Source organism: Microtus pennsylvanicus, chromosome 8, assembly GCF_037038515.1.
Source record: "Microtus pennsylvanicus isolate mMicPen1 chromosome 8, mMicPen1.hap1, whole genome shotgun sequence".
Classification (NCBI taxonomy): Eukaryota; Metazoa; Chordata; class Mammalia; order Rodentia; family Cricetidae; genus Microtus; species Microtus pennsylvanicus.
The window spans coordinates 34,327,209-34,565,153 of NC_134586.1; the positions used below are offsets into that span (position 1 = coordinate 34,327,209).

General features: G+C 47.4%; 1 protein-coding gene across 6 annotated transcripts; it reads left to right on the top strand.

Moving 5' to 3' along the window:
• The first annotated feature begins 2,001 nt into the window (after positions 1-2,001).
• On the top strand, positions 2,002-223,797 carry Srgap3 (SLIT-ROBO Rho GTPase activating protein 3). Of its 6 annotated transcripts, none has more exons than XR_012911601.1 (23): positions 2,002-2,858; positions 113,815-114,007; positions 129,050-129,212; positions 149,938-150,000; positions 162,805-162,990; positions 166,820-166,948; positions 168,318-168,539; positions 172,111-172,212; positions 174,240-174,437; positions 178,135-178,219; positions 182,000-182,027; positions 190,925-190,955; positions 192,012-192,072; positions 194,430-194,507; positions 199,561-199,695; positions 202,305-202,410; positions 202,606-202,833; positions 206,347-206,426; positions 210,898-211,078; positions 212,243-212,392; positions 214,321-214,648; positions 218,616-220,618; positions 220,702-223,797. XR_012911601.1 is itself a non-coding variant. In XM_075983259.1 (22 exons), exons 1-22 carry the CDS (start codon positions 2,792-2,794, stop codon positions 219,027-219,029), a joined length of 3,228 nt encoding a protein of 1,075 aa, XP_075839374.1. In that variant the 5' UTR covers positions 2,031-2,791; the 3' UTR covers positions 219,030-223,797. The 6 variants fall into 6 exon arrangements, 3 of the variants coding, with proteins under 3 accessions (XP_075839374.1, XP_075839376.1, XP_075839373.1); XR_012911600.1 differs by lacking the exon at positions 190,925-190,955 and adding an exon at positions 186,865-186,967 and having other exon boundaries at positions 2,033-2,858; XM_075983259.1 differs by having other exon boundaries at positions 2,031-2,858; positions 218,616-223,797.
• Positions 223,798-237,945: the final 14,148 nt, after the last annotated feature.

The following is a 237,945-nucleotide window of genomic DNA, read 5'->3' on the forward strand; positions in this document are numbered from 1 at the left end:
AGCATGGTGACGGCTGTGTGGCTGTGCCTTATAAGCCTTTCCTCCCTTCTCTCTGGGAAGCCCTGAGCCCTGGGTCTCTGTGGGACTGTCATTTGATAGATGAGGATGCTGATGTTCCAGGAGGCATGGAGGCCACTTCCGGCCTCCTCACAGACTGACGACTGTATATCACCATCCGTCTTACAGAAACTTTGCTGTTCAACAGGAATTATCTGACACATTTTGCTTCATGGTCACGTGGCTACTTGGGACATTCCCATGGCTCGGTGCGCTGTGCGCGTCTCCGATATGCATGTGTGGTTTTTAAATTCTCCTCATGGTTAGAACCTGCCATTTACTGGGCTCCTGCCCCCAGCAGGCTCAGAGAGCAGTTGGAGTCACCTGCTCCAGCCTTACAGGCTGCAGGCTTACAGAAGAGGCAGGAAGGAACCTGGTTAGTCACTCATTCACATTCCAGGGCATAGGACAGTAATGCCAGTCTTCTTTGAGGATCTAGGCTTGAGGCAGAGAGGTTAATCTCTGAGTGTATCTTCCGCTAATGACACTACGAGGGCCCTAGCATGTCCCTGGGAAGGGTGAGGCAGGAGGATGTGGGCTGTGGCATCTGCTTATGAACTCTGTGACCTCTTGTCTCTGGGTCTAAGAGCTATAATAAGCCTGCTGATTCACCAGGTGGACTTCTGGGACTTCTGCTCAGGCAGATCCTGTGCATTCCCCTCTGTAGCTCTTGGCGCTCGCTCGCTGCTCACACAGGAGGAAGACCCAGCTCTCCGGGCCCATTCGAGCTGCAGTCTGCCTTGGGGATCCCTTGGGGGCTGGTGTGACTAACCTGGCCATACCTAAGCTCAAGCCAAATCACACATCGGATCACCCCAGAAAGTCAAGTGGAAGATGATACCTATTTGAGAAAGCGAGAGAAGTTTCCTTCAGGGAACCCTTGGGGACAAGGCAATCTTTATGACACAGTCTTACTGTGAAATTTCAGTGGTCAGCGATCCTATAGTTTGACACATCACTGGGCTTTTTAAAGTGTGCTCACGGCAGGGGATTTGGTCTTTCTAATGAACTGCCAAAGACTCCTACCGAGTGTTTAGTGCTGGGGTGGAACTCTGGTGACCCTGGGTAAGTAATTTTCCACCATCTAGGTCTGCACTCTTTCACCTGCGAGAGAACACTTGCTTTGGTACTTATATGGACTGTACCCTCTAGGATGCTGGGGTAACCATAAGGCCACTACTTAAGGGGGCCTTACTATGTGTTCAGGTACTGGGCTAAGGTAAGTTTCTGTTCTTACCCAATTCCACCAGAGCCCCTTGCGTTCCCAGTACCCCGTGCTCTGCAGGGTTGCTGTTTCCCCTTAGCCCTTGCCATTTTTTACCGCATTCTATTATTCACTAACGTAGTTTAATTCTGGTTTGGAGCCTCTTGCCTTGTGTAACTCTAGTGTGTAACTCTAGTGGGCCCTCGAGTAGGATTTTGGCATCTGTTGCAAGTGTACAAAAAAATGTCTCCAAAGAAAGCTCATTTTATTGGTCAAGCAACCATCCCACCCTCTCTGAGCCTGGTTGTAGTCTTGTCTCCCTCCCCCTCCCCCCACTTCGTAATGCTGAAACCTCTGACACTGTCCTTGTGATCAAGTAATCCTTCCAAAATATTAGTGCCCTCCCCCTGCATGTATCAGGCCCCCTGCTAGAGTCTCAGGCAGAGTGGCAACTTGTCATATAGCTGATGGTTTGAGGGCTTGAATTGATTTTCATCACGCAAAGAAAAGAATCTTCCAGTGTTTGTTAGGAAAATCTCTAGCCCAACTACTACTAGCTGGAGTTTGCGGGAGCCTCCCAGGCTTTCCCAACCTGATTTTCTCCCTTCCTGCCGCCTTCCTTTTGTGAAACGTTTCTTCCCCCCCTTTTTTTTTGCTTGCAGCCAGTTCAGCTCTCCTGTAGGCTACAAAGTGTCAGTTGTTATAAAATCCGGGAGGCGGAGTCTAGTGACGAGGGCGGTGGAGGAGAGCTCCACCAGCCCTGCGGGGTGAGCAGTCCATCCCTGGGTCCGGCGGAGCTAACACACTACAGCCGGAAAACTTCCATCTCCATCTCCTGGCTTTGATCCTCACCGGACAGCAGACCCGAGGCGCCGACCGACCGGAGGGAGGATGAGAGATGACCGGTCCTTTGGCAACCTGACCATCTCTTTAGCAGAGCCTTCCAAAGCGAACCGGAGGCTGGCCACACGACCCAGGAGGCGCCGCGCCTCTTGTGGATGTGTGTGTATGAGTGAGCAAGCGGGTGTATGTGGTGTGTGTGTGTGAGTGAGGGTGTGTGAGTGAGGGTGTGTGTGTGTGCGTGTGTGTGTATGTGTGCGCTTGTGGTGTGGATGGGTGTGTGCACAGCACAATTGCGTGGAAGCGTGTCCGGGTGAGTGTGCACTCGTGAGTGTGTTTGTGTGTGTGTGTGCGCGCGTGCTCTTGGCTGCTATTATTATTATTATTTTGGAAGAAAAATCCTGGAAATCTGGGACAGGTTATGGTACTCCCAGGGTGATTTCTCCTTTTGCAAGAGGAGCTGACCAGAGAAAGCCACCAGAGCCATTTCCCTGCCAGCAGAGAGCATTTTCCTCCCTGAAGAAGGATTTCTACCCAGCTCTGCAGCCAAGTGAAAGAGATTGGCCTTGAAACCTGTGAAATCGACTATCGCTGTGTGATTACCCAGGCTTGGGAGAGGACTTGGAAAGAAAAGGAGAAATAAATCAAACAGCCTGTCAGGTTTTATTTTTTCTTTTGCCACGTCGGAAGATGTCATCTCAAACTAAGTTCAAGAAAGACAAAGAGATCATTGCCGAATATGAAGCCCAAATAAAAGGTGAGCTGCGGGGCCGAGGGACTTTGCCCTCCCTCCCTTCCCTGTCTCTCCCTCCTCCGTCTCCTCCTCTGCCTCCTGGCCTTGGTGAGAAGTTGCTCTGCTGCAATAATCTTATTGTAAGGGGGAAGAGCGGCGGCTGCACAAGTCCAGACTGGCTCCCACTGCAGATAGCGCCTGGGCTGGGAGCGTGAATTACAGAAAGGGCAGAAATCTCTGCATTGCAGGTGTGTGGGGAAGATCCTACGCCTGGCTTTAGGAGTGTCACTGGCACTCCATCAGCTTGGCAGTGATCTGTCACTCTAAGGCCATTTTGACAGTCCAGGCCTCCTCCCCGTCACTACCACTGTGAAAGCCCTTTGCTATTTATGTATATATTTTCTGATCTGCTCTCCCCACCCCCCCTCTTTTTTGGGCTTTTGTGGGTGGTTGTTTCTGCCTCTGCTGCCTTCTCTGGGCTGAAATTCAAATGCACGCATATCGGCTGTGGGGGGCACCGCATCCTTAAGCAGCCCTTCTTTGTCAGCAGCGTGTCTTGCCTGGTCTGAGTTGCCATGGATTAACTGTTATGGGACATATTGATCCAGACTAATGCAGGCATTTAGGCATAAAGCGAGAGTTCTGTGCAGAAGATAGATTATCCGCTGCTGTACAGCCCGGTCCTTCTGTACCCGGTTGTTTCGGGTCATCAGCTTTGGTCCAAAGCCAACACCTCAGTGTACAGTTTGGACTGGTAGGTGCTGCCTGGCTCCCATAGTTCTGGAGAAAGTCTGCCTGCTTGGGAGAGCGAGATGACCTTTGGGTGCTGATTCCAGCTTTGGTGGCACAGAACCCACACTTCTTGCAGAAGCCGCTCCCTAAATCCATGCTAGCTGAGCAAGAGAAGGGCTGCGGTTGCACAGCTCAATGCAGGCAGGCAGCATCCGCCCTCGGGCCAGATGGTGGGCTTTCTAAGCACAGCTTCAGCGGGGAGAGCTGAAGGCTCCTTGCCCTGCTTCCTCTTTGCGGAGCCTGTGCCCCGAGAGAAGTCCCGGCTGTGGCTCTCAGCACCCATTTTCGTTCTGGTCCCTGGTTCTTCTTGCTGCAACACAGGGTGTGTTGTGGTTTCACATGGAGTGGGCAAAATACATCTCCAGTGGGTGTGGAGGCCTGGCTTGGAGGCTGTGTAGATGCTGCTTTGAGGTTCTTGTGACCTGAGGATGCCACGCCTGTTACTAGTGCTGCCTGAGGGCTCCACGCCCTAGGAAGTCAGGGGCCTCAGGCTGCCTGTCCCCCACTGCTTTCACCCTTCAGATATTGGGGAGGGCTTTGAAAGGGGAGCAGGCATGGAGTGGAGGTGGGGTGGGGGCTTGATGTTTTCCTTGTCTTTTAGCTTTGGGTCAGACAAGCATGCTGAAGGCCCCTGGGTGGGTCCCAGGGCGAAAGGAAGAGAAATCTTTCCTCTTCTCTGACCTCCTCCTTAGTTTTTAGCTCACTGTCAGAAGCAGTCAGTGTATCAGCCTTGCTGACAATTTCAAAACAAGTCCTTTAGCTGCCAGAGATCGGAATTCACACAACTGCTCGGAACAAAAGCTGATTTTCAATTTCGTCTATCTACTTTTTAAGGAGTTTATATATTTTTGGAGAAACTCTTGACTGTTTTTTTTTAATTAAGCATTTAAAAATTTAAAAATTAAACATTTAAAATTAAAACAGAAAAACGTGATGACAGAGACGAGAAGGGGATGTTTGGACCAATTTGTCTTAGTAGGAAATCTGCTTATCTCCCCTTGAAAGGGTTGCTGCCACCGAGCCAATCGGCCTTTCCTGAGGTCCTACAGAGCATCAATTGCTCCAGATAATTCACTTCTTTTCACCTTTCACCTTTATTTTAATGGCTAACCAGCAAATACCAGGCAATGATAATGAATTTCTTCAGGAAATTGGTCCGAAAGATCTGGTCTCTTTGGTTTAGTTAAAAAAAAAAAATTTTTTTTTTCTCTAGCTGGCATCCTGAAGATGTAGTTTGTAGGACTGCTGCACCTGAAGCCCTTTGAAATCTTTCTGACGACGTTCAATGTGTTGGCCTGGCGTGTAGCTCGGTGGTAGAGCACTTGCCTAGCGTGTTCCGGGCCTTGGGTTCCATCCACAGCCGTGTTTGTTAAGCACTGTCGTAGGATTGATGTGCCCAGGGATCTCCAGCTTCTGGGGCTCAGTTACAGACATCACTGCTCTTGGCCTGCGTGGTGTGCAGAAGGGTTAGCGTGAATCCAGTTCAGAGATAGGAGCTGAGCCTGGCAGCTCTCGTGACTTACCCAAGGTCGCAAGGCCGTTATCTTCCCAGGCTTGGTGTCCCTGGTACATTGTTTGGCTGACACAGCCCCTTGAAGGATTGATGTCAGTAGCAGATGGCAGCCTTGTGCTGGAACTGGCAGCCTCTTGATGGCATCCCATTGTTTCCCCTCTGATTTTCTTCCCCCTGCTCTGTGGCTTGTCTCTGAGGAATGTTTGACCGATGAGCAAAAATAATGCTGGATGCCAGTTACTTTCTTCCTGGCATTTGGCCAGGTTGGTACAACCAGCCTGCTTCATTAAACAAGTCTCCTAGACTGTAGATTTCGTGAGGGGAACTTAACGGTTTTTCAAAAACAATATTGAGTTCTCTGTTGGCTTTCTCCTTTTTTGTCTCTGAGCAAGGCCTTTGCTGACTTGACAAAGGACGGACACTTTCATACAGCATTTCCGTTGTCAACATTTGAGATTCAAGCCTTCTCTTGTCTCCCCAGATACCTGAGTCAATCGCTCTGACTGCATACTTGTGCTTGCGTATTCCAGGGATGGAAAACTCAGCATCCTCCAGGCCCACATACTTTATATTTGGACAGCTGTGGCTCATGGATTTTTTTTTCTTCGATGGCATCACCCACCCATTGGTTCTATAATTTCTTCTTCATGAGGACTTCTTAGGATAGGATAGGCGCTTTTCTGTAACTGCCCATACAGTTGGGTGTTGGGAGCCTCTGGTTGTGCCACTGACTGTAGCTAACCTTATTTGCTTTAGTAACAAGGCCCACTACCATTTCCTGTCTTCTTTGCTTCACTTGTGTATTTGGGTGTTGTGGGGAATTTCTCATGTACCCCAGGACAGCCTTGCATTTTGTAGCCAAGGATGAGTTTGAACTCCTGATACTCCTGCCTCTTAAGTACTGGGTTTACAGGAATGCATCAGCATGCTGGGTTTATAGAAGCTATGCTGGGGATTGAACCCAGGGCTTCCTGTGTGCTATGCGAAGCTGCCAACAGAGCCGCCTACCAGTCCTTCACTTTCCTTCCATCCACTGCTTCATGGGCTGCAAATCCCAATGCCTTGGGTGCCTGGAGGGTAGAATAAAGATGATTTGAGACAGTGGCACACCTTATGGACTGCAGGAGAAAGGGTGGCGACAGTTACGGTAGACCCGAGGGCACACACCCTGTCCCAATGCACAGCCATACTTGAGTGCAACTGTTTGCTGCCACTTTTAAGCCCACCCACATCTTTCAGTTTTCTGTCGATGTCAGTAACTTGCAGGAAAGCTTCACGTTTCAAAGAGGTTTTGCCGAGAAGATGCCCCAAAGATTTAACTATTAATACTTGGTCAATATGATAGAAGAAAGACAACACCACCCCCCCCTTCTGCTGGCTGTAATACTCTACCAGTACATCCTAGGTGTCCTTTAGCACTTTGCCCTTCACTGGTTACACCAGGCACATCTGCTCCTCTAGTCTAGGGGGTCTTGTTAGGAACGCAGTGAATCTGCGCTGACTTATTCTTGGTTCTCCCACGCTGGCTCCAAACAGACATCACTTCCTATCGTCGGTGCTTCTCGCTGTCCCTTATAATCTGCTTGACAATCTGCTTGTGAACCTTGCCTGAGAGTGAAATTACATTCTCGATCTGGAAACTGGCAGGCTCTCACTCCGTTCCCTTTCTGACAATCAGAACATTTGCCTGTCTCCAGCCTCTTGGCATCTCTCCTGTCCTCCGCAGTTCCCTTGGAGATCACTGATAGCATTTGGGGATCTTATCTGCTGCATCCTCCATACCCTGAGCGCTAATTGATCTCACTGCCAGACATAAAGGTCTGTTCCACATTCGCTCATGGCATTCCTGTTTCCATTTCAGCCCAGTAGACAGTGAAACAGGAGCTCTCTGACTGACTCTAGGGATATTCATATTCGTTTTAGGATAACTTTTTAATAGTAAAAGTGAAAAAAATTGGGTAAGAAAAGCTAGCAAAGAGGATAAGCGTGCAGGAGTGGGTATTACTCACTTGTTCATGTATTCATTCAACAAACATTGACTGTCGACTGTGTCCTTAAGTCTTGTGTGGAATTTCATGAATATATATACATATATATATAATATATTAAATACTGTACTATATACATACATACATATGTGTATGTATGTATATAGTACAATATTTAATTTATCTTCTAAGACTTCCTTGGGAAATGATAGTAAAAAAAAAAAAAAAGAGAGAAGAAAATTGAAAAGGCCCACGATACCACAGTACAACCTTACAATTGAGTGTCAGTATGAGCTTGGTCTTGTAGAGAGCTTCCTACATGATCCTTAGGAGGGCTGGAGCTTCCTTAAGATGCAGGTGCAGCATACTGGATGGGGGAACTGTGGGGAATGGTGGGAAGAGTGGTCAAAAGGGCAGTTCTAGCGGGGCAAGCATTGTGTGCTCCAGCTTGTCATTGCCTGGCTGGAATGTGAGCCCACGGTGGGCAGTTCTCCCACTGTTAGGAGGAAACAAAATCTCTTAGTTGTTTAAATGGCGGCCCAACTTTTAAAAATTCTACCCTGTCTAACCAAACAGTGGAATAAGGCCAAGGCAGCCTTTAAGTTGAAGTCCATAAAAACGTGGAGTGGAGCAACAACCAACATCTTCCTTCATCTTTGTGGTTTCCTCTAAGATAAGCCCGCGGTCTTACAACACTCTAGAAGTCTCCTCCTCCCCCCAGGTCCTCCATACTCCTCTCCTCCCACCATCCTCTTCCTATGCGTGCCTTTGTTCTCCTTTCATTGCCTCCGCTCCGTCCAACCGCCATCCCTCTTCAAAGTCTGCTCAGATGGCCGTCCTCGACATAGGCTGCCTTCCCAGCTCTCCTAGGCGGTATTAGTAGTTCCTTTCATCTTCCTCTCTCCCCTTAGCACTGTCACTCTTCATCCAAATCTAGCGTTTAGCCCTCATCCATGAACTCCCAAGGGCAACATGCAGGTAGCCATCTCTGTTTCTTCAGGGTACTTAGTGTACAATTGGTTGAGAGTGGCTGGGAAGTGTTTGTTTCACCACCTCCCTTAGCCTGGACGGCTTCCACAGAACACACCAGCTGCGTGGCTCTTCCCTCTTTCTCCCAGTTCAGGAGGCTGGCGATTCCAAGATCAAGGTGCCAGCAGATTCGGTTTCTGGTGAGAGACCACTTCCTGACTTGTCGACAGCTGCCATCACTGGCCTTCCTTCAGAATTCACAGTGATAAAATGTCTTCCATCTTTTAGGGGCACAGTCACATCTGGAGGTAGCCACAATCTGTGCCCCCTCTCAGTGCCACCATATTAGGTGTGGGTGTGGGGCTCTTATAAGCATTTTAGAGGACACAGACCCTTGGTCTAAAATGTCATTCTTCCTGTTCCATTGAGAGGAGACGCTTTACTGTGTGCTGAGTTTCTTACTTTATCTCTGGTGGTTGTTAGTGGAACTTTGGTGAAGGGTGTGTTGGAAGTCAGTGGGTCTTCGACGAGTTCTGATGGGGGTGCAGTCTGGTAAGGCTCCTTCTAGCCAGCCATCCGTGGATCTAAGGGTCTATGTTGGCCATTTCCTGAAATGTTTTTTCCCTATCAGAGGTTATAGATTATTGATGATTCTCCAGGTAGCTCCTTCATTCATCCTTTCAGGGCTGTTACATGCCTTGCTTTGGGCTATATAGCTTTACTTAGTTGGAGGGAGGCAATTTGTGTTTTTCTCTTGTTTTGTGACCCTTCTACCTCTGCAAGAGATTCACTGCTTTTCTAGATGAAGAGCTGAAGTTTAGAGAAATGAAATCAGTTGCCTTAGATGTCTCAGGGACCCATGGCAAAACCAGGTTTGGAAAGGAATCTTTCCAACTTCCAATGGCATAGGAAGACAAAAATGCAGGTGGAGGCATCATGGTGTTAGAACCCGGGGGTTCCTTTAGAGAGAGTCTGGGCAGAGTGGGCCTGGTTCAGTGCTGTGGCCTAGTTAGTGCCAGCCCTCTTCGGAGCAATTGAGTGCATGTCAGTGGGTGCATCACTCTGGTGGGAAGTGGGTACTTGGGGTGACAGAGTTGCAATGTGCTTTGGAAAGATGAGGGGAAGGTGGGTAGGATGGAGATGATTGGAGAGATTGGGGCTCCTGAAGTACCTGCTGGGAAGGGGACAGTGCTATTGTCTCTAATGTGCTGAGCTGAAGAACCTGTGGCCTCAGACAGGACCCAGGAAGTGGGGTCCCAGCCTCCGGTTCACTGGGAAGTGACTCATTCCTGATAGCTTATTGGTTTTTCTGTTGAGTCTCTTGGCTGGCCAGGAACTGGGCTTTGGGTTATGTTCTAATTTGTTGACTCATCCTACCAGCTTGTGTTTAGGGTACTGTTTCCTGAAGTGTATCAGATGAAATTGGATGGAAGAGGTTTTGGGTGAAAGAAAATAGCTGGATGCTCCAATAGGTTTCGAAAATTCTAGGATAAACTAGAGGAAGTGACCTGTTTCCCCAGGGCTTCAGACAGTCTTGGCAGTGCTGGGCATGAACTGTAGAGTCAGGCCAGTTTTCCCAAACTTTGTTCACCCCGAAAGCCTCGTTCAGCTAGCTTGCAAGATCCTTCCTTGGTTCATGGTATGAAACACGCCAGCCCTCACTACTCATGAATTATCCATGTCTTTTCTTTTTGCCAATTACCCCATTCCCCGATTCCTTAAGTGCTTTTCTCAGGAGGCAGTTTGAAGATGGACACAGAAAAACAAATGCCCACCCAGTTCTGCTAAGTAATGTCAGCATGTTGCCTTGTGGTCACTTAGAACATGTGAGTTTTGCCATTTCCAATGGTAGAAAGCTCAACTACTGATTCAATCACATGGCAGAATGGTCAGCTACTGATCCAACAGTCTGGGTGTGACAGCGGGGTATGTATGCACGAGGGTAGGGGGTGTTCAAGGCTCCTCAAGTGGATCTCACACTGCCCACTGGAATTGTCTGTTCTGTGCCCAGTGATAACAGTGGGGATAAAACTGAGGAGCCCATGACTCCTGCAGCTCTGAATGAGCAAACCTTGGCCACGACCCAGAGACACAAGAAAGATCCTTTCTTCTCTTTCTGTTACTCGGTTTCCATTTCTTGTCTCTGTTTTGCTGGGTAGTGACAGAGATAAACCTGGGCCAACTTGGGGCCTCTCTACTGTTTCTTCTGGGATGGTGATCCAAGATCCAGAGGAACTTGAGCAGGCCAGGGTGCTTGTGAACCACAGGCTGTAATTTGCTATCAGTCGAGTTTGGCAGCTGCAGAACGGGGATGTGATTTTTCTTACTGAGTCTTCAGTGGTTAGTCGTTTTTTGTCCCTTATGTGTCTCCTTTTCTCATCCTCTTGTATGTAATATGCAGGAATTGGGGGTGGGGGCCATCATGTGATTTGCATGTATACTGACTTTGGCCCACCTTGGTTGTCCCTTTGAACCTTGATTTCTGCTTTAACAGAAATCTTGTCTCTTTTCAGTTCCCATGAATCTGTTTGATAACTCTTTTTGCTGGGAAGAGACACCATGACCACAGCAACTCTTGTAAAATTAAATATTTAACTGGGGTGCCTTGCCTACAGTTCCAGTCCATTATTGTCATGGTGGGGAGCATGGGGGCGCACAGGCAGAGTTGGTACTGGCTACATCTTGATCAGATGGCAGCAGGACGTGAACTGTTTCAAGGGGAGTAACTTGAACAAAGGAGACCTCAAAGCCAGCCCCCATATTGACATATTTCCTCCAACAAGGCCACACCTACTTCAACAACGCCACACTTCCTATCGTGCCTCTCCCTTTGGGGGCCATATTGGGGAGCACAGAGGAAATCTCAGCTTCTGTATTTGTTAGGATTTCTATCGCTGTGAAGTGACACCATGACCATGGCCACTTCTGTAAAAGGAAACATTTAATTGAGGTGGAGACTTACTGATTCAGAGATTTTAATCCCATTATCATGATGGCAGGGAACATGGCGGTATGCAGGCAGACATGGTCCTGGCTACATCTTGATCAGAAGGTAACAGGAAGTAGACTCAGGTGTGGCATGGGCATGTATGAGGTCTCAAAGCCCACCCCCTCAGTGACATACTTCCTTCAACGAGGCCATACCTACTCCAACAAAGCCACACCTCCTAATAATGCCGCTCCCCATGAGTTATGGGGGTCGGTTACATTCAAACTACCACACTGTATTTGTAATATACATATTACATCATGCCATTCACACGCATACTGACTCTGAACTATTGCCCCTAGCCCATCTTGATTGTCCCTATGAACCTTGGTCTTTGCTCTAACAGAAACCTTGTCTCTCTTCAGTTCCCATGAATCTGTTTGGTAACTATGACACCTTCCCTCCCTTGTGATGGGTGGAGCAGAGAACAGAATTTTTTTTCCTTATAGACCTGTGATATCTATATTCACATTATTTTACTTAGTCTCTTCTTTGGCATGGGAAGTCTTTATCTGCATATGTGTGCATGCTTGTACATGCATGTGCATATGCATGGGTGTACATAGCATAGAACAAGAGGAAAATGTAATATCCTCATGTCATGAGATCAGACTTTCTTTTTAAAAGATTTGTGTGTGTGTGTGTGTGTGTGTGTGTGTGTGTGTGTGTGTGTGCAGGAGTCTGAGGAGTCCAGAAGAGGGTGTCAGACCCCCTGAACCATGAGTTCCAGGCAGTTGTGAGCCACCTGATAGGAGTGCTGGGGATTGAACTTGGTTCCTGTGCAAGAGTAGTAACCACTCTTAACCCCTAAGTCTAGAGTCTCTCCAGACCACTTAAAGCTGTTATCAATTTTCATTCATATATTCTTGGCCTTGTTGAACCTAGGGTCTCATACATGCTAAGCAAACACCGTGCTAACTGAGCTACATCTCTGGCCGGCTCACATTCTTACTTTGCATCCTAAGGACTAAGCATTTGAAAGCCCAACGGCCAGAATGGCTCTTTCTCCACACTGTCCCTGAGTTAGTTCAATATGGAATGCGCTGTGACTTGAGAAGGGCTGGAGTAGCCTAAGGAAATGTGTAAGGAACCTTTGTAATCAGCACATGGGACTTTCCTTCTCCATCTCCACTGCCACAGTGTGATATCGATTAGCTCTTGCTGGGACTAGGCAACAACTTCCAAATTCATGGATTCTCATGGATGTTGTGATGTAACATGAGGGCCTGCTAGTTGGGGTTTCCATCCTGCCCAGTTCCCACAGTCAGTAAGTCCCAAAGAAAATCACACAGAGGTCTCCATAACTTATAAACTGAGTGGCCCATTAGCTCAGGCTTCGTATTAGCTCTTATAATGTATATTAACCCACTATCCTTATCTATGTTAGCCACATGGCTTGGTACCTTTTTCAGTGGGGTAGGTCACATCCTGCTTCTTCTGTGGTCTGGGCAGGACTGCAGAAGGAGCTTCCTTCTTCCCAGAATACTCCTGTTCTCATTGCCCCACCTCTACTTCCTGTCTGGTTTTCCCGCCTATACTTCCTGCCTGGCTATCAGCCAACCAGTATTTATTTAAAATATAATTGACAGAATATAGATGATTGTCCTGCACCACTTTCCCCTCTTGTTTTTTTTTTAAACAAAGGAAAATATCCATAGTCCATTTTTTTGGGAATGTGGGCATAGTATTCCAGGCTACTTCTGGTTGGTTGGGGGCGCTGATAATTTTATGGGGACCTAAAGAAAATTTAGAGTTATAATCAAGTCCTGACTGGAGTATCCTGTGAGGCTTGATCGTCTCATGCAGCATTGTGACCTGAGTCTTTCTTGATTGAGGAGCTTAGCTGTATAATGTGTCTTCTGCCTGTTCTATATTGGTGGCCAACCTGCCCTAATTTCTGACAACCAAACATTTCTCCAGATATTACTAAATGACTTCCAGGGGACAAACTTGCCCTCAATTGAGAGCCATACCTTCCTTGTCCCCATGGCCTGTTTTCCCCAGAGCATCTAACAGATGTCCTTAGAGTGGTGTCTATGACCTCTGTGTAAAGCCCCTGAGTAGTGTCCCACAGAGTCTCTCACTGAGGACCCTAGACTGGATTTACAAAACCGTGGTGTTCTTGCTTCTTCCCTTGCCTGTCTGCCCTCTGGGTCTCTGCTGATTCTGCAACTTCTCCAATTTCCCCTCTTTCCAGAATGCCCTTTCTCTGGATAGCCACGTGCTTGGCTCTTTGGTATTCAACTCTCTGGTTGTGTGTCACCTCCAGCCTGGACAATTGGACAATAGCTGTGCAGTAGCTCTTCATTGATCAGCTGACTTGAATTCTCTAGCGCTTGGACTACAGGGTGACTTCCCCCCGTATTTATTTGTTCTCTGTTCTTGAGCTAAAGCTCCCAGAATGAAGCTGAAGGCTGCTTTCAGTAGCCATGCTTGTCTTTCCAGCCTTAAAAGGCTGAGTCAGGGGGATGGCACATTGGAGGCAAGCAAACTCAGAACTTTGGCGTCTCTTGTCTTGTTTGTGTGTCTGGCATGCAGAGCTTCTCCTGGTGTCTGAGAGGCGCTTGCAGTGTTTGTGGACTGCTTGAATGTAGGAATCCATGTGATGGACTCTGTGATTACACAGATTACATCTCCAGGATGAAGCAGATCCAGGCTTCCTTCAGTACAGCTGAGAGATAAGACGGAGGGTCTAGCTGGGCAGTGGTGGTGCATGCCTTTAATCCCAGCACTGGGAGACAGAGGCAGGTGGATCTCTGTGAGTTCGAGGCTAGCCTGGTCTACAAGAGCTAGTTCCAGGACAGGCTCCAAAGAGAAATCCTGCCCCCCCCCAAAAAAAGACAGAGGGTCTAGAGATGGGACTTCTGCATCCATGAAGAGCCATCTAATATGTGCTTAGGTGGTTACTCGTGGGATGCTTTAGGAAACTGAATATAGTCTATTAGTTAAATTCTTAATGCATGTGAGATTGGAGCATGGAAAGGAAAAAAATGTATTTCTCATGCCCCTCTTTCATGTTTTCTAGAAAGACGGTTTTAAAAATGGACAAAGCAATGATATATAATGTGCTAAGCGTGTCGGATCCTTTTGGAAATTCCGATAAGGAGTTAAGTAGATGCCTAGGGAAAGCGGAGAAGTTATTATAGAAGCAAGACTTTTTGGGTGGGGTTTTTGGTGGGTAAGGAGAAGCTCTCTGGATGGTGGAAGGCGTTTTATGAAGTGAGAATAAAATGGACACAAGGTGTGGGGACTGCAAAGGGGCTTGGGCACTTGGGAAATGCTGAGGCATTAGGTGTGTGTGAGAGGATGGGAGTGGGAATCTGTGCTGGGGGACTGAGGAGCTCTCCAGCCTGCAGGTCCATGAGTCTTTAGCAGTGGAGAGCGTGCTATGAGGGATGGGCTCAGCTTATTTCCTCAGTGTTGAAACACACATCTATGTTGTAGCAGTCATCAGAATTTTCTTGCTTTAACCTTTTTATTTAAAAAAAATTAAATTCCATTTATATATGCATGTATGTATATATGTCTCTATATTTATGCGTGTGGGATAGAGGCATGTGTGTGCCATGTGGATGCACGTGGAGGTCAGAGGACAGCTAGTGTGAGTTAATTTTCTCCTTCCGTTGGGTGTCATGTGGGTTCTTGGTGGCAAAACCTTCACCTGCTGAGCCGTGTCTCAGACCCTGACTTTTCATACTTTAAAAGGCTGGCTTTCTTTCCATGGTCCAGGCAGATCACATTTTGTTTCTCCACTTGTTTGTCAGTGGCTACTGGACTTGTCCCTGTGTTCTAGATAGTATGACTACTGCTGTTACAAACAGAGCGACCACAAAAGCCACAGCTTTTATAACCCCATTTGTGATTATGGGTGTGTTACACATTCACTATTTCAAAAGTTTTAGAAATAATAAAAAAATGGGAAGAAGGAGAACAGTCTAGAAGCCACTCTTGAGGTAACTACTACAGGCATTCAGTGTCTTTCTTCCTAACCTCACGTCTCACCTCTCTTAAATCTGCTTCCTGTCTGTATGTAGCAGAAAAGAGATCTTTAATGGAAACTTATAAAAATAAAATCTCATAGATAGGGATGCAAGCCTAGGGCTTAAAATAGAGCACAGCTTGATGCCAAGGTGAGGGCCTTGTCCATCTGGGTGGGCCTCTCAGGGGGTGTCAAAGGGATGCTAGGAGCCGCTCTATAGTGGTACAGGGCTTGTCTTGTCTGCTTCTGACCCAGTTCTCTGCAGATTTTAAAGACAAAATGTATGCAAAACTGAGCTTTCTCATTAGGAACAGCCTCCACACCCACAGCTATCATAGCCACTTCCAGCTTGAATGTCCCTCTTCCTTTCCTCTTCCAGTCTCACTTCCCTCCTGGTCCCTAGCCCTCAGTTCCTGTTCCTGGCAGGGAACCTTCAAAGGACAGCTTTACCTGAGGAAAATGATCATTCCCTCAGCCGCTCACCTTCACCACTAGCCGCTCTTCTCCGGACATCACTCCTTTCCCGTCGTGGCTGTGTGTGGGCTCCTCGAGTTGTTGCTGGTGCTCTTGGGGTTCCTGATCGCCTCTTTGTTCCTGTGGGCTCCTTGAGTCGTTGCTGGTGCTCTTGGGGTTCCTGATCCCCTCTTTGCTCCTGTGGGCTCAGTATTTTTGTCAGCTTGACACAAGCTAGAGTCATCTGGGAAGAAGGAACCTCCATTGAAAAACAGTCTCCATCAGTTTGGCGTATAGGTAAGTTTGTTGGGCGTTTTCCTGATTGATGATTGATGTGGGAGGGCTCGTGTGCTGGTCCTGAGATGTAAAAGAAAGCCAGCTGGCAAGTTCGTAAGCAGAGTTCCTCCATGGCCTCTCCTTTAGTGTTTGTCTTCAGAGTCTGCCTTTAGTTCCTACCTTCACTTCCCTTCATGACAGATTATCAGATGTGAGCCAAAATCATTTTACCTCTGTTTAGGTCCTGGTGTTTACCACAACAATAGAAAGCAACATAAGACAGCCTTAAGAGGTTGCGGCCCGCTATCCTCTTTCCACCATTGGTGAAGGTGTTTTTAGTCTGTAGCTCACTGTAAACCTATAAACCTACAGTTTGCTGTAAATGTCTTCCGGCCATTTGTCTAATTGAAAAGCCTAGATTTTTTACCAGGTGGTCAGATTTTCACATGGATTTGAGCTTTAGCCGGATGCAATTGCTCCTAAGGGGGAAAATGTCCTTCTGTAGCTTATAGTGCCTTCAAAGGAGAGAGAGAGAGAGAGAGAGAGAGAGAGAGAGAGAGAGAGAGAGAGAGAGAGAGAGAGAACAGATATGAATCATTACTGAAGTACCTTCATTTCCTTCAGGGACAAACAAGAGTGGGTGTCATTTCTTTGACTGAGTTTGTGACAATGAATGGCACCTGAGTGGCAGAGCTGCTCCCGTGTTCTTATCTCATCGAGACATTTCCAGGCAGAGTTAGTGTTATGGTTGGAATGTGTCAAGTTCCCCATAGGCCATGTATAAGAGCTTGGTCCATAGTTGGAGAGGCCGTCTGGAAGGCCACGGAGAGGCCAGTAGTCTCTAGGGGCAGGCCTTTGGAGGTTCGGTCTGCGCCTGGTACAGTCTAGCTCTGTCTGCTTCCTGTCTACACAGTGGGAATAGCTGGCATTCACACTCCTGCTGGTGTGCCTTCCTGGCCATGATGGCCTGAAATCCCTCTGGAAGTGTCCGTCAAAATGAACCCTCTTTCCATTAAGGTGCTTCTGCTAGGTGTTTTGATCAGAGATACAACCATTGGTATGGTTGGCCAATAGCACTGTCTTTCCTTTGATCAGTGGCTTCTTTAGATAGGGTGTCTCCCATGATGTGCTAACTTGGAGAAACTGAGGAAACTTAGTCCCTGGCCACAGATGTCTGGTTGCTCTCTTGCCCTCACCTCTGGGCTCTTGCTCTTTCACTTGGCTTTTGTCCCTTGCCCTGCTCTGGGGCTCTGTCCCTGCCTGGTCCTCTTAGTTCAGGCCTTATGCCGTGCGTCTCTGTCTTTGGCTTCTACTTGGCATGCTACTAACACTGAAACTCTGCTTCAAAAGTGCCAGAGGCCTGAGGACTCCCTGCCAGAGACATGGAATTAGTGTGAAAGAAACGCTGAGCTATGGTGGTCCACCTCAGTTTAACAAGTATTTATTGAGCGCCTGCTGTGTTTGCCGCCTTCATAGACTTTATCATTCTACGGGGAATACACCTTGTAACTTGTAATTACTAACGTGCCGAACGGTATGTAAGGGGCTGTGCAGAATACAGGGAGAATTTGCAACAGAGATCTAAATGGTTGAAAGTGCTGTTGGCGATTTTCTGATATTGATCTGTAGCACTGGATCATACCGGCCAAGCTGATATCACTGCAATTATTTCCAGAGCTCTTTGGGATCCAGACAGAATCATCTTTCCATTTAGAAAAGGGTCAGAGGTCATGTAAATATTTAAGGGATCAGTGGGTCTAAGTGCTTCCAAGAGAAAAACACAACTGCAGGTGTAAACGATCCAAATAGTTCCAGAAAGAGGACACTTGAATATCTGTCCTGAGGCCGATGCATACAGTCATGGAATAGGGGCTTCTGAGGTGAAAAGGGTGTGGATCAGCCAAAGACATGAGAAGCACCGTGGTTGTGCAGAGTTAAGCAGAAGTCACTCTAGATGCGTGAGGGATTCTACAGTGTAGAAGGCGTTGCTAACAAGGCAGACACCATGCTCTGCCCGGCCTTACTCGTAGCTCCTGGCCAGTCAGACCAATGAGACGTTCGCAACAGATGAAAAGGCATTTGATTTTCTGTGCACTGGGTTTTCCACTTGAGAAAGGAGGGTCCCAACGCCTCGCAGTGTGTGTTTGTGTGTGTGTGTGTGTGCACGTAAGTGTGTCAGTTAAAATGACACATTAGAATTTCCAGCACAATCCTTAGTGCACTGTGGCATTTGAAAACCATGCAAATGTTAACAAATCTAGGTGGGTGCCCGCATTCCGCACCCTGGACTGTGAACCTCAGCTTCCAGGGAAGAAGATTAAGTACCAAAGGTTCCCAGCAGGGGTTTCTGACAAAAGAAAGTTCTAGTAAGTGGTGGATAGCTTACTGTTTACTTTGCCTCCTCTCTCATAGTCTCTGGACCACCTAGGAGGGTTGTGTAGCAAATTCAAAACCTATGTAGGGAGAACATTTCCCTCCTCCACACACTTTTTCAGACTCCTAAAAGATAGATAGATGGGACAGAAGTGAAAGCTCACACCCGACCTTTTAACTTCGGTGTAAGTCAGGGGCTATGAACGTGCTGTGGGCACGCACAGTCCTGAGACCTGGTTGTCTGTTCCTGCTCTGTGTTTCGGACAAGCGGCATCTCTGGTCTCCATGGGGCCCCACTGGCTGCTAACGGAGGGCTTGCCTGCCCTAACTCGTAGCTGCTGTGAGGCTCAGATGAGGTGGTGTGTGAGAAAGTGGACTCCTCTGGGCTACACAATGCTCATTATTTCTGTTTTTTTGTCTGGCTCCTCCCCGGGACACTCTGCTGCGACAGTGGCCTTGTTTACGTGTCTGTCTCCCTGTGAGTCCATTGAACACAGGGGCCTTGCTTTATTCATGCTCGGGGGGGCCTTGTGCTTAGAGCCGGTCACACAGGAGACATTCAAAGTAAGCTTTGGACTATCAAAGGCAAAAATATAAAAATATAAAAGTAAAAAAAGGGAAGTGCAAATAATTAAGTGTAATCCTATGAAAATGTTAAGACTGTTTTTCTGGAAAACATTGCTGTTCACATCTTTAAAAGAATGGAAAAGATCAGCCTAAGTTCTAAGCAGAAAGGACGTTGCTGAGGCAGGAGTGGAAACTCCAGTATGGAAAATTTCATCGGCCAGTTTTGTAAAGAGATAGTAGTGCCCTCCTCCCCAGCCAACCCAAGGGGTGTTCCGTTTCCAAGGGGAGAAGTGGATGAAAAGAGGTTGTGAAAAGCAAATCCTGGTACTTCTGGAGAAAGATCTCCCAAGAAACAGGAATGCCCCTCCCCCCATCCCCCCACTCCCTACGGTCCCCGGTTTCACTCATTGTCTGTCGGAAGCCTAGAAAAAAAGCCTTCTCAGGGCTCCCGAGACAAAGGCCCTCCTTGGCCTCCACTCCAGACTTTGGTGGTAAAAACATGTCTCCCACAAGTGGGACAAATTCCAGTTGCCTGACAAAGTTGTAGGCTCCTCTGTAGCCTTACTGAGGGGGGGGGGCTCTATTGTCTCTAAGACCCTGATGATTGTCAGGATGGCTAACGGGGGGGAGGGGGGAACCAGAGGGAATCCAGTAGAGTCCCTGCGGGGCAGGCCTGCTTTTAGAAAAGAGGCCCACGCTTAGCTTGATACTTGTGTCCTTGTCCATATAATGCCACAAACCTGCAGTTTTTCCTAGTCTCCCTTACGAGTGTCTAAGCACAGGCCAGACAAAGCACCATTAGACAGGTTCTTGATTGCTTAGACACATGCCAATTCTATATGGACTGCCGTTCTCCTCGGTGAAGCCTATAGTAGCCTGCCAAAAGGCTCTGTGTTGCTTGGGATTTTAATTGGATGCTTGGGTAAGGATGTTAGCATGCCTATGTAGTTTGAGTGGCAAGGAGCCAATGGAGGCAGGCTTGGCACAGAGGCTCAGTGTCTTGATAAACTCACGATAAGTTAAAAAATATGGCTAAGTTAAACCTACCAACATTGCAGCCATGTTCCGCCTACCTTGAATATGCTCTGAACACCTGCGGCGGCCTACAGTTGGGCAAATTTATCTAGCATGGAGCCTGTGCTCTAACAGGATGCTTAACGTCTCACACAATTATTGAATCCTGGTATGTAGAAGCCTCTGCATTGCCGAGTGTTATTTCCTCTGGTGATCCCGCACTGACTGGGAACTGTGATTTCCTACAGTCTCCTGGCAATGAAAAACAGTATTGGGTAGTGATGCACACCTTTAATTCCTGTGCTCTAGAGGCAGAGATAGGTGGATCTCCATGAGTTCAAGGCCAGCCTGGTCTGTTGTGTGAGTTCCTGGACAACCAGGGCTACACAGAGAAACCCTGTTATCAAACAAACAAACCATCAAGCAAGCAAACAACAACCCAGTGTTGCCATACCACACATTGCTAGCCTTGGGAAAGATCAAAATTCAAAATTAGACGCACGGTTTTTCTACTGAGCTTCAACTGTGTTCACACCATTGTCAAGTTAAAAACAGAGATATGATTGCTGATATTGAAGTGAAGATGGTCGTGACACAGCCTTGGCATCCTCATCTGTTAGGCGAAGACAATAGTCGGCCTAGATGAAATGACATAGTGCACAAAATCTCTAGCACAGCGCCTTGCACACTTGAGGACTCAAATGACGTTACCCATTTTTATTAATAATTGCAAGAGTACACCTCTGCAGTCTAAAAGCTCTGGGCTCAGTTTCTAATCCCTCTGCCCCCACAAGCATGCCCGAAAACCATCTTAACATTTTCGTAGGATTACACGTAACTAAAACAGGTCTGGAGTCTGTGAGTTCACATGCCCAGCTGGAGCACCCGATCCCTTCCCATAGGAACTAGTGTGGATGCCTGATCCTGTCCAAAACTCTACCAGACCCAACCAGCCACAGACAAAGGAGAGAAGGTCCCACCCACCCAGGCTTACCTTTGACCCTTTGAAAGTACCTTTTTCAGGATTTTGGTTCATAAAGCTATCTTATGAATGAACTGGTCCATAGATCTAATCTTCCCTTCCTGTGGGTAGATTTATTATTATTATTAATTGTTTTAAGGCAGAGTCTTGCTATGTAGACCAGGCTAGCCTCGAACTCGTGGTGATCCTCCAGCTTCTGTCTCCTCTGCGCTCGGTTCGCTGTGTTTACAGGCCTGTGCCACCATAGCCAACTCAGTGAATAGCTTTCTATGACCTTAGCTGTGACCTTGATCTGGGGAAGAGCCAAATGGCCTTTGAGCTCACTGGAGCCTCCTGCTCCAGTCTCATTGATTTCTACTGTTCCGGAGAAATCACAGCTTAGCCTGGAACCAGCTCAGGCTGAGTTCTCAGGAAGACCTGGACAGAGACCCAGTGAGGTTTGGCCTGGGGGGGGGGTACGTCGCCCTTTACGAGTAAACAGTGCCTCTTGGACACCTCTGGCTCTCTTCACACTCTTGAAATGCTCAAGATCCCCTAGGACAGTGGTTCTCAACCAAAACACAGCCTCTTTGTGGGGTCAAATGACCCTTTTACAGAGGTCGCCTGAGACCATTGGAAGAACACAGATATTTACATTACAATTCATAACAGTAGAAAAAGTACAGCTATGAGGTAGCAATGGAAATAATTTTATGGTTGGGGGTCAGCACAATATGAGAAATCTGAGTCAAAGCTCATAGCATTAGGAAAGTTGAGAGCCCCTGCACTAGGAGGAACAAAGCGAACTGACAGCGCCGACCCCACTGCTGCCCCAGACTGACACCAAGCACCAGGCAAACCAGTGACAACAGAAGTGTCAACTTCACATCCATGTCCGCATCCCCGACTCTTTCAGACTGGGAGATCAGGAGGTCACAGGAAACTGTCACGTTCTTGGCGGGGAGTGGGTCCATCCCTGTATCAGTCACTTATTTCATTTCTGACCAAAGCGACTGAAGCCAGGAAGAGTTGACTTTGACTTGGGTTGTGGGAGGACAGCCCATCGAAGTGGGGAAGACATGGCAGCAAGAATGTGGGCCCAGTGTAGGACCCTAGCGGTGGACGGGTGCTGTCCATGTTCACAGTGGCTGTCCCCTCCTCAGCTAAATCCTCTGGAAACACCCTCGCAGATGCACTCTTAGGTGTGCTGCCATGGTGCTTCTGCAACGAGTTAGGCTGCCAATCAAGATCAGCCATCCCAAGGCCCATGATCCCGTCTCTCACACCCGCTGCTTCAGACCTTTGCTTAAGCTGCCTCGTTTCTCCAGGCCTCCGGTTTCCCACTTCTGCATCCAGGCTAAGAAGTCCAACGAGCCTCTCTAGATTGGCTGGCATAATGAACATAGCAGGCCAATGTGCCATACAGTTTGATGTCTTTGATAAGGAAATGCCTCCATCATCTTTCAAAATTTCACAGCAGAAATGCCATCATTATTGCCACATGCCGAAGAGCCAAGTGTCAACCAACAGCTGCAGGCCACACGTACAGCCTTGTCCCATGTGATAGCTCCTGGGGGCTTCATCGTCGTCTTAGTTTGTGTAAGTGCACTCTGATGTTTGCACAGTGAGATTAATGTTTGCACAGTGAGATTAATGCTTACACAGTGAGATTGTCCAATAAGTGTTCATTCCTCCACATGTCTCCTCATCAACAATATAACCGTATGTCTCTTTGAGGATGAGTTTGAAGTTGGAGTCAAGAACAGGAGGCTGTTGGTCAAGGACTGTTGGCCGAGGATTGGGGATGAGCCTGAAGCTGCTGGAGGTTACTGAGGGCCTAGGGATGTGGTGGGTGGTGTCCTTAATTATCCCTGTAATCATTATCATAATGTTTTTTGATATGTATATATGTATGTATATATATATATGTAGGCCAAAGGTAGATGTGTGGTATCTTTAATTACTCGGGTGCTCTCTACCTAATTTTTGAGCCAGTCTCTTACTGAACATGGAGCTCATTCTTTCGGCTAGATGCGGCTAGATGCAGCTAGATGCGGCTAGATGCCTGGCCAGTGAGCCCTGCAGATCCTCCTGTCTCTGCTTCCCCAGCAATAAGATTGCAGGCATGCGTTGCCATGCCTGGCTTACACAGGTGCTGAGAACTGAACTCATGCTTGTGTGGCAAGCACTAAATTGACTGAGCTGCCTCCTTAGCCCCATGATATGTCTTTGGTAACCAACATTAATTCAATGTAAGGTGACAATTTTAATGCCATTGCACACTTCATAAAGAACAGTTCTGCCCAGCCTGGTCCAAGAGCTCTGACTGGACTGTCAAGTCAGAGAGACCTAGGACGGAATCCCAGATTCAGCAGGTAGTACTTTCTTGGCCTCCGGCAAACCCATTTTCTATCTCTGCCTCAGTTTCTCCCTCCTGGTTACCTCACTGGACTCTCGTGAGGCTTGGATAATATGGTCCGGGCTCAGTTCTTACCCAGTGTTTGCAGCGTGGACCACACTTGATGTGGGTACTCTGTTATTGTTCATACCCAGATTTTCAGGGTTTGATTGGATCCAAGAATGAAATTTCGAACAGTTACAGCAGCCAGGGCAGCGTGCAGGCAAGTTAGACTCACTAGCATATTTTCCTTGGCTCTGTAGCACTTACAGAAACGGATTCATTTCCAACATTTAAAAACCAAGAGGGTTACTTTAAAAAAAGAAAAAAAACCAGGAGTGCTCACATAAAAATCCAGACTTTTGGCATTTTTCACTAAGTAGGAAATCGCCCTTAGCGGGATGAATAATGGAGTCCTCTTCCCCCGGATGGGGGCTCACACTTGTTCTACTGTCCTCTGGTCTGTTTCACTCCCTGCTGTCTGCTTTGCTCATTGGGGCTTCTGAGGTCTTTGATCTTGGAGGAACGGCTCAACCTGGAGTCGACACTCTATAAATACGATACCCTGCAGAGTGCTCCGGAGAAGTAGAGTGAGGGTTGTATTTACTGGCAGGGGTCCACCTTACCATCTGCGTTATCGATTAAAAAAATCGCAAAATACAGAACCGTTGACCTCAACCGTCTCCAGGGTGGTGGCAGGGGCTTGGTCCTCCTAAAAGGGGCTCAGTTTGTACCTGTGAGTGAGATGCCACCTGATTGCAACATGTAGGTGGGCTGAAATTTAATAGGGAAAGGTGTAAAATCTCACCCTGGGGGGCTGAAAAGCCCTCGGGCCAAGTGCAGGCTGCTGAGCCGTGCGCATGCTCAGTGACAGCCCCTGTGAAAAAAGACTGAGGTTCGCCTTGACGGTGACTTTCAGTGTGAGTCACTAGGAGCAGCTGCCAGCAAACCTAGTCTGATCTGGGGCTGTGTTTATAGAAGTCTAGTGTCTGGAAGATCTTTCTAACAGAGCAGTTGAAGAGAAGGCAGGCGGCCTCAGGAAGCCTTGATCTCTCCCGGGTAGGAGGTGTTTGAGGCTCGGTGAGCTGTCCCTGCCCAAGATTATCACAGTGGGGGGATTGAGGCTTCAGAAGGAGATTTGTTATAGGTGACGTGGAAGGTTGCTGTCAACCTTGAGCAGCCCAGCGGAGGAGGACACTTCCTATAACAAACCGGCAAGTCTTGCTTTCGGTGGGAGAGGAAAGCAGGGTGCATTGCAGAGGCTAGCTGGGTGCAGCTGTGTGGTCAAAACGGACTATGAAGGACTGATTCTCACCAAGGAGTTTTAGGCAATGGAGGTCACTGGAGATGCAGGGGACAGGAGCTGGCATACACATTACTGGACTCCTGGGTGAGCTTCACTCAGACAGCATGTGGGCCAAGCACAGACTCCGATGTTTTATTTGGCCTCGGCTGTGTCTTTTAAAAATGCGAATTTGATGCCAACGTGTAAAAGTGAGAAGATTTCGCATAAAATCTGGCCTTCCGGCACCTTTGGAAAGAGTCAGAGGGTCTGGCAGTGCCCGCCCGGCGTTCCTGCGTGGCAGCCTCAGCTGAGGTTGAGGGCTGGATGACTTGAGCGCTCACTTGGCCGTTGTTCTCCATCCACGTGTGTGACCCATTGAACTCGATGAGGCGGCCACTGTACGGATTGTAGTTAATGACCATCACATCACGGTTCGTTTTGGGGAGAGTGTTGGGGGCTTCCTGAGGGAGTCACCCCTGACTCCATTTGCTCATCTGCTCAGTGGTGTGGGCAGTGGGGAGTTCACTGGGGAGGAAGCAGAAATGCCTGTCACTGTGGCTTCTACACAACCAGGTCCCAGTGGTTTCATCTCAGAAATGACCCCATGTAGCCTTCGAGTGGTTCTGGGGCACCCAGGGTTTACCTCTGAATTGGCCCAAATCTTCATCCTTAGGACTTCTGTGCAGCGGGGCCTGGCATCTTCATCTGCAGCAAATCCTTCTATCTGTTTGCACATAGATGGTGATCTTCCATTTGGCGGGGCTGACTGTCCTTTCCCTGAGACTACGTAGCTAACAGGGACAGAGGTACTGGGGCTAGAGAGGCTCGTCGTCATTGCTGTCAGGCAGATGCTGAGCTAGGCGTCTGCTTAGAGGCCCCGGGTTGCCAATGAAGCACTGTGATCATGAAACATATATATTTGGCTTTTGTCTCTTTCCTAGCTTACAACTTCTAAATTCCTTAGAATTTTCAAAGGGCGCTTTTATATTCTGTTGAGTTGTCTGACTGCTGGCAGTCTTTCGGTAGGGTTAGCCTGGCCGCTGGGCTCTGAAAGGAGTTTTGTGTAGACATCTTAACCAAGACAGGGTTAGAGGGCTGGGGCTTTCAGCGCCACCCTATTTCCAGCTTCCAGAGAAGAAGAGGGAGAGAGTGGATCACCAATGGCCAGTGACGCAACCGGTAATGCTTACATCAGGAGGCTTTCATATGCCCAAGGATAGGACCTTGCTAGCTGAGGACATAAAGGTGCCAGGAGGGTAGCATGCTTGAACATGGATGTCCCACACCTCTCTCATATACTTCACCCTCTGCTCCTCTTCTCTTTCCCGGTGGATAGGATTTATAGTGAGCCGCCGGACAGAGTGTCTCCTGAGTTCTGTGAGACACTCTAGTGATTTAATGGGGTGTAGGGAATGGGCTGGGGGAACACTGGTTGACAGGCAGAAGCATAGGAGAAGCAATGTGGGACTTGTAATTGGCATGGGTAGGACAGTCTTGAGGCCGAAGGCTGTCTCCGTGTTTGTGTGTGTCTGTGTGTGTGTGTGTGCGCGCGTGCACGTGCTTGCGTGCTGTGGGTTGAGTGGAATGGGAATTGCTTGTGTGATTGACATATAGGACACATCTTTTTCCACATCTGATGTCTCGTGTGACAGAGAGGGAAGAACTGAGGTGGGTACCACCCTCTCTAAGAGTTGCCCACTCTGGGCTCAGAGCCTGCCTTCCAGCTGCTGGGGTCTGGGAGGGGCTATGAAAGAGCCGACTTTAGTTTGGAAGGGTTGGAATTTAGTGGCAGCAATCATAGGAGCTTAATCCAGAGCAGGAGCCCAGGGGCCAAGGCCAAGGCCTACCTCAGCCTTGTTGGTCAGCTTTCCTGTGCCATGATGGAATTGGCTGGACTTCTATTCTTTCTGTGTCTGTCTCTTTGCTCTTGAGTTTTCAGACCAAAAGTGTTCAAGCTGGGATTTTAAAGTTCTTGGGACCCCATCTAACACTGTCTGGTACAGATAGTTCTTGCTGGGTTTTTAGGCTTGTTACTTAGGAAGTGTCCTGCTGGTCTGATGGTTTTTGTTTTTGTTTTCAAGACAGAATTTCTCTGTATAACAATTCTAGCTGCCACTGAACTAGCTCTTGTAGACCAGGCTGGCCTTGAACTCACAGAGACCCGCCTGCCTCTGCCTCCTGAGTGCTGGGATTAAAGGTGTACGCCACCACTGCCCAGGTGTTCTGATAGTTTCTTGTTTAGACACAGAGTCTGCTTGTCTGGTTGTCCACAGTATAGCTGTCTGGTAGCCATTTTGGATTTTTTTTTTTTTTACTTTCTTTGCAATTATCTCAACATTTTCTTTTACTCAGTCATCATTTCTCTTTTGTTTTTTCCCATCCTTTAAAAAGCTTGTTTATTTATTTGTTTGTTTGTTTATGTTTTATGTATAGGCAGTGTGCCCTCATATATGGGGTTGCATCACATGCATGCAGTACCCTCAGAAACCAGAAGAGGGCATTGGATCCTCTGGAACTGGATCAACAGATGGTTGTGAGCAGCCTTATGGGTGCTGGGAACCCAAGCCTGGTCCTCTACAGAAGCAGCCAGTGCTTCTAATCATGGAGCCCTCTCTCTAGTGCCAAACTCATCTTGTTTTTAGGGACATGTGCTTCAGAGGACCCTTCTTCCATGGCTATGAAGCATCCTGTGAACGGGGGCAGTTTTCAGGAAGGTATTTCCTCATGAACTAGCTGGGCCCCCATAATTACTTGACATCAGGAAGATGCTGGGTTCTTGGAGGAGGGAGACAGGCAGGTACCATCCAACCTGCTTGGAGAGAGCCCAGTTGGCAGGACTGTGGTAGAGTGGACTGTGGTCTGTGTCTTCCTTCTCTCCACCCCAGTTCTCACACTTCTCCAGTATTTATTCAGAGGAACTAGCCCAGGGCTGTCTGGACTGCTCTGTCCTTCCCCTTGTAAAGGACACGGCATCTTAACGCAGGCATCCTGCTTCTAGGTTTAGAGTTCCCGCCTTTCCCCATGACTCCTTTTCTCTGTCTGCCCGAAGCGTGCCGCCGGTCTCAGGCAGAAAGTAGAGACTTCTCGTATCTAAATGAGGTGTTCTACGAATTGGGTGACATTTGGTGACAATTCTCATCTTCGCTGCAGGTATCATGTGGAAGGGCGTTATGGCTGTGAGAACACGAAGAGGGGTCTGTTGTAGGGTGGCCAAGGACGTGGTCTGGCACTTCTGAAGGGGCATCTGATCCCTTCAGAGCCCCGCAGCTAGGGAAATGGCTTCACACAAGGAGACTTTGACTTTGCCCATTTCATTACTGGGCAGTGTGGGGAGCTAGGACCCGGGAGAGAAGCCTGTCTGCCACCCGCCACCCTGGTGTTCTGTGTGGGAAAGTGATGTTCTCGCGAGGCTAGGCGTGGGATGAAAGCGCAGCACAGCCCGCCTGCTAAACTCTCCAACAGCACTTTCTACGAAGGCCAAGGGGCCCTTCACAGTCGGCAGATTCGTGGAGATAGACAGGTGACTCCCTGAAGCCTGTCTCTATCGTCAGCAGCTACTGGTGAAAGGAGACAGTCTGTCTTTGCAGCAGCTGATAAAGAGCCGGGGTGGGGGAGGGGCGGCCACCTCATGCCCTGTGGACTGCAGAGCGCATCCCTGCCCACACACTTGGTTTTTCCTATAGCATCTTGGGGCTGCTTTGGTCTCCGGTTGACAGATGAGGACCTCCTCAGACCTTGGGTCACTGGCCCCTTATGAGGCCACCAAGAAAAGGGCTCTTTGTTCAAAAGGGTATAGGAAACACTCCGGTGGGTTTCCTCTAGAGGTTCCTAGATTTTATTTATCTCTTAAAGGTACTGGCCAAGTCCTTTATAGGAAAAGAACCTAGGCCAGTGAGTTGGCTAGAAAGCGAAAGCTCTTATTTATGACTCAGGTTTAATCCCTAGAACCCACATGGTGGGAGGAGAGAACCAGTACCCCAAGTTGTCCTCCAACTTACCTACACACACACACACACACACACACACACACACACACACACACACGCGCGCGCGCGCACACACACACACACACACAAACACATACTATATATGTATAACACACACATATATAATTAAAAGAAATCTGCTTAATTGATTATTTTCTGAACTTGTTAGCTTTGTCTTTATGGTGTGCCTGTTATCTATCATCCTCTAGACACACAAACTTCTGGAAAACACCAGACAGTAAATATTTGAGGTTTTGTGGAACATATAGTCTTGGTCATAATTCCTCCACCCTGCAAAAACATCCATAGACAATAGAGAAATGAGTGCATGAGGCTGTGTTTCATAAAACTTTATTTATAAAACAAGCTGGGGGACCGGATTTGACTCATGAGCTGTGTTTGCCATCCCCGTTCCAGGGCATTGCAGTATATTCCAGCTGTTATAAATGACAGAGGGTCCTAGCCGGGGACTTCATGCTCTGTCCTCAGATCAGCTGGTCTGAGTGACAGTGTCTGTCCTGGATGAGCATGGCCGAGGTTGAATGCCTTGACTACTAATGGCTGTCACAGATATGTCTCTGGGCTCAGGACTATGAATCATGTTTCTTTTTCATTATTTGTAGCTCCTTTGGAGCAAAAGACAGGTGGGGGTGGAAGTGAGATGCGTACAGTGCTTGCTGCACACAGTCCTGATGCGTGCACAGCTGCACGAAGGTGTTGTGTGGAAGCTGATGTCTGTGTGGCTGGTGTTTGTGTTAGTAAGCACGAAGGTGATTGACAGGGAAGTCACCTAGTTAGAGGTCTTTCTTTTAAAACACTTAGTGGGAGATAGTAGACAGAAGCCTCCCCCGGGCTACTGGAATCTCAGTCTTTGGTGATGACTCGGGAATACAGTCAAGCAGTGTGTGAGAGTTCACAGAACACTTCACGTGTGCCTTTGCTCAGAACTCAGACTGAAAGCAGCAGAATGCCGCAGGAGCCCAGGACAGTGCAAGGAGAGTTTACTGCAGGGATGCAGGATGCCCCAGGACACCCAGATAGACAATGCAGCCAGTCCCAGGATGGCCTAGCACCAGGAACTGGGGTGCTGGGGAGCCCTGGTTTACTCCGGATAACAGTAACTATGCTTGCTCTCACTGTTTTCTTCTCCGCACATCTGCTTCATTCTTCCTCAGGAAGCCATCCGGCTTTGGATTTAGACCCCATGTATGGCAGACAGTGTATGCCCACTGACCTCTAAGACTGCCCTCCCTCTCTCTCTCCCTACCCCCTCTCTTTCTTTCTCTCCTGACTTTCCCGCTCCTCTACGTCAGCATTTCTAGTGAAGGGAAAAATCTCATTGGCTTAACTTAGGTCAGCCCTGAACCCCTTGCTATACCACTGATTTGAGATTCATGACAGAACGGTGTCAGCCTGAATCCTACCCTGTTGGTGGGGCGGACAATTTAGAGGAAGTCCCACAGAGCAGATGCAAGGCCAAGTAGAATTCTTTATTCCCTCTGTTCTTATAGACTAGTGGAAAATAAAGCAAACACCTAGGAGTAACGACACGGGCGGATATTCTAGGTCATTTCATCAGACAGTGGAGCCTATGGTAACAGAGGTGAGGAACTGACTTCTGAAAATACCATGTATAATCAAGAGGTAGAAAGGTTGCGTTGGGCAACATCTTTGGGAAGGGCCTTTATATTTTTATTTTTTATTTCATTTATGGGTTGCCATTAATAATTATATGATGTGGTGTCTCAGAACATGCATGTAGCGTGTGACAGCCCACCAGGATAGCTACTGTACCTGTCAGCTGAACTATTTATCATTCCCTTGGAATGAGAACATTCAGGATGCTGTCAGCTAGATATTTTACAATAGCGGCTGATGTTTAGTCAAATGACTGTGAAAAAAAAAAAAGATATGTCCCTGTTGTCAACCTGCAACTTTACCAATCTCTCTTCATCCTTTATTCAGCCTCCCTTCCCCAGCCTATGGTAACCCTCTTTTCTTTCTCTGAGAGCAATATTCTCAAATTCCCAAAGGGAATGAGCACATGCCATATTTGTCTTTGCCTAGCATATTTCCCTTAACATGGTGTCCTCCAGGCTCACCTAACTTGTTGTAAATGGCAGGACTGCTGTAAACAGTATTCCATGGTGGATATGTACCACCCCATGTCCCTTATCGCCTCATCTCCTCAGGGCAGCTAGAGGATTTATCTTGACTGGTGTTGAGTAATGCGGATGTCTCTTCAACATGAGGAATTCATTCCCTTTAGATGTCATTGCTAAAATTCCTTTTCTGGGAGAGACTTAAGCAACGTCTAACCCTTCTTCTTAAGGTGCAAGTCCATCAAAGTTCACCTGGGGTAACCAATGCGTTCATCAGGCTTCATGGCAGAGCAATGGGTGAGAGGTTACAGACAGGAGCATAGGTGACCTTGAAGTGGCCACACTGGAAGGTCTGCATCCCACAGGGATGATGGCTTCTCCAGAGCTGCGGAGATGGAGTCCCATTCCCTTATCCTTCTAGCCCCATCCCCAAAACCGTATGCAATTAAGGGAGAATTGCATACAATTGGTTGGGAGATGGTCTGGATACTCAGGTGAGGGTCTCATGACTCTCCACACCCCTCCTTCCATGAAGGAAGGTAAACAGCCAACAGGCCCACTGTGATGATCTTCTGACTATAGGCCCAGCAGAACTCCTGAACAAGGTGTCAATGTGGATCTGAGCATAGTCCTGTACAGCTGATATGTACCCAGCGAAGGCTTCTTGCAGCAAGTACATTACCAAAGGACCAGGAAGCAGGATTTTGACAAGGGAGATTGGCAAGGATAAGACCCTAATAGTACATGCAAGTGGACTCTAAACAGAAGGATCAAACTGGAAGAGTCCTTGGCCAGAGCTGAGTATTGTTTACTAACTCTAGAAGGCAATGAGAGATACACTCAGGGAAGTAGGCACTGTGCAAGAGACCTAGACCACAGTGATCTGTTGACAGTAACCAGAGGGTCTTCTAGACAGAATGACTACTCCTCGCACTGTGTACATGCAAGAGAAAGTCCAATCTGGCAGCTGCATGGCCTGGCCATCGGGCTGGGAATTTCAGGGACAAGACTCAGACACTGGGGACAAAAGGACATGCATTGTCATCAGAGCAGTGCAAGGTGGAGTTTGAAAGAAGTGGGGGCACTGTAGAGTAAGATTCCCCTGAGGGTCAGTAGTAGACCGGGGTGGCGAGGGCAGCAGCAGCAGGCTGGCAAGAAACCATGCTCACTGCTTCTTGTCCCTTTCTTCCAGCTATCTTTCCTCTTGAGAAACCCCCCCTGTTGTCTGTCCCAGTGACTTAGGACTCGAAGCCTAGCTTAGCTGATCATCTCTAGAGTCTGTGACTGGTGTGGCTTGAGATTCTGTACCAGTTTAGTGACCTTTGCCTTGGCACAGATACCCAGAGCGCCTTGACACAAAAGGATAGTGCTTGGGATTTTAGGATACAGACACTAAGCCCAGTGTCAAGGGTGCCATCTGTGTCCCTGTAATGGAGTGAGCTCTTGTTTGGGGATGTAGTGATAAAACAGGATGCTTGCTGACCAGCAGTGAGAGAGGTGAGCCCTGCCCTGGATGCATTTAAAACAGCGGCTGTTGGGTCATGGCCTCACAATCTGGGCAGTATCTTCAGTGATGAAGAACAACCAGCATAGACACCATTGTGGATGGTTAGCTCTGAGAGGCCATCTCTGATGTCTGGAGCTTTTCATAGAGGCAGGCAGAAAGGGTGAAGGCGCTGAAGCTGTGAAGTTGGTCCATCTGCTCCTCTGCAAGTGGAAACAATAATACCCACCGCAATAACACAGTAACTGTTCCTGCTGCATCCTAGGTGCCCAGTCTGTGCTGTGTCTGAACCTTGAGTCCTCACAGTGTTTACCTGGGTGCCCTGCCAATGTCGGACCCCTGACAGCCATGCAGTTCATGGTTAAAATGCCTATTAATGGCTTCAGGGGACTTTACTTCAAAATCAGGCTGGCTTCTTGATGGAAGCTAGGTAGGAGGTTTTCCCGAGTGGAGCTGCAAGATGCTTCTGTCTGCTAGAATGATCCAAAAACAGTCTAAGCTGCTAGACTATGGTGGATTCCTCCATTCATAGAAGCCAACTCTTATGGACTCCTCGTCAGGGATGGGCAGTTCCTATCTGGTGTGCCTAGTGTGATGTGTGTAGCAGTCGCCAGCGCTGTGTTGAGGAGGATTCTGAGGCTGTGTCTATGGTTTATAGGGAAGAATGTCCCACTGGCTGTGAGCTCAGGGTGTTGCACGGGGATAGGTATTTTCCCCTTGCTAAGCTTTCTAAGGCTTGAATTCTACCACCATGGGTTAGGTGGCTGATTTCTCCACCTCTGCTCTTTTCCCTTGCCACACTTCAGCTTCCTGACATTTACAAAGTCATCTGTGTATATATTAGACACTTTTCTCATTGCTGTCCCCAAACATCTGACAAGAAGCAATGTGAGGTAGGAAGGACTTGTTTTGGCTCACTGTTTCAAGCAAACACAGCCCATCGTGGTGGGGAAGACAAAGGGGCAGAGGAGAAGTGTCTGGTCACATTGCCTCTGCAGTAGGGAAGCAGAGAGAGGACAGGAGGTGGGAGGGGGCTTTAAACTCAAAGCCCACCTGCAATGATCCACTTTCTGTAGGTTCTACATCCTTCCTGAACAGTGTTACCATCTGGGGACCAAATTTCTCTTAGTGTTACTAGTGTGATAAAACACCATGACCATGGGGAAGAAAGAGTTTATTTGGTTCACACTTCCTTATCATTGTTCATCACTGAAGAAGTCGGGACAGGAACTCAAACAGGGCAGGAACCTGGAGGCAGGAGCTGATGCAGAGGCCGTGGGGGGGTGCTACTTACTGGCTAGTTCCTTATGGCTTGCTCAGCCTGCTTTCTTATAGAACCTAGGACCACCAACCTAGGGATGGCACCACCCACAATGGTCTGGAAGCTCCCACTTCAATCACTAATTAAGAAAATGCTCTATAGACTTGTCTATAGCCAGATCTCATGGAGGCAGTTTACAATTTGATGTTCCTTCCCTGATGACCCTAGGTTGTATCAAATTGACATTAAAACTAGTCAGCACATGTTCAAACACATGAGCCTGTGGGGGACATTTTACACTCAAACCTCAATAGTGGCCTCTTCCACCTGGTTCATTTCTAGGGCAGATGTGAGCAGTCTGGCTCTCTGGACTGTAGTTCCAGTGTTCCTAGGGTATCTTCTCATAGAGAAGGGGACCATCCTGGATTCTTCAGTCCGTTGATAAGCCTCTTACAGGATGGACATCTCTTGTACAATCTGAAGTCTAAGCTAAGCAGTGAAGTACTCTGAATACCATGAAAACCAATGAAATTGATAACAGGCCCTAGTAACAGGCTGCAAAGGCATGCCAGCTTTACCTGTACCCGGAAGGCTTGAGCCCCAGAGTGTTCTCACAGACATTAAAGTATGTTCTGCCACCACTGTGCTAACTCCCCCTCCTCTTCTCTCAGGGACATTGACACTGTAGGTTGCTCAATGCATGAGGAAGAGCTTACGGTTAGGGTGGTGCACCTTCTGAGCCACCTGGTCTTGTTTTCTCCTGTGCCAGTCTGGCCTCTGTGATCCTCTTGGCTGTTTGGCTTCAAGTCTGGAGCTGGGAGGAGGAGAGGGACAGTTGGCTCCAGCACAGTGAGGTCTCTTTTCACCACAGCACAGTTGCTAATTCGTATTCTTCCTTTCTGCTGTGTGTGTGCATGCGTGTGTATGTGTGTGTATGTTACCCCTCCTTCAGTGCTCTTTGAGCTTACGTACCCCTTGAAGGCCCCTCTATTGGTTACCTTCCCGTGCTGTGACACATCCCCAAAGCAGTCAACTTAAGATAGACAAGGTGGAGAAAGCTGCAGACCTGGTGGCATGGGGACCAGATTAGGCCAGAGGCATCTGGGAAATCATGGACCTTTTAGCAACTCCAGGTGTTACTTCAGACCCAGCAGGCTGAACCCAGACTAGTGCAGCTCTCAGACCTCATCAGAGAAGTCTCTTTGTGTAGGGGACAGCGGCGAATAGATACTCACTGCTGGTCAAAGTACAGAGAGCAAGAGACTGTGGACATCTGAATCACACTCTCCCCACCAAGGCACAGGGACATGAAGATGGACATAAAGGAATGCTGTAAAAGCCGGAGGTCTAGAGGACAAAATCTAAATCAGTGGCTCTCAACCCACGGGTGACCTGTTTAGGAGTCGCATATCAGATATCCTGTGTGTATATTACTATTCATAGTAGTAGCAAGAGTACATGTATGAAGTAGTAATGAAATAATTTTGTGGTTGGGGGTCACCATAACCTGAGGAACTGTATTAAAGGGTTGCAGCATTGGGCAGGCTGAGAACCGCTGTTCTAGACAGTATCGTGGGGATAGGACAAGATCCATGCACTCACAGCAGCTGTGGCTGCCCACCCGAGACCCACACGGATCAAACCAGTCCACATTCTCAACTGGGGTGGAAAGGGGTTCACAAGCTCCCGCCCCTCAAATGGAGTGGAAAGGGGTTCACGAGCTCCCGCCCCTCAAATGGAGTGGAAAGGTTCACGAGCTCCCACCCCTACCCGAGGAGCTGTGTGTAACTGGCAGCCTCTGAGAGGTCAAGTAGTTTTCTTTAAGGGTATTGGTCCTGGTAGGCTGACCCTGCTTCAGTGGATGGCCCCACCCCCACCCCCAGGAGTATATGGGCAGCACACATGGAGTTGACGGGTTATTGAATAATAATAATTAATAGTAATGACAGCTCAAAGTTATGGAGGGTAAGGAGGTGAGGGAGATCTGACTAAAGAGAAAATATGATAAAATCACATGATATGAAATTCTTAAATTAATAAAGTATAGAGAAGGAGAAAAATGAGTATTTCCATTCACAGACCTGGAGGTATTGGTTGGTTTGGGCTCATTGCTCCTTGGCCTGTGACGAAGTAGCATATCATGACAGGGTCCTGTGATAGACCAAGCTGTTCTCCTCAAGGCTGGGATGCAAAAGAGAAACGAAGATCCCGTGGTTCTCTCCTGGGTAAAATGCTCCATGACTAGACGTCTCCTGGGCTCCTCGAAGGCACCGTGGCCTCCTATAGCCTGAAAGTGGCAGTAAGCCTTTAGCAGTGGGACTTCGGGGCATTCCAGATCCGCACTGTAGCACCTCATCTCCTGTTTCAGAGGAAAATAGTTTTCTTGAACTGTGAAACATGGTTTGACATCCATAGTTTTGTTCCGGGCAAGGGCATGACAATGCTACACACCTCCTGCAAAAGCCGCAATCACTCTGGGGGCCAGTGAGAGGACTCAGTGGGGACAGGCGCTGGCCACCTGATGACCTGAGTGTGATCCCTGGAACCCACATGGTGGGAGAAGAAAACCAGCTCCTGCCAGTTGTCCCCTGACTGCCACACACACATGCATATCCACATATACTCACACACAAATAAATAAAGATGCTAAATGTTAAAAAGCAAAAAACAACAAGCCACAATTCTGACACCGCTTGATATAGCTCTTCAATGTTCATCTATCTGGTAGCATGTGCTGAGATTCCTTCCTTTACAAGGCTGAGTGGTACTCCATTGCACGGCTCTGCCACGCTTTGAATGTCCACTAGTGTGTCAGTGAGTCACTTTCCACTTAGCTGTTATGCGTGATGAGGTGGCCTTGTCAGTGTTTAGCTGCGGCTTTGACAAGTGTCTGGCATCTGTGTGCCTCCACTGATTCATCCATTAAGTGGGAAAGCGTGCTTCTCCCCAGATGGCTGCTAAGATTGCTGTGAGTGTCAGAACTCCCTCGGATTTTGCTCACTAGTGTCGTTCTTTCAGAAAGCACCCGGCTGTCTGCATCAGGCGTCTGCTCTAGGTGTCCGGCTTTGCCAGCCTGTGGCCTGGGAAGCAGGTGGGACAGGGTCCTGAGAAGCCAAGGAGCGGCGATGAGGGAGGTGGCATTACATAGACATAGTATGTGCTGGTGACAAACCTCTGTAAGACAGTGGTTTTCAACCTGTGGGTCAAGACTGCCTTTGGGTGGGGCTCAAATGACTGTCAGAAAACACAGATATTTACATTATGATTCATAACAGTAGCAAAATTATAGTTATGAAGTAGCAATGAAAATAATTTTATGGTTGGGTGTAACCACAACATGAGGAACCATATTAAAGGGTCACAGCATCAGGAAGGTTAAGAACCACTGCTCTAAGGGCTTGTTCATTCTCTCCAGCTTCAAGGTGGCTGGGAAGCAAAATTAGTCATCTTTTTTTTTAAGGATCTTGGAATGAGAGAAAGACAGGGCTGGGTGGTTTTCAGACTTCTTTTTTCCAGGCTGTGGTGACGCCTGGAGAGTTAGGGATTCCATACAGCTTGTGACCAGATGTGCTATCTTTAGCTGAGACCAGACACTATCAGAACAGTCAGCTTTCAACAACCCCTTTTTATTTACCTATTTATTTGTGTGTGTGTGTGTGCCCTCATGCTGAGGTTCAAATCTAGACCCATGTGCATGCTGAGAACAAAGCACTAGCTCTGAGCTACACTCCCAGTACCTGGGGTCCATTTTTAAATTATAAAAGTAATACTTGTTCTTCTCACAACATTTTGTTGACAAAATGCTCTTAACATAAAGCCAAGAAATCAAGCTGGGCCTGGTGGGTCAGGTGTGTAATCCCAGCTGTTTGGGAGGTTGAAGCAAGGGGGCTGCAGAGTGAGTTCAAAACCAGTCTTGGTAACCCTATTCTCAAAATTTAAGAAAAAGCCAAAGGTGGGTGGGGCTATATATAGCTCAGCTTTGGAATGATTGCCCAGCATGCATGCCAGTGATCCTAGCACTAGGGAGGTGAGACTTTGACCTCCGTTGAATAAAAAAGAGGAGGGAGGGAGGCTATCAAATGAAGAAAGAGGACTAGAGAGTTGGCTCAGCATTAAGAATGCTAGTTGCACTATCAGAGGACCTGAGTTCAGTTCCCAGCACTGACCTTGGGTGACCCACAACTGTCCGTAGCTCTAGCCCTAGGGAAACTCATGCCCTGTTCTGGCTCCAAAGGCACCGAGGGTATCTGCGCATACACTCACGAAGACAGACACACAGAAATGTAAAGAAAAAAACATGCTTTTAATCCCAGCATTCAGGATGCAGAGGCAGACAGACCTTTGTGTGTTCGAGGCCAGCCTGGTCTACAGAGTTGACTCTAATCTTCAAGAACCCACTATAAGACCCTGACTTTAGTCAGTTTATCCACCCCCTATTCTTCGCAGCATCACGCTGTGCAGATGTTCTACATCTTAAAGTCACCAGCTCCACAGGAGAAGAACTCTGGAGGTAGCTTACAGTATCACTCAGGGATGTGCAATAGTGCAAGGAGGAGCTGAGAAGGTAAGATGTGATGAGAAAGCTGAGGAATGTGGTGTATCACAGGAGAAGGGACAAATCCCTTGGACACTTCTGGGTTTTCTGTTTGCCTTATGGCAGAAATTAGTTATCTGTTGGCAATTGGAGTTTGGGCCTGTCCTGTGGAGAGGGGACTGAGTGGCAAAAGAAAAGGGAGCGAGGTGGGAGTCAAACCCCAGCTGCAGCACCGTGTGGCTTTTAGGTGAGCATTGCTTTGCCTGGGTGCAGTCAGGCCATGAGGCATGCTGTAGGAAGAAGAGATCCGGAGAAGAGAGGTGGTTCATATAGGAACTGCCGTGGAAGCTGAGTGTGCCCTGTGTGACTGCGGGAGGGATGGGCAGTGAGTCAGATGTGGAACGGACTGTCTGGGAGGAAGACAGCATCCATTCAGATGCTACTGCCCCAGTACAGAGATGAGGGAGAGGCTCGAAGGGCTGAGGCGGAACAGAAGGGACCAGAGTGCCTCGTGATGTTATCGGTTGGGCGCTCACTGTCTGTGACTTGTAGCAGATGTGGAGGTGTAGCCAGGTATGATAGCTGCAATCCCTGCCCCTGGGGGTCTGAGGCACGAGGACGGTGGCCATGAGGCCAGCCTTGGGCTACGTGGTCTCAAAAAAGAAGCGCAATGAACAGGATAGATGCAGTGATCTCTTTCAGTAATAGGCAGCTATCTGTTGCTCTAACAAAATACCTGAGATGATTATAAAGAGAAAATGTGGTTTTGGGGGGGGGGGGCTCCAGGCCATAATCACTTTAGGCTTGAGGCCTGGCAGTCCACCAGTTGGTGTCACTCATCGGTTGGCATCACTAGGTTGGGAAGGTGATGAGCCAGAGTTATATGAAACAAACAAGTTTGAAAAGTGAAGAGATTCGATTGTTGGAAGGGATCTGGTTGAAGTCCTCTGTCTCTGGGTCTCTGGGACTGAGATTTTTTTTTTGATTTTCGAGACAGGGTTTCTCCGTAGCTTTTTTGGTTCCTGCCCTGGAACTAGCTCTTGTAGACCAGGCTGGCCTCAAACTCAGAGAGATCTGCCTGCCTCTGCCTCCTGAGTTCTGGGATTAAAGGCGTGCGCCACCGCCCGGCTGGGACTGAGATTCTTATCTGGTAAAATGTATCTCATGGTACCTAATGCCGGTGCCATGAGAACGGATGAGCAGCTTGTCCTGGTTTGCCTGGGACTTTCCAGTTGCAGTACCAGAAGTCTCCCATTCCAGAATCCCCTCAGTCCCTCGAGAGCAGGACCGGGGTCCCCTGTTCTGGATTCAGGGATTCAGGGCTGAAATAAAATGAAATGGAGTCTTTCTCCTATCCATTCATTCAGCAAACACATCGAGCATTGACTGCGCTCCATGTACCAACTTAGGGTGCAGGGCTGTAGTGACCGACAAGGGATTCCCTGCTCTCTCGGAGATACTCAGGGAGGAAGAGGGTCATGAGATAGAGAAGAGGAGCAATGACAGAGAGTGTGGAAGAGAATGGAGAGAATGGGGGGATGGGTGCTGGGCTGAGGGCTAAAAACATATCCTGTTCTGAAGGAGGGGAAGCAAGACTTCTGGGGGTCAGGGACTCCTGGAGCAAAGCTCTGAATGGCAGGAGGAACTGGCCAGGCGGAATCCAGAGGACGGGAGCTGCAGGTAGAATCGTCTTGTCTCTGGCTGCTTTTCTTTAGCATAATGTCCTCAAGGTCCAGCTCTTGGTAGTGTGTGTTAGCATCCCCTTCCGGTTTAAAACTAAAGGTCCATTGTATGGGTAGATCACGTTTTCTTTATCCGTTGATATGATAATGGACATTTTGGTTTCTTCCATCCTTTGGCAGAAATATGGTACCTGCATTTTATTCACACTGGTATATTATTGCTATTATTTTTTTTATCCTGCTTTCCTTGAGTGCAGGGAAATGGCAAGCGTATAGGACTAGGAAGCAGGAGATCTAGATGCGCCATTGATTTGGTACCAGCTCATTGATTTTGTTACAGCCTAGAGTCTCTCATCTCTGCAATGGAGATGCTAAGGCCCAATTCAAGGGCTGGTTACAAAAGTCAAATTAGATACCAACTTTAAGACTTCCAAATTGTCTCCAGTTTAGTAGCCATCAGCCACAAGGGATTGGTAAGTAGACAAGAGGTGGTTGGCATGGTTATAAGTATAAAATACACAACAAATTTTTGTGCTAAACACAGAATACCAAGAATGGGGGCCGAGGAGTCAGCTTGGTTGGGAAAGTAGCTGCTGCACAAACCTGGAACCTGAGTTTAGACTCTGAAATCCATGAGAAAAAGCTGGGCGCTGTGCTGTATGGGGAGGCAGAGGCAGGTGGATCTCAGGGTCACTGGCTAACCAACCTAGACTAGTAGCAAGCTCCAGGACAGTAAGAGTCTGTCTCAAAAAACAAGGTGGACAGTGTCTGAGGAATGACAGTGGAGATTGACCTCTGGCTTCCACATGCGCTCACATAATGCACCCTCTCCACACACACAGAGAGGGGAATGTAAAATGCTTTATATTTATTGCATATGTAAATAGTAACAGTGTCAATATCCAGGGTAAAGAAAATACAGCATTAACATTAGCATGAATTTCTCTCTCTCTGGTCACATGGCTCCTGGAGCATCCATATGGCTTACTTTGTGTATTCACTGGACGGTACCCTGTCTGAGGTTGCCCACACATCTTTGGATGAGAGTTAGCCATGGTCTGAATGTTCCTTCCCCACTCTGGGGTCTGTAAGGAGAGCCTTTCCTGGCAGTTCAGACCCACACGAAGTTTGCACTGCTAAGTCCCTACATTCTAAATGGGAATCAACATTTACAGCTAGTGAAAGCTTAAACAAGTCACGGGGAGACTAGGCCTGGGCACGGCTGCCTCTGAAGCCTGCCCCACACAGCACAGCCTTTGGCTTCCTCCACAAAGAGAGGTTCCCAGCAGCCCCACTCTGTTGGGATTTGTGATTTAGCTTCCCAGAGACAATAGATTTCTTCATTTCAAAGCCTCACTCCTGTGGCTGCTGAGGCTGGGGGTGGGGAGGACCAGCCTTTCCCAGATTAGGCCTCTGTGGATCACTAATTGTATTATCACAGTTTCTTTAGGGGAAAAATCATGCATTTGATTAACGCTTTAAAAAAAAAGACCTTAGGGAGAGTTAAGATCTGCTTGGTACCACCTTTGGGTGTAGAATTGTCCTCCCCATGGGGCAGAAGAGAGAAGATTTTGTATTTTGAAACTGGAAAAGGGCTTTTGTGTGCCGGCCCCTCCCTTCCCCCCACTTTATCTCCTGACTGATGGGTATTCAGGGAGCTAGCTTTCAACACAGAGCTGAAGCCCCCAGACGACAAGACATATCTAGTTCAGGCCCAGGAGAGAGTTGGGTGGCAGCCATGCTGGAAGGTGGGGGTGTCTATGTTGGGGAAGGGGGCTGGGCACCCTCACCCTGACAGTGCTAAGGCTGCCTGTTAGTGCGCAACCCAGAGATGTGCGTGTGCCGGCCCCAGCAGTTTGTGCCTCTGACTTTCCCATTAGGCTCTCTGCCTGCTCCAGCTGTCACAAGACCCCGTTGGCTGGTATTTTGACACACGAAGTATTCTGACTTGGGCTTTAAGTGGCTTCCAAATTCCAATCCTCCCATAGTCTGTTCGCTCACTCATTGCTAGGGTGGTGCTCTCCAGATGAGGCAGTCACAGAAGCAAGAAAGGGCCAGCTGGCAGAGACAGGTCTTGTCTGCAGTGTCTTCATCTGTCTCTGGGGTTCGGTGGGAGGTGGGGAAGGGAAGGAAGCCCTGTACCTATGTGTCTCCATCCAGATGAGCTCCTTGTGTCTTCAGCAGCAAGAAGGGTACAAGGTTGCCATGAAATGCAAATGAAGTCTTGACCTATGGGAATCATTTGTAAAGGGCTGTGTCGATGCCAGGGTTCTCTTGCTTCATTACTTAATGAGCAAATTTTCAAGAAAACAATTTCTTTTTGGAATGTGTGGTGTGTTTGCATGTGTGCATACATGTTTGTATATGTGGGCCCATATGCAGGTGTGTGTAGAGGTCCCAAGCCCACATCAAGAATTTTTTTCAGTCACTCTCCACGTGTTCCCTGAGGTCTCTCAATGAACCCAGAGCTTGCCGATACAGCTAGTCTCGCTAGCTGGCTTGCCCCCTTGATCATTGTTTCTGGTTTCTGAGTACAGACGAACACGCCACCACACCTGCCAGGCTTTTACACGGTTCTATGTGTCTGAGTCCTTGTGCTTGTGAGGAAAGGGCTTTTGTCTGCCGAGCTGTCTGTCCAGCCCCTCCAGATAGTTTGGAATACCAGCATGTGCCAGGCTCTGAGTTTGGCACAAAGGGACACCGAGTGCATAGCCACATTCTCTCCTGGAGCTTCTTGGCAAAAATCAGATTGTTAAAATGTAGTGGGTAAGAGCCGTAGTGAGCTATGGCCAGGCACTGCAGGAATGTAAAACAAAATTTCTTGTTCTAGCTTTAGTGCTGGGGAGGGTTTCCGGGAGGCCGTGGCATCTAGGCTGGAGTGGAAGTTTTCAATAAATGACAAATGAGTCCCATAATTTAAATGGCTATGAGCCGCTAGGATAACCATTCCAGTATTCGGTGAGTAATGTATAGCTAAGAAACTGGTTCAGAGAGGTTAAGTAATTCCTCAAGGTGTCCAGCCTGGATGTGGCAGAGTGAGCATTAGAATCGAATTCAGTGCTTAGACTGAATTCCTGAGCTTGGGAGAATAGGTGATTATTTGGTTATGGGAGGAAACAGTAGCTTCAGAGACAGGGCTGGGGAACTTGGACTCTGGTACCTTCCAGTTTAATGAAGACATTATCTCTGTTATACTGGGTTCTCTGGGGACCAACCTGTGGGTTTTAGACTCCTGGGCAAGTCCACTGGAGATTTCTTTCTCAATGAAGATCTTCACAAGCAGGAAGGAGGCAAGACTGGACAGGGGAAGAGGAAGGACTCTGATGTGCTCCATTGGAAGCCTCGCTGAACTCCCAGGGGCATCCGAGATGGGTATGGCCTTTAAAGCTTGTCTGAATGGAGAGACGTGGCTCAGCTCTCTACCTTCCCGTCAGCATGCTCACTAGAGAAAGGCTCAGCTGATACTCCTGCCCTAAGTGGGGATGAGCTCTCACCAGAAAGATCAGCAGAGGCCAGGCTGCAAGGTGCCAAGGGCATGGTTTGCAGGCTCTGTGGAGATGTGGGCCCTGTGTTACCTGGAAATGTTCTTGGGAATGAAGCTTCCAGGGGACAGCACAGCTGGGTCAGAAAGCAGGAGGAGGCATATGAATGTGGGTTCAAGGAGGCTGGAGGTAGGGGTGGGGCTCTGCTCCAGAGGAGAGGTCTTGATTAGGACTTGGTCTTGCTAGAGCAGAACAGACTAGAGAAAGATGATCCTGAGACCACCTCAAGGGGGTTTTGGGCTCCCTGGAACTGGGGATCTTGAAGGGAGATAGACTTGGAATCATAGAAAGCCTGGTACCTGCACTGGCTGATGTCTTAGTAGGGGACTGAATCTTCAAGAGTCTCAGCTCCGGGACAGGGAAGGCTAAGACTAGCAAGAACGTGGGAGCTGCCACCAGTCTCTCTCTTCATGAAGGAAGTTTCCAGGGTTCCCCATCCCAGCTGCCTCAGGGCTGAACTGATTTGGCCGCTTCCTAACCATGGCTGTTTCCATGGCTACATTTCAAGCCTCCGTCTGGCCATCTTGAAAAGCATCAAAAGCATTGAGCCCCATCCATGCATAATCTTTTGTTAGAGTCCCATAAATAGCTTTTGTTGTAAGGGCTCCTCCCACCCTTCCCACCCATCCTCCCAAACCAAAGACAGTGGCTTCGGTGGCACAATCACAAATGAAAGAAGCCAGCTGCTTTTTCTGGAAGTTGGAGGACCTGAGTTTGAAACCCTGCTTGGTTATTTGTAAAAGGCAAGGAACAATCCCTAGAATGTAGACTTGTGAAGACAAAATGGCAGAATCCTTTGGAAACAGCCTAGCTCATTGTCTGGCCTATGCGGGATTCTCAAGACATGATGGTTTCCCTCCTCTTTGTCAGGTTGGCCACTTAGGAGTGACTTTGCCCCAGCATCACCCTTCATCTTCATTTTTCGTTTCTTTGAGTGTCACACGTACTTGATGTGGCATGAACTCTTCCTTGATGACAGGTTGCTCATGGCAAACACTTAAGTTCTGTGACGGCATCTCTGTGAGATGTCTCCTGACCATGGTCTTGGGTTTTGGCAGCTCCCAACTTTGAAAGGAGCCAGAGAGCTTTGAGAACAATTGGAATTGTTCTCTTTCTCTCTCTCCTTGAAGCCAGGCTGATTCTGGGAGCTTCCAGAGATACCCAGGGGTGGGGAAGTCTTTGCCTCTGGAGTCTGTTCCAGCAGATGGCTCTGCTGTCGTTCTGCTTAGGAGGTTAATGAAGAGCAGATGCCTTCGTGGGCAAGCTTTCATTTTCCCCTAGAACTGCTTCATTTGGTTGAGCATCTGTCTTGGCTTCGAGGTTTTCCTGTCACCTGAGCACCAATACTGATTTCATCATCCTGGATTCAGAGGAGCCCACGTTGCCCTTGGCACACTCAGGATCTTAGGGGTCTGTTAGCCTAACCTGTGAGAGGTGGAGGCAGTGGTTGAAAGAGGGCAAGAGTGGGCACAGCTGGCTTCTGTCCTTGTCCTTCCTGCTGGTCTGATGTTAACTGAGTATTCCTGCTAGGAACCCAGTTATAAGATATCAAAATGCAAGGGCAGAGGGTGGCGGGGGGAGTGTCTCATAAATTGGCTTGTAGGAGGTACCACCAGGCTCACATTAGACTTGTTTCATGGCCTGCACTGTGTATTTTCAAATCACCAATAGCCAGTGAGCTCAGGCTATAGGCGTGGCTTGGGTTGCATCGGGAAAGTGCCACGCCATCACTGGTATTGGTGGTTTTCAGATTTTAGCACATGTGACAGTGGCCTTAGTAAGTTGCTGATTGCTAGACCCCACATGATATTCATCTAGTCCGGGGTAGACTCTTGGAGGATGGGCCTGTTTATCTTTCTATTTATCCCAGGGTTAGCAAAGAGCCTGTCATAGATGCCAATCATTCATGGACCAAACAGAAGGATGCTTGCCAACTTCCTCCCATGTAGCATAGTTAGTATATAGAGGGTCTTTCTAAAGTCTATTCAAATACAGCTCATTTATCTTAAAAGCAAACTACGTCAGTTGCACTTAAAGGATACATACATTGTCTTCCCACAGCTCACGATCCTAACCCTAAGGGTTGTTGTTTTTCTTCCTGACAGTAGATGTTCCCCCTCTAAACACGTGTACCACTTCCCTAATGTCTGCCTCTACTCTTGTCAGATTGCTTTTAAACGCGCTTTTCTTGATTCCGAGCCACTCAACAGCATGGTGCTGCACCTTGTGACGCATAAGGCCCTTTTAAAACTCCACTTGTTTACTGAGGACACTTAACGCGACACTGTATTTTTGTCTTTAGCTTTTTGTTTAATTTTGACGTCAGGGTTTCAGAGGACAGGCACAAGTGTTAGGAATTCCTTTAGGACAGGGTCTGATGAATTAGGAGACAACAAACACTTGTAGGGTGTTTATGTAATTCATGAGACACTTTCTATTCACTGTGCTATGATTTGGAGAATACTGTTGCTTCTCCTTAGAATCTCACTAGCCAATAAGAAGACCCAGAGCCAAGATTTGCATCCCAGATCCTCAAAAGCGATAGTTAACAATGCTAAAAGTCCAAACCAGGGTCTTTGTCTTTGTCCAGCAGGGTGACTAGATTTAATGATAACATACCGTATATTTCAGAAAAACTAGGTGGAGATATTTAAAAGCTTTCACCACAAAGAAATGACAGATGTTTAAGACAGATAGCCTTACCCTTTCTTGAATATTATATTGTACCCAAGTATCAAAATATTACATGGTTGCCCATAGCATACACTTTTTTTTTAATTCCCAAAGAAACCAAATTTTCAATGTATGGAGAAGTCAGCGCCACCCAGGACCAAGGAGTCACCAGTATCTGAGGAAGGGCTGGCAGGTGACAGCTCCCAGAGTCTGGTAGAGCTAGAGACACTGTTGACAGACTGGGGATCCCATGCCACCATTGTAGCTCACAGAGAACACACAGTGAAGTACATAACCTCAGACGGTCTCCAGGCCAGGTCCATGCAGAAGCCTTTGCTGCTGGGTAGCAGCCCTGCGTACATACTGAGGCTCATCCTCAAGCATCTGTACAGCTGCTGTGGGTCAGCAGGTGCAAGGTCCTCAATTCACTGTGTGCAGCGGCCAGGTAAAGGTGCAGAAGCGAGCCCAACACCTCCAGCACCATCTGCACCAGTGCTGTGCTTGTGCATAGGTGTACGGCCTGCTGGGAGAACCTTTTCTGAGTTCCCGGGGCCTTCCCAGCCCCAGCATTTAGATGATGAAGGCCGTGTGGTGCTCAGAGGTCTTGCTGTAAAGGCATGTCACAGCCGCGCTCCCGAGTTCTAATGGGTAGAGGGCAGACTGGTAGACCCAGCTTGTTGACCATCTCTGTGTTTTGTTCACAAGTACAAAACAGTGCCAGTCTTGTGCACCATGTCCTTCCTGTGGCATACAATTTAGCTGCCATAGGCCATAGCTATGTTGGCCATTGGGTCTCCAAACAAGTGGTTGACACTGATGGCCATGTTGACTCCTGGGGTACCTAGGTATCTGCCTAGCTGGTTAGAATAGCCACCGCTGTGTCATTGAAGACTGGAGGGGGACCCTGTGCTTGGAACCATGGGCTCTGTAGAGTGATAAGCCACAGCTGAAGCATTTGTTCTCTTCAGCAGTCAGCTACACTGCATCATGGGTACTCTCTCCAGTGGCCAACTGCATTACCTCATGGGTACTCTCTCCAGCGGCCAGCTGCACTGCCTCATGGGTACTCTCTCCAGTGGCCAGCTGCACTGCCTCATGGGTACTCTCTCCAGTGGCCAACTGCACTGCCTCATGGGTACTCTCTCCAGTGGCCAACTGCACTGCCTCATGGGCACAAGCACTAACAAAACAGCTGTCTTTCTCACCGGGCATAGACTGCAGTTACCTAACAGCCTGACACACCTCAGGACTGGGAAACTGTAGTTGTCATGTCCACTAGTATGCACATATTTTATGTGTTCTTTAAAAAAAGGAAGAGAAACCTGGTGGTGGTGGAGCACGCATTTAATCCCAACACTTGTGAGGCAGAGGCAGGCAGATCTTTGTGAGTTCGAGGCCAGCCTGGTCTACAAGAGTTAGTACCAGGATAGGCTCCAAAGAAACAGCGAAACCCTGTCTTTAAAAACCAAAATAAAAAACAAAAACAACAACAACAAAAAGAAGACGAGAAGCAGAATTATATAAGAATGCCCAGATGAGGGGACTGGTTACATGTTGCATGGTCACAGCCTTTTCAGGGACTACGATAAAGCCATTAGGAATGAGACCTGTGAAGGTGATGTGGCAGCTCAGAGCAGAACCGTCAAACCATGACACAGAATGAACAAAGAAACACAGGCCACGGAAATCATTTGATTGACTGTGGAGGGATGAAATGCCATGACATTAAAAAAAATTCAATCAGTCATCTGGAACCTTAGCGTTATTGACAAACAAGACAAAATTGCACCCGCCCCCAGCCTTGCCAGTCTGCATTTGTGCTGATGCGTGCGTGCGTCGAGAGGCTGATGAAGTAGCAGCAACTCTCGGCTCTGCTCCTTTGAACTGAGTGTGAGTGGCTGAGTCACGGGAGTGCAGTCTGATGCAGATGATTAAGCCCGTGGCGAGTGCAGAATTAAGCAGGCCTGATAACAGGGCCCTTGAGCATCCTTCTTGGAGATTAAACCTTTCAGGCTTTTAGCAGCTGAGAGGTGCTGGGGATGGGAGATAGCTGGCTTAGGAAGGAAAGGAGGGGGCTGGGCAGATTGGATGAGGAAGGAAAATGTATCAGATTCTGGTTAAGGTTCTTTGCTGAAATTGACTGTTGCCCGCAGAAGCGCTGGAAAATGTGCCGTTCTTTGTGGAGAGGACAGTGCACTTGCTTGCTTCCTGTCTTTCTCTTGCTTGCATTTCTATAGGCTGAGTTTTTAATGTGTGCTAGCCTGCACCTCTGGCCCCTATATGAGTTTTTATCCTTGCATGGGTGGCATGTGGATATTCTTCAGAGCAAAGAGAGATACCTTGTCTCTTGTGGCCTCTCCTTACACAGAAGGATTCTCTCAGTGCACAGTTTGTACTTTCTCATGCTGGAAACAGCACTGGAGACAGACATGCGATCTTTCCTGGAGCCTACTATTAACCAGGGTTATTTGAATCCTGCTACACGATGTGCAGGGCTCAGGAAAAAAGGAGAAACTGTGCGACTCCCCGTTCACAGATGGAATTTTAAGACAGTGCTGGGGGCGAGGTGGCTGCCCAAGCCACACGTCCCGGATACGAGCCCTGTGGTTTCTTGAGGGGATTTTGTATAAAGAGAGTGAGTTACTCTCTGCTTTTCTCCCCCACCCTCCTTTCGGCTGTGTGTGGGATTGAAAAGACGGTATCTTTCTCGACTCAGTGGGCCAGGAGGGAATGGACCTCAGATGAAAGGAGCATGACTAGATATCGGTGGACACATTCAGCAGAGGCCATGAAGACTTCTACAGAACGTTCAGCCACTCTGAAAGCAGCAGCACATAGTCAGTAATGATGAGAGGTGGTGCCATAGGAGGAATCACTCTTGGAGCAAGTGCAGTGATTGGTCTAACCCCTACAGGCCTTCTGGGGGAGGCAGTCGCCAGCTTCTGAAGAGCAATGAAAAACTCACCCTAAAGCAGTGATGGTCCCCAGGGGCACCAGGATAGGAGTTTCATGTCTGAAATGCCCGCTGGAGCCTCTGCTGGAGTCAGAGTCTACTTCTGATAGATGATTTGACAGATCGGTTTTGGAAAGGGTTCATATTCATATTCTATTTACACGAGCTCCCTCTTGGAGTTTACCTGAAGGGTAAACTCAGTAAGGAAGCCCTTTTAGCTTTATAACAGCAGTGTGGTTTAATGCTAGCACTGCATTAGAAGCAGCAATAATTCTCTCTCTTTATGTATTATATATATAGTATATGTGTGACCTACTCCAAGGATCATAAACTGTTGTTATGCACAATGTTTGGTGGTATTGAAATATTGAAGGCTGCCGGGAACTATTCTTTATTTGAAAGTGGGTACACCGAGGCCTCGGGTGTCTAAGAAGGATGTCTGGGATCCAATAGTCATCTGGCATCCAAGTCAATTCCTGGTTTATAATCTCAGCATGCTGATAAAGCCCAAGTTAGTCCCACATGTTCTGAGCCAATTCTGCTTGTAGACTTTTGTTTGGAAAACAGGCCACTCTTTTGACAAGGCCTGGGCAATAGCTAGAGGCTGGCACTGGCATCAAAATGCCAACTTCCCTTTCCTTCCCAGCATTGATAAGTGATGTTTACAGAACGATGAATTCAGGAGTGACAGATTTCTGCAGGATTTGTGTCTTCTCCAGGCTGCATGCCCTGACATCTGAATCCTCCTTTCCCAAGGACAGCATCTCTGGGGTGGGGTACAATGAAAGGTGCCTTTTTCTGGTCACTTTTGATGAGTTCTCTATTGTGTCTTCTAGAGGAGGGGAAGTGTGTGCCTTCTTTTCCTTCCTTACGGGGAAGCAAGGCAAGAATGGAGGAGTGTAGCCAGGAATGATAAGACCCAAGTACTAATCTCACTTCTGGAATTGGTGTGTGACCTTTGGTGGCTCCCTCCCTCTCTGGGCTGTGTGGCCATCTTAAGACTGAGAGTATAGGGCTGGTTTTCAAAGCTGAAGGTTCCTGTGTCTTTCCTTTAACTTCTGTGAGTCTGTAGCACCTGTATTCTCTCCCACCCACTCTCTACCTATTATTTTAAAAGGAAGTTTTATAGACTTCTTGCTGTAGTTTAAAGCCCCTGGAAAAGTACCAAAGAGAGGATTGTTTATGGTGTATATATCCTGCAACTAAAAACTTAAAACCAATCAAACAAAGCAAAGGCAGCACAGTTAGAAAAGAAATAATGTCTACTCTTTCCCTGTGATGAGTCTTTCATGTCCCTCCAGCCAGCTCCCAAATAAGGACACAGAGACTTCTTATTAATTATAAAAAGCTTGGGTTTAGCTTATGCTTGTCCCCCTACCTCTTATAACTTAGCCTGTATTTTCATTAATCCATGTTCTACCATGTGACTTTCACCTCTCCCATTTTGTGTGTCCCTGCGTCTAGATGGTATCTCCTGCGTGCCTCAATCCTCTCTTCCCAGAAGTCCCACCTATCTCTCCTGACTATTGGCTATACAGCTTTTTATTACACCCATCAGAGCAAAATATCCACACAATGTACAAATATCCCACAACATCTCCCTACTGATAGCTCTGATCTATCAGTGTACTAGATAACCAGAAAGAACCTTCAAAATATCCACACAATGTACAAATATCCCACAGCATCTCCCACTGATAGTTTTGATCTATCAGTGTACTAGATAACCAGAAAGAACCTTCAAGCCCTACAGCATTTGGTACAGATGTTGCTTCCAGTACAAATGGCACCTTAAAGACCTTGCCAAAGAGCCACACTTTTTCTTTTTTTAATTTACAAAAATGTCTAAGGAGCTGGACGTGGTAGCAAGTGCTCATAGTTGTAACACTTGGGAAGTGGAGGCAGGAGAATCAGAAGTTCAAGGTCAGCTGTGACTGCTTCCTGAGTTCCTGAGTATCCTAGGTTACTTGAGACCCCGTGAAAAACAAAAACCATAAACAAGAACACAAACAAAAAACCCAAGAGCAAAAGCAAGAGAGATGGCTGCTCTTACAGAGGGTCTAGTTCCCAGGCCCTCAAAGATAGTCATCCCCATTCCAGGGGATCCAGTGTCCTCTTCTGGCCTTGTTGGGTACCCGGCACACACATTGTACACATACATACATGCAGGCAAAACAATCATTTATACAAAATAAGTCTAAAAACAAAACAAAATAAGAACAAACAAACAAAACAAAACAAAAATTCAAACAATAAATGTATTTTTGAGATGGAGTCTTGCTATGAGCCTGTATTTGCCAGAACCTTTTTATATATCTCAGGCTGGACCTTACAATCTTCCAGCCTCTACTTCCCAGTGCTAGGATTTAAAGGCATATGTCATCTCCCTCCGGGTGCCACACATCTTGATATGGAAATGTCCCCTTCTCCCATTTTGGTGACACCCTCGTGGGTAGTTCAGGGCCCATGTCTTATTTCTGGGAGGTCCTGTCCAGACTGGTAGATAGATCCATCAAATGTATGGTTGTTGATTTGTCTTGGATTAGTCTGCTCCAATCTGCCTGGAGTACCCTCCTGCCTCTGCCTTTCTTTTCCAGCCCTAAAGTCCACTCACTCTTGGCTGATTGCCTCTTTGAGAAGCATCCCATCAACCACACAAAGTCATGGTAGTCTTCTTTGCTGTCATTCTCCCTGGGCCCTGGGTACATGTCCTCTACTGAAGAGCATCCTTCCAGAAAACTCTGGAGGGTGAGGTGGAGATAAGGAGTAGGTCTCAGGTCACAACCAAGCAATGACAAAGTCCAGGACCCTGGGCTAAGAAATTTTATCCCATTGTCTGTTTCTCTCCATGGAAACTCATTAAAACAAGAAGACTGGGGTGCCTCAAATCAGAGTGTGGACAAAATGGCACATGGTGGGTATGGAGGACAGTACTGGTCCTCTGTCCAAATCCCTCTTTCCAGACTGGATACTCACAGTTTCCTCATCTGCCAAAGTGGGGATCAGAGAACCTCTCTGGAGTTTCCAGCTGTGCTTGGCTCAGACTGTGAGCTCTTAACCATTCTGCCTGAGTAAGGCACACTAGCACAGAGCAGGCCTCCCAGTGGGACCTGTAGACCGTGAAGCTCAGAAGTCTGTCCGCAGACTTCGAGGCGTAGTGAGCCAACAGTAGAAATAGATGCCGTTTGCTGAGCCCGTGGTGTAAGCAAAGTGCTTTAGACTTCAGCTCGTTAAATCCATGCATTTATCGGAGGAGCAGACTTTGCTCAGATGAGAAATCCGAGGGTCAGAAATACATGGTGATTTGCCTGGTCCACAGCTACAGTGCCTGTTTGGATCCCAGCCCTTGTCTCCATTCCAGAGTCTCTGCTTTAGCCGTCTACCCTACTACTTCCTTGAAGAAATAGAGAAGAGGCTCATTTCTAAGGTTTCCATTTGAGATCCAGAGACTGATGGGTCCCATCCCTAGTTTCACCTTTCTCCTTCTTGGCCCTCTTCTGGGTAGAATGGGCTGTCTTCCCCTCTGTAGCCTCATCACTGTAGAGTAAGCACAGAAGGGAGAAAGGTCAGGAGGGCCAGAGCTAACTGTGCTCTTAGTATTGTTTGGGATGCAGATGGGATGGGACAGAGAAGCAAAGAAGGCGAGAGAGAGCGCCCTGGGGGTTACCTCTAACAGACCTTGGCATTGCTTGTGGGGACCATTGGAGCCATCCCAGCAATGCCACAGGTCATGGGATTCATCTCTGGATGTGGTGACAGTTGGAGCAACTTAATCCAGAAAGTGTGGCACTCTGTGATGTTTGGAAGGACTACAGCTCTCACTGAGTCCTTGATGGGGATTCAGAGGGTTCCACTAAGTCCTAGCCAAGTGAGCCGTTTCTACATAGACCAGAGAACCCTTCTTTCTCACTATTTAGCTACTAGATGCATCCCTACTCCAAGACCCTCCCATCTTGATATCTGAAATCTGCTTATATCTCTGTAGTTCTGCCGCCCCACCCCCATTTCACAAAGCTTCTAATGCCTTTCTTGTGATTCTGCCAGCAAGGAAATCAAGGTCAGGAAGACTGGCCAAGCGCTTCTCTTCTGAGAGGCTTCTAAGGGAGACTGAATGAAGTTGGCCACCACTGAGGGCAGAGGACCGAAGAGATGACTTCCAGGAGGGAAAAGAGAAGGGATGAAGTACCCTGCTGGGCTCTGGGTTGCAGAATGAATGCAGTGAAAGACATAGGCTGGACTTGGGAGGGAGGACACCCCCCCAGGCCTCAGCTTCACTTCAGCTCTTGGTCCATGATCCGTCAATTGTCTGTGAGTCATCCCAGCTTGATGTCGCTCCCCATAGAGTGTAACTGATCAGCATGTCTTCGCTAGCTCTTAAGGTCAACTCTCCTCTGCTGCTCCTGCCTGTATAAAGGCATATCAGCTCTCTCCTGGATTGGCTCATCCATCCCCTTCCTGGTCTTGGTCTCTCTGCTTTAGTCCCGTCCTTCCTATCCACCCATTTCTACTTGTAGCCTGAAGAATTTTCCAAAAATGTACATTTGATTTGGTCGTGCCTGCCCTGGGCTTGGACCCTTCAGTTCTGTCCTAGCTAATTTATTAACCTTTGAGGCAAAGAGCCTCTCACCCTATCTCTCAATGACCCTCCATAGTGGGGACCTCTAAGATCCCCTTATGTTTGATGATAATCCAGGACACATAGAATTTAGAAAAAACAACAACAACAACTGTTCTTGTGTTATGGTTTATTGCAGCAAAAGGATGTGTTGAAATCAGTCAACAACAAAAATGCATAGCTCAAAGTCTAGGAATGCAAAGTTTTGAAAAGTTTCCTCTGTGTGGTCCCACACGTGGTATGACCCAGTAAATATGTCGGACACCACCTGAAAAGTTACAGCTACAGAAACTCACCTGTGCCCCAGTATCCAGGATTTCTCTTTGGGGCCAGTCATAGAGGTATGCATGACTTAACTCCTTACTCTCCATCCCCTCCACCACTCTGAGAAACCAAATTGACATAGCATAGTCCAGAACCCCAGGCAAACAAGAGCAGGCCTTCTCTATGGCACACAGCATTAGCACACACTGGCTGGTATGACCCCTGTGATACAAAGACAGTCTGATAGGCAGAGTCTTCCCAGGTCTCAAATGTGCTTCCCAGGCCCAGGTCCATTATCTTCTTGGGAATGTGCAGGATTTGATGACCACCCCCAAGTCTGTGGGTCAACCCTTCCTTCCATGCTTTTTAGCTTTCCATTCAGTGGTCTCTTACACCCCTGACATTCCAGCCATATCGTGTAGCCTACACTCTGATGCACTTCTGCCCAGCATTTTCTTCTACCTTCCTCTTTGTAGTCTAGGGAAGAACTTTTACTCATCCCTAGGTCTCCAGGGAAACAGGCCATGTTGTGAAGTCTTTCCTCACCCCTGCAGGTATACATCTTCACTTCCTGTGTGCCCAAAGCTCTCTGTCTATGCCTCTTGCCGTCAGTCAGTCATTTCATGCTCTGTGAATAGGTTTCAGATCTATTTCCCATGCAGTAGGATACACCATGGACTTGTTTAGTGTGGGGAACATGTGGTCCATTAGAAAAACTTGTTTTTGTATTTATAAAAGCAGTGCTTGCTCATAAGGGAGGGATGTGGGCAGCACATGAATTTCAGGCCTATCACCCCAGTGGTCTCTACATGCTAATGATTGAAGTCATGGTGACCATGGGACATGGTCTTAGCTCTGCCTCCATGTCATGCCTGATGTCACCTAAATCTCTCTGAGGCTGGGAACCAGGGCAACTCCACACATGTGCCCACATCCGTCTGTGTGAAGTGCTCTGTGTCTGGTCCAGCAGACTTGTCCATCCGTACTTGAAGGGAAGAGTGAGGGTTAAGGAAAGAAATAGATGAGAAACAAAAGATAGAGTTGGGAGGGCATCCAGTGAGTACTGTGATCTGCCCTGAGTTTATTACTCAAAGTTCTTATATTCCTCAATCAAAGGGGGAAGGCAAAAGATACAAAGAACAAACAAATGTAATTACCTTCTTGATACCCAAAGCATCAAGTAGCCACACCCTAAACCAAACATCTGTTGCCTGGCCTTTGAAGAATAAGGCATTCAGTAGTCACACCTTTGGTCAAATATCTTGTTGTTAACCTTGAAGGAGCAAGAATAGGTCTCAACTTTTTGACTTTTAGTCAAGATGAAATGGATCCATTTCTGTGGACTCCCACAGTGCTGGGGGCTGAAGAGAGAGAACAGAGGAAGTAAAGAACTCATCCTCTTCCTCTTTTCAGGATGTGGATGAAGTATAGGCACAAGTTCCAGGAAGTCTTCCATAATGCTCTGATTCAAGGCCACATCTTGAAGGAATTCTAGGTTAAGGTTGAGAATTAAAGGGATGACTGGTTGAACCTGAAGTGGTGTGCTGTCCTATTTCCAAGACTCCTACCCTCCAAATGTGACAGGTTACTGAACTCCCCTTTGATCCCAGGTTGGGGCTGACCTTGTGGAACCTCTAGCCTCAAGTTCTGTTCTGGTCGTGAGGCTTCTTTGAGATTCTTGATCATTTGGCTCTGGATATGTGTGAAATTCTAATTGAGGCTCCAAACAGCAGGGCGATTAAAGCCGAATGACACAAAAACACAGGGGAAATGTGCACTAACGCAGATGTCAAGTGACCCCAGGTGGCTTTGGTTTGTGCCAGCCGGAGGCCTATAAATACATGGATGGGCTCCTTTCTGCTTCTGAAGCAGCAAACCCTGGGGCCAGGAGCCAGCTTGTGATATTCCATTATGCCACAGTTGTCCTTCTAGGGCTTCATTTGGGCAACTGCGACTGTTGGAGACCAACTTATCTCAGCTGACATCATAGTGAAGCCTGTACCCTCTTCCTGTCCGATCACCTGTCTGGTTTCCCAGTCTCTCCTCCTCTCACTTCTGCTTCCTGATATGGCAACTAGAATGTTTTGTTCCTTATCCTTCAGTCTGTAAGGCTTTTGAGATGATTGCCAAGCCCCAGCAGGGCATTTTGTTCATTGGGACTTTGTTTTGGTGAAATTTCCAGAACCTTCTGTTGGTTGAGGATGCTCCTAAACCCAGTTCTGTTTTCTAAGACCTTCCTTCTTACTGTGTTTAAATCCCCACTCTGCCACATTCAGGGCTGGAGACTCAGGCAGGTTACTTTCCTGTGAAGTAGGGGCGATCATACTACTTTTCTTGGTGTTCTGTTAGCACTGAATGAGGACATCCTTGTGTCATAGGTGATGAGATGGTTGTGGGGATTGTGATTGTTCTGTTGGGCTTAGCTCTTGTCTTTAATTCTAGACTACAGAACAGTGTGAGGTTCTGAGAACACTGGGTTTTCCAGAAATTTATGTGGAATAAATACTAACATCAACTTCTTCTCTTTGATCTTAGCTTGGTTAGAGTAAACTGATTAGATCAGACAAGAAACAGTAAAGGATGCCTCCTGGCTAGTCATTGTCACTTAGTTTCTCCTGGACCCAGATAGGCTGTTGGGAGCTTGTGAACACAACCCTTCAGGAGCCTCTGAAAGTTGAAGCAAACCAGGTAGGGTGGTGTGAGCTGGTAATCCCAGCATTTAGGAGGTAGAGGCAGGAGGCTCAGGAGTTCGAGGTCAACCTCAGCTATGTAGAGTTTGAGACATGGTCTCATGTCATCCAGGCTTCTCAACATACCTGGCTTTCTTCATCTTTTAATTTTTAAACTTTTTTTTTTAGTTTAAATTTTGCCCCTGGCAGATAAAACTGATCAGTCACAATAGTCTTTTGCAGATAACTCAGTTGCTACCTAACAATCCCCAGCATGGATGTTGTGGCCATGAGTCAGGATCAACAGATAAAGCAACATCTGTGTACTGTTATGTATTAAAATATGTCAAATGTTTGCTCTAACAAATCAGTATCAAAATCTTGAGAAGTAACAAAAAAACTTATCTCAAGCTCATCTTAAATTGGTGGGGGGAGATTGGCTCCATATAGCCATTTAGAGACCCAGGCTGCTTCTAGCTTGTGGCTGGACTCTACATAAAAGCCTGTAGGATTTCCATGCAGCTGTGGATGGAAAAAGAAAGAATAACCTGAGAATTCTAGATGGGATAGGCCTAGAAGAGATGCTCCCTACTCTATGATATCATTGGCCAGAACTCAGGCCCATGGTCACGTCTGGCTGCAAAGGAGTCTGGGAAATGCAGTCCAACTATGTAAAAAGGACAGAAATGCGAGTAGTGAATGAATGGGCTCTAGCAATTTCTGTTGCATACACTAAAGTAACAGGAGATTCCCCTGAAGGGTTGAGGTATTGAGAAGATTTTCAAGAGGTCTCAGAAAGCTGCGAAAGGGATACAGGATTTGATCATGTTGCAGGGGAGTAGGAAGCCACTCTAGACAGAGGAAGGACAGGTGGGTCTGTATTAGTCTGTTGACTGTTGCTATAACAAAGAAGTTACAAGGCTGGGTACTTACATGGAAAAAGAGCACCTCTAGGTCACGGTCTGACTTTGGCAAGATCCTCATGGCGAATGGCAGGCACCACAATGACAGGAAGAAGAGCCATATTACCACACAGAACACCAGATAAAGCAGTAGGTTCTTTTTAAATAACTTGCTCTTGAGAGAGGTAATTCAGGGTCCTCTGAGAACTACATTAATCCATTCTGAGAGAACGTTCCCAACCTCCCACTAGACCCCACCTTCTAAAGCTCCTAGACCTTTTATCATTGCACACTCTTAAACACGGAAACCTTTGCAGGGGTGTGTGTGTGTGTGTGTGTGTGTGTGTGTGTGTGAGAGAGAGAGAGAGAGAGAGAGAGAGAGAGAGAGAGAGAGAGAGAGAGGTGGGACAGCGTGCTCAAACTACACGCAGACCTACCATGGCAGAAACCATTTGGCCTTGGTCGAGAAAAGAAAGAGGACAAGATTGTCAGCACTAAGTGTATAGGGAAGATTCCTGGGCAATGCGACAAAGTTATGGTGGGTCCTTGTTGGTGGCAATGCGTCCTTTAAATGGCACGCATCTAGACAAGTAGTAGTTGCCTTTGTGGCTGTGACAAAACACTGAGGAAAGCCACTTACAGGAGAGAGGAGGGGTTCATTGTGGCTCCGGTGGGAGGTGCTACTATCACGGCAGGGAAGGCACCCATCAGCAGTGAAAGGCAGTTGGTCATCTTGCACCTACAGTCAGGAAGATGAATGCAGGTGTACCCTCAGGCTGTTCTCCTCTTCATACTCAGTCTGGGAACCCAACCCAATGGATGGCTCACCTTCACACACACCCAGAATGTGTTTCCATGGTGACTGGCAGTGAAGATTAACCATCACAAGCTTGTAGCAGTCACTCAATGCTCCCAGCATCTGGTTTTCCTTCTCTTGCCGTTTTTTCAGTGAGCCCAGCTGCCTCCTCAAGAAGGGCTGTTTTCAAGTTTCTTGGCAACCTTGTCTCCAGTGGTGCAGAGACTCCCCTGCGTGAAGAGGGTGGCCTGGGATGAGGAAGTACTAGCTTTGAGGCCATTTTTGCATCCTTCCCTGTTTGCATTTATTATCATGTACTAACGATTCACAGAGAGCCTTGCCCTTTGTGGGCTCCCAGTGTGGGCTCGCATTAATTTACATTGCTTTTGAAAAGCAATCAAGGAGGGAATTAAGTGATCATCCATCACAGCGAGAAAAATGTGCTGTGCTGTAACTGGCCTTGTTTGGCTACCCGGGAACCATGGGAAGATCCTTCTGAGTGCCCCCAGCTCTTTGCCGCCTTGGTCACCTCACCTTTTGTCAGCCCTGGAGCGGATGAAAAGGAAGAGGGGGAGGGGCAGAGGATGGTAGACTGAGCCAGGCTCCTCATTTTGCTCAGCCTCCTCCTTTGGACAAGGGAAGGGTAGCTCAGATGATGTTTCTGTACCCCTCCTTTTAGGCCTTCCACTCTGCCAGTTGTTTCTGAAGAGAGATGATTGTATATCATCCCAAATGGAGGCAATTACCTGCTCATAATCCATACAGTTCCCTTGCGCAGGCTTCTCTGGGACATTATTAGGAAAGTGAATTACCGTTTTTATTTCTCTATTCTACTACAGTTGTTCAGCTCTTGTTAATCTCAGCTGTGTGTTTTCTGTGGTTGTTATTGAGGTATACTATACATACAGGAAGCTGTATGTCTGTGCAGGTTGCTGCTTGCAGTCTCTTGTTTGGAAATAGATTCATGTAGCCCAGGATAGCCTCCTAGTAGTCATGTGCGGAGGTTGACCTTGAACTCTGAACTCCGATTCTGCTTTCACCTTCCCAGATACCTGGACCCCAGGTGTGTGCTGCCACACTCAGCTGCTTGTCTTTGTTTTCTCACCACCCTTCCTTCCTCTACTTCCTTCTGATGTGGGGGGAGGGGGGCCTGGGCCAGAGTCCCAGATCTGTTGCCTCCGTAGGCATCTGGAAGTGGGTGATTTGCTGGGTGAGTGGCTGTGGACCTGAGCTCTGTTTCTGTTTTTGATGACTTTTGAGATAGGAAGGTGCTCTGAGGAGGTCATTGATTGTATGGGGCCACATCTTATATGGCATGCATGAGATCACCTGGGGAGCACATGACCAGGAGACCAGAGGAAGCTGAAGAGATCAAAGAGATTGGCAGAGAAGAAAAGTGACCAGGAACATACTCCAGCGACACAGAGCGACAAGAAGAAGGGGCGGCAGTTTGGACTATGCAGGCCACGGGGCTGAGGGCAGGGACAGAGAGATGGTGGTGGGAAAGAGATGCGAGCTGAAGCTGGAGCTGCTGGGGGAGAGGGAAGAGGAGGAGGGGAGGACTCACTGTGTAGGTGATGAGGGTGGTAGTGGAGACTGCCCCGGCTCTGAAGAGTTACAGGAAGGTGACACATGCTAGGCCCTAAGCACAGGGTTTGTGCCTCTGTTGGTGTGGTTCCCCTTAATTACTGTCCATCTACCCTCAATTATGGAAAGCGACGATGATTAAATCCTGCCCCTCCCCCCTCACTTAATCTGCCCACCTTCCTGCCTCTCTGGGATTTTTAATCTTGTAGCCACATTGCTATGCTACAAGGAATACAGGAAGATTGCTATGAAAACTTTCTGCCAAAGGAAAACAAATAAGATATAAGGAGAACTCAGTGCTCATTGGCTATATATACAAGGACTAATTATTCTTGCTCCGGAGCTGTCAGAATATCAGGCTGCTCCTCTGTAGAGCACACTACCCCCAATGTTTATTCAAATGGAATTTATTGATTGGACTGACCCAAATTGAGGAGATTTCAATACTGCAAATAAAACATCTACCCTGGACCACCTAAGGATGCATGGGTGATTGTTTCCGGGACCTGATGGGCAGCTTGGGTTTGAGTTTGTGTCTTGCTTTTTCCTTTTGTCTTACTTTTAGCTGAACTCTGTACCTGTAAAATGGGGTAAGTAATCTTGGTTAGCAACTTGTATAAAGCCTAAGTGTGGTTTTATATCTTGTGTTTCTTGCTGCTGCCAAAATTCCTACCTTGGGGAGATAGAAACAGCATCTCCTAAAACGTAAACCCACAACCAACCATCCAACCAAACAAACAAAAAAACCATCTGATTTCCTTGTCAGCATTCTGAAACAGTGCAATGACTGCTGACATCTTATTTACATGTGTTAGAAATAAATGATCTAGAGGAGACTGGAAGTCCACGGGAGGGTTAAGAGTATATTTTCTGGTCAGACATGCACCGTTTCCTATTAGGAGCTTGCACAACCATGGATTTGTGTGTGTGTGTGTGAGAGAGAGAGAGGGGGGGAGGGGGGATTGTCCCCAGGAAATAATCACAAGGTAGCATGATCAGGGTAATGTGGGGATCTTAGGGTACTGTGAGACCTCAGGTGAGCAGAGAAGACAGATTATGGGAGAGGTAGGCAAGGCTCCTTGGAGGACTCCTTTAAGCTAGCCCTCAAAGGCAAGAAGAAGAGAATGAGAGTGAGGCATTGGAGACTGAGTCCATAGCTCCTGGGGTCCAGACAGCTGGGTGTTCTTTGAGGTAGTGGGAATGGTAGGTTCAGCCTGGGTCAAGTAGGGGCTGGTGATGATTTGTGAGCGCCTCAGAGTTTGCAAAGGGCAGTGTGGGTGGGGATGCTGAGTTGTCTGGGCAGTCAGTGGTGCAAGGGGGTACAGGTTAACCAGGCATAGCATTGTTGCTCACTGCCTGCCCCTCTACTCAGTGCTCCTGGGAGCCTTCTGGAAGGGAGCAAGCTTGAAATCAGAAGACAGCTTTGGGAGCTGGGTCTTTCCTGTTACCATGTGGGTCCCAGGGATTGAACTAGGTCATCGGGTTTGGTTGTAAGCACCCTTACCCACTTAGCCACCTTGCCAGCTATACTCAAGCTCCATATAGTCTGTTTCTACTATTCTTTTTAAAACTACTTATGTACTTTATATGTTTGAGTGCTTTGTCTGCATGTATTTCATGTGAATGCCTGGTGTCTTGGGAGACCAGAAGAGGTTATCAGATCCCTTGGGACTAGGATTGAGAGCTGCCATGTGATTGCTAGGGATTAAACCCAGGTCTTCTGAAAGAGCAGTCAACTCCTAAGTGCTGGGACATCTCTCCAGCCTCCGTTTCTGTTCTTTATTCCTCTTACCTCATACATCAAAACTTCTCAACATCTGCCCAGCAACCCCCTTATAAGTGGGAAGCCACTGATGCACCTGCTTCCTCTCCACTGAGTTCCATTCACAGAAGTCTTCTTCCTTTGAGCTTTCTTGGACCACTCCATCCTCGCTTCTCTTTTCTGGAGCCCAGGATGTCTAATGACAGGGACTAGAAATGGCCGAGACCAAGCAGATGGGGGATGGAGAAGCTCAACTCATTGAAAAAGGTGTATGGTACTCAAGTATGCTCAGCCTGAGATCTGGACATGCAGGCAGGTGTCGGGGTTAGCAATGCTATGAAACCAGATATGTGCAGTCGGTGGCTAGAACACAGCACAGGGGAGTCGGGGTCAGGAGCCCTTGGGAATCAGAGGGGAAGACTGCGATCTGGGTAGCAAGAGCAAGGTGCACGAGGATGATGGTAACTTACATGCTCAGCCAGCAGACAAGGATTTAGGAGCAAGGGAGGCAAGGCCTGGCTGTTTGCTGTGGAGGATGCAGGGCGGGGCTGGGGCTCATTTAGACTTCTTGCTCAGGGGCAGGTTCTGGAGGTGGGAGAAGAGGTGTGTGAAGAGGTGCCAGCATGAGGAACCGGGCTGGCTGGATCACCTCTTCTAACCTTTCCTATAAAGCTGTAAATGATCTCTTAATCATCCCCTGGATCTGAGCTTCCACAGAATGCCTGGCTCCCATTCGGGACCATAGCTGCCACAGGGCAGGACCTGTGGCTGCATATCTGATGACAATAATGACATTCCTGGGAGCAGTGAGCATCTGCGGAGAGCAGTCACCTCACGCCTCACATCAAACCCGAGTTCTGTTCTTCCCTGCTGGCAGAAACCGAGGCTCACAAGACTTATCACCCAGGCTGGAAGGCACCACAGCCAGTCCCCCACCAAGCCCAGATTTGTATCAAGGCAGATGCAAAAGTCTACACATTTATCTGTTTTCAATATTTTGAGACAGGATCTCTTGTAGTCAGGGTGGCCTTGTGCTACCAATCTTCCTGCCTCTACTTCCCGCGTGCTAGGATGGATGATCACGTCACCTTTGCCCTACTACAAAGTCCCCACTTTTAACCCTATGCTTTGCTGTGAAACAGTCGTTTCACTCCCAGAGAGGAGGAACAGCCATGCCTCTCCTCACCATGGCCTCTGGCATCACCCTGTTCCATCCCTCTGTGGATGAATGCACTGTGGCTTGAGTAGGGGGGTGGTGCAGGCAGCATGGGGCAGTGGGGGTGGGGTGGGGAGGTGAGGTAGGGGCACTGGTGAAGTTCCCTTTCTCCCTTCAGCCTCTTTGGAGGAGAGCCTCCTGAGAGCAGATGGAAATGTCTGCGGAGTCTCTTTCAGACTGCCCCAGAAAGCATTCTGCCTGGCAACAAAGAGCCTTTCAGAACGCGGCTCCTAGAGGAGGCAGGAACTTGCAAGCTGAGAACCAAGAGGGGCTGGGATCGTTACTGCATCTGGCTGTACAAAAGAAGCAAGCCACAGAGGATTGGGTTTCAGCTCTGGGTACAGCTGGAGGGGCTGCGGGGGCTGTGCTGGCGGGCGGTGGGGGTTAGGGCCGATGCTGGTGAGGAGGTCTTTAGGCAAATGCTACAGTGTGCATCTGTGGCAGCAAATTTGTGTTTTAGCACGATGGCATAACCACGTGGGTGTGAAAGGACACGCTCAACTAGTTCCCTGGGGGAGGTGTGTGCTTGAATTAAGAACAGTTTAAGATTGCAAGAGCAATACATGCCTGCTAGAAATGTTCAGATATTCCAGAGGCATAGGAATGGGCAGCCCGTGTTACCTGTCTTAGATACCCCGTTAGCATCTTAGAATGCGCTCTCTCAGGCTTGGGTTTGCGCATGTTTGTGTGTGGTATTTGACATGCAGTGACCCTGCCTGTGGAAGTATGTTAGTCACATTTCTGTTACTGTAACATGCTCTGGATACTTAATTTATAGGGAGAAAAGGTTTTATGCATCTCACAGTTTCTGGGGTTTCAGTCTGTGGTAAGAAGGCACAGCATGACAGGAGCTCTCAGCATAGGAGACCTAGTCATCCCACAACCAGGAAGCAAAGGAGAGAAAGAGCATGCAGCCCCATGATCCCATTCCGAATGACTTGAGGACTTCCTGAAGGTCCCATCGCTTCACAGTAGCACCACCCTGGGGATCAAAGAAGTAAACACACGGACCCTGGGGGATGGATAAGATCCAGTGAGAGCTGAAGAGCTATCGCAGAAGGCACCTGCTACAGCGAGACATCCAGACTGCTTGGCCTAAAACCAATAGAGATGCCCCGCCTCTCTGTTCTGGAGACTGGAAGTCTGGAAGCATGTTCTTGCTGACGGCTCCAGGAGAGAATCCTTCCTTGCCTCTTCCGGCCTTGGGTGCATGCCAGCAATCCTCGGGGTTGTTGGCTTGCAGCTGTCTCCTTCTAGTTCATGGCCATCTTCTCCCTGTGACTTCATGCCATCTTTCTTCTGTGGTGTCTGAGGGTATGAGTCATATCGGATCAGGACCTGACCTGATGGCTTCATTTTATTTGATCACCTCTGTAAGACCTTATGATTAATGGTCACATTTAGACATCTTGGAGATCAGAACCTCAATCTGTCTTTGGGGGGGACTCAGTGTACCCTAAAACAATTTTAAACTATGAAGGTCATTTTGGAGCACCTCTGAAAGCAGAGAACTTTCTCTGGCTAGAAGCAGGGGATACCGCTGGATGAGGTGATCCACACTTGTAGCAGGACTTGGGATGCTGAGGCAGGAGGATTTTGAGTTAGGGGCCATCTTGGACTGTATAGCGGACTACCTCAATAAACTAAACCAAACAGAGGAGAAGGCGGTGGAAGAGAAGGGGAGGAGGAGGAGGAAGGGGAGGAATCAGCAGGCTCTCTATGTCTCATCCGTGACTCTGAGATGCAGGAGTCCCATGCAGAGAATGGAGACCTGAGAAGCTAAGTGTCCTCCCTAAGCTGGCAGCTCACCAGGAAATGGAGATCCTCACTCTAACTGCAAGGAACTAGATTTTGCGGTAACCATGATCTACCCAGAAGATGAGTCTTCCAGAATCTTCCAATTAGAGTTCAGGCAGCGAGGAAAGCCTCTTCACCCTGCCGTGGGATGTTGGCAGGTGCGCCTGGGTCCCTGTTCAACTTAGGATCTGTGGGGGTAGGGAGGAGTACTTTGTGTTTCCTTCAGACAGGGGATGTTCCCTGGCAACTGCATGGGCCAGGGTAGGTTCACAGAGTAGTACCATGGACCCAACAAGGCTCTGAAGAATTGGCCGGACTTTGAGAAGCTTGTTGCCTTTGGGTCTCTGGTGTGATTGCAGGGTATGTCTTTTTGCCCATGCCTCTGACTCTAGTCACTTTGATGACACTTGTCCACAGGAAGTGGGCCAGACCTGAAGTTTATACACCCCACAGTATCTGGGACTGTCCTGATACCTTCAACCTGTGTCCTTCATGGTGATGAGGCTACAGTGTGTGATTGCAAGTTTCTGTTGTCCAGAGGGAAGGTGGGGAGAGAGAGGAGAGATAAGGGGGAATACACAGACCCTGAAGAACTTCACACCTTGGCCTCACTTCCAGTGGCTGCCAGCTTACCTCACTCTTAACTCTCTTTAACTCTGCCTTTCTGTGGGTGGGAACCCAGAAGCTTGTGTTGTTGTTGTTGTTTTTGGGTAGGAGGAGTTGAGACAGGGTTTCTTTGTGTAGGCCTGGCTGTCCTGGAACTCAACTTGTAGGCGAGGCTGGCCTCAAACTCACAGAGATTTACCTGCATCTGCCTCCTTAGTGCTGGGATTAAAGTCATGTGCTACCACGCCCAGGGGAAGCCTGTGTTTTAAAGATAGAGTTCTGCCATTAAGGTTCCTTAGCATTTGGGTGTCCCTTCCCTTGTCTTCCCTTTCCCTATGGTCCTCATGTGTCCTGACTGCTGTTCCATGTGTCCTCAAGTTATCTGTCTCCTGGGGTTATATGAAGGTCAGTAGAGGAGAGCTCTCTCTCTCTCCTCTCTCTCTCTCTCTCTCTCTCTCTCTCTCTCTCTCTCTCTCTCTCTCTCTCTCTCTCTCTGAAAGGTCCTTGTTTAGCCCAGGTTGACCTCAAACTCACTCATCTAGGGATGACCACGATCCTCCTGCTTCTACCTTACAAGTGCTGGGATCGTGCGCATACGCCCCCACATTTCATTTGTGAGGTGCTAGAAGGCCAGTTCTGTTTTTCATGTGTGATAGGCGAGCCCTCTGCCACCTAAGCTGCATGCCCGGTGCTCTTCCACGCGTCTTGATGTGTGGCTCTCTTTGAGAGTCTTCCTGGCATGTCAGCTTCTCTTCACTATGCTGAGAAACAGGACAGATACTCTGAACTACTGGCCTGGCAGCCCTCACCCTGGGGGCAGCAGGGTTTGTAGAGAGAACCGAAGTATTTACTGACTTCGTGTCCCTGGACTAGACTTTCCAATCCCTTGCTAGCTGTGTGTCCCTGGGCCCTTCACTTCACCTGTGTGTCTTCACAGCCTTGTCTGGCCAGGACATGGGTGTCACTGAAGAGTATGCTGTGAACTGCAAAGCCCTACAGGGGTGGCGTCCACGCTGTTCTCTCACTGGACATCTCCCTTGGCCTATGAGACGGGCACAGCCCATTGTATAGGTGAAAAGGTGAAGACAGCGGGAGTTCAGGAACTCAACATCCAGCTTCTCGACTGCAGATTTGTTTCAGTTGTTTTATGACGTGGTTGCAGCCACCAGGAGCTGATATCTTTAACAACGGTGCCAATAATCAACACCCAGCCATTTTATGCCTTTGATTATTTTCACTTCCCAGATGTGAAACTTGAGACTTAGCTGGGATGAGTAACTTCCCCCAGGGCACATTTCTGGGATTCAATCTCAGGTGTGTCCGACTCCAGAGCGTCTGCTGGACAGGTCACCTCTGTGCTACTTGCCTGTGAAGTTGCGCAGCTCCGCCCACCTGCTTGAGAAAGCTAGCCAGAGCAGCGCAGAGAGCGGCAGAGCAGCCGGAAGGTCAGGTAGACAGCAGTAGTTCAACTCCTCACTCCTACGAGAGGTGTGACCTCAGGGTCGGGAAGAGGTGACTTCCTTGTCAGGTGTGATAGAAGAAGAGCTTGGGTTCAGGCCAGGCAGGGCCTTGCTTAGCCCAGTAAAGGTAGGGAATTGAGTTGTGGCCAATGAGAAGATGGGAAATGTTTGCAGATTTCCTTTGAGTCCTGAGATCATCTTCACTGGTGGTGGAGAGCAGATTCTCAGGCCCGTGGTAAACCCTGGGCAGTTGACTATGTCAGTTACTGTGTTGCTTAGCGAAGTGAAAGGCTGTGAGAATTACAGTTTTCAAAAAGGAAGGATAAGAGAAAGGCTGGTAAGAATGAGGAACCCGCCTGGCCGGAGGAAGCTGTGCCGGGTGAGTCATGAGAGGAAGATGGGCAGTGCTCAGGGGCTGGAACTGCAGCCAAGGCGCTGGAGTTGGTTCAAGCAACCATTTCAGCTGTGGCCTGAGGGTTTGCCAGGCTGTTTCTGTTCCAGCCACAGAAAGAAACTGGTCCCTGGGGTCATCTCCGGGACTGCAGGGGGAACAAACATCATGCCCCCCTTGTTTCTCTTTCTGGGTCTTTGAGGTTAGGAAAGAAGAGGCACAGACTTTTTCCCTAAAGTCTGTGGGGGAGGAGGGAGCAGACTGGAGTTCAGCCCAGGGGAAATGTCAAAGTGTCCGTAGTAAACCTGGCCCGAGAATCAAGAGCCCCGGGTGCTAGGTGAGTTTCAGTGTCCATCCCTTTAAAACGGAGATATATCAGTAAGAACCTTTGGCTGTAGAAATAGAATTCGGAAGTGCTGGAAAGAGGCACTTTTTTGGCTCACGTGATTGATAAGGGAGAGTTCTGATTATGGGCGGTCTGACTCTGATGACTCCCCTGGTGTTATCAGGGGAGGGCCCCCTCCAGGTTTGAGGACTTCTGTTACAGGTAGGCTTCACCCTTGGCACTCTCAAGGTGACTTCTATCTGCTCTAGGCCTCAAAATACCAGGAAGAACTTGGGCTAGGAGCTCCTCCAGTGGTTCTGGCTCTGGTGTTGATTGGCCCTGCTCAGATTCATCTCAGAGTAGGGTTGCGTTTCTGTGACTGGCCAGGCCAGGGCCACACGATCTCTCCTAGAGTTAACAGCAGAGTTGGTTTCCCAGCAACAATAAGGCCTGAGTATGGGGTGGGGTAAGAAAAGGGATGTGGATATTTGACAAACCAGAAACTATGGATGACCTCAGTGTCCAAGGTTAGTCTATGAAGGAAGCCAATGACCTGGGCATCTGCCATGAGCCTCTGACAATGGGCTCCTTGAAACCAAGCTGGGGTCATGGAACCCCTGGGGAATACAGTGAAAACATCTTCCCTAGAAAGCCTCCTAAGCATGGCCTCTGAGCTCCCAGACAGCCACAGCGGCCTCACTGTTCTGGAATTCCCTCTGCTGCCTCCTCCTTAAACCCGTGGGAGGGCTTTGAACTTGATGCCCCCTCTCACCTGGTTAGTGCCTCCCATTTTTTGTGTATTTTTATGGCTCTTTGAACCTTTCCCCGAACTCATTTTAACTGCAGCTTTAAATTTTAATACACACATAACCTAATATATATTTTATGAATCACCAGAGCAGAGTAGCTGAAGAGCTCCAGTCACATGGTTATGATAAAAAAGGGACACGTTAGTCACCTGACCTGACAATCCCATACCATCTCAGTGTATTCAAACATTGCACCCTCCCACAAATAATGCGATTTCTGTGTATTATCAAATACGTTAAACATGGTTAGGATGTTAGAAGTGGTCTTTCCCCAACATGGTCCTTACACAGAGAACACATAGATCAGCTATCATACTATAGCTCATGAATTTGTCCAGCTAAAATAGTGGTGAGTTTAAAAATGATATCTTATGTGACTGCTTGGTTGGCATCACTATCTCCTGCCTGATGGAGACCCCATCAAGGGAAGGACCGGCTTGCCTTTGGTGTGCGTAGCACTAGGTAGCGTGTCAGATAGCCAGCTGGCCGCCTAAGAGCAGAGAGGGAAGTTAGGTGCTCTTGGTTTGTCTAAACTTTTTGTGGCATGTCTCCCCAGAGTCAGTCTCTGAACATCATGTTAAGAATTTCAGAATAGGCCAGGTAGTTTTGGCACATTCCTTTAATCCCAGCACTCGGGAGGCAGAGGCAGGTGGATCTCTGTGAGTTCGAGGCCAGCCTGGTCTACAGAGTGAGTTCCAGGACAGCCAGAACTACATAAAGAAACCTGTCTCGAAAAACTGAAAAGAGAATCTCAGAATCAGAATATGGGCTGAGGATAATTTAGTGGTATTGTCCCGGCCCAGCACGTGGTAGGCCTTGGTTTTGATTTCCAGCTTGTAAAGCAAAGATTAGAAGAGAAAATCTAGAAAAAGCAAGTATGACAGTTAACCTTGATTGTTGACTTGGCAGGATCTAGAACCACCATGCTTCTGGGTATAGCTATGAGGATGTTTCCAGAAAGGTTCAACTGACGAGACCCGCTCAAAATCTAGGCAGCACCATTCTGTGGGCCAGGGCTTCATGCCGAATAAAAAGGAGACGGTGGTTGAGTACCAGCGTTCCTCTCTCTCTCTCTCTCTCTCTCTGCTTCCTGACCACGAATACCACGTGACCAGCTATCCTGCCTTCCCTGACATGATTGGCTGCACCCTCAAACTTGGAGCCCCGGTAAACTATCTGGGTCTTGCTTACATTGCTTTCGTTGGATTTTGTCAGATCCATGAGAAGTAACTAATACAGCAAAGCACTAGACAGCTCTCCCTGAGCAGGGCTAGGGAAACAAGGACCTCCCGGACAGAAGCCAAGAGCCACAGACTCACCCTGATAGGCCCTCAGTGGAGGCTCCTCCCTGATCAGCTGCAGGTGAAAATCCATGTTCAGATGCATCTGAGAAAGAATGTGCAGTACACCCTTCGCCAACAGAACCACGGTTTATGTTAATGACCGCATGGATTTACAGTGATTGCAACTGTCACTAGCATTGTTGGGGGATCTCTGTCCTGGGCACCTGTGCTTTCTGTCTTCCCAACAAATTTCTAAGATCAAGCAAATTAGAAGGAGGGGAGTTTATTTTGACTTACAATTTGGAGGTTTCTGTCTATGAGCATTTGGGCCTGCGGCAGCACATCAGGGCAGTGTGCCTGATGGGGTAGATTCAATTCCTGCACCAGGAAGCAGTCAGAATAAGAAACTAGGGTTCCACAGTCCACATTTGGGGGCATAAGTCCAGTGAACTAAGGCCTTCTACTAAGAGACCCCACCTTGTAAATGTACAACTACCACCCAAGAATACCAAGCAAGTGGCTGAACTATTAACACATCGGTTCTGGTGTGGCATTCTAGATCTAAACTATAGTCACATCTTATTGTCTTGTGTCATTCCATAGTAACCTTGTGCACCAAACACCAGCTGAAGGGAAACAGCCCTTGGAGGGTTGGGAATCTCCAGACAGCAGTAGAGCTGGTCTGTGTCCAAACTCTGTAATCACTGAAAATGTGACCCGTCCTACAGAGGGAGCAGTGGGCCTCTGTTTAACTTATCTTTGTCTCTCTCCAAATGCATAGGGCATCCTAAGGGTCACACCTACTTTGGGACTTGCTGGCAAAGTGCTGGTTTACACTGACCAGGACCAACATCAGAAGAATGTAGGCCTGGCGCAGCCCCAGTTTCGCAAATATTTCCTGAGTGCCTCCTGTACCAGGCGTGGTGCTTGGAGTGCCAGAAACACAGGCAGGAAGTCACACCTCATTGTCAGACCTAGGCTGCTCCACCCACCTATGGCTCCCATCTTTCACAGGCTCCTCTCAGGCCATCCAGCTGTGTCTTCCCTCCAGAGTGCTCTGAGTCCCTTTCAGGAGTTAGGTCAACGTGAAATGAAGATTCATTCCGTAAATGTTTTTGGGGAACTTTCGGTGGCCTCTAACCCTGGGCTATGGATTGAGTATTAAAAAAAAAAAGCAAAGAAAAACTGTGACCTCTTTTTCCTCCACGCCTGTCACCTGGCCGGGAGACAGGACAATGCCTGTGAAGCTGTAAGAAGTCAAAGCAGAAGGTGGACCATGGGGTGCCTTCACTAGAAAGATAAATCAGCCTGCTGTGGGAGGCCAGGCAGAGGAGTGGTTTCTGTTTCTCTCTTTAATTAACAAAATTAATTTTGGTTTGGGGTTTAAGCTTGTGCCTAAGTGTTGTAAGAACATCTGGAGAGTGGGTAGCCCTTTGCCAGCTTCCTGGATGTTTGGCTGATGGGAGGGAACAGTTGGGTGTTCCCAAACATCCCAGGGATTTAGGGGGTTCTGTGAGGTTGAGGGGCTGGCTCAGAGGGCTTCCTTGGCCTGTGCCAGCCAGTTAGGCAAAGCCCTTCTGCCCTCACCCCTTCACACCACCCACTCTGCCCACAGGGCTCTTTCTCATGTCTTGGGCTTCCAGAGGAGCCTCAGGAACAAGCCTGTGCTTGTATTTTGTGGCCCTCAGTTTCCTTTTCTTCCAAATGGGGTTAGGATTGCGCTTTCTAATGTGGTCAGGAGGGTCCAATGCTCAGCGGTGCTTCACAGATGTCTTGGGCTGTTCTTGTTTTGCCAGGCACCCAGTTTAGTTCTCCTGGGGAAGTAGAAGACTATGACCTCATTGGCCTCTGTGTCCTTCTGACACACCCAGGCAAATTCAGGCCAGGTGGGGATTCTTTCTTGGTTCCTGGTACTTTCCGTGGCTCTCGTTTCTGGGCCTTTACTGGTTTATTAGATGCCATGCTTGGCGTGATGGATGGTAACAGTTGTCGACTTGATGCCGACTAGAATCACCTGAGATGGTCCTTTTGGCATTCCTAGGGGGATTGTCTTAATTGGGTTAACTGAAGTGGGGGGAACCTATCAACTGTGGGTGGCATCATTCCCTGAGCTGGGATCTTGGACCGTATAAAGAGGGAAAGTGAACTGAACTTACACTTCTTAACCATGGATGTAAAGTGACCAGCGACTTCAAGCTCCTCTGCAGAGACCTCCTCACCATGATAGACTGTGGCCACAAACTGGGAGCCAAATGAACCCTTCTCCCTTAAGTTACTTTTGTCAAGCTGTTTTATTACAGCAGTGGAAACAGTAGCGAGATACACTGTGGAAAGACTTTTGTCTGGGGCTTGCTGCAAAATAAGGGTGAATGAAGTGGCAGGGGTTCAGGAACTAGGATTCTGTTCCTCTGTTGCACCCCAACCCCTTTCCTGCTTCCTCCACCTTGCTCCCTCCCCTCCCCTTTCCATCCTTCTACCTTTCTCCTTGACATTCTTACTTCCTTACTTAATCATTTGCTTAGCTGCATTTAAAAGTGATTTTAACTGTGGTTCGCCCTACACATTAAATTAGCATCCTAGCTTTTCCTAAGTGCACAAGGCATTCAGCTCACTTGCCATGCGTTAGCTTCTCCACTGTCCATCTCCAGGACCTTTCCATCATGTGAAGCTGAGCTGTGGCTTGTGCCCTCCCACTCCTCTAGCTCCCTGCCCCACCTCTGCAGCCCTTAGCGATCTGGTTAGAACCTCTTTCCATCTCTGAATATGACTCATTAAGGAAGCTCACACAGGTGTAATTATACAGCATTTGTCCTTTTGTGCCTGGCTTTCTTCAGAATGTCCTTAGGTTTCATCCGTGTTGTAGTATGGGTGAAGACTTCCTCTCCTTCCAGGCCTGAGGAGTATTTTGCTCTACTGGATAGACCACATTTTGTTTATCCATTTGTCCAGAGCATGAGATTGGTATCTATTCTGTGAAGGCAAAGAGCAGGTTCCAGCCAGAAGGACAGAGAGAGGGGATGGGGAGGATCAGGTAGAAGGACCTAAGCTACTGTGAGTGGAGGAACTGCGTGAAGCTAGTCCCTAAGAGGCCCTTTCACTGTGAACTCTTGCAGGGAGCCTCTTGCTGATGTGCAGGCCCAGGGATTGCTTTTTCCCTACCTGCTCTCTGTCCTGGCTGTGTTCCAGTTGTTCCTAACTTTCCCCTTGACTGTCTGTCTTTCCCACTAGCCAGTGAGCTGCCAGACTACAGGACTGGTTTTGTTTTTATTTCAGTCTACCCTCAAGCATCTTGATAGGCGTCCTTCACAGTCAAGCTGACACCTTCTCAAGGAGGGCTGAAAAGATTTATAGTCTTTTCAGTATAAATCCCATCAAAACAGGGAGAACTGGGTGTCTCTGGCATCTGGGGACTCAGAGTTGTGCTTGGAGGACTTTCAGTTTGTCCCAGAAGCATGTCCTCTGTGTAAGGGCCGCAGTGCACAGTCACGCACGACCTGAGTGTGCTGGGCTGCCTGTTTGACTGGTCGAAGCATCCCTGCTCCACAGGGGTGTGAGAGGCACCTCCAGCTCAGAGTGGGGTCCACGTGGCCAAGCCTCCAGCATTAGCCCTGACACCCACACTCCAACAGAGCCCACTAATCTTTCCAGCCCAGCACCCAGGCGGTTGTGGCTGTGAGCCACGCTCTGCCACCTCTCCAGTTGTTCTCGATAACTTCCAAGTTGCTTCTTGCAAGGCTCTGTCTGTGTTTACCCCTCCCTCTGGTCTCCCTGCTTGGGCGTCACCATGCCATCATGAGTCTGTTCTACTCTAGACCCCAGCTCTGCAATGAAGCCTTCCTGGGGCTCTTCCACAGTGTTTCCAATCCTGGGGGACCCCTTTCCCCAAAGGCACATGGATAGTCCCCATCTCTACTGTTGCTAATAGCACAGGAGGGGCCATTATAAAACACCCCTGTTGTGTCCTTCCTTCACACCTCCGTTCAGTGAGGTAGAGGCTCTTGTGGGGTCATTTTCACAAGTGTAGGCCTAAGGTTCAGGGACGCCCCAGGTTGCACACAGCAGAGGCTCAAACTGGGCCGTGAACTCTATCCTACCCAGGTGTCTGTCTCCTTCAGTCTTTCATGTGTTGGGGGGGGGATGAGGCTTTTGCAGCTCTAAGGGACATTAGGAGCTCCTCTGGACAACATGCTGCTATCCTGAGACTCAGCTCCACCCTGCCCCTCAGCAGGAGACAGCTCACAAATCTGAAGATGCCTGTCTCACTGCTGAGCAGCCAGCTCCTACTTCCTGGAACTATAATCCCAAAGTCCTACAATAGGATATTGTGGAACATTCTCACAGGGTTTTTGCCACTGACCTCCACCTCCTGGCACAGAAGTCAATGAGTTGCGTGAGATGCTCAGTGCTTTATTATGAAACAGGCTTTGCGTTCGATGGCTTTGCTCGGCTAGTGTAGGTCAATGCTGTTGTTCCGCACATCTGCATCATAGGCCGAGCTAAGTGGCGTTTGTGGCTTAGGCGTGAACTGAATGTGTGATGTACCATAGCTTCCATTCACAGTGGCTTTTTGGGATGTCACCCCATCACCTGTGCAGGCCTCCCTGCAGTGCGCCTTTGCATTTGTCACTTTCTATGATTTATTTAATTCCATCATCCACGGCCTTCAACGATGCTTACTATTATTGTCCTCGGCTCACAGAGAGGCTTAGGATTTGTCTGGGCTTGTGTCAAAGGAGGCCGGGTCTGGACTGGAGCCTGGGACTGACATCTGGCTGTGACTGCACAGGGTACACCGGGTGGGAGGGACCCTCTGAGGCTCTTGTCACCTTGCTGTGGAACTGTGAAGATGCATTCTGTTTTCTGCCTCCTATGCAACCATCATGAGGCTTGATGTCAGGGTGCCTGCTCTGCACTACTGCAACATAGCAGAATGTAACTATGCATGTTTGTACCACTGGTGTCTAGCCCGAAGCAGGGATCCCCCAAAACTGAATGAGCTGGAGATGGTAAGCCAGCAGCCTTCTCTTTTTCTTCCGCTCGTCTTCATGCTTGTGGGCAGAGCTAACTGGTCACATCACAGGTTACACGGCGTAAGAAGTACTTGTAGCAGGTACACAGAGACAAGAAACAGCTGCAAGCCCAGAATGATCTACGCTCTCTTCGTGTGGCATGCCAACAGTTACAGTGTCTGTTAGAGCCAGCGATTCCTAGTCTGCTGCCCCGGAACCTCAGAAAGTGGCCGGGGGAGTATCCAGAAGCTCGGCTGACCTGAAACGAGGAGTTCATTCTGAAATCAGAGTTGGGAATTGTGCCTTCTGAGTCATGTGCTCCCACTGGCTCTGGTTCTGTAAGCTCTGGGTTCTCCAGCAGGGATCCCCCCCCACCCTCACCCCCCAGCAAGGCCCGAGTTCGGGAGGGTGGCTGCTGCCTAACCAGTTCCTGTCTTCTTACTCAGAGCGGCTGGATGATAGTTAGGTTTGGGTTACGGGCAGCAATGGGGCTTTGGGTGAAATGTCTGAGTCTGTGGTTCTGAGCAAAGTGCTGGAGAAGTCAGGCCTGTGTTTTCACCGGTTCTCTAGCTGAGGAGGGAAGCCTTCAGTTTGGTGATGGCTTCTGACTCCCTATTGCAACCTCCGGTAAGTCTCTTCAGCCCTCTGATCTTCTGTGTAGTCCCCCGCAGAAGGGAGAGAGTGTGGTCTGGAGACAGTGAGCAGATGTTTGTGAAGAAAGTACATTGTAGATGGGAAAGGGCTGTGCCCACGCTGTGACTGCCATGGTTTGTCATTAGGAGGTTTCTTGGTCATCCCTGGAGGCAGTTTGCTCCAGGCTACATCTGCTGAGCACTCCTGGGGGTGGTGGGAAGGGAGGAGTGAGGCGGAAGGGGGGGGCAGCCAGGCAGGCTGAGGGCTGGAAGAAGTCTGATCTGTGCTCTTGTTGGGAAGCAGAGGGAGAGCTCGCAGCTGCCTTCTTCTCTTTTCCTGAGTTGCATCCTTCATGTCTGGGGGTGTTCCTCAAAATCAGCACTTTCCAAGGACACAGCCAGCCCAAAGCTGAGGACTTGACAAAGGATACGGGTCCAGCTTCCCACTCCTTCTGAACTAGTCTCTGCAATCTGTCAGCTGCATTGTCTCCCAACTCTCCCTTTCATCCTTGCTCCGTCTGGTACACACTTCCCATGATGTCCAAGTCACACCAGACCTCAGATGGATGCACACCTTCAACCAGCCCACAACTACACTGGGGCTGCCATTGTCCAAGGCCTTAAATCTGGTGAAGGCTCACTGTTTGGAGAGCACCCGAGAGGGTGGGCTTTGTTGGGATGTACTGCAGGGTGGCTGGCGGCTGTCCTGGAGACAGTGGGAATCCAGGAACTTAGAAGGATGTGAGAAGGATGTTGGAGAAGCCCAAGTGTCAAACGTGTAAGTGCAGAAGAGAATTCATAGTGGAGAGAGAGAGAGAGAGAGAGAGAGAGAGAGAGAGAGAGAGAGAGAGAGAGAGAGAGAGAATAAGACTATGAATTAGAGAGATCACCAGCAAGATATATTTACCAGAGTGCTTGTGTTTTGACCAGAATGGGACTCATGGGAGAGAGAGATGAGTAGTCAAGGCAAGGCCAAGGTGGGGTCAAGCAGAAGGGATATGGACAAAGCCCCCTGGGGACTGTACATGCCCATCAGTGATCTTCTCCTCCTGCTATACAGGTTTGCTGGGGGGTAGGTTAAGGCTCTCATGGCTATTGGGTCACAGAAAGGAGTAAGAAGCCCAGGGCTGCCATTCCTAGGAGGCTGAAGAGCAGAGGTAACTTTGAAGGGGATATGGAATGGAAGACACTTAGGTTGGTGAGATGAAATGAAGTCAAGATAATAACTGACCATTGGTGTGGGTATAAAATGGTGCTAGACAGTGGCTAGAATCTATGTCATGAGGGTGGCTGTGTGTCAGCACAGTTGATATATGTGGTCCTGAGTGATGATGGTGGTGGTGGTGATGGTGGTGGTGGTGATGGTGGAGGTGGTGATGTACCAAAAATAATGGGCCTTAGGGAGTATGCAGATGATGTACTATGCTTGCTAAATCAGAAGTTGATTTTTTATCTCACACCACAGTCCAATGATCTAAAGCTGTCAAGGAGGCTCAGGCTCCATAAGGTCACTGAGGGCCTTGGCTTCTTTCCACATTCTTCTTTTTCTATGTGGAGGTTCTGTCCACCGATCTGTGAGTTCTGGGTGATCACGATCTTATCTATTCCTGTTCTTCTGGAAAATGCTCATATGGACACCCTTGGCTGTAAAGAAGACTTGGAAATTTTTCTCTGGGTGGAGTGATGAACCCAATTCCTTTCTCTGTGGATGAAGAGGAGGAGAAATGGGGGATCTTGCAGTCTGGTTAAAAACGAATAAAGGATGGAAGTTTCCCATCCAGCAAGAATTATTGAATACTGTGTTAGACACCTGGATTATAGGAGACAGACATGCTGCTCATGGCTGGGTTAGTTAGGGGGCCAGCTGAATGCTGTGGTCATCAGAGAAGGCTGTAGCTTCAACTCTGAGGACAGAGAATGGCACTGTCAGAGATAAGGGCAGTGGCAGGAAGGGAGGCATCATAGAGTAGGCTTGGGTTCATGTCCTCCTTCACTTGTGTGTTCAGCAAGTTTGTGGATGGGGGGCATTTGGAATAGGTAAAAATAGGGTCCCTCCTTGTGAGGTCTTCCTCCCTAATTGGGCTTTCTTTCTTGTTAATCTGATAACACACACACAGCATGTGTAATTATAACCAGTAATAAGGCTTTGAAGGGTGGTATCCAGTTCTGTGAGTGTGCTTAAAAGGGCGTCTGAGCCGTACCGAGGGTTTGGAGGATGCCAAATGGGCATCTGAGAAATGAATGGAAGCCTGGTAACCCAGGACTCAGGAAGTAGAGGCAGGTAGGGTGTGAGTTTAAGGCTAGCTAGCACGTCATAAGGATTTTTAGGTCAGCCAGGGCTACATAGAGAGATGCTCACCAAAAAAGTAGAGGAGAAGAAAAAGAAGAGTGGAAGAAGGAAGGAGGGGCAGAAGGGGAGGAGCCAGTAATCTTGAGAACATATTTGTTCCAGAAGGAACGAACAGCCTGTGCAGAAGAGGGATTGAGGAACAGCCTGGCGTGGGCGCGGGGTGGTGGTGGTGGCAGGCAGCAGAGACCCTGGAAGGTGCAGTTGTTATTTGCATTATTGCAGGGACAGAATACCCAGTAAAGGCAGCCTGAGGTAGGAAGGGTTTGACTCCGGGTTCCTGGTGAGGAAGGCATGGCCCTGAGCAGTGGAAGGAGCATGGGGCAGGGGGTGACATCACTGTAAAGACAGTCCAGGAGGCCACAAGACCTTCAGCAGAACCCAAGCCAAATCCTAACCCAGAGGCCCATCTTGTAGCACTCCCTGTCTTCCAGCTCGACCCAGCTCCATAAAGGTTCTCCAGCCTCCCACAGTGTGCTGCTAGATGGAGGCCAAGGGCTCAAACTTCCGAGCCTGTGATGACACTTCACATCCAAACGTGGAAGAATTTAGTCAGAGGCAAGGGCACGTAGCAATTTGATGGCTCCATTAAGGATTTGGGCGTTTATCTTAAGAGCCAGGGAAAAAGGGCTGGAGAGATGGTTTAGTGGGTAAAAAGTACCTGTCCCCAAGGCCAATGGCCTTAGTTTCATCTCCAGGACCCACTTGGTAGAAGAAGAGAACAGACCCCCATAAGTTCTCTGACCTTACATGTGGACCATGGCATGCCCCTCACAAACAAACAAACAAACAAACAAACAAACAAATAAATAAATGTGATTTTAAAAAGCTAGAAAGGAAAGATCCAGCTGTAGATGGGCTTTATGGAAGAGAAGGGCAACATGGGAAGGGCCCTGGGAAGGACAATGCATAAGAGATAAACAGAAGACAGAGGGGGTCAGAAAGGGTGTAGGCTGAGGGGATGGGAAGGATGGGGAGACTGGGTGGCCTTTGTAGTTCACATGGATGATGGGGGAACGGGGTGAGGAGCAGAGAGGTGGGTTGGAGAAGGGCTCATTCACCCTGACTGCCATGGAGCTGGGCTGTGCAGCTGGGCATGAGGCCTTCGTGGGGGCGGGGGTGCTCTACAGCTCCCTAATTTAATGGCTATCATGGTAGGTGGTGCCCATAGATCTGGAAGTGCCTCCTAGAGTCCCGTGTCTCATAGGCTTGGAGAACTGTTGGCGATGTTGGAGCCTTTAGATGTGGGACTTGGGAAGTCTTCAGGTCACTGGGGGCTTGGCCACGAAGAGCAGACTGGAACTCCATCTTTGTGTCCTTGTCTTTGTTCCTTGATTACCACATGGTGAACAGATTTCCTTTACCACGCGCTCCTTTAAGGCCCTGAGCAGCAGAGCCAAGTGACCAGGAACCGAGACAGTAAGCCGAAATAACCTTCCCTTCTTCAAGTTGACTCTTTCCGGTATTTTGTTACAGTGATGGAAAGCTGACTGGCCCAGTGGCTGACTCAGCATGGGTCCCTTCTCAAAGTCAGATGGTATGACCCTCCCTTCCCAGGAGGAGGCCTCTCTGTCCCTCTGAACACAGCACAAGGAACTCCAAGAGGACTCGGGAACTCAGAGTCCTCCCCATCCAAAGGCTTGGCCTTATACGCTACTCCTGCCAGCTTGTCTGTGAACTTCCAGTGGGAAACCAAAGGCAGACACTGGCTCAAAAACCAGTGGGTTTGTGAAACGTCCCTCCCCTGGAGGCCAGGCCAGCGGGCACAGCGACAGGGCAAAGGAGAGTTGATACAATGATGTCACATGCAAAGCACTTCATCCAGCACCCGGAACAGCAGGCTGTGCATTCCGCGGGAATGGTGGCTGTGCAAATTCCTTGTGCATCAGATGGGGCTGGGGACTGCCGCCTGCAGCCCCGGAAAACCTGTGTGGGCATTACCAAGTGTGGACTGCACTTGTTTCCCCGCCTGCAGAAGCAGGCTCTTCCTGTGTGTGCGTGTGAGTGTGCAGAGGACCAGTGTGGTGTCTGGAAGTCGGGGTGCAAGCTTAGCACCAACAGCACTGGCTGGCTCACCTTGAACTGTTCGGTTTCCTGATGTACGTGGTAGATTACGGTGTCTAAAGGCACAGGGTCCTACAGAAGGCCAGCAGTTTCAAGCCCCACTGAGTTATTTACTAGCTGTGTGACCTGAAATGACAACATAGAAATACTCTCAACTTTGGGGAACATTGACCACATCATGTGGAAGGTGCCATCACGGTGCCTTGAATAAATGGGTGTGGGGACCGTGGGAACATAACAGTTAACCCCAATTTCCTCATATGCAAACACTTGAGCTGAGCGTGTTCTGGTGGTGACAATGACAAAGATTTCCGCGGCGAGAGTCGGTGTTTCCTACTGGTGTTTCTCACTGGTACCATCCTGGGGTCTTTGACTCACTTAGCTCTTACTGCCTCCTTTGAAGCCACCTGCTGCAGATAGGGCCACCGAGGGGGGTCACTGCATAGGTCGGGCCAGGATTCCTGTCTTTAGGGTCTATACCGCTGTTCCTGTGGGCCCACCTGACCTCCCCCTCTGCTCAGATAATGGCAGTCTTCCAGCTAGGCCTGGCAGCTGAGTGGCCTAAATTTAGCCCTCTGGCTTTAGTGGTGAGCCACAGGAAAAGACCAAAGGGAAAACCAATGGGTTCTACATTTTCAAAATACCTATGGTCCAGACCGTAAGTGCAGCAAATGTTAGGCTGGCAAAGGGGCCTACGCCCTCGGCTTGTTTTTGAGGGAGGCCTGGGAAACAATCTTGTTTCCTTCTCCTTCATCTTCCCCAGTTGAACTGCCCTGGAGAATGGCCAATCGGAAGTGGTCTGTCCCCTGGGAGTGGGCGCTAGGTGGTGGGAGCACCCCTGCGGCCGCTGTTTGGTTTGGCTGGATCTGCCCTGGGTTTGGCTCGCACAGCTCAGCCCCTGTCATGAGGGCTCTGGCCATTTTGTCTCAGCAGGGCTGCTGCTTTAGGGAGCCTGGTCAGCCTGGAAGCCTGGGGAAGACAGTGTCCCCAGAGCTATCTGTTACTGAACCCTTGGGCAACCTTACTTGTGTGGATTTGCTTAATCTTAACAGCTTAAGGAGGTGGGGAAGGGCTCCACCCTCTTTTTATAAATGAGGAAAATGAAACCCAAGCAGGCTGAAGAACGTTTTCAAAAATCACACAGTGTCTCAAAAAATAAGCAGCGGGGGCTGAAACCCAGCCTGCCCCTGACACCGGCCCACTCGCCACTGCAGGTACTGTGTCTGCTACAAGTGTTTGTTTGAAATCCTCAGCACATCAGACGTTGTTACACACATCGTCTGGAGCCTCCGCACACTTGGAGGTAAAGATCCCAACGGATCCAATTGTGTGGCTTTAGAAGCGAGACTCACAGAGGCGGACTCCTCACTCCCTGTGGAGCCATGAGGTCAGCCATGTTGCCTGCAGGACTGTGGGCTCGTGCTTCTTAATCGCGTCCGCCTCTGGTGCTTCTTCCAAAGCCAACGCACCGTGTGTGTGTCCTGCTGTCAGGTCATCTCAGGCCACCCATCCAAGCCCTGGAAGCCTTGTCCTGACTGCAGTTTGTCACAGTGGCCTGCCAGTGAAAGACAGGACACAGGGGCTTCTCAAGATTCAAAAATTTGTATCCCTAAGCTCCGCAAGCAGACTGGGCCCCGGATAGTCCACGAGCCCTTCAGGAATGAAGATCCTTTGTAGCCATCTTAGTGGAAAGGAAAGGCATTTTACTATCTGATGCCCCCTTTTTGCATCATCTTTTCTCATTTAATGGGTTGTTTCATTGTGGAGATAAGTATCTATGTGTTTGTCTATTTATTGTGTGTGTGTGTGGTGTGTGTGTGTGAGAGAGAGAGAGTGAGTGCAGGTGTTCACGAGTTATGGCATGCATATAGGTGTGTGTATGTTATGGCATGTCCACAGGTATGTGTGTGTTATGGCATATACATGGGTATGTGCATGTTATAGTACATACATGGGTGCGTATGTTATAACATATACATGGGTGTGCATGTATTATGGCATATACATGGGTGTGTGTTATGCCATATACATGGGTGTGCATGTGTTATGGCATATACATGGGTGTGTGTGTGTTACGGCATATACATGGTTATGTGCATGTTATAGCATATACATGGTCATGTGTGTGTTATGGCAATCACATGAAGGTTAGAAGACGTTTTCAGAAGCCCATTCTCTCCTTCCACCACTGAATCTGAATCTTACTGTTTCTGCTGTGCTGTTCACTCCAGGCTTGCTAGCCTGAGAGCTTCCGAGGGACAATACTGTCTTCTCACAGCACTGTCTGAGTGCTGGGGTTTCAGATGTGACACCACATCTGGGATTTTGTTCTAGGAATTGAACTCTGATCATTAGGTTTGTGTGGTAAAAGCATGTGTGTATGATATGTATGCATATATACAGATTCATATACAATTAAAATATGTATCATTAAATGTGTCATCTCTGCCATTTGAAGTGTCTTAATCTATGCCATTATGTCTCAGTGACATCGAGTGCATGCCCAGTAGTGAACTACCTTCACTATTGTCCCTGCCCAGAGCTTTCCCATCTTCCCCAACAGAAACCCTGTCTCCTTTAGACACACTGACTCCCTTTATCTCCTCTTCCCAGCTCTGGCAACCACATTCTATTCCTTCATCTGTGAATTTGAGCACTTTAAGGGCCTCCTATGACTGTCCTTTTGTGTCTGTCCCGTCTCTCCTAGGGGTTATCCATGTGGTCTCTGGTATTAGGGTTTCCTTCCTTGCTAAAGCTGGTGATACCCCATTTGTCTCAGTGGACTCATGACTGCCGCTAGACAAACTGCTGAGGATGGAGAGGTGAACGGTGGTGAACGGAGGTGAACGATGGCCATGTCGTTCTTCTCGCGAGTGATATGAGGAGCAGATTTCCCCATCTCTGGTGGTACTGACATTTATTGGTTGGTTAAGATAGGTTCTGCCGGGTTTCTCCATCATAAAGTTAATTAGCAAGTATTTTACTCTTGTTCGTGAATTAGTATTTAATAAGCACTTGGTGGAAGAACTCCTTGAGAACGTTCTCTTCTGAGCCCCATTTTTGTTCTCTAGTTGGGCACTATGCTTTGTTGAATGGTGATTTTTGTGATCATGTCATCTCTTTAATGTTTTTTTGGTGTATGATGTGTGGGCATGTATATGCGTGATCATGTGTGAGCATGGGCACACATGTGCCATGATGTGTGTGTGTCAGAGGATAACTTCAGTTGTTGGTCTTTGTTTCTTACCTTGTTTGAGGCAGGGTCTCTCTCTTCTCTCGCTCTCTCGCTTTTCATTGCTGTGGAGGCCAGGCTGGCTGACCCACAAGCTTCTGGGCGTTTTCCTGTGTCTGCCTCCATCTTCCTGTGGAAGTGCTGGGATTACAGATGCATGCTACCACTCCCAGATTTGGGGCTTTTTTCCTCATCCTTTTTTTTTGGGGGGGGACAACATTTCTGTCCCAGAACTCATCTTGTAGTTCTGACTGGCCTCACATTCAGAGAACTGCCTCCCTCATCCTCCTGTGTACTGGAATTAAAGGCATATGCCATCGCTGCCTGGTCAAAGGGGGTCAAAGTACCTGGAACTGGAATTACAGATGGTTGTGGTCCATGATTTGGAAGCTGGGAACTGAACTGGAGCTCTCTGGAAGAACAGCTGCTGCTCTTAACCTCTGAACCATCTCTCTAGCTCCTCTCTCGTTTTGCCTTTTCCTTTGATGTGGGTCCCCGGGATTCGCGCCCAGGCCTCCACCCTTGCACAGCACATGCTTTTCCCATGGAGCCGTCTCTTCAACCCCTTTCTTCATCTTTAAATTGGGAGTTTTACTCAGTGTGATTTTAACATAAAGTAGCTGAGCATGTTCTATGTATCAGGCACTGGTGTCTCTGCTCAAGCTTTCCTTATGCCATGGCTTCACATGGGAAATAGTTATTGTTGTGAAGTTATAACAATACACAGCAGGTTAAAAACGACAGACATCATGTCTCACATCCTTTGTGGGTCAGGAATCAAGAACAGCTTCCCTGAGTAGTTCTGGCTCCGCCTCTCCATCACCTTATGTTTTGGACCTGATGGGGCTGCAGTCAGCTGAGAGTATCTGGGACTAGACAGTTTGGGCTAGCCTGCTGTCAAGGGGTATTCAGCATGAACTATCTTGGTAGAAACCCCACCTTGTCTGTGAATGAGACACAACTGTGGGAACCAGTCTACAGTTCTAGGCTTTGCCTCCTGTGCTAACATGTGGAAGAGTTCCTAAAACTCTTTACAGATGTAGTTCAAAATGAGAGCTGAACTCTCATTTTGCCTCTTCTTGCTTGCGGGACCTTAGGGAGATGACATGGGATGATTCCCTGTCTGGGACACGGGGATAATGAATACCCACCTCCTGGGGGTTTTAGGTGATCATTTCAATCACACATGTGAATATAATTGTTCTATGTGAGCCCCAGGGAATGTGACTGCAAAATAGATTTTACCCGGTGAGAACTGAAAGATGCTGACAGCCAGAGGATGCCTCTTTAGGCCGCGACCTTTGTCAGCCTCGCTGACAGGATCGCGGCATAAATGACAGGCTTCTTGGTCGTCTGTGGCTCTTGAGTAAAACCTCAGGGGAAACCTGGTGAAGGAACCCATTAGTTTGCTTACGGTTCCCCTCCACCCCCAACTCTCCGTAAAAGACTAGGGTCATCAATGAAAGAGTTGTACAGAGCCTTTGGAGGCTGAAATAGGTGTGTGAGCCTGAAGGAACTGTGGTTTGGCCCTGTGTTCCATCCTAGCTACAAATGGGCATTGTTCTTGTTGTTTTTATTAGAGATTTGAGCTACTCTTGGGGGCCCAGGCTCACTGCTGCCACAACAGATGATACCTGACGGATTGTTTCTTGTACACACACATAAATGCTTACGTGTGTGTGTGTGTGTTATTTGTATTAGATGGAGGACCTGGCACATGGTTAGGATACAGGAGCCATATCCCCAGACCTGTCATTGGTTGGTCTTATATAGAAACACAGTAAGGACCAGGTCCAAATATCATCAGCTGTTACTCATCGACTAGCAGGAGAGCAACCTCTGAATGTGTTTCCCCTTGAAGATCCTTCCCTCGAGTGAAAAAATAATATTCCAGGACCACTTCTCTGGGTAACTTCCTGTGTTACATCCTTAGTTTTCCCTCTCCCCTGAAGCAGTTTATACGTGATCTGTATGGTTCCCACATATATGTGGGTCAGAGATGTCTTTGTTCTGGGTTTCATTGGCCTCTTAGGATTCTCTGACTTTAGTTCTGTCCACTAGTGTGATTTAGAGAGCTTGACCTTGCAGCCCACCAACTGGGGGAGCCATGTGGGACAGACTCCATCATTATTGGTGATGGGCCATAGGCAAGCGTCTGTTTCCTCTATGACAGGAGGATAACCAAGTATCCGCCTCACACGGCTCTTTTGAGGCTCAGAGATGCTATTATACACAGCGTGCTTAGATGGCTTTGAAGCATAGTGAACACTCAAGAAATACCACTTGGAATTGTTCGAGTGGCACTTAGGAAATGTAATGCCACCCCCAAAATTTGTTCCCTACCCCAGAACATCTTGAGAGGTTTGGATAAGTCCATGGATCCTATCTTGGTCTGTTTCTGTTGCTGCAATGCACCCTCTGAAGCTTGGTGATCTGTGAGGAAAGAAGCCTAGTTTGACAAACGGTTTGGAGGCTGAGAAGCCTAAGGGCCTGGTGCCACCTCGGCTTAGCTGCTGGTGGGGGCCTCCTGCTGCTTCCGCACACGTCATGCAGTGGAGGAGCACACAGGTGATGCAGGCGACACAGGACACAGGAACAGCCTTGCTTTATCGCAGCTCTCTGGATAACCAGTGAAGTCTCAAGGCTTCAAGAGCTCACTCTTGCGAGAAAGGCATTGACCCCGTTTATAAGGGGACACCTCCATGGCCCAGGTTAGCCTACCACTGTCACTCTGAGGAATTAGGGTCCCAGTGCAGACATTTTAAAAGGATACACTCAAACTTAGCAGATCATGTTTGAGGGTCTTTTTTTTTAAGAAAACAAGCAGGATATTAATATTTTATCCACTGAGAAATGAATGGGTGCAGGGGTTCCCTTTGAGAGGCCAGGCCTGTCTTTACTCACATGCATCCTGTTTGTTGAAATATATTCTGAGGCATTTCCCTGTTGCCTTCCCTTTCTCAGAAAGAACCCAGATCCCTTGGGAAGTATGTTACCTGATCTTACTGCCTGACCAGTGTGACTTTTCCCCACTCTAAGCTGACAACTCAGTGCGTTGGTGACAAGACCAAGTTGTGGCCCTGTTTGCAATACACCATGGCAAGGAAACAGGTCTCCGAGTATCCCAGCGAGAGGTGGGACACTATAGTCAGGCTTAGTGCTTGAGATCTGATTGGAGTGGGTTTTCTCACCAGAGGTGGGAATTTTAAGCACGTTTCTTTTGGTTGTTTTTGAAGGCACGGCAAATTCAAGTGTGTCCTGTGGACAGTCCCTAGCCAAACCACCCAGAAAACCTGCCACTCACGATAGCCTTTCCAACTCAAAACCATTTGTGAGGAAAACTGCCACTAAGGAAAGTGAATGAATGAATAGCTAGCATGATCAGCAATAGGCAGATGGAGTCACCTCAGGCTATAAGAAACAAGAACAACAAACCATAGCCTCAAATGTGAATGTTGAGAATCCCCAAAGAGCTAAGGGAAAGAATAGCATCTATAACAAGGAAGAAATAGTGAAATAGAGAACAGGTAGAAATGAAACAAGAACACAGGATGTAAAAAGAATCAACTAGAAATCAGCAAGTATAGATGATCATTTTGGATTCATTAATAAAACTTCAATAGATGGAATTGACTCAATCTGACATGACTGAAGAAATAGTGAATTGAAAGATTGCTCTGAGGGCTACAACAACCACGAGGGGCAGCGTGAGAGAATGAAGGAGCAGCTAAGAGACTTGGAGAGTCTCTGCAAGGCTCAAGGTTCTTCAGTGGGGGATGAAGAGAGTAGACAGAATGTGTAAGAATCAATATTTGATTAGAAACCAAAGGTAATTTTTTCTTATAACTGAGGAAAAAGTAGCCCTATGATTGAAAAAGTACCACGAGTGACATATAAAAAAATAAATCCCCATTGTAGAGGCGTGATGGTGCATGCCTTTAATCCTTATGCTGGGGAAGGGAGTCAGAGGCAGGCAAATCTGTATGAGTTCCAGGCCTGCCTGGTCCATGTAGTGAGACCCTGTTCCAAATCAATCAATCAATCAATCAATCAATCAATCATCAATCAATCAACCAATCCACTTATCAACAGAGTGCCACTTCAGAGCCTCAAAAACACTTTCTTCGTAGCTGCAGAGAGGGTAGACAGTGTCCCGCCAAAGAAAGACAACTATGTTAACAGCGACAGCAAGGGCCAGAGGTCTTGTAGGAACCTTGACGGTTCTGTCAACTTGGCCATCCATGCTCAGTTCTGCTAGCACACAGCAGCAGAGCTGAAGTCAAAGAATTTTCAATTATTCAAAAGGAAGAACGTTCACTATGCGATGGCACCAGCGAGAAGAAACCCTCCAGGAGGCTGGGGTTAGACATGGTTTGAGTGTGTCCTCATGGGTCACGACTAGAAAGCTTGGTCCTCAATGTTGGCACATAGGCTGGGCCTTTGAGAGGTGCGACACAGTAGAACCACACTCAGGAAAAAAAATAGTTTTTTTCAGGATGGATGCCAATGAGAATGTGTACGATGAAAGAGCAAGCTGGGCCTTGAATCCCTCTTTCTTCCTCTCTCGGTGGTTTCTTCCTCTTGCGTGATGACATTGACCACACTGTGATACAGCCCGGATTCCCTCGCTGGTGACCGAAGGCAGGAGGCTCCCTGGATGTTGTACTTCCTCTTAGTAAGTGCTCAGCCTCGAGCATTTTGTTAAAGCAATGGAATAAGGACTTGTAATAAAATATCCAACAGTTAAAGAATATTAAGGCCAAAAGGATGGGATTAAAATAAAAAACTGAGGATGTAGCTGGGGCTAGGATGTAGGTCAGTTGGCAGAGTAGTTGCCTAGCCTGCAGGTAGCCTGCGGGTCTTTCCGAGTCTGCATAAACCAATGGAGACCCTTGTCTGTAACCCCAGCAGGAGGATTGGAAGTCTAAGGCTATCCTCAGTGACATAGTGAGTTCAGGGGTAGCCTGGGTTACGTGAGACACTGCTGCCAACAAACAAACAAACAAATAAATCAAACCTTGAGTCTGCCTATTGGTGAAAAAAAGTTGTATGACAACTGGCTGTCTTAAAAAAAAGAAAAGGAAAAGTAAGTGAAACTTTGTTTACGAAAAACAAAACAAAAAGGTTCTAAAAAGGGGCTATAGCCCTTTCATGTGATTGTTGCTTGGGAGGAAGGAAGCCTGGTGTTCCCAGATCTCTGGGTTTTCAAGACAACCCAGACAGCCGGAACTTTTATGTGAAATTTCTTGACATTTGAGAACTCGCAACAAAAATATTTAGCACACCAAACTCTTCAACACCTTGTAGGTTCAAATAGAACTTCAGACAGCTGTTTGCCCTGCAGAAAGTGACCTTTAGTGACACCCCAGCTCTCCAGTCCCGTGAGCAGGAAAATCGTCAGAGAGGAGCTGGTGCTTGTGCTACGATTGGGAGGAAGGAACTTGAATAGGTGAACAGGCGTGGGGGTGGCCTGCCAGGTAGGAATGGTCTAGGGACCTCTTGGGAGGAAACATATTTGCTGGGGGTGGGGTTGGTTGTGCTAGATATTTGAATATTATTATTTTCTTAATGCCTTTTCTCTTGTTCCAAAAATACCCCCACCTTAGTGGACTGTCCCTGAGGCAGATAGATCTAGTGTTCAATGTCTTGAGAGACTTACTGAGGGAAGTGTGGATTGTGGTCCTGGGTGGCAGCAAGGCCATTTGGATCTCTGTAATTTGGGTCAGGAAGAAGGGTCCTTGGGGTGGGATGGGGAGCTCAGGACAAAGGTGTTAGTGCAAGTTGGGAAGAACCAGGTCTTTTAAAGCTCCTGTGTGTTTAGACACATCCCTGAGAGAGGTCCAGCTGGAAAACTGTGCACACCATTCTGACTGTCGCTTGCTAGGAAATTGCAGAAAAAAACTCAGTCAGGAGCAGTCAAGGCGATAGTGACTCAAGATGGCTGCAGTCCTGTCAAACTGAACGCACATAAGCTGGAAACTGAGCTGCTCTACGTTTTGCTGTTTAGTGACTTCGCTCATTCCCTAGGGGGTGGGTGGGGAAGAAATGAACACTATTTAGTGACAAAAGTGAGAAAGGGGAGCAGGAGAGGGGATGGTGTGGGCCGCTTCCCGAGGCGCTGTGTCCTGGGTCCAGCCCTTTAATTGGAAACAGTGCTGTCCACAGTGTGGTGACAGTGTGGTAATTCACAGGAATTTCTCAAAAGCTCCAAGGCTCTGGCTCTGAGCTTTTTTAAACAGCAGGGTGCCTGTGCTCAAAACAGGCTCAGTTTCTTTGACATCAAAGAGGATGCAGGAGTGGCGGGGACTGAGTAAGAGTGACTGGGGGAGGCTGAAGGGCAGGCAGGAGCTCAGGTTGTCACCCTGTTCTTGCTATAGGCTTCCCCAGAGGCGGAATCTGCCTTTCTGGAAGATTAGATTCCAAAGTCAGCATGTCAGCCCCCAATCTCTGAAACTGCCTTCAAAATGATTTAGTGTGTATAGACCTGCACGGTAACATGTACTGTGTGCACATGTCTCACAGAGTGCCTGCAGCAGGGTAATTCATAGCATTCTTTCCGTGATCGTTCTGTTCATTTTTACATGTCTGTTTGATTACATGTAATTGAAATGTTCTTATGTTCATGTTGCTGCTTCATTTTATGACCTCGAGCATTGAAAAAATAAAGTAAAATGACATTAGTAACTGATTGGCACCCAACAATCTAATGTCACTGAATCCCTGTCCTCATCACAGGAGGCAAGGTGAAATTTGGTAAGGACGCAGGTTCGGTGTTGGGCAGATTCAGTTTTTATTTTGCTCCTGTGTGACCTGTGACTCTAGCAAAGTGGCCGTTTGTTTGTTTGTTTGTTTGTTTTGTGAATGATAGCATCTGCCTTGCAGAGGGGGCTGTTGAAGATTAAGAAAATAATATCTGAGCCGGGTGGTGGTGGCGCACGCCTTTAATCCCAGCACTTGGGAGCCAGAGGCAGGCGGATCTTTGTGAGTTCGAGACCAGCCTGGTCTACAAGAGCTAGTTCCAAGACAGGCTCCAAAACCACAGAGAAACCCTGTCTCGAAAAAAAAAATAATATCTAGTATATAAGATTTGCTTAGTAAATGTTACAAATTACTACTACTTTTGTTACTATCGGCCAAGGACCGCAGAAGGAGTCGCCTCAGATAAATGTGGGTTTGGAATCTGTGAAAGCCAGGCAAGGGCAGCAGGGTGGGATGTTAAACTCTGGCCCAGCCAAGGGCTCAGCCAGTTTGGGTTGCCATGGTGAACTGTGCTGTCTTGAGTTGGAGCAGGAGTCCTGAGCCTTTATACATAATTCGTCTTATACAAACATCAAAATGGACACTTAGCAAAAAAGGACAACGAAGAGGTTATTTACATAATTGTCTCTCTGCATGTTATTCCCCAATACACTAAGGTGTTCACTCTGCGTATGTAAATATTACTGTATTGCATACACTAAGTCACGATGGGCCGCGGATATGGGTGGTCACTGGAAGACAGTTTCCACAGAAGGTTGGCAGGCACAAATAGTCTTCCAGCCATGATGGTGTGTACCATGACCTCCATGTTCTGAGATCAAAGCTTAGCCTGCTTTCTGTGAAGGAACTGGAAGGCTAGGAAGGGAAGCTGCTCTCCTCATGTCTCTGGGCCTGTGTGTGCTACTGTCTGTTTCTTTCTGCCCATTTTCTCTCCTCAGTCTCTGTACTGGCTCCTTCTACCTGCTTGTTTGGTACGTGGCCACCAGCCCAGGCTCTAGTGCCCGTTACAACTGACCTCAACTCATGTCTTAATGGAATGGGGGGGTGTGGATACCCCATCTCTGTATCGCCAACCACAGTCTATGCCACGGAGGCAGTAGGACACCTATAACCTCCCCTTTCCAGTGGTTTGCCAGCTCACCCTCTGAAAACAAGGGTTTAATAAGCACTTATGATGTACTAGAGACTCAAACAGGCACTAAGCCCTGCCCTCAGGAAGATATTTTCTCCATGGGACACAATCAAAGCAGAGATGGGGTGACTAAGGGAGCTTCCCCGGGTACCGAACTCTCCTTGCTCCTCTCCCTGTGCGACTTCAGTCATCCTCTCCTTCCCTCTGCAGTCTCTAGCCCCATCCTGGGGTCTCCTTCCCTTTCTTATCTCTGTTCTGCCGTTAGCAGTTTGCTGGCTGCCTCCCAGCCGGTCTCGCCATGGCTGACAGCACCCTGTCCTTCAACTAGCAGCCTCCGCTCAGTTTTCCGTTACTCTGAACATCACAGCCATCCTCACAGACACCCAACCTTGGCGTGCTTGACTGTTTTTCCATCCAGTCAGCTGTCCAGTTGTGTGAATCTGTTTCTTCTCTGTCTGCTCACATCTCTGTGCTTTTCACAGTCCTGGCATGGTTCCTGGCTTTACTTTCTCCTTTCCGACCTATCTCATTAGCCGGTCAGATTAGCATTCCTGAAATGCGCCGATGTCCTGTCCTTCAATGTTATCTTCTGGGCAGAAGGTGCCCTCCTTCTCCTGGCATCTCAGGACTTCCCTGGGCTGTCTTCCCCTTTCCTTTCCAGTTGCCTTCTCATGGGTTTCAATAGTCTTTTAGTTAAAAAATTGTTTATGAGTGATTTGCTTGCATGCATGTCTATGCACCACTAGTGTGCCTGGTACCCTAGGAAGTCAGAAGTAGTTGATGGATCTCCTTGGACTGGAGTTTTAGAAGGTTGTGATCTACCATGTAGGTACTGGGAATTATACTGCAAGAGTAGCCAGTGCTCCTAACCACTGAGCCATCTCTCTCAGCTCACTTTTCCATATTCTTGACGGCTGTGCTAAAGGATTCAGAATGAGGTGGGACTGCCCAGAACCACATCCCTTTTTCCTTCTTCCGTTTCCCTCAAGGTTTGGCTCCTCTTTCTGATTGGCTCAGCCTGGTGTGGCCCATTTTGCCTTCCTCCTCTGAGGTTCTCCAGCTCCCTCTGACCCCCTCTCTGCTCATTACCATTTGTTAGCTACTCCATGCTACACCCTGAACAACAGGGCGGCCGGGTGGCCGGGCAACCCCAACCTGCCTTTGCCAAGCTACTCCAGGTAAATACAAAACCTAGCTGAAAACAGAGCCTTCCTGTTCTCAACCAGCTTCAAGACAAACTCCCCAGGGGCGGCTTCAGGCAAGTGCCACCTGTGCTCTGCCTGCACCGAGCATCTGGAGTGGCGTTGGTTTCTTTGAATTGGGAGGCCTGGTCATCTTTAAGTCCTTCACGGCATGCAATGGAAGGGCTTGCAAAACTGTGGCCAGCTAGACTGCTTGAAGCCAGATGTATGAGTGAGCGGATAAGGGAATGATGAATGCCACCGTGTGCAGCTTTCCTGGGAGTCTCTTTGCCTCCCTTTTCTCCATGAAGGTGAAGTATAGCTTTTGTTTTTCTTGCTGACTGGCTGCTTTAGAACAACATTTAAGATTCCAGAGCTCCTTCATTTCCTGTCTCAGGCCCCACTTGAGAAGCAGCAGATCTGCAGGTGCCCCTAAGGCTGGACCACTGACTTGAGTTGAAATGGGGATGTGGAATCTACCCGTTCCCTTCAGAAGGCTGCCCCTGTCAAAACTCAGCATCCTCCAGGGACTGGCTCTCAGACATGAACCCCCATCACCACGTCACCTTCGACTCCTGTCATGAATGCTCAAGCCAGGCTATCTCTATCAAGTGTGGGGTAGGATTTGCAGACAGCATAGGTTCATCTTCTGGTACAGTGTAAATCATCTCCATATAAAAAATACTACCCAACACAATGCACGTGCTGTGTCAATAGCTGTTGTTTCGTGGGGAATAATAATGGAAAAGAAGTGTACACACTGCCGGTACAGGCCCAACTGCATCTTTGGTCTGCAGTTGCCTGAGTCCAGGGATCTTTGGCCTGTAGTTATGGAGGGCTAGTGTGAGTATTTCAGAGGTACCTGGGCTGTCAGACTGTGTGTTTTGCTAGAATATTCTCTGCAGCATCTCCTCCAAGTATTCCAACTCTGCCTGGTCAGGTCCTCTTGGAACTTTAGACTTCAGATTAGCTTTCATAGCTTTCAGGAACCTCTTCTGACCTCATTTCATTAGGATCCCCTCCCCAGGGCCACAGTGATGCTATGTTTACCCTTTCCCTAGGCTTCAACTCCCTGTTTCCCCAATGTCTCCCTGTCTCCCCAGTGCCTGCGCCGTGCTGGACACATGAAAGGGACGTGGTACACACATGGTCCATGAACGCATTGAGGTGTGGGTGGTGCAGGAACTGGTGGGTGGTGGACAAAGCAGATGCTAAGTGGTGTGTATCAGTCAGCACCTGCCACAGCACTGTGTTCGACAGAAGCAGGACCCTGGTAGCATTTGGTTACAGGAGTTTACTCTTTGTTCTTCAGGCCTTCTTTGGGGGTCAGCTAGGCAGCTCTGTTGATCTAGGTTGGGCTGGCTTGCATGTTGAGCTTGACTTTTTTTGTTAAGGTGGACAGAGCAATATAGTTCCACAGCTTACACTGAGAAGACCTCTGGGGATGGGCTGGGTCCGAGGGTGAGTGCCCACATGACCTCTTGGGGCCTTGGTGGGAATAGGCACAGCACTTTTTCTTAAACGAAGTCCTATTTAGATCCAAGGGCAGAGGGTAGGTCTCGTCTCACATGGTGAAGATGGGGGTAAGAGGAGGGACTGAAGGAGCCACTCCTGGAGGCTTTTGGTGTCATAGCTGTCCACTGGGCTCCTGCGTGTCACTCACTCTTCCCATGGTATTACGTGGCGTCTGTTTGCCCTTTCTCTAGCATCCTCTCAGACTGGGGAAGGGCTGCAAACTGTAAAGTCCTGTAACAGAAGACCTAGCTAGATTGCCCCCCTGAAGGCATTTGGCCAACAGCACTGACAAGGATGTGGGGGAGTGGAGGGAGGGTGTGTGGTGAGACTAAAAACATGCCCACCGGCCCTGCATCCCAGGCTCCGACAGCTAAGTTCCCTGGTAACTGAAAGCCCTGTGGGCTCTCATAAATAATACATGTAATGAGTTTTGAAGAGCATCTCACATGTGTGGTGGTAAAGTATTAGCAGGAAGGGGTACCACCTTGGCTAGAATAGCTATTTGACAAGTCAGGCTGCACCCAATGGCACTTCCTTTGTTCAGATGAGAAGTTGGGGGACAAATTGGCCTGTAAAGATATTCTTGTGGTCCAAGAGAAGGACAAGGAAGAAACCTTGAGTGTTTTTCTGCTATATAATCCCTGGGGTGGCAGGGGGCAGAGGCGGGGGGGGCGGTGTAGTGACTGCAACTCTATACGCAAAACCACGTGACTGTACCCTGTGTTCTTCCAGGCTCATCTCCCCAGTGTATAGAGATGTTGTACTTGCTCTTCTTAGGAGTAGCTTCTCCTTCCAGGGATGCTGGTGAGGCAGGCATTTCTCCCCTCCTGAAAGTTTTTGGTTCTTGGCGATTAGCAATGACTTTCTGCAGCAGAAACTGGAGGTTCAGTTGAGCACTGGAGCTAAACTGGACCCACAGACATTTCTTCCACTGACTTTGCAGGACAATGCTAATAATGCTGCAAACAGGCCCTGGCTATGGAGAAGCATGGGGTAGAAGGCAGGGCTTGAGGCCATTCCTCCCCAGACACAGAGAAGACATTTGGGAAGACGTCTCAGGATGGAAGGCAGAAGCCTCGTGTAGTGATCTGGGTTATGGGTTCTCAGGGTCTAGGCCGCTGCTCAGTGTAGAGGCCTCTGGATGGCCCCGTGTCATCCGAGGCTGCATTCCTTTCTCCACAAGCCCTCACACATCTCCAGAGGCTGGCCCTTGGATGGCCCCGTGGAAACACCTGGGCCCAAATGTGGCCGGTTCCCGCAGCACAAGAGGAAGCGTCTGAGTGCTCCTCGCTGAGAGCATATTATTTTTTTTTCTCTCCCTTCTCGCATGAATCATTTTGCCTGGAATCTTCCCAGGGAGGGTTCAAATGGCTAATTGATTCTGTCCCCACAATCAGGGAATCCGCCTCACTAACCAGGCAGAGCAGCTGAGACTTAAGGGGGAGGGGAGTGGAGCTCTGGGGCTCACCCAGTCCTGAGCTCAGTGTGGCTGCAGCAGTTTAGAATTTTAGAGCCCAGCAGGCTTGGGGAAGTCTTAACAGAACTTCCCACTTTGCTTAGCCAGAAGTTCTTTAGGGTTCAAGGTCACTTTAAAGGCGTTGAGCTATATGAACTGCCCAGCCGATGGGCTTGGGAACAGTCTGGCCATTAGCACTTACCATTACAACTCCCTAGTCCCTGCCTTGACCCCTGTCTTGCTCTTGATTTCTCTGGAAGAGGAAGTCAAACAGACAGCAGGGTCCAGCCTCTAGAAAGGAGTTTCTGTCTGTGTTGTTGTTTTGGATGGGCTCTTCTATAGCCCTGGGGCCCTGCAGCTCTTAGTGTAGGCCAGGCTGGCCTCAAAACTGAAAGAGATCTGTTTGCCTCTCTGCTTCTGGAAATGCCAGGATTAAAGGTGTGTGCCTCCGTATCTGGCCTGGGTATTTTATTTAATTAAACTGATTAATGAGTGAAACCGCGTGTGTTTGCATCTGATTAGAGATTGTGTGGGCGGAGAGCAAGAGTGAGGATGTGTCCTTCACAAATTATTTCATCTCTGAACTTCAGCTTCATCATTTATTTATTTATTTATTTATTTATTTATTTATTTATTTATTTATTTATTATGTATACAACATTCTGCCTCGATGTATGCCCGCACACCAGAGGAGGGCGCCAGATCTCAGTACAGATGGTTGTGAGCCACCATGTGGTTGCTGGGAATTGAACTCAGAACCTCTGGAAGAGCAGTCAGTGCTCTTAACCTCTGAGCCATCTCTCCATCTTCATCTTGAAAACGGGAGTTGATTGCCCTCAGTGCCCCTGACCTTTCCAACAGACCACAGCAAGCAGTGGGTGGCACTGGCTTTTGTGCTTCTGCTATCTTTATTCGTTAACACGCTCTCTATTCCCTATCCCAGCTTTCTTTAGAGCGCAGAAGGCTTCGGTGGCACGTCATCCATTCATTTCTCCAGTGAGCCAGCCCCCAGCAGTGTCTCTCATTCAGAAGGGCAAATGTAAGGCAAACAAAAGGGAACACGCAGTACAGCGGAAGTTAGGATCTGTTGTCACCGAGTTCCTGCTAGAGCAGACTGTGCTGGCACTCCACACTGGTGCTGAGGAGAGGCCAGGGGAGAGGGAGGGAGGGAGGGACTGGGAGCGATAAGTGCAGGCCCTAGGCTCCTGGCTGGAGACCCTCAGGCAGTCTATAGAGCAGCACAGAGGTTTGTTGAGGGACTGCTCACTTGGTTCTCAACGTGTGTGTGTGTGTGTGTGTGTGTGTGTGTGTGTGTGTATGTATGTGTGTGTGTGGTGGGGTGAGCCTTCCCACTTTCTGTGGAATCTAAGGCCCACAGCTTGGTATTAGAAAGGCAACCCCCCCCCCACCACCACTGACCTAGGGCAGTAAAGCCATTTGCCTAAAGTTTTCTGAAGAGTTACTGCCCAAGCAGAAAGCATGGAGACCTCTGTACAATGCTGTCAAGTGACAAGCCGACATTCGAAATGCGGGTTGTTTCCACTTTGGTTCAGGAGCCAAGATCTGAAATAGGAGCTTGGCAAAGAATTCCAGATTGTGCCAAAAGGACAAATGGATTTATGTTGGGGTGATGAGAGCTTACCCTGAGTGCCACTGGGAATGGCTGGATTCCAGTCTGACGGTTCAGATTTGCGGCAACACTGGGAGAGATGTCTAGGAGAGAGCCCCGAACACTTCTTCATTGGCTGACCTTGGGTCATGATCATCTTACTTAGTACGCAAACATAATTGATGCTAATCTGAAGATAGTATGCTTTGTTTTGTTTTGTTTAGAGACGAGGTCTCAGGTGGCTCATGCTGACCTCAAACTTGCTAAGTAGTTAAGGATGACCTAGAGCTTCTGATTAATCCCCCCTCATCTTTACCTCCCAAAGCACTGGGGTTGCTGGTGTGCACTGCCACACCTGGCTTAGATGAAGCTGGGGACCAAAGCCAGTAAGTAGTTTGTGTGCACTAGACAGGCACCTTACCAGCTGAGCGACATCCCCAGCTAGAGGGGTTTTAAATAAAGTAATAGCATAGCTAAAATGCCTCATTGACGGAGTAAAGAAAGTCACCCTCTCCTCCCGCGGTCCCAACAACGAACTGAGGTGGGATTCCACTAAAGTTCACTCTGGAGAACAGGTGAGTTTATTAGGCTTCCTGCAGAGCCGTGGGTGAGGGGTTAGGGCAGGCACATGGGTTGCCTTGGAATAGTCCTGCTGGAAGGTTTGTAACCACCAGCATGGATAATGACTCCCCCATGGCTGTGTAGACAGAGACCCCTCCCCTACTCCTTCTCAGCCTAAAAATGCCAGCCTCTCCCAGAAGCCACATGCAATTAGGACAGACTTGTGTATAACTGGCTGAGAGGAACAGCTGGATACTCAGGTGAGGGGCCCACAGCCCTCCCCACCCCTCCTAGGAGGGAACATCAACAGCCAACAAACCCAGCCATGATGGTCTTTTGCAAACATGCCTAGCTGAAGTCATGAAAATGGTGACAGTTTGGCTTGGGCTATAGTCCTGCACAACAAATAATAAATACACCCAGTAAACCCATTTGCATATATTTTACTATTTAGGGAACTCTTTCATATATATATGTGTGTGTGTGTGTGTGTGTGTGTAGGTACATATACATACACACATATCATATGCTCATATACATAGAAAACCTGGTTTAAAACTTTCCCAAAATACCTAGATAGGTAATCATTAAAGTATGTCCTTGGCGAGGATCTTAGGCTTCTGGGCATTTCCTGTTTCTCTTTTCCTTTCTTGATGCCACACATTTTGGAGAAATTTCCTTTCCTGCATCTCCCCTGATTCCTTGCCCCTGGTGACCCAAAGCTGTGGGCCTAGGGACCATTCAGGGACACCTTAAAATCCAGCCCTGAAGTAAACCTTCCCTCTTTTTAAGTTGATTTATCTTGCGTATTCGTTACAGTAGCAGAGACTGAGCAATATCAAGCCTTGTCTGACTGTGCACGTATGGGTATTCTGCTCTCTACTCTGGAGCTTTTAACCCATTCGTAAACTGCTAGGCGACTATGGGGTTGTAATCCCCGCCTCCCCCCGCCCCCCAAGGCTTATCCTTAAAGTTGCTGAAGTTGGAGTTTGAGGAGTCACTAATATAGACCCCTCTTATGACGTCTTACTTCACTCTGTCTATTCTCAGACACAGAAAGGGTCTGCTGAAGGCTTTGAGTGTTTAGCGATGGGCAATAGGATTTGGTAACGGTGGGTGAATGAGTTTGATTGATGTGAACTGTGAGTTAGACCTGCTCAAATAATCAGGCACCATTTGTTGACCTCAGAAATCTAACCTACATTCCTGTTATCGTATGAATTGAGGTCCCCTTTGAGAATCATTGCAAACTTTTACATTAACGAGAAAACACACACATGTGCGGACACACACACACACACACGAAACACGATCCTTCTTGTTTCTCCTTCTTTCCTTTCTAAGAGCCAATTGAGAAGAAAGTGCACAGTTGCCAGAGTGAGAGAATGAGGTTATGGACCATAATTCATGTGGCTTTCAGAAACATAAATCACGCAGCCTGCTGGAAGGGCTTTCCATTCCAGGCGAGCCTCTGAGAGCAGCAGCCACAATATGCATAAAGTATTTGGGCTTCACCGTCCTTCCGAGTGACATTTCCATCAGAAGGTCAAGGGAATTCATCCTTTGTCGTATGGCTGTCAGGTGAACCACACCGGCTGGAGGCGACCTGGACACAGTTCTCAGGCGGCGGGGAGCCACCCTGCTCCGCCTTCCCAAAGTTATAAGCTGAAGGCTCCGTACATTACGCATATTTGAACCTATTCAGTCCAGTCGTGTGTTCTTCCTACTGTTTTACACAGGTGCCTCCAGGGGGATGTTTGGGGATTTCACCCCTAGAGGAGTTACTGCCCTATAGTGCTCAGCTATAGGCTTCAAAGGCCCACTGATATTTTGCAAAATTTAATGTCTCTCCTTATGTCAGATGAATAATGTATGTTGTGAAGAAGCTTTGGAAAAATGAAGCAAAACAAAACAGCAAATGGAATGGGAGTTGGTATTCTCTGTCCCTCAACCCAAATCTGGCCAGTTGCCCACTTTTGTAAATAAAGTATTATTGATACAGTCATGTACATTCATTTCTTTATTGTCTGTGGCTACTATTGTTCCACAAAAGCTATGCTAAGCAGTTGCTACACAAGCTGTGTGTCTGCAAAGCCTAAAATATGTGTCCTCTGGCTTCAGGAGGAAATTTGCTAACCCTGGTAGAGCACATAAATTCCTAGGAAGTGTCTACTGAGGGAATGGGTTGATCTATGACCCATGCTAAAAGGTGATCATGGCCGATTTTCTGAGGTAGGTTCTTCAGTCTTCCCTTCATGTGTAGGCAGCATTAACCACAATCCCATTTCTGTACCCTTCTTTTGTTATATAACAATAAGTATATGAGTATATTCTAAGGCCACGGACTCTTCTTATGTGACAAAGTTTTTACTGCATAGGAGAATATTATATAGGTATACCAGGATTATTGAAGCATTCCTGTATGGATATGTTATAATCCATTTTTATCTTTTATAGACAATTCTGTGATAAATATCCTCATATATACATGTTTGTTTGGGTTCATGTTTATAATGTCTCTGAACCCAGGTGAGGGATTATTCCATTTTAAATCATTAATACTTTTTTTGAAATTAGGTGTGTCTCATCTTCCTATCATATAGGGACTGTCTGGGTTTGTTTGGGTTTTGTTGTTGTTCTTTAATTTTTTTAAAGTGGATCTCATCTAGCCTAGGCTTCTTTTTAACTCACTGTTTGGCTGAGGAGACGTTTAAACTCCTGATCTTCCTGCTCCACCTTCCTGATGCTGGGATTACAGACATATACCATCATGCCTAGCCAGCTGGGAGTTTCTGGCGGTGCTGTTGTATGAATGGTTATGTCTGCTCTTCCTCTCTCGTGTAGATGTAGTGAGCAGTTATTAAATACTTGGTGGCATGCTTTCTACTCCATGCACCTCTTAGACTTAGACTGCACGCTGTTTTTTGTTTGTTTGTTTTTGTTTTCAAGGAGGTTTTCAGGATGGTGCAACATCCATTCTATTAGTTTCCAGCGGCTGTCGTTAACAGATCTGCTGACTTAAAATACACATTTATTCTTTTCTAGATCTGGGAGCCAGGAACCCCAAATCCATTTCACTAGTGCAAATCTATGTGTTATCAGCGCTTGCTTCTCTTCTTGTTGGCTACTGGCATTCCTTGGCTTGTAGCCTCATCTGAGGTCTGTTTCATGGCTGCATTACCTTCTCTTCTGTGCCAAATCTCCCTCTTGCTCTGTCCAGAGAAGACATATGTCATTGCATTAAGGATCCATTTGGACATCATTAGTCTAGTCACATCTGCAAAGTCCTTTATTGCCCCTGAAGGTAACATTTGGGTGTTCACAGAATTCGGGATGAAATGTCTTTAGGGGATCATTGTTGTCCTACCTTGTGCACCATCTCTTATTCGTTTGAAAATATGTATAATGCTGAATATGGTGGTCTGTATTTGTAGTCCAACTATCTGGCACTTCAAGGTCAGACTGAGCTACAGTACAACATAAGCGGGTTCTGGGTCTGTGCTAATCGCCTTCTGTAACGAGGATGCCAAAAGGACTTGTGTAAGAAAAACTGTGGATAAGAGAGCTGAACATAGGCTGTGTAGACTGTGCCTTGTGGATACCCAGGTTCTTGCGCTGCCTTGGTTAAGATAAAATGTTTGCTTTGCCCTATCGTGAGCTAATGGTGCAGCAGTCACTGTTAACTGAGTGAAGGACAGGTATGTAGGATGGCATTTTGCAGGATGATCTTAGGTGGTCTGCAGAGACACAGCTGGCCTCACACAAAGGGAGAGTTCCTTCATCTCTCTGCTTACCCAACAGAGTCTCTGCTTGCTTTCAGCACGTCCTCAACATTTCTCACCCTTGCCAAACCTCTTCTATCAAAAAAGAAAGCAGATCACGGGCTGCAGAATTCTAGAGAACTTACTAACCTTATTTTATGTTTGCTGTGTTTATTTTTACAGCTACCCCTTCTTCCCCTGATGGCAGTACCACAGAGCATCCCATAAGAAAGAAAATACAGCTCCGTGGTAGTGCATTTCCCTGGCATTTGAGAAGTCCTAGGTTCAGTGTCTAGTACTGAAGAAAAATAAGATGAAAGGGTAATGATTTGCAAATCCGAATCAAGCTGGGCATAGTGGTGCACATCTTTAATCCCAGCGCTTGAGAGGCAGAGGCAGGTGGAGAGCTGTGAGTTCAAGGCCAGCCTGCTACACACAGTAAGTTTCAGGACAGCCAGAGCTATGTAGAGAGAACCTGTCTTGCAGCCCTCTCCCCACAATTCAAACAAACAAGCTAACAAAACCCTCACGGGTTAAGCAAATACAGGACGCGTCTTTCCTACAGCAATCACCTGATGACTGTGGTGAGGTCTGTGATAGACTCAGGAGCCTCCAGCCTGGCCCTCCGCTCTCTGCTTCTTTCACATCAAGTGACGCATCCTGAGTCCGAGGCCACAGCTGGATGCTCTCCGCGTTAATGACCTCCTCATTTTCTCTCATTTCAATGCATCTGATCCTTTAGGGACCACTGAGCATCAGAGTTGTGAATATTAATCTTGTGTTGAGATTGATCACAGCTTACTTTAACTCAGGGCCTTGGGCAGGAGGAGGCCTGGCTTCACCCTGCCCGTCCTTTGCCTTTCAATGAACATCTGGAACACAGAGAAGTCTGACTTCAAGGCAAGGACTGGCTGTTATTTGGACGCAGCACAGATGTTAGGGGAAACTCTCTCCCGGCTCAGCATCAGATTTCCATGGCATCTTTTTGCTGACTGCTTCCTGCTTGCAGGACTGCAGAACTGGATTTCCCTGTTTGGATGGTTGTAGGAAGTGTGAATCTCCTGTCCCTGTCCCCTCCCCCCGAGAGTCTCCTGGCCTCAGATATATGAGTGTGTGTGGGGGGGGTGAGGCGTGGGACTATATCACTTCCCCTTAAGTGAGGAAGATCTTCCTTGTTAACATCTCCATCATCATTACAAAAGAACTCTTGTTATTTTAAAATGCTAGCCCACAGACCATGCTTCTTTTTTGAGGTGGGGGTGAGAAGTAGAGCAATAGGTACAAGTTTTATCACCCAGCGTCTTCCTGGCCCCTGTGCACCCCACTCCTCAGATAGCTGCAAGCAGATAGGATTTGCTTCAACAGCGCCCCTGGAGTTGGTAGGCTCTGACTCCCCGCTTCCCCAAGGAACGATGGTGTGGAAGCAGGCTGATGGGTAGCGCATCTGACATGTTTGGGAAGCATCTCTGGCAGCCACCTCGTGCCTGCGCCTTTCTCTTCTGTGAAATGGAAAGCTGCCTCCCACGGCTTTAGCAGACATCCACGGAAAATACTGAATTCCACAAATGCCTGCTTTTAATTCCCTCCCATTCACAAATGGGAAAACCAGGGGCCAGAAATGAACTGGCTTGCTCAAGGTCACGTGACCCGACAGTGTCCAGGCCAAGTTCTGAGTGCAGCCATATTTGATGCCAGACCTAGCATTGGCCACTGTAGCACCCATTTATCCGGACTAGAGAAACAGTTCCATCCTGGGGCTGATTCTTTTGGGAGCTTGGGGAGCTCTGCTAAACCCTTGCAGTACCTGGTGGAGCCTCCAGGGGATTCGGGTCAGTCCGGTTTGTGTCCTGTGAATTCTTTGCTCTGTTTTGCTCAGTTTTCTCAGCTTTGGAATGGTGTGACAGTTACCTCTTCCATGATCAGAGTGGTGGCGGCTGCTAACCTGCCTGGCTTGCTAAGACTAATGACGGAAAGTAGAGATCCTTTATCAGAGGAAGGAGGGAGAGGAGACAGTCCAAAGTGCCAGGAACTGGCTAGCCCAGGCAGAGAAAGATTCTGAAAGGAGCCACTCACAGAGGGGTACTCTCCTGGTCTCTTGGGTTGCTCCCTGCTGCTCAAAGACAAAGCAGATGCATCTGGGCCTGGGCCCAGGTTGCCAGGGTAACTGCTGCAGCAGCTGCCTGGGACCTTGCAGCTGAGGTCCTTGGTTGCCAGGGAGGCCACAGAGCTGGAGCAAATGGGCAGGGGGCTGCCGGAGGAAAGCTGCGTCTCCATGTAAGGGAGGCTGGAGAAAGGCCGTTCGTGGGCTCACACAACCTTCCTTGTGGGGTTGTGGACAACTGAGACAGAAGTGGACCCTGGGAGGCAGCTCTGTGACCAGGACCTTGGTGCTCATTGTACCTGATGACAGCAGTGATGGCTCCTTTACTGCAGCCCTACTAGGTGCCAGGTGCTGTGTGAAATGCTTTATGCAGCTCTCACCATTGACAAGCAGGTTTAGAAGTCAGGCTGGCTGTCCCCGGAGCCTGTGAGCACATACCCATTGTTCTATGTCAGGCTACCTCTGTAGAGATGCTGTGTGCCAAGAGTCCCTTAGGTGCCTGGTATGCTCTTTCTAGTCTGGCTGGCATCAACCCCGCAGGACAAGACAGGTGGACTCACCTGCCCTCTACAGTAACTGGACATCCAGGCTTTATAGTGTACACCTGGTGAGGAGAGATAAGGTACTTTTCAGAGACGTTGGCTGGATGATTTCATTGGTCACACCATTTCCTCCGGGGTTGGCATGAGAGCTCAGGGGCCCTGTCAGGATGCTCAGTTTTGGGCTAGGCAAGGAGGGTCTTCATCACCTTGATGTTCTAGGAGCTTGTGGACCTCACCACCTGCTCTTGTCGGAGCAGACATGCACACATGTGAGTCGTGGGATCCAGTGCTATCCTACCCTCTCTGGGCTTCTGTTTCTATTCAAGGAAATGGGGGAGATAATACTAATGGTCTTGCAAGATATCATGGCAACCAGGAGAGGTGCGCATGCAGGTAAGGCCCCGTTAGCTTGCTGTCCTGATTAGCTCTGGGAAACTGAGACTCGGAAGGGCATGCTGTCTTGCTTTCCTGGATGTTCAAACCATGAAAGGCCTTTCAGTGTAAGGGTACAGAATGACCCCTGTATTCCCAAGACAGGGTTCACAGAGCAGATCCAGCAGGGGCTGGGAGCTGTGTTTAGAATGCTCTTTTAGTGGGCATTCTGGTTAGCCAGTATGCTCGTTTGTAACCCAAGAGGCTATCTGCACGCTGGGGCCAGAGGCCTTCTGGCGGAGCTGGCAGGTCTCACCTGCCAGACCTGTTCACCAGAACTCAGCCTGGCGTCAAGTTTCGGGGTTGGACTGCTGTTTTCTTCTTCTTTCTCATGGAAAATTTCAACTACTAACAAGAGCAAGGTGAGCACTGTCACTTGCTCTGCCACACCGCACATCTGCCACACCACACATCTGTCACAATGACTAACTTCTAGAGTTAACCCAGAGTTGTGATGAAGTGATTCCTTTGTGTGTGTGTGTGTGCACACGCACGCGTGTGTGCTTGGTACTAGAGAGTGGGTGGGGGCAGCGGTCACACGGGCATGCGCAGATCAGAGGACGATTTGCAGGTTAGTAGATTCCGAGGGCTGTGGCGGCAAGCACCTTTATCAGCTCGGCTCAGAATTTTCGTACTGGAATGTATGGGACTGAGAAGAGGATGAGAATGTTTTCACTTGTAGAAAATTAATACAACTGGAGATGACCATGTTAAACATTTATAGAATTATCTTATTTTTCTATTGAGGAATAGGAAGGGGGCTGAAAGGCTCAGTGGTTCAGAGCACTGGCTGCTCTTGCAGAGGACCTGGGTTCAGCTTCCAGCACCACATGGTGGCCTAGACCATCTGCGGCTCCAGTTCCGTGGAGCCAATGCTTTCTTCTGATCTCTGTGTGAGGGTAGCAGGCATGCACATGGTGAACACATATACATGCAGGCCAAACATTCATCAGATGAAAGAAATTAACCTGAAATGTTAGAAAAGTGCAATTCCTTTTTTTTTTTTGTGAACCTAAAAAAAAATTGAATCTTTTTTTGTTTTTGGCTTTAGTTTTGGTTTTTCAAGACAGGGTTTCTCTGTGTAACAGTCCTAGCTATCCTGGAACTAACTCTTGTAGGCCTTGAACTCACAGAGATCCGCTCGCCTCTGTCTCCTAAGTGCTGGGATTAAAGGCGTGCGCCACCACAGCCCAGCAGGTTTTTTTTTCTTTCTGAGACAGAGTCTTGCTGGGTAGCCCTGGGTAGCCTGGAACTTGCTACACAGATCCAGCGGGCTTCAGGCTCATAGAGCTCTGCCTGCCTTTATCTCCTGAGTGTTGGAATCAAAGGTGTGCACCACCATGGACAACTTATTTTGAAAGGATATTTTGCCCAAATGAGTTGAAGATGTATGTTTATTCAAACACCTTCATCCAGATGTTTGTGACAGCTCATTCATTGTTGCCCACAATAAGGAGTGCTCAACCGCCCTTCAGTGGGCAAGCACATAAACAAAGTGAACAGTCACCTGTGCATTGGAGTATTGTTCTGTCATTTGATTTGGGCACATTCTAAATGCACAGTGCTGAGAGAGAGAGTTGGGCAGGAAGGCGGCCTGCTGCAAGGGTCAAGCCCTAGACATTCTGGGGAACATAAGACTGAGGATACAAGAAAACACACGGGTGGTGAGCAGATAAGATGGACGCAGGAAGGGGTGACATAAGGGGTGACTAGGCAAACCACAGGGGACTCTGAGGGCAGTGAAACTGTGCTGTATGGGCTGATAATGGAGGCACTTGTCAATTAAAGGCTTGTCTCAACTCTTCAGGAGACAGAGCATTGAGAGAGGAGCCCAAGGTAAAATATGGGCTCAAAATAAGAGCATTATCTGCGCCAGTTCTTCAGTGGTAACAAATGGGGTGCACCAGTAAAAATGTCAGTGAGCAGGGAAGCCGCAGGGGGTGGAGTCGATGGGAGCTCTCTGCACCTCCTGGCCAGTGTTTGGGCAAACCTGAATTTGCTCCAGTGTAGTTTGTTTATTAAGAAGAGCTTGAGTGGGGTGTGATGGCTCACACCTTCAATCCCAGTGCTCAGGACGTAGAGACAGGTGAATCTCTGTGAGTTCAAGGCCAGCCTGGTCTGTAAAGTGATTTCCTTGACAGCCAAGGATACACAGAGAAACCCAGTCTTGAAAAACAAAAAACAAAACAAACAAACAAACAAAAACAAAGACAGAAAGAAAGAAAGAAAAGAAAAGAAAAGAAAAGAAAAAAAGGAAAAGAAAAAGAAAAGAAAAAAAGGAAAAGAAAAAGAAAAGAAAAGCTTGAATTCCTACTTCCCTGGATCTTCTGTGAGGAAGGCTGTGGCTATGACACACGGCGTGGCCCTGGCTTTTGCCGTGGGCAGCAGCTTTGGTGAGACTGTGGCGTGGAGAGTGAGCTGGACCGTGACTAGATGGGCAACAGTGGATTCTTAGGCTATGGATGCCAGAGAAATATGTTACCCTATAAGCAGTGGGGGGGGGGGCTACTGAGAAGTACATCAGGAGAGTGTCATGGGGAGGTGGATGCTTCAGGAGGCCTGGGTTGTCTTATCCCTCCTCCCAACTTCGTGCCCTCTGTAGAACTGGAAGACTGTACTAGTAGTCAGGGATGTTGTCTTCAGGCTGAAGGGTCTGGGGCCAAAACCTTCCCAAACCCCTTCCTCTCCCTGCCCCACCCCCTTCATTTTTCTGTCACATTGTGCCACGCTTTGGCTGGCTGCTTCCCCTCAGGGGACATCTACTGAAGAGGCTGTGCCTGGGGAGCAGCTCCATTTGATTTGATTTGATTTCTCTCTTTGAAGTCTCCAAGGAGAAAAGCCAAGGCTGAGCCTGTTCCTAGCAGCCCCTAGAGGGGAGGCAGAAATCAGGAGGCTGGGAACCAACTCCCTTGGGGCTGAAGAGTGGGACAGACCTCAGAGCCTGAATGGAGGTGGTCTCTGCCTGCTAGACACCTTGACTTCCAGCTAACCAAACTCAGAAGGTTCTCCATGTGCCCCAGCTTTGGAGGCTCTGGCTGGCTGTATGTGTTAGGGGAGGTGTCTCTGCCCCTTTCAAACTGTCTCCTGTCACTGCAGTATGATTTATGCGCTTTTCCTCTAAAATGAGAACACTGGCTACCAACACTGCCCTGTAGTCTGTCTAATAAGCGGTATCTTCTTGTTATGCATAGGATGCCAGGGGCCAGAAGACGGGGGGGGGGGGTCACAGTGGGCTGTGCTTTGTTTTGTTTTTATCATGGAAAACACTAAGCTCTTGGTGGATCCTAGTCTATCGTAGTGTCCAAGGCTTTGTTGTCACCTTCTGCGGGCTGCGAGTTTGATTCCTAGCTCAACCTTGCACTAGCTTTTAGGACCATAGCCTGATGGTGTCCTCTGAGCCACCCCCCCTTCCCCGCCCGCCATCACCTACAGAGGTGAAGTTGGGGACGCCATAGTACCCGCCTTCTAGGGATGCCCTGTGGTTGACATGAGAGAAACACTCACAGAACACGAGCCCTTGAAACACCAGCATCGAGATGATTCTAACAGTGGAGTGGTTGGAAGTTGTAGGGGAATATCTGAAAAGATTGTCGTGGCTGTGTGTTGATACAGCTGCTGGGTCTTACAAGAGTGACGGCATTTCCATCCGTTTATACACACGGGCCTGGGAATGCACATGCCTGTGCAGCTGTGATAGTTCATAGAACACAGTGTGGCCTTTGCCACGCCTCCTAGCTTAGTTTACATGAATCCTTTGTTCTTCCTCTGTAGAAACTGATGAGTGAGACCCACACGCATGTGCTTGTGTGTAAAAGCTGATAGTGAGGGAGAGCCACACCAAGTTTGTGTGGTGTATGCACATGTGTATATGTGTTTGTATCTGTGGGGCGTGTGTATCTGTGTGTGTATGTATGTATTCCATGTATGTGCATGTGGTGTGTTTGTGTGTGTGAATGTTGCGCGTGTGTGTGTATATATATGTGTGTGTGTGCGTATATGGCATGTGCTGGAATGTAACTTTTGTCTAAGTGTGTCTGGTATGTGAGGTTGGTGAGTAGTATGTGGTTAATGGTGCCTATGTGGCATGCACTATGTTCTGTGTATGAACTTTGTGTTTATCTGTGTGTTGATGTGAGTGTGTGTGTGTGTGTGAGGTGAGGTGCTCACAGCTGCTTCGTGGCCTGGGCAAAGGAACGTGAAAAGCATTAGTAGCAATTTGTTGGACAGGAACTGTTTTCTGATGGATCTATTTTGCTCTGGGAGAATTCATTCGCTGGGCTTGGATTTCACTTGTGGCGACCTCAGATACTGTGTGCAAGAACAAAAACAACCAGCATCCAAAACTCGTCCTGGTGACGCGTGATGCCAGGAGTCCCATAGTGTGATGGGAATGGTGGCGGGACCTGTCCTCCAGGCCTTGCTGGAAGGAGGCCCTTCCCGCCAGGGCTGCTGAGCAGCAGTGTGAGCTTCCTGCTGTCTACCCTCAGGATGGACTTAAAACTCTCTGCTGTCCCAAAATGTTTGAGTCTGAGTGTTAGTAGTTTCAAAAGGATATATTTCTACCATGTTTAAAATATTGGCACTTTAGAATAACATTGCACCACTCTCTTAAAAGCAGATCAAACTGAAACTCAATAACATTACAGTTTAAAAAGTTGTCTTCTCATGAGGTGTTACTTAATCCACAGGCATGCACATATAGGGTGCAGCTCCATTTATCTGACCTGGCTTCTGCCCAGATCAAGGTTCTGGGCATGCCCATAACCCCAGAAGGCAACCTTGTCTTCCTCTGAGTCAACATGCCCCTAAAGGTTGCCTCCTCCCTCTAACACTGTAAACTACCTTTCCTGGTCTCCTGTTTCCTGGCTGATTCAACAACAAAGTCTACACATTTCAAGCCCGTACTTTCTCTCTGCATAGCACTCCCTGAACAAATGCCTCACTTTGAAACATCGCTTCTATTCTTTCTGGATTTTTGGAGCTTCAAACGCTTAGTTATAAAGCTCTGTATCTTGAACAGATTTTCAGGTGGACATAAGCATTGACTTCTTTTGGGTCTTTATCTGTGAGTGGAACTCTCAGGTCTTGGCAAGAATTCTGCAATCTATCACTATTCTCCACTGTCCATTAAAAAAACCCAAAACACATAAAGATTTTTTTTTCTTTTTTGGTTTTTCGAGACAGGGTTTCTCTGTGGTTTTGGAGCCTGTCCTGGAACTAGCTCTTGTAGACCAGGTTGGTCTCGAACTTACAGAGTTCGAGAGAGCCTGCCTCTGCCTCCCAAGTGCTGGGATTAAAGGCGTGCGCCACCACCGCCTGGCTCACATAAAGATTTTGACATCATTTCTTATCTTTTTGAATTTATAATTCTCTTCAATTTCTTTCACAGAATTTTATCTTAATATAGTTTTATGCTTAAACCTTATAAATTGATTACCATAGTTCTTTTCAACCTATATACAAATTGAAATAGACATTTTGATTTTTAAAGTTACATTTATTAATGAATTAATTTGAGCACAAATGGTTTGTGGTCCTTTGAATCGATGAAGGTTTTCTTTTCTTTTTTCTTTATCATTTTTTATTGGTTTTTATTGATTTTTATTGAGCTCTACATTTTTCTCTGCTCCCCCCCCGCCTCTCTCCTTCCCTTCAACCATCTCCCAATTTACTCAGAAGATCTTGTCTTTTACTACTTTTCATGTAGATTAGATCCATGTATGTCTCTTTTAGAGTTCTCATTGTTGTCTAGGTTCTCTGGGATTGTGATTTGTAGGCTGGTTTTCTTTGCTTTATGTTTAAAAACCACTTATGAGTGAGTACATATGATAATTGTCTTTCTGGGTCTATGCTTTTGTTTTTTGTTTGTTTGATTGATTTTAAGTTTTTAGTTGCAGGATATATACACCATAAACAATCCTCTCTTTGGTACTTTTCCAAGGGCCTTAAACTACAGCAAGAAGTCTAAAAGGCTTTCTTTTAAAATAATAGGTAGAGAGTGGGTGGGAGAGAATATAGGTGCAACAGACCCACGGAAGTTAAAGGAAAGACATAGGAACCTTCAGCTTTGAAAGCTTGCCCTATATTTTCAGTCTTAAGATGGCCACACAGCCCAGAGAGAGAGGGAGCCACCAAAGGTCACACACCAATTCCAGAAGTGAGATTAGCACTTGGGTCTTATCACTGATTTCAGCTCTCAATTTGATTATTTCCTGCTGTCTAATTTTCTTGGGTGAGTTTGCTTCTTTTTGTTCTAAAGCTTTCAAATGTTTTGTTAATTCACTAGTGTGGAATTTTTCCAGCTTCTTTATGTAGGCATTTAGTGCTATGAATTTTCCTCTTAACACTGCTTTCAAGTGTCCCATAAATTTGGGTATTTTGTATGGTCATTTTCATTGACGTTTAGAAAGTCTTTAATTTCTCCCTGTATTTCTTCCTTGACCCATTGATGATTCAGGTGAGCATCGCTCAATTTCCATGTGTTTGTGGGCTTTCTGGAATTAGAATTACTGTTGAATTCTAGCTTTAAGCCATGGTGATCTGATAAGGTATATGAGATTATTCCCATTTTTTGTATCTGTTGAGGTTTATTTTGTTACTGAGTATATGGTCAATTTTTCAGAAGGTTTCATGAAGCACTGGGAAGAAGGTATATTTTATGTTTGGATGGAATATTTGTAGATGTCTGTGAAGTCCATTTGAGTCTTAACATCTATTAGTTCCCTTATTTCTCTGTTAATTCTTTGTCTGACAGAACTGTCCAGTGGTGAGAGTGGAGTGTTGAAGTCTCCCACTATTAGTTTGTGGGCTTTAATGTATGATTTAAGCTTTAGAAGTGTTTCTTTTAAATATGAGGGTACCCTTGTATTTGGGGCATAGATGTTCAGTATTGAGATTTCCTCTTGATGTATTTTTCCTCTGACTAATATGAAATATCCTTCTTTGTCTCTTTTGATTGATTTCATTTGAAGTCTATTTTGTTAGATAGCTGTTTGTCAGCAGCTTGTTTCTTAGGTCCATTTGATTGGAAATTTTTTCCCAACCCTTTACTCTGGGACGATGTCTATCTTTGAGGTTGAGGTGTGTTTCTTGTATGCAGCAGAAGGATGGATTCTGGTTTTGTATCCAATGTGTTAGCCTGTGTCTTTTTATAGGTGAGTTGAGTCCATTTATATTAAGGGATATTAATAATCAGTGATTGCTATCTCCTGTTAATTTAGTTTTTGTTGTTGGTGATGCTAATTTGTGTGTTTTTCCCTTCTTTGGGATTTGCTGCTATGATATCATCAACTGTCTTTTTGTTGATGTAGCCAACTTCCTTGGGTTGGAGTTTTCCTTCTAGTACTTTGTGTAGAGCTGGGTCTGTATTGGTTAAATCTGGTTTTGTCATGGAATATCTTGTTTTGTCCATCTATGGTGATTGAAAGTCTTGCTGGGTATAGTAGTGTGGGCTGGCATCCTTGGTCTCTTAATGTCTGCATAACGTTTGACCACGACCCATTGTGTCCAATGAGAAGTCAGGTGTAATTCTGATAGGCCTGCCTTTATATGTTACTTGGCCTTTTTCCGTTTCAGTTCTTAATATTCTTTATTCTGTATGTTTAGTGTTTTGATTATTATGTGGTGAGGGGACTTTTTTTTTTATCCAGTCTATTTGGTGTTCTGTATGCTTCTTGTATCTCCATAGACATATATTTCTTTAGGTTGGGAAAGTTTACTTCTATGATTTTGTTAAATATCTGTTCTGTGCTTTTGAGTTGAACTTCTCCTTCTTCTGTACCTATTATTCTAATATTTGATCTTTTCATGGTATCCCATATTTCCTGAATATTTTGTGTTAAGCTTTTGTTAGATTTAATGTTTTTTGACTGATGATTCTATTTCCTCTATTGTATCTTCAGTGCTTGAGATTCTCTCTTCTATCTCTTGTATTCTGCTGTTTATGCTTGCATTTGTGGTTCCTGATAACTTTCTCATGATTTCTGTTTCTTTAATTCCCTCAGCTTATGTTTTATTGTCTCTATTTCAGTTTTCAAGTCTTGAATAGTTTCTTTCATATGTTTGTTTGCTTTTTTTCTTGGTTTTCTTTAAGGGATTTGTTGATGTCTTCCAATTATTTGTTTGTCTTTTCCTCCATTTCTTTGAGGGAATTTTTCATTTTCTCTTTAAGATTTCAAGCATTCTCCTGGAGTTATTTTTTACGTCATTTTCTTCTGCTTCATCTATATTTGGTTGTTCAAGTCTTGCTGTTATAGGGTCTCTAGATTTTACTGGTGTTGTTTTGCTCTTTGTGCTGTTGCATGTGTTCTTACCTTGTCTTCCCATCTTTTCCTCTGGTTGGTGTAGTTGGGGCTGTCTGTGACTCTGATGATTAATCTTCTGGGTGCCAGTGGATCTGAGGTACAGATGGTTGTTCTTCGTGGTACAGTCAGTGCCATGGTTCTAGTTATCCCATTGGTCACTCTGTGTTCCTGGAGGTCACTCAGTGCTCCCAGGGTTTGCTCTGCTCCCGTGGAGTTTGCTGTCTTAGGCCTGCTCTGGTATAGATTCCCGGCTTAGACTCAGTTTCTGTAAATGTCCCTGGTCTGGATCTGCTCCAGGGGAGATCCCTGGCTTAGAGTTGGTCCTGCAAAGGTCTCTGGCTCTGATATTCTCCTTCAGAGGTCCCAGACTCAGGTGCACCAGACCCTTAGGAGACCTGGCTCAGGCCTACTCCCTCAGAGGTCCCAGATTCACACCAGGACCTGCAGCAATCTCTGACTCTGGCCCACTTGCTCAGTAGTTGCTCCCCTCTATCTGCTCCTGTGGAGTTAGCTGTTTCAGGTCTGCCCCAGTCCAGGTCGCTGGCCCAGTCCTGCTATCACTGCCTCAGGCCTGCTCTGGCCTAGGTCGCTGGCCCAGTCCTGCTTCTGCAAATGTCCCTGGCCTGGATCAGCTGCTCCTGCTCCCTCGGAGTTCACCATCCCAGACTCCCTGCTCCTGTGGAATTTGCTGCCTCAGGCCTGCTTTGCCCTAGATTGCTGGCTCAGTCCCTCAATGAAGGTTTTCTAGCACCAATATTTGAAATTGCTCTTTTTCAAACACCCAGACATTTTTGACATTTTTGGGGTCTTCCATCATAGTTAGACTCTGGATGAATTCAGCCTTGGTTTTTGGGAGCAGGATCATTTTGAAGAGTAAGGTGGGAAGAGGGTGGCATTCCCAAGCTGAGCTGGAAGCATAGTGATGGAAATTAGGCTCTTAGGTGGATCCTTCATACTCCTGTCTGCAAACCCATTGGGAAGTCTTGCTGTTTCCCTACATGGCTCTGTACTGGTTTGCAGCGCCCCCACCTTATATGATGATATGGGAAGGGGACACTGGACCATTAAAGGATTGGCTTGAGTGACTTACAAAATTCATGGGCTGTGGAAGGGGACTGGATGTAACCTTTAGGCAGAAGGGAGCCTGGGGTATTTTGAGAAGGTGGTCAGTGAAGAGCAAATGTGGCATCTTGAAGATCTGGATCTGTTGAGGACCCAGGAAGGGGTTGCTGCACCTGAATTGTAGTGACAGTATTAGGATTTGACAAAATATTGGGTTGTGACCATTAGGACATCAGGACAGTTAAGGTTTTTAAGGGTTTTAAGGACTGAGGTGAGTTTTTTTTCCATTTGTTTTGTTTTAGTTCACCTCCCAGCTTTTGAACATTCCTCCTGGTTGTCCAGACCCAGCTCCATCAGTCAGTTCTTCTCCAAGTGTGGACTAGGTTCTTTTAGAGGTACTTGAGATGTTTAGGAGCTTAGAGTAATTGAAAGCAGTATAGGCAGGACCTTGAAGAACATTGGAGCTCCAAATACCTTTTGGGTCCTGCCTGCACTAATGAGAAAAATCTTAACATTTCTCCCTGGGCCACCTCCTTTTTGTTGACAAAGAATAAGCCTCTTGGGCAAGGCCTCTGACCCTTTGGCAAGCCCCAGTTGTAGTGTGTAAATAGGACTTTAAAAAGTTATTTTCATAGAACTCATTTCCGATATCCCAGGGTGCAAGGGCTGGAGCGATGTATAGCTTTTTAGTTTAAGCAAATTCATTCCAGTGAGAGAAGTTAGTCTGCTAATCATATGGAGTAACAATGTAGCCAGTGGCCTATGCATCAGTCAGGAACCTTGATGGCAATAGAGAGTAACTCAAGCCTGGGAAACAGTAGATTAGACTGTATAGCAGAAAGGGGCCCTTGCCAAATCTCTGCGTAGATTAGACTGTATAGCAGAAAGGGGCCCTTGCCAAATCTCTGCATAGCAAAGTTGGGGCTCTGTGTGGGTTCTGGGGGGCATGGGTCCACTGCTGTTCCTAGCCCCAGCCTGATGCTCATCAGCTCCTTGCTTCCTACAGAGATCCGCATGCAGCTGGTGGAGCAGTTCAAATGCCTGGAGCAGCAGTCAGAGTCGCGGCTGCAGCTGCTGCAAGACTTGCAAGAGTTCTTCCGCAGGAAAGCTGAGATCGAGCTGGAGTACTCCCGCAGCCTGGAGAAGCTGGCCGAGCGCTTCTCCTCCAAGATCCGCAGCTCCCGGGAACACCAGTTCAAGTGAGAAGTTGGTTGCGGGTCCTGGGATGGGAGGTGGCCCTGGGCAGGAGAGCTGTTGGCAGAGGCAATGAGCGAAGGAGGCTAAAACCAGATCCTGACCTGCAAGGTCCTGCAAGGTACTGCAAGGTCCTGCAAGGTACTGCAAGGTCCTGCAAGGTACTGCAAGGTCCTGCAAGGTACTGCAAGGTCCTGCAAGGTCCTGCAAGGTACTGGGTTCTGCAGCTTCCGGGAGCTGGTTGTTCTCATGCACTAAGTAAAATGGCGATGGCTTCCATGCAGAAGGTCGCTATAGAGTTAGATGGGTGGTATGGAGCTACTTTAGCTTATGCCCAGCAGACTTTGTACCTCTTTTCAGCACATCCTGACTTTATCTGGTTGGGTTTTAATTGGGCATCAGTTCAGCTTCTATGTCCTTAGGATGGTCTTCTTGAGGATTGGGTTCACAGAGCATCCCTCTTCCTTGCCGTTCTGGATGACCTCAGTACCTAAACACTCTCCTACCTTCTTATTTATGACACACCGGCCTTTCGCTATCCTAAAGCCCTGAGTAGTAATGGTCTCTATCTGACGAGAAAGGTTCCGAAGACTTCCAGTTACACCCTGAATTGTGGCTGGAGCTATCCACAGGGGGTGTGCCCAGCTGGGGTCTTGTCACTGGCCCCTCCTTCCTCTTGATTTGAAACCAGCCCCCCTCACATGCTAAGTGTAAGCATGGAGGAGAGGGGGAGGGCAGGCCTTGAGGACACAGGGGTCCCTTATTCTCTCACCTTGTCTGTAATGAGCCCCACTAGCCCCTCAAGGGTTCATTAACTCAGCCACCAGCTGATGGGAGGCCCAGCTGGCAGTCGGACCATGTGGGCTGCTTGGCTCACTATGAAAGTCTAATTAGGGGGTCACCCAGGCCACTGCAGCTGGGGTAGACCCTCTTCATGGCGCTCATGTGATGGGCCAGTCCTGACGGCTTTCGGAGGTTCAGTTTTCTGGGCAGGCTGATTCACCTTTGACTCCAGGGTGCTCAGGGACCTGGCCGCTGCTTCTGTTCATAGGTTCTGTGCTGTGTTCTGGTCCTTCAGCCTAGATGTCCTGAGAAGCCAGGCTGTTTACAGATTCTTCACATAAGAGTGCCCCAGCTTCCAGGTTGCTTTCTGGGGCTGGAGGAGAGACCTGGGTAGTCTCACTGCAACAATCCTAGCTGAGGAAGCAGATGGGAGGAGGGAAAGGAAAGAGAAAGGCAGGAGGGGAGGGCGGAATTTATTAATTCTTGGTTCACGCAGTTTACTTGAGTTGAGAGATTTGGCTCAGAGAGGCAATTGATTTGCGAAGATGCCACAGCAAGTTAGGGACAGAACTGGGACGGAAACGGAGGTCCTTTTGTTCTAGGTTAAGGTGTTTTCCTTTGTCCAGTGGGTACTTCTCCCTAAGGCCCAAGCTTTTCCCCATCTGCCTGGGCTGTGGGGATGTTTATACCTGTGGACCATGCTAAACTTAGGTCCAGACTTAGCTGGGAAAACTTCCAGGTGGCACTTGATTTAAAGAAAGGCGTAGGGGCTGTCATGGAGGGGCAACAAGTTAAGGGGCTTGCTGCTGAGCCTGACAACTTGTGTTTTGTCCCCAGAACCCATATGGCAGAAGGAAAGAACTGACTTCTTGTCCACTATGTCCAAAGAGCCTGATACCAGCTCCTGGGCTCTCCTGGGGGAGCTTGAACATTGTAGAGAAGAGGGGGGGGGGAGGGGGGCGGTGAAGATTGGCATCCTTCACTGACTTAAGATGGGAAGGATTTATGAAGGGAATGAGGCAAAGCTGGTGCCCCGGGCCTTGATCTGTCTTTGTGCATGAGCACTGGGTTTCAAAGTCTGCAATGACAGAGAAGATGGCTGATGAGCAAGGGTGTCTAGCACCTAGCAGAAGTCTTGGCCTATGGTTGGTACACATGTTTCCTGAATAAATGTCCAGTGGTAATTAGAGTTGCCACAGGGGGCAGTGTATCTTTTGACTTCCTCAGACAGCTGAAATGTTTGAGCAAACTGTTCCCCATTCATGTACTTGGTATTGGTGCTGTATTGCTGCAAGGACAGCTGACCTTGATAGTAACCTTCTGGCTGGAGGGTGGGGACCACTAAGGGACTGGTGTGAAGGCTTGGTAAATAGAGGCTTCTCTAAAATGCAGGGGCCTCTCCATCAGAAGCCCTGGTGGCTCAACAAGCCTTTCTGGGGATGCTGGTGACCAGTCACTTTGGATGGCTTTCTGCATGACAATTGGTATTTGGTTTTTTTAATGGGCTATGCTGGCCCACCTTCCTTGTCACCAGCATAGAAGTCACAGTCTTGCCCTTTCTGGAAGAGCTTGGCTTTTTCCCCTGATGATCTGGACTGAGGAACATTCGATGGGCAGGAAGATGCCATGGAGGGCAGCACGTAGGGTCCTGACCCTGCTTCTCAGGAGGATGGGTGGCCTGGTCCAGACAAGCTGGCAGGGTGAGCAGAAGCAGAGGTTTCCTGCCACCAAGACTTTCTCCAAGAGCTGTATATTCTAAAACACCGATACTTTGAGATACTTGGTGGGGGAAGTAAAAAAGAAAAGAAAAGGAATCCTGTATTTGGGAATCACTGTCTATTCTGGAATCCACTATGTAGACCAGGCTGGCCTTGTCCTCACAGAGATCCACCCATCTCTGCCTCTTGGGTGCTGGGACTAAAGGTGTGGACCGCCACAGCTCACAGACTGCTCTTAACGAGCCCCTGAGATGTCCCCAACACAGTGTTTGGAAGGCTCTGAGAGGTTTTACTAAGCCTGGTTGTAGTGATATTTCATTTGTCTTTTAATAAATAAAGCTTGCCTGAAAATCAGAAAAGTCAAACAGCCACACTGGCCAGCCTTACAGACCAGGCAGTGGTGACACACACCTTTGATCCAAGTAGCCACAAAGACACACACTTTTAATCCCAGTATCCACACTAGCTTGCCATAGAAACCAGGCAGTGGTGGTGCACACCTTTAATCCCAGCACTAGGGAGGAATATAAAATGGGAGGAGACACCTTTCAGACACAGTCCCATTCTGAGATTCCTGGAGGCAGGATCGCAATTTCAGACAGAGGTAGAGGTAAGAGCCAGTGGCTGGCTGTTTTGCTTTTCTGGTCTTCAGGTTGAACTCCACTATCTGTCTCTGAGATTTTATTAATTGTTCTTCAACTGTTGTCTTCTTTCTGAAAGCTATATGGACATAGCATTTCCCCTCCCCAGGACGAGTGATTATACTTTACAAAGGAGCGCTCCCTAGGAATCCAGATGCGTAGCTCTGTTCTACACAAACCCCAAAGTGTAATGACATCCACCCAAATAACGTTCTGTATCTTAGGTGACAGGGCCCCTTTTATTCTGATTCCATTGGGTTTTGGTAGTTCTTGCCTTTCAGGGGAATATGCCTCATGACAGTCCCCTGTCCAGGGTTAAGTGATGCTGGCTGCTCTGTGACCCACAGAGAAAAGCAGCAGAGAAGTCTGTTCAAACACATTAGAAATATTTGGGGGGAAAGCCAGAGTTTGGGAAGAGCTGGGCGGTGTTTGGCTGAATGCTGCATAATATTCTATGCAGAAATTCAGTGCCAGCACAGCTGGGAGTGTCTTCCAGCTTCAAAGAGCAGTTGAGAGGGAGGATCCCAACTGACTTCGTTTCCAAGAAAGCACTTCTTACTGAGGAAGAAGTGCCACGGTTTTCACAGCTGCAGTGTGTCTTAAAATGATAGTATAATTGAGATTTAGCCTTCCAGGTTATTCTTGACAGAAAAGCAGTTTTTGCAATGTGGAATTTGAAGTTGGTGTGCAGAGGACCCGGAGTTGAGAGGTCTGGGCAGGATGAAGGAAACCCTCAGGTCAAGCTTGTGTTTCCTACTGATAGTTATGACTGCTCCCAGAGCCAGAATCACACCGATTAGTTGTTTAATTTTCCAGGTTCCCTCATGTCTGCTTTACCCTGTGCCAGGTGAGTAGTAGTCACCATCTTACGGCACTTTCATGGCATGGAGGACAGCTGCATCTCTAGCTTCCTGGGTGACACTAGTAAGGTTTGGGGAAATTAATTTGCCTGGGACACAGCTTTTGTTGCAGATAGTACAGGTTGTCAGACTCCAAATGCAGAGCGCCTCTGGCTGTACCACTGCATGGCCAGTCCATTTCCTTGGCTACCTGCCTGGGTTAATGCTCGCTGAGTGTCACCATCTAACCAGACCTGTGTGAGCGTCAGGGGTCTGGAAAAGGCACTTGTGAAAAGCCTCTGTTGTAGCCTGGCAAGTTGTGGGTCTCACAGGGCTCAGGTCAGATTAGCAAGGCACCAAATAGTTTAGAGGCCTGGCATTGCGCCTTCATCCTGCTAGGTACTTGAAAACAAGGAAACATTTCTAGTCTCTCTGTCTCTTTGTCTATCTCTGTCTCTGTCGTAAACACAAGACAGAACTGCTCGGTGCTCCTCAAAATAAAGGAAGGCTCGCTGGTGCTCCCTGAGCCATAGCTGCTCAATTCTCTCCCAGCCTCCTTGATGCTCCTGCCTTGGTAACACCTCTCTAATCTTCCAGCAATCCCCAGGCTCTGGCACCTGCCTAAGAATGCATTATGCTGTTTGTTTCCCTTTGAGTTGCTTTCTCGGGTACCTTCTATTTATGGCAATGTTTTAAAAAAGAAATCTATGGATAAAGAAAGTTCTTTGTAAATATCTTTAGAAAAAGGCAGCAATAGACCTGAGAGATGGCTCCATGGGTAAGATACATTTTGTATTTGAGTGTGAAGACCCGAGTTCAAGTTCATAAAACCACAGGAAGACCAGGTGTGCCTGCACATGTCTGTGGCAGAACTTCAGAGAGGGAGGAGTCAGGAGGATCATGGGGGGGGTGCTAGGCACCAAGCTATCTCTAGGTTCACTGGGAGACCTTGCATCAAGGGGGTAAAGTGTAGAGTGATAGACTAGGATGCCTGGTGTTCTCCTTTGGCCGCTGTGTGTGCGTGTGTATGTGCACACCACACATACACACACACAAACACATGCACATTCACACACACACACACGCACACACGCACACACACTTAAAATCAAAGGGAGATACTGAGCCTGGGCTTTGGAATGTGATAATCCCTATGCGAACAAAAGTTCACACTGCGGTCCATTTCCAGTTGCTTGTGAAAAATTATCACCTTCTCTCACCTCTAGTTTTCATCCTGCAGAATCTACCAGATCAAAATGTCCATCATCTTTATATTCTATTGTCCCTTGTCCACCTTCCCTCACCTCCAACATCTCTCTTCCTTCTTCGGTCGTTTCAACCTTCTACCTCCCACCTCCCATCTTCCGCCTCCCACCTCCCATCTTCCGCCTTCCACCTCCCATCTTCCGCCTCCCACCTCCCATCTTCCGCCTCCCACCTCCCATCTTCTGCCTCCCACCTCCCATCTTCCGCCTCCCACCTTCCATCTTCCGCCTTCCACCTTCCATCTTCTGCCTCCCACCTCCCATCTTCCGCCTCCCACCTTCCATCTTCCGCCTCCCACCTCCCATCTTCTACCTTCCACCTTTCATCTTCCGCCTTCCACCTCCCATCTTCCGCCTCCCACCTCCCATCTTCTACCTTCCACCTTTCATCTTCCGCCTTCCACCTCCCATCTTCTACCTTCCACCTCCCATCTTCCGCCTCCCACCTCCCATCTTCTACCTTCCACCTCCCATCTTCCGCCTCCCACCTCCCATCTTCTACCTTCCACCTCCCATCTTCCGCCTCCCACCTCCCATCTTCCGCCTTCCACCTCCCATCTTCTGCCTCCCACCTCCCATCTTCCGCCTCCCACCTCCCATCTTCCGCCTTCCACCTCCCATCTTCTGCCTCCCACCTCCCATCTTCCGCCTCCCACCTCCCATCTTCTACCTTCCACCTCCCATCTTCCGCCTCCCACCTCCCATCTTCTACCTCCCACCTTCCATCTTCTACCTTCCACCTCCCATCTTCTACCTTCCACCTCCCATCTTCCGCCTTCCACCTCCCATCTTCCGCCTCCCACCTCCCATCTTCCGCCTTCCACCTCCCATCTTCTGCCTCCCATCTTCCGCCTTCCACCTCCCATCTTCTGCCTCCCACCTCCCATCTTCTGCCTACCACCTCCCATTTTCCGCCTCCCACCTCCCATCTTCCGCCTCCCACCTCCCATCTTCTGCCTCCCACCTCCCATCTTCCGCCTCCCACCTCCCATCTTCCGCCTCCCACCTCCCATCTTCCGCCTCCCACCTCCCATCTTCCGCCTCCCACCTCCCATCTTCTACCTTTTATTATCACCAGTTTCCTCTTCTGCTCTGTGGCAGGGCTCTCGGGGGTCACCCTACACTGTGCTCTCTGTGACGGCTGCAGCCCTTTCTTCCCTTCTTAGTTTTCTATCTGGTCTTCACTGCTCCCACACACGTTCCCTGGAATCCTCAGGTCATAATCAGTGGATTGCAAACTCTTAACCAGATTGTGATTTATTTATGTGTGCATATATACATACATACATATAGATCACATATGCATCAACAGCACCCTGGTTTTTGTATTAAGAATGATGAGTAGATTTAAAGGGCACACTGCACGTAGGACTTTAGTTTTGTCTCCATTCCATTAGGCAGGTAGAATAATAGTGGATTTTAAGGCTTGTGTAGGACGTTATACTTCGCAACTTCATTCACGAACCATTAGTTTGATCATCCTGGTGGCACATGGAGAGTCAGAGGAGGCGTCATCACTCCTCTGGGACAGACAAGGGACTTGAAGGCCAGGCACAGTGGATCCTAACTCAGGACCCACAGTTGAAGGATGAAATAAATGACCAGATGAGCCTTAGCAGGGCTTCCTCTGCTTGATTCTGTTAGATAAACTGAGGCACTGAGGCTTGCAGGGAAGGAGATGGAGAGATTGCCCAGGTGATTCCTGATGAGGCAGTGGTTTTCATTTCAGGACGTGACCAAAGATGGGGTCTGGTTCTTGAAGAAGGTGCCAACTGCAGGGACTTGTTCTCTCTAGATCCCAAGATCCCAGGACACTGGATTTAGATCCACGTGCCTCTGGGGTTCTGCAGGCTTGGATCTGGGTTCTGTTTGCTAAGCGGAATTTTCCAGCCCCCAGCTGGGAAGCTGGCAGAGCTAGCTTGCTGCTAATTTCATTTTCCTAACTTACCAGCTTGGCAAGGCTTGGCCTCTCCAGCTTCAGTCTCTTGGAACCTCATTCCCACCTTTCTTAGCCAAAGAAAGCAAGCAAGCTGTGACTCACCAGAAATGTTCATTGCTAGTTTCTAGCCATAAAAAAAGAAAATATGTACATCTGCGGAAGTTCTGCCCTTATGTCCTAGCTCAGCAGCTTCTGCCTGCCGAGGAGAGGCTTGGGTGCAGGATGAAAAAGCGTAAGAGTCACTCAGAGTGGGCCGGAGAGAGGGAAGGCTGCCTCACTTCATTTTGGTGTCTTCTAAGAAGGGGGCTGTAGCAAGCAATGGTGGCAGAGGAAGGTAGGTATCAGGCCCAGGGACCCTTTGGAAGAAGGACAGGTGACCCCAGGAAAAGGAGAGTGGAAGCAGAGATTCCTGAGCATCCCCATCCTGGTCTGTCACCTGTGCTCTGGGTATTGTTTTCTGCAGTCCCAGGGTAATGCGGATGGTACATGGGATGAGGAACCCAGGGCCCATCCTCCTGCAGGCTCCCAGCCACACTGTGCAGCCTGCTTATCCTACCCATTCATTCCTCTGCTTCGTCCACACTGATCTTTCCTTAGTCCCTTAACTACATGTGCTAAATCCCCTGCCCCTTAAGGGAGGCCATGCTTCTAGTACTTTCCCTTAACCCCCTCTAATTCTTCTTAGAAGCCCATCTTATTTACTCCTTCCTCATAGACCCTTTAGTGGAACCTTGAAGTCAGGCCTCACGATCTTTGCTCTGGGCTCTGGTGGCATGGTATTTACTCTAGCACTTTCTGTCAGTGTAATTCTGCACACACCTGTGATATCTCTAATGGTGGGACAATGGTCTTTATCCTGCCACTTGTATTATTTTAATAAAATGCAGATTGGCCAGTAGCCAGGCAGGAAGTAGAGCCGGGACGACCAGGCAGGATATAGAGACAGGGCAATGAGAGCAGGAGAATTCTGGGAAGAGGAAAGCTCAGTCTGCAGACATCACCCAGACACAGAGGAAGCAAGATGAGAATGCCTCGCTGAAAAAGGTGCCAAGCCATGTGGCTAACATAGACAAGAATAATGGGCCAATTTAAGATGTAAGAATTAGTTAATAAGAAGCCTGGGCTAATAGGCCAACCAATTTATAATTAATGTAGACTTCTGTGTGTTTATTTGGGACTGAATGGGTGAGATACCGGGTGGGACAGAAACCTCTGTGAACATGATTCTGTGTCCCCCAGCACACTCTCTACTGTATGGAGGACAGGAGTCACACATGTGCTCAAGGTCATCTTGGAGCCTGGCCTACAGGATGCACATCATAAAGGCAGTGCACAGATGAGCCACTGAGGAATGCCCAGGGAGCTCTTTCCTGGTGTTTAGTGGCATGATTTGAATAGCTAGGCAACCTGCATAGGTGACCTGTGTATTGTCACTTTGCTAGAAGGTAGATGGTCCGGGTGTCTTTCTACTTCACCTTTGTGGCTCTTATTGATAGCCCAGTGAGGTAGTGAGGGACTGCCACCATTGTGGCTAAGGTCACAGATGCCAGCCTTCTATAGAAGGGCTAGTTCTAACTCTGATCTGGCTGTGAAGAGCCTACTTGGCATATTAGTTGCTTTTGGTTCTGTGGTAAATGCCATGACCAAAAGCGAACATGGAAGAAAAAGTTTATTTTGTTAGCTTATGGTTCCAAAAGGGAGGCCATAATGACTGAGGAGGCATGGCGGCAGATAGCCATGGCGGAAAGCTGAGCAATCACATCTTCAACCACAAACACAAAGCAAAGAATGAGAACTGGAAGGGGGTGAGACTATAAACTCCCAAAACTGTCCCCAGTGATACCTCCTCTAGCAAGGCTGCACCTCCCCAGACAGAACCTAACCAGGGACTGGGTGTTCAGACAGAGGAGCTGATGGAGGACGGTTTACATTCAAACTGTCATGCCCAGCTTTTTGTGTGTGTGAGCTGGGACCACACATATGAGTGGAAACAGGGCAGGGAGGAGATGGGAAGGTAGAACTAGCTTTTTCCCATGCTGGGTGGAGCTTGAAGTGGGCATGCTGCCTAGAAGGCAGGTATGGCTCACTGTTCTTGCCTATCAGGTCCTTGTTCCCAGCCACGGGAGTCAGGAGAGCTGCCTCTCTCTGATTGCCGCCTTGTAGACTCTCAGGGGGAGGGGCTGTCTCCCTCCCAGTCATATCTCTAACCTTTGCTTCATTCCCCAAAGGCTACTTCTATGTCTCCAGGTGTCCAGCTAGAAAATGGGTGTCATCCTGGAGTCTCCCTGCTCAGCCCCCACCCTTCTCAGTTGGCCCCCAAGTTCAGTCAATACCCAGGCGCTGAATCCTTCAGCTTCTCTCTTGGCCCCTGGATGATGCCCCCTGTCCTCCCAGGGTCCCACTGTAAGGACTGAGAAGACACTTCGGCCCCTTTACTCCTTTGCTCTAGATGAGTTGTTCTCAATCTGCTGGTCATGAGTCCAACAACCTTTTCACAGGGGCCACCTAAAGCCATCAGAAAACACAGATGTCTACATTACGATTATAACAGTAGGAAAATTTCAGATATGAAGTAGCAGTGAAAATATTTTTATGGGTGGGGTCACCACAGCATGAGGACTGTATTAAAGGGTCAGAGCCTTAGGAAGGGTGAGAACCACTGCTCTAGAGCCTTCTATTGCTCCCTGATGACTTCAGGATAAAGATCCAATTCTTTAATGGTCCTTAAAGGCCCTTTGCTATTGGTATCTTCCATATTCCCAGCCACATCTGTCCCCTGGGATCTCACCCCAAGCATCACGCGGGGCCGGAAGCTGCTCGTCAGCTCACCAGCATGCTCTCTTCTCCTTTTGGCTGGCCCTTTGGTAATAGTTCTCCACCCAGAAGGTTCTGCTCTAGGAATGTCCACTCCAGCTTTTGATCCTCAGTCTAGAAAGTACTATCTGAAAGAAGACAGCAGTGACCACCTTACTTCTGGGTCTGGTATGGAGGCTCAGTAACCTCCTTCCCGTGGATATGTTAATGAGGCTACAGCATTGTGTCCTGTCTCTCACGCATCTTTAAGTAGAAGGCTCAGGCGGAGGCTCACCAGAGAAGTTGAGCTTCTATACACACAGCACCTGCACGAACTAGTGTATGTGAACATTTGTGAATGCATACAGCCCCACATGTGAACACATGCAAATGCATGCACCCACAGAGAGACGATGAACTAGTGTATGTGAACATGTGTGAATGCATACAGCCCCACATGTGAACACATGCAAATGCATGCACCCACAGAGAGACGATGAACTAGTGTATGTGAACATGTGTGAATGCATATAGCCCCACATGTGAACACATGCAAATGCATGCACCCACAGAGAGACGATGAACTAGTGTATGTGTACATGTGTGAATGCATGCAGCCCCACATGTGAACACATGCAAATGCATGCACCCACAGAGAGACGATGAATGGAAGCCTGAAGGAGCCCCAGGATCTCTTCAATACATTAGCTGCTGCTATTATCTTCCTTCTCCTTCCCCTCTGCCCCCTTCTTCTTTCTCCTTCTCTTCTTGCTCCTCCCCATCCTCACTCCCACACTCTTCCTCAACCCAGTCTTGGGCTGTGCCACCTCCTGGCCCACAGGTTCTGTCCCTTTTGTCTCTCTGCTACCGTTTTGCTCTGGCCAGGCAACCCAATTAAAGGTCATCATTAAAGTCAATCTAGCACTTCCGAGTCCTTTCAAAATCACTTGCCTTTTTGCTTTCCTCCGAAACCTCCATAATTTTTACACATTTAATTCCCCAGATGCTGTTCAATTCTTGCATCCCAGATTGAGCTAAGCCCCTGCAGCGATTTCAGTAACAGCTCAATTATGCTTCTCTCCTTTAATCCTCTCATTCCCATCGCCTCCCAGGAAGTAGCAGGAAGTGGGATGGATCGTGTTCTCTGCCCAAACCTGCTTCTTTCCCCGCAGCTCTCCTCCTAGCCTGTCGTTGGCTTCCTCCCAGTAGCCTGAAAGCCAACTTTCAGAATCACCATTCTCTCCTTCTGCTCACACTCGTCTTTCCTGCTGCTCTCCAAGATGAGATGTACTCTGATGTGGAGGGTTTGTCTAGACTTCAGTGATCCCAATGCTACCACCCAGCCTTCACCAGCTCCCTTTGCCTGAAATAAGATTCTTTCATGAGTGGTACTCCTGTCTCTAACTCATATTTGTGTCCACACTTACCCACCTGCTCGGTATTCTGTCCATATATCATCTTTATTTTCTATTCATGTGTCCACTCAGCCATATAACTATCAATGCATCTGTATATCTATCTATCTATCTATCTATCTATCTATCTATCTATCTATCTATCTATCTATCTATCTATCTATCCATCTATCTATTGTCTATCTATCAATCAATCATCTATCTATCTATCGTCTATCTATCTATCTATCTATCTATCTATCTATCTATCTATCTATCTATCTATCATCTATCTATCTATCGTCTATCTATCTATCTATCTATCTATCTATCTATCTATCTATCTATCTATCTATCTATCCATCCATTGTTCATCCATCCATCCATCTGTGCCATCCAGCTGCCTACCTACATATCTTCCTCACTCAGTCATCTGTCCATCCATCTGTTCGTTGTATCTACCCACCCTACTCTCCCTCCAATTGCCCCTCAGTGATTTTTCCAAAACACACACTAGTTATACTTATATAACCTCTGTGACTTCCTACTTCCAAGAAAAAAATTTCTGAATTCTGACTACAGAGTAAACTCTTTTGAAGAATGTTTTTAAAGTACCAATAGCAAGTTCCACTCTAGCACTGTGTCCTGGTATTTTGATAAGTCCCCGAGGTTATTCCACTATGTAACGTGGGCTCAAAACTCCATAGCCTAGATGGCAGAGTCCCAACCACTTTGATTTGACACTCATGCCTGCTGCAGTCAAGTCTCTATGCTGTTTCCCAGCCCCTCATTTCCAACCATCTTCCAGTAGTAGCCTCAGAATTCAGGGCTTCCCGAGATAATTTATTATTCAGTCTCTCTCTCTCTCTCTCTCTCTCTCTCTCTCTCTCTCTCTCACACACACACACACACACACACACACACCACACACGCATCACACACTCACACGCACACACCACACACACACACACCACACACGCACACACCACACACACACACACACACACACACACACACACACACACACACACACACAGACTTCTCATTGGAGCCCCATATCCATTCTTCAAAACCCCAGTACAAATGAAATCTTTTCTCAAGGGTCCCTTTAGCGTAGCATCTGCTCTGTGGTTGCCACCTTACTGGGCCCTGAGCACAACAGAAACAGTACCTGCTCCCTAAGAGTTCCCAGGAAGGTGAGAGATGGGGCCTAGAAATTAAAGGCAAAATCCATCAGGCAGCCTTCTTTAACAACAAGGAATTTCATGAGATAGTCAATTTCTGAAGAGAAAGTTTTTTGGTTTTGTTTTCTATTGTTTTGGGCTAACAGTCTTATTGGGCTTCCAGGTCTCCCGCGGATGTGTGTAGGGCATAGCATATCATGGTGTGGTGTGAATTCATGGTATCCCAGAGCTGATAGCCTCACAGCAGGAAGTGGAGAAGGGGCCTGAGGTCTCATGAGGCTGTGCTTTCAGTGAACTAATGGCCTCCCACCTCTTAAAAAGATTTCCTCATTTCCTAACAGCACCACCCTGGGAACCACTGGGAGACGCTCAGGTCCAAATTTTAGCGTAGTTCTCAAAGTCACACATGCATCCAAATCCCCAAGAGGGCTTGTAAAGCCAGGGTGCCTGGCCAAACTCCAGGGTTTCTGATTAGTGGTCCTGACAGTTTGTACCTCCAACAAGCTCCTATCAATGCCAGTGTTGCTGGCCAGAGAGGACACTTGAGAACCACTGTCAGCCCACGGTCAAGGGATGACTCTGAAGAAGAATGGCACTTGAGCTATACAGGAAGTGGAGGAGGCAGCCAGGGAAGGAGTTGCTAGCGTGGTCCAGGTAGCAAGGAGGGCGCGGTGTGCAGGTCCCAGAAGGAGGAGCCTGTCATGAAAACAGAAGGGACCAGAGTAAAAGTGCAAAGGGTGCACAGCTCCTGTAACTCCAGCAGACGGATGCTCTGGGTGCATCTACATTGTTGACCTACATGGTCTCCTCTTTAATTCTTTTTCTTTTGCTTTGATCTCAACCTCTTGACAGGGAACCCCTTCAAGGCAGAGTCTGTGTTACAGACACCTGTAGAAGAACACAGCCCACTCAGAACCGGCTGTGGAATCGGTGCACAGGGAACCTAGCTAGGCCTGAATTTTACCATTTCAGATCTTTACAGAATGTCAGCAAAGGGTGGCTCGTTAGTGTTGCATCCTCTTTATGTTTTCTTAGGCAGTTGCGTACTCACCCTGACAACGTGTGTTTCCAATTGTTCCCCAGTAAAGCCAGTGCTGCTGGTCTGACCATTCCCTCTATCCCAAACTCTCTTCTCCCAAATATTTGCTGCCTAGATTTTCCAGCCCATTTGGTGATAGAAGAAGAAAAAACTCCTTGAAGTTAAATGGCTCCTCTTCTCTTACCTTCTCAAATTCCAGGAGCTGGGGGATGGTGAGAGAGGAACATCCCAGAAGCCCACGGGGCTGTTTTCCACACCTCTGCTGTGCCCTGGTGAAGAGGGTGCAGTCACAGCCGGAGTCAGCACTTAACCTTCCTCACAACCTGACCCAGCGGCTGCTTTTCCTTACTTAGCCTGCTCCCCAAGGAGCCAGTCATTCAGAACAAGGGTGGAACAAGGCAGGGTTGGGGTTCTCTGGAGCTAGTGGTGGGCCTTGTTTACAATATTTCTTTCCACAATAGAAAGCACAGTGAGAGAAGAAGAAGAACCCCAGTTCAGGTATGCCCTGTGTCAAGATGGGGTCATCAATTGCATTGAGTTTAGGGTTTTATTTGCCTTTCTCCTTACAGAAGAGTATGTACCCCTTTTCCTGAGCCCCACTGAGGGATCTTTGGGAAAGTAGAGACAAGAGAGATTTTCGATTGTCTCATTAGCCTGGGAAGCAGTGATACACAGAGATCCTCAGACATCAGATCACATCGGAGTGCCTGGAGGGCTTCTTAAAGCCCAAATTGCCAGGCCCAAGCCCAGTGCCTCTGATTCTGCAAGGGCGGAGGATGCATTTCTGATAAGTTTTCAGGGCATCACAGCATGGCATCCTGTGTCATCACCAGCTAGACCCCAGCTAGAGTCAGTCTGATAGCCCACCAGTCACTATCGGACAAAGGCGTATTTATCCTGTAGGTGCCTGTATTTTCCTTTGCCCCTGCTCCCACATGCAGACTCTGAACCCCTCAGGCCTACCCTCCCCAGCTCTTTCAAGCATCGTCATTATCACACTGGTTTAGGAGGTCAGGAGCTCCCTAGGGAAGGACAAAGATGTTAAGAGCCCAGGGGACTCTGTGGGTTAGTGGAGGCAGGTTAGCAGAAAGGAAGTAGCTTCTTCTGTTTTCCACTGCATAGACCTAGCAACCGTGAAATATTTCAGAGCAATCTGTTTAGTATTTCTCAGCCCGTTGAGATAGATTCTTCCCAGAAGAGGGAGGGAACGTGATGAGTGCTACATTCAAGACGAGCATGGATGGCCCAGGCCAGAGACAGAGTCATCGACCCCAAGGGCTAGCTCTAGAGCTGCTCGCTCTACAACCATGAAATATCGCTTCTCTCCTCTGGCCTGTTTCCATAGTTGTAAGAAGTGTAATAAGATTGACTTTGAAGGTGACTGTGAGGGTCAAAAGTGAGTGACCACGTGAACTGACGTGAAGCCAACCTGAGCCATCTTGGTTCCCACAGGAAGGACCAATACCTCCTCTCGCCCGTGAACTGTTGGTATCTGGTACTGCATCAGACCCGGCGGGAGAGTCGAGATCATGCCACCCTCAATGACATCTTCATGAACAATGTCATCGTCCGCCTTTCCCAGATCAGTGAGGATGTCATCAGACTCTTCAAAAAGGTGAGCTGCCCTATCTGCCCCAGGTGTCTTTCCCAGACTGGCCATGACAATATTCTACCGTATTTTGGGGACAAGGGACCAGAAAGGCAGGCGTTGAATGATCCAGGGGGCTGAGGGGTTCACCATACTCTCCAGCCCAAATTTGACCTCTGTATGTACCTTTGAAAGACTGTGTGTACTCAGCCTCTTTAGCACCTACGGACACAAGAGTAAAAGCCTTTACGTAGCTAGGTATGTAGTGTATGTTTATCATAGGCAATCTGGAGGTGGAGGTGGGCATGGGCACAAAAATTTAAATCAACAGAAATTTTGCCTGTCAACCAGTTTTAAAATTCTAAGAATGTATACCTACATAAATTTCCCATTAGTGCCTCTAATTTGTGCACTTTCTAGAATGCATACACCTTTCCCCGAGTAAGATCATACTGTGTATTTGATGTGACTGCCTACTTATGTCATCTACCAAACTTAGGTGGTGCTCTCTGTCAGAACTTCCCCAAATTGAAAATAAACTTCTGTCTTGAATGCCTTCACAGCATTTTGTTATATAGACTTACCCCGACCTACGTGCCTGGTGTCTCTCTGTTGAACACTTCGGTAAACGCCGTTCTTTTACTGTTACCGAAAGCCCCACTGTGAGCTTCTCCCCACGTCCACTGTTACTCAGGATCAGTTTCCACAATGAGAATCATAGGCTCAAAAGTTGGTTTACTTTTCAGGCTTTGGTGGAATACTCCATTGTTAAAAGAAAGGTTTACCCAGGGAAATATCCAGGAGCCAAGCGTGAAGACAGCCATCGCTTTTTATGTCCCCTAAAGCCTTTGTCCTATGCGTCTTACCAATGGAGGCTCTATGTAACTGTAAAATGGGCGTGTCATTTAGCTTTCTCTTAGTCTGTTGAGTGAGGCTGAAGTTGACTGCTTTGGGGGGGCCTGTGTGAAGGTCAGGCATGCTGTCCTGTGGGAAAGGACCTTAGCAGGACACTAGATTCCTTAATATTTTAGAAAGAAAGTAATCCTGGTACTATCCCTTTAAAAACCATGTGTCCCATATATCTTTAGGCTTGCGACTCATACCTGTGCCCCAGTTTCCTCATTTGTGAAATTCTCACAGACCATCCCGCTAGCGTTAGACAGGATACGCCATTCTCGTGTGATCTGTGTATCTTTGGGTTCATGACTTACATTTTCTGTGCCTCAGTTTTCTCTCTTGTGAAATGGGTAAAAACACCTTGGAGGGGAGTGGGCAACACAGGCTAGCCTGGCCTTCCTTTGTGAGAGCTGGCTGTGACCCTAGGACAGCAGCGGTTGTCACTCAGTGTAGCTGAGGTACAGTTTAGTGATCCAGTGACCCAGGGTGGCTAGACACACAAGGAAGGGGACAGGCTGCTGGCTTAAAATAGAATCACCCTCCCAAGGTCTGTGCTTGGATGGTCCCCTTTGAGGGTGGCGTCCACAGAAGAGCTGCGGCTGCCGCCTCATGACCTCCCACCACACAGAATACTTCTGGTTTCTTCCTGAAGCCGTGTTTATGAAATGTGGTCTGAGTTTAATATTTGCATAAGCAAACATAATTAGAACAGTAAATACAGTGCCAGAAAAAAAAAATCCATCACCCCCCAGTGCTTCGCAGAGGCCAGCCAGCAAGCGTTAGCTGTCTGCTGCTTTGGAGTCCTGATCCTGGCTTGGCCCCCGCCCGCTGCCGCTGTCACAGCCTTGCCTGGGTGGGAATGACTCAGGGAGAAAGGGCCGGCAAGGCCTTTAGGAAACGAAGGCTGTCTTTTCCCGAGCTGAGCCCTGGGACAAGGGAGATAAATCTTCACAGTTCTCATTTAGCCCGACAGCAGCCTGACGTGTGATGGAGGTTAACAGGGTGGAAAATAATGAAAAATGTCCGCAGCTGAGCTCCTGGCTGCCTTGTTACCAGGCCCGTCCTGTAGAACAAAGGAACTGACCTGGCCCCTGTGGGCTGGGAGAGGGTTCGGGACAAGCCTGCCTGGCTGATTGAGCCCAGTGAGGTTCCTTTGTTTTGCCCGTTATTAGAGATAACTCAGAGCTAAGCCTGTGTTCCTTATATAGGGAGAATTCTTGTATCTGTATCAACCACTTCAGGACCAAGTCCTGGGCGAATGGGGGGCACACTCCATTTTACGTACATGGGAGAGAGTCTTGGGCAGCTTCAAGGAGAACCTAAGTGTGGCTTCAGCCCCTTACCATCAGTGAGGCAAGGCTTTTAGAGTTTGTCTCTGTACTGCCTCACTGACCACCCTGGCAAAGTCTCTTTAAGCCTCAGTTTTCTTATCTGGGAAGTGGGTCTGGTACAATGCTCACACTGGGGAGCACTTGAAAGAGCAGAGACAGGTGAAGTCCCACCAAAAGGTATGGCACTCCGAACATACTCAAGAAATGGAAGCTCACTAATGGTCCCTCGCATGGAGGCGTGTGGTCATTATGGTATCCTAGGGCTTGGTGGGGTGTTTCCTGACCACCCACCCGATCTTACTGTAACAGTCGAGCTGCAGGAGGCCAGGAATGGTTGCTGTGGGCTTGAAATAGTTGCCTTGCCGGCCATCTTCTCACTTGAATCTCACACTTTCAACATTCTCTACGCTCCCTTTCACGGAGTCTGGATTATAGTTGTTTGTTTGTTTTATTTTGATTTGGTTATTTTTAATTTTTTTTTATTTTATGTGCACTCTTAGTGTGTGTGTGTGTGTGTGTGTGAGCCAGGTGCATGCAGTGCCTGTGGATGACAGAAGAGGGCGCTGGATCCTCTGGAACAGGAGTTACAAGCAGTGTGAGCCATAACATGGGTGCTGGGAACTGAACCTGGGTCCTCTGCCAGAACAGAACGTGCTCTTAACCACTGAGCTACTTCCTAGCTCATGGGGACTCTATTCTAAGCAGAAATGACAGCATTGAAAATTCTAAAAACTTAGGTCACTTAATGTCATCCAGCTGCTCGGGCCACTGAGTCATCATGAGTTCATCATAAGTTCAAGGCCAACTCAGGCCACAGAGTGAATTCAAGACTAACCTGGGCAACTTAGAGGATCCTGTCTCAAAAAAACAAAGGAGTGTAACTGGCCTGTCAGAAATGAGGATCTTCCAAAGAGATACTTGTATCTCTCAGTCTGACTATCAGATCTTGATACAATGGACCCCAGAGAAATAAGGTTTTCTCCAGGAACTTCATGCTAGCAAAAGGAAAAGGTAGGAGTGTGCGCTTGTGTGTGTATATGTGTGTGTGTACATGTGTGTATATTTGTTTCCCTGTAAGATATTTCACACAGGTATAGCAACCTGTCAGAATACCTTTTCAGGATGAGACTGAGTCCAGGGAAAGATGGGTTGGTGGGCGGGACCACACCTTGACCGGGACGTGTCAAATGTGCAAGTCCTTTGCCCTCTATTTAAACTTCCATCTCACTTCAGGGCCCCAAAGACAGACGTGAGGGTTTTTATGTAGCTTTATCTGTCTTCTCAATGTAGCATTGAATACATCTCCTCCTGCTTTTTTTTTTTTTTTGGTGGGGGACTTTCCACTTTTAAATCGGCTCTCTTTATTGGTTTATTGAGAACAGGTTGCTGGACCTGACTTGGGCATAGCTTGTGATACCCTCACCCCTAGTTCAATGACAGATGGGCTCGGGATGTAGCTCAGAGACTGAACATTTGACTAGTGTGCATGAGTAGCCCAGCATTCAGTCCCCAGCACCAGGGAAAGGTAGTTCAGAAGCTCATGGAGGTGGGCTGACTTTAAGAGGAGGGGTCTGGCTCAAACAGAGCAAAGTGGAACAGAATGAGGTCTTAGAGGCCCTCTGGAATGGTTAGTACCTGTGTCCGTGGACAACGGAAATACAGTTCAACCCGCTTGAGGGGGAAAAGGCTTTTCCCTCCTTTACAAGGTGACCTTGACTTCAGGCATGGGCGTGCTTCTAGGGACGTAAGAATTGTTTCCAGGAAATCGCCTATTTCTGCTATGTGACTTTGGTGTCTGTTTCCCAGTTTTCAGGGGGACAGTTTTGATGAGGAGCCTTTTCTTAGTTAGTTTGTCCCACTTTTATGACCTGGGGGCTCCCAGCAGCTCCAGGCTTGAATCTCATGTTTTGAATCGAGCATCAGATTTTCTGAGCACTGATTGGCCCAGCACAGACATGCAATCACCCTTGCTGCTGCAGTCTGGTGAGGAAGGCCTAAGTGTGGGAGAGATGCCCACCTCTGGAGCAAGAGGTGCTCAACCCTGCCGATCCACAGGCTCCCCAAGAAAAGTTGGTGTGGTCCTTATGAGAAGAGATATTAGAAGTCCCCTGAGCCCTCTACTCCAGTTCTTTTTATCATATTTAACTAGGCGTCCCCTCAACGAAGGATATGCCTTACCTCTCAGGATTGCCCTCTATCTGGGAACAGCTATGATCAACATGCCTTCAATGCAGAAATGAAATTTTACGAGTTTTTTGCTCTTGGGTTCCTGAGGACCACAAATATTCAATAAGTGTAAAAACTCATGCGTGTCTTGGAGACAGACATGAAGGTGGTCCGCCCAGGTCTTTGCTGCCTGGAGATGAACATTCTCGTTCACTTGTATCTTCTCAAGCTGCTCCCCATAGGTCATGCTGAGTTTTCTCCGACCTCTAGTAGTCTATGGTGAGAAGCACTGGGGAGAAAGGATTGGCAAGCTTGGAGTTGTGAGGGCTCAAATGAAACCTCCAGTTATTTTTGCATTAACTTTTAAAATCTGGCCTGCACACCCCTGTACACTGCCCCCCTCCCATGTTAATCTCTTTAAAACTTCATCTCATTAGATTCTGGCCAAATTACTTCAGTGAAGTTTCTAGGATTTTCTCAAGAGGCAAGAACTCCTCATCTGTGGGGAAGGCCTGTGTCATAACACCCTCATGCCGTCCTTGTGTGTGTAGCCTTCTGTGTTCATTTGAACGAGATGTCTCCCATTGTTGTGGGATATTTACCAGAGAAGATTGCTCGGACATGGGTTTAAGCCAATAGAAAAGCTTTATTAGCGGGCCTGTGACTACACCGGGTGTTCAGGATCCTGGTGTAGCATTGAGTCTTTCTCAGGGTGAGGTTTGAAACACAAAAAACACATTCTGGGTTGACATCCTTCAGTTAACACAAACAGTTGGCCAGAAGTAGAACTACAGAAGCTCAAAAGCAAGGTTAGTACATTTAGAGAGTTTCCCAGAACTATGGACTTTGATGGGTTAGGCCTTTGTTTTAGCTTTGGCAGATGGAACTGTTTACAGCCTGAAAGGAACTTCCATCATGGAGTCAGTCATGCTAAGGTCTGGGCCCTGTTACACCATAAGCCTTGAGCACTGGTCCCTATTTGGTAGCTGTTTGGAAAGCATTTGGAAATGTGGCCTTGCTGGAAGAAGGGTGTGACTGGGGCCAGGCTTTGGGGTTTCAAAAGACTCTTTTTCACCACCTCCTGTTTGTGCCTGGAGATGTGAGCTCTCAGCCATTGCTGCCACCGTGCCCTCACTCTGCCCTCATAATCTCTAACCTGAGAACGAGTTGGCAGTGAGAGTGTTGAAGAGTAAAGGTGAGTGTGCCAAGTGAGAGAGGGTTGGGAGCTCCGGAGCGAGGCAAGAGCTCAGGAGACAGAACAGATTGTGACGGAGGTCAGAGGCACACCAGAACTGAGGGGACAGACAGCAGGCTAGGCTGAATTCAGCTCTTAAACATAACCTGCTTGGTCATTACGTTAAGACAGTTCTCACCCTTCCTAGTGCTGCGACCCTTTCATACAGTTCCTCATGTTGTGGTGACTCCCAACCATAGCATTTTCATAACTGTAATTTTGTTACTGTTATGAATTGTAATGTAAATATCTGTTTTCTGATAGTCTCAGATGACCCCGTGAAAGGGCTGCTTGACCCCAAAGGGGTCATGACCCACAGATTTAGAACCACTACATTAAGCTAGACCATTTTAAAACTTGGGAGATTTCATACCAGGTGTTTTGGCATTTGCTTATAATCCCAGCACTCGGGAGATGGGGGTAGGAGAATCAGGAGTTCAAGTTTAGCTACATAGTGAGTTTAGAGAAGCCTGAGCTGTCTGAGACCCTATCTCACAAAACCAAACCAAACAGGACTGCCTACGGCCCAGCCTCCCTAATGTTGTCCAGTATGCATATTGACTCTTTTATTTCATCTTCCCCACCTTTCCCGACTTTGCGTTTGTGGTCTCCCCATTAAACATTACCTGCCAGTGGGTGTCATATTCTCGCCTGGGGTAGCATCCCCTGGAGACGTGTTGGGGCAGATCTCTGGGGTCCACAGTCTCAGTTGCTGATCCAGTAGGTCCAGAGTGTGGCCTGAGAATCTGTGTTGCTAACCAACTCTCAGCCGACTACGGAGACCCACGTGGGAAGGACTTCCAGTGCAGCCTTCTTGTTTTATAGGTAAGGAAACAGAGGCCTGTGTTTGCTAGGGAAATAATCTTCCCCAAGCCCAGGTATTTGACCCAGCTCGGAATCCAGCCCTATTCAGCACCCCAGCTGGGAGGGTCACTGTGTGTCACAGGCATCCCTCTTTCCCCTGACTGTTTCTGAGAGTAGGTATTGAAGCCCAGCCCATTTGCAGCCTCTTCTGTTTTCCTCCGTTCCCTTCACAATAGCCATCCATTATTCTGCACGCCGATGCCTGTGGAATTTAATTACTTGCCCTGGCCGTGATGTGAATTTGATTGTTGGAAGCTGCAGCATTCTGGAAGAAGCGCTAATGAGGAGAGACTCTCAGCAGAGACGAGAGGGCATTTGGGGGGCCTGTGTTTGAAAGCATCCCTTCACTGTGTGGCAACAAGGACTTGGTCTTCAGTGAGTTTTCTCGTCTCCGCCTCGAAGATGTCCATTGCATTTCATAAATAAATCAGGGCTTTTGTGTCCAATAATTGCTTTGCTTTGTAGCAGAGATCAAAAGCAGCCGTGGCCTTGGATTCAAAGCCAAGTTTATTTTTCAATTTTTTTTCTTGCAGGAGAGAGTGAGGGTTTGCATGCTGGAGGGTCCAGCGGTGAGGTCTTCACTGGGGTGGGAGAACAAAGAGATGAAGGACCTCAGCCTGTCTCCACTGTCTCCCAGGGAGACAGACAGCCTGTGAAGCAGGCCTCAGCAGCCTTTCCTGCTCATTCGATACACATTTGCCAGTGCTAGTGTGATGGCAAATAAGCAATTGTAGCAAAGAAACAGTGCTTATTCTGCACAAGGCCCTAAGCATTCTGTATGCATGGAATTCTTCAAGTCTGAGAAGAAGACTTCCCATCACCCCATTGTACAGACAAGGAAACCCAAGCAGGTAGAGGCTGCATTTTCACTTCAGATACATCCAACTCAGTGGTAGAGACAGGCGATGAACAGGCCAGAGAAACAGTTTAAACATGGTGCCCTCCTTTGGGATGCTTCTAGGGTAGTATAGAAGTTGAGCTAGATACAAAGAAATGATTGTTTGGAGCACCAGGGAGGGGTGGCCATTCCTACCCAAGTTCATTCAGAGGGAGGTTCAAGGAAGGCATGGTGTCATGGATTCAGTGCTGCAGTGAAACCTGGTGCTGAGCGTTGATCACAGCTTGGCTCCCTTGGGAAGCTGACTCTCATGGAGATATAGTACAGGTTGGGTTGGGGGTCCCACCTGAAGAAGGAAAGGGACGGGGAGCAGGAGGCATCAAGGGGCAGAGTGTGTGGTGGAGTCATAAGAAGCTGAGACGGACCTCCAGAGCTGAGCCTAGAGGTTGGCCCTTCTATCCTCATCTGATTGATCAGTTGTCTCTGAAGAGGGTGTGCGCATGCTTAGGCAGATTGCTCCTCCAACCATGGTGTTTATAGGTAGCATTTCCTAGGAGGACGTTCTCCGTCCTGCAGGGAAGCTTGAGTGTCACACGATGGTGTCCTCGACAAATACACAGCGCTTTGAGGGAAGCGAGAGAAGCAAAGTTGAGTGGGTAGGAGAAGCAGACCAGCATCACGGCTGATCAGAACTGTGGCTGAACTTAGAGACTCCACCTCAGACCCTGCTGCCTTTGGCCATCTGAGCACAGTTTGATCCTTCCGCTCTGGGTTGTCATTTTCAAAATGAAGCGAATGGAAATCTCCTTCCGATGGCTGGTCAAAGATTAAAAGATGATGTGAAATGCCCACCCAGCACACAGTAAGCAATCAGTACATGCTAGTGATTATAGGGTTGTTTTCAGGTCTTTGAGAAGGAATGAAGTGAGGGAGATTGGAGGTGAGGGGGGATGCTGGGAAGGTTTTATTCAGGGTCCACAGGTTAAACAAATTTTGGGAAGACATCACCTCTAGCTTCTCAAAGAAGCTGGTGTGTTTGTCTCTTCTTTTGTGACCTCTTATTTCTTTTTCTTGCCTTATTAGTTTGGCTAGTACCTCTAGCCTGTACAACATGGAGGGAAGAGGCACCCTTGATGTCTAAAAGGTGTGCTTCTAACTCTTACCATTTAAGAAAAAAAAAAAAAGGAAAACTAGGCCCACTTAAGACCCCCCCCACACCACCTGCTTCCTGCTTCATGTCTGCTCATAAGATTAATATGCACAAGTTAATAATGTTTTTGGGTGCCAATCCTACTCAGTTAGGAAGTGTCATTAAAATGCATAGTGAGAAGAAAAGAGTGATTGCAGATTCATGCTGCTGATGCACAATGAGGGACATCCCAGGAGTTTTGGTATATGGTGCCGTCATTGCCATCCAGACATAAATACCGCATAGTTCCCATTATAATTTCACTTTGCATGGGTTATTTAAAGTGATGGGCTTTCTCCCCTTATTTCAAATATTTTTGTTTTGTTTTTGAGGCAGGGTATCACTGTGTATCCCTCGCTGGCCCAGAGCTCGAAATGGACTGGCATTGAACATAAATCTATTGCTTCTGCCTCCCAAGTGTTGGGATTGAAGGTATAGGACACCATGCCTGGCCATTTCAAATATTTTTATATATTATTTTAAATTTCTAGCTTTACTGTGGTTTGGGCTGGAGATACCGCTCAGCAGTTAGGAGTACTTCCTGTTCTTAGAGAGGATGTGGGTTCAGTTCCCAGCACCCACACAGTGGCTCATGATCATCCATGGTTCCAGTTTCAGGGAATCCAACAACCTCTTCAGACCTCTGAGGGCATCAGGCATGCATGGGGTACACATACATATATACAGCAGGCAAAACACTCAAATGCATATAGTAAATAAATCTTTAGAATCATCTATAGTTTAAATCAGGCGGTAGTGGCACAGACATTTGATCCCAGGACTCAGGAGGCAGAGGCAGGTGAATCTCTGTGAGTTTGAGGCCAGCCTGATCGACAAGAGCTAGTTCCAGGACAGGCTCCAAAGCTACACAGAAACCCTGTCTTGAACCATCCCCGCCCAAAAGAAAAAGAAATTCAGGTGTGTGTGTGGGCGGGGGGTGAGTGTGGGTATGCGTGCCTGTTGGGCATTGGACTTATCAAACACTGATCCTTCCTCTAAGGCGATAGTCAGAAGTCCTAGAGCATGGCTAGAAAAGTGAAAAGGGCAGCGCAGAGCCGAGGGGTCAACAAGCTCTCAGCACAGGGGAACCTGGGGCATAGCAGTAGTGTGAGAAAGGAAAGAGAAAGGATGACAGTTAGCAGATGAGCTGCTTCAACTGGTTGGTGGCTTTCACTTCTAAGTTATAGAAACAGATTCTGCACAGACACTACATATTACACACACATGCACAGGCATGCCTATATTTTTACACACAACCCCCTTCCAACCCCACAAAACCCATATCTTATTTCCCCAAAGTGTATTTCAGATAAGTTAGAATACTAAAGATAAACAGAAAGACTTGATTGGAAGAAAATGTTGGAGATCATGAGATTGTGTGCATTTGTGTGTGTGTGTGTGAGAGAGAGAGAGAGAGAGAGACAGAGAGAGAGAAAGACAGAGACACACAGAGAGAGGAGATGATTGTGATACATACACATTAAATGCCAATGCCTGTGGAGTCCAAAGCAGGGTGTCAAATCCCCTGAATCTGAGTTTACGGGGAGCTGTGGGTTCTGGGAACCAAACTTGGGTCATCTGCAAGCGTCGTATATGCTCTTACCTGCTGAGCCATTTCCCCAACACTCTAAATTAAAAATAAATTAATATACACTCCAAAAGAAAAATACTAGTAAATTCAATTATAATACTTTAAAAACTGTCCATACAATAACAATCATAAGTTAGTAGACTGATAGACAAAATACATTTGAGACAAGGAGAAGATATTTGGTCTTTACAGAATTAATAAAATCAGCTTTTACAAATACATAAGAAAGGAGCAAACAGCCCAGTAGGAATGTGGGTAAGAGATACAGCTGCGCAGGTCGCAGAAGATGCATCTGCAGTATTAAAAATAAGAAAGAATGCTCATACTGGTACTCAGAACAACCCGTTGCTGGGTGGGTTAACTAAGCAGGCCCTGGTGGGGACCAGTATGTAAAGTGTCAGGGGTTGTCATAGGAGTGTAAATTGTCTATTATCAATGGCAGCTGCAAATTACCTAGTATCAATGGAGAAAGAATTACAGGCTCTGCAACCAAGCAATTCCATTTTTCAGTATAACCTAAAGATTTTTTAAGCCGTCTACACACATACAAATTTTTATAGAGATGTTTTCTATAAATAGTTCAATATTTCGCTCACAATTGTTGGTTATAGTCTGTGGTTTCAGGGAAATCAAGGTCGGACCCTACATCACAGTCAAGAACAGAGAGAAGGTGGGGGAATCCATGCTGCTGCTGACTTGCTTATCCTGGCCTAGCCTCCTTCCTTCTTACACAATCTAGGCCCCTGCTCAGTAAGCATGCTACTCACAGTGGCCTGGGGCAGTGAACCATCAGGACAGTGGCACTGTTGAACAATCACAGACATGGCCACCATTTACCTGACCTCTAGACAGTTCCTTGTTAAGCATCTGTCCTGTGGGCTGGAGAGAAAGCTCTGAGGTTAAGAGCACTGGTTGCTCTTGCAGAGCACCTGGGTTTGGTTCTCGGAACCTACAAGGTGGCTCACGACCCTCTGTAACTCCAGCTCCTGGGGATCTGGTGCCCATTAAGAGAATGGTTAATTAATAAGCTATAGGCAGTCACATGCTAGAACAGTATAAATCTACATCTGTATAACAGTTCAGATAAAACTTGAAAATATGATGTTAAGTGAGAAAAGAAGGGTCAAGCATTATATTTTTCCTGGTATTGTGGTGCAGGCCTATGATCCCAGCTCTTGAGAAGTTGCACAGGGGGGGATTTTGAGTTTGAAGCCAGCATGAGCTAGAGAGAGTCTCAACAGTCTCCCTCCAACACAGAGCAGTGCTTAGTAAAATGTGCAGCCCAGGTGAAAATTTTATACTGTTCGTGTTTTTAGGCCCCTGTCTGGAGTAAGGCCAGGTGGCAGTGGACCTGTAAGAACACACACCGGCCATAGAACAGTCATTGAGGAATGAGGAGGGAGGAAGGACCCAAGGTCGTCAGCTGTCGCTGTAATATTTTACTTCCTAAAGTAGTTTCCAAGGAAAAAAAATGTACCACGTCTTCCTAATTATCAAACTCAAGTAGTGTGTCCTCTGTTCTCTGCATGTTTTAAGTATTGGGGGATTTAAAGTAAGGGTGAAATCAGCAGAGGCAAATCGGGTCAGGAAGGCTCTTGAGAGTCAAGCAGAGAGATCGGATTGTGATTTCTAGACCCCAGAGACCCACTGGAAGTTCTTGACTGTACCTCATTCATTCAAGGATTCTACGTCACTAGTGAAGTGCTCAAAGTCATGCTAAAGGGTGACTAATTTGACAGTGCATTTTGTGTCTTTGAAGACAGAAATGCTGAGCCAAGGGGTGGGGCAGTTAATGCTGTTTCATGTATTTTTGTATTTTCTTACGTGCATATAGTGGTAGACTGTTCTCAGGGCCAGGATTAAGGGAGATGATACACAAATGGAAAGGAAGGATAAGTAGATGGTAGCTCAATGAGTGGATATGTAGGTGGTTGGGTGGATGAGCGGGTAGGGGAAAGAGCGGATGCGTAGGTGAGTAGGTGGATGGGTGAGGGGATTTGTAGGTGAATGGTTGGATGGATGGATGCATGGATGGATGGATGGATGGATGGATGCATGGATGCATGGATGCATGGGTGGTGGCTGGGTGAATGGTTGGATGTGTAGATAAGTGGGTGGATGGCTGGATGGATGGGTGAATGGGTGAAAGGTGATGAAGAGATGGTGACGCACGTGTAGAGGCATTTTTGAAATGCCAATGCAATTCTCGGTCTTCTCCTGTCCACGAACAGTGCAAGCAAAGAGAAAATCATGTTGTAAAGTGATGGGAGCTAAAGCAATGTCTTAGGTCAGTGACTTTAGTGCCAATAAATGATGGGCAGTGTTTTGAATGGAACAAAGAAACCCAAGAGCATCCATAGGCTTGAAGCTAGCCCTGAGAGGGAGAAAACACCAGACTCAGAACTGAGGAGCAAAGGTTTTCATAAGAAATGAAACTTGCCTGCTCCCAGGACAGGAACCTCTTCTACTCTTGGATATTAGTTTCTCATCTGTAAGAGATTCTAGCAGAAAAAAATAAAAGAAAATGAAAAACTGTCGGCCACCATCGGGACAAAGCCAAGAAAGATTACTTCTGGAAAGTTCTGTGTCCACAGAGGTACAGCCAAGCCTTCTACACCCTCTCTACTCACGGGAAGCCAGGGGACGGCCAGGGACTTCTTCACCAGTGACAACTGGTCGGTTCTACATGATGGCACTGGGAACTGGATGTTGACGGACATTTACCATGGTCCGGAGCAGAGTATGTAAATATCGTGTGCTTTCTAGACCAGGGCAGGGGGACATCCATGTGCTAGGATTATTTTTAAATATTTCCAAATAGTTAAAAAGCAAGCAAGCATGCAAACAAACAAACAGAAAAACAAAGAAAAAGGACTGAGGGAACAGACTGGAATGGCGGGGACCGACACACTTATCATTTCGGTAACATGGGCAGATGATGTCCCTTTGTTGAACCTCTGCATCCTGGTCTTCAAAGTGGGGTCTGCCTCAGTGCCTCGCACAAAAGGGCTGATCTAGGCTCACACAGACATCATCTGAGAAAGGACTTAGTGTGGTCCTCAGCATAACACAGTGTGTGTGTGTGGGGGGGTAGGAACAAGAGCTGGTAATGGCATTATCTACAATGGTAAGTACCATTCATAGTAATAGCACTGGGCACTGTTATGAATGATGACAGCAGGAATTTAGAGATCCAGAAACTTCTATCCTGACCTGCCAGTCACTCTTTCATAGCTGCGTCAATTCTTTTCTCATCCCTGCGAATACCCAAGAAGCCACTCAAGAGAGGGGTTTACTTTAGCTTGCATTTGGAGATGGAACACAGTCTGCCAGGGTGTGGAAGGCACAGTGGCAAAAGTGTAAGACAGTCACACTGTACTGGATTTAGGAAGCAGAGAGAGGACGGGAAGTAGGGCTAGTTTATAACACTTGAAGACCCACTCCTAATGACATATTTTCTCCAGCAAGGTTCTACCTCCTCTGGCTTCACAACCTTTCCTACAGCATCACCAGCTGGGAAGGCAGCTCAACTACAGGAGCCCAGGGGGCCTTTGTACATTCAGAGCACAGCTGTAAGGAATGTTGGCTGCCTTGGGCCACTTATTTCAGCAGCTTGGAAAAAGAAGCTTTCAGGGTCAAAAATGTCCCCAGGAGATACTGAGAAGCACTGCTGAGTTGGAGGGCAGGAGGAGGAAGTAGGGTAGACTTGAGGCCACGTTTGCTACTTAAACAGGAATGATCCCATCTGGAGCTGCAGCCACAGGAGGAAACACTAGTTGGTTCTGAGACAAAAGGAACCCTATGGGTGGCCAAGAGCAGGGAAAAGTCAACTAGTGGAAGGTAGGAGACGCTAGTGTGCTCCCAGCTGTCCAGACTCCCAAAATAACCACACAGAAACTGTATTAATTAAATCACTGCTTGGCCTATTAGCTCTAGCTTCTTATTGGCTAGGTCTTACATCCTAAACTAGCCCATCTCCATTAATCTGTGTATCACCATGAGGCTGTGGCTTACCGGGTAAAGTTCTGTCTCCAGTGTCTGTCTCCAGTGGGGGCTACATGACATCTCCCTAACCCCACCTTCTTTCTCCCAGAATTCAGTTTAGTGTTTTCCTGTCCCCATCCCTATTCCCCCTCCTCTACTATCCTTCCCCTCTCGTGTCTCCCCTCCCCAGGTCTGTTCTGCCTTGCTATAAGCCAAAGCAGTTTCTTTATTCACTAACCAATTAAAACAACATATATACTGAAGGACTTCCCATACCATTTAAGGTCAGGTGGGAAACAGGCTGAGGAAGGTGTTCTGAGGGGGTGAGGCAACAACATACAGAGCCGCATTAGTGACTTAAACCCCATCTAGAAAGCTGTGTATTGACCTTCCAGGACAAGCAGGATGGGCCCACATCCTCTGGGACATGCCTTTAAGCCTTTGCTTTGGACATAAGAAAGAACACAGTGGTTCTGGGCTCTGGCCAGTGCTCACATGGTCCAGGTACCCATGATTTTTAAGTCTGTGATTTGATGGACAAACAAGCCAGAGGATGGAAGAGAGCAGAAGGGTGTGTCAGGGCTTCGGAATGAAAGAGAGGAACAAAGGCCAGGAAAGAGAGACTGGCCTAGCTGTAGCAGGCATTGATGAGACAGAGATAACTCAGAGTCGACCAAAGTTATTCCTGACCGAGAGTGGTCTAAAGAACTATTTATGGTCTCCTCGGAGAAATGAGGAGAGGAGTCTTGTTGTTTACATCAGCATTTAAGAAGTTTCCATTGTTTGATTGATTGATTGACTGGTGTATGTGTGTGTGCATGTGTTTGTGTGCGTGTGTGTGTGTGTGTGTGTGCGCGCGCACGTGTGACAGCACACATGTGAAGAAAGAGGACCACTTATCCCACATGTAGGCTTCAGGTGACAACTAGGTTGTCAGGCATTGTCATAAGTGCCTTTACCTTCTAAACCCTCTCCCCAATCCCAGTCCAACATTTTAAGATAGTATTAATTTTTATTTACTTTTTAAAGTATTTTTTATTCTTTGAAAAATTTCTACACTTATACAGTGCATATTGTTTCTATCCACCCAACACCATCTTTCTCCAATCATCCTACTATCCTGACACCATCTCCCTCCCAACTCAATGTCTTCTTTTATAAATTTGTTTTAATAACCTGCTGAGTCCAATTAGAGCTGCCCATATGCCCATGAGTATGTGGCCATGAACTGGAGCATGGACAACCTACTGATGGCCATGTCCTCAAAGGCGTGTGGCTCTCACTCCTTGGTTATCAACTGCCAAGAGAGCTCCTTATATAAGGATGGGTCCAGAGGGACCCTTCTGTCATCCAGAGTAGAATCTTGGCTGGCTTGATCTTGTGGATGATCTTATTCTTACACAGGTAACGGCAGCTTCTGTGAGTTGACGTGTACAGAAAGCATGTCATATCCAGAACTCTGCATGTCACAACTTTCTTCTCCATCCTTCCTGCCAGCCCTTCTGTGAAGTTTCCTGAGCCTTGGATGGTAGGAGATTGTTATAGATGTTTGGTGCTTTGACCAGTTATGAGTCTCCTCATTAACCCGCAGGAAAAGAAGCTCTATGGCCAAAGCTGAGAGCAGAACAGATCTATGCGTATAAACACAATTATTCAGAATGCAGCTTGACAGCATGATCATTTAGCAAAATAGCAACAGTAAGTTATTCTGTAGGGTCTGTGATCTCCTCTCATGGGCTTTTAATCAGGTGCACGGTACCAAGCACAAAATCCCTCCTATGGTGCTGGGCTCACACGCAGTCAGAAGACCATTGCTTTACCCCTATAACCATCATACCCATACTGCACCAGTGAGCACGTGTTCCCAGCAGGTCAGTATTGTAGTATGCAGGGTCCTGTGCTGAGTAAGAACACTGATATTGTTACACACACGCACATGCACGCACACGTAACCTACACAGCACCTTCTGTTATTATGTAAAGTAGCCAGCAGGGAGAGTTTCCTGATCAGTCTGAGGTTGATTTCTCCCGGTCTGTCTTCTACAGTGAATGATGTCTTCAGCAGTATGGTCTTACCATGTAGTTATGGCGGACAGCCAAGAACAATGGCAATAGCCTGTGTAGTTTTGGGGACTTCCCGAAAACTTGTAGAGAGGTAGCCCGTGTTTGGCCCTGAAATTTTCATTTAATAACCCATATATTCTAGAAGCAGCGTTGTCCACCCATGTAGGGTACTTGTGTTCAAACTCCTTTACCAAATGAGTATTAGGACCTTTCATGGATCCTTAGTTTGGGGTAACCCATCCCCTATACTCTTCTATCCTCAATCCCCCTTGCTCTGCTCAGGGTGTTTCTCCTCTCTCCTTACATGACGCTTGCATTTTCTTATCTACACCAACCTCATTCCCTCATCCTCCCATCCCCCTCCACACTTGGACCTTTCCTCGAATCTCCCAGTGTTCCTGCTTTTTACTTTCATTTTGTCTGTTTTCCTATTCCCTCTCTCTTGAAGCCTGCACTCCTATCTAGTGGTCTGCTTCTGGTTTCCTGGCTTCCACCAGCAGGTTAACCACACTAAACACGAAGATCCGAAGCTAGGATCCGCATATGAGAGAGAATATGTGCTTGTCTTTGGCCTAGGTGAGCCCTACCCCACATAATTAGACAATGCAACTTTTAGATGTGGTCCTAGTCTGCTTTGTGTTGTTATAACTGAAAGATACAGACAGGGTAATCTATAAAGGGTTAAGGTTTGCTCTGCTCACAGCTCTGAAGGCTGGAAGGCCAGGCTTGGAGGGCCATAACTAATGAGGCCTTCCTGCTGGTGGGGACTTTGCAGAATCCCAAGGCTGTGCAAAGATCACAGGGGATCTCTCTTCCTGGGAAAGCCACTAATCCCGTTATGGGGGCCCCATTCTCCTAACTTGGACTAATCTTAACTACTTTCAACATTATTACCATATGCCTTTGAGGGTTAGGTTTCAGCATGGGTTTGGGCAGGGATGAACACTCCAAAGGTAGGAAACATAGAAGATGATATTAGTGTTAGAAATGGCCCATCTTTGACTTAGTTACAAGGGGAGATGGACAGACTCCTTAAGAACATAACCTTTCAATGTATCTCATAAAGTCCTAGGGTGTTTATTAAGGTAGCTTATTTTGGGGGTTTTATTTTGGGGTATGGTGCTGGAGACTGAACCCAGTCCCTCTGCATACTAAGCATTCATTCCACCTCTGAGCTATATCTCAGTTCTATAGTAAAGTCGTAAGGGTTTCCCTCAAAAACATAATTAGCCCTGCATTAAAAACCAAATTGAGTCAGACATAGCAAGATTTTCATAGCAGTGCAATTTATTTCGCTTGGGAACTGTGTCGTTACAAGAGCAACTTCGCCGTCTCATCTTTCGATGATGTAAAGTAATATTTGCCTGTTTTGATGAAGAAGGGTAAAAATTTTCTCCAACTTTCAATTGCATCCCTGAGAGTATCTGAGGGCATTTATAGAGTTTCTCGTGTACGCACGTCTCTGTGATCAACATTTCACAGAAAATGCCTCTACGGAAAAAGGTTCTGGCTTCAGCCTGGGTCACAATTCTTTCTGTGATCCAATCTGTGAGCCAAGTTTCCAGGTCACCCTGTCACAGCCAGCCCACGTCCGGTGGATCAGCCAATCACAGGCCAGTCTCACCCACATCCCTTGTTCTTAGGAGGAGGAATGGAAAAGCAAGTGATGCTTATTGATGCTGATGTGTCCCTAGCAGAACAACTGGAGCAAAAGGAACCAGACTTGCCTTGAGGGCGGGGGCATGGCCTTCGAGCAATACCTGAGCAGAGAGATGTAGTGTCCTGTGGGATTGGTCTTCCCATTCACCTGTGTGCCCTCATGTTGTTCAGAGTCCTGAAGGAATAGACCGACTTTTGAGCCAGACCAACCAAAAGCTGATTCTGAGTTCTGCCATTTTCCAGTTGTGCCATCTTGGGCAAGGTACCCAGCCCTTCTGAACCTCTAGCTCTCCCCACGTGTCAAAGAGAATAATCATTACAGGTTTACATCAGATAGCACTTGGGAGGGACTCTGAATAGTATCGAATAAATGGAAGATGTTTATGAATGCTGTTGCTAAATACTGCTTGTAACAGGGCTTTCCTGCTCAGCTTTGTCTGCCGTGCCTGGTGGAGGCTGGTCTCTACTAGATAATCCATTCCGGTGTGAATGCCCAGAGCTAGGGCGGAACTAGAAGAGATAGCACAGGCTCAAGCAAGGGCTTGGGGTACTGTGACTCCACATGGGTTGTGGTGCTGGGGGCCACTGCAGAACCACGAGGCTGGGTTTCAGCAGCCACACTCTTAGAGTGGCCAACCTTTTGCCGCTGCCATACAGTGTGGTTGTAGACAAAAATCAGGATTGGGAACTACGCAGTTGAGTTACAGGAAAAAAAAAAAACAAATTCCAAAAAGAAATCTGATAATATGTTAAGTAAGTTTCCAGCTTTGTGCTGGGTTGGATCCCTAGCTACCCTGAGGTGTATGCAGTCCAGGGGCTGTGAGTTGGACGCTCCCGGGAGTGGGATGGATGAAAGGTTCCTTCACATCCCAGGTTTCCTGACCCCACAGTTGTCATCCTTATGAGCACCTGGAGGTACAAATGGCCACTCCTTTCTGAAATGCCTCCTGGTTTCTGAATCATAAATTGAAACACCTCTGTGGGCCAAGCCGACGAGGTCATGGCCTGGTGAGCAGGCACTGGGCCCCGTGGCCAGCTGGAAAGCATGAGCCAGCCATAGTTGACACAGGACTTGGAATACTGGGCCATCTAGTCTTCCTAGAGGAGCTGAAAATTGGGGCTTATGAGGGAAATATCTTGATTGTTAAATGCTGGGAAAGTGTTCAGACTTTCTAGAAGCTCCAAAGGGCCAAACAAAATATGCAGGCAGGCCAGAGAAGCTGCTGCTTGGAGGCCTTGCCTCAGGCGGTATTTCGCTGAGGAATGATTGTAGTGGCCCAGGACATTTGGTAATGTTTAGAAACGTTTGTTGTGGTCACAACTTCAGGCTAAAGGTAGGGAGTTTTCCTACGAAGAGGCAGGCAGACTCCCCATCGTCCTGTTATCCATCCATAGAAATGCGTCCCAAAGAGTTGGTGGTTGTCCTAAGGAAATTTAGCCAGGATTAGCTTTTGAGGAGAAAGAGGCTGGGGACACCTGCTTCATGGTGGCTGGCCCTTGTGACTGGCTAGCCTCAGTTTACTGTCGGTATGTCAGAAAGGCAAGACTGGGATGGTTGAGCCTTCTCTGGCCCAGCCTTGCATGTGAAAGAAGTGCCTTCTACCCAATGTCCTTTGTAGGCATGAAAACAATGCAAAAAAAATGTGGGGAGTGAGGCCCAATTTGTTGTCACTGGAGTCCCCAAGGTTTGGGTGTGGTGGCCTATTGAAGATCATCTTGGTTTTGGCCTCCTGTCCATGGTGGAATGTTGGTTTGGGCTCACTACTCAGTAGTATTTGGAACTGTAATTGGGAATATTTTCCTTCCCTAACCAACTCCAGCTTTAAAAAAAATTAACAAAAATAAAGATGCTCTGAAGGCTGCCTGCCAAGCATCAACTTTGTGGCTGCTCTGAGGAGGTGCCCAGGAGTTGACCAACTGAGACCTAGTAAGTCCCATGTGGTGGCCTACAGTTCTCTTGAGGAAATGCAAGAGCATGCCTCCAGTCCTACCCCATCCCCCACCCCACAGTCCATGCTCTATGCACATGTTCTTCTTCCTGAGGTATGACCCTGAGCATCCTATTCTATGACTCCAAAGCCTTCAGTGGTTCCCAGTTTCTGGCTTCTGAATGAAGTCAGAGCCTTCTCAGCCTCCATGATATGACCCTGGCTTAGGCAGAAAAGGCAGTGTTGGAGCCCTGGGTCTAGAGTGAGGATGTCGTATTCTAGGAACTGGTGATAGAAGACGAGTTTGTGTGCATTAGGATGCTCTAGCTACAGCAGGAGGAGAATGTAACTCAACATGTCTTAAACCAAAGAAGTAGATGGAGACTAGAGGCTGACGCTGAGTTTTGGGACCAGTCAGTGCTCAGAGAGCAATGATAGGAACCAGGTTCCTGTCACTCTGTCTGTCTAAGGCAGTATCCTCTTTCTGTCTTTACATGTGTGCTGGTATCAGCCGGGGCTACACGGAGTTTTGCTTGCACTTGGTAGAAGGGTTCAAACATTCTCCCACAGCTGCAGATCCTGCTTCCCTGTCTAGTTAAGTCAGCCTAGACCATATCAGCACAAAGAGCAACCCACCATGTGGAATTAGGATGACGTTCCCTGGGAGAACTGGGCTGGAGGGACACATGCAGGCCGAGTGTGTGGTTCTTTGAGGGAGCAGAAAGAACAGAGATGGGTGATGGGAGGGAACCCCCAATTCTTGCTGCAAAGTATAAAAGGTTGGGCAGTTGGAAAGTAGGACATAGTGATAGATTGAACTGAGGAGAAGGGATGATAAAAAAGTCTACCAGGTAACTCTAAAGTTTTATCTTGACAGCCTTGGAAGATGTTATCCCCTACTTCAGAATCAAAGGGCTGGGAGTATGTGTCTTACTTTTGGGCAATTTGACTTTAAAGGGACAACCAGACCATTTCCGTGTGCTGACATTTGTTCTTTCATATTCCAGAGCAAAGAGATTGGCCTGCAGATGCATGAGGAGCTGCTGAAGGTGACTAATGAGCTCTACACAGTAAGTTCTGTCCAGGACCGTTGCTATCTGTTTGGGTCTCTGGTCTTCATCACCCATAGCCGGAGGGAGGGAGGCAGAATTTGGAGTGATAGCAGGTCACCATGAAGGTATGTTGTGACTCCTGATCCAAACTCCTGATTACTTGTGTTTGGAATGGATCCTGAACATGTTTAGCAAGTTAAAGTGTATGAGAGAGTAACATGATCTTCCATATATAGGATGTGTTACTCATGAGCGCAAAAGTCTGGAGGTGGAGGATGAAGAACACGGCATGAAGTCTCCAGAGGACAGGGATATGGACTTGGGTGTCAGGGGCCATAGGTTCCAGGCTTAATGACTGTGATCTCAGGCAGGCTCATAGCTGCCTGAATGGAACATAGCTCCATAGAATGGAACCCGGCTCCGAGGATAGCTTGAAGTAAAATAGTGAGCATGCCTGATTGTTACCAGTGGAGAACATCACACTTTAGCCCAGAGCTGACTTTTCTGCCTGCTTTGAAGCCAAGGCCTAACCATACTTATGATGCGTGTTAGATCTCAGGGAGGTAGGGAGTGGAGGGCAAGAACAGACTTTGGCTTCCTTAGTGAGGAGTGTGGAGAGCCCCATAGATAGCCTTTGGTACAGTGTAGGGTAGGCCCAAGAGGGAAAGTGCCCCGTAGAACTGTTATGTTTATACATTCAGGGGTTCCTTATGAAAGTCGTGATTTAATATGTGAATAAGTGCAGACTTTGTGAAGCTCTTTCTCTTTGTTATTACTATCTTCTTGTATATATACCCATGGTGGTAGCAACGGGCTCATCAGGGGCTAAGAACCTGGGCTCAGGGCCTGTACTTCAGGTGGAAGGCCCCATGTTGACCTCAGCAGCTCTAGGACCTAGGATAAGACATTTTTTTTTTAAGCTGATGTCAAATAGGGAGAGTGTGTTCCAAATTTGTTTCAAAATAGATAGATAGATAGATAGATAGATAGATAGATAGATAGATAGATAGATAGATAGATAGATAGACGGGTGGGTGGATGAATAGACAGATAAACAGACAGACCTGTGATTCCCATCTACTTAGAAAGCTGAGGCAGGAGGATTATAAGTTAGAGGCCTTCCCAGGCTAAAGAGTATGGAAAAAGCCTAGACAACTTAGTAAGAAAGACCTTATCCTGTAATATATAATATATAATAATATATATGCCCTATAACACATAAAATATAATAATAAAAAAGTAAATATAGACCTGGGTGTGTATCTCAGTAATAGAGTTTTTATCCAGCATGTTCAGGGCCCCAGGTTCACCCTAATAGCACAGAGAAAAGAGGTAAAGAGAAGGCAGACACTCTGAAGTCAGAATCTGGGTCAAATCTTGTTTCCAGCTGGAAAGAACAGTGAAATCCTCCCACAGTCTTTGTAGCCTCATGGACACAGGAGCTCTGCAGATGCTCAGGTCTCTGTATAAAGTGGTGTCATGTCACACATCCTCCCAGGTACTTTAAGCCATTCCTAAACTGCCTACTACTGTAAATACAGCATCAGCGCCATGCAGACAATCGTTACGCGGTGTTGTTTAGTGATGAGAAAAAGTTTGTTCATGCTTGGTATAGATAAAATTGTCTTTCCTAAATATTTTCAACCTGCAGTTGGTTGACTCCACAGATGTGGCGAGCACAGCTATAGAGGACCGAGTGCACTGAGGGTGCACACATAAAAAGCACTGTTAGCGCAAAGGGTAATGTGCTAGAGAGGCTGTGAGCCATTCATCATGACTGTCATAATTCTGTTACCTTCAACGGGTGTGGTAGGCTGTTGTCTGTACTCACGGGAGTGGGGTCGGTGCATGTGTAGGGTTGGTGAATGAATGGATTGTGTAGCTCAGGGTTCTGGAGAGGATAGCCCCACGCTGGTCATTACCCAGGCTAGGTCCTTCCTCTGCTCCTTCAGTCCCTCTGTGAATGGAGTACTTACTCTACAGCAGCCCTGCAGCGTTGCTCTAGGCACAGAACCTCAGTGCTCCTGCCTGGGTCTCTAACCTTCCCTCTACCCGCCAGCCGGAAACCTCATTCTGGCTAGCTGTTCTTGTTCACTTTTGTCACTGTGATAAAACAACTTGACCAAAAACAACTCAGGGAGAAATGGGTTTACTTGGCTTCTACTTCCAGGTCACAATCTGTGATTTAGGGGAGGTCAGGGTGGAAACTCAAGGTAGGAGCTTGAAATGGAAACTGCGGAGAACCTCTGTCTACTGCCTTGTTCTCCAGATCGCTTGCTTTCTCATACAGCCCAGGCCCACGTGCCTAGGGAATAGTGCTGCCTACAGTGGGCTGGGCCCTCCCACATCAACCACCAAGCAAGACACTCTCACAGACAAACCCAGACGCCAGTCTTCTGTTCTTCAACCAAGGTTCCCTCTTCCCAGGTGACTCTAGGTTATGGTCAGCTGACAATAAAAACTAACCAGGAGAGCTGTTTACCCTCATCCCCAATACCTTTCTTCACCACCATAGTTTCCCTCGCCTGCTGTAGCCTGTGTGCTTTTATCCTCTGGGTCCTGTTGCAGCCATATAAAAACCTCATGTCTTCATTGTCTGCGCTGCTCCTGTCGTAGAGTGATTTCTCTGGAGTCGATACCGGTAACACTAGATACCCAAAGACCGTGTGGCATTGACAACGTTACTTCACCTCTCAGTTTTGTCTCAGAAAACGGGGGCTTATCCTTTTCCTCTGGTTTATGGGTTCCATAGTACCAAGTGATGTCAAAGATTGAAAGGATAATGCCATCTTGTGTCCCTCACAGTGCCCTGAACTCAACAAGTTCTGTGTATCTAGCTGCCCATTCTGTCCACAGGTTAGGGCAGCTGGACAGAAACACTGTTGGCAGCAGACATGCACATAGGTAGTTTCTCACACCGTAACAAGCCTCTTACTGCCGTGCTGTGCTCATGGTGGCCTGCTAGTGATACTCCAGGAGCTGGGAGAGGGGAAGGGCCCAGTGTCTCCCAGCTCTCTCTTCTTTTGGTATGTGTGAAGGAGAGGGGGCCTCAGGTACCAACATTAAATATTCCATATTGTCAACTGCGGCCCTCTGTGTTCATAGGTCCCCAATCAGTGACTCTGAAATACCTCCAAAAGCTCATTTGCTACAGGATTGATGCACCAATGCAGCTTTATTTGATGACAATATTGGGAGGTAGGAAAGCTGGGGCCTGATTGAAGGAAGTAGGTCACTGAGGACACATCCTTAAAAGGTGTCTTGTCCCTGAACCCTTCATGTCTCTCTGCTTCCTGGTTGCTATGAGGTGAGCCACTCCGGTTTGACCCACAGTCTTGACTCACAATGCTCTGTGTCACCATGAGCTTACAGTAGAGGAGTCAGCTGAGCATGGACTGGAAACTCTGAAACCATGGACCAAAATTAATCTTTCCTCCTTTAATTTCTCTCAAGTGTTGCCATGGTGACAAAAAGCCAACTAACATACATAGGTTCAACCAACCTTGGGTCAAAAATGGTTTTTTAAATACTGTATGTTACTAAACACACGAGGATATCTTGTTATTTCCTAAGCATCACAACACAGTGCAATGCCCATTTATACAATGAAACGTTGTGAGGGCTCTAGATGATCTGAAAGTAGGGAGAGGGGTGTGTAGGTTCTTTACAATCACTGCACTGTTCATATAAGGGATCTGAACAATCATGGAATTTAATATCTGGATCTGTGTGAAGGGGTGTCCTGAAACCATCACCATAGGTACTGAGGGATGACCACAGTTACTTAGAAGTACAGTTTAATTCCTAAATTCAGGGTTTCCCGCTGTGGTACTGGAGAATCTTTGCTGTCCGGGAACTGGGAACATTTTAGAGTTGGTCTCTATCAGCCCCTTTCCCATCCTTGATGCTCCCGTGGCTCTGACTGGAACAAAGGGATGAGGAAGTGGTGTGTAGACAGTGAAGGTGAAGGGTTTTTGCCTCAAGGAGTGTTAGATTTGAGCGTACAGACAAGGATAAAGTGCATGTGTGCTGGTGACAGAACATGAAGCCGAATGTGCTGCTTGCTCAACTGCCTCTCTTAAAAATTGCTTCCAAACTCAACGGCTTCAAACCTACCACGCTGCTTGCTTGTGAGTCTCTGGGTTGATGATTTGTGCTGGGTTCACTTGTAGCCAGTCATGTGGTGGCGGTCTTCCGGATGATTAAGATAAAGGAACCCAAAGAGAGTGGACAAATTTCTGCTAGTAACCGCTTTTGCTAATACTCAAAGCAAGTTACATTCAGGCCCCAGGTCATGAGACAGAAAAGTAGACTCCCTGTTTTTCTGTAGCCCCGGGTGCTAAAGCCATGCCTGAGCAATGTCTAGCTGTTAGTCACAGCTACCCAGCTTCTGGGAGCATTAGGAACTTCCTGGACTTCATTGCTAGAAGTTTCTACTTAATATCCAGGTAACACACATCTTCCCAGCTCCCTTTGTTCCCCAGCCGTAGTCTCACAGGAGTAGTAACTAAGGAATGAATGAGGTAGAGAAAAACTATGCAGTCAGCCCCATTCTTTTCCTTCTCAATGCTCAGTGGAAGTTGTCTGCTTAGGGGCCCTGCCGAGGGCAATGATGATGGCAATCAATTCTACCCTTGGTCTGCCAAGCCCTTCTCTTCTCCGAGCTCCCATCATCCCCCCACATTATAGTCTTTGATCACATATTGACTCGAAAGGAAAGAACACAGGGTGAGATTGTAGACCATGGCGCTGTCCTTCCAAGGAAACAAAAACAAACCAAAACAACAAACGTCAGCTAAAATTATGTTTAGGGTTTCACTGTATTTCTAGGTCATGAGATCCAGCTGTTGTTTGGTAACTGATTGGTACCCTGGGCAGGCCTCTTCAGCCCCTCCCTTGTGCCCAGTCGCTCTGCTCTGGCTGCCTGAGGAACGTTGTTTCTTTGTTGAGAGCAAAATGGAGAGGACTTCAGGTGTCCACACCGAGCAGCAGCTTATGACTGAAGATACTAACTAGAATAATGACTAGGCTATACCTTGTGCAGATTCAAACTGGATTTGGTTGTGTGTCAGACTCTGAGCCTCCAGGAAAATATTTGTAATGTTGTCTCTTTCCTGATGGGGTAGTGTAGAGGGCCTCTCCGAACCTGAGTTCTAGTCCCAGCTCTACCCAGGCTCTATATGTATCCTCCTTTGTATTTTACATGTATATCTGTGTGTGTGTGACAGTACATATGTATGTGCATGTACGTGTGTGGGCACACATGTAGAGGACAGAAAATAACGTCAGATGTCCTTCCTCGGGGACCATTCACCTTTTTTTTGATACAGGATCCCTCACCAGCCTGGAGCTCACCAAGAAGGCTAGGTTAGCTGGCCAAAGAGCCCCCTGCATCTTCTAGAATGACCTTTAAATACAACCTTCAGCGTTTCTACATGTCTTTGGGCCCTTTAACTAATTGAATACTTTTCTTTAAATTGTCCAAATCCAGCCCCCTTCTTCCTTTCTGTAAATTCTCCCTGTCCTAATTAGTGAGTGGAAAAGCAGCCTTGTACACTGGCAAAAGCACAGGCTTTATAAGCCCTGCCAGAGAGCCCCTGATTCCTCTTCCTGGGAACACACGGTTATTTCCAGCTTTCCTTCTGGAGATGGATGAAGAGCTCAATGGCTATCAGAGAGCTCTGGGTTTGATTGAGAATCCCTGACTCATTGAATTAGCGGGAGAGTGTTGGCTACTATCAACCTCAGGGTCCAGGATGTTCACATAAGCAAATATGTATGCATATATACATGCACACACATCACCCATACAAATGGGGAAAAAACAGGCTTCATTTTTTTAAAAGTTTAGGAATAGATTAATATAGATTCTCCATAAACAGTAAAAACAGCAATAATTAAACTGCTACAGAAAGGGGCATAGCAGGAAGTCTTCCGTTGCATTGCCTGACTCTCTCCCTGCCCCCACACCACCTCAGTTGCTAGGTTACTGGCGTCTTGTTAGTGGGGTCTCCTTCCAGAGCTATTTTTTTCCAAGTCAGTGCGCCTGTCCGACATGCCTCATATACCCAGTTCCCATGAGTGGGAGCCACTGTCCTCGTACACCCTTCCCATGGTCGTCATTTTTTCTCCCTCTGCACCCGGCGCTGGTCACAGGCTAGGTGCTGGTCTCAATGCTCCTGTTGTACTGATTCCTTTTTGTTCTCACATGACCTTTGGAATTAGAAGGCATCCACAATATTATGGTGGATGGTGGGTCTGAGGCACAGAAGAGTCAGACAGCAAGCCCAGGGTCACCCAGCTGGGGAGTGGCCGAGCATGTGGTAGAGTCCCTAGGCTTAAGTCCCATCCCTGAGTGTCTTAAGGAAATATATTATCTGGTCATATAAATATATGCCAACTACAGTTGTCCCTAAGCAATTACAGGAGACTGTTTTCAGGACCCCTACAGATGCCAAAATCTGAGAACAGAGTTCCTTACATAAAACAACATACTATTTATATAAAACAACATACTATTTGCATAGAACCTACACAAGCCCTCCCATGTCCTTCAGATATGCTTGCTTCTGTATGATGCTCAGTGGAAGTAGACACTATACAGACAGGCGCGATGCTCTATTCTTGAGGGGATAACAACAGGGGAAACAAATGTCCGTGCTGAGTAGGGGTGCAAGCAGTTTCTGAATATTTTCGACCTGCAGTGGGTCGATGAGGGAGTGGAAACCTCGGTGCAGAGGTCCAACTGGGCTTCCATAGACAGGCTTTAGAAGATGATGTTGCTCACTTGGGCAGTAAGAGGCAGCTTGGTGTACCAGAAGCCGTTCGCTACTGCCGTAAGTTTAGTCTCACTCACTTGTTGGGTGGCTGCGGCCAGAGACAAGCACTCAAGATACATCAGTGTGAGGCTTACTTCCCCAGTGGCTTTCCCACCTGCACCACAAGGGTCCCAAGAGCATTGAAGGGGTTTCTCGTAACACAAAAGGGAATCTTGTTTACATGAATAATGTTTCTATCGTGTGTGGGGAAGCCCTGACCCTACACAGTCAACTAGCCTGGGTTCTCGGTCGCCCCATTCAAAGGAACGAAGGAATGAGGTTCTGGCATTTGGAGGGCTTTGTTTGTTTGTATTTCTGCCTTTATGCCACCCCACCCATGAGGGATCATGTGATGAGCACGTCTAGAGTGAGATCACTGTCAGGTGAGGTCTCTCTCTGGGTGCCCTTCTCACCGCTTCCATCTGTCCTGTGGGATGCTCGTTCAGCCACGGATGTGCCTGGTGCTGCTTATCTGTGTGGATGACGAGATGTGTCTAGACACCGAAGAGAACTCCTCCATGGGGATCTGATTCAGAGTGAGGGATTGGGAAAAGTGAGGTGACCTGATGAAATCTTTGAGCGGAAAGTCAACAGAGAAGAGATGGCATTTGACAGAGCTTGAGGGGGAGGCGCAGTGGCCACAAGAAACAGCAGGGAGGTGGCTGTTGGCATGTGGGAGGAGCCTGTGCTCTGCCAGTCAGCATTGTTCATGAGTCATTGCCCTAAGTTTGATCAGTTGGGATCAGGAGCTCCAAAGGGAAGAAAATCTGCCTTTGGGTCTCAATTATTGGCAAGGGACAGGAATCCAGCGTAGACCTCAGATAACTGAGTATCTGAGGCTAGGTAGGTGACCTACTAAAAACGTAGATGCTATTCGGTGTAAGCTTTGGGATCTGGGAGGTCCATGAACACGGCACCAGCTCCCGGTGAGTGCTTTCATGCTATGCCATCTGTGGCAGGAAACGGGAGGCCATGAAAGGGCCACCACAGACAGTGAGAGGAGTCTGAATCTGTCTTATGACACATTACATTCATAAGCAGCTTGCAATAGCCAACTTACTCGAGCAATGGCCACATTAGTCACCTCTCGACATGATCGCACTGGGGACTGATGTCCTAATGCCACAAGTTTTGGGGACCCAGTCACACCACATCACTAATTATGTGAACTTGTCGATCTTTTGGTGGCTCAGGCATATCTGAACCCAGGCAGGGACTTGTCTGTCATTTCATGACCAACTCACCAATACAGTGTGTACTTTGAGGACAGAGACTTTCTCTGTCATCTCTACTATATTTTGAGGACATTAGGTGTAATCCTGGTTCACAGCTGCTTGGTAAATATTTAATCACAGTGAAGTATAGCTCTCCTTCCTCTCTAGTATGCTCACTAGCTCTAAGGCAGGAGAACTTGGCTTCCTTCCTTCCTTCCTTCCTTCCTTCCTTCCTTCCTTCCTTCCTTCCTTCTTCCTTCCTTCTTCTTCCTCTCCTTCCTTATCTTTTCTCTCCCATCCATCCATCCTCTGTAATCTACCCATTCATTGTGCACCCATCTATCTACCCATTTATCCACTCATCCGTCCTTCCTTTCTTCCTTCTTTCCTTATTTGGGAGCCAGCATGTAGCTCCTTTTCATTTCATTTTTCTCTGTGTGAGCTTCTCCTACCAAGTTTCCCACTCTTGAGCTCCTACCCTCCTCCTAATACCACAGTGCCATGCACTTCTCCGTATTTCAAATAAGATCCGCAGGGGACCATCCAATTGGTCTGGCTTAGATTGTTAGCCCCCATCATTATGAACGGATTGAAATAATGTTTGCCAATTGTCCAGGCCTGGGTCTCATGGCCACTGCCAGGATTGGAGGTCATGTCAGTTTCCCATGAACTCCATGGAACTGAGAATAATGGAGGGGAATTTTGGGGGTTTCCTCGAATAAAATCAGGAAACTGTTCTTGGAGGAGGACTAGATGATCCCAGGCAGAGAAAAACAACAGATGTGTGCTGTGGGGACAGCAGGGCGAGGAGGGAAAGGGGAAGGCAGTGGCGCTGATGACCAGTCACTTGGCATTTTTCTATACATTAGCTATTCCTCAGCTCTGGTCAGCTCCTGCTCCTCTTGGGCTAATGTCTCCTGTCTAAAACACCCATCCGTGCCCCGAGCCCTGTTCATACAGATAACAGCGACTCCTTCTTCAAGGCTTGGTTTAGCTATCACTTCCCAGAAAGGACTCCTGTAGTGCCCACACTCCCTACGTCACAGCTCTTACCACGTTCTGTGATTCTCTGATAGTAGCAAGTATCATTGTTCATGTTCCCACCATAATGCATATTCTCTTAGACTCTATATGTCTTATACTCTGCAGTATTTCCTGGTATAGTGTCTAATATAGTAACAGCTACATAAGAAGTATCTAATTGGGATTTAATGACAAAGAATACAACTTCTCCTTATCCGCAAATAGTGTCATCAGATCAAAAAGAGTAGAACTAACTGTATAGTATCCATTTTACCTTCCTTCCCTCCTTTCTCCTCTCTTTCATCCCTCTCCCTTCCACCTCCCACCCATGCATCCCTCCATCCTCCCTTCCACCCACCCATCCATTCAGCCTTATCCATCTACACATTCGTGCATGGATACAGAAATACAGTGACAGCTGATGGCAGTCTGCCGTGGTCTAGTGCCTGAGGCAAGGGCCTACCTCAGGACTTCGCATTCTAGTTGGGAAAAGATAGTCTCTGGACAGGAAAAATGAACAAGTGGACATAGAGATCAAGTTCTATAGAGATCATAAGTCACTTCAGTGGGAGGTCAAACACATTGTAGAACTTCCCTTCTTTCTTGGATGTCTTTGTAATGGCTTAGCCCAGGGGTTGCAGGCAGAGGTCCATGTTCCTAGGTTGGCCCTACCCGAGGATCAAGGCACAGCTCGACTGCATCTGTGAGAAAATGTTTCCTAGCAACTGATCCTCTTGATGTCTTATAAAGCATGCCCCCTTATGGATGTTATTGACTTCCAAGTTCTCTGTTATAGTTTGCATTTAAATGAGGGTCTAACAGATCTCCACCATCCTTCCTTCATGATCTGGGCGTCTGGGAAACTGGGAAAGGCATGTGAATACAGCAAAAGATAGCGTGATTACCAGATCAAAAGACCCAGCCTCCGGTCTCAGTTTCTTTGAATAAGGGATTATGACACCAAGATCCCTAGAAGACCCCCTCGGTCTAAGATAGTGTCCCAGGTGTCCTAGCTTATGTGTCCCTTTATGGTTGTTCTCTAGAACCGCTGTGCTGGGTATCATGTGGGATGGAGACCTCTGGACAACACACACACACACACACACACACACACACACACACACACGCCCTGTCCTAGTGTATGGCTGCCAAGGCCAGTCACTTTGCACCTCTATATCTAAAGTACCTATGCCTGCCCCTGTCTGGACATCACCAGGAAGGCACGAAGACACACGTCCTATCCGTAGATGTCTTGGGTGTAGCAACATGGTTGAGACTCCAAGTTCTTCTGAATCCCTGTGAGCTTTAGGATCCTGTCATCCCTTTGCATGATAGAGGAAGATGTACCAAGGGGGAGCCACAAACTTGTGCCCATTAAACTCACACAGGGAGTCGGCCATCTTGGCTTTGAGCCTTAACTCCATGGGTTTTTGTGAGAAACAGATAGTGTGGTGTGTGCAGAGCTTAGAAAGGCTCAGCCTGTAGGAAGTGCTCAGTAACTCTTAACTGCTGTTGCCCTTTTAATTGATATCACACTGCCTTCTAGAGTGGGCTGAGGATGGTTTGAAATGCTCCTTCCATTGAAGTAGATAACTGGACAATGTTTGTAAACTCTGAAGTACCAGATAAACTCAAGTACGACTTAACAATCCTGAATTGGCAACATAAGGCAGGCTCTCTGGACTATTAAACCGAAGTCTCTCCTGAGGAAGCCAGTGTTTCAGTCCAGTTGGCTCTGGGTATCTGTCAGTTTGGCATCTGCGGAAATATTCAGTAAACTTCAGGGAATATTCAGAAAAAAATGTCTATACTAAGTATGGACAGACTTTGTCCTTATAATTATTCTCAGCACAGTATGACGTCTATTATATAACATTTATTACAAGTGACATAAAGTCTACAGAAGGACAGACTCAGGCTTTACACAGTTTTATGTAAGAGGTGAGCATTTGCAGATTTTGGCATCGGCGGGGGAATTTCTGAGAACCAGTCCTTCATGAATAGCAAAGGACAACTGTAGGTAAATAAAGACAACAATCGAGGGTTCCGGTGTAAATAAACCTGTGTCAGAGTGGCCTGCAAATAAGTTCTGCAGAAGCAGCTGCCTGACATGTCACCTGTACAAATGAATTCCCTGTTATCTTCGGGGTCAGGATTCAATGGGATCACGGGCAGCTGGGCCCCAGGTTCTCGGGACTCTATTCTTCGTGCGGGGGAACTTTAGGACAATCCAGGAACACTGTGCGGTTCAAGAGAAGTGAAAGGAAATTAGGCGATGGGGGCGGGGATACTGAGGCAGAGGAAAATGGTGGGAGCACCCTGCTGGGACTTCACCCTGCAGCATTAGACAGATACACGCGTGAGTGACTGAGCAGATGATCTAAGCAGTGGTTCTCTACCTTTCAATACAGTTCCTCATGTGGCGGTGACCCAACCATAAAATTATTTTCGTTGCTACATCTTAACGGTAATTTTGCTACTGTTATGAATCAAAATGTAAATGTCTGTGTTTTCTGATGGTCTTGGGTGAATCCTGTGAAAGGGTTGTTTAAAGGGGTCCCGACCCACAGGTTGAGAATCACTGATGTAGGCATACAGAGAAAGGCTTCCCCCACCACCCGTATGAACTGCCTGGTACAGATGATAGGCTGCTGCTGAGATGAGCTGAAGTAGAGAAGTCGATGTAACAATCATCCCTAATCCCAGGAGGGTGTGTGTGTCTAGATCCAGACAGCAGTTAGCAACATGCCAGCAAAACCGCAGAGCTGAGTGCCTCTGAGTGTAGAGGGATGGGGGAGCATCACCAGGGGAGGTAGGAACTCCGAGAAGACCAAAGCAGGTATTTCCAGTTCTTGACTACATGCTCTCTGCATCAGTTATGGCCTAAAGACCCTTGGGAACAACAGGTCCTCTTTGCTCACCTGCTAAGGCTGCAGTCGTTCCTTCCGGCCACTAGATGTCAAGCATGTACCAGTAAGAACTCTTTATGGGCTGTGGGGGTTTGCAAGAGTTTACCAAACCGGCATCCTAGAATGGATGAAATCAGCAAGAAGTGGGTTCTTGTGGCTTTGGGGTAAATTGCAAGTGAGCCATGCGGGTGGGCTGCAGAGAAGTCTCCATCAAGATCGGAGAGGAAACGCTAGCTTCACTTCTCATTCATAGGACACTTGGCAAGTTTAGAAAAGTTTCAGGATGAAACTTGGGGCTCAGAATTCCCCCTGTTATAATCATATCCTGTTTTGTTATGGGAGACGAGTAGCAGAGTGCAATTTGCTTTGTTGGGATTCTTTGTATAGCCACGGTTGAGTGTATTCCAGGGACCACAGAGTATCTATTAGGTTATGTAACAAGGCAGTTTGCAAAGCTCATTTTAAGGGCTTTCCCACTGACTTGGGGGTAGAGATGAGGAGGAAGGATAGAAGGGTTACATCCAGCAGGACTAGAGATGACAGCCAATGAGGGCCCAGCTTGCCATGCCACCTGTGGGCTGTGGTGGCTCCTCTTCATTTCCTGTTTATTAGCTCGTGCTTGATACTTAGCAGGGACTTGATGATGTGGATGTTGATAATGAAGAAGAGAGTGATGATGATGTCACTTGTGATAAAGCCAGTGTACCTGAGGAGCATCTTCATCTCCAGCCCTCAGGAAGTTTGAGCAGAAGTAAAGTAGTTAAGCTATATGGAGTCTGAAGTGGGGCCCAGGGACCATAGGATGTACCGTGCAGAGCCGTAACAGGCTACTGGTTTCTTGTACGCATGTGTCCCCAGGTCATGAAAACTTACCACATGTACCACGCGGAGAGCATCAGTGCGGAAAGCAAGCTGAAGGAGGCTGAGAAGCAGGAGGAGAAACAGTTCAACAAATCAGGAGACCTCAGCATGAACCTGCTCCGGCACGAGGACCGGCCCCAGCGCCGCAGCTCTGTGAAGAAGATTGAGAAGATGAAGGAGAAGGTGAGCGGGAGAAATGGGCCAAGGCACGAAGAGGAGAGCCATGCACTCAGCTACAGACTTGCCTTCCTCTTTGCATGAAGGGTCCTGTCCTGGTTCTGTTTGTGCTGCTATGATTAAATAGTCTGACAAAAAGCCATCTAAGGGGAGAAAAGAGTTTACTCTAGCTCACAGTTCCGGGTTACAGTCCATAACAGCAGGGGCATCCTGAAAATGGCTTGTCATATCGCAGCCACAGTCAAGAGCGGAGAGAAATGAACACACTCGCTCACTCAATTATTTGCTTATGCTAAGCTGGCTGTATTCACTTAACAAAGTTCAGGACCCAGCCAATGAAAGAGTGCCACCCACATTCAGGATGGGTCTTCCTATTTCATGTCACTCAATTAAAACAATGCCTTACAGGCATGCCCAGAGCCCAACTCAGTGTAGACAGTTCTTCATTGAGATTCTCTTCCCAGATCATTCCAGATTGTGTTAAATTAACAGTTAGAGCTATCACAGGCCCGCTGTGAAATTGTCATGGCCATGTCAAAGACCATAGCTTCAGAATCACTGTGTATGGGTGTCACAAAACCTTTTCGTAGGTGTGATGGAGAGAGCTCACGATTTCGAGGCTGATAGCCTGGGGTTGGTTTGTTTGTTTACTTCTGTGTGTTGTGTGCAAGTGTGTGCACATTTGTATGCCAGTGTGCTTCTCACCTGTGTGCAGGTATGCAGAGGCCAGAGGCTGACATCAAGTATCTTCCTCTCTTGCTCTCTCTGCCTTACTCTTTGAGGCAGGGTCTAGCTCTGAACCTGTAATGCACTGCTTGGCTAGACTGGCTGGCCGTCAAGCCCCAGGAGTCTCCTATCTCTACCCCTCCCCCAGTTCTGGGCTTATGGACCTGCGTTCGGTTTTCACATGGGTTCTAAGGATCCAAGCAAGTCTTTATGCATACAGAACCAGCACTTTCCCCACGAGCCTCTCCCCAGCCTCTTAGCTGAGGTTTTCCATGCTGTATTAACAGTCTCTCTGATCTTCAGTTTTCAAATCTGATAAATCAATCTTATTGCTCACGATGGCTCTGATATATTGATAGCGGCTGACCAGAGGGCACTGTTGGGAATCCTCAAACCTTCTCAAAGCTTAGTTGAAAAGGTGCTGGGATCACTTAACGATGTCTGCTATGGCCAGGGAGTTTTGCAGGGCAGGCCCCATCTGTGGCTGCTAACTCTTTCTCTTCAAAGGCTATGATCTTCTTGCTGAACACTCCGTATCCATCTGCTCCCCGCAACCAGGAAACATTTGCGGAGTTCTTCTGCATGCAAGCCATTACATCAGATGTTTGTATGCTCTTCTATGGGTTTAATTCTATGATTATAGGATCCGTTAACTCTAGAAATTATAGACTGGGTAGGAACAAAGTGTAACAGAACCTGGGTAAACTGGAAAGCATATGAAAGTGTGTGTGTGTGTGTGTGTGTGTGTGTGTGTGTGTGTGTGTGTACTGGTATAATTTTTGAAAGTGAGGAAAGTACAAAATCCAGTCAAAGACTTAATACCAAGATGTGCAAAAAATTGGAATAGATATTATTATTATTTTATTGTATGCGTGTTTTGTCAGCATGTGTGTAAATGCCCCACTTTTATATATGATGCCTTCAGAGACTAGAAGGGGATCCCTTGGAACTGGACTTACAGACACTTGTGAGCCACCATGAGGGCACTGGGAATTGAACCTGAGTCCTCTAGAAAAAGAACCAGCACTCTTAACTGTGAGCCATCTCACAGAATAGACAATTCTTAAAAACCTGTCTAGGTGGTCTGTAAACACAGAACAATTTCCTCAGCATCATTAGCAATGAAGGAAATGCAAATGAAAACCACAGTACAATAGTGCTCCATGGCTCCCCCAAGGACCAGGATAAAAGGCTGGCAGGAAGAAGCAGGGATGAGGATACGGAAATCAGGAAGTCTCGCGCTGCTGTCAGAGGCGGGTTGTGTTCGTGAGTGGTTCCGTCGCTGTGGAAAGCCGTCGACAGCTCTTCAGATGTTAGATCTACATGGACAAGGCTACCATGTGACTTAGTTGTGCCACCCCTGGGTATCTGCCCCAGAGACATGAAAACATATTTGTATAAAAATTTGTATGTGAATATTTACAGTAACACTGTTTATAGTAACCAAAACATAGAAACAACTCGAAGACTCAGCTACTGATGAACATAGCTCAGCCATGAAAAGGAATGAAGTCCCGATACATGCCACAATGTGGATGAACCCCAAAGACATCATGCTAAGTGAAAGAAGACAGACTTAAAGACCACTAAGTATACAAATGAACTTACGTAAAATGTCCAGAATAGACACACCCATGGTCACAGGAAGTAGATTGCTGGTATTCCATATCTGAGGAAGAGGGGGATGACAGGTGCTGCTCATTGGTCCAAGGTTTCTCTCAGGAGGAAATGCTGGGGTGGAAAGATACTGGCTGGGATGCTAAAGGCTCATTCCTGGTGCAGCCATATGCTAATTAGCCACGTGGCTCCTGGGCAAGTCACTTTTCTTCTTCAGCTCTCATTTCCTCACCTATAAATAGATGAGTTCAGCTAAGATGCCATGATTGTCCTTTTCCGTTATAAAAGCGAAGTCAAGCCAGGAAAGCGGTCTCAAGGTCATAATGGGCCCCCAGATAGGGTAAGGAGTGTTCAGACATTCTATAGCTGGATGCCTGACTGGCACAGGACATGAGGTCCAGGGGACATGTGCTGAGTGGTCCCAGAGTGAGAGGACCTAAGATGCCTAAGGAGAATTACAAGGTTGGCAGTGGGACTGGTCCTACTCCAAAGCTAGAGCCCATGGATGGGAGATGGGAAAGAGAAAATAGCTGAAGTAAGAAGGCACAGTTTCTTTAAAGAGACCCAGTGCCAAGACTCACCAGACTGAAAGGGGCAGGGGCAGTTGTCCACTGTGCCTGCTTGCGCTCCTCCCTTTTGGACTGGCCCAGGACCAAAGCAGCTTTGCCAAAATTCTGGGTACTCCATCCCATTCCTCCTGCCATTCAGAGCCAGACTTGCTCCCTTCTTTTCTTCTCTTCTCCCTCCCTTTCCCCCTTTCTTAAGGATGACCCAAGACTTACTTTAGCTGCTCCATTTTTTTGGGGGGTGCCACAGATCCACAACCCACAAGCAAGGCAAGTCATGACCCTGCCTGCATGGAGTTCACTTTCTCGTGGGAGTAATAGTGATTAACAAATAAACAAAGCTCAGGAACACATCACAGGGCAAGGGGAGGGAGATGCAAGAGAGACATATCAGACAAGGCGATCATCAGTACCTTGTGTGGCTATCACTTTGGGTAAGAACCTGAGTGACATCAAGGAACAAACCATGTAGAGATTCAGGAATGTGACTTATAAGGACTCTGAAGGACTCAAGGCAGAAATGAACTTGGTCTCTTGAAGATGACAAAGGAGGTTAGGTGAGAGAAGGGGAGTCTGCAGAAAGATGGGGCTGGAATGGTGGCTACAAGCCATGTCTTGGAGGACCTCTGGGGCATTGAAAACAGCTTGGGAAGTCCATGGAGGGCACTGAGGGTGGGGTATCTTGTTTATAACCCATCTGGTAGAGACCCCCCCCCCCGAAAGCTGCTGGGTAGCAAATGATGTCATTGCTGACCTCACCTCTGTTAGACAAGGTGCATTGCTCAGTTCAGGGTTCAATAGTGCTCCCTTGGCACAGAAGCATCCCATAGCCGGGAGGTGGGACTCACTCTCAGATGGTTCCCATGGAGACCATAGATCCTCCCTCCGGCTGGCTTGGCTTTGATATCTTGCTCTTCTCCCTCCAGAGGCAGGCCAAATATTCTGAGAACAAACTCAAGTGCACGAAGGCGCGCAATGACTACCTGCTGAATCTGGCAGCCACCAACGCAGCTATCAGCAAATACTACATCCACGATGTGTCTGATCTCATTGATGTGAGCAACCTGGGTTGCTGGGTGGGGCTCCATGCAGGCTGAAACATCTCGTGCACTAGGGGAAGATGTGTCTGATCTCATTGATGGGAGCAACCTGGGTTGCTGGGTGGGGCTCCATGCAGGCTGAAACATCTCGTGCACTAGGGGATGATGGGGCTCGCCATGGTCCTCAACTGGTGTGAGCTGACCAAGCTTTTGTAACCCTGCTAGAGGGGAAGGACTGAAAGTGTCTGTGGCTGGGGTACAAGCTAATTCGTGATCATACCTTCCACGGATAGAAGTGAGTTCTGGTCCATCCCACTCCCCCCGCCCCAGCTTGATTAGTCAGATTTCCAATACCAACTTCCAAAGTCTTCTCCTGTGCACCAGAGCCTCTGCGGGGCGTGAAGACGTAGGAGGGAACTGTACACAGTTCACACCCTTAAAGGCTGCTGGTTTTAGAAGGAGAGGGGGCCATTCATTCAGATCCCCTGGGTCCAGTCAGCCAGGTGTATACCTTGGGCAAATCACTGGAGGGAGAGAGAGTGGTACAGAATCTCTTGGTATGGGAAATTCTCCTGGGAGGAACGAGTTTGATCACCGAAGAGCAGAACACTGAGTCTATGGGGAGCTGGCTGTGCAGGGCTCCCTGGGGAACACTAGGCTTAAAGAAGGATGTTGTGAGTGGCAGCTATGGGAGACTGTGTCACCTACATCAGAGCTGGGACTGTTTCACTTGTCCCCCCCTTCCCCCATGTTAGATGGGGGAGCCATTCATGTAGGTGCTCAGTAGAGGTTCGGTACTGGTTGCTGGATTCATCTTCTCCAACCCTGTATATCCTATTCTGGAAGTCAGGGCATGGGGAGAAGGGGGGGGGCAGTCTGTTCAGTCTTGCTGTGGCATAAAGTCACCCCCCTCTTTCCTTGCTCTCAACTTTCCTTTTTAGCTTTTAGCCTTTTCATCTGTTCCTTTTCCAAATGTTTGCCGAGCGCCTGACTGTGTCCTAGGACTTGAGTCTCAGCAGTGGGCAAAAGCCAGCAGGCCTATTGAGCACACCTGCCTCGGAGGCGGGGGGGGGGGGGATGTGCAACTCTGCCCAAAACTCAGTATGGAGAACATCAAGGAAAACTTCCAGAAGGAAATGGCCTATAAACTAAATGGCTGATGGAGAACATTCCAGACAGGGAGCATGCATGGAGAAAGCCCAGAGATGAGAGATTGTGGCGAGCCTGGGGAGCTGAAGGAACTCTGTTGGTACTCACATTTCAGTTCTCAGCTCCCCCTGAGGGATTTGATATGATTTGTTCAGGACAAGCTATGGACTGAGAGGTGACCATGGGTCACCACCCCAGCTCTCACCTGTACCTTTTGTCCTTGCCTTTCCCCAAGTGCTGTGATTTGGGCTTTCATGCCAGTCTGGCCCGCACCTTTCGGACCTACCTCTCAGCAGAATATAACCTGGAAACCTCTCGCCATGAGGGCCTGGACGTCATAGAGAATGCGGTGGACAACCTGGACTCCCGCAGTGACAAGCACACCGTCATGGACATGTGCAGCCAGGTCTTCTGCCCTCCGCTCAAGTTCGAGTTCCAGCCCCACATGGGGGACGAGGTAGGCTTCTTGCCAGAACTCTGCCTGGGTTCTCTATGAGTCTAGTTTCCATTATTGTATGAAAGCTCCTAAGCCTGAATAACTTAGAAAGGATAGAGCAGTGGTTCTCAACCTGTGTGTGGGTCATGACCCCTTTGCTGAACATCTATCTCCAAAACTATTTATATTGTGATTCTTAACAGTAGCAAAATTACAGTTATGAAGTAGCATCAAGATAATTTTTATGATTGGCGGGATCACCAACATGAAGAACTGTTTTAAGTTGCAGCATTAGAAGGGTTGAGCAGCGCTGGAATAGAAGCTTCTTCAGCTCCCAGGGAGAAAAGCTAGGGAGTCCGAAAACAGAGTGCCAGCATCTGCTCGCATCTCACGAGGGTCATCCTGTTGTATAGGGACATGGTGTGGTTACCACCTGGCAAGGCAGAGCAAGCATGCAGCTCCAGTCCGCCTTTCTTCCACTTCTGAGAAAGCCATTGGTGTCCTTATCCTCACCACCTCATCTAATCCTAATCACTTCCTGGCAGCCTCACTTCCAAATGCCATTTGTACATGACTTTGAGAATAGTTTTCTATGCCTCAAGCAGGGCATGTTAGCATCATAGTTACTAACTACTTCCATTCTCTCCCATGCTCCTAGAGCATTGTGGGATGAGGAAAAAAGCCTCAAGTGCATATGCCATTTATTTACCACAGAGGCTTAAGGTCAGCTCTTAATTCATGAGCTTCTTCAGATGTTCTTCTTGTCTTGCTGGCTAATGTCACCATCTACAGAACTGTAGGGCCTTGGCTTTCCTTAGGCTCTCTCTTAGATATGTTTAGGAGACCTCAAGGATGCTCTAGTCTGCCTAGAAATAGTCTCCTATCTCCTTAGACCTTAGATGCCCTCATCTGATGCCCTACAGTACCATGAGCCTTTGACACATCAGACAATTGACTTTCCTTCCCTGCTTGTGCTGCCCAGACCCTTGCTGAGGTCTGGAGAGGAAAACAAACTAAGTGTGCAGATGGCATGACACTGTCCACTCTCCCCATGTAGAAGACAACTCCCTGTCCACAGTCCCCATGTAGAAGATAACTCCCTGTCCGCTGTCCCCATGTAGAAGATAACTCCCTGTCCGCTGTCCCCATGTAGAAGATAACTCCCTGTCCGCTGTCCCCATGTAGAAGATAACTCCCTGTCCGCTGTCCCCATGTAGAAGATAACTCCCTGTCCGCTGTCCCCATGTAGAAGATAACTCCCTGTCTGCTGTCCCCATGTAGAAGATAACTCCCTGTCCGCTGTCCCCATGTAGAAGACAACTCCCTGTCCGCTGTCCCCATGTAGAAGATAACTCCCCGTCAGCTGTCCCATGTAGAAGACAACTCCCTGTCCGCTGTCCCCATGTAGAAGATAACTCCCTGTCCGCTGTCCCCATGTAGAAGATAACTCCCTGTCCACTGTCCCCATGTAGAAGACAACTCCCTGTCCACTGTCCGCATGTAGAAGACAACTCCCTGTCCACTGTCCCCATGTAGAAGACAACTCCCTGTCCACTGTCCGCATGTAGAAGATAACTCCCTGTCCGCTGTCCCCATGTAGAAGACAACTCCCTGTCCACTGTCCCCATGTAGAAGACAACTCCCTGTCCACTGTCCCCATGTAGAAGACAACTCCCTGTCCGCTGTCCCCATGTAGAAGACAACTCCCTGTCCACTGTCCGCATGTAGAAGACAACTCCCTGTCCACTGTCCCCATGTAGAAGACAACTCCCTGTCCATTGTCCCCATGTAGAAGACAACTCCCTGTCCACTGTCCCCATGTAGAAGACAACTCCCTGTCCACTGTCCCCATGTAGAAGACAACTCCCTGTCCACTGTCCCCATGTAGAAGACAACTCCCTGTCCACTGTCCGCATGTAGAAGATAACTCCCTGTCCGCTGTCCCCATGTAGAAGACAACTCCCTGTCCATTGTCCCCATGTAGAAGACAACTCCCTGTCCACTGTCCCCATGTAGAAGACAACTCCCTGTCCGCTGTCCCCATGTAGAAGATAACTCCCTGTCCGCTGTCCCCATGTAGAAGACAACTCCCTGTCCACTGTCCCCATGTAGAAGATAACTCCCTGTCCACTGTCCCCATGTAGAAGACAACTCCCTGTCCACTGTCCGCATGTAGAAGACAACTCCCTGTCCGCTGTCCCCATATAGAAGATAACTCCCTGTCCGCTGTCCCCATGTAGAAGATAACTCCCCGTACTTTCCTGGATCATTTTCCCTCTAGGAGCTGGGAGGCAGGTGGGTGCAGAAGCACAGGAGGGAAGAACCAGCCAGTCTTGGAAGGCTAAGGGGAACTCAGCTGGACCATGTGTAACATCTGTTTCTGGGGAGGGACAGGAGACAGCTTAGACGATGACAACTGTACCCTCTATATGGCTTTGCCTGCTTCCTTCATTTGCACAAGAGAGGACTTCTACTAGGTGACACCACTCTTCCTGGGGCATCCCCCTGTTCCTCTCTGCCCTTTGGTCTGTCACCTATAACTGAAGATTCTGGAACTAACTGTTTACTTTAAAGTTTGGCTAACTAGTTAGCAGTTAGCAGTGAGTAACTGCTCACCAAGTAGCTTTTTTATCCTACATGATCTTAGCTGTGTTCCTAGAAGGGGTGAGAACACACAGTGTGCCCGGTAGCCTAGCCCATAGGTGGTAACACCTTTGGAAGGGAAGACTCCAGAAGAATAGCTCAGCTGATCGTGGTATCTGTGGGTGACTGCTTCCAGGGTATGGGGGATGTCCGAGTCCAAGGGTAAGGAACACCTCATATAAAACAGCACAGTGGTTACAAAGAACCTGGGCACAGCCTCCTGCAGACTTGAAATCCTCTTTGCATTGCTTAGCTTATCTAACACTCTGCAAATTGCTGTCCTGTACTGTTTGGGGGTGTGTGTGTGAGAGGAAGAAAATGCATGCTCACATTCAGTCCGGGTGTTTGCTTTTCTTCTTCCTATGTATACTTCTGTCCTTGTGGCCACGAAACTTGTGGATGCAGAAGACCAACAGTGTGAGCATTCAAGTTGTCTCTCTAGTATATCTTTATGCATTCCTGTGGTGACAGGATCACTTGTCAACTGCTTCATTGTACTTGCTACTGGCTGTTCAAGCCATTGCTTTCATTCCACAACTTCCTGACTTGCAATTAATTGGTTTGGCTTGCCAAGATTATGTTAAAGGTCTTCATAAGCCCGCAATTACTGTGTGAATTTAGAAGGTTGTGACTGGGAAGCCACACTGGCCACAGCAAGAGGGTAGACTCTGGATTAAGAGGACCCTAGTTCCCACCTGGTACTGCCTTGGCTGTGTCCAACATGGGTGACCTGGCCATCTGACAGCCCGGTGTTCCCCCATATTGCTAGTGTGGCACAGCCTCACATTGGGTGGGTCCATCCTAACGTGGACTGAAGAGACCAGGTAAACAGTGCCCTGCTAAGACCTAAATACCTCACCCAGCCTGCCTTGCTGGCTCCAGATGGAATGGTAATGATAGCCTCCACTCTGGCTCCATGCAGCTGCAATGACAGAGTTTCCCTCTGCAGGTCTGCCAGGTCAGTGCACAGCAGCCCGTCCAGACAGAGCTGCTTATGCGGTACCATCAGCTGCAGTCCAGGCTGGCCACTCTCAAGATTGAGAACGAAGAGGTGAGTGAGCTGCTGCCCTGGGTCTAGTTCCCTGGACCTTGTGCTGGCCAGTCTCATGCCTTGGAATACATAGGAAACAATAGTCCGTTGGTGAGAGTCTACACAACCACACAGCATACCTGTACTGAAAATCTTTAATGGCCCAAAGGTGCTTGCAATATCTCAGATGAAAAGGAAACAGGAGGAAGTGGGACTCTATGTTTAGAATGATTGCAGATTTACAGGCATAGAGAAAAGTCTGCAGGCAAAATGTTTTGAAATGACCCTTGGCTCCATCTTAGCTGTAGAATGGCTGGTGGTTACTATTGACTTCGTGCTTTTCTGCTTCATTCTCTGAAATAAGATTCTATTATTATCATCAGAAATCAGAGTAAGTATTTAAAATTAATCAATGAAATAGTTAGCTCAGGATGCCCTAAATGTATCTTGAACTTTAAGCCATTTGGGTCCGTCTGACAGCCTGGTGTTCCCCCATATTGCTAGTGTGGCACAGCCTCACACTGGGTGGGTCCATCTTAACATGGACTGAAGAGACCAGGTAAACAGTGCCCTGTTAAGACCTAAACACCTCACCCAGAAGAGGAATGCCAGCCAACCCTAGCGCCCTGGATAAAAGACCTCAGAATTTGGGCAGTGCCACCCAAGGTTGTGTGACAAACTTATCCTCAAGAAGTAGCCATGGCGGAAGGTGAGAAGGTATGGCCACTGTCTTCAGATGTCATGCAGGCTATCATGGACAGTAGAGACAGTTATGTCTGTCCTCTACAAAGGGCAGAGATAGAACAGAGCTAACACAAATCAAGGCAGGTCTAAGGAAGGTCACAAGAAGACAAACTGACTTGTTTTTTAAACCTGGCTCGAGAGATAGAAGGCTTACTTTCCTTCTGTTTATCTTCTGTCTCCCCCCCCCAAAGGATTTTAAATGGTTCACATGTATAATGCCGTTAATGGAATTCAAATGGAAATCAGGGCCACAGGGAGGCAAATGAGGCACATAGCCTCTTTGTGGGCTGTGGATGGGCTTGGGTATGCTTATCCTTGAATCAGCTTCCGTCAATCTGTGTTGGAAAAAAGAACTGATTTTGATTTAGTCATTTATTTATTCGACAAGTGTTTATTTATGTAATATATATTCACACAATACATGCTAAACATTATTCTAGATAGAGAATAAATCAAAGGAACACAGCCTCATAAGTTTTCCTCTTTCTGATGAGAAAACACCAGAAATTAAAACATGAAGACCAATGAGTGACTAATGGAAAAACACTAGACCAGGAATGGCATGTGCTAGGGGCCCTGTAGTATTAGGAGGTGATATTTCAGCTGAAGAGCAGTAAGAGAGACTTTGAGTGACGATGATCTCATAATAAATGGAATCCGATTTTCTGCCAGTGATTCCTTTGGAACTGCCCTACCTCTGGAGTATAGAGCCCATCACTGAGACCCCACTCATCCGAGTGCTTCTGAGAGGTCCTCATGCCTTGCTTTTGCAGTCTCTGTGATGTGTGATTTCACTGGACCCAGAATGGAAACTGGAGTCCTAACTAGATCCTGTAGCAATGAGCTGACTTCCTCAAGGTCCTGTCTCCCAGCAGACCGCTGCCCACCACCAGATGCCCCCTTCCTCCCTAAACGAGAGGAGACACCAGAGCGTTTCTGCTGATTTCCATGTTCAAGTGACCCCCCCCTTAGAGGGCGCCTCCTTTAGGCTATCTAACCAGACCAGAGAAATAAGCCTAGAAACTTGACTCCATTATCCTCATGACAACCCCAAGGTCCCTTAGACAAAAGCAGTCCAATAACTGCCCTTAGATTGGACACTCTGGCTTCTTACCCTGCCAGCTATTTGGTCTTGGACCAATGACCAATCTGCCTCATTTGTCTAAGTCAGTATAAGAAAACCATCTTGTCCTGCCTTCCTTCTAGAGACATTAAGTAAAAGAACAAGGTGACTATCAGGTAAAGGACTTAGTGGTCATCAGAGGCATTATGAGAATAAACGTGTTTGTGCTGTTTTTCCCTAGGTTAGGAAAACCCTAGATGCCACCATGCAGACCTTACAGGATATGCTGACTGTGGAGGACTTCGACGTCTCTGATGCCTTCCAACACAGCCGATCCACAGAGTCCATCAAGTCAGCCGCTTCTGAGACCTACATGAGCAAAATCAACATCGCCAAACGGAGAGCCAACCAGCAGGAAACAGAAATGTTTTATTTCACGGTAAGTGACATCTGGGACCTGGAACTCACTGCTGATCCCCTGCCCGTGGCTTTGGAAGCAGCCTGAATGAATGAGAGAGGGCCAGTAAAATAATATGACATAATTTTGTTCTAGCCATAAACCAAGGACATTGAGCTTATAATTAGTGATCCTAGAGAAGCTAAATAAGGAGAACCCAAAGAAAAACATATAGGCATCCTCCTGAATATTAACCTTCAGCAAGCGATGAAAGGAGACAGAGACAGAGACCCAAATTGGAGCACAGGACTGAAATCTCAAGGTCCAAATCAGGAGCAGAAGGAGAGAGAGCACGAGCATGGAACTCAGGACCGCGAGGGGTGCACCCACACACTGAGACAATGGGGATGTTCTATCGGGAACTCACCAAGGCCAGCTGGCCTGGGTCTGGAAAAGCCTGGGATAAAACCGGACTCTCTGAACATAGCGGACAATGAGGACTACTGAGAACTCAAGAACAATGGCAATGGGTTTCTGATCCTACTGCACGCACTGGCTTTGTGGGAGCCTAGGCAGTTTGGATGCTCACCTTACTAGACCTGGATGGAGGTGGGGGTTCCTTGGACTTCCCACAGGACAGGGAACCCTGATTGCTTTTCGGGCTGGGGGGAGACTTAATTGGGGGAGGGGGAGGGAAATGGGAGGCGGTGGCGGGGAAGAGACAGAAATCTTTAATAAATAAATAAATTAAAAAAAATAATAATGTGACATAAATCTCCTAACGTGCATTTTAACATTAGGTTGCCTGGCTTGGTTTTCTGAAATGCAGAAAGTGGCTCACCGGTGGGTGGTATCAACTTTAATCTTGAGTGATGGTGACTAAAGCTTTTGGAAGGAACCAAAGAGAGTTTGATTCAGTTGGGTTAGAGCAGTGGTTCCCAACCTGTGGGTCATGACCCCTTTGGGGGTATCAGACAAAACCCTTTCACAGGGGTCTTCTGAGACCATCCTGCAGATCAGATATTTACGTTATGATTCATGACAATAGCGAAATTACAGTTGTGAAGTAGCAATGGAAATAATGTTATGGTTGGGGGGAGTCACCACAACATGAGGAACTGGATTAGAGGGTCACAGCATTGGGAAGGCTGAGAACCGCTGGGTTAGAGGAGCATGGTGAAGGAGCCAAGTAACAACCTTGAGTTATATGTATGCTATTGTCTTAAATTGGTGACTGAGCTTTGAAAATGAGGATCCCATTTCAAGCAAGTTATTCATGAGCTGCTAGTCCCTCCTGTGAAATTCCAAGTTACAGGCCTTCATTTTTGCCAGGGGCCCGGAGGATAGTGGGGAAGGAGAATTAGTTTAAATTCGGCTTATTGAACATGGAGATTGGGGCTACAAAGTGACTCACTTCTGGTGCACATCCCACCAAAATCTCACAGGGACTCTGCTCAGATGCCCAGAATAAAAAATTCTCGTTTACCCAAATACTTCTCCTGCTTGAGTTGTGGTTAGCATCAGATATGAAGCTTTCCTTGTTATCTTTGGAAAAATTTACCACCCTAGGATTCCTGGCCATTGGTCTTGATGCTGTTTTCTTTGGTGAAAACACCACAGTAAAGCTGATGCTACTTAACAGCCTTTTCCGAGCTGTAGGAAGCTTGAGTTTCCTCCCTCCAGGCTGAGTGCCCTGATTCTTCTAGTCCTACCTTATAAGCTTGGGTTCTGAGTAGCCTCAGTACCCGAGCAGCTCCTGAATACTTTCTCTTCAAATGTCTACAGTAAAATTCACTGAAGACATACACCAACACACCAGGACCTTGTTATTTCATTTTTAAAATAAAATTTAAAAGAGTTCTGTCAGCTGACTCTTCTCTGCATGAAGCCAGGTCTCCCTCCTCTTAAAGGCCCCATAGGTAAAGATTTAGGTAGGTCTTTACTGAGATGTCCTATTGATGGGTTCACATCACAGGTCCAGATTTTCAGCATCCTAATCTAATCCCTTACCCCGAAGCTCTTTTCAGATCTTGTATGATACACAGATTCAGGGAGCAGGCCTCCATTACCTTAAAGTTTGCTAATAAGAAAACGTCATGGCTGAGCCAGGCTACTGCCAAGGCTCATAATCAGGTCACTAGAGGCACACAGCTAGGCTGATGTTGACCGGATTATGCAAATAGAATCTGTCACAAATTATCCCAATCCTTGCATCCAGCTCTATAATTGGTAAGCCTTAATCAACACCCTGCTACAATCCAATAGCTGATTATACATACTTCATTTCTTCCATCAGTATTCTTTGACCTCATCAAGGAAGAAAACCAAACTAGTCCTCATGACTCCTGGCACCTACTGCTTCTGTTAGAGGCCTACTGTGTTGACAAAGAGAAGTTATCATCTCTAGGGAGCAGGGAGTGCATGTGGAGATAAACAGAAAGTCACATTAGCAGTAGAACAAAGTCTGGAAGTGGAAGCAGGGGAAGGGGCTCAGCCTGCTCATAGTTAAAGAAATCTATTGTCTTTGACCAAGGATCAGAAGATGTTACGTTTTTGCTTTTGTTTGTGTATCTTTATATGCTTTATATACATATTGATACGTGTGTGTGTGTGTGTGTGTGTGTGTGTGTGTGTGTTTCTGGAGGACAGAACACAACTTGAAGCACGATCAACCTTTCATATGTATACCTCACCTGTGGCTTTTATTAATCCTTAGACATGTGATGAAATCAGAGGATGGTATTGTTAGAAGCCTCCACCACCAGCCTGTAAGTCAGAACTTACTGACTGAAGCAAAGGCATGCATTGCCCAGAGCCAGGGCACTCAGTTAAAAACCAAGTGCTTCATCTCCTAGCTTCCTCAGCAGGGCTTTGAAACTTGGAAGCTTGAAGGCCTCTGTGATTCCTCCCCAAGTGAGAAATAAGGGTTAGAATCTGGGTATCAGGAAGCAGAGATTTGCATGTTAACAGTCTTCCAACTGGTGACGCGGCTGCTGGTCCTCTGCTCCATGTTTGGAGGGACATCCTGAGTCCTCGAGGAGCTAATGGGGCTCTAGAAACTGGCAGGGCTCTACTCCACGTTGGACAGCAGGGAGCCCAACTCTGGGCTTCTGTTTCCTTAGAATAAGTACAACCAAGTTTTCTCCATTGGTCCTCCAAGATCATAGAGAGACTCTTCTCTCCCGTAACCCCTCTCTTTCTGGTACTTGGGGCAAAGCATTTTCTGTGCACCCTTTTTTATTTCATTCACCCAGAAAGTCATGTCCCCCCCCCCCCCGTGCAGCGATAAGCCTTCTGATTCAAGGTTTCTCAGTGACCTGCATAGCCCTTCCTCATTTGGAAGAAAGGGTCGTCTTTAGCTCTGTTCCCATAGCTCTTAGCCTCAGCTGCAGGGCCTCCATATGGCTCTCTTCCTTATGGCTCTGCTTCTGTGACCTAAGGGGCCCTTCGTCTTGTGCTGCCCACAGTCATCACAGTAGAAGCAGCCTCCACTGCGGCCATACTCTCCTGCCACTTATGCACCCAACCCAACCTACATGGCCCAGGAACCCCCAAGAATTAGACATTTGGAATAGCTCAAAGCAGATACAAAGTCCTACCTGTCTCCATATCAGGTCCTGGATAGCCTGACATCTGTTTGGTTTCCCTGCTGGGATGATGAGGGGGAGGTTAGAGTTAGAGACCCTGTTATCACTTGGTTGTGTGACCTTTAACTTCCTTATGCCTGTGTGTTTTACAGAAATTTAAAGAATATGTGAATGGCAGTAACCTTATCACCAAGCTGCAAGCCAAGCATGACTTACTCAAGCAGACACTGGGTGAAGGTAAGTCAGATGGGAGAGAGTCCAAGGGGGACGGCCGTATAGCCAGAGTCACCGAGCCACTTCAGGTCAAGACACCTAGTGCTGGCCAGGGGCGTACCTGATGCTGAACCCTTGTGTAGCTAGGCAGGGAAAACCACGTTGGTTCAGGGGCTGGGAGGGGGGTCCTATGTGTCTGCATAGGGGCAAGGCCAAGTGGTGGATATGCTATAAGTAGGAGGTGGGGATCCAAGGACACAGGTAATCAGCACATACCAGAGGAACTATGGGAGGGCCTCACCAAGGTTCTAGGTCCATGGATGAAAAATACATACATGATAGGGTTTAGTGATGTTTGTTGTTGTTGGGGGCCAAGTGTAGCGGCGTAAAATGAATGCAGACAGATTGTAAAAAATATATACAGCTTTAATGTAGAAATAGACTTACAGTACCACGGTTCCAGAGGAGAACAGGAAGCAGAAGGGGCGGCTGGGCGAACGCCCAGCAGATTTATAGGTAAACATTAGCCTGAGGCGAACACGCCCCCAATGGGCTGGACTTGGACTTATCCCTACAGTTTAGTCCTCAGGAGACCAGCAAACTAGGCTTGAAGTCACCCAGGATCTTCCAATGGCACTGGAGTAAAACCCAGCTACCAAGAGCACACAAGGCCCACTGCCTGCTTCCCTGACCCTGCCCAACATCCTCCCTTCCCTTAGTGTGCTCCTGCCAGGCTAGGCACATTTGTGCCTTCTAAAATTTCCAGCTTGTTCCTGCTGTCTTTGAGTCTCTTTGTGGAAACACCACCCAGCTTGGTATATAAAACATTTCCATTAGCCTCAGGAATGTCCTTATGTCTCTTTGTAGTCAGTCCTTCCATTCTCTGCTCCAAACAATCACTGATCTGATTCCTTCACACACACACACACACACACACACACACACACACACACACACACACCCTCATTCTCACCCCCATACCTGCCTTCTCTTTGCTTTTCTATATATATGGTTCTTCCTATATAGGTCAGCATTACTTTAACTTTGTAATCCTCCTGCCTCAGGCCTGCAAAGTTCTAGGATTGCAGATGTAGAGGAGTTAGCTACATTGAGCTTTTCCTTTATCTGTTCTGCTCATCCTGACATCTCAGTATTGGGCCAATGTTGAAAGGGGGAGGGGGGCGGCCCATGTGATTTGGTGGCTACTAGTGTTTTGAAATTAGATTTCCTAGGTTTAGAACCCAGGTACTTTTTAAAAAACCCAAGGTCCCGGTTGGATTCTTGGTCTGTGGTGTAGAGAGGTTTCTCTTCCCTGTTTCGTTATGAGTGCTAACCCATTACTACCCTTGTCTGCATGGCCTTAATTCAATCATAACATTTTGACTGACATGGCTCCTGGTCCGTTTGTTTTTCCAGGTTTTGTCAACCATGCCTCACTCTGAGATGCAAACTCTGATGTCTGCTTTCTGAGTTTTGAGCTGGTTGGCAAGAATGTCTCTAGGGAAACATTGCTTGAGAGATGGAGAAATGGCTAAGAGGCACCTAAGAAGTCCCTTTGGGTGTTTCCTAGCACACCAGACATAGAGCAGCCCAGTGTGCTTCCATTGACAATGGGGAAAGATCTTGGTAGACTGGTCAGTTCTAGCCAAGACTGTCTTCTTCTAAATGAGTGTTTTGTTTAGAATGGGTTTTAATTTACAGGAAAGTTGAAAAATTGTAGAGTTCTCATATGGTCATCCTCAACTCCCCTTTATTCACATCTTATATTAGTATGGTATGCCACAGTTAGTGACTATACATTACTTTGTTCTTTTGAGATAGGGTCTTATGTAGCCCAGGCTGGCCTCAAACTTGATATGTAGCCTTGAATTCAAGGATAGTCCTGAATTCTTGATCCAGTTCTAGGAACTACAAGCATGTGCCACCATGCTTGTCTTTGATACACTTTTACAAACTAAAGTTAATAAAGCACCGAATTACTCAAAGCAGAGAAACCCGAGTAAGTTTACATCAGATCGCTGGTCATTTTACATATCTATGATCTAACAAAGGTATGTTGTGGATTCTTAGGGCATTGAGTGACACAGCCAGGAGAATTTGAGCTGAGCAGGGCCAGCCGGAGCTCAGAACTTCATCAAATCCATTCTTCTGAATTTTTGTTTAGGTGGAGACAGGATCTCACTATGTAGCTCTGGATAGCCAGGAGCTTGCTGCATAGACCATGCTGGCCTTGAACTCACAGAGATCCCCCTGCCTCTGCCTCCCTAGTGCTGGGATCAAAGGTGTGTACCGCCATGCCAGGCCTCTTCTAAATTTTAATGCTGGAGTCGCCTTACCCCTATCTGAGCAGTTTGAGTCTTTAATCAGTAGATCATCATCTATGTGTAGGCTTAGTGTGTGTTTATGCCACTTCACTGGTCCTCTCCTGTCAGCAGAGAGCTATTTCAGGTTGAGAGGGATGAGGTGGAAATGTTAAAAACAAATGAGAAATATAGTCCCCCGGGAATATGCAAAAGGATTCAAGCTGGGTTTTTTGTTGGTTGGTTTGATGGTTTTTTTCTTTGGTTGGATTTTTTGTTTTGTTTTGTTTTTATGATGTTGTGTGCCTCTGTTTCTCCAAAGCATCCCTTTGACAGTGTGAACCAGGAGGGCAATTCAGTGAATACTGAATATGCCTGCATTTATTTTCCATTTTCCATATGCTTATATACTCCAATCCAAAAAGGGGGGAAGAAGGCAAAAGACTACTTCAACATGACACAAAAAACAAACAGAGCAAATAAATACTTGCTTCAATACTTGAAACATCAAGCCACTATATCCTGAGTTCTGTTGTTTATGCAGGGCATGCAGCGATTATACCTTAGACTTACGTCCTGTAGGCAGCCGCTCCCTGGATCAAACCTCCTGTCATAGCCTTGAAAAAGCAGGAATAGGCTTGAATTCTCTGACCTTTGGTCAGGGTGGAATGGATCCAGTTCTGTGGATCATCTCAATATCCAAAACACCAAGTAACCACATCTTAGATCAAGATATCTTATTTGTAGCCACACCTTAAGTCAGACCTCTTGTCAATAACTTTGAAAGAGCCAGATAGGCTTAAACTCTCTGACCTTCAGTCAAGGTGGAGCAGACACACTTCTGTGGGCCCCTACATATTCGGTCAAGGTGGAACAGATGCACTTCTGTGGACTCCCACAGCAGCAGACCCCAGACACATGAGCAAACGGAACAGCTTTGCCTATTTTACCTGAATTCTCATCTGCCCTTCATGGGTCTTTCGCTGCATTTCAACCCTCTGCAGTTAGTTTGGGGCCTAGTGAATCTGCTCAGTTTCAGTGGCTTCCTGAACCTACTCTGTTTGCCCTCCTACTTAAGGCGTTTCCATACAGGAAACAATGCTTCAAACTTTAAGGAACCTCTTACACAAAAGGTAGTTATTGATAAGTAGGTAAGGAAACTGCGGTCTGGAATATTATTCAGCCATAAAAAATAAACGAACTTCTGAATCATGATCTATGGATGAACCACAGACAGATTATGGTAAGATAAAGAAGTCAGATTCAAGAGAGAAACCACAAGGAGAGTGATTTTCTTTCTAGGAAATGCCTATCAATCCTGCAAAGACAGAGAAATCAGCAGTTGCCTGGGGCAGGAGGCAGGAGGCTGGATAAAGAACAACTGTAGGATGGGCACATGAAATCTTTCTGATATTGTCGTCATTTTAAGGGGAAACAAAGTTCTCTGGCTAAAACAACCAAAGCCAATTAAACACCAACATGCAATTTTGTTTTCTTTCCCCAGGGGAGAGAGCAGAGTGCGGCACAACCAGGTGAGAGTTGGGGAATCTTGTGTCCTTGTATTGGCTGCTTGGAGTCTGAGAGGATGCAGTGGGTGGGTAGATGTGTAAAGTGAACGTAGCCTCTTGGGAGCTAGGAAGCTGGATAGTTTTCACCACCTCTGGGCTGGTGGGGTAGCGGGGGAGGGTTCCGTGGCTACTGAGGCAACATTGCTTGTTTTCGCTTTAGACTGGCAAAGGCCGGCCACAAGGAGGGTGCTTGCATAGCTGCTTTGGGGCCGTGGGGACATGCCCCTGTTCGGTGAGAGGGTAGTTGATTCCAGGGTATCTAAAGTCACTAGCAGGAGCCACAGGCTGTAGGACAGCTGTTTTCTTCACTTGGATCTGTTACATGGCCACTGCCCAAACTGCCCTATAGGTCATCCAGGGCCACCCTGGATCCTCAGTTGCTAAGGCTTTGGGGTTGGCTGGTTTTGTGCACAGATGGTCGGTCACGCGCATGCTGCATACACATGGACGTGTGCCCGGATTACGCCCTCCCTCCCTGCACTGCCCGTCATATTTGGCTTGAAATTTAGTGGGAACTTGGATGGGCTGGTGAGGCCAGTCACATAGGCAACTCACGCTTCCCTCTGCAACTCCCTATGTGCTGAGCACATCAGAGCCAGTGAACACTCACTCAGCAGCTTTCAGCCTTTCCTAGGCTTCAGATGCCTCAGCAGCCAGCACTGCCCTGGTGTCTGAGTTTTCACCATGAACTAGCAGTGGCCCAGGGGTCTGCCGTTTATCATCTGTGGCTAATTTTTAGTTGGGAGCTACTTCTTCCCTCAGTCAATGGGGCTCAGTCACCCAATGACATTCTTTCCTTCCAAACAAATTCTCCCCGATGGCTCAGAATCCTGAAAAGCTGTCCTACTTGGCAAGAGCAAAGATGACCCTTCAACTCTCCCCTGCTCCTGGGGAAGCACGTAGGCGTGGCCAAGGCTTGAGAAGCTGTGGAGGTTTAGGGCTTTCCAGGAATCCAGCTGTTCCTCTGGGCCCAGGCAGTTTGGGAACACTGAGATGATTCACAGACAAGGACCTTCCCACATGTGGAAAAGCAGATGTGCAGGTCACTTTTGAGGAACCCAAATTTGTTACTATTTTTTTTTTCGGATAAGAGATTCTCTAAGAGGACAAAAGCTCTGTTTTATACCAAAGTGGGAAGAATTGGGCCATGGCTCATTGCCTCCTGATCTCCAAGATGCAGGGAGAAGGAGATTGCTCCAGAGGATGGTGGGGGGAGGAGCCACATTAGATCTCTTGTCCAGGTCTCAGGTTCACCCCTCCTTTATATATATATATATATATATCCCTGAAATATTGTCTTCCTCACCTGTTTTGACCTAGGGCCTGGGAAATCCAAGTTCAGGTTGGATCTCCACTTAGGCATCTTGTCCTAAATTGCAGACCTAACCAGATACTTTCTGACTCATTATTAAACTTGTGGACCTCGTTGTCCATTTGAAAGCGTTTTTAAGTCTCAGAGGCCCTTGGCAATGTCTCCGCACCTTGGCTGTGCTAACTGTAGATTCTCACACACAGTCAAAGTCATCTGGGACCATCATCAGATAGGGTCCCTCGGCCAAGTTCCTCTTGCCCTCGTCCAAATGGCCCTTTTCTCACACTTATGAGCCATAGTTTTGAATGGCCTCAGAACATCCTAGCCCTGGGATTTAGGCTGACCAGATGTGCTAATGTATTTTGAAGAATTGCTAAAAGGTGACCAAGTACGGGATGTAAACATCAGTTGTTAATCATGCTTTGAAGAGAGGTTGGCCTCCTTCACCAGGTTGACAAGAGGCACTAGTCCTGAGTAGAGGGAACTAATTGATAGCATCACCATCAGATACGACCCAGCCCCTGTTTTCCAACCATAGCGCCCAAGAGCTTACCCGCCCTCGAACATCAGTGTTGCCACCGGTTTAGATGCTGATACCCACATCTGTTGGGTGTTTAGGGAAATTCTCAATCACTTGCTCTTTGTCACAGACTAATTCTGAGGCCACGCCTATGTTGCCAGCATGTGCTAGTTTTATTCCTGCTGAGAGGCTGAAAGGGGACATTGGTCTCTGGTTTCCTCGCCCTCCCCTCTGTGGCTGTCTCTGTTCCTGTCTTCCCTGCTTTTCTCTTTCTTCCTTTTGTTTTTGCTCTGCATCTGAGCGGCAGAAGAGATGGAAGGCTTAGGCTGCCCCACTTTCCTTGGCTGAGCTGTCCCCCTGCTCCCCACTTTGTGCCCCACCCAGCATTCCCGTAAGTCGACACAGATTTGATGTTGTTCAAAGTTGGGATAGCTATGTTTCCTTGTCAGAGATTCCAGGCAGTGCCCAGTGCACCGTGGTGGGGGAGGGGGGAACGGCAAAAGGACGACCATTGTGACTTCATTTTCTTTTACACCCTGGGTTTGGCAGAGAAAACGGGGAAGCATACTCTACATTTATCTCCTTTTATTCTACTCCATAAAAAAATTAAAAGAACAAAACCCAGAAACTCTTATGAGTTTTTTAATGAAAACTGGGTGCCCTGGAGCTTTTGATTCTGTATTTTAGTACCTGTGCCAAGATCCCCACTCTTGCCGGCCTTGAGAACTTAATAGACAGTTGGCAAAATCACTCTCTCAACTTCATATTTGTGCTGGAGCCTCTAGTAGGAAGAACTACATTCAACTCCCAGTTCTTGAAGGATCCCATTTGTGTGGCCGTGGGCAAATTTCTTAATCTCTTGTGGGCTCCTTTGCCTCCCAGGCTCCTGCAATGTGAGATAAAGAAGTGGCCCTGGAGTCCAAAATACTACGACAACATTGCTGTCCTCCTTCCTAATCCCTAAGTTTGGATCCTATAGTTTTGTGTCACATTTTTTGATGATCATTTCTTTCGGCTTTTACATTTGAAAACTCAAAAGCAGATCCACTGTGTGAGATCCCCCCTCCCTGATTTCATGCATCCTCAAAAAAAAAAAAAGATGTAATATACTTTGAAAGGAAATGACACGGACTTAGCTAACCAAATCCGCACAGATCCAAGATGGGCTGGAGATACTCTTGCCTGTTGTTTCTCTTCAAATTTTTGGTTGTGTTGTTCTTTTGGTTCCCTTGATTGGGTGGCATGCTATTTGGACTTAACTGTGTCTTTGCCCATGCATGTCCTGGAGTTTGCAGCCTTGCTCAACACTTAACCATCTAGGAGGACTTGGCTAGAGTGTCCTGCATGGCTGGACTGCTAAGGGTCATGAGACCAATAAACCCACGGGAGAGAGGCAGGGCAACCCTCATTCGTCTTGATTGGTTCTTCAGTTCATATGATTCTTGCCTGTGGCCTGGGCATGTACCTTAGTTGATAGGATGCTTGCTTAACATGCATGAGGCCCTGACTTCAATTGCTAGCATCATATAAAACCCAGCGTGGAGGTGCATGCCTGTAATCCCAGCACTGAGGCAGGAGGATGAGGAGTGTGAGGTCATACTTGGCTACATAGCAAGTTTGAAGCCACCCTGGACTATATGAGACGCTGTTTTGGAAATAAACAAAAACAGATAGAAGATTCTTGCCCATGTACAGAAATCAGTCAAGACATAGGGAAAGGGCAAGACTTTGCTTCTCATACATGACCATTATCTGCCTGGCTGAGTATGTACTTATTGCTTCCAAAGTTTGAACCAAACCATTTGAAAATGAACTGCCTCGTTTGGTAAGGGGGCTTCCTCCTCAGTTTCTAAGAACTTTCCCCCTGAAGGCCAGCAGCACTGAATCAGGCCAGTTTTATGTAGTGAAATGAGCAAACAAGCCAACCCAGGTCTATGCATGGCGAGCAACTATGGACACGGGTCTAGCACCTGTGGCCATTTCATTGTTCCTGGTGGATTGTGGTATAAGGTTTCCCCTCCCTGTGGATAACAGCAGAACACAGGGAAAGGAGATCTGAAAGCAAAGCAAGACACTTTCAACCTGATCCCTCTGGCAAGGACTGACGAGGCAGATGAGTCTGCAGTTAGAAATGACAAGATGTCCCAGGGCCGCACCCATGACTTGAAATTAAAAGAAACAAGACAGAACAAAACAATCTTCCCCACAAACAACCACAACAGCAAAAACCCTGGGCTTGGAGGGGGAGGAGACTAGAGGTGGATGTGATGCTCTCTCTAGGCCTGATTTCTATAGAATAGAACCGTGTGGAATGGGAAGATATTGGGGTAAGTGTGATCATGGATTTGACAGTGCTCCAATCAAAAATGTACTCGATTGATGAGTGGGATAATAACATCCCAGGCCACCTACGGATCCTAAAGAAGCTGCAGCTTGCCTCCTGGCATCTAGCTGTCTGGCTCTCAGATCTATGCAATAAACATGAGTCATATTCCTTTGAAATGTCAAGAGACATTAGGAAGACAGTGCCCCCAGTACATTGGGAGTTGGGCCTTGGTGATAGATTTAAGCTGAAATTACAAAAATAAATCTTCTCGGTTATGTTTGAAAGTTTCTTGCTTTCCTGGGCTACAGATGACACCTCCCTCCCCTGACCCACCTCCATCTGGTCTGCAGGATGCCAGCCTCTGATTGGCATTGCAGGCGCTTCTTGGATTTATCCCATCCCCTGTGATGTAGAATGCGTTTATGTTTTGTGAGAGTTGCTCCTGCTTGGTATTGTGGGTAAACTAAGACCTGAAACATCCAGAGGCCCTTCAGATGGAACTTGGGAAACCAGTGTGTTGGAGGCCAGAGGCTCCCTGCTGTGTTTTGTGTTTTCCTCCCGTTGTGGGTTGGAAGAGCATCTCCCCCAGTGGTATGTTTATGTTGGTTGCTTTTTTGATTTCTTTTGTTCCATTTTCCCCTAGGCCCCCCTGCCTTCCCCCTAAACCACAGAAAATGAGGAGACCTAGGCCTCTTTCAGTGTATAGCCATAAGCTCTTTAACGGCAGTATGGAAGCGTTCATTAAGGTACTTGCTGGGGAGCCATGGAGTCCGCGAATGAGTCCAACGTAATGGCAGCCTCTCTTCTCCCTATCCCCTCCAGCTAACAGCCCTGTCGACCCCTTAGCCAGGCCCCATGGAGCTAGCTTCTCACTGAAGTCTGTTCTTGGCTTCAGTGCGGCATTCCACTGGAGAATTATGCTTCTGACCAGTGGCCCCTAAGTGGCCATCCATCATTCTCAGAAGCATGGGGGAGGGGTCCGATCATTTCAGCACAGAAGAGGTGTACCGTCAGTCAGCACAGTGGTCCCAGCCAACTGGCCTCATTGCTGCCAAAGCTGCAGCCCTAACACCCAAAGGGCAGTTGAGGAAACTCTATCACTCAGCTCTACCCCACAACAGGAGACTGATGGAGAACAACACAAAGACAGCTCCTGTGGGTCTCCATACAAGGCAGCTACAGTTTGGTAGCTGAGTCTCTGCTAGCATGGGAAGCCATTGAGTTTTCATAAGAAGAGTTCCTTTCACTTAATTTAGCTTTGGATGGTTGATTTGAAAGGCGGGAGTAGAGTTGAGGTAATCCTTCTAAATGTCAGGTTAACCCTGGACATTGAGCTTAGGCTCAATATTTAAATCTTTCAGCTTAAGTGGGTTTATTTTTTTCTGTCCTCACCCCCCAGTGTCGTTCAGGATCAAATTGAATAAGGCAAAGATGGTGTTAGAGTCAAGATGTGTTCTTGGAGAAAGAGGAGGGGAGGCCTTCTCCAGTTATTTGAAAGCCTCCCCCCGCCCCCAGCCAGTGAAGACAATTTCTACAGAAAAAAAGGGCTGGTGTAGGTCAGGGGAAGGGTGGAGTCTCGCGGCATCAGTGATGATTTGGGAGTTACAGGGGCTGCCCCATGCACCAGCTCTCTGTCCTCTGTTCTCTGGCAGGGTGCAGTTAGACCTGGAGGACAGAGAAGGCCTACAGACACGCAGATGTCAGCCTCAGGGATGGATTGGGGAGGCAGGACCATCCTAGATCAAAGGATTCTCTCTGCCTGTAGACTGAGTCCTCAGAACAGAAGAGAAAGAGAAGAGGGATTTCCCCTGGGACAGTTGGGGGATGCCTTAGGATGCCTCGTAGGACTGAAGGCCCCAAATTAGAGGTCCCTCGGGAACTGTGTGACAATAGAGAGCCACTCAGTGGGTTGTGGCAGGTGAGGCTGTGTCAGAATGATGCTTTGTTTCCTCATCACCTCTCTGTCTTCTCCTTCCCCTCTCACTCCCCCTTGCTCCTGGCTGAGCCATTCTCCAGGCTGCAAAGGAGCTGGCTGGTCATTTCCCGTCTTTACAGAGCCTAGCAAGGGGCCAAGAGTGCAGGGGGAGGCACATGAGAAGTCCCGCAGGAACATGCTATTGCAATTCAGAGCAAGAAGAGCTGTGAGCTGGGACCCAGGTGACATTGCCAGGGGTTTGAAAGGATGAGGAGGAATAAGAGAGGAGCAGGACAGGAGTCCCCGAGGAGGGAACGATGCAGTGAGATCTGACATGGGGACTTTGTCCCTGAGTCTCTCTGATCTCTGGAAATGGGAGATCAGTCTGTATACATGGAAGGAGCTGACTCTTACTTGACACTGTTTAAAGATCACATCTTTAGTGGAACTGAGTATCTTCGTAGTGGGATTAGAAAGCAACTTGACCATGCACCCGACCAACACTTTAGACCTTATTTGACTCCATGAGTGTTTGTTTGCCCCTCAGGTGGTTACTTTGGGAAGCCATCTTACTATCCTACTACATCACCATGCCCAGTAGTGTTTGGCTAATCTTCTTTAGAGCCTGTTACACAACCTTTATCATTGGGGCCAAAACTTCCTGCTAGCATGGATACTTTGGTCCACCAGAATTAAAACCTCCACACCCCAAGGCTGCGGGGATAGTGTAATTACAAGGCATGTCATGCAAGCATGAGGACCTGGGTATAGTCTCCACAACCTGTGTTAAAATGCTGGGAATGGTTGCATACACTTGGAATCCTAGTACTAAGGAATCCGGTGGATACCAGTGGCTCCCTGGCTAGCCAGCCTAACCTAATTGAAGGGCCCAAAATCAAGGTGGCTGGTGCCTGAGGAATGACACATGAGGTTGACCTTTGACCACATGCACATGCTAACACACACACACGAACATAAATACCCTCCTACCACCATCACTATGGCACGCACATGTTTCAGTTGAAGCATAGCTTTGTGTCACCATTGAAGGGATGAAATGGCAAAAGGAAGTGTGGTACAGTGATACTGGTCAACTGGCTCTGAGGAAAATCTCCAAAGAGGGATGAGCCAGCTCTGTGGGAGGCAATGGCAGAATACTTGGAAGAACAATAGCCATTTGACTAGGGAAGAGAAGGTGGTTGGTGGAACACAAGAGCGTGTCTTTATACTCCCTCTGCACTTAGGCTGCCTCCAATCAGTGAGGACTTCAGCTGTGGACCTACTATGAGCAAACTCGCCAAAGCTCCATATGACACAGACTTACTCTAAAGAATCCCGGAGTCCAGAGAGTGAAGGGCAGCATCTGTAGCCACTCCTTCAACTGCCAAGAGTAGAATTTCAGCTTCTATCCTAATTCTCACACTGTCTGAATGTACAGCGGAGTCCTCGGCTTTGACAATCCAGGCCTATAAGAGGAGTTTTGATCAAATAATCCCACTGTGATGCTGCCGATTATGACACCTAGGCAGGACAAAGAGAGAAGCCCCACATCAATTATAGAGAAGTATCTGTGGAGTTAGACTTTTGAACTTCCTGGGCTCTTCCTGAGCCAGCCCCTTATAAAAATCAAAAACTCTGTGTTTATTTCCTCTCAGACTTATATAGTATAGTCCGTGGTAAAGCCTGAAGATCCACTGTGGGGGTGGGGGAGGGTCCCCATTCTTGCCCTGCGAAATGTGAGTAATCACCCTGGGGATTTAGGAGAGCACAGAGTGAGCTGATGCATGCATGTTTCTAGATCACGCCTGGCACTGTTTAAACCTGCTCTATTATTAATTTTAGGACACCATCTCACGAGTCCCAGGCTGTTACTGGGTTCAGGGTTTAGCTGACATCAGAGCGACTCAGATCCCAGTTGTTGAGATGGCAGGACTGGGCATACTGTGCCCCAGGAAGGCATGTGTCCGTTAGTCAGCTTGGTTTCTTCACTGAGCTTGTGTGAGACTCAGCTCCCACCTAGACCCTTGAGTCACTGTCCATGTGACCAGAAAAGTCGGGCAGGCTCTCTCAACATGGGGACAAAGGCTTCAATGCACCCTCAAAGTCACTAAGGTGTTCCAACTTACTCTCTCCCTCATCTCCACTCTTACCAGCTTCTGTGTTCCTAGAGAATTTCGGTGCCAGGGTGACAGTAAGGGGTTTAGAAAGAGGAGCAGAGCCACGCTTCCACTCAGAGAAGGTTATCAGGGTATTGGGTATGTTTGGAGTCTGGAATCTGATGCAACCTGCTGCATCCTGTCTAAGGAGATCTTATGAAGTAGAACATCTATCCAAGAATTGAGGATTCCAGAGATGAATTCTAGGAGCCAACTTACAAAAGACATGAAAGATCCCTTCTGTGGGCAAACGGGCTAACCTTATAGGTCTTCAGTGAACTCTCGCTCATTGGTGAATCCCTTGTGTTGAGGAGAAAATAGACGTGGATCTGGGAACAAGGTTGACACACATTTCTTACATATTGACAAGGAATTGCTGCTATCTGAGAAAGAGGCTGGGCAGCCTATTGGAAGGCTGGCTGGGGACTGCTTCAGAAGTCCTAGGAGGCCCCAAGGCTGAGGTTTCTCCCCGTGGGCAGGTTGATGGGCAAATGCACCAGGACCATTGCTGGCTGCCATTGCGTTTTGGCATTCACGGACTCTGAAGGATCTGCATACTCTAACTGATCTTACTCCTGCATAATCTTTTCTTTTTCTCCTGCTTTGCTGCCTGTTTCTTTTTTTGTTATCAGAGGAAGAAGAAATGCTCGAACCAGGAACCAGGTATTTACTAGCTAGGCCCATGAGCCCCATGCAAATAGTAGGTCCAAAGCCTTCTAGAGAAGGTCCACATTCCCCGTTGCTTGATGGGCCTGTCTCTTATCCTCTCCCCAGATGCAGCATCAGCAGGTGGGGGGTGTGGCAGAGCCAAGAGCCCACCAAGTTACTAGCCTTCTGGGGAGGCTCGTGATCTAATATGGCCCTTTTAAAAGAAAGTTTTGTTTTGTTTTTTAAATGATACTCATGATGTGACCTAACATCATGATGTAAAGTAACACAGTCCACCCAGTTTTAGGACTCTGAAAAAAACCCTGACCTTGCCCAACCCTAGGAACTGTAGACTAATCTAGAAAGGTGTGATTGAATGTCCTTTCACATTCTATGCATAACTATTTAAATTGCATCCCATTAAGTCTTTTCAATTGAAGTTGGCCATCAGATGGCCAATGTCTGATATTAGCATCTACTAGAACTTCTCCACATACCATGCTTACTGTTAAGCAAAATACCTGGATAGTTGAGACATTATGACTAAGATTCACCTTCCCTTCTTTGAGCCTCCCAGGGCTTGTAAGGGACAGGGCTTCCTCACCCAAAATGTGTTCTCAGTTCTGACACAGGACAACCTCAGTAATGGGGAAAGGCATTGATCCTGCCTCTTCATCCCCAAGCCCCAGGAAAAGATGCTGAGTTTGGGCTAAGTGTAGTTGGGAGAAGGCAGGTCATCCTTCAAGGTCAGACTCCAGCCACCTCCACACACTGGCTTCCATCTCTCCTGCCCCCAGTGTGCCTGTCAAGCTGAGCCCAGTTCCTTGCCAGATGGGTAAGAAGAGAGAGCATTTCTTTGAATTAATCCTAGCTATGCCTTCTTCTGCACTTAACCGAAGGCTGTATGGTAACTATTCCTGGAGACTAGAGTTAGCAGTTCCTTGCTTGGTTTCTTACTAATCACGTGGTACTAATCTTCTGGCTTGACTTGATCATTGTGTTTGCGATGTCTTTCCTGTGGTTGGATGCCAAGCCTGATAAAACTCACTTTCTTTTTTGTCTTTCCTTAAGGATTCAGGACAGGCTATACCACTTGTAGTCGAGAGCTGTATCCGATTCATCAATTTATATGGTAAGCGCTGTCTCAGCTCAGTGTGTTCAGTTCACTGTGGAATAGTGCTGGACTGTTCTGGGAGAAAATGATATTCTCAGTCACCTTGGAAGACTTCTGTCCTCGCTCTGCTCCAGGGAATGGCTGTTACTCAGAATGCTGTCTTTGGAGTCTGCATGTCTGTGTCCGGGGTGAGAGAAGGAAGGTTGTGTGAGGGGCCCAGCACATCTGGTCATGGGGCAGTACTGATGACATGGACAGAAAGACTATTCCAGCTCTGTCCTCACTTACAGTCAATCAGGTTGATAGATTGTGAACTCCATGAAGGGAATGGTGTCGGGAATTTGTTAACTATGGAGAACTTGTGTTTAACTTACTCATTCACCTCAGAATGTAACAGGATCCATTTGGGCTGTGAGGAATGTAGGAGCAATAGAGGCAAACACTTTGTCGTCCCTGCAGGCCTAACATTCTGGAAAAAGCAAGGAAATCAACAGCAGAAAAAAGAATTGTAGTCACCCTTTGGCATCTCTAGGGATTAGATATAGGCCTGCAGACTGCCAGCCAGATCAGCAGAGCTAAGGTCCAGTGTATAAAATGCTATGGCTTTTACCCACCACCCATGTATTCTTCCCATAGCCAGTGAGTCACGCAGAGAGACAGATAGGACCAAGTCCTCTGTAAATGCTCTGGAAATAATAATATTGTTTGGGACTAGTAAAACAATATCTATACATATCTAATAGAGATACAACTTTTTCTTGAATTTTCAAGCTGTTGTTATTTGAGCCACTAAATATAGTAGCTCATGGATATAATAGACTGTAATATCATGCCTCATAGTAACTCTACCATATGACTAGTTAAAAGAAGTATAGACAGTGACTTTGGGGGTAGGCTGCTTGACCAAAATGGGAGAAGAGCCCCAAGGAGAGCATCCATGCAGCTGGGGTGGGGAGAGTGGGGAATGGCAGTGGTGGTTAGGGATAATGTCCCAGAAGGGTGGGAGATGACTCTGGGGTGGTAGGAATACTAAACAAAGCCACACTTGTGGGTGTATATGCCTTTCATCTCAGCATTAGGGAGACTGAGGCAGAAGGATCACCGAGAGTTGGAGGCTGGCCTGAGCTACCTAGTAAGTTCGAGGTCAGCCTGGGCATATCATGTCACAACTTACTATCCGTGTGCATACCTTGTTTAGCAGTGAGCATGACACATGAAGGAGTTTTAGAAGCTCATGGTGTCAGCCCCTGGTCTTCTAGTGGCTAAGCCTTAGTGTGGAAGGCTTAAAGAGTACACAAAAACAAAACAAAGCAAAAACCCAAAAACTAACAACCAAAGCGCATTATATGTCCTAGCCAAATGTCCACTAAATCCTTACTTTTAAGGGGAAACAATAAATTGTAGCATGAAGAATTGTTCTACCTAAGACAACTAAGACAGGAAAAGGTACCCAGTGTCTGCAGTAATTTCCATTTGAGAGAGGCTGGCCCTCTGGTTCCTACAATTGTGTGGGTCACTGTTTGGTCCTCAGAGCTGCAGGGTATCAGGGACTCCACTGCTTTGCTATTGTTTCTTAGAAACGCTAAAAAATAAGAAAAGAAAGAAAAGGAAGGAAGGAAGGAAAAGAAAGGAAGGAGGGAAAGAAAGAAAGAGAAATAGATTAAGGAAGGAAGGAAGGAAGGAAGGAAGGAAGGAAGGAAGGAAGGAAGGAAGGAAGGAAGGAAGGAAGAGTGAGCAGCCATGCTGCTTTTTAACATTGAGTTCACACTTTTTTATTTTTTCTTTCTTGGAAAGGGGTGTTGTTCTGTAGCCCTGGCTATCCTTGAGCTCTGTAAAATCCTCCTGCCTCAGTTTTAGTCTTGAAAATGCTGGAACTGTAATATGAGCAATTCTGCTCATATTAAGAGGAGCTAACCAGTTTATTGTATTTACTGATTTTGGGCACTGGGGACCTAACCCAGGGCCTAGTGTCCACAAGACAAAGCACTCTGCCACTGAGCTATGCCTCAAACTCTCTGACTCCCCAATCCCAGGCCAGGATGTACTCTGAAGTTTAGGTTTTCTAAAGGCCAGAGATTACCCATGTGGGAGGGAAGGAATAGTTAATAGCATTTTCCTTCAGACCCAGGAGCAAGTTCAAGGCATGAGACTCTGCATGTATCTGAGTATTTGGGCCAGTTGCCAGCTGTAGTTCATCGTCAAGGCTCATTTGAAGTTTCAACTAAGAGCTTGTCACCAGGAATGGCTACTATAAAAGATGGGAAAAGAAAGAGATAACACGGGAGAGAATTGTCAATAAGTCCCTTGGCCACATGAAGTCTAGGCCTCGTGTTATTTACATTTACTGTTTGCTTGTGTTGTTATTTCTTTTTTAGGACTCCAGCAGCAGGGAATATTCAGAGTTCCAGGGTCTCAAGTTGAAGTCAATGACATCAAGAATTCCTTTGAGAGAGGTGAGTGTGGACTGACCACCTCACTTATGGTCAGGAGAAGCCAGGGTTAACACATGTCTCAGAGCCAGTAGTGTACAGGGGCCCTGGGCCCACGCTGGCTTTCAAGAGCTGTGTGTTCATCCTTTTCTTAACTTTGTATTCCACAACATAGTGATGGTAGCTGGAAATCAGCCATACTGGGAGTGTTTACCCCACAGAAACTGGCAAACCCCAAACTCCTTTTTAGCAGTTCTCCTTTAAACATCCAGCTCTTTCCCCTTCCCCCTTTACTGCATGATGAACATCTTAATCCCACGTTCTACATACAAACATATTGAGTGTTGGCATTAGACACAAGTGAGAAGTTTCACACTTGCCCTCATGGGCCATAGTCAAGATGTATACACACAAATTATACCTTGTCAAATTACCATCACGCTGTGGGTGCAAACTCAGGTGGATTTTTATGTAGATAGTTGAGCTCATTCCCAAGACATCAAAATTCTAAAATCCCAAAGCTTCTGGCCCCACCCATATTAGTGTTTGATAGTTTTATTGCTTGATCTTATTTATTTTTAAAATAGTGTCTAGGCTAGCCTTAAACTCTTGCTGATACTCCTGTCTCTACTTTCCAACTACTGAGGTTACAGGTGTGAGCTATCATGCCTGACTTTCCACATACTGTGTATGTGTGTTTACATGTTTGTGTGAGTGTATGTATGTACAGGTATACATATGCATTTATATGTGTAGGGTGGTTGTGTGTGTGTGTTTGAATGTGCAAAGCTGGTATGCTTGTGGAGGCCAGAGGAATGCACAGAAGTTTCTGTCCCACCTGGTCCCACATCTCTTCAGTCCCAAAGAAACACACAGAGGTTTATAGTAATTATAAACTGTTTGGCCTGTTAGTTCAGGCTTATTATTAACTACCTCTTACAACTTAAATTAACCCAGAATTCTTATCAATGATTAGCCATGAGGCTTGGTACCTTTTCTCAGTGAGGCATTCTCACCTTGCTTCCTCTATGTCTGGCTGGTGACTGCATCTCTGCCTTTTCTCTTCCCAGAATTCTCCTAGTCTGGTTGCCCCTCCTATACTTCCTACCTGGCTACTGGCCAGTCAGCATTTTATTAAACTGATACAAGTGACCAATCTTTACAGGGTACATGAGCATTGCCCTACAGTACAGATGTGTCATCCATAGCTGCCACCTTGTTTTTTAAGTCAGGGTATTTCTCACTGGCCTAGAACTCATCAACTAGGAAAGGATGGCTGGTCAGTAAGCCCCACGGACCTGACTGACCTTACCTCCTCAGCACTGGGATTTCAAGGGCATGCCATTGTGCTTGACTGGTTTTTGTTTGTTTTATTTTTATACTTTTTTTTGACTTTTTTATACAGATGGATTTAGGGGATTAAACTCAAGCCCTTAAGCATGGCAAGAACTTTATCAACTAAGCCATCTCCCAGGCTGCTTTTCATTACGTTTTGGGATAGAGTCTCAGATAGCCCAGGTTATCATGAGCTACCATCCTGGGCCTCCCAGACCCTGTTGTCTTAGTTAGGATTTTTATTGTTGTGATAAAATACTATGGCCAAAAGCAACTTGAGAAGGAAAGAATTTATTTCATCTTACCACTCTCAGGTCACACTCCATCAACTGGGAGAAACCAGGGTAGAAACCCAAAACAGCAACCTGGAGGCAGAGCTGAAACAGGCCCTTGAGAAATGCTGCTTACTAGCTTGCTCAGCCTGCTTTCTTAGACAACCCAGAATCACCTACCAGAAGTAGCATCACCCACAATGGACTGGGCCCTTCCACATCAATCACTAATTAAGGTCAAGCTTATGGAAGTGTTTCCTCTTCCCATATAACATTAGGTATATCAAGCTGATAACCTGTGAATAAAGGCTGCTCATCTTGAGTTACAGTTGCTTACTGGTGACTCTCCATTGGGCTTTACAGTGGTGTCTGGGAGGAAGAACCTACAACCAAGTTTGGCATGTTTCTATGTATAAAGGAAGCTACTTCTTAGGAAAGTTGGAAAAACTTCTAAAATAGTTTTTGTTTTTCCAATGCACTGTTTTTTGGTGTTTTTTTTGTTTGTTTTTGTTTTTTGTTTTTGTTGGTTTGTTTTGGCAACTTATACAATAGGAAGAATCAGCCATATATTTTCCTGTCCCCCTCCACTTTCCCACTTCAATTAATCAAGGATATAACACAGAGGTGGTAAGGCAGGATGGAAACACATGATTGGCTGAGTGCAGCGTCCCTTTTCCTCAGAATTGCTGATGAGGATAGGTGGCCAGTGACAGTGTCCTGCAAAGGAGGGACCCACTGTGTCCTAAGAAGCTCACTTATCAAATGTCTACCTTTATCTTCATAGTGCCTAGCTTACTGCCACAGCAGAACTGGAAATTCAGCTTTTTTTTTTATTTAAGGAAAGTATTCAGACATCTTGATCCCTGGCTCTAGGGCCAAGCCCTTCACTGGCCATCCCACATCCTGGAAGACCAGAATGCCATGGGCAGTATGCCATGGGCAGAGCTGGAGAAGACGGCCTTCTTAAGAGAATGTCATAGCAGGAGTACAAAGATGTGACTCCAGTGAGGGAAACCACACCCAAGATGACCCAGTGTGCCCACTTCCAGGAACTGCGGGGAGACCTGCCTCCAGACATACAAATGCACACATGCAGGGTGTTCCCCATGGCAGTGTTTATCACAGCAGGCGACTTAAAGAAGTCAAATGTGGGGCTGGTGGGATGGCTCTATGGATGAAAGCATTTGTTTCTAAGCCTAATGACCCAAGTTTGGTTCCTGGGTTCCATATGGCAGAAAAAATGACTTCTGCAAGTTGTCCTCTGACTTCCAGGTGTGTGCCTTGTTACATATACAAATAGCTGAGGTAATAACTATAATTTAATAATTAAGTTCAAGACCTATAAGAGGTCAAGTGAGTGGAGTGTGGCCTCCCTATGTGACAGGGTTCTTCACCACCATTAGGAAGGAAGAAGACTTCTGGGAAGTAATTTGAGAGATTTCCAGGATTTGTTGTTGAAGCTAAGGAATAAGTTTCTGTAGGAGTGAATGGCATTCTGGGGAAGAAGTAGGGGTCAGTAAAGAAGACAGACACCTGTCCCCATGTGTAGGGTGCTGGCTCACGAACCCCACTAGAAGACAGGAAACCAACAGTGCTCAAGTGTATTTCTGAAATGTAGCATTTTTATTGACCCACACCACAGATACATCCACCCATCCTCTGTAGATGACTCACGATGCTCAGCGCAATAGAAACACCATATAAGTGGTGGGTAAACCATTGTTTAGGGAAGAGAGACAAAAACCCAAACAAACCAAGTTTGCATGGGTTGAGTGCAATAGAATCTCTTTTGTGTGTGTGTCTGTGTGTCTGTGTGTGTAATGCACACGGAGGCCAAAAGTCAATATTAAATGTCTTTCTTCTTCATCTGCATGTGTTTGAGACCCAGCCTCTCACTGAATCTGGAGCTTGCCAGTTGGCTAGCCTAGCTGGCCTATGAGCTTCAGGGATTCTCCTTTCTGCCCCTCCTCAGTACTGGATTGCACACACTACCAAATCTGTCTTTTTATATGGATGCTACGGATCAAACTCAGGAGCTCATGTTGTGTAGCAAGCCATCCGCTGACCCATTTCCCTAAACCCCAGAGGCAACCTTCTCTTGAAAATATGTTCATTAGCTTTTGTTGAATCCACAAATGTGCAACTTGTTTGTCGGGAATCCTGACTGCACATGCATTTGTTTATCTGCCGCAGAAGGAAACACAATAGACAAGTCAGACTAAGAAAATGGTGATGTACAAGGTGTTAGGGAAAGGGTAAAATTGGACCTTCTTGCTGAGAAACTTTAAACTTTTGGGGGCTGAGGGGATGAGGGCCTGAGTTCAGATGCCCAGCATCCACATAGAAGCCAGGCATAGCAGTTCTTGATATTCTACTGCTGGAGAGCCCAGGCAAGTGGCTATCTGGAGCTCCCTGACCAGCCAGTCTCACTGAATCAGTGAGCTCCCAGGGTAACAAGATGAGAGCCGTTACTGGAGACTGACTCCACGGGGTGTGTCATGCTGACCACAGAGACTCAGACAGGCTTAGAGAGGTAGGGCTTCTATTCTTACTTTGCAGGTCTCATGTTTGTTACAAAAAGGAAATACCTTTGTGGTGTTTAAAGAAAAAAAAAAGGCTACCACCTTACCTGGCGTCTGTGTCACCACTAGCAGGGCACACACGACATATGTGTCTCTATATTCTTACCCAAAGTAGTCAACCTGAATCAGGTCATGAGGAAAACAAGAGAAAGCCAGAATATGAGGTAGTCCTGTCTGCTACAAGACAGAAAGGAGTACATCATCAAACACAAACTTAGCACTCAAAAAACATTGGCATTTATTTTATATTTATAAAACCAAAAAGGTGGCCGGCCTTCAAGCCAGGCACGCTGGCGGGACACCTTAAATCTCAGCATTTGGGAGCAGAAGCAAAAGGATTGTCCCAAGTTCCAGGTCATCCAGGGATACATGGAGACCATGCCTCAAACAAACAAAAAGAACAACTGCCAACTACCAAATGAATTGTGGGAACTCAGAATAGCACTTGTATTTTAAAAACAAAATTCCATGACAGACATAGTGGGTGGAGTTTGAATGTGGGCTGTGTACAGTGTTATTTTTGGAAGGATTGTCTCTTTCTTGGTTTAGATAAAGTTATCATTGTTAGCTGAGAATATCCTGATTCTTAAGAGAAATGTGTTATGATGTCCAAAGTTCTCTAATCTTTGAGCCATGATGTATATGATAAAGAGAAAACTCAGGAGAGGGATTAATAAAAGGGGATCAACATGCATGATTGGATGCTTATCTCTTTTCTGGGGATTTGAACATTTTCTAATAATAAATTCAAAGCATGCAGAGACTGAGGATCACAGGTTCTCAGGCTTGCCCCATCCTTTTCCCCTCCTATCCAGGCTGGCCAGGTCACCTCCAGTGTTGGAAAGAGATTCTCCTTCCTCACCAGCCTAAACCATTGTCTCCACACAGGTGAAGACCCCCTCGTGGATGACCAAAATGAGCGAGATATCAATTCAGTCGCTGGTGTTTTAAAGCTGTATTTCCGAGGCCTGGAAAACCCACTCTTTCCTAAGGAAAGGTTTCAAGATTTGATATCTACTATTAGTAAGTATTTTCCAGGTGGACAACCCATTGCCCCACAGGTCTTTACAGAAGTTGCAGGGCTGGCTCTTTATCCTGCCAGGCACGGGAGAGGGACACTATGAGAGAAGTCTGGTCCTCAGAGTGCTCCAAGACCCAGCTGTATAGATAGCACAATGGACTGATGGACATGGTGCATTCATGTACAACAGAGCTAAGAGAAGAGGTATAGAGGAGCCTGGGGTCAGAGTAGACCTGTGCAGGGGATGTGGATAAGCCTTCCAAGAGGAGGGGACACTGGAAGACCTGGAAGGGTTGGGGACAGTGGACCCCTTGGGTCAACAGTGCATGGTGCAAGAGGTTGGTACAGTTGCAAGACAAGTAGGTATGAACGTCTTTGAAGGACCCCACAGCTTTGTCTTTGGGTGGTAGGAATCTGTGGAAGGCTTAGGGATCAGGTCAGCAGACAAGAGAAATGGTGACAGTCAACTGCCTGGGAGATCATCTTTACCCCGCTAGTCATAAGAGTGCTTGACTGATGGAGGAGATACTGGCAGTTCCTGGGATGGGAGAGAAGGAAGGCCATGCTTAAGCCCTCATGTTTTCTTTCTTTGTTCACCACATTTCTCAGTGTTTCCTTCCTGCTCATCTTTTAAGATCTATGCCAAACTCTAAACCAAACTCTAAATCCCAGTACACAAAGACTCCATGTCACTGACTTAGCCAGTATCATTAGACCAGATCCCCATAACTCAGAACCTTGTGCAGGACAATGAGTGGATAAGGAGGGAAATCCCAGCATAGATCATGACTGTGCCTGACCAAAGTCTCATGGTGAGAGGGTCTCTTCTGTTCTGTCTACGGCTCTGAGTATGGCATAGAGAATCCTTCACACATCAACCTCTGTCCAAATGCAATCGCCAGGGTCATCTTTGAAAGCCTTTGTCGTTTAGTGGCACCCCTTGCATTTGTTGAGCAGTAGCTCCCCTTCTGTGCTCTTGATTGCCAGAGTTGCAGTTATCCCCCAGTTGACTGCAGTGCGGGGTTTTGAATAGGAAATCCTAGAAATACTAAGTTTTAAGCGACCTTCATCCCATGCACTGCTCTAACTGTTCTCATTCATTGTTGACTGCTAGTACCTTCCTGTGTCTATTTCATGAGGTAAATTTTCCCAAAGGTGTGTATGCTAAAGGATATGGTACAGATTGGTTCCCTGCCTTCGGCATGTCTTAGAACATAGCCCCGCCGTTACATATTTGTATGCTCTTTCCTAGTTATAACAAAGGATTGTCCATTTTTTCTTATAACAGAATGATAAAAGTTCTTTAAAAAAAAAACAGAGAGGTGGCTCAGAGGTTAAGAGTACTGGCTGCTTTTTCAGAGGTCCTGAGTTCAATTTCTGGCAACCACTTAGTGGCTCACAACCATCTAGAATGAGATCTAGTGTCCTCTTCTGACCTGCAGGCAGAACGTTGTATATATAATAACTAAATCTAAATCTAAAAAAATACAATGTAGTTAATAACCAAAGAGGGGGTACCTGGCATGGATGACTGACAGGTGGGTCTGGAGGACTTGTAAAGAGGCAGTGGAATTTATGCATAAAATACTGACTAATATCTTACTTGGGTGAAACTTCCTCCAGCCAGGTCTTGAAGGTGAGCTAGAGGGATCAATAACCCTGTTGAAATTTAAGGCAAACAACATCTCTCTGCACATGATCCACAGTCAGGGCATATGGGGGCTGCTGCCAGAATGGGCTTCCTTTAGCTATACATCCCACGCAATGCCTTGTCAGGAAACAAGCATTCCAACTTTGGCAATAACACCTCCCAGAGAGGTGTGTCTCCAGATAGTTTTCAGACCCCGGGGGAGAACCGTGGCCAGGAGTTGAAGCAGGCAAGATTGTCTGTAGCTCTGCCATGTTGACTGCTGAGGAGAGCAGTGGCTTTAGGGAGCTGGGATTCTGTGAGGAAAACATCACTGACCTGTGGCATGTTGGCTGGACACACATCATCGGCATCACGCTGATTGTAGTTCCAGGCTGTCAACTCTATAGGTCCTGCTCTGTCTCACAGGCCATGATATCAGCATTTGGCTCTTTAAGGTTCACCTGAGAACCAATCCCAGGTAAGATGCTTGGCATGTGCCAAGCCATCTCGTCAATAAGTCATTCAAGGAGCCTGTGTTTGCACTGTTCTTTTCTGAGTGACTGTGGTGTGCCAGGCCTATGCTGTGGCTGGTGCCTGCCACACATTACTAAACCCCCATCCCTGCCTGTGTCATCAGGACTCCAAGACTGCCAATGACAGAAACGTAAACTATCTGAGACCATACAGCAGCGTATGTCGGTCCCTCTACCAGAACACTTTAGAGCCATCAGTTTTGGATGTCACATGTCCACTCTGGGGTTCGTGTCACTCCCTTGATCCTCAGACAGGATACTCTTTCCTAGCAGTCCCTAGCTGCTCCAGAGTTTCTGCTACCGGAGTTCCAGGTACCTCTCTGTAGATTTCTCCATGGTCTTCTAGACCAGCTCAAGTCCCTGTAACTGATAGAGAAGGTGGGGTCTAGAGATATCTGCTGCCTTGCTTTAAGGGTAACAGGCATCCTGAACCCTCTGTGCCTTACAGAACTGGAGAACCCAGCTGACAGGGTGCACCCAATCCAGCAGATCCTCATCACCCTGCCCCGCGTGGTCATCGTGGTCATGAGATACCTCTTTGCTTTCCTCAATCAGTGAGTACTGGCCCGGGGAGCCCTCCGACTGGCCTCCTGGGGGAGGGGTGTCCCAAGGCTCTTAAAAACGCTACTGTGATAAATCAGAATACAGGAGCTCCCTGCATTTGTGTGGCATCCCACTTTCCCCCACAGAAGAAAGCATGGGGGAGGATCTGCCTTTTGGGTGAACGGTGGGTACCTGCTCTCTCCTAGCCTTTCCCAGTACAGTGATGAGAACATGATGGATCCCTACAACTTGGCCATCTGCTTCGGGCCCACCCTCATGCATATCCCTGATGGGCAGGACCCTGTATCCTGCCAGGCGCATGTCAATGAAGTCATCAAAACCATCATCATCCACCATGAAGCCATCTTCCCCAGCCCGCGGGAGCTAGAGGGACCCGTGTATGAAAAATGCATGGCTGGAGGGGAAGAGTACTGGTAAGGCACCCTTCCTCTTAATATGACCGTTAGCACCATCCTATCGTTGTTAGGAACAGTCAGAAGCCTTCCAGTTTTCTCATTACACTAGGGTCCGTATACCATACACAGTTTTCCACGCAGACTTTGCTGTAGTCCCGCGTGAGCAACAGATACATCGGCGAAGATTGTGTAAGTTGCAAGGAATAAAACACACTTTCAAATAGCTGAAGCCAAACGTGCGTTGACTTAACTGTGTCATCAGATGTAGCTGGGTGCAGAGGCTTGGCTGTTGTTATCAGGACCTGGCCCTGAAGTTTCCTACCCTGACCTTGCTTACTTCTGTGCTGGCTTCAGCATCTCACTTCATGGCTGTCAGGAGGCAGCCGGCGAGCACCTTAAGCTTCGTCTCCCATTCTCTGCATCCCCAACAGAAGAAGAGCTTCTCTTTCCCAGACGTTCCTATAGGAAGTTCCCAGGAATTGTTCTGGGGGCTCCAATTGAGTCTGAGGAGCTCTCATAACATGGTGGCTGGCCATGTGTGAGGCCTATCTCAGGAAGCAGAAGAGTGGGTGTCCCCATAATGGACCTCAACGGCTGAAGTGATACCCTTGTCACCAACCTCTCCCATCCAGGAGTTCTCTCTTCCAGAGCTTCTTGTCTCAATGTCCCACCTCAGGTCAGCGATCATTAGTGGTAACTCTCCTAGCTGTTAGGACTCCCTGTATCAGGAGAAACAGTTAAGAGCCTTTTTGGGTCCAGGCCTGGCTGCCTTCCCCAAGCTAAGCCTGAGAGAAAGAAGACGACTTTGTGTTTAAATTGTAGTGAAAGAGTGACCACAGACAGCGCTAGCATTCCAGATGTTGCAGGAAACTAGGGTGAAGGGAAGTTTTTGCGCTGAAAAAAAAAAATGACAGAGAGGTTCTGAACATAGCCCGGTGGTAAAGCATATACTTCCTGTGTGGGAGATCCTGATTTGAGCCTCAGCACCAAAACAGAACAAAAAGGATCCATGTTGGGGCTGGAGTGATGGCTCAGCAGCTGAGGATATGAATTGTTCTTATAGTGGATTCTACTTCATTTCCCAGAACCCAGCTCACAGCTGCCTGAACTCCAGCTCCAGATGATCTGATGCCCTCTTCTGCCCTCCACAGGCACCTGCACACACACACACACACACACACACACACACACACACATCCCCCCCACTCTCCACCCCGCATGCAAATAATTATTTTAAGGTAAATGTTTAAGGAAACAGGTATGTTTGCCTCAATTAAGTATCACCCAATTTGTGTATCTATTGAATGATCACACGATATCCTACAAATGTGTAATTTGTATGCTTTTTCTACCAATTATGTTTTTAATTAAGAGGGAAAATTTGGGTGAATTCAGAGAAGAGAAAATTACTAAGCATACTGCTTGAGACAAGTCAGATGTTCCAGCTGTTACATTGTCCCCAACCCCGGTCAACACAACACTACACTTAAGTCTTTCTGCCAGGTGCCTGCAGGGAACTTAGACATTTTAGTTTGGTGTTTTTGAAAGAGTCTTACCATTTAGCCAAATCTGGTATTGAACTTGTGCTCCTCCTGCCTCAATAAGTGCTGGGTTTGTAGACTTGATCTATCATGGCCAGTGGGAATTTGGGCTTTTGATTAAAGGATGCCTGGACGCTTCAATTGCCCCCATTCTCTAGGGTGACTAGGCAACTGCTTCAAAGAAGCCTGTCTGTCTCAGTGCACATTCTTCTCCAAACAGACATGAAGGGCCACAGGGTGTCTGGTCACAGTGGCCTCTGGTCACAGCTCTCTGTCCTAACACTGTAAAGGACCCACATGCAGCTAGAAAAGCACAGTTTCGGCATAAAGAGAAGCTACACACACAACTTACACATGCACAATACACACTCACCACTTTGACACTTTTCTTCATTTCCTATGAGACTAGAAAATTAGCAATCACATGGTCACTTTGAAAGTATTTTCAAAACTGAAAACGGAAATGAAGGTCTGAAGGTCTCAGTGTAGGGATCAAATCCATTCGTTCAGCAGTGCCCACCCCCTCCACCCAGCATCCTCTGGTGACTAGATCTTCAGGTGGCAGGGATGGTGCCTGGGGTAGAGTAGCTTCAGTGGGAGGAGTGTTAAGAGGACCAGAGTCAAGTTAGTTCAGAGGGAGCCCCTGAGCCAATCACAGGCCACCAGGAAAGACTTCCCAAGGAGGTAAAGAAAGATCCAAGCCAGCAACCTAAACTGGGGCCAGTTCACAGAGGACTAGGGCAAGAAAGTCTGAGGCCTGCAGCACTCAGCAGAGTGAAAAGAGTCTCGGGTTGTTGAGGGTGGGGTGTGTGACGGGGGGTGGTGAGGTGCCAGGCTGCATAGGTCAGCTGGAGGCCGGTTCTGATGCCCTTGATTTGGATCTAATCCTGGTGGCAATGGGGAATTTTTCACAATATAGTCTCTATCTCTTTTTGTTCTTTTAAAAACAGTCTCAGGTAGCCCAGACTGGCCCCAAACTCATTATATAGCCGAAGCTCACTTGAGCTTCTGATCCTCCAGCCGTTACCTACTGAGAGCTGGAATTACAGGCATGCACTACTAGGCCGGGTTCGTGTGATGCTGGAGAGAGACGGCAGGCCTTTGGACATGCTAGACACTACCAGCTGAGCTGCCTAAAGCTATTTTTTTTAATGGCATCGTAAATGTCACCTCCTATTAAAAGCCATCCAGATCATTCTATGTTGGTCCCCTCTCCTGCTCTCATCTAGGCCTGTTTTTTTATAAATCATTATTTCATCTTGCAACTGTTTTATGCACTGGCCCCATTACGTGGGCTGTTTGCTCTCCCTAGAATGTGAGCAGTGAGGTCAGGGACCTGGTCCACTTGATTTCTCATTGTGTCCTTCCTACTTAACACAGTGGGATATAGTAGAACCCAGTTAATAGCTTGATGAAAACCTGGCACGCACACACGCACACACACACACACACACACACACACACACACACACACACACACACACTCCATGAGGAGAGCCCTGGCCTTCAGATACTTGCAGTTTCCCGCTGCCGTCTGAATCTCATTGAGCACTTAAGCATTTCAGCCCACATCGGCTACTATACTTGAGACTGTATTATCAATACTGAACTGAAGTCTGTGCAGCCCAGGGTTCTGAAAACTAAGAGGTATACCACATGTAGTGAGGGCATTCATGCTAAATCATCCCATGGTGGAAGGCAGAGGGGAAGAAAGTATGAGAACAAGCAAGAGAGCCCCAAGGGATCAGGGCTAACACAGTAAGTCTGCTCTCATATAACTGGCCTTGATCAACACCAGTTTCTGACAACACAGCCCCTATGGTCTAATCATCCTTGCTTAGACTGTACCTCCAAACATGGTGACACTGAGGATGATGCTCTCAATACACATACTCAAGCCTTTGACAATCTAGTCCATTCCAGAGCTAGGGTCACTAAGGCAGTATTCAGGAAAGTCCCCAACAAGTCCTCTTCCTATGTTTGCTTGCAGTGACAGCCCACACAGTGAGCCAGGGACGATTGATGAAGTTGACCATGACAATGGCACAGAGCCTCATACCAGTGACGAAGGTGAGTAGGGGGAAGGTCTAGGCTAAAAGACCCACAGGGATCTCTCATGCTTACTCAAGCCAATCACAGAGGCAGTACCCACAGCCCCACTGCTCCAGGTAGCACGGGGGCCCTTCAGCATGGACAGGGACCCAGAAAAGGCTTAATGCATGCCTTGGGTCCTAGCGTAGGTCCACATAGAGCAAATCCTTGTAGGTGCTATACATTTACAACACACCACTCCTGGCCCATGTCATCCTCTGTGCGTCCTGCCTGGGTCAGTAAAAGTCCTCAGAGACAAGTGTCTAAGAGGAAAGTATTCCCTGTTCCTCTGCTGTTCCTGGCCCCAGCTCGAGGATCTGCTTTGCACCAGGCCTTTGCTGGGACCTGGGACCTGGTGATGAATGAGGAGATCCTCAAAAAGTTTCTGAACTCTCAGCAGACTTCAACAGATTGGAAGCAGCTTTCAAAGAACAGATTGACAGTGTGAGCTAAAAGGGACCTGCCCATGTAGGGGCACCTGAGAATTGCTTGGATAGTGTGGAGAGAAACAGATGTGTGGGGGGGGAGGGGGCATCTACCTGATTCCTCTGCTCCTGCCAGATGCAAATTGGACCACACGGATGAGCAGTCAGAGTTAAATGGGCTCAGGCCTCCTTACCCACTAAGACATAGGTCAGAAATCTCACAGGGGCTCTCATGCCTACTGGAGCTGGCCACAGGACTAGTCTCCACAATCTCACAGATATTCAAGCAGCATAGCTACCCTTCAGTACATGAGGACCCATGGTGCTGAGGGGCAGAACTAAAACCTTCTACCTCCTGGAAAAGCAGCAGTAAATATTCTGCCTTTAGGTCTGTTGCCCATTTTAAATTTGTCTTTTTAATATTGAGTTGTAACCGCTCTTTACATATTCTAAATATAAGTTTCTTATCTCAAATGTGATTTTCAAATGTTTTCTTCCATTATGAGACTTGCGTATTGCTTTCCAAATGTTGTCCTTGGAGGCACAAAAAGTTTTAATTTTAATGGAGTCCAATTCATCCCGTTTTTATTTTGTTGTTCATTGTTTTGACTATATTCATGAAAGCCCTTGTCTTGCCTTCTTTTTTGCCAGGTGTCTTATGGGGGTGGGGTGAGGGGGGACATGGAGGGAATGGGAGGAGGGGAGGGAGTGGGAACTGGGATTGCTGTATAAAATTTTAAAAAGATAGTTTTCTTTTTAAAAAATATAAAATAAAAATAATTAAAAATTACTGTGATAAGATACCATGGCCAAGGCAACTTATAGAAGAAAGAGTTTATTTGGGGCTTACAGCATCAGAGGTCTAGAGTCTAACCATCCCTCCCCCAACACACACACACACAAGTGATACACCTTCTCCAATAAGGCTACACCTCGTATTCCTTCCCAAACAGTTCCACTAACTGGGCACCAACTATTCAAACATAACAAACCCATGGAGGCCGTTCTCATTTCAAACCACCACACAGAGAAAGCAGCCAGTGGTTTCCTACCAGATGCATTATTACCTGTCAGGGTTTTTCTTTTTTTTAACAAGTGTCTGTGTGTGACTGTATTTTCATGCATATGTGTGCATGTGTACTCATGCCTGGCACACATATGCAGACTAGGAAAGGGCTGTTGAGCATCCTCCATGATCACTGTTTCTTTGAGGCAGGATCCCCAAACCCAGGTTCACATATTTTCTGCTGGACCAGAAGCTAGTAAGCCTCAGTAATCATTCCGTCTTCATTTGTCTCAGAGTTGAGATCTCAGGTGTGTTGCCAGGTGCCTGACTTGTCTCATGGATGCTGGGACCTGAACCCCAGTCCTCATGATCACACAGCAAGCGCTCTTTATGGCTGAGCCATCTCTCCCACCCAGCAGTGAGGTTTTCAATCAAGTCAAGGATGCACCCTTCTGTTCCTGTTTTTCTGAAGTGTTTTGCTAGGAAAACTTGTTAATGCTTGCCAAATGCTTTTCTTCATCTTTTGAGACGATCATGTCAATTTTTCTTTTTATTTTATTGACAAGAATTGTTAAATTTTAGATATTAAACCAATTTTACATTCCTGGGATAAACTCTTCTCAGGTATGGAGAACAATTCCTTTTACATATTTCTGCATACAGTTTACTAATATTTTGTAGAGAAGAATTTCATCCATATTCATAAGAGATGTCAGCCTGCGGTTTTCTGGTAATATATTCCAGGTTTTGTGTTAGATAATACTTGCCTCATGAAATGGGTCGCCAACTGTTTCCCTGTCTTGTGGTTTTTGGAAGATGTGGTGAATAATTATTGTTGTTTAAATGTTTGGTGGAAGTCAGCAGTGAAGCCTCATGGGACTGGGCATTTCTTTCTGAGTAGGTGCTTTGGTAGTTAGTTCGTGTTCTCAGAGACTCATTCAGATTTTCTATTTCTTTTTATAAAATGTATTATTAGCACGTGTGCGTGTGCATGCATGCTGGGCAGGCACATGCATGGTGTGGCATGCACCTAGAAGTCAGAGGACAACCTTCTCCTTCATCTTGTTGAGACCTCATGGTTTCTCTTGTTTCTGCCACTGCATGCTACAGGCTATCAGGCCTGTGAACTTCTGGGTGATTCCTATGCCTGCCCTTTCCATCTTACCACAAGAGTGCTGGATTACAGATGTGGACTACTGGATCCAGCTTTTTTTCCCCCTACATTGTTTAATAAAATCGTTAGACTTGTATAGCAAGCACTTTTACCCATGAGCCATCTTCCTGACCCCAGGTGTTGGGTTTTTTGGTTTTTCCATTTGTTTGTTGAGGAAGGGGTGGGTATATCATGACTTATGTCTGTGAGGTTGAAGAACAGCATGCAGGAGTTGGTTCGCTCCTTCTTTCATATAGGACTCAGGGATCAAACACGTTGTCAGGCTTGGTGACAAGCACTCTTTCCTGTTGAGTCCTCTCGCTGGCCCCAGATATTCAGTTTCTCAAGTCAGTTTCAGGAGTCTACATTTTTTTTTTAGTAATGTGCCATTTCATTCTACTTAATCTAATTTGTTGACATATAATCACTGGTAACATTTCTTTATGATACCCTTTTTCCTCCCAAGTAATGACATTAATGTTTCTCTTTCATTCCTGATTTTGAATTTTATTAATGTGATTTTTCTCTCTTGTTTTCTTAGTTTATTTAGCCAAACATTGGTTAATTTGATTGATCTTTTTCAAAGAAGCAGCTTGGACCTTTTCCTAGTCTCTGTCTCATTTAGTTCTACTCTAATCTGTATTGCTCCCCCACCCCGCCTCTTCTTGCCTTATCTTTAGTTTGCACTTTTTTTTTTCAAGACAGGGTTTCTTTGTGTAATAGTTGTCCTGGAACTTGTTTTGTAGGCCAGGCTGGCCTCGAACTCACTGAGATCTATCTGCTTCTGCCCTCCCAAGCTGGGATTAAAGACATGCTCCACCACCACCCTGCTTAGTTTACACTTCTAATGTCTTTAATTTTTATATTTTAATTTTTTTAGTTTATGTGTATGAGGTTTTGCCTGCAGGTATGCTTGTGTGCCGTGTGCAGGCAGTGCCCTTGGAGGTCAGAAGAGTGTGATAGATCATTGGGAGTCTGAGCTGAGTTGTAGGTGCTGGGAATTGAACCCAGGTCCTCTGGAAGAGCAGCCTGCTCTTAACCACTGAGCCATCTCTTTAGCCCCTGTACTTCCTGTTTTTTTTTTTAAGGTGAAGACAGAGGTTACTGATTTAGAATTTTTCTTAGCATTGTCATCTACATCTCTAAACTTTCACCCGAGCCGTAGCTGTACCCATGGGTTTTGGTTGTGCTGTGTCCTTATTTCCAATCACCATTTGGAAGTTGAAGAGCCCCTTGAAAGCATCGTGAGTGGATAGAAATGAAAAGCTAGTCCCACAGGCAGTACGTGATACTTCTGTGTAAGTGAACAAGAGAGGAAGGGGCTCATTGGTGGGGGTAGGATGTATGTTGAGGTGTAGAAGGAAAAGGAATTTCCTCAAACACACACGTAGCTCAGGCTAGCCTCCCTCTCCTGTTATCCTGCATCCACATCCCAAGTGCTTAGATTACAGGTATGCATTATCACGCTTAGCCAAACTGGTTTCCATAATCATGCAATGGAAAACATGGACCTGGCATGCCAGCTCCCTGCGGACGTTTTATATTTGTTCATTTATTTGATTTTTTTTATGAGATAGGTTATTGCTGTATAACCCAGGTTGGTTACAAACTCTTAGTCCTCCTAGAACCATGAGATTCCAGGTCTGCACCACTGAGCCTGGTACCCATTGGACATTCTGAGAAGTTGCATGGATTGCCTAAGATTGACAGTGGGGAGGAGTCTGAACCTAGAGGGCTGGTCCCAAGCCCCAGACCACCTGTGCTTATCAAGCCTGCTGCCCATCTTCCTCACGGAAGCCCAGGCTGTCTGAGTCTTGGGCCACCCCTCCCACCTCACAGATGCTCTGTCTCTTGATTTTCTTTCAGAAGTGGAGCAGATCGAGGCCATCGCCAAGTTTGACTATGTGGGGCGGTCCCCTCGTGAGCTGTCCTTCAAAAAGGGGGCCTCATTGCTCCTGTACCACCGTGCCTCAGAGGACTGGTGGGAGGGCCGTCACAATGGTGTGGATGGACTCATCCCTCATCAGTACATAGTTGTACAGGACATGTGAGTGAGAACTGGGGCCTCTGTGAAGAGTGAGGTAATAGATTAGTGATGTCTGGAATGGGCAGTAGAAGGGGAATACTGGGTTATATGCTGGCAATTTGTTCTCCCAGGATCAATATCAAATCTTGATGATCTCTAAGATTTTTTTTTATCTAAGTCCCTCTGAGTGCAAATCCACAAAAGAAATATGCACCTTATTCATCCTTTAGACTGCCATCCAGACCCATATGCCATAACCAGGGTTCTCACCATCCACCACGGTCACTAGCATCCCATAGTCTTTTCATATCCCTCCACTATCCTGAGCTGTCCCTGTAGCCAGCGATCAGCTCACCACCCCTTAATGCTCACAGCCCTCCATTCCAGATGTGACCTTCTCAGGGAGTGGAGAAACGCAAACATCCCGTTTTACTTTAACCAGGTGTCATTTTTAATGATTTAAGGAGTTAAAAACACCATACATCCCAAATATCTGGCACTGTCAGAAAGTTAAAGAACTTGGGACTTTGTGTAAGGTCCTTCCTAGGCTCTCATTCCCTTCCAGCTTGGATTGGCTCAGTGGAGCTGACCTATCCTGGAAGCAGCCATGGAGCTAAACTGCACAGGAGGGGAACCCCAAGCCTATGTTGTGATGCAGGGTTCTGAGCATGAACAAAGGCCAAGGCCAAGCAAATGAGAAAGGGGATGCTGTAATAGAGGGCCACCTCCCAAGTATCCTGGACCCCAGATAGGGAGGTACGGGGATGGAGGTAGCTCTCCCCTCCACTTGCTTGACTCTGAACCACTTTGCATGAAGCCATAGGAAACTCAGCATACAGCACCCTGTCCTAGGAGACTCAGCACTCAGCACCCTGTGCTCAGCTTGTAGACTCCAACACCCATTTCTCCACCTTGTCTCCATCATTGAGAAGGTCTCGGAGAGAGGACAAAGCAGAAAAGGGGAAAGAAACAGTGGAACGGGGGTGGAATCCAAAGGAGCCACCCATGAAAGAGCCTGGCTATGGGAGCATGTGGTAGGCATGCGTGGACGGAAGGTGCTCAGTCTGGGCTGCTGGTACAGGCAACCATAGGTGTGTGCAGACAGCTTTGGAGGAGCTCTGGGCATCCTGGGCCTTCCTGCAGAGGACGGGGACCACCTCCAATTCACTCCTCTCTTCTCCGCAGGGACGATGCCTTCTCCGACAGCCTGAGTCAAAAGGCTGACAGCGAGGCCAGCAGTGGACCACTGCTGGATGACAAGGCCTCCTCCAAGAATGACCTCCAGTCCCCCACAGAGCACATCTCTGATTATGGCTTTGGGGGGGTGATGGGCCGGTAGGAAATGCGGGTTCATTTTTGTCCCACTAGCGCCCCATTTGTCTGCGTGTTTGTGAACTGGGGGAAGCAAGAGGGTAGGAAGGGGAGGAGGAGACTCCTACAGCTCCTTGATTCTGCAAACCATGACCCTGAGTACAGCTGGGTGGGCTGGCTGGGATGGCCCAAGGATTCCAGGTGTGAACTGACCCAGCTTTGGTGTGTAGGGGGTGTGAAGGAAGAGGAAGACCTATGCTGGCACTGCAGAGCTTCTTATTTTAAATAATAATCATAGCCCAGCCTGTCTTAAAATTTTAATATAATAATGAGAGAGAGGGAGACATGCATGAGAGAAAAACTGGCGAGTGCTTTTCCTTCTCTCTCCAGCTCCTGCACCTCCTCCTAGCTGTCTGTTGTTATACAATATTTTGAAAATGTAAAGCTCCCACAGTCCCTCCCATCCCCGAAACACACCACTTAAACAGAGAGTTCACACCTTCATCTGTGAAAGTTGATACCCGACTCCACCTACCTGTTTGGTGGGAGGAGATATGCCTATTTCTCCACTGAGCCTGGGCTGTGTCACGTGACCGATATGCCAACAAGGAGCTGTGCAAGTCACCAGGGGAACAGGAAGAGAGAAAAGGCTGACAGCCTCTCTCTGCTTCACCCCACACCCCTTGTCCTCTTAGAATGTCAAAGTCTGTGTCCCATCTACCTGCTGCATCAGGAGGGTCATGTGATCAACTCAGTCTTTGCAGAGAGAGCAAGAGACTCCTGTGTCAGCATAAATGGGGCCATTAAGAATTTATTTTAGTTGAGGTCCTGAGGCCTCTTTTTAATGATGTTTGCTCAATTCAGCTTCGAGCACTGCAAAATGATAGGAACCATGGGTGGCGAAGCCGAAGGCTGGGTCCGTAGATGAGGATGGTATGGTCCCAGTTCCTGAGAGGAACATACCATCTCCTGCCTCTCTCCTCCTCACCTTCTTCCCTCTATCAGCCTTTCTCTTTTCTTTCTCAAAACCTTTTCCTCCCCAACACCTATGCTTTGGTCCTATTGGGGCACCCGCAGGCTTGCTTAGCTTTGCTGGGGCAGAGGGCTTGAATTGTCACTAATCCAGTGGAACTTGGCCCATATCCAGCCTTTGTCCCTCCCTACCCTCATCCATATCCAGCCTTCCCTCCCCTCATGAAGGTCTCTTTACCTTGGGTGACCTCCGTAGGACACACAGTCTAAGTTATTTTCAACCCCACCCCAATTTGGGCAGATGAGGGATAGTCCGTCAATGTATTCACAGAAGGGAAATGGAGAGAATACAGGAAAGCTCATGGCAGACATGGGTCAAAGACTTGTCCTACTGATTGTCACTCGTACCCTTTTATACCAGTAGAACCCCAGAGGTGGATAAAGTACCCATAGGCACAGGTGGAGGTGTGTTCACTCTTCAGTGACTTACTTCCCAAGATCTGGGAAAGCTGTATAGGTAGCCTTGCTCTTGGGAGTTTGGTGGGTGACAGTGGTGAGCAGGTGTTTCATTCCCAGGGCTCCCCTCCTGTGCGTAGTGTGGCCTTTGGGTACAGTCAAGCCTCATTGTTTCAAACCAGCTAGAGTCTGAAAGGCTTCAGACTATATATATATCTACATGACCACAGCTAGCCACAGCATTTCCATTTTGGACCTGACTTAAAATTTGGTTTGCAGTGCAGCTAGCCTGGCTCCCACTCTCGGCTCTCCCTGGGCCAAGTTACTCTTCCCCTTTAGGGCATGTGTCACAGGTCTGAGCTGGCCCTTTTATCACCAAATTGTGTGGTCGGGCTGAATGAGGCTTCACTGTGCGAGCTGCTCTAGATTAGCTTGTAGCTATGTCTTGGGGGTTGGCTGGCCCATTCTGAGACTGGCTAGGGTTGACTTCTGCCCCATGCTCCCTGCCCCTGGCTCCTTTGCAGAGTGCGGCTACGGTCTGACGGAGCGGCCATCCCCAGGCGCCGAAGCGGGGGCGACACACACAGCCCACCCCGGGGCTTGGGTCCCAGCATAGACACGCCACCCCGAGCTGCTGCCTGCCCCAGCAGCCCCCACAAAATCCCCCTCAGCCGTGGGCGGATTGAGAGCCCTGAGAAGAGGAGGATGGCGACATTCGGGAGCGCCGGCAGCATCAACTACCCTGACAAGAAGGCACTGGCAGAAGGGCTCTCCATGAGGTCAACTTGCGGCTCTACCCGGCACAGCAGCCTAGGGGACCACAAGTCCCTGGAGGCTGAGGCCCTGGCAGAAGTAAGGGCTCCATAGAAAGCAGTTAGGCCAGTTAGACACTCAGTGGGACAGAGGGTGGGAACTGCTGAGAGGGCAACCATAGTGGCTTTGGTTGAACTTGAGACTGAGCCAAACAGCCAGACAGTGAATTGGCTTCCTTTCCATGCCACTAGCAAGAGCTCCTATAAGGACTGGAAGACCCACCCTCCCTCCACCCAGTGTCCAGGTAGAAGAGAGGGTAGCCAGATTATGGGGCTGCGGAAATGGCAGACCTCTCCACAAGATGCTAAGATTGAATTCATGTATCCACCAATGCATGCACGCATCCATCTTTCATTTATTGCCCTGTTCATTTATTGATGAGTCTTGATTGAGCATCTGTTGTATGACATTCACCACGTACACTGGAGTGCAGTGGAGACCTGATGTGCTTCGGTCCTGCCCACATGAGCTTATAGTTAAGGAGAACTGCCAACCCAACACGGCAGCTGGGCTGCGTGTCTTTAATGAGCAGAGGAAGGTATATCATACTTTGAGAGTCTAGCATTTGAAAGTCATTCCCTGGAAGGGTATGACACAAGACCCAAGATGGACAGGACTAAATAGCTGAGGACAATGAAAGAATATTCCAGGCTCTTCTGGAGTGTTTTCTGTTTGGATGATTTTCGGGTGGATTGACCAGTTCATATCACTGGTTGGGTCTGTTTTTCACATCATATTCCCAGAAATTTCCCTTTTTGTTCTCTTAGCTGTAGTTTTGAGCAAGGGTCCATTATGTACCTCCCTCAATGTTGACTATTATCAATGAGATAATAGTCAGGGACTGTAAGAGATAACAGTCAGAGACTAGCAGATCCTGCAGGCTGCGGGGAGTCTGTTGTGCTGACAGCCTTTTTGAATACCCTTTAGAAGGGGATGCAGTGAGCACGTACGCTTCTGAGCATATCCTTACGAGACTCTAGGGAAGCTCCTCAGAGAACACCCTGGCTGGAAGCAATGCACCAGCATCTAGAACTCCACACATGGCGTTTACCTCATATCCCAGTGCCCATTTCCAGGGAGTCCTTGGGGTTGATACCTTGGCATGGACCAAGCAGAGGAGATAGCCAACCTGACCTTCCATCCTTGAAGGCTAGCCTCTTGAGAACCATCATCCTAGTACCCATCATCTTCCAAAGATTGCTATCACAGCAAGGCAGGGGTTTCCTAAAGCTGGCTCAGGGTCCTTTACATAGACAATCAAACGCAGTCAGGGGCACTGTGCCTAATGCATCAAAGACTACTACACAATGCCGGTGGAGTGAGGGGAGGCAGAGCATCATATATGCTATGGTACTCACCAAGTAGAAAGACATACTGACAGACTTTTTAGAACCTTGAAATAGTTTGCTGTGCATTGTGGATCTCTAGCAAGAACAGGGTATATTGTATCTCCAGACTTCTGTAGTTTTGCTATGAGGAGCATTTTGTTAGCCTAACTCAGCAAATACACTGAGCAATACTATCTGTGCTGTTAGTATACTCGCCCTCTCTAGCTGGATAGTGCTTTTCATGGGCTGAAGTGAAACTGACGCTCGTGGAAAACAGCCATGAGGACACTGGACAGCTGCCCACTTGCTCAGCATCATCTCTGAGGAGCTCTTGACTTTGGAGCCAAACGGGAGGTGATGTAGAGAACCCCAAATAGTAAATGGAGTCATCCTAGATTCTTGGTCTTCCAAATACCCTGAACAAAGTAGATTTGAAGCCCAGGTAAAGAGGCTGTTTTGGAAATCTGCAATACTGTCATCCGAAGTGGGGGAGGAGGTGAAAATGAGTTCCTTCCCAACTGTGTCCCAGTCCCCACTGCCTCTCTGCAGCTTCACCTGGCAGACTTACGCATCCCTCATCGGACTAATGCAAGGCTGCAGTCTAAACCCCTGAGCCCACCTTTCTCTGAGCTTTTTCTGTCTTTCCCATTCACGCTCTACCAGGGATGGGGAGATGAGAAAATGACATTTTAGTTATTGACAGTTTTACCTTTCAGATCCCATTGTATTGGAGCAGATGTTGGGGGTGGGTTGTGGGGATAATAGGAGACTAAGTTCCAGAACAGTGGTGGAGGCTCTGATGACCCTGCAAGTGTGTATACAGTAGACAGGTAGGAGAGCTCTTCCTGCAGGGTTCCCCACAACTGAGCCTATGAATAAAGATTCTCCAGAAGGGCCCCTTTTTAAAGCTGCCACGCAGTGGGCAAAGGGGTAAACATGATGGAGAAACGTAAAAGCGGGTGTTAGTCATTAGCAGGATGCAGAAAGCAAATGGGATAGACCGGGTAGTGAGGTGAGCAAGAGGCTGGTTGGGGATATGGCCTGGGCACATTGGAGTCTGGTAGGAAGGAGGCTGCCTGCAGATCCAGAAAGGACAGGATGAAGACTCCGATGGTAGCTCCAGGCTGCAGCCCCATCTGTCTCCTCAGGCCCATGCATTTCTTTCAGGGCTGGCCTCAAACTGCTGAAGAGCGAGCATCCCTTTAGTAGTCAACATTGCTCAGATTGGGCATGGTACCTGCAAGTGAAGGTTTAAGCCAGCTCCCCCGTTGGGCCCTCCATGGGTTCTGGGTCAGATCAGCCTGAGCAGCCACTCTCGCATCCACTGGGTGTGGAGACAGCTTTTTAAAAAGCCCGATGAAGAAGGGCTCTTGCGCTCTGAGGAGTTGGGTGGCCACCATCTGGCCATTTGCAGAGAGTCGTGTTCATCCTCTCGCGGTATCTCCCCAGCAAATGTGGGCTTTCCACAGATGGATGCAATGCAGTTCAGAGTGGCTGCTGCTCTCCCAGCCCCAGCCCTGCCCTGGATTGGTTTAGAAGGATGCAGGCTGGCCTGGAGGGCCTCCCATCTGTTACCTGAAGTCTTCCCTTCCCGATGAGCCTGCAGATACAATGATGCCCTACAATGTGACATTTAAACTTTCCCCACTTTTAAAACAAGAAATGAGCCTCTTAGGTCACCATGCTGAGAGCAAAGTGGTCTTCCTTGTCATTCTAGGGTGCACTCCTCATGCATTTCCCTGTGGGTAAGGATTTCTTTCTTTTCATTTTAAGAACTGACCACAGCTACCCAGTTCTATATGGTAGAGTGTTAAGTCTTGCAATATCTGTATTGTTAAAATGAAGGACTTCCATTTTTTTTCATTTGATTTCATGTATGGATGTTTTGCCTGTGTGCATATGTGTACCACATCTGTGCAGTGCCTATGGAGGCAGACAAGGGTGACAGATCCCTGGGACGTACTGGAGGTACAACCTGTTACAAAGCCACTGTGTGGGTGCTGGGAATCGAACCTGGGTCCTTTGGAAAAGCAGCCAGTGCGCTTAACCAACAACCCATCTCTCTACCCCTAAAATGAAGGCCTTTTAAGAAAACAAAAAAAAAAAAACAATGGCAAAGGCAGAGATTTTGGAGCCAGACTCCTGACTTGGACTGGGTTGATTATTTAGCTGGGTGACCCTGTCTGGTCTGAGCTTCAATTTCTATATGTGTGATATGTACTCATATCGCATATAACAGTTGTCCCTACCTTATCAATACATTATTAAAAACCTTGGATCAGTGCTCAGCATGAAGTATCATTGCTATGGGGATCATTACTACTGTTTTTGAGTGCCAGGTGCCATGCCAATCTCTTTGCATGGATATGATCGCTTTATACATTCGTCAACCCTCCAAGGTAAGTGTTATAATTGTCAGCAATTTACCAGTGAGAATTCTCAGGCTCAGAGAGGTACCTGCCATTCCATAGCAAGAGTCAGGTTTTGAACAAATGTCTGCCTGCCATAGCCTGACCAACCTTTATGAAGGCAACTTCTTTCGCAAGACAGGTACAGGGGATGCCCATGTTGATTCCCTGCGTTGGTTACAATATACCCTCAGGGTCTGGCCTCCCACAGGGAAATGAGAAAACATTCTGGGGAAGGTCTGTATTGACCAGAGCCATCTCTGTCCCCAGGACATCGAGAAGACCATGAGCACAGCTTTACACGAGTTACGGGAACTCGAGAGACAGAACACTGTCAAGCAGGCGCCAGATGTGGTGCTGGACACCCTGGAGCCCCTGAAGAATCCACCAGGCCCCATCAGCTCGGAGCCTGCCAGCCCCCTGCACACCATTGTCATCCGAGACCCCGACGCCGCCATGCGCCGCAGCAGCAGCTCCTCCACTGAGATGATGACCACCTTCAAGCCTGCCCTGTCGGCTCGCTTGGCTGGTGCCCAGCTGCGCCCACCCCCGATGCGCCCAGTTAGACCCGTGGTCCAGCACCGCTCCTCCAGTAGCAGCAGCTCGGGCGTCGGCAGCCCGGCTGTGACACCCACCGAGAAGATGTTCCCCAATAGCTCCTCGGACAAGTCTGGCACTATGTGACCTGCAGGACCGGTGACACCGCCGTGGCCCACTGCAGCACACCGTGGCCTAGGGTGGCCTCGGTGGCTTCCACTTGCTTCCCAGGGATCTCCTGGCCATGGAGGGCAGATCCTGCAGGTCAGCCTGGGAGGGTGTGTGTCTGTGGAGAGCAGAGGCCCAGGCGTTAGCTGTACCTCCTACTCAGCCATGTGAATGCCACAGACCTCTTGTGGGCAAATAGACATGCCAAGGTGTGCTGGAGCAAGATCAGTCCCAGGGACCGTGTTTCCTAAGACTGAGGCAGATGCTTACCAGCTTCTCATATTGTCACTGGAAAATTACTCTCTCGATATTCTCTACATACGTATATATGTGTGTGTATATAAATACGTGCATATATATGCATATGTGTACGTATGTGTCTGTAGGTGTGTGTGTATATATATTTATGCATCTATATACATATACTAGAGAGCTGGACATACACACATGCTAACTGTATATAGACGCTCCTTTTTTTTTCTTTTTATGAAACTTAGATTTACCTCAGACCCATGCCACCAAACATCTCCCACTGTTATTCGGTGGGATTTGCAGGGACTTCTCTGGGAGAACTTAGAGGCCCCACAGGAACTGCGAACGAAGCAATATACCACTAACCTGCAGAGACACAAAACCAGAAACAGTCTCCAGCTGTCTCCAGAAGTCGTGGCCTTCCAGAACAGTCTGCCCCTCAAGGAAGGATGGGGCAGGCAGTATCCCCAAGCAGGCTGCTCCTAAAGGTGGGGAATCCTTTCATAGAAAACCCTTCATCCACCCCCACAGAGACCCTGCCCTGCCACCCAGAGGCCAAAGGTCAACTGTGTACCCCAAAAGGCACAGGGGAGGTTGGTGTGAAGACCCTTGGGTTTGTATGCAGAGTCGGGATGGTGAGATGCTATGCCCCATCATAACACAACCTGTGGGTAGGGGAAAAAGACAACAAAACCCCCCACAAAAACCAAAACAATGATATGGAGTATTTCAACCCCTAGCCATGCTGGAGGGATAAATCAGTGGTGACTATAGAAGTTTACTTCTCTCATCTTCAAAAGATTTCATGTTTTTCTTTTTCTCTTTCTACTAATCATGCTATGTCGGATTTGAGACTGAATGGGCAAGGAGGTGTTGACTCACGCCATTTCTTTTGAAATTAGGCCACAGCACGCTGTGCTTCCCCACCAGAGCCTCCAGTACCCAGTCAGCCCTTGGTTCCGCCCTACGAGGGCTGTGCTAGGAAACACCATAGGCCAAGAGTTTATGAAAACAGTAGTGCTCTCCACCCTCCCTCCCTTCTCCTCCTCTCCCTCAACGTCTTCTAAAGCAGTTCGTGTAGAGAAAACCTGGTGGTAGAAAGAAGGTATGTGATTCTGCAGTAGGACAGAAGCCTTCTGCGTGGCTCTTTTGGGTTCCATTTACCTGCACTTTTGCTGTAAATTTCCACTTTCCAGATAGTTCCAGGTTTCCTGGATAATGCATCACATGCAAATCTAGTCCTGATGGGACCATTTCTACTCTCCCTCCTCATGCCAGACCCACACGCACGCACACACGCACGCGCATACGCACGCGCACACGCACACAGACCCCTCCTGGCTGGTTCTCTGCCTGCCTCTTGAGTTGTACAGTACAAAACCCAAAATTTGGGCCACAGCTTCCACCAGATAGGAGCTGTGTGACCCTTGGATACGGCACTCCTGTCAACTACAGACACTTTGAAATGCTACCCCTGGCATTTCTTTCCATTGGGCTTGCTTCCACCATCTCTTGGGTCCTCTATTAAAAGGCAACTTGTCCCCTTCCTCAGGAAGGGACCTAATGAGTCACTGGTACTCGGGTGTGGGGAGGATCACTTTCTACCTTACCTGTAGGATCATCACCGAGTACAATATGGAACCAAGAACGGGCAGAAAATGAGAATGTCAGGGAGAGGCCGGAGCCACCAAGACTTCCTTCCCTATCAACTCTTGCTATGATGGGCCCTCCGTCTTTGAGCACATAAAAAATATCTCCATTTCACAGTTGAAGCGAGTAAGGCCTGGGGGGTGGTGCTGGACTGTGGAACCTTTGCAAGATGTGGGCTGCATCAGGTTCCAGCGCCCTCATTTACCAATGTCTGCTATCTCTGCTATGCACCCAGGAGAGAAGATGGTTCTCTTTTGTATCCCAGGGCTATTCTCAGATTTTTAAGCTCATTTACCTCCCAGGCCAAACAAAAAAAAAAGCAACATTCCCTGCTTGAATACTGGATAGAAGCAAAATTGAGTTTACAAATCTGTTACCTGGCACACCTAATGCCAGTTATGCTGTGCAGATTCGTCTCTCTCTGGGTTGGGTTGATTTATTTCATTTTTCCTTACTGCTCTCCCCAAATGTCCCAAGAGCAGAGCCTCAGCTGTTTTCCTTAAGCATCTATTTTCCCCCCATTGGCAAGTGGCTGATGAATTCACGTTTAGGGAAGTGCATGCACAGATGGCAGACAAGTCCCCATCTCCTCCAATCCCCAATTTGAGCTTTGATGCAGAACAAATGGAAAAACTGTCCACCCCTACCCCAACACACACACACACACACACACACACACACACACACACACACACACACACACTCTTCGTCTGGTCCCCTGCATGTCTCAGCCACCCCCAGGCCCCAACTCAGTCCCATCCGTGTCTATCGAGTGTGAGCATCTCCCTTCCAACTCCTGCCTGTTTTTAGTCCACTATATATTGCTGTATTTGTTAAATGCTGGAAAGTAACTGTTAAAATGTGAAACTGTAATTTTTTTTAAGAAGGCTACAATTACATTATAGCCAACGCCACTCACCAAATCTTTGCACCTAGTAGATAGATCAATGTAAAAACAAATACCAGAAACCTAATTGTACAGTGATTGGGGTGGGGGGTGTAGTAACATAGTTAGTAGTCCTCAATATAGCCAAGCGTACAAGGGGAGTGATGTCTACCAATGTTCATCACCATTATTGAAAGCTGTACCGATCAGTTAGTTGATAACGGGCATTTTAAAAAGATTTATTTTGGCTTCACAGAATGATCTCTTTAACTTCCAACTCATCCGAGGTCAAGCCTTTTGTCTTTATGTATAACCGGTGTTCAGTCTGTTTTAGGAATGAACCAGCAAGATGTTCATTTAATTAGAACTGACCAAAGACAATTACTTCCTGGTCTAGTTTCCTGGGCACTGTGTGGCCCAGCTGCCACTAAAGACCTTGCTCCGATCAATTTGAGAACAAGCTGAGCTTCCGACCCCACTCGCCCTCCCTGCCCTCCCTTCTCTTTTCCTCATCGAGCTGCTCTGAGCTGTGGGATCCTGTGAACTGTCGCCTTTCCTTGTTTTCAGTGCTAACTTTTCACCTCGAAGCGCCTTTTGAACCCCGGACAGAGCACACCACTGGAGGGAATTGTGGTCTTGGGCGTTAAAAGATTACAGAGCCTTCTCTCTGAAGTCACCAAACCAGGGGTCAGGAGGGAAACGGATTCCTAAGGAACGTAAAGGTTTATGTCCAGTGGAAGAAATCGAATCGGAGTGGGAAGAGACACAGGGAAACGGAGCCATCTGTTGGCTACTGGCTGGAACCAGCAGTTCAGAGATCTGCCTTATAAACACTAAAAACATTTGTGGTACACAAGGGGAGCTGGTGGGAGAGAAACCTGTACACAGGGCTCCCTTCGTTGGCGTCTCCTGGAGTGCCTTGTTGGGTGCATTCCTTTCTTATTCGGGAGGCCTGGATGCAGAGGACATCACATGACCTGGCGCCTGGTCATCACTGAGTGGCCAGTGCACATGCATTCTAAACAAGTGATGGAAAACCCCGAGGACTCACACAATGGCCCTCCCTCTTAGCCTCTCTATTTCTAACTTCTCATCTTCCAGATGGTTCCACACTAGAGCAAATGCCTCATTCTCTTGAGAAACCCAGGAAGGGGTGGAGGGGGGTGGTGCTTCTAGCTGTGGTGGTGGGTCCTGCTGGGCTGGGAGGGAAAGGTGTGACAAGGAGGGAAAGGCAGGAGGGGGTGAGCTGAGGCATTGCTTAGCCCATTTTCCGCTATGCAAATGATGGCAGTGCAGGTTAACTTCCCTGGTTCTCTGGGGTCTCTTCTACACTGAGCTGAATTCCAAGTGGAGAGTTCTACATACTCCAAGCTGCCCAGGGGAACTGCCAGAAGGGGCACCACTGTCAGTCTAGGACCTCCTGGCGTCTCTGAGGTTCATCTCCAGCATTCTCCTGTCCCACCATCTGGGACTGGCCAAATGGCCGTTGCTGCCCTTTGCTGACACCTCCTTTCTGTGCGAACTGTCCCAGGCAAATCACAAAGCTGTTCCTTGACGTGGAACTGCCAGAGTGCACTTTCCTTCCCTTGATGGAAGTGGGTCAAGGCTAGCTCTGCTGCCCAGGCCCTCGTTCCAGGCAGTGTGACTGTTTACATGGTTTGACAATAGGTTTGCTTCTGATTGCTTCAGAGTGGCTGGTCTATTTTGTTTTCTTTGCTTTCCTTCTCCCCTCAAATTGTAACAGGAAAAACAAACTGAAACCACCCTAGGAAATTGCTGGTTGCCTGTCCCCATGTGATGCTAACTGTTGCCCTCTTCTGGATATCGTTTCTCTACCTTATGACCAAATGCCCGTCCTATAGAGTGTCTGATTGGATCCTCTGTTGCGTATTCTGATGGTGCCTGCTGGTTTGATGTGGAGCTATCCTGTGAAATAAAACAGCTTAACTTTTTCTCAAACATATTCTGTGGTTGTTTGCAAGGGTAACTTGACCATGGTGCGGGAGAGGGCCCAGAGTGGCATCCCTACCCTCCAGTCCACTGTCTGCATGCTTCCTCCATCAGCCACACTGAAAATATACTTTAGCTGAAAGTCAATGTTACAAGAAGAACTACTGACTGCTTCAAGTGTAGAGAGAGCTAAGAACATGGCTGGAAACAGGACTAGGCATAGGAAAACTAAGATGGGGGAAGCAGGAGCTGTTTGGTATTCCAAGAAATGTCCTAAACATTTAAGGACAAATTGCCAGAGCTATGCAGTGATGATGTCTAGTATCAAGGCATATGTGAAATTTTAGTATTAATGTCTCAATATAATACAGCCTCTGGGACCTTTAAGACAGGTGTAGATATGGATGTGCACCGTTAACCAGTAATTTCTGCCCCAAGCACTAGATTACACCTCCAGGAAATTTCTCATCTCAAAACAGCCACTGCAGGGAGTTGCTATCAGACTCAGTCCTGCAAGAGGTGAAGCAGAGGCTCCTGGAGGCTAATTGACTTGCCTAGCCAAGGCTCATCATGTAGGAAGTGCAGGAGCAAGGATTTGAACCATCTGTTTATCAAGCCGTGTGTTTTTCCTGTGCCTTGTGCTGCCTCTATGTATTCATGGCTCCAAACTGGGTCCAGGATCCTTAGAAAGTGTCTTGTAGCCACCTACTGTAGTCAAGGAAGACTTCAGGGCTTGAGCCACCCCCACCCCCATGGATCTTCATGTAACAGTCTCTGTGCAAAAGAGAATGGGTCTTTGCCACATTCCCAGAGCCTACCATAGCCACCCATTTCCCGCACACTCCTCTTGCTAAGCCAGACTTTTTGTCTATGGTACATTTCTATATGCCTTCCACAACCCATTTAGTTGTCATAACAACCACGCTCACCCAGGAACCCCAAATCAGAGCCTTTCATCCAGTGAATATCTTTTTATGTGCCTGATCCCAAGTGGGCTGTTGGGGACACAGATGGATGAGACCGGGTTTCCATCCTCCAGCTCTCAAGCTGCTCGCAGCCTCATTGCACAAAACAGTCACCCCAATCAATTCGCAGAACTCCAAGGCACCAAATTTGCACAAAGGGCAAATTTTAGTTGACTGCCTGCTTTCCTGACAAGTAGCTGAACACTTACTTTCTGCTCAGATCTGTTTAAGAAGTTTGGGGTTATGAATGACAATCTCCCCAGGTAACCTCAAGCAAGAGAAATTGGCTACCACATTAGAAACCAGACTGGAGCTATCGTAGTTCAGCATAAGGCAGGGATGAGAGGGGCACTGTCTTGGGCTATTCCTCTCATTAGCCCACCACAGCCTGTCTCATAGAGTGACTACTCAATGATGCTAAAAGCTTCCACTACCTACAGCTCCTTAGCCGCAGGAGAACAATCATCTTGGGCCTGATTCTCCATCCTTAGAACTGAACCACAGGCCCACACCTAAAGTAGCTCTACAGTAGACAGCCCCCTAGTTACAAGGGTACTGTCATCTCTATCCAGACTGTTTCAGCATAGAATAGCCTCCCACAGGAGACGCTGAGAGCTGCCTTCTGTATGCCCAAGAGTAATAAGCAGCAATGAGTTTCAGTCCCACTCAATTTTAGGGTGGTAATTACACGGCAGTCACTAACTGATACATTCCAAAAAGGCTCACTCAAATCCATTAGTTTTCCACCTTCCAATGATGACAGCCATTGAGTGTGCACTGTGTGCAGAGTATTTCACATCTGCCTTAGTTAGGGTTTCTGTTGCTGGGAAGGGACACCATGATCACAGCAACTCTTATAAGGGAAACATTTAATTGGGGCAGTTTGCTCACAGTTGCAGAGGTTCAGTCCATTATCACCATGGCAGGGACCATGATGGTATGCAGGCAGACATGGTGTTGGCTACATCTGGTTAAGACTAACAGGACATAGAGTATGACACTGGGTGTGGCTTGAGCATATACAAGACCTTAAAGCCTGCCTCCACAGTGACACACTTCCTCCAATAAGGCCACACTTTGTCATAGTACCACTCCCTTTGGGGGCCATTTTCTTTCAAACCACCACACGTGACCTCCCTCCCTGCATTCATACAAAAACCCACGGAAGAAAAATGTTTCCTTACTTTAGAACTTAGGAAACGAGCGCTTGCAGCTGGGACTCCACAGTGTCATGTCTACTGCCCTGCTTGTCGTAGGACACAGTTCCCAGGATTCTGTGCCTGATTGTTAAGAGGCTGGGTTACTCTGACAGCCACCAATTAAGTGTGCCCCCAGCTTCTTCTGGGGGAATAGATTGATCCTTCGTTATTTCCTTTAAATGATGATATTGGGAACAATTCTAATCGATTCTCTACATTCGTACCATGTTGGTCTTTACTATTTTAAAAACACTTTCTGTTCTTTCTCTCCTTTTTCTACTTTAGCTCTCCACAGAGCGTATGGATTTGTATCAGGTGGGGTCTTAAATGTATGAGATGGAAAGCTGAAGGCAGGCAGGATTCAGACCCAAGCCTCAAGTCCAGATGGAGGAAGTATCTTAGCACAACTACCTTTTTGCTTTAACCCAGTACTGCATTTCCCACAGTGGCCTGGGCCCTGCTATATGATCACCAGTCAAGAAAATGCCTCATAGACTTGCCTACAGGCGCTTCACTTGATTTCCCTCTTCCTAGATAACATCAGCTTATGTTGACAAAAGTTGACCAAAACAAACAAACAGAAAACTAACTGGGACAGGAAGAAAAGAGGCCTCTGGCTATCCTGACACAAGCACAAGGCCTTGCTCCCCACTCTTCCACACAGACGGGGCACACCCACTCCAGAATTCTATAGTTCCTGCACACAGGTTTGTAAAGCTTTCACGCAAAGACTCTGGGGTCACCCAGACTTGAATATAGATCTCAGTTTTGATTGACATCAGTAAATGACCTTGAACATGTAGCTAAGAAGAAGCTGTGTCTCACACAGTTTCAAAAGGGCAATCTGTAACACATATTGACTACCCGAGTTCTGTTGCCACAGGCCCTGGTGACACTGTCTTCTTCATCTCTGTGCTCTGCAGAGCACAGAGCAAGCTGCTGGGCTTCTAGTGACTTGAAGCATCAAAGTTGCTTCAAGGGAAAAGAGCTTTTCTTCAAATTCCACCACTCACTGACCACTAACTGGAGGAAGTCTCTTTCCCAGGCTAACCTCAGTTCCCTTATCTTTAGACAAGGGACTGGCGGGTGGGGCTAATTTTATTTCTTCCTGCTTTGAGTGCCCACTTGCTGTGTGGTTAGAGGCTGCAGAATCACAGAAGGAATGTCAGTCAATCATCCCTACTCTGCCCGCCATTGGTTTTTAAAGGAAGTAGCCTAATGCCCAGTGACTTCAGAGAATACTTTTGGTATCAACCTTATCTCCTTGCCCCAGTGGACTGAGTCTTAGATGGCCAGCGACCTAACGGAAAGTGTAGTCCATTTGGATAGTAACCCTGGCCCTTAGTGAGTTGAGCCATAGATGGCTTCCCCCCCCCACAGGAAGTTTAAGCAGAAGTTACAAAATGCTAGGTGGTTAGTGGGAGGAGCAAAAGGGAAAAGGCCACACTGACAAGGTCAGAGGTGGAGAGGTGGCACTCAAGGACAATGGCAAACTGAAGTCACGAGGGGTGAGATGTAGTGAACAAAGCTGTAGGAAGTCCATGGAGGAGACCAGAGCCTCCAAGAGCAAAGTCATGTAGACCTGGCATCAGAACAACCTGTGAGTTTCCACGCCACTGCCTTGAAATCACTGGGAGACTCCCCTCCCCCTTTCTTGGTGTAATGTGAGTAGTTTTTGTTATCTTGCAATTGGGTAATTGGAAGGTCAAAGAAAGGACCCAGAACAATGGCTCAGCAGGTGAAGTCACTGGCATCCAACTCTTGAGTTTGATACACAGGACCCACAAGGCTGGAAAGAAACTCATGACTCCCCAGAATTGTTCTCTGAGTCCTAGGCATATACCTTGCCTTGCCAAGCCACACACCTATAAATAAATAATTAATTAAAATGATAAAGGAGAAAGGGAAGGGGATGGTTATAGCTGAGATTCTGAGCCTTACTGTGTGTAAGTCCTCTCATCTATCCTGCAAGGCAGGTACCGTTATTTCTCTGGCTCAGTCAATGAATAAGCAGTCTGGAGAAGTCGGAAGGCCTGCAATAGGGCCACTGCTAAGAAGCACAGGGCTGGGGACAGATTAAGAGAACATCACTCTGGAACCCAGTCTTTGCCCTTCTCCCTCAGAGCTGGGGACCAAACAGGGTCATATAATCAGAACATAGCCAGTCCAGGGTACGACTCTCAGTTTTGCTTCTCGGATCAAAGATACATGTGCTGGATAGTTTTATATCAGCTTGACACAACATAGAGTCATTTCTCAATTGAGAAAATGCCCCCACCAGATGGCCTATGAGCAAGCCTGTGGTGCATTTTTTTAACCAATGATTAATATGGGCAGGGCTATTCCTGGGCTGATGGTCCTGGGTGTTATAATAAAGCAGGCTGAGCAAGCCACAGGGAGAAAGTCAGTCAGCAGCATGTTTCCATGGCCTCTTCATCAGGTTCTGCCTCTAGGTTCCTGCTGTGAGTTCCAGCCCTGACTTCTCTCAGCGATGAAGTGTGACCATGGAGTATAAGATGAAATAAATGTTGTTTTGTTTTTTCTTTTGGCTTTTTGGGTGCTCACCCAGCTCTCAAATAAGTCACACACGTAGACTCATTCTTAATTATAAATGCCCAGCCTTAGCTTGGCTTGTTTCTTGCCAACTTTTTTTTTTAACTTAAATTATTCTGACCACTATATTACTTTCACTCTTACTCCGTGGTCGGCTGCGTGGCCTCTGACATCCTCCTCGCCTTGTTCTCTCTTCTCTTCCTCGTTTCTCCTTCTATATATTCTATCTGACAGCCCCACCTATCCTTTCTTCTGCCTCACTATTGGCCCTTCAGCTCTTTATTAGATCGTTAGGTGTTTTAGACAGGCAAAGAGCCACAACTTTATAGAGTTAAACAAATGCAGCATAAATGAAAACATCTTTACATCATTAAACAAATATTCCATAGCATAAACACAAGTAACGCACCTTAAAATGATATTCCCCAACGAATAAACTATTTCCTCTCCAAGTTGCTTTTGGTCATGGCATTTATCACAGGAATAGAAACCCTAATCAGAACAGCCTGTCTCTCCATCCTCTCTCTGCCTCTCCCAGCCACTCCCTACTTTTTTGACTGCATAAATCTTTGTCCCTGTGAGCTCTGCAGCCTCTGTCCTGGCTCCTCCTCGGCCTGGGACACTCCCAGGCTCTCTCCCTGTCTCCCTCTCTTCCTTTGGTCTCTAGTCGCATAGCCTCAGCTGACCACTTTGCCTAACATGGCCCCTTCTCCAGTTCTCACCAGGTGACAGGCTCTATTCTCTCTCTCACGGTTACCATCAGAATAATTTTGTTTGTATTGTTTCTTCCTTCAACTTAGAAAGTAAGTTCTGGAAAGTTCAGGGATTTGTCTGTTTCTTCCACACCCCCAAATAGTGACACAGACTCATTATTAATTATGAAAACTTGGCCTTTAGCTTAGGTTTGTTTCCAATTTCGCTCTTATAACTTAATCTGTTTCTATTGATCTATATTCTATCACATGGCTTTTACCTCTCCTCCATTCTGCATGTCCAACTTCCTCAGTGTCTCGCTGGCATCTCTTGCTGTACCAGATTCTAACCCTGAGTTCCCAAATTAATGGACTATACACTTCAATTAAAGGAGACTAAGTAATCGCTCGTAGATGTACCTGTACACAGGTGTACAGAGGTTCATCTATGTGATTCAAGATCTTGTCATACTGACGGTATTAACCACCACATGTGCCAGGGATGCTGGGGGTTGGGGACACAGCCATGAGCAAAGTGGATCAAAATGCCTACACACTGGGTCAGATGCTGGGGGTCAAAAGATGACATCAGCAAAACAAGAAACTCCAAAGGTGCGGGAGAATGGGCAGATATTGATTTCAGCTCTGAGCTGGGAGGTTGAGGCTGCCATGTTGAGAAGAGGAATTTTAAGCTGGGCGGGGCCACTGAAGGAATGCACAGGCCAGTGATTGTTGAAAGAGCCTACTATGTAGGAAGAAAGAGCCTACTGTGTGGGAAGAAAGAGCCTACTATGTGGGAAGAATGGAGAAAGTCAAAGAGGCTGGAGCAGAGGCAGAAAGGTGAGATAGGTTGGGGGTGTGGAGTACTCAGAGAACTGGCTTTTAAGCCAGGGTAAAGATTGTGAAATTATTCTGAGAGTGAGAAGTCCTTGTAGGGTTATAGTAAGAGTAAAGATCCACTTTACTGTTGTTAAAATGTTATTGGTAGGTGCTGGAGAGATGGCTCAGCGGTTAGAGCACTCATTACTTTTGCAGAAGACCTGAGTTTGGTTCTCAACACCCACATGGTGGTTTACAACCATCTGTAACTCCAGTTCCAGGGAATCCAACATCTTTTCACCTCCATGGGTACCATAAATGCAGGTAGTATATGTATACATATATAGTATACGTATAGTATACATGCGGGCAAAATACACATACAAAATTTTTAAAAAAACTAAAAGTAAAAACATTATTGTTGTATCCTGCCGACTACGCCAAAAAAAAAAAAAAGAAAAAAAAACATTATTGTTAAGATTGGGTGTGTCAGGAGATCTCAAATTCAAGGCCAGCCTTGACCTAGAGAGACCTTATCTCAAAAAAAAAAATTGACCTCAGCTAGTCTTTAGAAATGGAGGATATGTTGCTATGTTGCTGGGGATTTGGATCTGGCTGTAGCATGAGTCTTTGATATAGTCTTGTGTCCCATATTACAAAGGAACAGCTTCTGCTTACCTGAAACATGAAAAAGGGAGTAGCCAGGAATGCTAACTCACACTTGAAATCTGAGCACTTGAGAGACCAAGGGAGGAGGAGGAGGATTCCCTCTAGTTCAAGGCCAGTGCTCTCTCTAGTCCTGCCTAAGCTGCTGAGAGAGACCTGTCCCACAGAACTAACCAACTGACAACTGATAAACAAGAAAAACTTAAACTTAACACATACAGATACCACACACACACACACACACATACACACACACCACACACACACACACACATACACACACACACACCACACACACACACACACACACACACACACGTGTCTCTCCCTCCGAGGAACTGACTCACGCTCTTCACCATGGAGGTCAGTGGCTCACTGAAAGGACTGGAGATGGCACCAGACACATCAAGACCAAATTTTCAGCACAAAGAGATTTGTTTGCCCCACAAGGACAAAGGACAGCAAACAAGAGACAAAGACAGGAGACCGAGGATGAGAGAGAAAAGAAAAGCACCAAGGGAGAAGGTGGAGGGACAAAGGACTGTGTTGTTTTTATCTAAGTTGTTCTATTTACCAATAATCACTCGGGAGACAGACATTAGGGTGAAAACCTGCTAGAGCAGAAAAGCAACCAGCTGAGTTTCCTTTTTGGCTGGAGATCCAGGAGGAGAGCATCTCTCCACTGGTCCCATACTCCAGAGGCCCCAGAATCTGTAACTCCCTATTCCTTCCTTGCCTCTCTCCATCTATCTTCCTGGGTCCTCCATACTCTCTATGGCCCATTCTTGCCAACTAGTCACTGGCTCCGCCTCCTGATCCAAAGTTAATTTTATTAACCTGGTCTCAAAAGTTTCACAGAGCAATCAGGTATCCCACAACAGGACTTCCGGAGTTGGTTTGTTTTGATTGGGCGTTTTAATTCGGTGAGCTAAAAGGAGGCTTCTGATTGCTGGACTTCAATACTTTGATAGCTGTACCCTGGTGGTCAGCCTCAGGAGGAGGAAGGAGCCAAATAAGGGATAGACCTTGGTGACCAGTTTTAGGGATGTAATCTAATGGGTTTTAGCAAGAGGGATAAGGGTGAAAGGTAAAACCTATTGGCACCAGGATTGCTGTGCTCAGGCCTGCTAGAACCCTTCACCTACATGAGGCAAAGCTGCAGACCCTCTTCCCAGGCCACTTCAGACTCCTGTCATGTTTGAAGCAAGATTTCCTTCCTTCATTGTAAATTCTATCTGGACTGACATGCACAGGTCTTTCATCCCTTGACAATAGCTTGGTCCTCGCTGCCTTAAAGCTGTGGGGAAATGCACTAAGACTCAGTTCAAAGGGACAGAAACCCAGCACGGCCTGGCTAATGTGAAAAGCTACACTTAGTGCCCCCACCCCCATCCCCGGTGCTCAGGGATAGAACTGAGTGGAGGATGAGAAGGTGAGATCCAAGACGCCAAGTTCCGGATCTGTTCCTCTCAGTTCTCCCTCCCTCACATGGTCCATTTGCCCATCCTGCTCCTTCCCTAGTGGTGATAAAGATGGTCCTAAGGAACCGCAGCCTCACACCTTAGCACTTAGCCACTTTAGCAGGAACGCGTTTATCTCTTCTCCAACTCCTGGGTATAAATCCCAGGACTGTCTCTGATTGGCCTTTCCTGAGTCACACGCTTCTGTGTACATAAATGATGATCCGACTGTTGATGGTCAGATTTCATGCCCATTCTTGAGCTAGAGGTTCAAGCTTTTTTTTTTTTCTTAACCATATCAAGGATAGCTAGGAATATAAATGCGTAGTGGTATTTTATTTGTATTTTTTTCCAATCTTTAGACCATTTATTTACATTTTGTCGATGCGTTTACATGGATTTTCAGAATGCACCCAAGGATAGCCCCAAACTTTCTGTTTTATAGTCTGGCCCCCAACTCTCAATCTTGGGATCTGCGTCTGCCGCCGAAGGGCTAAGACGGCAGATGTGCACCACCACAGCCTGTCTAAACGGAAATTTTTTTTTTAATTTATTTATTTATTAAAGATTTCTGTCTCTTCCCCGCCACCGCCTCCCATTTCCCTCCCCCTCCCCCAATTAAGTCTCCCCCCAGCCCGAAAAGCAATCAGGGTTCCCTGTCCTGTGGGAAGTCCAGGGAACCCCCACCTCCATCCAGGTCTAGTAAGTTGAGCATCCAACCTGCCTAGGCTCCCACAAAGCCAGTGCGTGCAGTAGGATCAGAAACCCATTGCCATTGTTCTTGAGTTCTCAGTAGTCCTCATTGTCCGCTATAAAAGCTTGCCTGAAGGCGAGAAAAGTGAAACAGCCCCACTGGCCAGCCTTACAGACCAGGCAGCAATGACACACATCTTTAATCCCAGTGGCCACACTAGTTTGCCATAGAAACCAGGAGGTAGTGGTGCACGCCTTTAATTCCAGCACTAGAGAGGATTATAAAAACAGGAGGAGACAACTCTCAGGCTCAGTCTCATTCTGAGATTCCTCAAGGCAGGATCCCCATTTGAGACTGAGTTAGAGGTAAGAGCCAGTGGCTGGCTGCTTTGCTTTTCTGGTCTTCAGGCTGAACCCAATTTCTCTCTCTGAGTTTTTATTAATCATATTCATAAGTGCATTTTATTAATGCCTTGTACCCTCAGAGGCCAGAGGAGGGCATCCAATCCCCTGGGACTAGAGTTACTAACAGTTCTAAGGCAGCACGTGGGGGCTGTGGGTTGAACCCAGGTCCTCCGCAAGATCACTGAGCCATCTCTCCAGATTCCCCAGGCACTGTTCTAAATGAGTCTCATGGACCGTCTTGTGCTCATTTAACAGAAAAGCTATAAAGTCAACTCTTTTTAGCCCTAGGTTCGGAGAGGTAGGGTCACTTTCCTCAGACCATGCTTGGTAAGCAGTAAACCTGACCAGGAGGTCCACTCAGGACAAGTGACTAGCTGTCTCTGCTTCTCAGAATAATTTGTTTCTTTCCAAAATGCCTGGCCACATCTCTATTCCAAACAGACACCAGTACCAGGCAGAGCCTCCTAGGAACAGCCCACTTAGTGTCTTTCAGAAACTACACATGTGACCTCAGAAAGGCAGGGGTGAGGCAGGGGGATACTTTTTTCCCTCCTTTCTTCCCCCTCACTTTCTTTCATTCTCTCTTGACAGGGTCTCACCACTGTGGCTGGCCTTGAACTGCCTCTGCCTCTTTTTCCTGAGGGCTGGGATTAAAGGTGGTTGTCACCATGCCCTGATTTTTTTTCTTCTTTAGGTTCAGAAAAGGACACAAACATGCCCAGAACTCATTAAAGTCAATTAAATGAAAAGATATAAATAAGTTATGGATTAACGGGGTGACTGACCGTCTGTTTCACCCTCAGTTTGAGCATGGCGTTTGTATGGCACTTTTGTATGGTACTCTGTTGCCTCCATGTGGCCATTTGTAAGATGGCAGACAGTAAACTTCCTAATTTTGATGGAAATTTTCAAAATTTTAGAATAATGCAGGGAGTAATATAGTAAATTTGTCATATCTATCACTCAGATTTTAAAATCATGTGTGTTTTTTCTATGTTTAATTTGTATTTGAATTCCAAATATCATTGCAAGGCATTAGCAAGTATCTTAAAAGTTCCTTCCAAACAAATGATCAGCTCATTTTACAGACGAGAAGATTGAGGCATAGAGAGGCACAACTACTTGCTCAAGTTAACACGCACTGAAATCCAGACACTTTGCCAACTCCTCGCCCTAGGTTCTAACATGACTGCCGGTATCTTTTCCAAAATGGGTCACCATGCACACGTTACCTCCTGTAGGGGACTTCCCAGGTTGCCCAATTCATGGTGTCTTCCATTAAACCATCAACTTTTAATATATTAACACCCATTTTCCATGTAAGGGAATTCGCATTCATTCACTTTCTTTTGTACTTCCTTGTCTATATTATCTCCATCCCTGACCCACACCCCTCCAACATCTCAGCATGTCAGCTCCTAAAGATCAGGGACCACTTCTTATTTGTTTACCTCTGTAGTTTAGGCCCTGGCAAAGGTGTCAGGGGTCTGGAAACATCTACTAAATTGAATGAAAGGGCTGGGTCTTATAGTGCCCCACAGTTTCGGTAGTAAAAGCAGATACCCTGGGTTTCATAGCCAAACCTTGTCTTAAAAACCAAAAGGTTAAGGCTTGAAAAGATGACTCAGTGGTTAAGCGCATTTCTTGCTCTTCTAGAGGACCTAGGTTCGAATTCTGACATCTATATTGTAGTTCACAGTCATCTATAATTCTAGATCAGGGGATTCAGCTCTCTTTTTTGACCTCTGCAAACACCAGGCATGCATGTGGTGCACAGGCAGACAGGTTGGCAGAACACTCAAACACAAATAACTAAACCTTAAAGGTGTATGGGGGCGGAAACTGAGGATATAGCATTGTGGTAGATTGCTTGCCTAGTTCACTCAAGACCCTGGGTTTGATACCTAGTACTGCAGACAAACAGACAAAGAACAATAAAAACAAGAATGGAAGAAAGGAAGGGAGAGAGAAGGAAGATGGGAAGGAAGGAGGGACAAAGACCCAAGCGCTTTAAGAGAGTGAAGCAGTGCCTCAAAGAAGAGGGGATGAAGGGTAGAGAGGAAGAAAGATGCAAAGATACTTTTGGCAGGTGCTCAGGACCATGAAACATCAAGGGTGAGTCCAAGACAGGCCCCACGTGGCTGGGAGCATATCCCTCTGATTAGAGTAGTTGGATTTGGCAAATAAAATCACAGGGTGACCAGGTTAAAAATTAACTTCAGATAAACAGGGAATAATTTTTAAAACTATAAGTATGTTATGTGTAATATTTGTGGCCTACTACACTTCAAAATTCTCTGTATTTGAAATTCAAGTTTACTGGTCAACTGTCTTTTATGGAGCTACCCTCTCGTGCCTCTTTGCTTGGTTCTAAGTGTTGTGGGAGATCTTACTGACTTTAGTATTCTTTTAAAATACAGAACATTTTGCTTTTGTTCCTGAATAAAGAAGCACACACTCTTTATTGATCTAAAAAAAAAAAAGGACACATGTCACAGAGACAGATGGCAGCTTGTTACAGGAGAATGGTTCTTGAGGCTTAAGGTAAGGTGTCAATGTATTGTTCTGAGCCCATGGTGGCCTCCTGGGATCTGCTTATCCCCTGGAACTTTCCTCCACAGGTCCATAGGTGACCTGGAGTAATGTTTAACTCCCTGGTTGCTGCCAAAGAGAACAGGAGAGAGACATTGGGTTCAGGAGGAAAAGACAGCCTGGGAATGTGAGCTCTCTGGTAATTTGTTCATTCATGCAGTCTCACCAAGTGGTTTCAGAGATGAATTATATGGGGTGTAGCCTTGAGGCTCTGCCCAGAGAGGGGAGTGCCTCCGTACCCCTGCCTAGTCTCTACCTCCCTTCTTTCCTTCCTTTCTCCTTCCCTCCCTCCTTCCATCCCTTCTTCCTTTCTTCCCTATTCTTAACTCCCCCCACCCCCAGCCATTTGTCAACTTACTTACCCACTATCCAAAGAGGACTCTAAAGGAATAACTGCTGTACACTGGCCTTATTGTGTTGCCCTATCTTTGCACAGATACCTGCTCCTGATGCATCCACAACTATCCAGCAACATCCAAGTTAACCTAGTTCATTTGCACACTCTTCTCCGATTGGTTGGTACAAACCCACCAGGCCCCTAATCCTCCATTTAGCCTGGTTTTTGGTTTGCTCAGTCCAGTGTCCTGGGATTCTCAGACTTGGCTCTGCTTTGTGTGCTCTTGTCTGCTCAATAAAGTGTCTCTGGTGATCTCTTTGGGTTGAAGTTAAAAATCTGGTTCATCCCTGAGCATTGCCATTGGCAAAATTATGTGATCCTGATGAATCATTTTGCTGTTCTGACACTCCGTTCCTATATCTGTGAGAAGAATTGCCTTGGCTGGATTCTTATGAGAATATTCTGTGGTAGGTAGTATGTTCTCAAAAGCCAGACAGCGTGAGTTCAAACCCTGTTTCTACTTATCGGCAAAATACCCTGAACCAATGACCTATTCTCTTTCATCTGAATGATAAACAAATAAGCCAAATAGTGCTTAGATGTAAAAACACTTGCATGTGCTTTGAACGCAGGTGGTCTAATATGTGTTAGCTATTACTGTGATGGATATTAAAGTCTATTGTCTAAATGTTGTTCATGTCATTATTGTCCAATTCATATGTGAGTGTAGGCTACAAAAAATTAATTGGTTCAGAGTACAGAGGTCCCTTTATGAATACAACTCAAAAGAATTGAAGTCCTAACCTGTTGGGTCTCAGTCTTCACATTTGTAAAGAGTATGTGACAGCCACATCTCTGCCTGTTTCCCGGGAGAGTTCACATGCCTGGCCCATTGTAAGCTTTCAGAACAAACATGCTGCCTGTGTGGATGCATGGGGCACACGCATGTCAGTGACATGGCAAGCTGCAGGTTTCTGTCTTAGGTGGCACCTGGACTAACTTGTGGCCCCTGAGACCTAGTGAATGGAGGCCCACAGAAGGCAGAGGATGGTCAGCATTCCATCTAGATGATGGGATTCTGGTTAAACCAGCCAAAATGATTCTTGCTGGAGACTGGTCAGGGCCGGAAGACATCACCTGGGAGATGTATAGGGTAAAAGGGCCAGTCAAAGAAACCCACCCTGGCCCTGAAACCAGAGCCAGTGAAAGAAACACCATGGCTAGTAAAAGAAAAACTTTAGCCCTGAATCCAGAACCAAAGAAACGTATTCTGACTCTGAAACCAATGCCAAAAAACTCCAACAAAACAAACAAACAAACAACAACAACAACAAAACCACACTTTGGCCCTAAAATCAGAGCCAATGAAAGAAATATGCCCTGGTCCTAAAATTAGAGCCAAAAGTTAAAAAGTGCCAGTGAAAGAAACACACTTTGGCCCTGAAACCAGAGTCAAATCTGCCCCTGACCAATTAAGCAGAAAACTAACCAATCCCTGCCCAGGGAAGCAGATCAATCCCTGAGCAGAGATCTAGCCAATCTGAGCTTAAGGGACTGAAATCTGGCCAATTCCCACCCTGAAAATCTCCCTGGAAAAACTCTGCCCCTAAGAAGCCCTGCACCTGTTCAGTTTGATGCTACCATTTTTTCCACCCCTGCAGAGGCAGCCACTCTCCTGGATTCTTCCCTCCCAATGAATCTCTTTAATGAGGTTTGGGTGAGAACTTCTTTCACTGGAATGGATCAGAGGAGAGAAGTAACAACTTTTTGCCAGAA

Coding starts and splice junctions, on each gene's coding strand:
- Srgap3 (XM_075983258.1), top strand. CDS start 2,792: ATGTCATCTCAAACTAAGTTCAAGAAAGACAAAGAGATCATTGCCGAA. Junction 150,001..162,804: donor TGACTAATGAGCTCTACACA/GTAAGTTCTGTC, acceptor ATGTGTCCCCAG/GTCATGAAAACTTACCACAT. Junction 168,540..172,110: donor AGCCCCACATGGGGGACGAG/GTAGGCTTCTTG, acceptor TTCCCTCTGCAG/GTCTGCCAGGTCAGTGCACA.